At 42.9% G+C, this 248,933-nt stretch overlaps 3 protein-coding genes and 4 non-coding genes across 35 annotated transcripts; 2 read left to right on the top strand and 5 right to left on the bottom strand.

Moving 5' to 3' along the window:
• The first annotated feature begins 16,321 nt into the window (after positions 1 to 16,321).
• UBE2R2 (ubiquitin conjugating enzyme E2 R2) lies at positions 16,322 to 116,850 on the top strand. Of its 3 annotated transcripts, XM_034967320.4 has the most exons (5): positions 16,322 to 17,100; positions 85,884 to 85,970; positions 99,066 to 99,163; positions 110,812 to 110,946; positions 115,875 to 116,850. In XM_034967320.4, the coding sequence occupies exons 1-5, from the start codon at positions 16,924 to 16,926 to the stop codon at positions 116,092 to 116,094; spliced, it is 717 nt and encodes a 238-aa protein (XP_034823211.1). In that variant the 5' UTR covers positions 16,322 to 16,923; the 3' UTR covers positions 116,095 to 116,850. The 3 variants fall into 3 exon arrangements, with proteins under 3 accessions (XP_034823211.1, XP_034823212.1, XP_034823213.1); XM_034967321.3 differs by lacking the exon at positions 85,884 to 85,970 and having other exon boundaries at positions 16,377 to 17,100; XM_034967322.3 differs by lacking the exon at positions 110,812 to 110,946 and having other exon boundaries at positions 16,380 to 17,100.
• On the top strand, positions 67,589 to 67,714 carry LOC112440908 (U4atac minor spliceosomal RNA). Its single transcript, XR_003028897.1, has one exon. It is a non-coding gene; the product is annotated as a U4atac minor spliceosomal RNA (small nuclear RNA).
• Positions 116,851 to 120,542: 3,692 nt separating the features above from the next.
• On the bottom strand, positions 120,543 to 248,022 carry UBAP2 (ubiquitin associated protein 2). 27 transcript variants are annotated; one of them, XM_063594439.1, is made up of 30 exons: positions 247,970 to 248,022; positions 247,401 to 247,608; positions 215,772 to 215,911; positions 197,398 to 197,475; positions 194,842 to 194,952; positions 187,449 to 187,599; positions 185,236 to 185,313; positions 171,807 to 171,861; positions 170,267 to 170,370; positions 162,450 to 162,515; positions 159,564 to 159,616; positions 154,792 to 154,859; positions 152,005 to 152,194; positions 147,114 to 147,327; positions 143,100 to 143,374; positions 142,154 to 142,323; positions 140,390 to 140,603; positions 134,683 to 134,722; positions 132,338 to 132,476; positions 131,413 to 131,479; positions 126,649 to 126,844; positions 125,841 to 125,932; positions 125,469 to 125,516; positions 123,062 to 123,140; positions 122,651 to 122,856; positions 122,235 to 122,334; positions 122,042 to 122,149; positions 121,822 to 121,889; positions 121,543 to 121,734; positions 120,543 to 121,455 (listed from the first exon to the last, which is right to left on the bottom strand). In XM_063594439.1, exons 3-30 carry the CDS (start codon positions 215,868 to 215,870, stop codon positions 121,360 to 121,362), a joined length of 3,357 nt encoding a protein of 1,118 aa, XP_063450509.1. In that variant the 5' UTR covers positions 215,871 to 215,911; positions 247,401 to 247,608; positions 247,970 to 248,022; the 3' UTR covers positions 120,543 to 121,359. The 27 variants fall into 27 exon arrangements, with proteins under 27 accessions (XP_063450509.1, XP_054973284.1, XP_054973276.1 ...); XM_055117309.3 differs by having other exon boundaries at positions 247,491 to 247,608; positions 247,970 to 248,006; XM_055117301.3 differs by lacking the exons at positions 247,401 to 247,608; positions 247,970 to 248,022 and adding exons at positions 146,306 to 146,392; positions 247,646 to 247,762 and having other exon boundaries at positions 126,649 to 126,874; positions 132,338 to 132,494.
• LOC112440912 (small nucleolar RNA SNORD121A) lies at positions 133,141 to 133,221 on the bottom strand. Its single transcript, XR_003028900.1, has one exon. It is a non-coding gene; the product is annotated as a small nucleolar RNA SNORD121A (small nucleolar RNA).
• LOC112440911 (small nucleolar RNA SNORD121A) lies at positions 151,489 to 151,570 on the bottom strand. The gene has a single exon (XR_003028899.1). It is a non-coding gene; the product is annotated as a small nucleolar RNA SNORD121A (small nucleolar RNA).
• On the bottom strand, positions 165,652 to 167,231 carry LOC103783510 (oligosaccharyltransferase complex subunit OSTC-like). The gene has a single exon (XM_055117318.2). It carries the CDS (start codon positions 167,150 to 167,152, stop codon positions 166,688 to 166,690), a length of 465 nt encoding a protein of 154 aa, XP_054973293.1. The 5' UTR covers positions 167,153 to 167,231; the 3' UTR covers positions 165,652 to 166,687.
• On the bottom strand, positions 216,991 to 217,052 carry LOC112440882 (U7 small nuclear RNA). Its single transcript, XR_003028875.1, has one exon. It is a non-coding gene; the product is annotated as a U7 small nuclear RNA (small nuclear RNA).
• Positions 248,023 to 248,933: the final 911 nt, after the last annotated feature.

Below are 248,933 nucleotides of genomic sequence, written 5' to 3'. Positions count from 1 at the left end.
GGAGACGGCTACCATTCACTATCTTCCGAGGAAAACAGGGCTCAGGGCTTGCACACGATGGACAGATACACACGGGTCACCCAGAATGTCACTGCATACAAACATCACTTTGTTCAACATGGATTTTGTTTTCATGGAGTCCAAACACAGACCCTAGTTCACCTTACGGCCTTGGGTTTGTCTGCTTTTGGAGCTATATATCCAGTAGATAGATAGACAGACAAGACAGATACATTTTCTCCCTTTCTTACCATAATGTCAATGCCTCGTCTGAATCTCATCATCACTCAAGAGTCAAGAGAGGAACCAAATGCTTCATATAAACAGGGCTGGGCGGGGAGCGTTAGTTTCCACTGTTTTCTGTCTCCATTCAGATCATTCCTATCAAAGCCCAGCTGGTTATCTGAAGCCAAGAGACAGACATAAGGATCCCAATGGCCTTCCAGATGGCTGCTTCCACCTCCTACCTGGGCTACTCAAACTCTTTATACAGGAAAGTGAGTCACCCCACTCAGAAGGGTTGCCAGCAGAAACAGGGCATGAAAATCACAGATAACCATGGGATTTGTTCCAAGTGGTCAGTGTGAAATAAACCACCACCACCACCACCACCAAAAACACAAAACAAGCAAAAAAAAAAAAAAAAATTAAATTAAACTAAATTAAAAAAAAAAAAAGGCTTATTCAAAATCCAAGACAAAATACTGTGTGAGAGCCAGGCCATGGCATTGCCTTTTCTCAGGCCACACAGCTTTCCCAGTCCGTTTGCTCACATGGAACTGTGAGACGTGAAGGTCTGCAGAGCGTGTGCTCGGGATGGAGGCTGGTACTGTTCACCTGTGGGTCCATGCCAAAGGGCAAAGAGGCAGAAAGCTACAACTCTGTCCACCACCACGGCTTAGGCCCTCCTGCTCACAGAGGCTCTGAAGAGCCCCCACCTCAGCCTTTACACAAAATACCTCCTTCTGGCTCAACTACAGCCAGGCTGGAATGCCATGGCATGATCTCTGCTCACTATAACCTCCGCCTCCAGGGCTCAAGTGATTCAGCCTCCCAAGTAGCTGGGATTACAGGCGTGCACCACCGTGCCCAGCTAATTTTTTGTGTGTGTGTTTTTAGTAGAGACAGGGTTTCACCATGTTGGCAAGGCTGGTTTTGAACTCCTGACCTCAAGTGATGCAAAGTGCTGGGATTACAGGCATGAGCCACTGCTTCTGGCCCAGGCCCTATGTTTTAAAAAAATTATTTCAACTTTTATTTTAGATTCAGGGGGTACACGTGTAGGTTTGTTACATGGGTATATTGTGTGATGCTGAGGTTTGGGGCACAAACGATCTTGTCACTCAGGTAGTGCGCACAGTACCCAATAGGTAGTTTTTCAGCCCTTTCCACCCTCCTTCTCTCTTCCCTCTAGTAGTTGCAGTGTCTACTGTTCCTGTCTTATATCCATGTGTACCCAGTGCTCAGCTCCCACTTATACATGAGAATATGATATTTGGTTTTCCATTCCTGTGTTAATTTGCTTAGGATTATGGTCTCCAGCTCCATGTTGCTGCAAAGGACATGATTTCATTCTTTTCATGGCTGCATAGTATTCCATGGTGTATATGTACCACATTTCCTTTATCCAGTCTACCGCTGATGGCCACCTAGGTTCATTCCATGGCTTTGCTATTGTGAATACTGCTGTGATGGACATGCAAGAGCATGTGTATTTTTGGCAGAACAATTATTTTCCTTTGGGTAAATGCCCAGTAAAGGAATTGCTGGGTGGAATGGTAGTTCTGTTTTAAATTATTTCAGAAATCTCCAAACTGCTTTCTTTATAATTTTTCCATGAACTAATTTACACTCTGGCCAACAGTGTATAAGCATTCCCTTTCCTCTGCAGCCTCACCAGCATTTTCTACTTTTTGGACATTTTAATAATAGCCACTCTGCAAACAACCTCTTTCAAGGCCAATGTGTGGAAGAGCCACAAACATCCCTTTTCCCGAAGAGAATTCTTGCCTGCCCACGGGTAGAATTCTTGTTTTCATCTGTCTTTCGTTGTTTGTTTTTCAAAGAAAAACCAAAGGTAAAGTGGTATGATCTTCCACACCTGAACCAGTTTGTAGCCACCAGAGCCTGCTGGGAAGGGGCCCCTCAAGGATGCATTGATCTTGTCACCTGGAATTTGAGAGATCAAGAAGCCCCATAGCAACCTGCCATACAACTGCCCACCAGCGCTCATTCTTTCATGGATTAGCTCAATTCTGGCTCTGCAGACACTGGCAGCCACAGGTGATAAAACCCTGGGCCTCTGTGGCCTTTCCTCACCACCCAGGGCCACAGCGGGCTGCCTGTCCTAGGCAGAGACACAGCAACATTCTCTTAAACTGAAATTAGGCATAAATCCACTTCACCAACAATCATCTCAGGGCACAGTCCCTGCCTCCTTCCTCGGGGATTTTAAAACACACATCTCTGACCAAACAGGTAGGTGAGATCTGACTTTAAAGGGGGGAAAATCGGGATGAATTGTGGTATGAGGAATGAATCCCAAGTGTTTTTGTGTGGGGACAGGCATCCACATCCTGAACTGTACCTGGAGATGGAGAAAAATGCAGGAGAGGAGAAGAGAAACAAAGGGGGACAAAGCGGCTGAAAGTCATTGAAAGCTTCTCTCGTGGTTCTTTCTGGCTCTGGTTGCTTTGCCAAGGTCTTGGGTGCAGGCAGAGCCGACTCTGGCTGGGAGCTGCTGCTCTGGGAGATGGAAGAGTCACTTCACCTCCAGAAACCTCATTTGATCATCTGGAAAATGGGCAATCCCAAGGTGGTTGTGATGATAAAATGAAGAAAAAATTCTTAACTTATATGAGTTACAGGCTGTATACTAAGTTATGTGGTACATAGTAAGCACACAGAAATGATTCACTGTTATCATAATTGAAGGACAGTGGTTTGGTGTGCTAAGCACTAAACACAAGACAGAAAGATGTCTTAGAGAAGCAGACAAAGAAATTTATAGTTCAGAATGAACAGTACCAAGAATGGCATGTCCTCCAAATTGAGCTTGGGCAGCTGGATCTGAACCTATCCTACACATCTGAGTCTACAGTATGAGGTAACAGTCTCCACCTATAGCTATCTTCTCTGCCTGTAAGGTCATTCCTGTTTGAAGAAAGCTGATCTCAGACTATATTGTGATCGTTTAAGGAAGAGCGCAAAATACTGGAGAAGGCTAGTCTTCAAGCTCTAGATACAGAAAATCCTCATGTTCTTGGGTATTCCCTTTCAGAAAGAGAGTCAGAGCCACAAGCACTGATCCAAAAATCCCCTTCTCCAAAAAAATTTTCCATCTTCTGCCAAGGTTCACCTCCCTCTTTAGTGCACACCGGTGTCTACAGTTGCTACAGCAAGAGTCTTTCCTTATCCTCTAAGGCAGGAGTTGTGTGAAGACCCCATGACAAGGGGACAAAATGAAACAACATGTTTAGGGGCAACACAGGAAAAACCCATGTTATCAATGCTCCAAAACCTGGCTACCTCAGGCTTGGCCAGTTATTCGTGAGCACAGAGGTGTGTCATCTACATGGCAGTCATGGCCTGGATGGGTCTGGAACTGTGGCAAGGGAAGTCTCTGAGACAAGGTGCCAGAAGAAAGATGAATTCAATCATCTATTTCTGCCAGGAAGAAAAGCAGGAGGAAGGAATCAGATGCACAGTTTGTCCTCTGGGGACCTCTGCCTTGATCCTCAATAAATCTCCTTTTAGATGTCACCTGCAGCAATTCCCACACTTCACAGTGCTCTCCATGGCTTCCGTTGGCCTTATGGTGAGCTCTGCCAAGATCTGTATTCTTGGGCAAGACAGAATCCTTCTGAATCTCAGTCTCTTCCTCTATAAATGGAAATAATTTTGCTCTGCACAAATCACAGTTAGTATGTTTGCCACCTCAGCCTGGTGACCCCAGGAGTTGAATTATGGATGTGTCTTGACATGGATGTGGGAGATTTATCCTGTTGGAATTCACTTAGCTCACTGAGTTTGTAGGTTTATGTCTCTTGCCAAATCAAATTTGGAAAATTTTTGGTCATTATTTCTTCAAGTACTTATTTTGCCATGTTCTCCTTCTCTTCTCCTTCTGGGACAACAGTGTTTTGAATGTTAGATCCTTTGTTGGTCCTACAGGTTCCTGACACTCTGTTCACTTTTTTTTTCCAGTCCACTTTCTCTCTGTTCTTCAGCTGGGGTAATTTGTATTGTTCTATCTTGAAGTTCACTCATTTATTTTCTCTATCCCTTCCATTCTGCTGTTGAGCCCATATGCTGAGGTTTATATTGTTATTTATATTATTATTTTTTGGTTCTCAATCTCTTCTTTGTATCTTCTCTTTCTTTGCAAGCATGTTTGTATTGCTTGTTGTAGGCTTTTTTTGTTTGTTTTTTTTGAGATGGAGTCTCACTCTGTCGCTCAGGCTGGAGTGCAGTGGCGTGATCTCAGCTCACTGCAACCTCCACCTCCCGGGTTCAAGTGATTCTCCTGCCTCAGCCTCCCAAGTAGCTGGGACTACAGGCGCATGCCATTACGCCTGGCTAATTTTTGTACTTTTAGTAGAGACAGGGTTTCGCCATGTTGGCCAGGCCAGTTTCGAACTCCTGACCTCAGATAATCCACCCCACTCGGCCTCCCAAAGTGCTGGGTTTACAGGCCTGAGCCACCGCACCTGGCCATTGGAGGCATTTTTATCATGACTGCTTTAAGACATCTATCAAATCATTTGAATTTCTTTGTCATCTTGGTGTTTGTATCTATTCATTATCTTTTTTAAAAATACTTTTTAACAGACTTTATTTACTAAAGCAGTTATATGTTCAAAGCAAAAATGAGCCCAAAGTACTGAGAGGTCCTATGTACCCTTCACCCTTTCCCCAAATGCGCAGCCTCCCTGACTGTCAACATCCTATATTAAAGTGTTACATTGGTTCCCATCAATGCACCTACACTGACACATCATTATGACCCAGAGTCCATAGTTGATATTAGTGTTCACAGTTGATGTTGCATATTCTATAAGTCTGGACAAATATATAATAGTTCCTGTTTCGCAGCCAGGCACAGTGACTCAATGCTGTAATCCCAGCACTTTGGGAGGCTGAGGTGGGCATATGGCTTGAGCCCAGGAGGTTGAGGCCAGCCTGGGCAACATGGCAAAACTCTGTCTCCACAAAAAATAGCAAAAAAAAAAAGTTTCTCCATGTCTCTTCATGGAGAGAGGGTCTCACTCTGTCACCCAGGCTGGAGTGCAGTGCCACCATCATAGCTCACTGCAACCTCAAACTCCTGGCCTCAAGCAATTCTCCCACCTCAGCTGCCTAAGTAGCTGGGACTACAGTGTGCACCACTACACCCAACTTTTTTTTATTTAATTATTTTTTTTTTGTAGAGATGAGGTCTGGCTATGTTGCCAGACTAGTCTCTAACTCCTGGCCTCAAGCCATCCTCCTGCCTCAGCCTCATTTCTTTTTAGTGCTGAATATCCCATTGTCTGTATGTACCACAGTTTATTTACTCATTCATCTACTGAAGGACATCTTAGTTGCTTCTAAGTTTTAGCACTTAATGAATAAAGCTGCTATAAGCATTTATGTTTAAGTCTTTGTGTGGACATAAGTTTTGAACTCATTTGGGAGTTATTTTTAATAGATACAAAGTCTCAGCTTTGCAAGACGAAAAGAGTGTGAGGATGGGCGGTAGTAATGGTAACAGAGCAACATAAATGTCTAATACCACTAAACTGCATTCTTCGGTGTATTTTGCTGCAATTTTTAAAAAATAAAAAACATGGCCCTCATACAAAAATGTACCACCTCACTTTCTCAGTAAAATTATTTTAGCAAGGTTCTAGTGGTAACAGAAATCAAAACCTTAAAAACATGCATATTCTTCAAATCAGTAATTCCATTTCTAGAAATGTATTCTAGAAAATCTGGCAAGGGAATAATATTGTAAGGGGAATAATATTGTAAATACATTTGGCATGAATTTTTTCAAACAATGACAAGTGGAAAACCACCTCAATGTTTCAGAATAGGGGACTGATTAAATATCACTCTGCATATCACCACACAATTAGCTATTTACAATTATGATCTAGATGAAGAATTGAAACATGAAATTTTGTTCCAGTATTTTGTTTTGTCGAAAAAAGCAGATCACAAAACAGTGTGTGTGTGTGTGTGTGTGTGTGTGTGTGTGTGTGTAATGCTTTTCAAGTGATTAATCTAGACAATTATCTGACAAGCATCCAGAGATCATGTTAAAACTTTACGCAGATGAAGCTTGGGGAACCTGTCTTAACATTTTATTCCCACAAAAAACTACATCCACCATCTCTGAGTGCTCATTCTGGGCCAGGCCTTTTATGTATACAGCTCATTTAGTCCTCACAGCATCCCTTCATGGTAGACACTTTCATTATTTCTGTTGTGTAAATAATGACTTAGAAAAATTGAGTTCCAGGCCCAGGCTCACAGCCAGGCCTGGACTGGGCTTGGCTTACCTGGTAGGAGATGCAAGTGCTCAGGGTGATCTCCAGAGCAGGAGATACTACACAGATGTGGAAACCTACCATCATTTCTCCAGAGGAAGGAATGCACGGTACAGGCCATGCTGTCTGACAGTGGGAGAGAAAGGAAAAAAAAGGAATGAGTCCCAACCCCCTTTTGTTTCTTTCTATGGCTCCCAGGAGCTTGTTTTTCACCAAGATTGTAGGATGTTGGTTTTCAAGGCTACCATGTAGCTGGGAGGATGTGATGAGCATAGAGCAAATAAGAACATTACAAAGCTCACTATTCTAACCAAAATTCAGCCTATGTTCTTGAATAAATGCTCCAAGATTACAGCAAACCTTTAGATATTTTCCAGAGTTCTGAAAAAGTTGCTTCTATTTTTCTGAGTTGCTTTTATGAAGATAGGAATTTTAGAAGGTTCCTAGCTTGCCATTTTTACTGACATCACTTCCAAACACACTTTTTATTTATTTATTTATTTTTTTGAGATAGAGTCTCGCTCTGTTGCCCAGGCTGGAGTGCAATGGCGTGGTCTCGGCTCACTGCAACCTCCGCCTCCCAAGTCCAAGCGACTCTCCTGCTTCAGTCTCCCTAGTAGCTGGGATTATAGGTCCATGCCACCATGCCCAGCTAACTTTTGTATTTTTAGTAGAGATGGGGTTTTGCCATGTTGGCCAGAAAAGTCTCAAACTCCTGAACTCAGGTGATCCTCCCGCATCAGCCTCCCAAAGTGCTGGGATTACAGGTGTGAGCCACTGTGCCTGACCCCAAATATACTTCTAAATACATTTCTGAACTCACAAAAATGTAGAGGAAGTACAAAATGATTACACACACACATGCACGCATGCATGCAAACAATCTAGAGGTGAAACTAAAGTCATCAGTCAACACAGAAGCCAGAGAGGCCCTGGAAGTGTGCCAAAACCAAAAACCTAGAGCTTTGTTAGTTAATATTGCGGCTGCCTGAGGTAGTACATAGGAATTGGGGCAATCAATAGGAAAATAAAAATACTTTCTTTTTTAAAAAGCTGGGAATGAGATGTCAATAGGGGACACTGAAATGCTCTGACACATTCCTGGGAATCTAGAATTTTTCTGGTTAACTGACTAACAGGATTTGAACCTGACAAAGCAGGAAACTGAATCTGAGACCTCCACATAAATCCAGGCACCAAAATGGGCTATATATTTAGTGGAAAAGACAAAGCTGGAAGGATATGACAAGTGAACCAATAAGCAAATCAGTCTCTGCAGGCGGTGGATTGTAAAACATTAATAATTTTAATAGTCTTCGCTAATATTTCTAACCAGCTTCACTTTTATGCTGGAATTTGAATTTACACCATACTCATAGTCCAAGAAAATTCAGACCAATAAATCTAACTAGAATGGTTCCTGATTGGTCCTGCTTCCAGAGCCAAGCAGAAACCAAGCAAATCATCTCAGTTTTGGTCTCTCAGGAAACCCAAAGTTAAAGTTTAGACAAATATGAGCGATTTATAAAATTTAACAAAGAGTTGAAGGGTCAAACTACCATAAGCAGGAGTCAACAGAAACCATAAAGAGAAGAACAAGACATAGAAAAATACAAATATTAAAATTATAACAAACTTTATACTCAGGAAGTAGGTTTAAAAGCATGTTTAAAGTGAAAAGATAGAGATCAACACGATGACTATGGGGAGCATTAAAAGGGGCCATTGGTCCACTCTGGAACTTCAAAGTAGGTTTTCTGAAAAAGATGATGCTTGAGCTTAAGCTTGAAGGACAGTAAATAATTAGCCAGGAGGAAAAGTGGTGAGGGAGTTTCAGAGAAAAAGATCATAATGAACAAATACATGGAAGCACTGAATAGCAGAGGGACTTCAGGGGAAATTATAAACATTTACCTATTACTACAGTAACAAATGTAGAGCTGAGAGGAACAGGAGATGCCTGTCCATTACATGAACAAGTACAGACATTATTTAATAGGAAATAGAGAGTCAAAAAAGGATTTTAAGAAGGGAAGTCTCACGATAATTATGTTTTAGGTAGTCTGTGTTTCAGTGGTGAGGGCAGAGGGGCAACACTGAGATGTCAGGGATCAGTTAGGAGGCTACTGCACAGCTTAGGTGAGAGATGTTGATGGTCTGAAAACCAGGGTGACAGTAAGAATTGAGAGGAGAGACAGGTTTGAGAAACAGCAGAAAAAATTAGCACAACTTGTGATGGACTAGCTATGTGGAAGATAGCCAAAGTAATCCTACACAAAAGGAATGAAGCTGATGGCATCACACTATCCTACTTAAACCATCTACAAGGCTACAGTGACCGAAGCAGCATGGCCCTGGTATGAAAACAGACACACAGGCCAATGGAACAGGTCAGAGAACCCAGAGGTAAAGCTGCACAGCTACAACCATCTGATCTTCAACAAAGCCAACAAAAACAAGCAATGGAGAAAGGACTCCCTACTCAACAAATGGTGTTGGGATAACTGACTAGCCATATGCAAAAGATTGAAACTGGACCCCTTGCTTTCACCACAAACAAAAAGCAACCCATGATGGATAAAAGACTTAAGTGTAAAACCTAAAATTATAAACTATCTGGAAAAGGGCGGGCGTGGTGGCTCATGCGTGTAATCCCAGCACTTTGGGAGGCCCAGGCAGGTGGATCATGAGGTCAGGAGTTCAAGACCAGCCTGGCCAACATCGTGAAACCCCGTCTCTACTAAAAATATAAAAATTAGCTGGGCATGGTAGTGCACATCTGTAATCCCAGCTACTGGGGAGGCTGAGGCAAGAGAATCGCTTGAACCCAGGAGGTGGATGTTGCAGTGAGCCCTGATCATGCCACTGCACTCCAGCCTGGGCAGCAGAGGAGGACTCTGTCTCAAAAGAAAAAAAAAAACTATAAAATCCTAGGAAATACCTTTCTGACACAGGACCTTGGAAAGATTTCATGATGAAGGTGCCAAAAGCGATTGCAACAAAATCAAAAACAGATTAGTGGAACCTAATTAAACTAAAGAGCTTCTGCATAGCAAAAGAAATTATCAACAGACTAAACAGACAGCCTACAGAATGGGAAAAAATGCTTGAAAATTATGCATCTGACAAAGGTCTAATATCCAGAATCTATAAGGAACTTAAACAAATGTACAAGCAAAAAACAACCTCATTTAAAAAGACAAAGGGCAAAGGATATGAACAGACACTTCTCAAAAGAAGATATACACACAGCTAACAAACATGAAAAAATGCTCAACATCACTAATTACTAGAGAAATGCAAATGAAAGCGACAATGAGATACCATTTCATACCAGTCAGAATGACTATTATTAAAAATCCAAAAAATAGATGCTGGCTAAGTTGCAGGGGAAAGGTAATGCTTATACACTACTGATAGGTAAGTAAATTAGTTCCGCCATTATAAAAAGCAGTTTGGTGATTTCTCAAAGAACTTGAGAATTACCCTGAGACTCAGTAATACTATTACTGAGTATATACCCAAAGGAATATAAATCATTCTACCATAAAGACACATGCACACATATATTCATCACAGTACTATTCACAATTGCAAAGACACAGAATTAACCTAAGTGCCCATCAATGGTGAACTGAATAAAAAAATGTGGCATACATATACCATGGAATACTATGCACCCATAAAAAAACTATCATGTCCTTTGCAGCAACACAGATGGAGCTGGAGGCCATCCAACTCTAAGTTAAAAAATATTCTAAGGAAACTGGCCAGCTGTAACACTCACCGCGAAGGTCCGCAGCTTCACTCCTGAAGTCAGCGAGACCACGAACCCACCAGAAGGAAGAAACTCTGGACACATCTGAATATCTGAAGGAACAAACTCCGGACACACCATCTTTAAGAACTGTAACACTCACCGTGAGGGTCCGCGGCTTCCTTCTTAAAGTCAGCGAGACCAAGAACCCACCAATTCCGGACACACTTGTACTCCTGGCTACTCAGGAGTCCGATGTGGGAAGATCACTTCGGCCCCGGAGGTTGAGGCTACAGTGAGTCATGATCACACCACTGCCCTCCAGCCTGGGCAACAGAGCAAGACCCGGTGTCAAAAAATAAATAACACTTTGGGAGGCCAAGGTGGGTGGATCACGAGGTCAGGAGTTCAGGAGTTCGAGACCAGCTTGACCAACAGGGTGAAACCCCATCTCTACGAAAAAAAATACAAAAAAATTAGCTGGATGTGGTGGCGCATGCCTGTAATCCCAGCTACTCAGAGGGCTGAGGCAGGAGAATCACTGGAACCTGGGAGGTGGAGCTTGCAGTGAGCTGAGATCATGCCACTGCACTCCAGCCTGGGCAACAGAGCGAGACTCCATCTCAATAAATAAATAAATAAAAGTAGACATTACAGCTGCCACCACAGAAATACAAAAAATCATCAGACACTATTATGAACAACTATATTAATAAACTAGAAAACTTAGAGGAAATGGATAAATTCCTTTACACATACAACTGACCATGATTGAATCAGGAATAAACAGAAAACCAGAACAGACCAATCATAAGTAATGAAATTGAATCCATAATAAAAAGTATCTCCACAGTGAAAAGCCCAGGACCCAATGGCTTCAATGCTAATGACTTCAATACCAAATTCTACCAAACTAACAAAGACAAACTAACACCAATTCTCCTCAAACTATTCCAAAAAATTGAAAAGGAGGGAATTCTTCCTCATTCTACTAGGCTAGCAGTACCCTGATACCAAAACCAGGTAAGACTGCAACAACAACAAAAAAAGATAGCTACACTCTAATATCCCTGATAAACACAGATGTAAAAATTTTCAACAAATACTAACCAACAGAATCCAACCGCACATCAAAAAGATAACATGCCAGGATCAAGTGGGATTTGTCCCAAAAATGCAGAGGTAGTTCAACATACACAAATCAACAAAGACGACACATCACATCAACAGAAAGAAGGACAAAAACCATAAGGTCATTTCAAGAGATGTAGAAAAAGCATTTGATACAATTCAAAATCTCTTCATGATAAAAACTCTCAAACTAGGCATTGAAGGAGTGTATAATACCTCAACATAATAAAGCCTACATATGACAAACCCACAGTTAACATCATACTATCATAGCTTTCAGCTTTTCCTCTAGGAACTGGAACAAGACAAGGATGTCTATTTTCGCCACTCATATTCAACACAGTACTGGAAGTCTTAGCCAGAGCAATCAGGCAATAGAAACAAGCAAAAGATATCCAAATTGGAAAAGAGAAAGTAAAATTGTCCCTCTATGCAGATGACATGATCTTGTATTTACAAAAACCTAACAACTCCAGCAAAAGCTCTTCGATCTGATAAATAAGTTCAGTACAGTTGTAGGATATGGCCAGGCATGGTGGCTCACGCCTGTAATCCCAGCATTTAGGGAGGCCAAGACAGGAGGATCACCTAAGGTCAGGAGTTCAAGACCAGCCTGACCAATACAGTGAAACCCCATCTCAACTAAAAACACAAAAATTAGCCGGGCATGGTGGCATGCGCTTGTAGTCCCAGCTACTCAGGGGGCTGAGACAGGACAAGCGCTTGAATCCAGCAGGAAGAGGTTGCAGTGATCCCAGATTGCTCCACTGCACTCCAGCCTGGGCTGCAGAGCAAGACTCTGTCTCAAAAAAAAAAAAAAAAAAAAAGTTGTGGGATAAAAAAATCAACATACAAAAATTAGTAGCATTTCTATATACCAATAATAACTAGCCAAGAAAGAATTCAAGAAGGAAATCCCATTTATAATAGCTACAAGAAAATAAAATACTTAGGAAAAAAATTTAACCATGTTGAAAAAAGTTTCACCATGTTGGCCAGGCTAATCTTGAACTCCTGACCTCAAATGATCCGCCTGCCTCAGCCTCCCAAAGTGCTGGGATTACAGGCGTGAGCCGCTGCGCCCGGCCAACTTTTTAAAATTTAATATGTTAACATATATGTAAAACTTGGACACTACTCTTAAGGAGCCACAGTCTTCCTCTAAAATTAGTAGTGGGCCTGCCGTGGTGGCTCACGCCGGTAATCTCAGCACTTTGAGAGTTTGAGGTGGGCGGATTGCTTGAGCTCAGGAGTTCAAGACCAGCCTGGGCAACATAATGAAACCTTGTCTCTACTAAAAATACAAAAATTAGTCCGGTGTGGTGGCACTGCGCCTGTAGTCCCAGCTACTCCGGGGGCTGAGGTGGGAGGATTGCTGGAACCCAGGAGGCGGAGGTTGCAGCGAGCCAAGATCATGCTACTGCACTCCAGCCTGGGTGACAGAGCAAGACTCTGTCTCGGTTAAAAAAAAAAAAAAAGAAGAAGAAGAAGAAGAAGTACCCTGGTTGGAAAGTACCAGGTGATGCCTGACACTGAGCGTTAAGCGCTCTGTTTTCTTTTTTTTTTTAAAAAATATTTTTTAAATTTAAATTTTGAGTGCTGTTTTTCTTTACCACCAGAGGGCACCAATCAGGCAAGTCAATCTACATGCCATTATGAAACAATATGAGAAAGCTCTAGGAAGCTGTTTCTAGCATTCATTCTTTTTAACAAATATGTTTTGAGCACTTAATATGTGCCAAACATTGGAGTAGCTGGTGTAGAGTTTTGGAATTTATAGTCTTGAGCACCTACTATGTGCTTGAGAGAACAGATAGGCATGGGGATAGAGGGTAGGGTTCAATTTGTGATTTTGTGATTACTCATTGTCTTCCTGTCCTTGGCCATGAGTCTCTTGAGAACAATTACTTAGTGTCTACTTTGTGTCAGATGGTGTGCCTGTTGCTGAGGATTCAGGCATGAATAAGACACAGTGGCAGTCTACTAATAAACAATGTCTTACTGGCTAGAATAAAAACACATGAGCTAGTTCTGTGGAATTCCAGTTCCTGTGACCTGAGAATAAACAGCCTTGATTATAAAACTCATTAACACATTGAGCTTCCAACCTCCCAGCATAGAGGCATGCCCGCAGTGGATGCTTAGTGAGTTTGTGAGTTGACATGAGCCCAGGGGGCCGCTTCTGGTCTGGGTGCCAGGTATACGTTCCAGTGGGTTAGACTAGGGCTTCATCACCCTCCAGGTCAGGGTGGGGCTGTGATGAGTTTTTGTGGGTGAAATGCTTTGAAGATGACCTTTCTACCTATTTATCTGCTCACCGCCTTGCTATTAAAGGTGTCAACATCATCTTTCACATTTCTGGGTCAGCAATCCTTTTGTCCCTAAATTGACTGGTACTGGAGGGAAAGACAGAATGGGACATAAACCATCATTTTGATAAGAGGGGCTGCATTCACTAGGATACTCCCTCTTCTCTGAGGAGAGCTCTAATTCCAGTAGAGTTCGGTCTCAAGACCTGGACAGTAGCGTTGGCGGCTAGAAAAGGATGTTTTAAAACACTGAGACCTCGTCTTTTACGGGAAAAAAAAGGCCAAAAAAAAGGAGGGGGGGCTGCTTAAGTGTGGATTGTGTAGAGTGACTCCATTCCAAAGAGTACAGTATAGAAAAGGGGAGGAAGGGGCAGAGTAACTTTACAGTAGAAAGACTTGACACACTTCCTCAGCCAGACAATCAAGGTCAACATCAACATTGCTAAGTCATGTTGCTATTTGTGCCCTTAATATGATGTGATGAAATGGCATTTCATCTCTGTGATCTTACCCTCAAAAACTCATAATCCCAGTCTAATCATGAGAAAAGCATCACAATCCCAATTGAGGGACAGTCTACAAAATACTTGACCAGTATTCTTCAAAACTGTTAAGGTCATCAGAACAAAGTCTAAGAAACTGCCACAGTCAAGAGGAATCTACAGAAACAGGAAAACTGAATGTAGTCTGGTATCCTGGATGAGATACTGGAACAGCAAAAGGTCAGTAGGTAAAAATTAGGGAAGTATGAGCTTCAGTCAACAGTGATGTATCAATATTAGCTCATTAATTGTAATACATGTACTCTACTAATGTAATATGTTAATAAAAGGGGGAACTGGGCACCAGGTGTAGGGGAACTTGACTATCTTTTCAATTTTTCTATAAATCTAAAACTGTCCTTGGCTGGGCACAGTGGCTCATGCCAGTAATCCCAGCACTTTGGGAGGCTGAGGTGGACGGATCACCTGAGGTCAAGGGTTGGAGACCAGCCTGGCCAACATGGTGAAATCCCGTCTCTACTAAAAATGCAAAAATTAGCTGGGCATGGCTGTGCACACCTGTGGTCCTGCTACCTGGGAGACTGAGGTAAGAGAATGGCTTAAGCCCAGGAGGTTACTGCTAGAGTGAGCTATAATCACTCTACTGTACTCCAGCCTGGGCAACAGAGTGAGACCCTGTCTCAATAAAAGGGGTGGGTAGTGGTGGTATCCAGAATACAGCTATGCCTTAAAAGTTTTTTTCTTTCAAGTTTCTATGAATCATTAACCATGTGCCAGTCACTACGCTAAATGCTGTACATACATTTAATCATTACAATTGCTTGTGTTGGGTATAATTAATCCCCTTTTACAGAAGCTGATTAAACAGCCGGGTGTGGAGGCATGCACCTGTAGTCCTAGCTACTTGGGAGGCTGAGGTGGGAGAATCGCTTGAACCTGGGAGGCGGAGGTTGCAGTGGGCCATGATCGCGCCACTGTGCTACGGCCTGGGTGACAGAGCAAGACCCTGTCTCAAACAAAACAAAACCAAAAAACAAAAAACTGATGATACAGGGAGAAGTAATGGAACTAGGGTTGGAACCAAGATCTGTCTAGTTCCGAAACTGTGTGTGTAGAACTCTCACAGTATTCTGGCTTTTCTAGGAAATGTTTTTTAGGCAGTTATCCTAGGACATGCCTTCCTAAGAGAAAGGAGTACTGTATTCTGAACCACGGGGACCAAAGACTGTCCCCACATCTCACTTCGGTTATGATTACCTCGAAAGTCCCTCAGTTCCAGGGTGGACATTCAAGCCACAAGCACCTATAAGGGGTCAAAGTTCAACCACAGTAGTTTATTTTACAAATGGCGAAGGCGAAGGGCAGCCTGAGCACTTGCCCCAAATCACAATGAGAAGGGCTAGAGACCCAGTTTGTTATTGTCTTTTTCCTCACAACTTCCTCTTTGTAGTTAAGAAGGGAAGCAGAAGCTGACCTTTTTGTCTCACCCCGTTTCTCACGTGGAACTGCCGCACCCAGGGTGAGTAACGTGCCAAAGGGCACACTTGCCTGTGGGCTGGCCTGCGGGAAGGTCTGTTCCCACCGAAAAGACCCACATTGTCAGCACATCCTAATCAAGTAGCTACTAAGTGGAGGGACCGCAGACTGGGTGTCACGGGGAGGGGCCTGCAGCGACCAGGCCCGTCCCAGGATGGCTGCGGAGGCCCCTGGATCCACAGTGGGGAGGGCCCCGAGAGCCGGGAGACCTGGGTTCCCTTCCCGGGCACGCCTTTGGAACTGCGGCGTCCAGCCGCACAACCGTCACTCTGGGGCCACGGCAATCCCTGCGCCCGCCCTTGGTCCCCGCTGCTTCTGGGATCTTTATGGGCGGGGGACACGCGCCGGCGTCACAAAGCGCCGCGACCGCGCGGGAGACCGAGAGGAGGCGTGGAAGCGGGAGGAGGAGGAGGTGGTAGTGGAGGAGAGCCAGGCACGGTGGGGGGAGGGGAGGGAGGGGCACGCGCACGCGCGTCGCGCCGCCAGCCGCTGAGAGCCGCCCAGCACCCGGCGTGCGCCCCTCCTCCCTCTCTCCCTCCCTCCCTCCCTCCCTGCTTCTCGGCTCCGTCGCTCCCGCGGCGCGAGGCGCTCTCGCTTTCCTCCTCCTCCGCCGTCGCCCCTCCCCCCGCGCAGCCCCCGCCGCCACCGCCGCGAGACCCCCGCACGCCGCTCTCCCCCCACCCTCTCCAGCCCCGCGCGCCTTCCGGCCCCTGCGGCCCCCGAAGAGAACGAGAGGGCGAGCGAGCGCGGCGTTCCCGGGCCGGCCCGGCCCCCTCCCTTCACCATCGCCGGCCCTCCGCCGCCTTCCTCCGCTTCCACCTCCTCTCCCCCCCCCCAAGTTGAGGCCCCCTCCGGGGGGGGGAGGCCCGGGACCGGGACCCGGAGCGAATTCTCCTAACTCCCTCGACCTCTCCTCTCGCCCGTCCCGAGTGTGAGGAGAAGGGCCCGGCCCGGCCTGCGTCGTGTGTGAGGAGGACCCCGGGCGGGCCCACGGGCCGTGTGGGGCCTGGTCCGGCCCGCCGGGTGTGTGAAGACCGGGGCCCAGTGCGGCCCGGCCGGAGGACGAGCGGAGGGGAGGGGCCTGGTCCGGCCCGGCCGGTGCGTGAGGACTGGGGCCCGGGCCCGGCGCCGCCGCCGCCGCCGCCGCCGCCGCGATGGCCCAGCAGCAGATGACCAGCTCGCAGAAGGCCCTGATGCTCGAGCTGAAATCCCTGCAGGAGGAACCGGTGGAGGGCTTCCGGATCACCCTGGTGGACGAGTCCGACCTCTACAACTGGGAGGTGGCCATCTTCGGACCCCCCAACACCCTCTACGAAGGCGGCTACTTCAAGGTACCCTCACCCTCCTCCCGGACCCTGCTTCCGCGGCCGAGGCCTCCGGCCCCCCGCCGCTTTCTGCAGTTCCTGGGACCAGGAGTATGAGCACGGGCGAGTGGAGGGGGCTTCTCACCCGTGCAGCCCCCTCCCCCATCCCTGGAGGCAGGAAGGCCTTGCTCGCCAAGGGCCTTTTCTTTGTCATGGGGGCGGGGGCTCGGGCGGGGGCGGGAGGGCAGGCTGCACCGGGAAATCGGAGAGCCTCTCTGGTTAGGGTAGTGTCTACGGGCGGAGGAGGCCGTCTTTGTTTCCCCCGCTGAGGGTGGGTGGAAAGAGCGGTGGTCTATCTGTGCTTTTTCGTTCTCCGGTCGGAACCCCTCCCTGCGCAGGCTGGAACTGCCCCAGAGGGCAGGGTGACCTGCACCGACTGGATTGGACTTTTCTTTTTTGGGGGGTGGGGGTGGGGTGGGGGAGGGGCACCAGCTTGTCATTTCAGAAGCTGCCGAGTGCCCTGACATTTTGAGGATTTGTTGGGCTTCTTGGGTAGTGGTAGTGCCAACTTTGCATTCCAATGGGTGGTGGTGAAGAATGGGACCCTAGGGGTGGTAAAAAAAAAAAAAAAGGGTGCCAGCGTCGTCTTGTCATTATCCATTTGGGGGAACTTTAACCTCTTTCCGTTCACATTCTCTGCTTACCTCAGTCACTGGTTCTTTCAAAATGCCCTTTGTCCTCACCATGCCACCAAGTTTGCCAACCTTTTTTTTCTACAGGTAGAAGTATCCACAAAGGGTGGAACGAGTCATGTAGGGAGATTGATAGCTTCCCACTTTCAGAGACAAAATTGAAACCTGCTCAAGTGGTTAACTCTAGCTGAAGGGGTGGTCTCACAGATGACAAGTATCATCTGAGGCGAGATCGTTTCTCTGGGTGGGATGTATGGTTCCTTAGCGACCACAGACATTGTTTCTGTTGTTTTATATGGTTTTAGAACAGTGGTTATCATTCCAGAATCTAATGATTTTTTTTTAAACTCCAAGGTAGTTAACTTGGAGATAATGAGTGTTTGTTTTGTTTTGTTTTTACTTGAGTGTTTTTGCAGGGAGGAATCACAGATTGAAAGTCTGAATATTTTAAATGATGGGGGCAGAGAGAGGAAATGAGTGCTTAGGAATCCATTTAGTTTTATTTTTTTATTTTCAAAATTAAGTAAAATAGGCCAGTGAGTCAATTTTAGTTTGGAAGGGAGGGGTTATCTTGGCACAAGTTTTAAATGAGTATCTTAGTCATGTAGTTGTGATGTGTATTTTTAGGACTACCCAATTACTTAACTCTTGTTTTCTACCCTTCTAAAGGTGGAAACCTCAGTTTTATGCTTGAAATTAGGTCAACTTTGTAGGAGATGGGATTGATACAGGAATGTTTAATATTCACTACTGTATATAGTCACTGAGTACCTAGGAAAAGCACGTTTTTAGAATATTATGTAAGTGCGGTACCCCTACCAACTGTTAGGCTTCATCTTTTGTGGTCAGCCTACCCTATACTTTTCAGATGGAGGTATTTAAAATTACTAAGAAAACATGCAACTTATTAGTAACAAAGTGGAAAAGGTATTGCTGTGTTTATGTTGAAGCATATTCTCTGTTGTCAAACATAAATTTTTATGCATACTGGAAAAATTAGTTGTACAAAATTGAATGTATGTGATGCCTTTTTTTTTTTTGAGACGGAGTCTCGCTCTGTCACCCTGGCTGGAGTGCAGTGGCGCGATCTCGCCTCACTGCAACCTCCGCCTCCCAGATTCAAGCTATTCTCCTGCCTCAGCCTCCCAAGCAGCTGGGACTACAGGCGCACACCACCACGCCCAGCTAATTTTTGTATTTTTAGTAGAGATGGGGTTTCACCATATTGGCCAGGCCGGTCTCGAACTTCAGACCCTGTGATCAACCCGCCTCTGCCTCCCAAAGTGCTGGGATTACAGGCGTGAGCCACTGCGCCCGGCCATGATGCCTTTTCTGACAAAGCATTGTTTAGCAAAATCTGCTGGCTAATGATAGTGGAATAAAGTTTGATTTCCAAAAAGTGTCATTGTTTGGTACAACCGATATTTAAAATAAATAAATGGGTACTAGTTAGAATAATCTCACTCCAATAAAGTTAAAAACAAGAGCAACAAAACAAAACAAAACAAAACTTGTACATGAGAGAAAATAATGGGTTGCAAGTTGTAATATTTGTGCATAAGTCTGGGAAAGGAGTGTGGAGAACCCTCTCTGAAATAGGTAGTATGGAAGGATTCCTTGTGTTAATACACTGATTTAAATTAAATGCTTCTGAACTTCAGTCCTTGTTTAAAAAGAATGATTTAATCTCGTGCTTTGTGATGTTAGATTTCTTAAGCTTTGAGTGTTTTTACCTTTAATTCTGACATGTATGAAAATTTGTAAACAAGTTTTATGGTTTAGTCTTGTGTGAGAAGTTTGTTCGATTGTATTTTCGACTACTTTTTCCCTTATATGGCCTTTTATCCCATTAGTTGTTCATTAGAAAAAGGCAAATTTATGGTCATGAGCAGTTAACACTGGGGATATGTTTAAAACCATTGTTTTTATTTTACTGCTTTTGTCTTAAGACAAGGCTTTTAGTGTATTTCACTACAGCTGCAGTTGAAAGTTGGCACAAAGCTTTCCCTACCATATCACTCTTCTCCCTTATTAAATGTTAGTCCTTGAACATTTAGTATAATTTATTTTCAAGTTAAACTCTTTTCCCTTTTTGGCATAGTCATTTGTGAAGGCAGTGGGACTGCCGGTCATTCTTTACATTTTTCATACTGTAATTCCTTTAACTTTTATATATTAATAGGTTTCTAACTGATCTTTTTCACCCTGAAATAGTTGGCTCTTGTCTCTTAACCACAGGATCTGCATTGGAGATTTGTGAGACCTGTATTTCACAGAATTTTTTTATTCATCCTGCTTTCGCTTATTTAATATCGCCAATCCATGTGATTCTTAGTTTTGGGCCATATAGATGTAGGATGGGCAAAGATAGTTTCTTCTGTCCATTCTGAATACTATACAATCTTTTTTGGCCTTACTATCTTTTTGTGTAGTTTCTTATTTTGCTACCGAGGCAAGTCGGAATTTTATTGTTACTAGAAAAATAAATTGTGGATCAAGTCAGTAGCTAATGAAGACTTTTAACAAGTTCACCCCCTTTCTTTTGAAAGGAACTTTTTCAGGGTCTTTCTCTGTCACTTAGTTTGGGGTACAGTGGTGTGATCATGGCTCACTGCAGCTTCCACATCCTAGGCTCAAGCAGTCCTCCCACCTCAGCCCCCTGAGTAGCTGGGACTACAGGCATGACTACGCCCGGCTAATTTTTTTTTCTTCAGTATTGTTAAGTGAGGTAGGGTCTCACTATTTTGTCCAGGCTGGTCTCAAACTCCTGGGTTCAAAGGATCCTCCTTTCTCAGCCACCCAAAGTGCTGGTTTTACAGGCGTCAGCCACCATGCCCGGCTGGAACTATCTTTTCAAATAACTCCTGCTAAGGATTGTAGCTTAGTGTGGGTGCTTTAGTACTGAACCTCCTTGGAACTTTTGCATTATTTATCTAAAGCATTATAGCAGTGAGTCTAGAGCCAGAAAGAGTGCCTCTTTTATGATATGCATAATAAAAAAAATTTTTTTTTTTTTTTTTGAGATGGAGTCTCACTCTTTTGCCAGGCTGGAGTGCAGTGGCACGATCTCAGCTCACTGCAACCTCTGCCTCCTGGGTTCAAGCGATTCTCCTGCCTCAGCCTCCCGAGTAGCTGGGATTACCGGCGTGCGCCATGAAACCTGGCTAATTCTTTTTGTATTTTTAGTACAGACAGGGTTTCACCATGTTGGCCAGGCTGGTCTTGAACCCCTGACCTTAAGTGATCTGCCCATCTCAGCCTCCCAAAATGTAATCCTAATTAGAGGCCTGAGCCACCACTCCTGGCCAACCTTTTATAGTTTTGATTTTATTAAATAATTTGATTGAGATAATGAAATATAGATGTGTTCCATTTTTAGAAAACTCCAGTCTGATAATTTAGAAAGTATTTGTTGTATACTTAAAGTTTTCCTTATTAGGAACATCTTTATTAGACTCAACACTGACATATATATATATATATTTTTTTTTTGAGACTGAGTTTTGCTCTTATTTCCCAGGCTGGAGTGCAGTGGAGCGATCTCGGCTCACTGCAACCTCCGCCTCCTGGGTTCAAGCGATTCTTCTGCCTCAGCCTCCTGAGTAGCTGGGATTACAGGCATGCGCCACCATGCCCAGCTAATTCTGTATTTTTGGTAGAGACGAGTTTCTCCATGTTGGTTAGGCTGGTCTCAAACTCCTGACCTCAGGTGATCCCGCTCACCTCAGCCTCCCAAAGTGCTGGGATTACAGGCCTGAGCCACCACACCCGGCCTACACTGACTTATATTAAAGAAACTCTTCAAAACCTTTTTTTTTTTTTTAAGACATAGGGTCTCACTTTGTTGCCCAGGCTGGAGTGCAGTGGTGTGATCATAGCTCACTGCAGACTGAAACACTTGGATCCTCTTGCCTCACCCTCCTGAGTAGCTGGGACTGCAGGTGCATACCACACTCATTTTAATTTAAAAAAAAATTGTTTATGCAGAAAGGGTCTCATAGGCCAGGCTGGTCTCGAACTCCTGGCTTCAAACAATCCTCCCACCTTGGCCTCCCAAAGTGCTGGTGTTACAGATGTGAGCTACCACACCCAGCCAAATAATTTTTTTTTAAATAAGAGAATATGCATTATTTCCTATGCTTCATTTGTTTTGCAATGAATGAATCTATTTTCTGCCTTCCCTCTTCCCCCTAAAAAAACAAACCAGACTTAGCCTAGATCTGGCAATGTCATTTAGATATTTTATTTCTTTTTTTTCTTTTTCTTCTTAATTTTTTTCTTTTCTTTTTTTTTTTTTTTTTTTAAGCCGAGTCTCGCTCTGTTGCTCAGGCTGGACTGCAGTGGTGTGATTTCGGCTCCCTGCAACCTTTACCTCCTGTGTTCAAGCAGTTCTCGTGCCTCAGCCTCCCAAGTAGCTGGGATTACAGGCGTGCGCCACCATGCCTGGCTAATTTTTGTAATTTTTAGTAGAGATGGGGTTTTGCCATGTTGGCCAGGCTGGTCTTGAACTCCTGGCCTCAAGTGATCTGCCCACCTTGGCCTCCCAAAGTGCTGGGATTACAGATGTGAGCCAGTGTGCCCAGCCTATTATTATTATTTTAGAGACAGAGTCTCGCTATGTTGTCCAGGCTTGTCTTGAACTCCTGGGCTCAAGTAATCCTCCCGCCTCAGCCTCCCAAAGCACTGCGATTATAGGTCTGAACCATTGCACCCAGCCTATTTTATGACTCTTTAATTGGTAAAATATAGTTGAAAAAAAAATTTTTTTTTTCCTAGATGGAGTCTTGCTCTGTTGCGCAGGCTGAAGTGCAGTGGCGCGATCTTGGCTCACTGCAACCTCTGCCTCCCGGGTTCAAGCAGTTCTCCTGCCTTAGCCTCCCAAGTAGCTGGGATTACAGGTGCGTGCCAGCGCCCCCGGTTAATTTTTGTATTTTTAGTGGAAACGGGGTTTCACCATGTTGTCCAGGCTGGTCTCAAACTCCTGACCTCAGATGATCTACCCGCCTTGGCCTCCCAAAGTGCTGGGATTACAGGCGTGAGCCACCGTGCCTGGCTGAAAAAATTTTTTTAGGAAAATGATTGTTTGCCTTTTTGAGACAGGGATTCTTTTGAGAAATTGAAGAATTTTCTCAGAGAAAATGGGTACACGTAAACTAATTTTATGTATCTTTTTCAGAGGGTTTACTGCCGATGAGCTAAGAATCCTCTTGTAAGGTATTTGGATAGGCAACTTAAAGACAATTTTAAACAGCTCCTTTAAAATTATAAAACGAATGCTCTTTTATTCCCCCATTTCTCTCAGTTAACTTTGAAACTACCTCTTAGGGCATTTAGCTGTCTCTTTCTGGAAGATGAAGTTGTCTTGAGTACTGGGTGAACTAAGGTAACGTTATAAATGGAAACACAGTTAAGGTCTAAGGGTTTTGGAAACTAAATGAAGTTTCACTTTTTGTTGTTTCTCAGAACATTTTTCAAACCAAATGTGATACCTTAGTTTTTCATAGAATATGCTTTTATCCTGTTTAGTTGATTACAAGATGCATGTTTTTCTACCTTTTAACTTCTTTTTGATTAAGGAATTTCTTAGATGGCCAGGTGTGGTGGCTCATGCCTGTAATCCCAGGACTTTGGGAGGCCGAGGCGGGTGGATCACCTGATGTCAGGAGTTCAAGACCAGCCTGGCCAACATGGTGAAACCCCGTCTCTACTAAAAATACACAAATTAGCTGGTGTGGGCCGGGCGCGGTAGCTCACGCCTGTAATCCTAGCACTTTGGGAGGCCGAGGCGGGCGGATCACGAGGTCAGGAGATGGAGACCATCCTGGCTAACGTGGTGAAACCCCATCTCTACTAAAAAAATACAAAAAAATTAGCCAGGCATGGTGGTGGGCACATGTAGTCCCAGCTACTTGGGAGGCTGAGGCAGGAGAATGGCGTGAAGCTGGGAGGCGGAGCTTGCAGTGAACCGATATCGAGGCACTGCACTCTAGCCTGGGCGACAGAGCGAGGCTCTGTCTCAAAAAAAAAAAAAAAATTAGCGGGTGTGATGGTCCGCACCTGCAGTCCCAGCTACTTGGGAGGCTGAGGCAGGAGAATTGCTTGAACCCAAGAGGTGGAGGCTGCAGTGAGCCTAGATCATGCCAGTGCACTCCAGCCTGGGCAACAGAGTGAAGCTCTGTCTCAAAAAAAAAAAAAAAAAAAAAAATCTTGGAATCCATGAAGTCTTGTAATTGCCATCAGCCAAGTGGTACTTATAACCTAGTTGTGAGAGACCATTTCATTGAAATCTTTTGGTAAATTTTTTTTTAAATACCAGTTTCAATGTCATAGATTTGCTAAAATAAGGATTATTTCTTCCCGGATTGAAGGATTTAGGTCCTAATTAATACTCTGCGTTGATTCTCCTTTTTTCACCTTTTGTGTCAGGAAAAATTTTTATTGAGGACTCATTAAAGGAAAAGCAAATTGTAGGAAAAGTCACTTCCTTAAAGATAGTAAGTGAAAGTATTAGGACATTGATAACCTTAGAGCTTTTAAGAATGATCAGCCAGGCGGTCGCCTGTAATCCCAGCACTTTGGGAGGCAAACAACAAAAGCAAAAAGAATGATCTTTATAAAAGCAAAGCTTTTTTTTTTTTTTTTTTTTTGAGACAGAGTCTCTGTTACCCAAGCTGGAGTGCAGTGGTACAATCTTGGCTCACTGCAGCCTCCATCTCCTCGGTCCAAGCAATTCTCCTCCTCAGCTTCCCGAGTAGCTGGGACTACAGGCGTGTGCCACCATGCCAGGCTAATTTTTGTATTTTTAGTAGAGATGGGGTTTCACCATGTTGGTCAGGCTGGTCTCAAACTCCTGACCTCAGGTAATCCACCCACCTCAGCCTCCCAAAGTGCTGGGATTACAGGCATGAGCCACCACACCTGTCCAAAAGCAAAGCTTTTAAAGCTTTAAGGCTAGTTAGATCATTTTTCAACATAATGATAAAATGTTCTGTTCCGTCTTTCCAACTTAATGGTCAGTTGGAGACACGTGAGAGAAAGGAGACCATCCAGCAAATTAGTCTACCTCTGATAATCTAGTTATGGAAAAATAACAGTGAGGAAAAGGTATAAATTCAGAGTTTAGGACTACAGATTTCCATCTTGCTTAAAGATTATATTGAAAAGGTTTAATTCTTTTATGTTTCTGAACTTCTTTTGAACTGCTTTACATACGACTACAGAGATATCTGAGTTGGTTGGGTGCAGTGGCTCATGCCTGCTCACACCTGTAATCCCAGCACTTTTGGGAGGCTGAGGTGGGCAGATCACTTGAGGTCAGGAGTTCAAGACCAGCATAGCCAATATGGTGAAACCCCATCTCTACTAAAAATACAAAAAGTAGCCGGGTGTGGTGACATGCGCCTGTAGTCCCAGCTACTTGGGAGGCTGAGGCAGGAGAATCGCTTGAACCCAGGAGGTGCAGGTTTGCGGTGAGCCAAAATCTTGTGCCACTGCACTCCAGCCTGAGCAACAGAATGGGACTTTGTCTCAAAAAAAAAAAAAAAAAAAATCCTATAGAGATTCCTGAGTAAAACTGAACCTCTTTGATTGTGTTAATATCAACTTTATTCAGCAAGAAATTGTTATTCAGAGATTATGCTTATGTACCTCAAAATTAGTTGACTCTGAAGTGAATGGAATGATAGATACTAAGTTGAAGAGGTAAATTTAGTTCACATCACCAAGGTTTGATGTTACTTAAATGACCTTCCACATGATAATTGGAAAATTCAGGTGTTGGAATATGTATTTAAGATGCAAAGTGGCTAGGCGTGGTGGCTCACGCCTGTAATCCCAGCACTTTGGGAGGCCGAGGCAGGCGGATCACGAGGCCAGGAGATTGAGACCATTCTGGCTAACACGGTCAAACCCCGTCTCTACTAAAACTACAAAAAATTAGCAGGGCATGGTGGCACGTGCCTGTAGTTCCAGCTACCCAGGAGGCTGAGGCAGGAGAATGGCTTGAATCCAGAGGCGGAGGTTGCAGTGAGCTGAGATCACGCCATTGCACTCCAGTCTGGGCAACAGAGTGAGACTCTGTCCCCTGCCGCCCCCTCCAAAAAAAAAGAAAAGTGAATAGTCCACTTTAAACACCTTTATTTGATTTAGTAACAAATACATATAAAAATGTTTTGGTTATTGGGTGGGTGCAGTGGCTCACGATTATAATTTTTACCCAGCACTTTGGGAGGCAGAGGTGGGCAGATCACCTGAGCTCGGAAGTTTGAGACCAGCCTGGACAGCGTGGTGAAACCCCACATCTACTGAAAATCCAAAAATTAGCCAGGCATGATGTCGTGAACCTATAGTCCCAGCTATCCGAGAGGCTGAAGCAGGAGAATCTCTTGAACCCAGGCCAATCGCTTGAACCCAGGAAGCGGAGGCTGCAGTGAGCCGAGATCGCGCCACCGCACTCCAGCCTGGGCGACAGTGAGACTCTGCCTCAAAAAAAAATAAAAAGGTTTTGGTTATTGTCTTATTATTATTTTTTGACGCCGTTTGAATAAAAAAAAATTAGTCAAGCATGGCAGTTTGTGTCTTTGGTCCCAGCTACTTAGAAGGTTGAGTTGAGGTGGGAGGATCACTTGAGCCTGGGAGGTCGAGGCTTCAGTGAGCCATGAGCATGCCATTGTACTCTAGCTGGGTAACAGAGCAAGACTCAGTCTCAAAAATAAATAAGTTAAATTAAAAATAAATAGGCTGGGCACCGTGACTCACGCCTGTAATCCCAGCACTTTGGGATGCCAAAGCGGGCAAATCACTTGAGATTAGGAGTTCGGCACCAGCCTGGTCAACATGGCGAAACGCTGTCTCAACTAAAAATACAAAAATTAGCCTGGTGTGGTGGCGCACGCCTGAAATCCCAGCTACTTGGGAGGCTCAGGCAGGAGAATTGTTTGAATGCGGGAGGTGGAATTTGCAGTAAGCTGAGATTGCGCCATTGCACTCCAGCCTGGGCAACAAGAGTGAAATTCCATCTAAAAAAAAAAATTAATTAATTAATAAAATTAAATTAAAAATTAAATCAGGCTCGGCGTGGTGACCCATGCCTGTAATCCCAGCACTTTGGGAGGCTGAGGTGGGCAGATTACGTGAGATCAGGAGTTCAAGACCAGCCTGACCAACATGGTGAAACCCCGTCTCTACTAAAAATACAAAAATTAGCTGGGCATGGTGGCACATGCCTGTAATCTCAGCTACTCAAGAGGCTGAGGCGGGTGAATTGCTTGAACCCGGGAGGCGGAGGTTGCAGTGAGCCCAGATTGTGCCACTGCAATCCAGCCTGGGCGACATAGCAAGACTCCCTCTCAAAAAAAAAAAAATACAAATAAAATAAATTAATAAAATTAAAAATTAAATTAGGCTGGGCACAGTGGCTCACTGTAGTCCCAGGACTTTGGGAGGCTGAGGCTGGCGGCTCACCTGAGGTCAGGAGTTCAAGACCAGCCTGACCAACATGGTGAAACCCCATCTCTACTGAAAATACAAAATTAGCTGGTTGTGGTAGCACGCGCCTATAATCCCAGCTACTCGGGAGGCTGAGGCAGAAGAATCGCTTGAACCTGGGAGGTTGAGGTTGCAGTGAGCCGAGATCCCACCATTGCACACCAGCCTGGGCAATAGAGCAAGACTGTTTCTCAAAAAAAAAAAAAAAAAATTAAAATCAAACTTATGGAGTGTTTTACAAGGAACTGTTTTAAAATTTTGATGACTTCAGTTTTTGTCTGTTAAAACTTTTTTTTTTTTTTTTGCAGACACAGTCTCACTGTCGTCCACGCTGGAGTGCAGTGGAGTGATCTTGGCTCACTGCAACCTCCGCCTCCTGGGTTCAATCAGTTCTGCTGCCTCAGCCTCCAAGTAGCTGGGACTACAGGCATGTGCCACCACCGGGCTAATTTTTGTTATTTATTTATTTATATTTGAGATCAAGTCTCGCTCTGTTCCCCAGCCTGGAGTGCAGTGGTGTGAGCTCGGCTCACTGCAATCTCCGCCTCCCTGGTTTAAGCAATTCTCCTGACTCAGCCTCCCGAGTAGCTGGGATTACAGGCATGTGCCATCATGCCCAGCTAATTTTTTTTTTTTTTTTTTGAGATGGAGTTTTGCTCTTGTTGCCCTGGCTAGAGTGCAATGGCATGATTTTGGCTTACTGCAGCCTCTGCCTCCCGGGTTCAAGTGATTATTCTGTCTCAGCCTCCTGAGTAGCTGGGATTACAGGCGCACGCTGCCATGCCTGGATACTTTTTTGTATTTTCAGTAGAGATGGGGTTTCACCCTGTTGGCCAGACTCGTCTCGAATTCCTGACCTCAGGTGATCTGCCTGCCTCAGCCTCCCAAAGTTCTGGGATTACAGGTGTGAGCCACCATGCCCGGCCTGATTTTTGTATTTTTAGTAGAGACAGGGTTTCACTGTGTTGGCCAGGCTGGGATTGAATTTACCTCAAGTGATCTGCCCACCTTGGCTTCCCACAGTGCTGGGATTATAGTTGTGAGCCACCGTGCCTGGCCTTTTGTCTGTTGAATCCACAGGAAAAAAATGGATTTTTAAAAAATTCTGGACTACTTGAATAAGAGAATGATAAATCATATTTCAGAAAGGCTTTTTATTAGCAAATTGATTTCTTTAATAGCAACTTTAACATTAAGGGGAGGGTGGGAATGGTGCCAATATTGAGAAAAATATAAGTCTAAGAATTTGGTTTTGGAGACATTGGGTACTCAGAAAGGTGGAAGAATGGAGGCAGCTTAAGTGATGAGAGATTACCTAATGGGTACAATGTATACTCTTTGGATGATGAGTACACTGAATGCCTAGACTTCACCTCTATGCAAAACATCCATGTAACAAAACTGCATGGGTACCCGCAAAATCTGTTTTTATAAAAAGTTGATTTTGGGATGAGAAATGATGATATAGTACCTCTGAAAGTGAGAGATGATAGAGGAAGTTAAATTTCTCAATACAATATTGGTTTATGCTTTTAAAATAATAATGCCTTGATATTTTCCAAGTATATTTAAGCATCATAGAGGAAACCTAAGCTTAGGGAAACATTCTTTTCAGTTTCCTCATTTGAGTCTAGTGAGTGCTATTTTTTAACCTCTATTACAGCATCTTTAGATTAGTGCAATAGTGTTTTTGTTTTTTTTTTTAAACAGTTTCGCTCTAGTTGCCCAGGCTGGAGTGCAGTGGCACAATCTCGGCTCACCGCCACCTCCGCCTCCTGGGTTTTCAAGTGATTCTCCTGCCTCAGCCTCCCGAGTAGCAAGGACTATAGGCATGTGCCACCACGCCCAGCTAATTTTGTATTTTTAGTAGAGACAGGGTTTCTCCACGTTGGTCAAGCTGGTCTCGAACTCCCGACCTCTGGTGATCCGCCCTCCTCGGCCTCCCAAAGTGCTAGGATTACAGGCGTGAGCCACCGCGCCCAGCCTAATCAGTGCAGTAGTTTTAATTGGTTAATTTATTCTGCATTTGGATTTCCAAGTTTCATAATTTTTTTTTTTTTTTTTGAGACAGAGTCTTGCCCTGTCACCCATGCTGGAGTGCAGTTGCGTGACCTCAGCTCACTGCACCTTCCACCTCTTGGATTCAAACAATTCTCATGCCTCAGCCTCCCGAGTCGCTGGGACTACAGGCGCATGCCACCATGCCCAGCTAATTTTTGTATTTTGGTAGAGACGGGGTTTCACCATGTTGGCCAGGCTGGTCTCGAACTCCTGACCTCAGGTGATCTGCCCGCCTTGGCCTCCCAAAGTGCTGGGATTACAGGCATGAGCCACTGCGCCCGGCCTCATAATTCTTTAGATATCTGCTTTGCTGGTTGGACGCGTTGGCTCATGCCTGTAATCCCAGCACTTTGGGAGGTCGAGGTGGGCAGATCACCTGAGGTCAGGAGTTCGAGACCAGCCTGACCAACATCGTGAAACCCCCGTCTCTACTGAAAATACAAAAATTAGCCTGTTGTGGTGGTGTGCGCCTCTCATCCCAGCCACTTGGGAGGCTGAGGCAGGAGAATCTCTTGAACCCGGGAGGCAGAGGTTGCAGTGAGCCAAGATCGGCCACTGCAATCCAGCCTGGGGGACACAGCGAGAATCCCTCTCAAAGGAAAAAAAAAAAAAGATATCTGCTTTGCTTATTTGTTGCATGGGCAGCTGGTATTTAATTTGAGGGATAAGTCCCATAAAATAATTCATATTGGCTCATTTAGTAGCAAACATAGTAATTTGGGTTTTAAACATTGAATGATTTCTACCTTGTTGAAATAACTGTGGTTCCATTTATAAGATAATATTAAGAATGAGTAGAGTAGGCTGGTCTGAGTGCAGTGGTATTTACAACCTATTGATCACAACCAGTTACAGATTGCTTAGTTTCTTCTTCATTCCCTCTGTTTCACTGAACTAGCAAAAAAAAAAAAAAAAAAAAGAATAGGCAAAGTTATAAAAACTTGGAAAATATGTAGTAGTTCTTCACAGAAACAGACTGGTGGCTGGGTGTTGTGCCTCACACCTGTAATCCTAGCACTTTGGGAGGTTGAGGCTGGTGGATCTCTTGAGCCCAGGAGTTCAAGACTGGCCGAGCAACGTAGTGAGACCCCCATCTCTACAAAGAAAAAAGAAACAGTGGCTTAAATCTTAAAAAAACAGATTTTTAAGTTTACTTGTAATCATACCTGATATATGCAATAAGGCAAAACAAAAGAGTTTTGTTATTCAAAAGAATATTTTCCTTCATATGACTTAATACTTTTTGTTTGTTTGTTTGAGACAGAGTCTTGCTCTGTCTCCCAGGCTGGAGTGCAGTGGCGCCATCTCGGCTCACTGCAACCTCCACCTCCCAAGTTCAAGCTGTTCTCTTGCCTCAGCCTCTGGAGTAGCTGGGATTACAGGCATGCATCACCACACCTGGCTAATTTTTGTATTTTTAGTAGAGATGGGGTTTCACCATGTTGGCCAGGCAGGTCTCGAACTCTATTTTATTTATTTTATTTTATTTGTTTGTTTTTGAGACGGAGTCTCACTATGTCGCCCAGGCTGAAGTGCAGAGGCGCGATCTTGGCTCACTGCAAGTTTCGCTTCCCGGGTTCGTGCCATTCTCCTGCCTCAGCCTCCCTAGTAGTTGGGACTATAGGTGCCTGCCAACACGCCCGGTTAATTTTTTGTATTTTTAGTAGAGATGGGGTTTTTCCATGTTGGTCAGGCTGGTCTCAAACTCCCGAACTCAGGTGATCTGCCTGCTTCAGCCTCCCAAAGTGCTGGGATTACTGGCGTGTGCCACTGCGCCCGACCTGTGACCCAGGTATTCTTAAGCTTGATTCATTGAATCAACGATAGCAATCACTAATAAATTATTTAGGCCGGGTGCAGTGCCTCATGCCTGTAATCCCAGCACTTTGGGAGGCCGAGGTGGGCGGATCACCTGAGGTTGGGAGTTCGAGACCAGCCTGACCAATATGGAGAAACCTCGTCTCTACTAAAAATACAAAATTAGGCAGGCATGGTGGTGTGTGCCTGTAATCCCAGCTACTTCGGAGGCTGAGGCAGGAGAATCGCTTGAACCCGGGAAGCAGAGGTTGCAGTGAGCTGAGATTGCGCCATTGCACTCCAGCCTGGGCAACAAGAGCGAAAATGTATCTCAAAAAAGAAAAGAAAAGAAAAGAAATTATTTAATACCCTTTGGTTGAACTTTAATCAAATTTTTTCGGCCGGGCGCTGTGGCTCATGCCTGTAATCCCAGCACTTTGGTAGGCTGAGGTGGGCGGATCACAAGGTCAGGAGATCGAGACCATCCTGGCTAACACGGTGAAACCCCGTCTCTACTAAAAATACAAAAAAATTAGCTGCGCTTCGTGGCCAGTACCTGTAGTTCCAGCTACTTGGGAGGCTGAGGCAGGAGAATGACGTCAACCTGGGAGGCGGAGGTTGCGGTGAGAGCCGAGATCGTGCCACTGCACTCCAGCCTGGGCAACAAGAGTGAGACTCCGTCTAAAAAAAAAAAAAAAGAAAGAAAGAAATTATTTAATACTCTTTGGTTGAACTTTAATTAAATTTTTTCAAGGTTTTTTTTAATGCTCTCAGAATCAAAACTTTAATTAAATTCTATTATAGTTTTAAGTAGTCAGGTTTATGGAGGTATAATTTATACATTAAAATTAATCTTTTTAGTTACATAGTTCTATGAATTTTGATAAATGTATAGTCACATTCAGTTTTTTAAAGAAAAAGATGACCACAGCAGGGCAGTTTTTATACCAAATTTGTCTATGTGAGAACAAAATGAAGTTACTCTTTTTTCTTAAAATATGAGGAAAATGGCTCTGAGGACTAAGAGTTATTATTTGTGTGGTACAATGAGTCCTCACTAATTTGGATTCTACTAATTTGAAAGTTATGAGGTTTTTCTTTTTTGAGAAAGGATTTTGCTGTATTGCCCAGGCTGGAGTGCAGTGGCACGATCTCAGCTCAGTGAAACCTCCGCCTCCTGGGTTCAAGTGATTCTCCTGCCTCAGCCTCCCGAGTAGCTGGGGTTACAAACGCATGCCACCGTGCCTGGCTAATTTTTTTTTATTTTTAGTACAGACGGGGTTTCACCGTGTTAGCCAGGATGGTCTTGATCTCGTGACCTCGTGATCCGCCTGCCTTGGCCTCCCAAAGTGCTGGGATTACAGGCGTGAGCCACCGCGCCTGACTAATTTTTGTGTTTTTAGCAGAGACGTGGTTTCACCATGTTGGCCAGGTTGGTCCCCTGACCTCAGGTGATCCACCTGCCTCGGCCTCCCAAAGTGCTGGGATTACAGACATGAACCACTGTGCCCGGCTGATATGGTCGTTTCTTGTAAGAGCTTCAGCATTGCTTAACAATAAAAAATGTTCTAAGTAATGGAAGATTATATGAAAAGAAGGATTTAAACTCCATCTGTCACTTCTCAGTTACATTTTATGACATAGCATTTTATTCTGATTGTGGTGAATCATATAATTACCATTTTAACCATTTTTAAGAGTACAGTTCAGTGACATTAAGTATATTCACTGTGAAGTGTAACCAGCATCATGACCTGTTTTCTAAACTTTTTCTTCATTCCACACTGAAACTTTGAAGCCGTTAAATAGTAACTAATTTTTCCCCCTTGCCTTCATTCTCTGGTAATCTCAATTCTCCTTTCTGTCTTTATGAATTTGTTTATTCTGGGCACCTTGTAGAAGTGGAGTCATAAAATATTTGTCCTTTAGTGTCTGTTTTATTTCACTTAGTATAATTATCTCAGGATTCATCCATGTTGTAGCATGTCTCTGAATTTCACCCCTTTTAATGGCTGAATAACATTCCGTTGTTTGTATAATTCATCTGTTGATGGATGCTTGGGTTGTTCCCACCTTTGGGTTATTGTGAATCATGCCGTTCTCTTTTGGATGCTGTAAATGTTTGGTAGACTCTAGAGTCCCACAGTAGTTACTTTAGACAATTCCTACCAGCTCAGTGGTTGTTTAGGTGTAGTGACGGATTCTTGGAGCTTCTTTTTTTTTTTCATTTTTTTTTTTTGGAGACAGAGTCTCGCTCTGTTGCCCAGGCTGGAGTGTGATGGCTCAGTCTCGGCTCACTGCAACCTCCGTCTCCCGGGTTCAAGTGACTCTCCTGCCTCAGCCTCCCAAGTAGCTGTAGAGTAGCTGGAATTATAGGCACGAACCACCTCACCCAGCTGATTTTTTGTATTTTTAGTAGAGACGGGTTTCACCATGTTGGTCAGGCTGGTCTCGCACTCCTAACCTTAGGTGATCTGCCCACCTTGGCCTCCCAAAGTGTTGGGATTACAGGCGTGAGCCACACGCCCAGCCTTCCTGGAGCTCCTTAGTCCACCATCTTCCATGACCTTGTCACGATATTAGCTGTTAAATAGCTACTATTTAATTATATTTATAAAACCTATTCATTATATAAAAATTAGAAAATATAGACCTCGCACGGTGGCTCACACCTGTAATCCCAGCACTTTGGGAGGCTGAAGCAGGTGGATCACCTGAGGTCAGGAGTTCGAGACCAGTCTGGCCAACGTGGAGAAACCCCATCTCTACTAAAAATACAAAATTAGCCGGGTGTGGTGACACATGCCTGTAATCCCAGCTACTCGGGAGGCTGAGGCAGGAGAATCCCTTGTTCCCGGGAGGTGGAGGTTGCAGTGAGCCGAGATCGTGCCGTTGCACTCCAGCCTGGGCAACAAGACCGAAACTCTGTCTCAGGAAAAAAAAAAGAAAAGAAAATATTGATAAACAAATAGAAAAAGAGAGAAATTACCCACAATCACATTTCCCAGAGTAATGAGTATTTCCTTTTTGTCTGTCCTTCCAGATATGCGTGTTGGGAACATATTACATAAACTGGTTTGTAATATGTTTTGAAACTTAATATGAATATGTTTTAGCTATCTTTTCATGAGAGAACATGCATGTCTAAGTATAGGTTTTTTTTTTTTGTTTTTTTTTTGAGACCCAATCTCTTTCTGTTGCCTAGGCTGGAGTTTAATGGCATGATCTTGGCTCACTGCAACCTCTGTCTCCAGGTTCAAGTGATTCTCTTGTCTCAGCCTCCCGAGTAGTTGGGACTACAGGCACCCACCACCATGCCTGGGTAATTTTTGTATTTTTAGTAGATACAGGGTTTCATCATATTGGTCAGGCTGGTCTTCAGCTGGTGACCTGAGGTGATCCATCTGCCTCAGCCTCCCAAAGTGCTGAGATTATAGGCTTGAGCCACTGAGCCCGGCCTAAGTGTAGTTTTTAAATGCCGTGTAGTGTATATGCTGTACTTCATTTCTATTGCTGGACACTTAAGTTGTTTCAGCCTTTTCCTTAATACAAAAAATGTCGCAGGAAACTTTATATGTCCTTACAATTTTTGTTTGTTTTTGAGACAGAGTTGGCCAGGCACAGTGGCTTACACCTGTAATCTGAGCACTTTGGGAGGCTGAGGTGTGTGGATCACTTGAGCCCACGAGTTCAAGACCAGCCTGGGTGACATAGGGAGATCCCGTTTCTACAAAAAAAAAAAAAACCAGCCAGGCCTGGTGGCACGCACCTGTAGTCCCAACTACTCAGGAGGCTGAGGTGGGAGGATCATTTGAGCCTGGGAATTCAAGGTTACAGTGAGCTATGATTGCACTACTGCACTCCAGCCTGGGCAACAGAGTGAGACCCTTTCTCTAAAAAAGGCTTGTAGAAGAAAGTAAAGATATGAGTTATTTTTGTACAGCTGTATAGTGTGATTTCGTTTTAAGCTAAGAAGCTAAGTGTTGTTTCAAAGGTCAAAAAGTTAAAAGTTTGTATAGTATAAGAATTGTGGGCCGGGCACAGTGGCTCACGCCTGTTATCCCAGCACTTTCGGGAGGGCGAGGCAGATGGATCACCTGAGGTCAGGAGTTTGAGACCAGCCCGGCCAGCATGGTGAAACCCTGTCTCTACTAAAAATATAGAAAAATTAGCTGGGCGTGGTGGGAGGCGCCTATAATCCCAGCTACTGACCTACAATATTCAGTATAGTAACATGCTGTACAGGTTTGAAGCCTAGGAGCAATAGGCTATACCATATAGCCTAGATGTGTAGGAGCCTATACCATCTAGGTACAAGTATACCATTTTTGTGTAAGCATGCTGTATGATGTTCACACAATGATGAAATTGCCTAATGATGCATTTCTCAGAACATATTCCTGTCATTAGGCAACATATGACTGTAATTCAGTGGTTTTTAGTCAGAGTTGTGCAATCATCACCACAGTCAATTTTAGAATATTTTGCTAGGCTTGGTGGCTCATGCCTATGATCCCAGTACTTTGGGAGGCAGAGGCACGCAGATCATTTGAGGTCAGGAGTTTGAGAGCATCCTGGCCAACATGGCAAAGCCCCATCTCTACTAAAAATACAAAAAATTAGCCAGACATGGTGGCACATGCCTGTAGTCCCAGCTACTCGGGTGGCGGAGGCAGGAGAATCACTTCAACCTGGGAGGCAGAGGATGCAGTGAGCCAAGATCGTGCCACTGCACTCCAGCCTGGGCAACAGAGCAAGACTCTTGTCTCAAAAAAAAAAAAAAATTATATATATATATATATATATATATATTCTTGAGGAAGTGTGCCTAGCAGGTAAATTTTTTGAAGCTTTATTCTAACTTTATACTTGAAATTACTTGGCTGGGTATAGAATTCTAGATTGGAAATCCTGTAGCTTTAGAATTTCGAGGACATTACTGTATTGGGTTCTTAGTTCCAAAGATGATGTTTGAAATTCAAGAATGTTCTAAATCCTGTGCATGGTATGTGAAGAGTTTTTTCTTCTGAAAGTTTGCAGGACTCTGTGTGTCCCTGATTTCTTAAATTTCACATTGCTGTAGGTACTTTTAAACTCATGTTTTTCAGCATTGGGAAATTTTCTTGAATTATTTCAAGATATTTTCTCCTCTATGTTTTTCCTCATGTTTTTTGGGGAGCACCCATTATCTGGATATAGAACAGTCTGAATTCTTCTAATTAACATATCTTTTTCTCTTTTTTTTCCTTTATTTGTTTTTGAGACAGAATCTTGCTTTGTGGCTTAGGCTGGAGTGCAGGTGTGCGATCAAGGCTCACTGCAGCCTCAGCCTCCTGGGCTCAAGCGATATTCTTACCTCAGCCCCGACCATGCACAGTGCTGTGATTACAGGTATGAGCCACTGTGCCCAGCCTCTTATTTTCAGTTTAGGCAGCTGCTGCTTCTTTTTTTTTTTTTTTGAGACAGGGTCTGCTCTTGCTCTGCTGCCTAAGCTGGAGTGCAGTGGTGCGAACATAGCTTACTGCAACCTCTGCCTCCTGGGCTCAAGAGATTCTCCCACCTCAGCCTCCTAAGTAGCTGAGACTGTAGGCACCTGCTACCACACCCAGCTAATTTTTATATTTTTAGTAGAGATGGGTTTTGCTGTGTTGCCCAGGCTGTTCTTGAACTCCTGAGCTCAATTGATCTACCTGCCTTAGCCTCTCATTGTGCTAGGATTACAGAGCCACCACACCTGGCCTGTTCTTGTTTTTTAATAGAGACAGTGTCTCAATATGTTGCCCAGGCTGGTCTCAAACTCTGGGCTCAAGCATTCCTCCTACAGTGTTAAGATTGCAGGTGTGATCCACTGGGCTTAGCCAACATTCTGTTTTTGATGTCTTGGTTTTGATGTCTTGATCATGGTTGTCGTTTCTCCTATTAACTCCCTGAAGACATCATGTATATACAGATATATAGGTAAATATATATAGCTTATATAGAAATATACATAGTTTTATGTATGTGTAATTATATGTCTCATATATAAGCCATTATTTACAGTTGTTCTTTAGTATCCATAGGGGGAGTTCCAAGGACCCCCACTGATACCAAAATCTTGAATGGTCAAGTCCCTTATATAAAATGGTATAGTATTTACATTTAACCTGTGCACATTCTCCCATATGCTTTATTTTTTTAATTTATTTTTTTGAGATGGAGTTTTGCTCTGTTGCCCAGGCTGGAGTGCAGTGGCAGTCTAGCTGTATTTTTTAGTTTGTATTATTTTTTATTGCCTTTTTTACTGTTTTTTTTTCTTGTTTTTTTTTTTCGCTTGAATATTTTTGATCCACTGTTGGTAGAACCCAGGGGTATGGAGGGCCTACTGTGTATACGTATATAATGTTTATATATATGTATGTACATATATATATATACATTTTTAATACATTTTACTTTTCCTGCATGGACTGTTTTCTTCACGTTGAGTTGTATTTTAAGTGTTTCATGGTAAACTTTCCCGAGATGTTTGCTAATGTTAATCTGCTTAAATTTTTTTTTTAAATTGAGGTGTATGTACATACAATAAAATGTGTATATCTTGGCTGGGCATGGTGGCTCACGCCTGTGATCCCAGAACTTTGGGAGGCTGAGACAGGTGGATTATGGATTCTTAATTTACTGCAGTTTAGTTTATGTTAGTTGGTTTTATTACTTCCCAGGAAATGCAAGAACCGTACATTTAGCTCTTTACCTCCTTCTTGTCCTTTGCCCTATTGATGGTATATTTTCTTATAAACCTCTAAAGCAACAGTATTATTGTTTTACATAGTTACTGTGGTCTGGCCAGTCGTGGTGGTTCACGCCTGTAATCCCAGCACTTCGGGAGGCCGAGGTGGGTGGATCACCTGAGATGAAGAGTTCGAGACCAGCTGGCCAACGTGGAGAAACCTGGTCTATACTAAAAATACAAAAACTAGCCGAGCATGGTGGAGCGCACCTGTAATCCCAGCTACTCGGGAGGATAAGGCAGGAGAATTGCTTGAACCTGGGAGATGGAGGTTGCAGTGAGCTGAGATCGAGGCACTGTACTCCAACCTAGGCAACAGAGCGAGGCACTGTCTCAAAAAAAAAAAAAAAGTTGCTGTGGTCTGAATGTGTATCCCCAAAAACATATGTTGAAACATAATCCCCAATGTGATAGTATAAGGAGGTCTGGCTTTTGGGAGGTGATTACGTCGTGAGGGCTCTGGCTTCATGAATGAAATTAGTGTTTGTGTTTTTGTTTTTGTTTTGAGACGGAGTTTCACTCTTGTTGCCCAGACTGGACTGCAATGGCAGGGTCTCTGCTCACTGCACCCTCTGCCTCCCAGGTTCGAGCAATTCTCCTGCCTCAGCCTCTCCCAGGTAGCTGAGATAACAGGCTCCTGCCACCACACCTGGCTAATTTTTGTATTTTTAGTAGAGACGGAGTTTCGCCATGATGGCCAGGCTGGTCTCGAACTCCTGACCTCAGGTGATCCACCCGCCTCAGCCTTCCAAAGTGCTGGGATTACAGGTGTGAGCCACCGTGCTGGGCCTGAGATTAGTGTTCTTAAGACAGAGGCCCCAGAGAGCTAGCTAGTCCTTTTCACTACTTGAGAATGCAGCAAGAAGGCATCGTATATGAAGAATGGGCCCTTACTAGACTCCAGATTTGTTGGTGTCTTGGTCTTCCCAGTCTCCAGAACTGTGAGAAATAAATTACTGTTGTTTAAGCTAGGAGTGGTGGCTCATGCGTATAATCCTAGCACTTTGGGAGGCTGAGGTGGGAAGATTGCTTGAGATCAGGAGTTTAAGACCAGCCTGGGCAACATAGCAAGATTCTGTCTCTACAAAAAAATCTAATAAGTTAGCCAAGTGTGGTGGTCCACCTGTAATCTTAGCTACTTGGGAGGCTGAGGTTGGAGGATTGCTTGAGCACAGAAGTTTGAGGCTGCAGTGAGCTATGATTGTGCCATTGTACTCCAATCTGGGTGACAGAGTGAGACCCTGACTCTTAAAAAAAAAAAATTCTGTTGTTTATAAGCCACCCAGTTTATGACTTTTGGTATAGCAGCTTGAATGAACTAAGTAGGTATGTTTTCTAAGTTACTTTTAATATTTGTATGTAAAATTAGCAGAAAACGTCTCTTTCACAAACATACAGATAGTGCTTTTTCCCCCTTTTTTCTTTTTTTAAAAAATAAGGCGAATATCCATATCCCCAGTTCAAGAAACAGAACTTTTCAGCCATCCAGGAGCCATCCATGTGTTCCATTTCAGTTGTAACTCACCTCCCAAAAAAGAAAAATAACCACTACTTCACTCTCTCTCAGTCATTTCCTTTTCTTTTATAGTTTTATCACCGTGTACATTCTTAGACATTATATTTTATTTAGTGTTATGATGTCTTTTAAACCACAGTTTATGCCTCTATCCCTTTTTTTTCCTTAGTTTTTATGTTGAAGAACCCAGGGAGAGTTAACCAAAGTTTGAATTTTACTGATTATACACTCATGTTGCATCTTTCTTCATTCCTTGTATATTTTGCAAATTCGTTACTGAACTCAGAGACTTGGTCAGACTCTGGTTCGGTCTCTTTAGCAATACTGTAGGCAGTGTTGTGTTCTTTCATGGGGAGGCAGAAGTCTGGTTTTCTCTTTTTTTTTAATCATGTCCACAGTTGTTGGGCTTAGTGCCCAGATCCATTAATTTATCAATGGTTTAAAAATAGTGACATTCTAATTGTGTGGGTTTTTAAAAATTTTTTTGTTGGAATACTTTTATTAAGAGATGCTTCTGCTTACCTGCTGTTCAGTTATCCAGTGGCACAGTTATATAGGAAAGGTAGGATATATACTTGATTCTTTGCCTTTATTTATTCTTTTTTCAAAATAGTGACTTAGTTCCCTATTATTCTCTAAGAGAACCAGCTATTTAATTTAATTTAATTAATTAATTTTTTTGAGATGGAGTTTCACTCTTTCACCCAGGCTGGAGTGAAGTGGGGCCATCGCAACTCACTGCAACCTCTGCCCCCCTGGGTTCAAGCAATTCTCCTGCCTCAACCTCTCGAGTAGCTGGGATTATAAGCACCTGCCACCACGCCTAATTTTTTTTTTTTTGAGACGAAGTCTTGCTTTATCCCCCAGGCTGGTGTGCAGTGGTGCGATCTCGGCTCACTGCAACCTCTGCCTCCCGGGTTCAAGCTATTCTGATTCAGCCTCCCAAGTAGCTGGGATTACAAGCGTGTGCCACCATGCCTGGCTAATTTTTGGATTATTAGTAGAGACGGAGTTTCACCATGTTGGCCAGGCTGGTCTCGAACTCCTGACCTCAGGTGATCCACCTGCCTCGGCCTCCCAAAGTGCTGGGATTACGGGCGTGAGCCACCGCGCCCAGCCTTATGTCTTTGGCCAGTTGGAGCCTCTTCAAGTTGACTCCTGAATGACTTGGTCTACTTCTTGTAGTTTTCGTAGCATCTTTGCTATCTGGTATGACCAGGTGTTGCAGGCTTATCTTTTACAGTTTCTACCCCAGATTTATAACCTATTATTTCTCCAACAAGCCCTGGTTTTAGTGGCAGAGGTATTTAGGGCACCTAATATGGACCTTAGAGATTATTGCTGCTGTGAGTTGTCATTGTTTCTAGGACAGAGTTATGGGTGATATATATGTATATGTGTATATCTGTACACATGCTTTTTTATAAAACTTAACCACTTCTGTATTATAATACATCGGTGTATATTTTTCCATGTTAAAAATTCTGGTTCTCAAGGATAGGGAATAATGAACTAGAATATCCTCATTATTAATTACTTGCTTGTTTTCTCCTATATTACACAGTAGTCTCAGAATAGCAATACTAATAATACCATAACCAATGCGATTGCTGAGAATAGTTGCATAAATTGTTTCATGTATGCTGTCCTCATCACCCCCCGACATCATCGTATCTGTATTATATCTATCTTGTCAGATTATTCATTACATGCAATATTCTCTTTCAACCTTAATTTGTTTTTATTCTGTAAGTAATTATATAGTTCAGTGGCTGGCATTCTTTTTCTGTAAAAGGCCAGGTAGCAGATGTTTTAATTTTTGCAGGCCCGGAGGCAAAATTAAAGATACTATATTTAGGCTGGGCAAAGTGGCTCATACTTGTAATCCCAGCACTTTGGAAGGCCGAGGTCAGAGGATCACTTGAGCCCAGGAATTCTCCACCAGCCTGAGTGACATAGTGAGACCTCGTTTCCACAAAAATAAAAAAAAATTAGCTGGGCATGGTGGTGCACCCCTGTAGTCCCAGATACACGGAAGGCTGAGGTAGGAGGATCACCTGAGCCTGGGAGGTTGCGGCTGCAGTGAGCCTTATGGCACTGCACTCCAGCCTGGGTGACAGATTTATATTACAAGAGAGAAGATAAATTTCCACCAATTTATATTGACAAAATTCAAATAAAAATAATTGAAATTTTTTTTTTGGTAATGCAGGTCTCATTAAGAATTGAATTAATTTTGGAGGGATGGATAATTGCATCACTTAATAAGGTTATTGTTTTCATTAAAATGGATTGCTCATGTTGATCTCGAATGAGATTTCCTTTTTGAAAATGTCTTCATACAGATTGGTACTGCTAAATGCAGATACTAGTACATGGGCATATGATTTTCATTGTGATATTTATTGCTTGGGAGGGAGTATATAGAATTCTGTTAGATTCTTCTCTTGATATTTGCTTTTTAGCATGCCATTATAGCGTAGATTAATCACTTCCAATTAAAGAGTACGTGGAAGCACTACAATTGCACAGTTAACTGGATTTTGATGTATATAAATTTCCTTTTGTACTTGGCTGAAGGTCTGAAAAACACTGCTGAAGCTGCAATTTGAGCTCAGGAAATATATTCTAGCCACACGCCATGACACATGCCTGTAGTTCCAGCTACTTGGAAGGCTGAGGTGGGAGGATGGCTTGAGCCCAGGCTGTGATCGTGCTGCTGCATGGCAGCCTGAGTGACAGTTGTGAGACCGTGTTTACAAAAAAAAAAAGCAGACCACTTTTTTTTTTTTTTTTTTTTTTTTTTTTAGACAGAGTCTTGCTCTGTCGCCCAGGCTGGAGTGCAGTGGCACGATCTTGGCTCACTGCAACCTCCACCTCCTGGGGGTGAAGCGATTCTTCTGCCTCAGCCTCCCAGATAGCTGGGATTACAGACATGCGCCATCCCGCCCAGCTAATTTTTGTATTTTTAGTAGAGATGGGGTTTCACCATGTTGGCCAGGCTGATCTCAAACTCCTAACCTCAGGTGGTTTGCCCACCTTGGCCTTGCAAAGTGCTGGGATTACAGGTGTGAGCCACCATGCCCAGGCAAGCAGACCTCTTTTTAAAAAAAAATCACTCAACTTACTTCATTAGTAGTAATGCAGCAAGTAGAAAAAAAGGAAAATATATTCATAGCAAATTTGTCTGGAAATGGAGGTTTTACTTCTTGTTTTAACTTTTTTGTTTTTTTTTTGAGATGGAGTCTGGCTATGTCTCCCAGGCTAGAGGGAAGTGGCATGATCTCAGCTCACTGCAACCTCTGCCTCCTGGGTTCGAGTGATCCTCCTGCCTCAGCCCCCCTAGTAGCTGGGATTATAGGCTCGCGCCACCACACCTGGCTAATTTTAGTATTTTTGGTAGAGATGGGGTTTCACCATGTTGTCCAGGCTGATCTTGAACTCCTGACCTCAAATGATCTGCCTTGGCCTCTCAGAGTGCTGGGATTACAGGCGTGAGCCACTGCGCCCAGCCTACTTCTTGTTTTAACTTTTGTTTAAGACAGGAAGTTTATAGAGATGTTTGACATTACTTATAATTCAGACAACCTTTGTTTTCATCCAAATATTTTGGGTTTTACCACTGCATAAGTTTTGTACATAAGTGCTATTTGTCATATAATTTTAGTTTAAACATCTATTAAGAGGTATTATCAACCTTGCAGTAAAAAAGCTGATTTCCAAGGCCATTTAGTATTCTATAATGATAGTTGAGGTTACTTCTTCAGAAAAATTTGTCTTGATCCCAAGCTCAAAAAATTGCAGTTAAAACATCACTGCCATCAGTACCTGCTGGTAAATAATACAGTGAGTAACCATAAGCTTGAAACACTTTATTACATTTTATATTTTCATAAGTTTTATTAATTTGTCCAATTAGTAAGCCTTTTTCTGTTCCACACACACATATATATAAGTATTTTTGAGAGAGTTTCACTCTTGTCGCCCAGGCTGGAGTGCAGTGGCGCGATCTCCGCTGACTGCAACCTTTGCCTCCCGGGTTCAAGCGATTCTTCTGCCTCAGCCTCCCCAGTAGCTGGGATTACAGGTGTGCGCCACCATGCCCGGCTGATTTTGTATTTTCAGTAGAGACAGGTCTTCACCATGTTGGTCAGGCTGGTCTCGAACTCCTGACTTCAGATGATCCGCCCGACTCGGCCTCCCAAAGTGCTGGGATTACAGGCGTGAGCCACCACGCCTGGCTGTCCCACATCTATTTTTTTTTTTTTTTTACCATCAGTTGTAATGTTTCTTTAGCAGATTCCATTTCAGGTTGAACTGAATTAGTGTTTATTCAAGTTTGAAAATATTCTTGGTGGTGTTGTTCCAAACATTCATTAGAGAGGCTAATTATTCAGTCACTTCGAAGTCTGTATTGACTGCTCAAATAAACAACTGAGCTGTATCAGTAACATATGTTGACTCCTCTAGAGCCAAGGAAAACCACTCGAAATCATTTGCCTTTTTTTTCTTTTTCTGAGACAGTCTTGCTCTGTGGCCCAGGCTGAGTGTAGTGGTGTGATCTTGGCTCACTGCAACTTCCACCTCCCGGGTTCAAGCGATTCTCTTGCCTCACCCTCCGGAGTAGCTGGGATTACAGGCATGTGCCACCACGCCTGGATAATTTTTTTGTATTGTTAGTAGAGACGGGGTTTCACCATGTTGGTCAGGCTGGTCTTGAACTCCTGACCTCAAATGATCCGCCTGCCTCGGCCTTCCAAAGTGCTGAGATTATAGGTGTGAGCCACCAAGCCCTGCCTTCATTGCCTTGTTTTTCAATCAACTGTTGATGTTGCTTACAGTATCCTCAGCTTGCTGAGCAACTGTTCTCACCAAAAAGCTAATAATCTTATTTCCTCTGGACACATTCCTTTTTTTCTTTTTTGTTTTTGAGACGGAGTTTCACTCTTGTTGCCCAGGCTGGAATGCAGTGGCACAATCTTTTTTTTTTTTTTTTAGACGGAGTCTTGCTCTGTCACCCAGGCTGGAGTGCAGTGGCACGATCTTGGCTCACTGCAAGCTCCGCCTCCCGGGTTCACGCCATTCTCCTGCCTCAGCCTCCCGAGTAGCTGTGACTACAGGCGCCCGCCACCACACCCGGCTCATTTTTTCTATTTTTTTAGTAGAGACGGGGTTTCACTGTGTTAGCTAGAATGATCTTGATCTCCTGACCTCGTGATCTGCCCACCTCGGCCTCCCAAAGTGCTGGGATTATAGGCGTGAGCCACCGCACCCAGCCTGGCCTAGATACATTTCTTTGACTGGTATAATCAAACATGATTTAATGAACTAATCATTAGTAAGTGGTTCTTGATAGGCTAACAAATGAGCCATCCACCTAATTTAGTTGCTGTTTTATTTTCATTATTTTATGAAGAAATTCTACTGTGATAAGATACTTCATTTAGAATTTTCTAGGCCGGGTACAGTAGCTCACGCCTGTAATCCCAGCACTTTGGGAGGCTGAGTCGGGCAGATCATCTGAGGTCAGGAGTTCGAGACCAGCCTGGCCAACATGGCGAAACTCTGTCTCTACTAAAAATACAAAAATTGGCTGGGCGCGGTAGCTCACGCCTGTAATTCCAGCACTTTGGGAGGCCGAGGTGGGCGGATCACGAGGTCAGGAGATCAAGACCATGGTGAAACCCCGTCTCTACTGAAAATACAAAAAATTAGCCAGGCGAGGTGGCGGGTACCTGTAGTTCCAGCTACTCGGGAGGCTGAGGCAGGAAAATGGCGTGAACTCGGGAGGTGGAGCTTGCGGTGAGCCAAGATCACGCCACTGCCCTCCAGCCTGGGTGACAGCAAGACTCCGTCTCAAAAAAAAAAAAAAAATACAAAAATTAGCTAAGTGTGGTGGCACGAGCCTGTAATCCCACCTTCTTGGGAGGCTCAGGCAGGGGAATCACTTGAACCCAGGAAGCAGAGGTTGCTCTGCGCCAAGATTGCACCACTGCACTCTAGCCTAGGTAACAGCGAAACTCCATCTCAAAAATAAAATAAAATATTCTAATTTTTTGCTACTATTTTCCCGTGAGTTAGGTACTGTTGTGTGATGAGTGTAATTTGGTAATGTCTATGAATAGTGTATTTTTTTTAGGATAGTTACATTGTCATTGCATAATAAAGACAATGCTTTGTCATCTAATTTGACAAAACATTCCTTGCGCCTAAAAGTATGACATTTCAAGTCCACTTTTCTCTCTCTCTATCTTTTTTGGTTTTAATATGATGGGTTAAGCAATGACAATAAAAAATAAAATATCCCAGTACAGCATTATGTGTGGCTCTCAAAACGTTGTCAAATATAGCTACTATATCACTGTAATTTTGTAGTATATCATGCAGCAGTGTGAAGTGATGAGAACACCACATATGGTCTCTTGCAACTGCTAAACTCTGCCATTGTAGCATTAAAGCAGCCACAGATAAGTTATAAATGAATGAGTATGGTTGTTTTCCAATAAAACTTTATTTATTGAGTTTTATATAGTTTTTATGTGTCACAAATATTATTCTTTTGATTTTAACCACATATTTTCCTTAACAGTGTTTCTCATTTCTTCCTGAAGTGGTACTTTTATCTGAGAGATTTTCCTTCAGCTTAGTGAACTTTTAATAATTTTTATAGTGCAGATCTGCTGTCAACAACCCGTCTCAGTTTTTATTTGCCTGAAAACATCTTTATTTTGCTTTTTTTTTTTTTGAAGGGTTTTTTATTTTCTGGATATAGAATTATAGGCTGGGTTTTTTTCCCCCTTTCAGTACTATGAAGTTTTCATTTTATTGTTTTCTGGCTTTATTTATTTATTTGAGACAGAGTATCACTCTGTTGCCCAGTCTGAAGTGCAGTGGCATGATCTTGGCTCACTGCAACCCTTGCCACCCGAATTCAGGCGATTTTCCTTCTCTGCCTCCCGAGTAGCTGGGATTACAGGCATGCGCCACCATGCCCGGCTAATTTTTGTATTTTTAGTGGAGGTGGGGTTTCAGCATGTTGGCCAGGCTGGTCTTGAACTCTGGCCTCAAGTGATCTCCTGCTTCAGCCTCCCAAAGTGCTGGGATTAGAGGCGTGTGCCACTGCGCCCGGCCCTGGCTTGCTTAATTTCTTTTAGTAATGCTATTATTGCTGCATTTAAAGTAATGTCTTTTTTCTTTTGGCTGCTTTTAATATTTACTCTTTGTGTTTGTTTTCAACAGTTTAACTTTGATGTGCATGGGTGTGGTTTTCTTTCCTGCCTTTGGTTCACTGAGCTTCTTTATCTTTCATTAGTTTTAGAAAATTCATAGCCATTATCTCTTCAAATATTGCTGCTTCATTCTCTCTCTCTTCTTCATTAACCTACGTATAGTAGAATTTTTGACTATGTTCTGTGTGTCTCCAACACTGTGTTCTGTCCTTTTTGCCCTTGTTTTCTGTGCTTCAGTTTGGATTTGACCTGAAATTTTTTTTTTTTTTTTTTTTTTTTTTTTTGAGATGGAGTTTTGCTCTTGTTGCCCAGGCTGGAGTGCAATGACGTGATCTTGGCTCACTGCAACTCTGCCTCCTGTGTTTAATCCATTCTGCTACTGCAGCCTCCCAAGTAGCTGGGATTACAGGCATGTGCCACCACACTCGGCTAGTTTTTTTTGTATTTTCAGTAGAGACAGGGTTTCACCATGTTGGTCAGGCTGTTCTCAAACTCCTGACCTCAGGTGATCCACCCGCCTCTGACTCCCAAAGTGCTGGGATTACATGCAGGAGCCACTGCGCCTGGCTTGTTGACCTGAATTTAAGTTAACTAATTCTGTTTTATACTGTCTATCCAATGAGTTACAGATTCTAGGTACTGTATTTCAGGTTTAAATTTTTAAAATAGTTTCCAGTATTCTGTTAAAATTCATTCCAAAAAGTCATTTCATAAATTCATTTTGTGCAATTTTTTCTTCTATTTTCTTTTAACATACTAATCATAGTCATTTTAAAGTCCACGTTTGCCAGCTCCAATATCTGAATCATCTGTGGATTTGTTTCTGTACTTTTTTCTCCTCTTATCAGTCATTCTCCCTCTTTCCATACTTCTTAATTTTTTAAATTGTATACAGACTTTGCATACAAAAGAATCCTAGAGACTAAGATGATATCTTTCTCCCTCTTTCCTTTGCTAGGTAGATAGGATGTGGGGCTGTTCACCTCAAATCAGTCAAGGATTGATTTAGGTTGGGGCTGGGTTACAGTTTTCAAAAGACTTAGTATATCACCTCAGTTTCAAAAGACTACAGAAGATTGAATTCTGTCCTCTAGCTCTGACACCATACAGCTATAAAATCTTTTTTTTTTTTTTTTTTAAATGGAGTCTTGCTGTTGTAGCCTGGGCTGGAGTGCAATGGCGTGATCTCGGCTCGCTGCAACCTCCGCCTCCCAGGTTCTAGCAATTCTCCTGCCTTAGCCTCCCGAATAGCTGAGGTTGTTATAGGTGCCTGCCACCACGCCTGGCAGATTTTTGTATTTTTAGTAGAGACAGGTTTCACCAGGTTGACCAGGCTGGTCTCGAGCTCTTGACCTCAGGTGATCCAACCACCTTGGCCTCCCAAAGTGCTGGGATTACATGCATGAGCTACCACACCCGCCGAGTCTAATCTTAAAATGAGAAAGTTGTTTAATTTATCAGAGAACTACAAAGATAATAATAACTCCTGTTTAGGCCGGGTGCCGTGGCTCACGCCTGTAATCCCAGTACTTTGGGAGGCCAAGGAGGGCGGATCACCTGAGGTTGGGAGTTCGAGACCAGCCTGACCAACATGGAGAAACCTTGTTTCTACCAAAAATACAAAAATTAGCCGGGCGTGGTGGCACATGCCTGTAATCCCAGCTACTCGGGAGGCTGAGACAGGAGAATCTCTTGAACCTGGGAGGCGGAGGTTGCGGTGAGCCGAGATCTCGCCATTGCACTCCAGCCTGGGCAACAAGAGCAAAACTTCGTCTCAAAAAAATAAATAAATAAACTCTTGTTTATTGAGTGATTAATATGTGCACTGCTCTGTGCTGAGTAGGGAAATATCCTTATCTTTTTGTGTGTGTAGGTGTGTATATACACAAACATATATATGTATACCAAATATTTAAAGAAATATCTGTTATATATAGGTATATATAAAGAGATATGTAAGTAATATCAAACAACCATTAGTTACTTAGCTGTGTGACCCTGTGTAAGTTTCTTAAATTCTTTGTATTCATTTTCCTTATTTGTAATACAGGTTTGTTGATAATAACTGCCTCATAGGGTTGTTTTAAGAATCAAGAGTATGGATGGACGCCTGTAATCCCAGCACTTTGGGAGGCTGAGGCAGGCAGGGTGCCTGAGCTCAGGAGTTCAAGACCAGCCTGGACAACATGGTGAAACCTCATCTCTACTTAAAAAAAAAAAAAAAAAAAAGTCAGGCGGCGTGGTGGCATGTGCTGCTAGTTCCAGCTGCCTAGGAGGCTGACATGGGAGGGTGACTTGAGCCCAAGAGGTGGAGGTTGCAGTGAGCCAAGCCAAGATCTTACTACTGCGCTCCAGCCTGGGCAACAGAACCAGACCCCCTCTTTGTATTTCTTACACCAACCCAATGAGACAAGTACCACTGACCTAATTCTATATGTATAGGAAACTAAGGTTCACAGGGAGTTGTCCAAGGTTTCAGTGATTAGTTTACATTCCTGGTTCTGCAGCCTATACAAGTTTGTCTGCCTATATCTATACTTTTTCCTGCCTCCAAAGCAGGTGACACTTGGATATTTACACAGAAATTTGTCAGGCAGTTGTTTGGTAAGAGGACCAGAGAAACGCACTGGGCTGGAGTCTGTGACAGAGTACAGCCTTGAGAGAAGTACATGGGGCATGGCAAGCAGAAACTAAATATGCTGTCAGAACAAGAATTTTGGAATTAGAGCACACAGTGGTATTCAGCTTGGCGTCCAGTAATTAGACCATTAAGGATTGGATTGAGGCTGAGGATCTAGAGCTCTAAAAATCAAGTCAGAATTTCTCTTAGGAGTTAGGGATGCCCAGATTCTGTGGATGTGTTTAAAGTGGCAGTAACTGCAAAGAGGATCGCTGCAGAGACTGGGAATGAGGCTGCCATTAGTTGCTTCATTTCTCAGTCACCTGTAACCATTCTTCATTCCATGATACTAGATCTACTATTCCCTGATAAATCAGCTGAACAGACGAGCCTACCAAACTCATGGTTTGATGCCCTCTGCAACACCAAGTTTCATCTGTGTCCTTATGGCTGATAACTGACTCGCATATCTAGCTTCCCGACTTCTGGCTTAATCTTAACCTCTTAAATTTGCCTGCCCCTACAAATCCTGCCAATCGGGATTCCTTTTTGCCTTCATATTACTGATTTCAAACTTGTTTTGTTCCTTTCTATTACATTTAATTGTTTATTTATAAAAATAGTTCACATATATAGTTTTAAGAGTAACATGTGGTGTAAGACTTACAATAAGGAACAATCAGTTCCCTACTCTTCCCCATTATTCACTAGCAACCCCTTTCAGCTCTTATAAAAATGGAGAGAAAGTGAGTCTTTTGTTTACTTCCTATGGTCACCTCCAGCATAAAGCCACACTTCAGGTGAGCCCTGCCCCCACATGCAGTCACTTAGGCCAATATTTACTTAAACCAAATTTTTTGGTTATTGTTCTAGAGTTCAGTTCATAATCATACTTCTCATTAATACTTCTTAAACATTTTGGCCTTCCAGGCCTTTTCTTGCTTGTTGGTATGCATATGTGTATTAATTTCTTTTTACTTCCATTCCCACTTCTATTCCCCTCTGAATCCTTAGGCAAACATTGTAGTATGTTTGTTCGTATCCTTTGGTAGGCACTCTTTTTAAAAACAATTAAAATAAAAATTTTTAAACAACCACAAACTTACAGACAAATTCAAAGAACTATTTTACTGAACCATTTGAGGGTGAGTTGCCAACCTCTGATAGTTTCACCATTCCTCTGAATATTTTAAAGTGTATTTCCTACAGACAAGTGCATTCCACATCATTATAATTATTATCAACAATTATGAAGTTAATAATTCTCAGCCCCCGTTTAGTTTTGTCAGTTATAATAATGTTCTTCGTAGCAGAAGGATCTGGTTCAGAGCCAAGTATTTGCTTTTAGTTATCCTGTTTGTGTAGTCTCTTTCAGCTTGTAATTGTTCCTTAGTCATGTCCTAGACTTTCATGACCTTTATAGTTTCGGCAGTACAGGTCACTTACTTTGTGGAATCTCCTTCAATTTGGGTAAATTTTCCCTATGTTCTTTATATTCTTTTTAGGTGGTACATGATTTTGATTTGTCTCATTTCTGGTGATGTCCACTTGGGTCACTTAGAAGATGTTTGCCAAGCTTCTCCACTATCAAGTTACTTTTTCCTTGTAATTCATGAGTATTTTGTGAGGAGGTGCTTTGAAACTACATAAACATCCTATTGCTATTGAACTTCTAATTTATTCATTTATTTATATCTCAATGGACTCATCTCCTATTTCATTAAATGGGTAATAATGGTATACATTCACATAAAGTGTGTTTTACATGCATGCATATTACATTGGCATAAATAGTATTATTTTAATATATAACTATATAAAAGTATTAAAATATTATCTACATCGAGAAAGTCATATCTAGAAGGGTCAGGATAATTATCTGATTGGTAGTAAGACTCCACCGTAATGAGATAGGTGGGGTTCAACATATTTAATTAGGCCGGGTGCAGTGGCTCAGGCCTGTAATCCCAGCACTTTGGGAGGGTGAGGGTGAGGACTGCTGAGACCAGGAGTTCGACATCAGCCTAGGCAACGTAGTGAGACCCTGTCTCTACAAAAAATAAAAAACATTAGCCAGGTGGGGTGGCATGTGCCTGTAGTCCCAGCCACTTGGGAGGTTGAGGCAGGAGGATCGCTTGAGTCCGCGAGGTTGAGGGTGCAGTGAGCTATGATTGCACCACTGCATTCCAGCCTGTGTGATAGAGCAGACCCCATCTCAGAAACACAATTTGATCACACTAGTGTTATTTCTAGCTGGCCCGGAGTTACAGGAATCCAGCTGCATGATCCAAATCTGACCTGGTCCTAGCTGTGGTTTGCTGCCACCTGGTGATAGTTGTCCACTTGAGTATAAATATAAATGGGGACAAATCTGGCTAAGACTTCCACACATTGGCAGCAATTTCAGGTATGGTTAGTTGATGCCAAGTTCTTTGGCACAGTCCTGGGAGATTGGGCGAGGAGAATGCTGTGAATGAGAAAGACCCATTCTTTGCTTCCTTGCTTTCTAAGACAGGTGGCCTATTTTCTTCTTCTAGGCCTTGCTTTGCCTCTGTGAGGGCCATACTGAATGGTAGGTAACTGCGTTTACTGTTCTATTGATGATTTTAATTTTATCTTAAGTTTTCTTCATATTAACAAGTATGGGGCCGGGTGCAGTGGCTCAGGCACTTTGGGAGGCCGAGGCAGGTGGATCACTTGAGGTCAGGAGTTCAAGACCAGCCTGGCCAATATGGTGTAACCCTGTCTCTACTAAAAGTACAAGAATTAGCTGAATACAGTGGCGCACACCTGTAATCCCAGCTACTTGGGTGACTGAGGCATGAGAATTGCTTGAACCCAGGAGGCGGAGGTTGCAGTGAGCTGAGATTGCACTGCTGCACTCCAGCCTAGGCAACAGAGCAAGACTCTGTCTCAAATAAATAAATGAAAATTGTAATTAATTTTTAACAAAGGAAAAAAAAGCAGTTAAGATGGAAGGCCCAACTGTTTTAGCAGTAAGAGAAACCATGTGGATGATTTGTGTAGGAACTATTTTCCAGCACTTCAGAAATTTGTTTCAAGTATTTATTTAAGGCCTACTATCTGTACTTGGTTCTGAGTATGTAAAAATATTCTCTCTCCCTCTGTCTCAAAAAAAAAAAAAAGATTCTCTCTTCTAAAGCAAGACTTACCTGGCTTTACCTTTTCTCTCTCTTTTTTTTTTTTTTTTGAGATGGAGTTTTGCTCTTGTTGCCTAGGCTGGAGTGCAGTGGTGCGACCTTGGCTAACTGCAACCTCCGCCTCCCGGGTTCAAGCAATTCTGCCTCAGCCTCCCGAATAGCTGGGATTATGGCATGCACCACCATGCCCGGCTAATTTTGTAGTTTTAGTAGAGACGGGGTTTCTCCTTGTTGGTCAGGCTGGTCTCGAACTCCCAGCCTCAGGTGATCCGGCCGTCTTGGCCTCCCAAAGTGCTGAGATTACAGGTGTGAGCCACCGTGCCCAGCCTACCTTTTCTATTTTAATTCTATTACATATTCTCACCATTTTCAAATTTCTGCTGATTTATTTATCCATCCACAAACATCTTAATTCTTTCTAGATGTCAGACGCAGATGATTAATCACAGTCCTCAGTTTTATGGCCCATGTTGTCATTGGTCTGTGCAAGCAACCTTATTTTTGTTACTTCCTTCCATTTTTTTTTTTTTTTTTTTTTTTTTGAGACAGGGTCTCTCTCTGTCACCCAGCTGGGAATATTGGCACGTGCCACCACACCTAGATAATTAAAAAAAATTTTTTGTGGAGTCCAGATCTTGCTGTGTTTCTCAGGCTGGTCTCAAGCTCTTGGGCTCAAGCCATCCTAGCACCTCGGCCTCCCAAAGTGCTGGGATTACAGGTGTGAGCCACTGCACCCGTCCCCTAATGGTGTAACTTTTTTATGAATTGTTTTAACTGTGTCCCACAAAATGTAGTGTTTTGACAAAGTTTCTTAGTTTCCTTTATTTTTCTTTTTAACACGAGTCACTTAGTATGTTTTAGTTTCTAAATATATTGGTTTTTTAACAAAACTCTACTTTTGATATTAATATCTAATTTCATTATATCATAGTTGATGTGATCTCTGTGATACTGGTTATTTGGATTTTATTGAGGCTTGCTTTATGGCTGTAAACGTGTACTTGAAAAGACTTCCTTCTTTATCTTTGCTGTGTACAGAGTTCTATATATTGTCTAATTGTTGAGAATTTTTTTTTTTTTCCGAGACAGCGTTTCGCTCTTGTCGTCCAGGCTGGAGTGCAATGGTACAATCTCAGCTCACTGCAACTTCCGCCTCCTGGATTCAAGCGATTCTCCTGCCTCAGCCTCCCAAGTAGCTGGGGTTACAGGTGCCCGCCACCACGCCCGGCTAGTTTTTGTATTTTTTTGTAGAGACGGGGTTTCACCATGTTGGCCAGTTTGGTCTTGAACTCCTGACTTTACGTGATCCGCCTGCTTCGGCCTCCCAAGGTGCTGGGATTACAGGTGTGAGCCACTGTGCCCAGCCCAGAATTGTTAATTATATTGTTTAGATCTTCAGTACTTTTATTTTTTTCTACATGATTAGTTTCTGAGAAGGGAGTATTAAAATCTGCAAGTGCAATTTTTTTTTTTTTTTTCCAAGACAGGGTCTCACTCTGTCACCCAGACTGGAGTGCAGTGGCATGATCACAGCCCACTGCAGCTTCGACCTCCCAGGCTCAGGTGATCCTCCCTCCTTAGCCTCCTGGGTAGCTGGAACTACAGGCAGGCGCCCACCTCCACATTTTTTTATTTTTTGTAGAAGCAGTTTCACTTTGTTGTCCAGGTTGGTCTTGAACTCCTGGGCTCAAGTGATCCACCCACCTTAGCCTCCCAAAGTGCTAGGATTATCACCATCAATGATGGGCATAAGCCACCATTCCTGGCCATGATAGTTAATTCATATATTTTTCTCTGCATTCTCTCATTTGTTACTTGACATATTTTGTTACTGTAATTTCTAGGTCACAAACATGCAGGCTTGTTTGTTATGGTTGTATCTTCTTGTTTTATTATTCCTTTTAGCAGTACATACTGCCCCTCATGGCATTTTTTTGTCTTGAATTTCATTTTATCAGATTGTTTCTTCAGCTTTCCTTCAGTTTATTTTTTTCCTGTGATATTTTCCTCTCATTTTTTGTGTCTTGTAGATAACATTGTTGGATTTTGGAACAGATGGACCAAGAACTTAAAATAAGCATGATAATATGTTTAAGAAACTTAGGAATTCAGAATGGTATATTTTATCTGGTTTTTGTCCATCTTTGATACAGTTGTATGTACTCTTTGATTAATTATTTTGGTTCATGAGTTTCTTTTTCCTGGGGTTTTCAACTACTCTGTTTGGTTATGTATATTGGGGAAATAATGGAAATCCAAGTTCGATTCAAGTTCTTGTCTGCTTCTGAGAGGAGGGTGATCCCCAAGCAACACAAAATCAGCATTGATCATTCCTGATTGCTGTCATTTTACCATGTAACAACACTGGACACAGTTGTACTTTGAAACTCCTAGACAGTAGTGGAAGGAGACCTTCTTTTAAAATTATAATCTACCAGCCAGGAAACTTGTAAGAGGAAAGGCTGGAACAGTGGATGCTGAGGATGGCCAGTCAGCCTGCATCTGTTTTCATTGAAACCTTACAGCTAGGCAAGGTGCCTCATGCCTGTAATCCCAGCACTTTGGGAGGCCAAGGTGGGTGGATCACTTGAGCCCAGGAGTTCGAAATCAGCCTGGGCAACATGGCAAAACAAAAAATAGCTGGGCATGGTGGCATGTGCCTGCAGTCCTAGCTGCTTGGGAGGCTGAGGTGGGAGGATTGCTTGAGCCTGGGAGGTTGAAGCTGCTGTGAGCCGAGATTGTGCCACTGTACTCCAGCCTGGGTGATAGAACCTGCCTCAAAAAACCAAACAAAACCTTATACTAGCAGGGCTCTTACCCTGTCCTGGTTTTACCGTGTACACACTTGGCAAGCAAGAGACAGGGAATGATTTTCCCAAAGCATAAATGGGTGAGAACCAAGGACAAAATGTAAATGCTTTTTTTCACCCTTCCCCACGTAGCCCTCCTACTCCCGGTCAGTCCTCAGCAAAGCATTATTTTCTGAAGTTTTTTATTTACTTGTATCAATGTAATACTGTATGTATATGTAATTTTAAAAATTAAAAAACTATTAATACTAGGCTTATGATGTGAAACAGTAGTTTCTTGCTTTACCTATTCCCTCCCACATTTCCTCTCTCTAGTCTTGTTTGTTTTCTGGTACATTACTTACCACTAGATTTCTAAATAGTGTGCTTATATTGCTAATTAATGATTTTTAAATTTTTAGCATTTTCTATTGATTTACTATTGTGGAACATGAGTTTAGCTCTTTCATACCACTCAGCCTTACCTTTACCACCATTTTCCCTTCCTTTATCTTTCCCATTATAGTGATAGCGATATCAAGTGTTTATGTTATTTTAACTATATATAAATACTATGTTGACTCTTCTCAGTTGTGTATGATTACATTACCTTTCTTGGAAAATCTTTTGTTTTTCCTGAAGTTTTCTTGTTTTTTTTTTTTTTTTTAATTTTATGTTGTTTCCTTTGTCATTCTCATCTGTAATTCCAGATTTTCTATTAGAACTGTAAAACCCCTTTACTTCTGTCCTTCCATCCATCCATCCATCTGTCCGTCCTTCCTTCCTTCCTTTCACTTTTTTTTTTTTTTTTTTTTGAGACAGAGTCTCGTTCTGTCACCCAGGCTGGAGTGCAGTGGCTCAATCTCGGCTCACTGCAACCTCCACCTCCTGGGTTCAAGTGATTCTCCTGCCTTAGCCTCCCGAGTAGCTGGGATTACAGGCGCGTGCCACCAGGCCAGGCTAATTTTTGTATTGTTAGTAGAGACTGGATTTTGCTGTGTTGGCAGGCTGGTCTCTAACTCTTGACCTCAGGTGATCTGCCCGTCTGAGCCTCCCAAAGTGCTGGGATTGCAGGCATGAGCCACCCTGCCTGGCCCCTTATGAGTTTATATGCTTTTTTTTTTTTATTCCCCTTACTGTCACTTTAGTAGGGTTTCAGAAGACAGTAGAGATGAGCACTTATGTTCATTCTAATGTTAAACTGAAATTAGTGTTGACTTTTATTTATTTATTTATTTTGAGATGGAGTCTCACTCTGTTGCCCAGGCTGGAGTGCGGTGGCACTATCTCAGCTCACTACAACCTCCACCTCCCAGGTTCAGGCTGTTCTCCTGCCTCAACTTTCCAAGTAGCTGGAATTACAGGTGTGCACCACCACACCTGGCTAGTTTTATATTTTTAGTTGATGGGGTTTCACCATGTTGGCCAGGCTGGTCTGGAACTTCTGACCTCAGGTGATCCACCCACCTTGGCCTTCCAAAGTGCTGGGATTACAGGCGTGAGCCACCGTGACCAAGGGTTGACTTTTAAATTTTAAATTAGAAAGTGTTACTATGATAAACTATACTTGAAAGTCATATTTAGTTATTTGTAGGTTAATAATGTTACTGTAGAATAATGTAGCTGTGTGTGTGAAAGAGTGGCTGATTAGACTGGCATGGTTAACCTTTATGCTTTTAAGTATATAGAAATTGACAGATTGTTGAATGGCATGTGAACTGTTTTGCCTATAGTTCTTTGAGAGTTTATTGTTCATTTGTCCTTTTTTCCCCCTATTTCTTTTTTCAGCTAAGCTTCTTAAGATGGAAGTTGTTCCTTAGTAATGGCTAAAGCCCTATGGGAATATGTTCTTTCATTTATTACAATAAGTTAGAAAGTCCTTATTACTGTAAGGCCAAGATGCTAACTTTATGAGGCACCAGTTTCTCCTAATTGAGAGTTTTTTCCCCCACCTCACAGAATAATCGCATATAATAAAAGCTAATTTACCCACTCCTGAAGGTAAAATACTTACTCACTTTCACATATCTCTATATAGTACATTACTGGATGATGTAAATAACAATTCTCTTTTGTTGTATCCTGAAGTACCCTAGAATCTTCTCAGGAAGACTAAGTTAGATTCCAAAAGGTAGCTTGCCATTATCAAAAGATAGTACTCCATACTCTACTGTCTCAGGAGAGACAGGAGACACCTTCTGTCTCGTCTTTACATTCTAATCAGAAATTAAAGAAAATAGGAAGGTAGAGAACAGTAAGTGTATTTTGTTAAGCACTTGGTTCTTTGAATATTTGTAATCTATAATAGAGTATAGATGTTAATTTTTTTTTTCCTCAGACGGTGTCTCACTTTGTCAGCCATTCTGGAATGCAGTGGCATGATCTTGGCTAGCCACAGCTACGACCTCCCAGGCTCAAGCAGTCTTCCTGTCTCAACCCACCAAGTAGCTGGGATGCACCACCACACCTGGCTTTTTGTATTTTGCTAGAGATAGGGTTTTGCCATGTTGCCCAGGCTGGTCTTGAACTCCTGATAGAGCTCAAGCACTCCACCCACCCCAGCCTCCCAGGGTTCTGGGATTACAGGCATGAGTCACCGTTGCCAGGCCAATATTAAATATTTTAATTAGAGTCAGTGCTAAATCATTGCATTCTACTCTAGGACTATGCCAGGTAATAGTGTATTCTCTTTACATTTCAGTTTATGGAGGAGTTTTTTTTTGTTTTGTTTTGTTTTGGTTTTTTTGAGATGGAGCCTTACTCTGTTGCCCAGGGTGGAGTGCAGTGGTGCAATCTCAGCTCACTGCAACTTCTGCCCCCCTGGGTTCAAGCAATTCTCCTGCCTCAGCCTCCCGAGTAGCTGGGATTACAGGTGCCTGCCACCACACCCGGCTAATTTTTGTATTTTTAGTAGAGACAGGGTTTCACCATGTTGGCCAGGCTGGTCTTGAACTCCTGACCTCGTGATCCACCCGCCTTGGCCACCCAAAGTGCTGGGATTACAGACATGAGCCACCATGTCCGGCCGGAAGAGTTCATTTTAATATTAAAAAATATATGCTATGAATTGTGGTTTCTGAGCAGTAATGCATATACTTTGAAATCATTAAACCTTTATAAAATTTTTGTTTTCAAAATGTAATTGTTACTATACTCTGTGTATTTTATCTTTGATAGATTAAAAATACTCTGATATCTGCTCAAAGCTGACATATTCAGAAATTTATGAAAACTAGTTTATATTGAAATTTGCTTAGGCTCATTGCCCAAGTTTAGTTTGGAATCCCTAACCTGCCTGATAGTTTTAGATCCTTGAGAATACCCCTGTTTTAACATAGTAGGTCATATTTTCAAAATGCCTACAAGAATGGTTTATGTAGAGTATTAAAATCTTAAGACTGGGATGGACTCTGAGATACTATTTTTCATTACATCTTTATTTTGGAAAACTTACTAGAACTAGTATTTCCCCCCTAAATAGCTGAAAATTTTTACAGAAGCATCGTTGTGACATTAGGAGCCTTGAGACTTTAAATTTCTTTGTTTTGTTTTTCAGAATAATTTTGGATTCAAGAAAATATGATTTGGTTATTTAAATGTAGGTTTAATGTTTAACATACAATCCTTGTGGTTATCTAAGCCTTGTGTGTGTGTGTGTGTGTGTGTGTGTGTGTGTGTGTGTGTGAGAGAGAGAGAGAGAGAGAGAGAGAGAGAGACAGGATCTCTCTCTATGACCAGGCTGGAGTGCAGTGGCAGTGGTGCAATCAGGGCTCACTACAGCTTCAACCTCCTGGGCTCAAGCAATCTTTCTACCTCACCTTCCCAAGTAGCTGAGACCACAGGCATGAACCACCATGTCCAGCTAATTTTTAAAATTTTTATAGAGACAAGGTCTCCCTGTGTTGCCCAGATTGGTCTTGAACTCCTGGCCTCAAGCAGTCCTCCTGCCTTGGCCTCCCAATGTGCTGAGATTACAGGTGTGAGCCACCTTGCCTGCCCTTTTTTTTTTTTTTTTAAATAGCATTTTAGGAAGGCACGTTTCTCAAGTAATTATGTAAAAGGAAGTTCTTTTGATTGGGAAGAAAACCTTCCTGACAGGCAAAATATTGATACACAAGCCTCTTTTCCTCCTGACATTTTAGCCTTTTGTGTAAGTTTATGTTTTTATTACCATCCCCTTTCCTCTGATTCCTAGTTGCTTTCCCCTGACATTTTCTGTCATTAATTAGGTTATAAGTGGCAGATACATTTTTGGAAGAGACTCCAGCATCCTGTGGTAGTGACCTGTTACTACGCCCTACCACTCTTTGGCTGTGTAAAAACATTGCTGTCAATACCTTTTCCTTTGTTCATTCTTTGAATTCTTGTGTGCTTGAAATCAGAATTTTCACAGATTCATGGTTGTATAACATCAGATTTTCATTTTTTGTTTGACCTTATTTGTTTTATTTGTTTGAATTTTCTTCTTTCTAGGGGTGGTGTGGTAAAATAGAATATGAGTTAACTCAAGGCCTGGCATGTTGGTTCACACCTGTAATCCCACCAATTTTGGGAGGCTGAGGCAGGAAGATCACTTGAGTATAGGAGTTTGAAGCCAGCCTGGGCAACATAGTGAGATCCCATCTCTACAAAAAAATTAAATAAATATTGTGGGTGTGGTGGCCTGTAGCCCTAGCTACTTGGAAGGCTGAGGTGGGATGATCTCTTGAGCCCAGGAGTTTAAGGCTGCAGTGAACTATGATCATGCCACTGTACTCCAGCCTAGGTGACAGACTGAGACACCCCACCCTCCCCACCCCCTCCCCACAATCGTTAACCCTGTGTTAAGTTTTTTTTGTTTGTTTGTTTGTTTGTTTGTTTGTTTTGAGACGGAGTCTCGCTCTGTCCCCCAGGCTGGAGTGCAGTGGCGCGATCTCGGCTCACTGCAAGCTCCGCCTCCTGGGTTCACGCCATTCTCCTGCCTCAGCCTCCAGAGTACCTGGGACTACAGGCGCCCGCCACCACGCCCGGCCAATTTTTTCTATTTTTTTAGTAGATACGGGGTTTCACTGTGTTAGCCAGGATGGTCTCGATCTCCTGACCTCGTGATCTGCCCGCCTCGGCCTCCCAAAGTGCTGCGATTACAGGCGTGAGCCACTGCGCCTGGCCAACCCTGTGTTAAGTTTTAAAAAGCAGGCCAGGGTTGGTGGCTCATGCCTCTAATCACAGCACTTTGGGAGGCCGAGGCGGGCGGATTGCCTGAGGTCAGGAGTTTGAGACTAGCCTGGCCGACATCTCTACAAACCCCATCTCTACAAAAAATAGAAAATACAAAAATACAAAAGTTAGCCAGGCATAGCCTATAATCCCAGCTACTTAGGAGGCTGAGGCACACGAATCTCTTGAACCTGGGAGGTGGAGGTTGCAGTAGGTGGAGGTTGCAGTGAGCTGAGATCATGCCACTGCACTCTAGCCTAGGCGACAGAGTGAGACCCTGTCTCAAAAAAAAAAAGTTTGAACAAGCTAGTCTTCATTAATTAGATAATGGGAAACAGTAGTATCTGACAGTCTTCTGCAATTTTAATTTTAAAGGGTTTATTTTGTGTACTTTTTCAAAAGCAGTAACATATTTAAGGTAAACTTGAATGTTTTTTGATGGAGTAAAATATGGATTGATGAAAGGGTTTTAAATCTTTTCAGTCTGTTGTTTCTTTTCCAAATGACTGTCCCCAGAGATACCATTTGTTGATCCACTTTCTTTTTTCTTTTTTTTTTTTTTAAGACGGAGTCTCACACTGTCGCCCGGGCTGGAGTGCAGTGGCACGATCTTGGCTCAGTGCAACCTCTGCCTTCCAGGTTCAAGTGATTCTCCTGCCTCAGCCTCCCACGTAGCTGGGATTATAGGCGCCTGCCACCACGCCTGACTAATTTTTTTTATTTTTAGTAGAGACAGGGTTTCACTATGTTGGCCAGGCTGATCTCGAACGCCTGACCTCATGATTCACCTGCCTCGGCCTCCCAAAGTGCTGGAATTACAGGCATGAGCCACCGTGCCCGGCCTGTTGATCCACTTTCATAGTTGGTAATAAAACTTTATTGCTTATCATTTGGTATGATAAACAACCAAAAGTTAGTGATTTCGATGTCTTCCTTATTCTCTTTTGCCTTTGCCATCATTATAACCTAGACTTTTGCTCCTTCATATCTGGTAGTTTAACCCCATTCGGTTGTCATGCACACCTCATATCCAGAACTTCTTTCGTTATGTTAGCCGCCTGCCCAAGAATTTGGGAGTGTCTTTTCCTGGTGGCTAAATTAGACAGAACTGCCAAAGATAGTATATAGGCAAACTGCTCATTTCTTTTCTTGTCAATAAGCTTGATGTTTGACATATATTTCTCTCTCTGGCTGAATTACATGCCGTGTGCTCTCATTTTTTCCCACTAGTATGCACAAAAAAATGCTATCCTATATTTTTTAAAAGTTGCTGACACACTTTGCTTATAGGAGTGGTTTTCTAGCTAAGCTTCTCAGAATCCTCAAAAAATCTATGAATAGTCTGGTAAGTAGTAGAGTATGTTTCTTCTTTTTGGCTTGTGTCCTTTGCCTGTTTTACTGTAGAAGGGTTTGTCTTTATGTCTTGATTTAGAAACACTCATATAACGCTTTGAAAAAAATTTTAAACATTTCCCCCATTTTGTGGTTTTGCCTTTAACATATAAACAGTATGTTTTGTTATATAGAATTGTTTAACTTTTATTTTATAAAATTCACCTATTACTTTCTTTAAGGTTTTTAATCTTTGGTGTCATGCCTAAAGAAAGTATACCAGCATGGTGGCTCACATCTGCTTTGGGAGGCCTAGGTGGGCGGATCATGAGGTCAGGAGATTGAGACCATCCTGGCTAACATGGTGAAACCACATCTCTACTAAAAATACAAAAAATTAGCCAGGCATGGTGGCACGCACCAGTAATCCCAGCTACTCGGGAGGCTGAGGCAGGAGAATCCCTTGAACCCGGGAGGCAGAGGTTGCAGTGAGCCAAAATCGTGCCACTGCACTCCTGCAGCCTGTGCAACAGAGCGAGACTCCCTCAAAAAAAAAAAAAAGAAGAAGAAAAGAAAGAAAGTACATGGTAAGCCGGGCATGGTGGCTCACACCTGTAATCCCAGCACTTTTGGAGCCCAGGGCAGGTTCATCACCTGAGGTCCCAGCCTGGTCAACATGGTGAAACCCCATCTCTACTAAAAATACAAAAATTAGCAGGGCGTGGTGGTGCGTGCCTGTAATCCCAGCTATTTGGGAGGCTCAGGCAGGAGAATCGCCTGAACCCGGGAGGCAGAGGTTGCAGTGAGCTGAGATAAAGATTGCGTTGCCAGTGTACTTCAGCCTGGGGGACAGAGAGAAACTCCATCTCCAAAAAAAAAAAAAGTGCATGGTAGATTTAGTGTTTTTCGTGAAAAATTTAGAAAGAATATAGTTGATGTTTATTTTGTACGTTTTGGAATTATTATTTTAAACTTATATTAAGGACATTCTAATATGGGGCAAAACTGATGACTAATTTTATTGGGTTTTGTTTGTTTTTTGAGATAGAGTCTTGTTGTGTCATTCACTCTGCTGGAGTGCAGTGGCATGATCTCGGTTCACTGCATCCTCCGCCTCTCGGATTCAGTGGATTCTCCTGCCTCAGCCTCCTGAGTAGCTGGAACTACTGGCATGTACCACCACGCCTGGCCAATTTTTGTATTTTTAGTAGAGATGGGATTTCATCATGGCTCACTGCAACCTCTGCCTCCTAGGTTCAAGCTATTCTCATGCCTCAGCCTGCTGAGTAGCTGGGATTACGGGCATGTACCACCATGGCCCCGTTTAATTTTTGTGTTTTTAGTAAAGATGGGATTTCACCATGTTGGCCAGGCTGGCTTTGAACTCCTGGTCTCAAGCAAGCAATCCTTTTGCCTCAGCCTCCTAAAGTGCTGGGATTACAGGTAGGAGCCACCATGTCTGGCCTGATTACTAATTTTATCTGCTGATGTTCATATATGTAAGTATATGAGGTGTTAAAGATACTTCATCAATAAGGGCAGAAAAAAACGGAAAGGAAAAACTTCCTTAGCACTAGAATGTCTTCCTTGTGGTGGAAAGCAGACAGGCCATGTAGCTTTGAGCTCCTGTGTTCAGAAGATCAGTTACCCAGGATGTCTTATCCTGGCTGTCAAGGATCCCATTTCTTAGATTAGCCATAACAAACCATTCATGAGTTATATGTATGTAACACATGGTAATAATAATAGAAACTCTGAGAGCCCAAAATGCTAAATAATTCTATTGTTATTAACAATTGAATCAACTATTTAAAAAGTTGTTATGAAAGTAATAACATACTTTGAACCTTTTCAACTCTTCTGGAATTACTCCCACATTTCTAAATATTCTTAATTTACTTTTTAAGAGATGGTGTCTTGCTTTGTCGCCCAGGGTGGAGTGTGGTGTTGCAGTCATAGTCCACTGCTGCCACGAATTCCTGGGCTCAAACTATTCTCCCGCTGAAGCCTCCTGAGTAGCTGGGACTGCAGGCCTGCCACCAATCTCAGCTAACTTTTAATTTTTTTTTTTTTTTTTTTTTTGAGACAGAGTTTCACTCTTGTTGCCCAGGCTGGAGTACAATGGCGTGATCTTGGCTCACTGCAACCTCCGCCTCCTGGGTTCAAGCAATTCTCCTGCCTCAGCCTCCCAAGTAACTGGGATTACAGGCGTGTGCCACCACACCCGACTAATTTTTGTATTTTTAGTAGAGATAGGGTTTCGCTGTGTTGGCTGGCTGGTCTTGAACTCCTGACCTCAGGTGATCTGCCCACCTTGGCCTCCCAAAGTGCTGGGATTACAGGCGTGAGCCACCGCGCCCAGCCAACTTTTAAAATGTTTTTGTAGAGATGGGGTCTTGACATGTTGCCCAGGCTGGTCTTGAACTCCTGGGTTCAAGTGATTCTCCCACCTTGACCTCCCAAAGTGCTGGGATTGCAGTGTGAGCCACTGTGCCCAACTTACTTCCTATCTGTCTCACTGTCTCTCTATCTATCTATCTATTTTTTTAAGACAGAGTCTTGCTCTGTCGCCCAGGCTGGAGTGCAGTGGTGCGATCTCGGCTCACTCACCGCAACCTCCACCTCCTGGGTTCAGCGATTCTCCTGCCTCAGCCTCCCGAGTAGCTGGGAGTGCACCACCATGCCCGGCTAATTTTTGTATTTTTTAGTAGAGACGGGATTTCACCATATTGGCCAGGCTTGTCTTGAGCTCCTGACCTCGTGATCTGCCTGCCTTGGCCTCCCAAAGTGCTGGGATTACAGGCATGAGCCACCACGCCCGGCCTTCTAAATATTTTAAATGCCGTTTTTCATTTTTAAAATTTCTAGTTTGTTGTTAACTGTCATACTTCTACTGTGGAAGATGAGGATTTCTCTCATTACTGTAACACCCCATCCCATAAACATACTCATTAGCTCCCCATATTTCCAGTAGTTATAGTTTTAATTTAGACTAATTTTCAGTGTTTACATTAATATAACTATGTAAATAATAGTTCCGGTTGAACCATGTCATACACCATTATTACCTTTTCTTTCACGTGTAGTGTAGTGTTTTGTTTTTTGTTTTTGCTGGAATTCCTCTTCATCCCTCCACATTTAGTTTTTTTGTGTGTTTTTTGTTTGTTTTTTTTTTTGAGATGGAGTCTCACTCTTGTTGCCCAGGCTAGAGTGCAGTGGAGTGATGTTGGCTCACTGTAACTTCCACGTCCCAGGTTCTAGTGATTGTCCTGCCTCAGCCTCCTGAGTAGCTAGGATTACGGGTGCCCACCACCACACTCGGCTAATTTTTGTATTTTTAGTACAGATGGGGCTTCACCATGTTGGCCAGGCTAGTCTCGAACTCCTGACCTCAGGTGATCCACCCACCTCAGCCTCCCAAAGTGCTGAGATTACAGGCGTGAGTCACTGGTGCCCGGCTCACATTTAGTTTTCTAATGTGCTTATCAGTAATTCATCCCTGAACTCTGACAGAGTATAAAATCTCTTTAAATACACATGGTTATCATACTTAACTGAAATGTAATTAACTTTTTTTTTTTTTTGAGACAGAGTCTTGCTCCCTCACCCAGGCTGGAGTGCAGTGGCGTGATCTCAGCTCACTGCAACCTCCACCTCCCAGGTTCAAGCAGTTCTCCTGTCTCAGCCTCCTGAGTAGCTGGGACTACAGGTGCCTGCCACCATGCCTGGCTAATTTTTGTATTTTTAGTAGAGACGGGGTTTCACTTTGTTGGTCAGGCTGATCTTGAACTCCTGACTTCAGGCGATCCACCCGCCTAGGCTTCCCAAAGTACTGGGATTACAGGCGTGAGTCACCGCACCCAGCCAACATTTTTAATTTGATCAAAACATGTGAAGGTAGAAAGTTGTATGTGTCATAAATATAGCAATTGGTGGATTTTCACACACTGGGGCATCTGTATATCTAGTCTTCAGATCATGAAAAAAGAAAATTGCCAGTACTACAAGAAGCCCTTTCTTGTGTTCTCTTACAGAACCATCTTCCCATCTCCCAGGATAATCCCTATCCTAATTTCTAACAGTATGAATTAATTTTGCGTATTCTTGAATTTCATAATAGAGTCATACTCTTTGTTCATAGGAGTTCTTTATATACTGTGCATATTAAATCATTTGTTGGATTGTGTATGTGAATCCACATACATGTATTGTGAATAACTTCTTCCACTCTGTGGCTTGCTTGTTCCCTGTTTTAATGATTTTTTCGATGAAACAGAAGTTCTTGGTTTTAATAAAATCAGAATTATCAATGTTTTCTTTTATGGATATTACTTTTTGTGTCCTATTTTAAGACTTTTGTCCCCTCCAATGTCCTAAATATTCCTGGTTTTTTTGGTGGTTAAGTATATATAACATAAAATTCACCATTTCAGTCTCAATCTGCTGACCTTGTGATCTGCCCGCCTCGGCTTCCAAAAGTGCTGGGATTACAAGCGTGAACCACCGTGCCCGGCCATAATTTTTTTTATTTTTTGAATCTCTTTTGTGTCAGGCTTCTTTGTCATATATGTTGATGTGATTTATCCACATTACGTGTAGTTGTAGATCATTTGTTCTCATGCTAGGTAGTAATCTATAAATGACTCTTCCACTTCATCCATTCTCCTATTGAGGGTCATTTGGGTAGTTTCAGATTTTGTCTGTATGTATATTCCTATTTATGAACATTTCAGTTTTTGTATTTTGGTGAAAATATTTATTAAGGAGTGGACTTTTTGAACCTTAGGATACATATATGTACAGGTGTAGTAAGATTGCCAGTTTTCTAAGCTGGTTGTACCTGTTCTACATTCCTATAAGCACTATATGAGAGTTATGGTAGTTTTGCATCTTTGCTAGTCTTTTTCATTTTAGGTATTTTGCTTTTAATTTGCATTTCCTTGATGACTAATGATGTTGAACACCATATTAACTGAACTTATTTACTGGCATTTAGATATCCTCTTTTGTGAAATGCCTGTTCAAGTCTTTTGCTCACTGCAAGCTCTGCTTCCTGGGTACACGCCATTCTCCTTCCTCAGCCTCCTGAATCCAAAATTAGCTGGGCGTGGTGGTATGCACCTGTACTCCCAGCTACTTGGGAGGCTGAGGCAGGAGAATTGCTTGAACCTAGGAGGTAGAGGCTACAGTGAACTGAGATCGTGCCACGATACTCCAGCCTGGGTAACAGAGCAAGACAGGGCCTGCCAAGTGCCAGCCACCTCAGTGGAGGGTCAGTCAGGATGGTGGCCCCTGTCCTCTCGGCACCCTGTTCTTGTTCGGTGTCCAGGAAGAATCACCTCACACGAACTGTTTGAAAGGTGATGAATGCAGAAGACTTTATTGAGCAGTGGGTGGCTCTCAGCGGAAAGGGAGGCTGGAAAGGGGATGGGAAGGTGATCTTTCCCTGAAGCTGGGCTGTCTCTGGCAGGCCCCTCTCCGAAGCCACACTGTCTGAAGATAGCCGAATTTTTCCTATGCTCAGCTGCTTGTATCCTTGACACTCAGCCGCTTGTGTTGCTCTGCCAGCTGAAGTCTTTTTATGGGCACAGGATAGGGGCGGGGCAGGCCAAAAAGGCAACATTTGGGCTGAAAAATAGGGTCAGCTGTTTTCACTTAGGGCAAACTTAAGGGTGGGGCTTAGCCAGGATCCCAGCCTTTCTGTCAGTTTGACCTTAAAACCTGCAGCACATTATATAGCCTTACTAGGGGGGATGTGTGTGTGTACACACACTTTTTTTCCCCACATACTATTATTGAACATTTTAAAGATTTGTAGTTGGCAGACTTTTGACACTTTGAGCAAGTTAATAAGAAAGCATGTTTTAACCACCCTTTTCTTGGGGTTGCGCTGCTGTCCAAGGATTGCATAACAAGGGCAGCACTGCTAATGCCTACACAACACTCCCGCCTCAGCTAGAGCTTTGCTTTACCTTGGTGCAATTTTTGGAAAAATGAAAACCTGATCTACCCTCCCCCCAAAAAATATGTCTTGATTGCTTTTGCTGATGTTATGTTGGAAACATATCCTATGGCAGATGTGATCTGATGACATAGCAGAAAAACTCAGCAGTGGGAATATCCTCATTTCACACTAAATCCAGGCACAAATCCAAATACAACAGTAACCACTACATTTGCCATCAGCTGAGCTATTACCAAGTATAATTTTATTTAGGACTAGGAAACTTTTTCACCTACTTAATAGTATGTTAATAAATAGGTAGCAGGAATAATTGGGATATATTTCATTATTCATATGTAATTGTTTTTTGGCCAGGCATGGTGGCTCACGCCTATAATCTCAGCACTTTGGGAGACTGGGGTGGTTGGATTGCTTGAGCTTGGGAGCTCAAGACCAGCCTGGGCAATATGGCAGGATCCTGTCTCTACTAAAAATGAAAAAAACTAGTTGGGTGTGGTGGTGCAGGCCTCTAGTCCTAGCTGCTTGGGAGGCTGAGGTAGGAGGATTGCTTGAGCCCAGGAGGTCGAGGCTGCAGTGAGCCCAGATTGTACCACTGTACTCCCGCCAGGGCAAGAGACCCTGTCTCAAAACAAACAAAAACATGTAATTTTTTTTGTCATTGCTGAAATTCCATCTGAAAATAATTAGTAGGATAACAAAACTTATTTAATACTGCACATTGGGGGTTACCTAAATTTTGCTCCAAGTCAGTTTATACTTGGTTTTACATAGTTACATATACAATGTTTTATTTATTTATTTATTTTGAGACAGAGTTTCGCTCTTGTTGCCCAGGCTGGAGTGTAATGGTGCAGTCTCAGCTCACTGCAATCTCTGAGGCCTCCCGGGTTCAAGTGATTCTCCTGTTTCAGCCTCCCTAGTAGCTGGAATTACAGGCGCCCACCACCACACCCGGCTAATTTTGTATGTTTAGTAGAGACGGGGTTTTCACCATGTTGGCCAGGCTCGTCTGGAACTCCTGACCTCAGGTGATCTGCCCACCTCAGCCTCCCAAAGTGCTGGGATTACAGGCATGAGCCACCGTGCCTGGCCGGGACATAATGTTTTTTAATGACTTTTTGCTTATGCATTTTAGGGTACATCTTTGCCTAGATATTTTTTATTTTTAAATTATTTTTTGTTTTGTTTTTGTTTTTTTATTTTTTTGAGATGGAGTTTCGCTCTTGTTGCCCAGGCTGGAGTGCAATGGCGCGATCTCGGCTCACCGAAACATCCGCCTCCTGGGTTCAAGCGATTCTCCTGCCTCAGTCTCCTGAGTAGCTGGGATTACAGGAATGTGCTACCACACCCAGCTAATTTTTGTATTTTTAGTAGAGACTAGGTTTCACCATATTGTTCAGTCTGGTCTTGAAGTCCTGACCTCGTGATCCACCCGCCTTGGCCTTCCAAAGTGCTGAGATTACAGGCATGAGCCACTGTGCCCAGCCTTATTTTTATTTTTTTGAGATCGAATCTCGCTTTGTCACCTAGGCTGGAGTGCGGTGGCACACTCTCGGCTCATTGCCACCTCTGCCTCCTGGGTTCAAGCGATTCTTCTGCCTCAGACTCCTCAGTAGCTGGAATTACAGGCTCATGCCACCATTCCCAGCTAATTTTTGTATTTTTAGTAGAGATGGGGTTTCACCAAGTTGGCCAGGCTGGTCTCGAACTCCTGACCTCAGGTGATCTGCCCACCTCGGCCTCCCAAAATGGTGAGATTACAGGCGTGAGTTACCATGCCCGGCTTTTATTTTTATAATGTGCTACGTTTGGGGAGACTAGGAAACCAAGGAAAGTTATGATGAGGGTACATTAAATTAAAAAGAGGATCTTGGGAGGAGCCAAGAAGTGTGAGAACGAGTGAGTAGAAAAGTTAGAGCATTAGGAGACAGTGAAATTGGAGAACCCCAGGAAATAAAGTGGTTCAAGAAGACAAAATGATATATGGGAAAATGCTTTTTGGTAGTCATAGATGACTGGAAAATTATCTATTCCTCAATAAATAGGTCATATGCATTTATGTCTATATTTTCTTAACTGTTAATTTCACAACTGAGTGATGAAGTGATACAGTTAGCTCAATGGCTGACATATAGTAAGCACTTAATGAGTATTATTTATCACTACTTGGATCTGTCATTGTTCACTTACTCCCTCAATATAGAAAACTGAGAGTTGTCCTTGAATTTTTCTTTCTCCTCAATCCCAATATTAAATCAATTACTGAGTCTCATTGACTATACTTCCTATGTGTCTCAAAAATACGTTTTGTGTTTATTCCAACTGCCTCTGTCTTTGCTCACATGTGTAAGCCTTTCTGCATTATTTTTCCCTTTGCCTGTAAGGTCCCTTTCACCTTGGCCTCAATACTTGGCTCAAGTAGCACCCCTTTGTAAATTTTACCTGAATGTCTCAGCCAGAATTAGGCATTTATTTCACTGTGCTCTTTAAGCAACTAGTAGAGATTTCATTTGAGGCACTTAATTTGTAATCATTTATTTGCATGCCTGTCTTTTAATTAAAACATAGCCATTCAGGCATAGTGTTCTAAATATGTTTATTTCCTACCTCCCATATTGGTACATGGTAACATGTTTGGTTTTCAGTTAACAATATGTTGAGAAATTGAATAAGTGAAAATATTTACATAAATAGTGTTTGTATAATTAAAAATAGGTGTCTGATGAGTTCGGTGATTTCATTGAGGGTACACTTAGTCCATTGTCAGGGTGAGTTGAAACTTTAAAAATTAATTTAAATAGGATATGCTTGTGAGTGGTTCAGGCATTTTAGGGAGAACATATGTGGTAATGGTACAGAAATGTATTTTGGAGGTACTTGTTCTTTTTATTTATTTTTAATTCTATTTGCGATGGACTAGAGGAAGTACTTGTTCTTATGAGTTTGCGTATTAGTCAAAAAAGATGTAAGGAGTTGCCCGAAAAAGAGCCTCTCAAGATTGTAATTAACTTCTGTAACAATTGCTTCTATTGAGTGACGTCTCAGATTCATTTCCGTATTTATTTTTTTTGAGACGGAGTCTCGCTCTGTCGCCCAGGCTGGAGTACAGTGGCGTGATCTTGGCTCACCGCAACCTCCACCTCCCGGGTTCGAGCAATTCTCCAGCCTCAGCCTCCTGAGTAGCTGGGACTACAGGTGTGTGCCACCATGCATGGCTAATTTTTTGTATTTTTTTAGTAGAGACGTGTTTTCACCATGTTAGCCAGGATGGTCTCCATTTCCTGACCTCGTGATCCGCCTGCCTCAGCCTCCCAAAGTGCTGGCATTACAGGTGTGAGCCACTGCACCCGGCCTATTTCCTGTATTTCTTGAGACAGCTGATATATAGGTCAAATTTAAAACTTTACCTCATGAATAATTTTTTTTTTAATTAAAGACTATTTTTTAGCTGGGCATGGTGGCTCAAGCTGGGATTACAAGCATGAGGCACCATGGGAGACTTGAGGCAGGAGGATCTCTTGAGTCCAGGAGTTCGAGACCAGCCTGGGGAACATGGGGAACTATCTCTACCAAAAAAAAAAAAAAAAAAAAAGTTATCCAGGCATGGTGGTGTATACCTGTAGTTCCAGCTATTTGGGAGGCTGAGGCAGGAGGTTCACTTGAGCCCAGAAGATTGAGGCTGCAGTGAGCTGTGATCATGCCATGGCACTGGTCTTGGTGACAGAGTGAGACCTTGTTTCAAAAGAAGAAAAAGACCCTCTTTCAGAGCAGTTTTTAGGTTAACAGCAAAATTGAGAGGAAGTTACAGATGATAATTTTTTTAAATGGTAAACTTCAATATTTAAAAATCGAGGCACCAGGCATGGTGGCTCACGCCTGTAATCCTGGCACTTTGGGAGGCCAAGGCGGGCAGATCACCTGAGGTCGGAAGGTCAAGACCAACCTGACCAACATGGAGAAACCCCGTCTCTACTAAAAATACAAGATTAGCAGGGCATGGTGGCACATGCCTGTAATTCCAGATACTCAGGAGGCTGAGGCAGGAGAATCGCTTGAACCTGGGAGGTGGAGGTTGCAGTGAGCCAAGACCACACCATTGCACTCCAGCCTGGGCAACAAGAGCGAAACTCCATTTCAAAAAAAAGAAAAAAAGATTTGGTGTGTGTATGAATTTGGTTAGCAGATAACGCTTTAGTACACTTGCTTAACGGTTTCAGAAATAAATGGTTAAGATTTCATATCAGGCCGGGCTCTGTGGCTCTCACCTGTAATCCCAGCACTTTAGGAGGCTGAGGCAGATGGATCACTTGGGGTCAGGAGTTTGAGAGCAGCCTGGCTAACATGGTGAAACCTCATCTCTACTAAAAATACAAAAATTAGCTGGATGTGGTGGCAGGCACCTGTAATCCCAGCTACTTGGGTGGGTGAGAGAGGAGAATTGCTTGAGCCTGGGAGGTGGAGGTTGCAGTCAGCAGAGATCGCGCCACTGCACTGCTGCCTGAGCGACAGAGCAAGACTCCGTCTTAAAAAAAAAAAAAAAAGATCTAATATCATAGATACTACTTTAACTTAATTAAATGGACCTGTAGGTAAATGAAAGTAATTTTTCTCTTTAATTTTGTGCTGCTGTTTTTCTCCCCCACCCCTTAGCACAGCAATGGTAAAATGTCTCCTAGGTCATTTAGGGCTGGACAGCCAACTGTGACTTCTAGATATAATGAACTATTACTAAGTTATTATTTTTACAGTTTAACAGATAGCATGATTAAGCAGAAGTTTATTGATAACTTGAATAAAAGGTTACTGCAGAAAGAACCAGTGCTTATGTATATGCACTGTATAACTGCAAAGTAAAGATGATAATTCCATATGTGACCTAAACATAAGACTCCCTAAGGCTATCAAACTTCCTAAGGAAGTTCAGTTATAACTCATAGATTTCATATGTACACAATTTCGAATGAAAAATATCCTGTAATTTATATTAAAACTTTTTTGGGGAGGGGCCAGGTCTCACTCTGTCACACAGGCTGGAATGCAGTGGTACCATCACGGCTCACTGCATACTTGACCTCCCAGGCTAAAGCGGATACTGCCACCTGAGCATCCTGAGTGGTCATAGGCTCAAGCCATCATGCCTGGCTAAGTTAAAAAAATTACGGTGTGTGTGGAGACGGGGTTTCACCATGTTGTCCAGGCTGAACTTGAACTTCTGAGCTCAAGCGATCCGCCTGCCTTGGCCTCCCAAAGTGCTAGGGTTTCAGGCATGAACCAGCCACTGTGCCTGGCCTAAATTTTTTTTTTTTTTGGATGGAATTTCGTTCTGTCACCCAGGCTGGAGTGCAGTGGCACGATCTCCACTCACTGTAACCTCTGCTTCCCGAGTTCAAGCAATTCTCCTGTCTCAGCCGCCCAAGTAGCTGGGATTACAGGTGCCCACTGCCATGCCCGGCTAATTTTTGTATTTTTAGTAGAGATGGGGTTTCACCATGTTGGCCAGGCTGGTGTTGAACTCCTGACTTCAAGTGATCTGCCTGCCTCGGGCTCCCAAAGTGCTGGGATTACAGGCATGAACCACCGTGCCCAGCCTTAACTTAGTTTTTATATTTTCAAACTTAATTGAGTGTATCATTCCAGATGTCAATTTTCAGTGCAAAGTAGGTATAGACCATTGTATAGAAGATTCACAAGTGAAAAATCTTCTTTTTTCAGTTTATAAAAATAATAACATGTTTATTATATCAGTCATAAAGAAGTTACAAAGTTCTTTAAATGCCCCATTCTTCCTCCGTTGCCCTCTGTTCCTGAGCTGATCATTGTTAATGGTTAGGAATGTGTCTTTTCAGTCTTTTTAAATATATACATAATGCATATGAAGAAATATATATGCACACATTGTTTTTATATATGTGTATATATTATTATTATTATCTTTATCCTACCCGCCCCCTCCTCCATTTTATTTTGTAATTAATTTCTACTTTTCATTTCATTTGTGAAAATTTCAGAATAGTTTTTTTGTTGTTTGTTTGTTTTAAGACAGGGTCTCGACTTGTCTCCCATACTGGGGTGCAATGTCAGGATCATAGCTCACTGCAGCCTGGGTTCCAGCAATCTTCCCACCTCAGCCTCTTGAGTAGCCGGGACTACAAGTGCACACCACCATGGCTGGCTAATTTTAAAGAATTTTTTTGTAGAGTTGGGGGTCTCGCTATGTTGCTGAGGCTAGTTTTGAACTCCTGGGCTCAAGTTGATCCTCCTGCCTCAGCCTCGCAAAGTGCTGGGATTATAGGCATGAGCCACTGTACCCGGCCTCAAAATGTATTTTTAAAATATGTTTTGTTTTACCTTTTTTTTTTTTTTTTAATTGGCCAGGCTGGTCTCGAACTCCTGACCTTGTGATCCACCTGCCTCGACCTCCCAAAGTGCTGGGATTACAGGCGTGAGCCACTGCTCCTGGCCAAGTTTTGTTTTACTTTTTAAAAAACTTTAAATGAAAATTACTACAGCACCAACTAAATAACATGTATTTTTGAGACCTAACTGTAATACTATTATCACAACTATAAAAGCTCATAATTCCTTAATATCCAGTCAATGTTTACATTTCCCTTGTTCTCATAAATTTAGTTTGTTCAAATCATACCCTGAAATTACTAAGATCTATAATGGGTAAGAGCAAATTTTCTAATATATTGAACTTTATTTTCCCTTTTACTTCTTGTGAAAAATACTTTAATATTTATTAATGCTCCTGAATACAATAATGATTTAACCTTTGATTTGATGATTTAAGATTATCTTGGAGCCAGTCGTGGTGCCACACCCCTGTAGTCCCAGCTACTCAGTAGGCTGAGGTGGGAAAATCACTTGAGGTCTTGAGTTTGGGCAACATAGTGAGACCCTGTCTCTAAAAAATAAAAAATAATTGTGTCTTGGGATCCATTTTTGAAGTTTCTCTTAAAATTTGTATATGATCCTCATGATAACTCCCTAGGGTCAGTGTTTTTCGCCATTTTACATAAAAAGGAACTTGAAATCCAGAGATTTAAATGAGTTGACCTAAGGTCAGAGGCCTAGCAAAGACAATGCTTAGAATTGTGCCTGACAAATAAAAGATAGAAAAATGTAAATTAAATAGTCAAGAATCATGCCAGGGCTACAACACAGGGCTACTGATTCTAGTACCTTCCCTTCTTCTTTTAAAATCATTATATTGTTCTGTGAATATAACTGAAATGGTATGAGATCTCATATTCATATGTTTATAGCAAGTTATATCTTATTTCATAAAATTTCAAAAAGGAAAGAAATTTCAGTGACAAGTTGGCTGAAGTAGGAGTATTAAATATGTGTATGAGGTAATACATAGGTAACTATAGGTCACCATATACATGTGAAATAGTATGTTTAAATTGTTAATAAGGGCTGGGCATGGTGACTCACACCTGTAATCCCAGCACTTTGGGAGGCCAAGGCAGGTGGATCACCTGAGGTCAGGAGTTCGAGACCAGCCTGACCAACATGGTGAAACCCTGTCTCTACTAAAAATACAAAAATTAGCCAGGTGTGGTGGCATGCGCCTGTAACTACTCGAGAGACTGAAACAGGAGAATTGCTTGAACCCGGGAGGCGGAGGTTGCAGTGAGCCAAGATTGCGCCAATGCACTCTAGCCTGGGCGACAGAGCAAGACTCCATCTCAAAAATAAATAAGTAAATAAACAGTTAATAAGGTTCTGAAAAATAAGTAAAGTAATAGAGGTAGAGATAAAATTGTATAATTGCTCAGGGAAGCATTACAGCAGGACATTCCCCCTGAATGTTAACTTCAGCTGAATAGTTGAGGATTGTAAACTCCGCTGAAGGAGTTCTTAGTACAATTTAAATAGCCTTACCAGAAGCACACCAACCAATGTTACCTCTTCTAGTGGTAATGTAAGCATACTTTAGGCATGATGCTTTAAAAAAATCAATCATAAGGCCGGGGGCGGTGGCTCACGCCTGTAATCCCAGCACTTTGAGAGGCCGAGGTGGGCGGATCACGAGGTCAGGAGATCGAGACCATCCTGGCTAACATGGTGAAACCCCGTCTCTACTAAAAATACAAAAAATGTAGCCGGGCATGGTGGAGGGCGCCTCTAGTCCCAGCTACTCAGGAGGCTGAGGCAGGAGAATGGCATGAACTCGGGAGGCGGAGCTTGCAGTGAGCCGAGATCGTGCCACTGCACTCCAGCCTGGGCAATAGCGAGACTCCATCTAAAAAACAAATAAAATAAATAAAATAAAGAGTTCGAGACCAGCCTGACCAACATGGTGAAACCCCAAGTGTACTAAAAATAACAAAAATTAGCCAGGCATGTTGGCACATGCCTGTAATCCCAGCTACTCCAGAGGCTGAGGCAAGAGAACAGCTTGAATTTGGGAAGTGGAGGTTGCAGTGAGCTGGGCAACAGAGCGAAACTCCATCTTAAAAAAAAAACTACTTCTAGAATAAAGTCAAAAGGGTCACATTAAAACTACTTATGATTGAATTTTTTTTTTTTTTTGAGACGGAGTCCCACTCTGTTGCCCAGGCTAGACTGCAGTGGCGCGATCTCGGCTCACTGCAAGCTCCGCCTCCCAGCTTCGTGCCATTCTCCTGCCTCAGCCTCCCGAGTAGCTGGGACTACTGGTGCCCGGCACCCATGCCCAGCTAATTTTTTCTGTTTTTAGTAGAGATGGGGTTACTCCTTGTTAGCCAGGATGGTCTCAATCTCCTGACCTCGTGATCCGCCCGCCTCGGCCTCCCAAAGTGCTGGGATTACAAGCGTGATGAAGGTAGTATTTTTAAAAGATTATATAGTAGATAATGGTCAAAAAGCTGAAAGTTCAAGAATAATTCAAAATATTAGTAGATGCTTAGAGAAAATACAGAAACCCCATTAATACTACTAACCAATATTTATTAAGATTTAAGTGGAATATAATTAGGTTTGGTAAGGCTCTAAGAAAACTAATTCCATAATCATCAAGGTCTTAAGGTTGGTATTAATCGTTCCAGTTGTCTTATCTAAAGCTGGTAGTATTATAATCTAAGGGCAAGTAGGTAAAAGAGGTAAAACAGTGAAAATTAGCAATATATAAAACAGCCTTCATGATTTTTGCCCCTGTCTGTCTGTCTGTCTGTCTCTGTCTGTCTCTGTCTGTCTGTCTCTCTCTCTCTCTCTCCCTCTCTCCCGCTCTCCCTCCGTCTTTCTTCAGCCTCCTGAATAGCTGGCATTACAGGCAACTGCCATCACGCCCAGCTAATTTTTGTATTTTTAGTAAGTGATGGGGTTTCACCATGTTGGCCAGGCTGGTCTTGAACTCCTGACCTCAGGTGATCCGCCCACCTCAGCCTCCCAAAGTGCTAAGATTACAGGCGTGAGCCACTGCACCCATCCACCTATTTATATTTTTATATCTTTTATTTGTCAGGCACAGTTCTAAACATTGTTCAAGCATTACCTCATTTAATCCTCATACAAACGCATTAAATAAGTACCATTATCCCCTTTTTACTGGTGAGGAAACTGAGATATAAATTAAGTAATTGAGCAATACGCAGCGGCTCACGTCTGTAATCTGTCCAGGAGAACGATGGCTGTTTGGACCAGTGGCCCAGGTCCAAACTTACTGAGTAAAGTCATTTACTGAGGCAGTTGTAAGTAAAGGAAGGCAGGCCAGGTGCAGTGGCTCACGCCTGTAATCCCAGCATTTAGAGAGGCCGAGGCAGGAGGATCATTGAGCCCAGGAGTTCGAGACCAGTCTTGGAAACATGGTGAAACCCTGTCCCTACAAAAATTAAATGAAAAATTAGCCAGGCCTGGTGGTGCACATCTGTAGTCCCAGTTACTCTGGAGACTGAGATGGGAGGATCGCTTGAATCTCGGAGATGGAGGTTGCTATGAGCCAAGATTGCACCACTGCACTCCAGCCTGGTTGACAGAGTGAGACCCCGTCTCAAATTTACAAAAAAAAGGCAGATTTATTAGAGAACATAGGAAAATACATTGCGAGGGATGCCAGCAGCCTGCCAGAGAGAAGCCACCTGCAGAGAAACAAAGGCTTGGTAGAGATTTTATAGGATAGTGTTTATGCTGTATGCTGAAGAGGGCTTTGTGGAGTACTGAAAATGCCAAGGTTGCAGTGAGCTAACTTGCAGGTGTGTGGTGATAGTTGGGCACAGGAAGATTGTGAGTTATTTACACAGGAGGACTTATGTGTCCTGGACAATGAAGAAAGGCTGACTTGTGGCTTATCTGCTTTCTTTTATTGCTTTTCCCTCGGTCCCACTAGCCTGACTCCTTTCCCCTAATTAGGACTACACAGAGTCCCCAGCATTTTAGGAGGCCAAAGCGGGAGGATTGCTTGAGCCCAGAAGTTTGAGACCAGCCTGGGCAAAGTGGTGAAATCTTTACAAAAAATCAAAAATTTAGCTGGGCATGGTGTCATGGCCTGTGGTCTCAGCTGCTCAGGAGGCTGGGGCAGGATCGCTTGAGCCTGCGAGGTCAAGGCTGGCAGTGATCCATATTTGTGCCACTGTACTCTAGCCTGGGTGACAGCATAACCCTGTCTTAATCAGTCAATCAATCAGTCGAGCAATATAAATTAAGTAAGGGTCGCTTAAGATAACAGCTGAGTTGTAGAGTCAGGATTCAAACCCAGATAGTCCTGGCTTCTTGAGTCAGTGTTCTTTACTGCTATCCTGTGCTATGTGCTACCTTTTATTATATTGGTGCATATCATCTATTCTACATAAATTTTCATGCAGCACTGCAAAGATTTCTCTTAGTGTCCTAAGTAATCTTAACAAGACTTTTTTCTGAGACAGGGTCTTGCTCTGTCACCCAGGCTGGAGTGCAGTGGCGTGATCACAGCTTACTGCAGACTCGACCTCCTGGGCTCAGGTGATTTTCCCACCTCAGCCTCCTGAGTAGCTGGGATTACAGGCACGTCCACCATGCTTGGCGAATTTTTGTATTTTTTGTAGAGATGGGGTTTCACCATTTGCCCAGACTAGTCTTGAACTTAAGCAACCTGCCCACCTAGGCCTCCCAAAGTGCTGGAATTACAGGCACAAGCCACGGCGCCTGGTCACAAGACTTTTTTTTTTTTTTTTTGAGACGATGTTTTGTTTAATTGATTTCTGCTTGTATGTCAGTTCTCTTTCTTCTGCTTGCTTCTAGTTTAATTTCATAGTCTGTCCTTTCCTCTTTATTTTGTTTGTTTGTTTGGTTTTGTTTTTTTGAGACAAGGTCTCACTCTGTCACCCAGGCTGGAGTGCAGTGGCAAGGTTATGATTCACTGCAGCCTCAACCTCCCAAACTTAAGTAGTGATCCTTCTACCTCAGCCTCCCAAGTAGCTGGGACCTCAGGGGTGCACCATCATGGCTGGCAACTTTTTGTATTTTTTGTAAAGATGAGGTCTTACCATGTTGCTCAGGCTGCTCTCCAACTCCTGTGCTCAAGCAATCCACCCGCCTCGGCCTCCCTAAGTGCTGGAATTATAGGTGTGAGCCACTGCACTTGGCCTAATTTTGTATTTTTCTCATTTCTTAAGTAGAAGCTTATATTATTGAAATGAGACCTACATTTTTTCCAGTGTAGGCAATTCTAAAAATTTCTATTTGAGTATTGCTTTAGGTGTATGTTACAGATTTTCATTGTCATTTTTTTCATGTTCAATTAAACAATTTTCTAAGTAACTTTGTGGCTTCCTCTTTATACTGTGATTTGTACAGTTATGTAATTTCCAAATGTTTGGGGATTTACTAAATATCTTTGAATTTAGAAAATCAAAATTTCTAGCTTAATTCATTGTGGCCAAAGAATATGCTATGTATTATGTCATTTCTTTAAACTTTGTAGATAGATGTTGTACATTCCAGAATATGGTATGTCTTGGTGCGTGTTCTGTGTGTCCACAAAAATAATTTGTATGCTGCTGTTGTTCGGTGGCATATTGTCTTCTATGTCTTTACTGAGTTTTTGTCTCCTTGTACTTTAAACCAGGGGTGCCTACCCGATACTGATCTGGTACCACTCTGTGGCCTGTTAGGAAGTAGGCCGCACAGCAGGAGGTGAGCTCAGCCTCCAGTCAGATCAGCTCAGGCATTAGATTCTCAAGGAGTGTGAACCCTGTTGTGAACTGGGCATGTGAGGGATCTAGGTTGAGTGTTCCTTATGAGAATCTGACTAATGCCTGATGATTTGAGGTGGAACAGTTTCATCCCGAAACACCCACCTCACTACCCTTCCCACTCCTCCGCCCTCTTGTCCATGGAAAAATTGTCTTCAATGAAATCAGTCCCTGGTGCCAAAAGGGTTGGGGACCGCTGCTTTAGACTGTTGAGAGAGAAGTGATGATATCTTCAACTGTAATTATGCATTTTTCTGTTTTTCCATTTGGTGGTAAAAGTTTTTAGTTACATCATTTTGTGTTCTAAAGCTCTGTTGTTACCAGTGCACACACAGTTAATATTATGTCTTCTTTGTGAATTGATCCCCTTATGAAATTACCCTCTTTATCTGTGATAATATTTTTTGTTCTAAAGTATACTTTCTCTGTTATTCAGATAGCCACTCCAGCTTTATTAACTGATCTCCAGTTAGTTTAGTTTAGATTTCACCAGTTTCTGCACTAATGTATTAATTAAGGTATAATTCATATACCATAAAATTCACCCTTTTAAAGTATATAGTTCAGTGGTTTTTAGTATATTCAGATGGTTGTACAGCCATCACCACCATCTAACTCCAGAATATTTCATCATCTCAAAAAGAATCCCCATACTCATTGGCAGTCACTCTGTATTCTCCTGTGCCTCCATACCATCATCTTATTTCAGAGTCCAGTTCAGGATATCACACTATATTTAGTTGTCCCATCTTTTTAGTCTCCTCCAGTCTTTGATGATTTCTCCGTCTTTCCTCATTTTTTGTGACCTTGACAATTTTTGAAGAGGATGGGTCAGGTTTGGTAGAATATTCCTCCATTTGGGTTATCTGATGTTTTTCTCATGACTAGAATGGGGTTATAGATTTTGGGGGAAGAATACCACAAAGATGAAGTGCCTTTCTTACTACATCATATCAGGGAGGTCATGATACCAATATGATTTACTGCTAGTGATGTTAACCTTGATCATTTGGTTAACATGTCTGCCAGATTTCTCTACGGTAGAGCTACTATTTCTTTCCATACTTTATTGTTAGAAAGTGAGTCATTAAATCCAGCCCACACTCTAGGAAAGGGGAATTCAACTTCACCACCTGAATGTGGATTATGATTATTTGTAGTACTACTGTAAGGAAGATTTGACCCTTCTCCACCAGTATTTTTCCATTCAGTAATACTTATCAGTATGTACTCATTTATATTTATTTCATATTTTGGGTAACAGTATTACATTATGTATTTTATAGCTTCGATTATTCTAGTTTTGGCCACTAGGAGCTCTTGCAGTTTGGCTCCTATGCTGTTTTGAAATACTCCAATTTGTTTTCTTAAGCACTTACTTTTTGGCATTATAAGATGCTCTAGGCTTGTCTTTTATTTTTCCTGCCACAGATCTAGAATCAGGTGTTTCACCAAAGGGCCCTGGTTCCTTTTATTGAATAATGATATTTTATATTATTTTATTTATCTTTTGAGATGGAGTCTCATTCTGTCGCCCAGGCTGGAGTGCAGTGGTGCGATCTCGGCTCACTGCAACCTCTCCTGCCCGGGTTCAAGCAATTCTCCTGCCTCAGCCTCCCGAGTAGCTGGGATTACAGGCACCTGCCACTGCACCTGGCTAATTTTTAGTTTTACTAGAGATGGGGTTTCACCATCTTGGCCAGGCTGGTCTTGAACTCCTGACCTCGTGATCCACCCGCCTAGGGCTCCAAAAGTGCTGAGATTACAGGCGTGAGCCACCATGCCGGCCAAATAATGATATTTTAGAAATCAAGATCTTTGAGGGACCTGGGTGTTTGGGCTCCAGCCTTTTTTCCCCCTAATCAGCTTTATTGTGATTTTAATGCATATGTCATACAGTTCACCCATTTATTAAAGTATATAGTTTAGTGGTTTCTAGCATATTCACAAAGTTGTGTAACCATCACCAAAATCAATTTTAGAATACATTTTGTCATCTGAAAAAGAAACCTTGGGCCGAGGATAGTGGCTGATACCTGTAATCCTAGCACTTTGGGAGTCTGAGGTGGACGGATCACCTGAGGTCAAGCGTTTGAGACCATCCTGGCCAACATGGCGAAACCCCGTCTCTACTAAAAATACAAAAATTAGCCAGGAGTGGTGGCACATGCCTGTGATCCCAGCTACTCGAGAGGCTGAGGCAGGAGAATCGCTTGAACCCAGGAAGTGGAAGTTGCAGTGAGCTGAGATCGTGCCACTGCACTTCAGCCTGGGCAACAGAGCAAGACTCCACCTCAAAAAAAAAATAATAATAATTTTAATTGTGTCCCATTTCTTTTTACTTTTGTTCCTTGTGTTTTTGGTGTCACGTGTACAAAACTTAGTGAATGCAAGGTTATGAAGATTTACACCTATGTTTTCTTTTAAGAATTTTATAGTTTCTCTCTTATCTTAGTCCTCCAATTCAATTCATTGTTGACACTGTGTACCTGGAGATAGCATCAGATCCTATAGGTTAAGGACTCAGTCCCACAAGAAAGACTGCCTCCATTTTGGATGCCTATGGCAGAACTATACTCCTGATGAATCAGCTATAAATTGGGATTTCCACTACTCCCCCTTAAAAGAATAAGATCAATAAGGCCGAGTGTGGTGGCTCTTGTCTGTAATCCCAGCACTTTGGGAGGCCGAGGCAGGCAGATCACGAGGTCAAGAGATCAACGCCATCCTGGCCAACATGGTGAAACCCCATCTCTACTAAAAAATACAAAAATTTAGCTGGGCGTGGTGGCATGCCCCTGTAGTCCCAGCTACTCAGGAGGCTGAGGCAGGAGGATCACTTGAGCCTGGAGGTGGAGGTTGCAGTGAGCCGAGATTGCACCACTGCCCTCCAGCCTGGTGACAGAGCAAGACTCTGTCTCAAAAGAAAAAAAAAGAAAAAAAAAAAGAATAAGGTCAATAAATTGACCTATCTTCAAATTCACTATTTTTTCTACCTGCTCAAATCTGTTGCTCAGCACTTAATTTTTTTTTTTTAATTTCCGTTTTTGTACTTCTTAAATTTAGTCATCAAAAGGAATGAACAGGCCAGCTGTGGTGGCTCACATCTGTAAATCCCAGCACTTTGGGAGGCCGAGGCATGGGGATTGCTTGAGCCCAGGAGTTCAAGACCCAGCCTGGGCAATATGATGAACCCTCCAGCCCCACAAAAAAATTAGCTGGGCTTGGAGATGCATGCTTGTAGTCCCATCTACTCAGGTGGCTGAGGTGGGTGAATTACTTGAGCCCAGAATGTCAGGGTTGCAGTGAGCTGTAACCCAGTGTACTCTGTCTAGCCTGGGTGACTGACAGAGCAAGACCCTGTCTCAAAGAATCAACAGTTTTTGTACTTAACAACTTAAGAATCTCTCTCTCTCTCTCTTCCCCCTCCTACCCCCAACCCCTTTCTTTTTTCTTTTTCTTTCTTTTTTTTTTTTTTGAGACAGGCTCTTCCTCTGCTGCCCAGCCCTGAGTGCAGTGGTATGATCATAGCCCACTGCAGCCCCACCTCCTGGGCTCAAGTGATCCTCCCACCTCAGCCTCCTATGTAGCTGGGACCACAGACACCACCATACCCGACTGATTTTTAAATTTTTTGTAGAGTAGGGTCTTGCTACCTTGCCTAGGCTTGTCTGAAATTCTGGGCTCAAGGGATCCACCTGCCTGAGCCTTCCAAAGTGTTGGGATTACAGGCATGAGCCACCACTTTTTGTGGATTTTTAAAAATAATTTATTTCATTATTGATATTCAGTATTTATGGGTGAGACACCATTCTCATGCTTTCCTTTAAGTTCTTTAGCCATGATTTTCTTTAGTCCTTTGAAATGTTTAAAGGTTTAAAGATAAGCTGATTTAGTCTTTGCCTAGTAACTTTAATACTTAGGTTTCCAGTTTCTGTTGATTCTTTTTTTTTTCTCCTGTTGTATGGACCATACTTTGTTCATAGCTTGTAATATTTTGCTGAAAACTAGAAATTTAAATAATATACAGTGGCACCTGCAGGAATCCAATTCTCCTCTTCCCCAGGGTTTTTGTTGTTGCCATTGCTGCTGCTGTTGTAATTACTGTTGACTTCTTTTACCTAATTATATAATGTCGATATTATTGTTATGTGTGGCCAGTGAATTCTCCACTCAGCTTAGTGGTCAGGTAATGATTGAACAGAGATCTTGGTTTTCTAGAACCAGTTAGTTAGCTGGAATTTGTGGAGAGGCTCTGCGTATGTGTCATTGCATGTCTTCAACTTAATTCAGACAGGCATTTGCAAACTCTTTACTTTCTTGTTGTATACATTCTCAAGTTAAGCCAGAGGTATAAAGTTAGGGCCTTCTTAGGGCTTTCCTGAGCATGCACATAGTGCTGGGCATGTGCATAGCTCTACACATTGTCATGGTATTACAGACTCACAATAATTTGTCAGAACTTTTCAGAACCATAATGGACAACTCTTAGCCCAGCCCAGCTTTTCCTTAACGTTTTTGGTTAGTCTGTTTTGTATTTTCCACTGCCTCAGGTACCTTTAAGATTAAATAGTTGCCTGCCATTGTTTTCAACAAAGCTGCCAGGGAAAATGTTTTCATACTGGCCAAGCTCCAAATCCAATCATATGTAGACAGCCTTGCAAGTAGAGTTTTCTAGGGAACCATTAGAAAAGTAAACTTAATGACAATTCTCTGGGAGTAAGGCTTTGGCGAAATGCCAGCCCATTCTATCCTCTCCAGGGCTTGTTAGCTTCATCGGTTTTTACTTTGAATGTGTTTTAAGGCTGCTGCACAGCTAGAGTATAGGAGATTGGATTAGGGTAAGTTAAAATCATGTAGCTTGATGTTCTTACTGAATGTCAGCCATTTTCTTTAAATACCTACTCCTTGAATTGTTGCAAGCCTCTGGTTATTTTCTGGAATTCTGAAAATGATGCTTATAATTTTTGGCAATTTTCCCATTGCTTTTGTGGAAGAGAGAACTTTTCAGGTTTTCTGGATTTCTTCATATATAAAATATGGGGATACTGCAAAGGACGTTCACTGCAGCAGGATTTACAGCAAAGGTGTGAGAAACAACCCAAATGCCCAAAATAAGGAAATAGTTCTATAAAATGGTTCATGTAGGTATACATTTGATGGAGTATAATGCAGATACTGTCAGTCATCCATGTAAAGAGAATATTTTATGGTGTAAAAAAAATGTTTACAATGTGATACAGGTGAAAAAAGCAGAATACAAAATACAGTATGTTGAAGTTTTTAAAAATAAGTTTTGTAAGGGAAATCAGCAATGTCAGCATTTATTATTTCTGGGTGATAGAATGACAGTTAAATTACGTGAGTAAAAAGAAAAATACCGTTGTTCCATATTGTGTACTCTAAAATTAGATTATTTTGTTATAAAATGTACAGAGTACTGTTTTTCACTTGTTTGGCAAGTTAAAATTATATTTATGTATGTTTGTGTATGTGAGTGAGTGTGAGTTTTGGTGACTTAAAATAGCCTTTTATAGGGGCAGGGCACGGTGGCTCACGCCTGTAATCCCAGCATTTTGGGAGGCCGAGGCAGGTGGATCACAAGGTCAAGAGATTGAGACCATCCTGGCCAACATAGTGAAACCCTGTCTCTACTAAAAATACAAAAATTAGCTGGACGTGGTGGCGTGCACCTGTAGTCCCAGCTACTTGGGAGGCTGAGGCAGGAGAATCGCTTGAACCTGGGAGGTGGAGGTTGCAGTGAGCTGAGGTCACGTCACTGCACTCCAGCCTGCTGACAGAGTGAGACTCCGTCTTAAAAAAAAAAAAGGCTTTTATAAATATTTGAAGGGGTGCTGTAAGAACTTACTAATGACCCTGGCACTGGGGATAACAAAGTATGTCTGAGCTACTTTAATCTCAAGAGTTTACTCTATGAAAGGAGCTTTGTTTCTGTAGCGTGTAGTAGGGTGAATTATTAGGCAGATGAATAAGTTATAGTCTCATTTATTAGCATTTCATTTTTTTTCTTTTCAGGCGCATATTAAATTTCCTATTGACTACCCCTATTCACCACCTACCTTCAGATTCTTGACCAAAATGTGGCACCCCAACATTTATGAGGTAAGAGACATCCATCATAAATTTCTCTGAAGATTTTTTTTTTTTTAATCAGTACTTTAAAATAGCCTATCTCAGCACACTTTGATACTTAGGCTTTTGTAGCCATAGAGAAATATTAATGATTTTGCACTTCAGTTAACAGTTTCTGGATTAATTATTTAACATTAGTGTAGTTTTATAATATCCTGTGTATATTCTACAGGATAAAGGATAAAGTAAAGGATTTGGGCTTTAGACTTTTGCTGTTCATTGCTAGGGTTATAATACACATGTCTTTAACATGTGCATTTAAAAATTTAATAGATAATGTAATATAAATTTATTTGTGTGCCTATCCTCTAACTTCACAGCAAGGGTCACCTGTTCCTATGGGTGAGAGATTCAGCTTTTGGTAGGGGGAGCGGGATTTATCCCATTACATTTGGACTGGCCTCCTTTTAGGAATTGCTGCTGAACATTTGGGAGGCTCTTTTGGAATAAATTCAAGGTGAGGTTCTTGTACTAGACAAGTGCACATGCCTAGGGGAAGCATTTCTAGCTTTGTTGATGAAACGTACTTAGCTTTGGGCTAATCCATAAGGATACTAGAATAATGCATTCTGTTTCTCAGGTTGATATATGAGGGCCCGCTAGTTTTTTTCCTTTGAGGCTACTCTTCACTATTCTATAAGTGTGCTTTTTTGTTTGTTTGTTTGTTTGTTTTTGAGACAGTCTCGCTCTGTAGCCCAGGCTGGAGTGCAGTGGCGCAGTCTCGCTCACTGCTACCTCTGCTTTCCAGCTCCCAGTTCAAGCAGTTCTCCTGCTTCAGCCTTCCGAGTAGCTGGGATTACAGGCATGCGCCACCATGCCCAGCTAATTTTTGTATTTTTAGTAGAGATGGGGTTTCACCATGTTGGCCAGGCTGTTCTTGAATTCCTGACCTCGTGATCCACCCACCTTGGCCTCCCAAAGTGCCGGGATTACAGGCGTGAGCCACCGCGCCTGGCCTACTATTCTAAAAGTGTGTTTTTAAATCTCCAAATGTTTTGGGGATTTTGCAGGTATCTTTCTGTTAGGAACTTCCAGTTAAATTCCGTTGTGATCTGAAAGCAGACATTGTATGATTTCTATTTTTAAAAATTTGTCAGTATGTGCCTTATGGCCCAGAATGTGGTATATCTTCATGAAAGTTCCATGTGAACTCAAGAACAATGTGTAATCTGCAGTTACGAGTGGAGTAGTCTATAATGCTCATTATATACACTTGAAGAATGGTGTTGCTGAGTCCAGCTATGTCTTTACTTATTTTCTGCCTGCCAGCTCTGTCCATTTCAAAAAACAAAAAAACAAAAAAAAATTCTGTAATCTTTTATTTGCAATATGGTTTTGCAGTGTTGTCATTTTTTCGTAGCAGCATCCCAAGCATTGAAATTGCTTTAGATTCTTGCCATCTTAGTCATGCATCAGTTCTTTTTTTTGGCCCTGTGGATGTTGGAAGTACCTTTGCTCCAGAAACTGAGCTAACATCACCTTTAAATTACTTTTATTTTATTTATTTATTTGTTATTTGAGACGGAATCTCTGTCACCCAGGCTGGAGTGCAGTGGTGCGATTTCAGCTAACTGAAACCTCCACCTCCTGGGTTCAAGCGATTCTCCTGTCTCAGCTTCTTGGGTAGCTGGGACTACAGGTGTGCACGACCACACCTGGCTAATTTTTGTATTTTTAGCAGAGACAGTGTTTCACCATGTCGGCCAGAGTGGCCTCGAACTTCTGACCCCAAGTGATCCACCTGCCTTGGCCTCCCAAAGTGCTGGGATGACAGGGTAAGCCGCCATGCCCGGCCACCTTTAAATTGCTTTTAGGCAAGAAATGGAGAACTCGCTCTAGGGTCTTGAATTTGGAGTTCATTCTGTATAAATGAGCACATTGGGGCAGCTGTGTCATTTTCCACAGTCTGTTTCTTATGTAAGATATCTTAATTTTTCTTTTTCAGACAGAACAGACTGGTACTGAAATGATATATAGTTTTCTTTTTAGAAATAAGCTTTCTAAATATTGTTTAATATTTGACATAATATAAATAAACAATAGTGACTACACTGTTCTGTGTAACAACATTATCTTCCTTTTGTAGGAAAGAGTCTGTAGAAGTAATTCATTGTTTCCTAAGTTCAAACTGAGTTCAGTACGCACAGCAGTATTTTGGTATCTGTCTTAGTACATTTGCTTAGACTGGATAATATATTAACAACAGAAATTTATTGCTCACAATTCTGGAGGCTGGGAATTCCAAGACCAAGCCACCAGCACATTTGGTCTGTTGAGGGCTTGTTTTTCAAGCCTGTTTTGTTGCATCTTTATGGGAGAAGAGGCAAGGCAGTTCTCTCTTGCCTCTTTCTTTTTTTTATTTTTAGTAGAGACAGGGTTTCACCGTGTTAGCCAGGATGGTCTCGATTGCCTGGCCTCATGATCCGCCCACCTTGGCCTCCCAAGGTGCTGGGATTACAGGCGTGAGCCACCGCACCCAGCCCTCTCTTGCCTCTTTCATAAGGGTGCGAATCCCATTCATGGGTGACACCAAAATTCAGACCATAACAATGTCCCTGTCTAATAATTAAAGGTTTTTGCCTTTACAGTTACGTGGTGTATATATAGATTTTAGATAGCAAGAGAGAAGTGAGAAGGAGCAAACTTTTGTCTTGCAATTGAGAGCTAATTACTTTTGTGTTTTTGAGATGGAGTCTCGTTCTGTCACCCAGGCTGGAGTGTGGTGGCATGATTTCAGCTCACTGCAACTTCTGCCTCCCTTCAAGGATTCTTCTGCCCCAGCCTCCTGAGTAGCTGGGACTACAGGTGTGCGCCACCACACCCAGCTAAGTTTTGTATTTTTAGTAGAGACAGTGTTTCACCATATTGGTCAGGCTGGTCTCTAACTCCTGATTGTGATCCTCCCACCTCGGCCTCCCAAAGTGCTGGGGTTACAGGCGTGAGCCACCGCACCCAGCAGAGAGTTAATTGCTCTTAAAGCCATATACATACTATTTCCATCTCAGTTATCTAATTCCCAAACACCTCTCAAAAAAGAAACAGAAAAATAGGAAAAAGGAGTCAAAGCTCTACAGGAAAGAAGTGTAGGTAGGTAATTACACTCCCCTTTCCACTTTTTTTTCAGTACATAGGCTATTTAGTTCTTTCAAGAGATACCATTAGATCATGATATAAAATTTTTTCCATATTCATAATGAATTTTTCTACAATAAAATGCATGCATATCCCATAAATGTGTAGATATTTTTCACACACAAATGTTTTGTTTTTAAAGAAGTGATAGGCCGGGCGCAGTGGCTCACCCTATAATCCCAGCACTTTGGGAGGCTGAGTTGAGGAGTTCAAGACCAGCCTGGTCAACATGGTGAAACCCCGTCTTTACTAAAAATACAAACATCAGCCGGGTGTGGTGGCACGTGCCTGTAATCCCAGCTACTCAGCAGGATAAGGCAGGAGAATCGGCTTGAACCCGGGAGGCAGAGGTTGCAGTGAGCTGAGATCGAGCTAAGGCCGGGCTCGGTGGCTCACGCCTGTAGTCCCAGCACTTTGGGAGGCCGAGGCAGGCAGAACATGAGGTCAGGAGTTTGAGACCAGCCTGGCCAACATGGTGGAACTCCATCTCCACTAAAAATACAAAAATTAGCCAGGCGCAGTGGCAGGTGCCTGTAATCCCAGCTACTCAGGAGGCTGAGGCAAGAGAATTGCTTGAACCCAGGAGGCAGAGGTTGCAGTGAGCTGAGATCATGCCACTGTACTCCAGCCTGGGCGACAGAGCAAGACTCTGTCTTGCAGGGAGGGGGTGGTTGGGGGAAGAAGTGACAAATCATATTTAGGAATTAAATTTGATGTTGTCAAAGGAATCATAAGAAACTCTTCTCACGTGACTATTAACCTTCATAGCAGTATGGAAAGGAAATGGTATCAGAATTGAAATTTTTGAGGGCCAGTGTTGGTATTTGTGGTAATAGAGATCTAGAGACCCCATCTGGCCAAAAATAGTTTCTTATGTCATATTTTTTGTTGTTGTTGTTGTGGGTTTTTTTTGGGTTTTTTTGGTTTTTTTTTTTGAAATGGAGTCTTGCTCTGTCACCCAGGCTAGAGTGCAATGGTGCAATCTTGGCTCACTGCAACCTCCGCCTCCCGGGTTCAAGCTATTCTCCTGCCTCAGCCTTCTGAGTAGCTGGGATTACAGGTGCCCGCCCGGCTAATTTTTGTATTTTTAGTAGAGACGCCGTTTTACATCTTGGCCAGGCTGGTCTCGAACTTCTGACTTCGTGATCCACCTGCCTCGGCCTCCCAAAGTGCTGGGATTACAGGAGTGAGCCACCACACCCAGGTCTTATGTTTTTTAAAAGACAGGTGTGGTCAGGTGTGGTGGGTCACGCCTGTAATCCTAACACTTTGGGAGGCCGAGGTAGGCGGACCACTTGAGGCCAGGAGTTCAGGACTAGCCTGGCCAACACAGTGAAATCCCACCTCTACTAAAAATAGAAAAAATTAGCTGGGCATGGTGGTACACACCTGTAATCTCAGTTGCTTGGGAGGCTGAGGCATGAGAATCGCTTGAACCCAGGAGGCAGAGGTTGCAGTGAGCCAAGATTGCACCACTGCACTCCAGCCTGGGCAACAGAGTGAGACTCCTGTCTCAAAAAATAAATAAATAAATAAATCAAAAGACAAGCGCTTTGGTCACAGTTTATTAAATAAATGTATAGATATATTACTGCAGCCCCCAAAAGTTGTAAATAACTGTTGTGTTACATGAGTGGATTTATTTTAAAATTGTCTTCTCCTTGAGTTAAAGCTGCAAAACTTTCTGTTGCTGTTGGCTGGGCACAGTGGCTTATGCCTATAATCCCAGCACTTTGGGAGGCTGAGGCAAGTTCACCAGGCGTAGTGGCACATGCCTGTAGTCCCAGCTACTTGGAAGGCTGAGGTGGGAGGGTCACTTGAGCCTAGAAGGTCGAGGCTGCAGTGAACTGTGTATATGTATGTGTGTGTGTATATATATATTTATATTTTCATCATTACCATATTTGTGAAATTCATTAGTATCAATGGAGAACTAGGAAAACTAAGGAAATTTGATAGGAATTTGTCATCAGTGATTGTACTGCACAATCTATTTCCTTTCTGCTTTGCGAATTTGTCATCAGTGATGGTACTGCACAATCTATTTCCTTTCTGTTTTGCACTGTGTTTAGTGAGCCTTAATATGTATGTTACTGGTTACATTCTGGTCATATTGTTAAAAAGTAGACAACTAATGAGCACCATATTTTTCACAAACTGTATTACAATGAGAGTTCATATAACACTTTCTTTACTACAGACTTCACAGATAAGGCAACACATAGAATTTCACTGTTCATTAGTACCTAAACATTTTTTATAATAGACATTAATTTTTAGAGCAGTTTTGGGTTCATTACAAAATTGAGGGGAAAGTTCAGAGAAAAAAATTGCTGATTATTTTATTAATAGTGTGTTGTAGAACACAGTATGGAGCTTTTTATAAGTTGCTCTATGGGGATATACATTTATAGGTTTATCTATATGGTACATTAGCCATCATTTAGAATATATTAGTATTTAGGCCACTAAATTTGTACTTTTCAGAGCTGAGCTCTGGTTTGTAAATAACTTGTCACAAGCAGGATTTTATGCATATTTATGTAATTCTTGGATTTACAGATCTTATCCATTTTCTCTTAACATTTTAAGGTATAGGGAAAGGTTTCCTAAGTATTGACATGCCCAAATTTGGCCATATATCAGAATCATGTGGAGAAGTTATTAAAAAGAATCCTGGAAATTTTTATTTAATTGGATTTGGATGGGGTGTAGGCTAGATAATTCTTCATTTTATCTTTTAGAATCCCCATTCTAGAGTCCAATAACTTCCTCATTAAAAAAAAAAAGAATTTATTGAGATGAAATTCACATACATAAAATTAACCATTTAAAGTAAACAATTTGCAGGGAGATCCCTTGAGCCCAAGAGTTCGAAGTTTCAGTGAGCTACAATCATGCTACTGCACCAGCCTGGGTGACAGAGCAAGACTGTATCCTTCATTCATAAATAAATAAAATAAATAATCAATTCAATAACATTTAGTATGTTCATAATGTTGTACAACTATTAATACCTCTATGTAGTGGTAAAGCGTTTCCATCACTCCAACTTAAAATACACTACATATGAAGTAATTTCTCTCCGTTCCCATGTTCCCTCAATCTCTGGCAACCACTCATCTGCTGTCTCTATAGATTTACATATTGCAGATATTTAGTATAAATAGCGTCATATAGTATGTGACATTTTGTGTCTGGCTTGTTTCACTCAGCACAATATTTTGGAGATTCATCCACCTTGTAGTATGTATCAGTACTTCATTCCTCTTCATGGCTGAAGAATATTGCATTATATAGATATACCACAGTTTGTTTCTACATTTATCTTTTGATGGACACATTTGGATTGTTTCTCCCTTTTGTATATGTGAATAGTGCTGCTCTGAACATGCATGTGCATGTAGTTTTTGGGTACCTGTTTTCAGTTCTTTGGGTTACATACCTAGGAGTGGAATTGTGGGGTTAAATGGGAATTCTATGTTTAACTTTTTATTTATTTATTTATTTATTTTTTGAGACAGAGTCTCACTCTGTTGCCCAGGCTGGGATGCAGTCAGGATCTCAGTTCACTGCAACCTCTGCTCCTGGCCCCAAGCTATTCTCGTGCCTCAACCACCCAAGTAGCTGGGATTACAGGTGTGCACCACCATGCCCAGCTATTTTTTGTATTTTTAGTAGAGACGGGATTTTGCCATGTTGGCCAGGCTGATCTAGAACTCCTGGCATCAAGTGATTCACCTGCCTTGGCCTCCCAAATGCTGGGATTACAAGTGTGAGCCACTGTGCCCAGCTGACTTTTTCTTCCTTCTTTTTTCTTTTTTTTTAAACCCATTTTCCTGTTAGTGCTGGGATTACAGGCATGTGAGCCACTGTGCCCAGCCATCTTTTAAATGGACTGCCAAATTTTTTCTCATAGCAGCTGAACTGTTGACATTTCCACCAGCAGTGTGTGTGTGTTCCAGTTTCTTTACATCCTTACCAACACTTGTTATTTTCCTTTTTTTAAAAAAAGGCTAGGTGCAGTGGCTCACATCTGTAATTTCAGCACTTTTAAAGGCCAAGGCAGGAGGATTGCTTGAGGCTAGGAGTTTGAGACCAGCCTGGGCAACATAGCAAGATCCCCATCTCTATATTTAAAAAAAAAGGACAAAATATAGCTATCCTAAGTGGGTGTAAAGTGGTAGCTCATTGTGGTTTTGCTTTGCATTACCCACATGGCTTATGTTGAGCATCTTTTCATGTGCTTATTGGCCATTTGTATACCTTCTTTGGAGAAATGTCTGTCCTAGCTCATTTTTTATTTTTCATTTATTTTTGGGGAATGGGGTCTTGCTCTGTTGCCCAGGCTGGAGTGGCCCAATCATGGCTCACTGCAGCCTCAAACTCCTGGACCCAAGCAGTCCTCCCACATCCACTTCCCAAGTAGCTGGGACTACAAGTGTGTGCCACTACACCTGACTAGTAAAATTTTGGGAGGGGGGGGCCACGTGTGGTGGCTCACACCTGTAATCTCAGCAGTTTGTGTGGCCAAGGTGGAAGGATTGCTTGAGCTCAGAAGTCAGGACAATCCTGAGTAACAGCGCAACTCCATCACTATAAAAAAAATTTAAAAATTATCCAGGTTTGCTGGCTGTCATCTGTGGTCCCAGGTACTTGGGAGGCTGAAGTGGAAGGATCACTTGAACCCGGGAGGGAGGTAGAGGCTGCAGTGAGCTGAGATTGCACCACTGCACTCCAGCCTGAGAGACAAAGTGAGACCTTGTCTCTTTATGTCACCCAGGCTGGTCTGGAACTCCTGGCCTCAAGCAGTCCTCCCCGCTCAGCCTCCCACAGTGGTGGAATTACAGGCATGAGCCACTATACCTGGCCTTCCCTATTATTTAAATGGATATCTTTTTGTTACTGAGTTTTAGGAATTCCTTATATATTATACATATTAAACCTTTATCAGATATATGATTTGCAAATGTTTTCTCCCATTCTATAGGTTGCCTTTTCACTTTCTTGATAATGTCCTTTAGATGCATAAAAGTTTTCTATTTTAATGAAGTGCAGTTATTTCCAAGTCTTTGATCTATTTTCAGTTAATTTTTGTATATGACATGAGGTAGGAGTTCAGTTGCATTTTTTTGTTTGTAGAAATCCAGTTGTCCCACCACCATTTATTGAAGAGTCTGTTTTTTCCCCATTGAATGGACTTGGCATCCTTGTCAAAATCAATTGGCCATCAATGTATTGGATTATTTCTGGACTCTCAATTGTAAATTATATTCCATTGGTTTATATGTCTGTCATTATGCCAGTACTGAACAACATGGTTGTCTTTGTAGTAATTTTTAAAATTAGGAAGTGTGAATCCTCCAACTTTTGCTTTTTCCAGATTGTTTTGGCTCTTTGGGTCCCTTAAATTGCTATATAAATTTTAGGATTACCTTGTCAATAACTGTAAAATGGGAAGGTAGGATTTGATAAGGATCGTGTTGAATGAACCTGTAGATCAAACTGGGGAATAGAACCATCTTAACATCATAACTCTACATTTTTTCAGGTCTTTTAAAATTTCTTTGAGCACCGTTTTGTAGTTTTCAACGTACAAGTCTTTTCCCTTCCATGACTAGATTTATTCTCTCTCTCTCTCTCTTTTTTTTTTTTTTTTTTTGAGATGGAGTCTCGCTCTGTTGCCTAGGCTGGAGTGCAGTGGCTCGTACTCAGCTCACTGTAACCTCTGCCTCCCGGGTTCAAGCGATTCTCCTGCCTCAACCTGCTGAGTGGCTGGGATTACAGGCATGAGCCACCATGTCTGGCAAATTTTTTGTATTTTTGTAGAGACGGGGTTTCACCATGTTGGCCAGGATGGTCTCGAACTCCTGGCCTCAAGTGATCTGCCAGCCCCGGCCCCCCAAAGTGCTGGGATTACAGGTGTGAGCCACCCCGCCTGGCCAGATCTATTCTTTTAAATGACAATTATCAATGGAATTGTTTTCATAATATCCTATTAGGTTATTTTTGCTAGTTTATAAAAATAAAAGTGACTGAGTTTTGATTATGTATCCTATAACTTTCCTGAATTTATTAGCTTTTGTAGCTTTCTTATATAGGATCATGTCATCTGTGTATAAAGATGCTTTTCTCCCCTTCAACTCAGTTTCCTTTTTTTCTTTTCCTTGTCTAAATACTCTGGTTAGAAATTTCCAGTACAATGTTAAATAGCAGTGGTGAAAGCAGGCATCCTTGTCAAGCTCCCGATCTTAGGAGTAAAGCTTTTAGTCTTTCACCATTGTCACCACTGAGTATGATGTTAGCTGTGGGTTTTTTTGGTTTTTTTTTTTTAGATGGAGTCTTACTCTGTCGCCCAGTCTGGAGTGCAGTAATACGATCTCGGCTCACTGCAACCTCCGCCTCCTGGGTTCAAGCGATTCTCCTGCCTCAGCCTTCTGAGTAGCTGGGACTACCGGCGCTGTGCCATGACTGGCTATTTTTTTTTTTTTGTATTTTTAGTAGAGACGGGGTTTCACCGTGTTAGCCAGGATGGTCTTGATCTCCTGACCTGGTGATCTGCCCGCCTTGGCCTTCCAAAGTCCTGGGGTTACAGGCGTGAGCCACCGTGCCTAGCAACTGTGGGTTTTTAATAAATGCCCTTTATCATGTTAAGATAATTCCCATCTATTCATAGCTTTCTGATTGTTTTTATCATGAAAGAGTGTTAGATTTTGTCAAATCCATTGTCTGTGTCAATTTGGATGCCTATTTTCTAATATGTCATTTTGAAATGCAAATCTGTTGAGTTCATTCCACTACTAAGAAGGTTGTGTTTTTTGTGGTTTTTTTTGTTGTTGTTGTTTGTTTTTTTAATATATATTACGCTCTGAACCAAGTAGCATACTTCTGTGGCCTAATTTTTTTTTTTTTTTTTTTGAGACGGAGTCTCGCTCTGTCGCCCAGGCTGGAGTGCAGTGGCGCGATCTCAGCTCACTGCAAGCTCCGCCTCCTGGGTTCACGCCATTCTCTTGCCTCAGCCTCCTGAGTAGCTGGGACTACAGGCGTCTGCCACCACGCCCGGCTAATTTTTTGTATTTTTAGTAGAGATGGGGTTTCACCGTGTTAGCCAGGATGGTCTCAATCTCCTGACCTCATGATCCACTGGCCTCGGCCTCCCAAAATGCTGGGATTCAGAAAAACTCTTTTTTTTTTTTTTTTTTTGGAGACAGAGTTTCGCTTTTGTTGCCCAGGCTGGAGTACAATGGTGTGATCTCGGCTCACCGCAACCTCCGCCTCCCGGGTTCAAGTGATTCTCCTGTCTCAGCCTCCTGAGTAGCTGGGATTACAGGTGCGTGCCACCACGCCCGGCTAATTTTTGTATTTTTAGTAGAGATGGGGTTTCATCATATTGGTCAGGCTGGTCTCGAACTCCTGACCTCAAGTGATCCGCCCGCCTCGGCCTCCCAAAGTGCTGGGATTACAGGCGTGAGCCACTGCACCTGGCCAGAAAAACTCATTTCTACATTTCCCATAGGTTGTTTAAATTGTTATTATTAAAGGAAAGCTCATCTCAAAGCTTCCTCAACGACAAAGCCTTTTATCTTCCACCCCACCTCCCATGCATTCACTGCCCAAATATACCAAGTTTCTCTGTTCTTTTTTCTTTGCTTTTTTTTTTTTTTTGAGATGGAGTTTTGGTCTTGTTGCCCAAGCTGGAGTGCAGTGGCGCAATCTCGGTTCACCACAACCTCCACCTCCCAGGTTCAAGTGATTCTCCTGCCTCAGCCTCCCGAGTAGCTAGGATTACAGGCATGCACCACCACGCCTGGCTAATTTTGTATTTTTAGTAGAGATGGGTTTTCTCCATGTTGGTCAGGCTGGTCTCGAACTCCTGACCTCAGGTGATCTGCCCGCCTTGGCTTCCCACAGTGCTGAGGTTACAGGCGTGAGCCACCACGCCTGGCTCTCTTCTTTTTGTTTTTGTTTTTGTTTTGAGATGGAGTCTCGCTCTGCTGCCCAGGCTGGAGTGCAGTGGTGTGATCTCAGCTCACTGCAACCTCTGCCTCCCGGGTTCAAGGGATTCTCCTGCCTCAGCCTCCTGAGTAGCTGGGATTACAGATGCCACCACGCCCAGTTAATTTTTGTATTTTTAGTAGAGATGGGGTTTCATCATACTGGCCAGACTGGTCTTAAACTCCTGACCTTGTGCTCTGCCTGCCTCAGCCTCCCAAAGTGCTGGGATTACAGATGTGAGCCACCATGCCTGGCCTCTCTCTTCTTTTATCTGTAGTAACTTTTTACATGCCTTATGGTATCTAACCATAAGGCAGTGTGTTAGAATATAATATTTTGTATTAATTTTATTTAAAAAATATTTTATATTGATAATGGTTACATATATATTCATATAGTTTCTATGTGTCTAAATTTGGGTTGTATATGTAAGATTTTTGCACTTTATATAGTTATACCTCCAGTTTTTTAAAAATATAAATCTTAAGTCGTGTGTGGTAGCACACCCTAGAGTCCCAGCTATGGGACTACTGAGGTGTGAGGATCACTTGAGGCCAGGAGTTAGTGGCTGCAGTGCACCATGGTTGTCTTATGCATAATCACTGCACTACAGCCTAGGTAACATAGTGAGACTCCGATCTCTAAAGACAGAAAGAAGTTAAATAAATAAATAAATCTTACCTTCCATGTTAGGCTAAGTCCAAGAGATAAGTCACTGTATTTTACCTAACTTTATCTTTTCTATTGAATTGTGTTCTGTATTGCACATGGTGGGCAATCCATATGTGTATGAATTAACCTAAATGTACTTGTGGATTAAGTTGTGTTAAGTTTATGAAGCAAAATATAATAGCCATAGTGGGAAGTCATTCTAACCATATCTTGAGGATGTTAACATTTGCTGCGAGGCATATTTTTGGTTTATATAAGCCATGGTTATTGACATAGCATCTATCTGAGTAGATATTAAGCAAGGTTAGATATTTTTTCTTCGTTTTTATGTACTCTAGGTACGCAGATATATCTGAAAACAAAGGGATATATATTTGGCTGCTTCTAAGACAATTGAGTCTTGATTTATTATGTTTGTCTTTTTTTTTTTTTTAAGATGGAGTCTTATTGTGTTGCCCAGGCCGGAGCACTATCTTGGCTCACTGCAACCTCCGCCTCCCGGGTTCAAGCGATTCTCCTGCCTCAGCCTCCTGAGTAGCTGGGATTACAGGCGTGTGCCACCACGCCCGGCTAATTTTTGTCTTTTGTTTTTGTTTTTTTGAGACGGAGTCTCCCTCTGTTGCCCAGGATGGAGTGCATTGGCGCGATCTTGGCTCCCTGCAACCCCCACCTCCCAGGTTCAAGCGATTCTCCTGCCCCAGCCTCCTAAGTAGCTGGGATTACAGGGGAGTGCTACCACGTCCGGCTAATTTTTGTATTTTTAGTAGAGACGGGGTTTCGCCATGTTGTTCAGGCTGGTCTCGAACTCCTGACCTTGTGATCCGCCCACCTTGGTCTCCCAAAGTGCTGGGATTACAGGCGTGAGCCACCGTGCCCAGCCAATTTTTGTATTTTTGGTAGAGATGGGGTTTCGCCATGCTGGTCTCAAACTCCTGACCTCAGGTGGTCCACCCGCCTTGGCCTCCCAAGTGCTAGGATTACAGGCGTGAGACACCGCGCCCAGCCCCAGTCAATTTTTTTTATCAGGATTGTACTATAGGAATAGTAAGTCTTCTCACTAGAAAATATACCTTGGAGATTGGTCAAAATAAATATTTTTAAAATGCTTAATTATTATTTATCTTTGATGTTGAACATAAAAAGCAGAATTGTTTTCTCCTTTGATGAAAAAACAGTTTCTAGGAATAAAGGAAACTTTAGAACCGATGTCCCTTTTTGTACATCACTTTTTGAGTATTTACTGAATGTAATGTTTGTGTCTTGTAGAATGGAGATGTATGCATTTCGATTCTTCATCCGCCTGTAGATGACCCACAGAGTGGAGAACTGCCTTCTGAAAGGTGGAATCCTACTCAGAATGTGAGGTAAGGAGGAATCTGGTTTTGGAGTTATTCTTAATCTCCTTATTGTCTTTGCTCCTAGTAAAATAAAATTACGTATTGTCTTTTAACATGTAAAAAATCATCTTTCTTATATTCAGTTTCTTTGTCTTCAGGTAGAGCTTTAAGAAATACGTATGCGTCATTTTGAAGAGCTGTATTTACTAAACAATAATGTATATGATTCTCATTTCCCTATGTTCACTTAGGAATAGATTTTCAAGCCCGAATCCCTACTCTTAACTTATCCTAGTTCTACTCTGGTTCTTTATTACCATCTAACATTAGTGTCATTCATTGGTTGCAGTTAATAAACAATGTTAATTCATTATAACTAACTGAAGTCCATACGCTTTCACATTTCCTTTTTTTTACCTGTCGTTGTTTTGCTCCAAAATATTTCATACGTATAAATATATATCTATATATGTACGTGTATACATATATGTATTTAAATTTTTTGTAGAGATGGGGTCTCACTAAGTTGCCCAGCTGGTCTCAAACTCCTGGCCTCAAGCAGTCCTCCCCACTTGGCCTCCCAAAGCACTGGGATTATAGGCATGAGCCACTGTGCCCTGCTCATCACATTATTATTTAATAGTCATGTCTTCATGGGCAACTCCTCTTTCTCTCTGTCTCTGTCTCTCTCTCTCTCTGTCTCTGTCTGTGTCTCTGTCTCTTGTCTTTGAGACAGTGTCTTCCCGTCACCCAGACTGGTGTGCAGCGGTGTGATCACAGGTCACTGCAGCCTCGACCTCCTGGGCTCAAGTGAGCCTTTCACCTCAGCCTCCCAAGTAGCTGTGACTATAGGTGTATGCCACCATACCTAGCTATTAAGCAACTCTTGATTATAAATTTTCTTGTTTTTGATGACAATTTTGGGGGGTACTGATCAGGTATTTTGTACAATGTCCCCCAGTTGAGATTTTTCTTATGTGTTTTCTCATGATTAGTCTAGGGTTATAGGTTTGGGAGAGAAAGATCAGAGAAGTAATGTGCCATTTTCATTATGTCATATCTGTAGTATTTACTATCAGTGTGGCTTATCCCTGTTGATGGGATACCTTTCATCACCTGCCTGAAATAATATTTTTAGCTTTTCTCCACTGTAAAGTTGCTCTTTCCTGAACTTTTCATTCTGTACTCCTTGGAAGGAATATGCATAGCCCACAACTAAGGAGAGGGTGGCTATACCTCCTTGAAGCCAGGGTATCTATATAAATTATTTTGAATTCTTCTGCATGGATTGATCTATTCTTCCCCTTTATTTGTTTATTCAATCATTTGTTAAACATTTTTACTGATACAAAAACTAGTAACTTGATTAGAATCTCCAGGTTTATCAAAAGTGAAGAATTGGAAGCTTCCTGACTTGTAATAGAAGCTCTTCAAGATGTGTCAAATGACTGTTGATTATGTTTGTTACTCATTCCTTTGGGTACCTTGTTCCATCTAATTTATTTAGAAAGAGTTGAGAAAATAGATATATTAAAGATTTCAGCATATCTTACCAATATATTTTTTAAGACAGAAAAAATGTTACTTTCTTTCTAAATTCAAATAAATGTGTTTTTACACCTCACCTTGACAACCGTCATCCCTCTGAATGTTTTTTTCTTATATTTCTTTTTTTTTTTTTTTTTAAAGACAGGATCTTGCTCTGTCGCCCAGGCTGGAATGAAGCGGCACGGTCACGGCTCAGCGCAGCCTCAACCTCCCGGGCTTGAGCAATCCTTCCACTTTAGTCTCTCGGGTAGCTGGGACCACAGGCATGCATCATGGTGTCTGCTCAAGATTTTGTATTTTTTTTGTAGAGAGATGGGGTTTTGCTTTGTTTCCCAGGCCAGTCTCAAACTACTGGGCACAAGCAATCCACTTGGCCTCCCAGAATGCTCAGATTATAGGTGTGCCCCAAAGCACCTGGACTAATTTTTAAGTTTTTTGTAAAGATGGGGTCTCACCATGTTGCCCAGGCTGGTCTGAAACCCATGGGCTCAAGTGATGCCCCTGCCTCAGCCTCCCAAAGTGTTGGGATTACAGGTGCTCACACTACACCCGCCTTCTGAATCTCTTATCTATACAAGAATAATACCTACCTCAGTAGGTTGTTGATAGAATTTAAGTGAATAATGCATGTAAACCTACTAGAATGGTGGATATTACCTGGCTGGCTTGGGTTGCAGCTATTATTTTCAAGGAATTTTTTGGGTCTAATGTGAAGCAGTCATTTGCTATCTATTAGAAGAGAAACACATTTCTTAGTTCCTCATATTTATTTCATTTTGCTACAGGGAGACATAATTGCTAGATGCCTGTATCGTAACCAGTTCAAGTAGTACATAATTTATCTTGGGTTCTAAATACATGAAAAGAACTAAAATAATTGTTTTGAGCTGTTTTTGAGATATTCTGTAATTGAGAATATGCTTTCTTTTTTTGAGGGGAAAAGTGTCCTACGTAGCAAATTACGTATACATGAATTATCTCGATAGACTCAATTTTAAATTAGTATTAAAAATTCTGAGTTGTAGGCCGGGCGCAGTGGCTCACGCCTGTAATCCCAGCACTTTGGGAGGCCAAGGTGGGCAGATCACCTGAGGTCGGGAGTTCAAGACTAGCCTGACCAACATGAAGAAACCCTGTCTCTACTAAAAATACAAAATTAGCTGGGCATGGTGGCACATGCCTGTAATCCCAGCTACTCGGGAGGCTGAGGCAGGAGAATTGCTTGAACCTGGGAGGCGGAGGTTGCGGTGAGCCGGGATCATGCCACTGCAGTCCAGCCTGGGCAACAAGAGTGAAACGCTGTCTCAAAAAAAAAAAAAAAAGTCTGAGTTTTATGTATTCTATATTACTCAAGAGTATGTTTGAGGGTGCTACGTCTTCAGAAGTAATTGTAGCACATTATTTTGACATTATAATTAGACAATGTGTATAAAAGTTTTTAAAAAATATTTTGGATGATTTGTTGAAAAAATTGCATCCAAAAAAATCCCCAGTTGTACTTTAATAATGATTCTGGTGCATGGATTTTCAGGACGAGTAATAACCCTAGATTAGAGGAAGTGGTAGCTATAATACTGGTGATTCTTGGTTTTGCTGGTTGAATGTTGAATCAAATGCTTACACCCTCTCCCTATTTGAGAAAATAAGCTTCCCCTTTCCTCAAATACAAAGCCCCAAACAAGATTTTCCTCATTGCATTTTTATGCTGCTTGGCTGGATAATGTATTGCCACCACCCACGGGAATTCAGGCTTTTTATCCTTTACTTCTCTTGCATTTACACGCAAATGATGTCATTTGCCTTATCTCAGCTTAAAGTATTATGAACATTTTTTCTTTTAAAATAGGCCTACTTCTCATGTAATCCAGTCTTTTGGAGGCAGAGGATTCCTTTTATACTTATCTGCCCATCTGAAACTGCCTTTGTTACTTTGGGTACTAGCATCATTTTGTTTCCTCACACTTGAGTCCCCAGGCCACCTGAGCCACAATTTAGGGACATTCCCCATACTCAAATCAAGATTGTTTTCCCTGCTTTTATGCTGCTTTGTTTAGAAGCTTCCCAACTACAACTAGTTATGTGGAGTTACACCTAACATCTTCACACAGCTCTACAAGGTATTTGCGTTGGAAATTGTTTACCTTCTTAGACTTTTTATCACTTAGTTCTATGTAATCATTGGGTAGTCCTTCAACATTTTGATCTTATTGGTGTTTTCGGGGGCTGTGGGATGTTTTGTACACTTTTTGGAACCTCACCTGTCTGGAATACCTGGTGGTGCTCAGAACTCTGAGCGGAAGTCAGGAAAGCACTACCTAATGAGCAGATGTGGAATACTTTCACTTATCCCTTTTGTTTCTGTGTTCACTTGGTTGTGAGACAAGGGAGGTTTTAAAGTAGTAAACTGTTATATTTTCTAACAGGTCATTTATGGCACTGAAATATTAAGAGGGAAGATACAAGATGTAGTGAAAATGGGCAACTATTTTCCTTCTTGTACCTCTCTGCTGCTAAATTATCTAGGGCCAGCAACTGTCTAAGGGTTCTGGGCTCCATGTCCAGTTTATGGGTGGCTGTAGTAAGACAGCAGTGGAGATGGCATAGGGTTCATCTCATCCTGTTTTGGAGTCTTATCTGCTGCCTCTCACTGGCATCTGAAAGTGATTCCATATTCACGTATTTGGTTTTCTTCTCCATAACCACGTGTACTCAAGACTATTGTTCAGCACCTCAATGGACATATTTATAACATAAAGTGGCAAATGGAGCACTTTTGTAACTTGAAGAATAAGGGACTCCAGTTACCTTCAAGAGTCTAAGTCAGTCTGTATTATCAGATCTGGTGAGTAGTGAGAATTAGCCAACCTGAAAAGGAAGAATTTTAGGGATGCAGAGAATCAGCCAACTGGTGTTCACTAAAGGCTCGGTAGCTTGCTACCTCTTGGGAAAACCAGCATACTTCTTTTGAAAGAAAACATCCACAGGCCTCCTCCTCCCAGAGGCCCAGGATTAAATTGGTGGGGCTGGAGGTGGTGGGGAGAGTTTCTTCCTGAATTGGAAAGTTTTAAGGAGTAGGCATTTGTCAGCAAGAATGGAGTTGGGAATTGCCACACGTCTTTGATTAGAAGTTCACAGCATTATGCCTCTTCCTGATGGAGGAAACAAAATGTGCCTTAATACATGATTTGTCTAGAATGATGTGGGAGCTTTGGGGATAGGGTAGGGTGGGAGTGGGAGTAGCAAAGCCCTCAGACTTTGCTATAGAGTTCACAGCTGCTTTCTGTGAGACACCATCCCCAGAACTACTATCTGCTATAGGCTCTGGGATGGTGAAGTGGTCTTGGTGTGGATTTGCTTTATGTTGAAAGAGGCATACATAATGTTTTCTTTTTCAATTTCAAAAATAAAGCGTGAAACCAAATTTATTAACCCAATCAAGAGAGGCTGTTGTTTGGTATAAAAGAGTCTGTCTCAGAAGTGGGGTAGGATATTTTTCTGTCTAGTCTTAAGAACAGAGAGCCAGAGACATCACCCCTAGCATTGGGTGCCAAAGTAAGCACGGTCAGGGGAAACAGGCATAACCATGCTGTTCCTAAAGCTCTTTTAAACCCAATTCTGGAACAGTGTGGTTTTATTTATTTGCTTCCTTGGTTTTTGTGCATGGGGTCCCACTGCCCTCAACCTGCCAATTCCATTCTCTGCAGATGATACATAATTTGGGCATTTAAAAACTATACTTGTATTCCTACCTTGCATTCTCAGGGATACATCAGTCAGCAGCAGATCCAGCACTGCACAGAAGGAGGTGTTATATTTGTTGGTTGCTTTAGCAGCCTAAAGAGAAACTTTATAATAATGTAAACCCGTTAAGCTACTATATTTTACCATCAGTTGCCCTGTTTTCCGTATCATAACAGGCTTCTTTGTTCTTTGTCATGATGTCCTCTTTAAATCCCTCCCCCACATTGAAACATGTAATGAGGACTGAGCTTTAACTAGTCATCTGTAGTTACTGGCCCATCCTTTGATGGAGCAGAAATGAGAGATTTTAAGGACCCACGACAACTAGAAAGGTCAGGGTAGAACCCAGAGTCAGGAAGAGTGGTAGTAACAGTATGCAGGATTTAGGTTTGGCTCCAGAGACCTGGACTTCACACATCAACTGTCATCACATTACGCTGGGTCTATAAAACTCAATATCTAAATCAATCTGCATGTGTGTTTGTGTGTGTGCACATGTGCATACATGCATGCTTGCCCGTGATTATGGCGTGAAGTAAGTTCAGGTTTTGTTGTTGTTGTCGTCGTCGTCGTCGTCGTCGTTGTTGTTGTTGTTGTTGTTGTTGTTTTGAGATGGAGTTTTGCTCTTGTTGCCCAGCTGGAGTGCAATGGTGCGATCTCAGCTCACTGCAAACTCCGTCTCCTGGGTTCAAGCAATTCTCCTGCCTCAGCCTCCCAAGTAGCTGGGATTACAGGCATGCACCACCATGCCCAGCTGATTTTGTATTTTTAGTAGAGACAGGATTTTTCCGTGTTAGTCGGGCTGATCTTGAACTCCCAACCTCAGGTGATCCGCCCACCTCGGCCTCCCAAAGTGCTGGGATTACACTTGTGAGCCACCACACCTGGCATAAGCTTAGATTTTTTGGTTTTTAGGAATAAGCCCTTTCTACTTCTCCCATGCTGTCTGGAGGGATATATACATGGGAGGTGGGAGCAGGGGAAGGTGCCAGTCTGTAATCCTTCAAAATTATGAACTTTTCTTGCTTGGTTTCCAGGCAGACCCTCGAGCCAGGTCTTATTTGTGATGCTAGGGCTATCACGACCCTGTTAAAGTTATGCTTATGGTGACATAGTAGCTAACAGAGAAAGGGTTATCGACATGTTGAAAATGGGCAAATGGAGTATTACGCATTGGGTCATACAATCCTAATTTCCAGTTTCCCTTAAATACTTCTTTAGGCCAGGCGCAGTGGCTCATGTCCTTAATCCTAGCAACTTGGGAGGCCAAGGCAGGTGGATTGCTTGAGCCCAGGAGTTCAAAACCAGCCTGGGCAACATGACGAGATTCCATCTCTACCAAAAAAATTAGCCAGGCATGGTAGTGTGCACCTGTAGTCCCAGCTACTCAGGAGGCTGAGGTGCAAAGATCACTTGAGCCCAAGTGGTCAAGGCTTCAGTGAGCTGTAATTCTGCCACTGCACTGGAGCCTGGGGGCCGGGTGAGACCCAAGTTTGCTTTGTCTTTTAAACACATATGAGCTCTGCAGAACTTCACAGCTTGATTTGCTGTTGGCTAGTCTGTAATATATATTATATATGATGTGTTGGTCTTCATTTTCTTTGAGGGTTTTTATTGTTTACAAACTTATTTTTTATTCAAAACAAGATAGCTAAATAACCTCTGACCAAAGATAACTGAAGCAGGCAAAAGGATCTGAAATATGAACCTCAAGACTGTAAAGTGAGGTGCTTTTGCCTGTCCTTTTTTTCTGTGTTTCCTTTCTCTTCTTAGCATTTTTCTCTTTTGGCCTAGATCCTCTATCCTGAAAAGACCTACCTTATTGCCTCAGTGTGGCATAAAGAGGGGCAGAAGGAGCACATTTATTTCTGGGAGTATCTCTAACTCCTTGAATGGTGGCAGTGGGAATTGTGTAATGAACCACAGAGACTAAGAACTCTCTGGCCCTCATTCTTATCCCAAATTCCCTCTAGGTCTATTCTTTGTTGTAATAAATGTTAAACATGTATTCTGCTGGATTGAGATAGATCAGATCTGTTCCTCTAGACGTGGAGTAGAGAAGGGTGGTGCACCAGTGTGTTCTTGTGGAGGGGCGGGGAAAGCAAAGGGTACTACAGTTATTCTTTATAGGAACCGAGAGTCTGGGGATGATGGGCCCTCAGGGTCTATTTTGCTAGTCCAACCTCTTGTTTCTCCTGAGAAAATACAGTAAATGAATAAGGATTTTAAACACTTAAACTCATTTTTTAAACAAAAAAATGAGCTAGCAGTTGAAATAGTTTTTTGTTTTGTTTTGTTGTTGTTGTTTTAAGACAGAGTTTCGCTCTTGTTGCCCAGGCTGGAGTGCAATGGCACGATCTCGGCTCACTGCAACCTCCACCTCCCGGGTTCAAACGATTCTCCTGCCTCAGCCTCCCGAGTAGCTGGGATTATAGGCATGTGCCACTACACCTGGCTAATTTTTAGTAGAGACGGGGTTTCACCATGTTGCTTGGTCAGGCTGGTCTTGAACTCCCGACCTCAGGTGATCCGCCTGCCTCGGCCTCCCAAAGTACTGGGGTTACAGGTGTGAGCCACCGCGCCCGGCCTGAAATAGTTCTTAAATTCAAATTCAATTTTGTGTATTCCAACAGTATTATCTCAGCAGTTTAGTTTTTTCCAGTTCACATCCATCCATCTGCCTGAGGAGACCAATGCTCTCAGCTTTCCTTATTCTCACAGTTGTCCATCTAATCAAGAATAGTTCCCACCAGGCTTCTGATTGCCCCAGGTTAGGTCACATGCATATCCTCAAATGCATCGCCATAACAACAGAGATGGAATCCTTTCAGCACTTGCTTGGTCTTATGTCTACTGCTGTGGGTAGGTAGGTTGTTTGTATAGGAGGTGTGGCACAATGGTAGGAGAAGGAGATTATTCCCCATACAAAAAAGAAAAAGAAAGATTCTGCTCTTCAGACAGAAAAAAGATCCTGCTCTTCAGACAGAAGAAAACTTACTGGGTTGACAGTTTACCACTATATTAGTCTGCTGTATTACTCAGTGCCTCTTAAAACATCCTGGATTTTTAACTTAGGAGGACATGGAATTAGAATTTCTCATTTTGTTAGATACGGATGATTTACCATTTAAAAATTTGTTTCCCAATATACACATCATCTTAATACACAAGATGTAAGAAAACCAACTTGGTGAAAGTACTTGTGGGAATTTTTTCTTAATTCAAGTAATAGGATTCATCTAGATCTGTGTTGTCCAATGTGGTAGCCTCTAACTACATGAGGCTTTTTACATTTGAATTAAAATTAAATACTAGCCTGGCACAGTGGCATGCACCTGTAGTCCCAGCTACTTGGGAGGCTGAGGCAGGATTATCACTTCAGCCCAGGAGTTTGAGGCTGTAGTGTGCTATGATCACGCCTATAAATAGCCTCTGTATTCCAGCCAGGGCAACATAGTGAGACCCTGTCTTTAAATAAATAAATAAATATTAAAATTCACTTCCTCATTTGTGCAGGATACATTTCAAAGTGCTTAGTAGCTGCATGTGGCTAGTGGTTACTGTATTGCACAGCATAGGTTATACATTATCATCATCATCATCATCATCGTCGTCATCATTGAAAGTTATTAGTACACAGTACTGATCTAGACAATTAAACCTATTTTTCTGGCTGGGCAAGGTGGCTCACGCCTGTAGTCCCACAATTTGGGAGGCTGAGGCAGGTGAATAACCTAAGGTCAGGAGTTTGAGACCACCCTGGCCAACATGGTGAAACCCATCTCTACTAAAGATACAAAAAATTAGCCAACTGTGGTGGTGCGCGCCTGTAATCCTAGCTACTTGGGAGGCTGAGGCAGGGGAATCGCTTGAACCCGGGAGGCGGAGGTTGCAGTGAGCCAAGATCACACCATTGCACTCCAGCCTGGGCGACGAGTGAAACCCCATCTCAACAATCAATAAATAAAAATTTAAAAGCACTGTTTTTCCAGCTAGGAGCAGTGGCTCACACCTGAAATCCCAGTACTTAAGGAGTCCAAGGCAGGAATATTGCTTGAGCCCAGGAGTAGAGACGGGGTTTCACCATGTTAGCCAGGATGGTCTCGATCTCCTTACCTTGTGATCTGCCCACCTCGGCCTCCCAAAGTGCTGGCATTACAGGCGTGAGCCACCGCGCCTGGGCTTCTTCGATTCTTTTTAATGTAATTACTGAAGAAATCCAGAAAGCTCTTGAGGGAGGAAGGCCAAGGAGTTATCCTTAACCTAATAGGAGCATGTGTGATCAATGGATTTTAATTAGATAGAAATGTTTTCTTTGAAAATGCCTTTGTCATAATCTTGTATAAAATCATGTAACAGAAATTCTTCACCTTTTTAAGGAAAAGTTTTCATCAAATCAAACATCTAATTGCCTGGTTTCCTCCCTTTATTTTTGGCTTGGGGCCCAGAGCAAAAGGGTATTTTACAACAACACAATCTCTAACCTTTCATCAATGAGAAAAGATAGAGAAATTTCATTTTTCCTCCCATTTTCTCCTAATGCACATAATTTTTAGGGGGAAAAAGCCTAGGAGTAATTTGGAACAGTTTTGGAGCCTATTACGCTTTTATTTATTTATTTTTGAGATGGAGTCTTGCTCTGTTGCCCATGCTGGAGTACAGTGGCGTGATCTCAGCTCACTGCAGCCTCCGCCTCCCGTGCCCAAGCAATTCTCTTGCCTGTCTCAGCTTCCCAAGTAGCTGGGATTACAGGCGCCTGCTACCATGCCTGGCTAATTTTTGTATTTTTAGTAGAGATGGGGTTTCACCGTGTTGGCCAGGATGGTCTCGAACTCCTGACCTCATGATCTGCCTGCCTCAGCCTCCCAAAGTGCTGGGATTACAGGTGTGAGCCACTGCACCTGGCCCCTATTATGCTTTCTAACATAAACTTTATTCCCTGATTATTTGGAATGTCTAATTTTTATCTGTGGATGAAAATTGGCCGTTTGTAACACCCACTAGATTTGTAAGCCATGGGAGACCAGGGATGGCATCTAACTTGCTCACCATTGTACATCCAGCATCTCACTTGGTGCCTCTGGCACACAGTAGGTACATAGTAAATACTTTTGAATAAAGATTTCTATTATTCAGAGACTCTAGTTCTTCTGTTTGAAGGATTTTGCTTTTCCTCCATTCTCCTGCATTACTCTGTCTTCCTTCCAAGTATGGAAAAAATACATTTGGATGTAGCACTGTTTTTCAGGTTAAGAGGCCACAATAAAAACTGGTTATATAGGGCCAGGTGCGGTGGCTCATGCCTGTAATCCCAGCACTTTGGGAGGCCAAGGCGGGCAGTTCACTTAAGGCCAGGAGTTCATGACCAGCCTGGCCAACATGGCGAAACCCTGTCCCTACTAAAAATACAAAAATTAGCCAGGCGTGGTAGTACAATGCCTGTAATCCCAGCTACTCAGGAGGCTGAGACAGGAGAATTACTTGAACCCAGGAGGCAGAGGTTACAGTGAGCTGAGATGGCACCACTGCACTCCAGCCTGGGTGACAGAGCAAGACCCTGTCAAAAAACAAAACAAAACAAAAAAATGGCCGGGCGTAGTGGCTCATGCCTGTAATTGTAGCACTTTGGGAGGTCGAGGAGGGCGGATCACCTGAGGTCAGGAGTTCAAGACCAGTCTGACCAACATGGAGAAACCCCATCTCTACTAAAAATACAAAATTAGCAGGGCGTGGTGGCAGGCGCCTGTAGTCCCAGCTACTCGGGAGGCTGAGGCAGGCAGGAGAATCGCTTGAACCTGGGATGTGGAGGTTGCGATCACACCATTGCACTCCAGCCTGGGGAACAAGAGTGAAACTCCATCTCAAAAAAAAAAAAAAAAAAAAAAACCTGGTTATATAGAATAGCATCATTTTTACCCGCTCCCACATCAAGATTGCCTTGAAACTAAATATTTTAAGCTTTTTCCCCCATGCCATTTAATTTGTAATTTTTAAAATAAACAGTATTTGAAAGCTTCTAAGACATCTGCTTTCTGTAGGTTGGAACATGTGACCAGTTGAAACAGGGCCTTCTATCAAGTTCATTTTTATGCTTTGTGCATTACCCTTATACTAGAATCACAGATTTCCTCTGCTTTGCCTGCCAGTTAGCAGCTTGTTTCTTAGTGCTGAAAAAAAATTTTTTTTATTTTTCTTAAATGCCTTTTATGAAAACTATCAATAAAAAATTTATATCTCTATTCCCCCAAGGTCTTAAATTTAATTGTATCAGAAAAATTTTAAGGGAGGGAGAATTTGAAATCTGATTGTACTATCTTAAAAAGCAGAATACTTTTAAATACTGTAAATATGGGTATTCATAGCTGATCCTTTTTTCCTGTTTCTAGGACTATCCTATTAAGTGTAATCTCACTGCTTAATGAGCCCAACACCTTCTCCCCAGCCAATGTCGATGCTTCAGTTATGTTCAGGAAATGGAGAGACAGTAAAGGAAAAGACAAAGAATATGCTGAAATTATTAGGTAAGGTTTTTTTTTTTTATTACCTCAAGTTATACAAAACCAAAATATATTCTGGAACCAAGAGTTTAAATCAAACTTAAATATCCTGTCCATTCCAGGATAAGTTTCCTCTATTAGATTTATAATGTGGGAAGAGAAGATTTCTGCCTGAGCCTAAAGAACTTTGCTGTTTACCGAGAGAACAGCCACTAGAAGATAAGGCAGTAGCAGACCTGATTTTCTAGGAACCAGAACTTCTAGGTTCTGGCCAGGCACGGTGGCTCATGCCTGTAATCCCAGCACTTTGGGAGGCTGAGGCAGGCGGATCACCTGAGGTCAGGAGTTCGAGACCAGCTGGCCAACATTGTGAAACCCTGTCTCTACTAAAAATACAAAAATTAGCCAGGTGTGGTGGTGCACACCTGTCATCCCAGCTACTCAGGAGGCTGAGGCAGGAGAATTGCTTGAACCCGGGAGTTGAATGTTGCAGTGAGCTGAGATCACACCACTGCACTCCAGCCTGGGTGACAGTGCGAGACTCCATCTCAAAAAAAAAAAAAAAAAAAAAAAAAAATTGAATAAATAAAGCCTTCCAGTTTATTGGCATTCCTGACCATAGCAGCAAGGATCGTTTGGAAATCCTCATTATCAGCAACACTAATGTATGGTATAACAGAGCCCTAGAATAAGATTCAGGGGACTTGGAATCTACTCATGGGACCATTTATCAGATAATTTTTGGGGTCTTTTACTTTCTCCTCTGTATAAAATGGAAAAAAGCTTAACCTTTAATCTCTTAGGACATCAGGTTCTTATAATAGTACCCAAGAAATTTGCAATAAATACAAACCCTACACTTCCCCTACCCTCCACCTCTTTTTTATTTGTTTCTAATTAATTTTTTTTTTCTTTTTGAGATGGAGTCTTACTCGGTCATCCAGGCCGGAGTGCAGTGGTGTGATCTCGGCTCACTGCAGCCTCTATCTCCTGGGTTCAAGCAATTCTCCTGCCTCAGCCTCCCGAGTAGCTGGGATTATAGGCGCCCACCACCATGCCCAGCTAATTTTTGGATTTTTAGTAGTGACAGGGTTTCACCATGTTGGCCAAGCTAGTCTCGAACTCCTGACCTCATGATCCACCCGCCTTGGCCTCCCAAAGTGCTGGAATTACAGGCGTTGCCACTGCACTCAGCCTCCTCCACCTGTTTTTAAAGAAACAGACATGGTCTTACTCTGTTGCCTGGGCTGGAGTGCAATGGTGTGATTACATGGTAACTTCAAATTCCCGGGCTCAGGCAGTCCTCCCACCTGGGCCTCCCAAGTAACTAAGACTATAGGCATGCACCACCACACCCAGCTAATTTCTATGATTATTTTTGTAGAGATGAGGTCTTGCTGTGTTGCCCAGCCTGGTCTTGAACTCTTGGCCTCAAGTGATCCTCCTGCCTCAGCCTCCCAAAGCTCTGGGATTATAGGTGTGAGCCACCGTGCCTGGCCTCCACCCCCCTTGATATTACATTTTTATTTCTTAAAATAGAGACCCCAAATACAGTTACAGCTTCCTCTGTGCATAGGAGTTGACTAAGCATTGGCATTTATACAAATAAGAATAAAATCTAGTTGGCTTGAGACCATGTGATATGAAAAAAGTTAAAACAATGCTGGGAAAGGACATGAGGTGACTGCTGAGTAATATAAAATCAGCAGTTCTAAGTTTTCTGCCCATTGGGATCACTTTTAAACTGTCCCTAAACAATAGCTGTCTTTTATGGGATTACAAGGACAGAGTTTGGGCATCTGTGTGTGTATATATATCTCACCTAGGTGACTGATGTGTACCAAACATTGAAGATAATTAGTAGAAATATTAAGATCCTACAGAAATTTAGAGGAGTGGGAGTGTACTAAGGATTGAAAGATCGGAAAGCTTAGGTATACATATTCCCAAGGTACTTCTATATATTTCTTAATTTGTTTAAGGGTCCGTTTATCTCATTCTATCTATTCCTTAATGACCTAGTACAGTACCTGACACTAAGCAACAGCTTTGTGTTAGGTACTCATTAAGGCATAGCCTGTCTCCTTAGGGAGCTCACTTTATTAGCATTTGAAAACAAATGACCATGTAGTATTATACCTATAGAAGCCTAAACAAGATACACTGGGAGAAATATATAATGTAATAGATTTCCTAGCAGAGATAATTCCTTATAACCAATACTTTTTCAGGTGAAAAAAGGGAAAACACCCATGTTTGCTAAAATACAGGAGTATAACAGCATGACATGTTAAGGGAATTACAAATGCTTGAGTGTAGATTCTGATGTGGGAAATATTAGAAAATTAAGCAAGAGAGGCACCAGTGTCTTCAAAGACATTGAAGTCATGATAAGAGTATGGTTCTTAATGTAAGAAGTGATGGGGTACCACTTAAGTATTTTTGGGAGGGAAGAGGTGATGCTATTTGAGTTCTGATAAAAGAATTGGCTGCCTGGTGTGGTAGCTCACACCTGTAATCCCAACATTTTGAGGCGGGTGGATCACCTGAGGTCAAGAGTTCGAGACCAACTTGGCCAACATGGTGAAATCCCGTCTCTACCAAAAAATATAAAAGTTAGTTTGGGCATAGTGGCACACACCTGTAATCCCAGCTACTCGGGAGGCTGAAGGCAAGAGAATTGCTTGAACCCGGGAGGCAGAGGTTGCAGTGAGCTGAGATCGCGCCACTGCACTCCAGCCTGGGAAACAAAGCAAGACACCGTCTCAAAAGAAAAAAAAAAAGACAGTCAGCTGGGCACAGTGGCTCACGCCAGTAATCCCAGGACTTTGGGAGGCCGAGGCGGGCAGATCGCTTGAGCCCAGGAGTTCGAGACAAGCCTGGGCAACATGGCAAAATACCATCTCTACAAAAAAATTAGCCAGGAGAGGTGGCTTATACCTGTAATCCCAGCTACTTGGGAGTCTGAGGTGGGAGGATTGCTTGAGCTCTGGAGCCAGAGGTTGCAATGAGCTGAGATTGCGTCACTGTACTCTAGCCTGGGTGACAGTGGGAGACCTTGTCTCAAAAAAAAAAAAAAAAAAATCAAATAGTTGGCCAGGGGACCAACATGGACTAAACTGAGGTAGTAGTAATGGGGATAAGGGGACAGATATAAAAATATTTAAGCTGTAAAGCAATAGGTCTTTGGAGTGAGATTTATTATTTTAAGAAGCAATGCTCATTTATTCAGAGAAGTAAAATGGGAGAAACTGTCCATAGAGGTAGAAAATGCATATGCAGTCTACCTCTGCATATGGAACATCAGGACAGAGGCTTCCAAAAGGCATTTGTTTATATAAGCCAAGAGCTGTCAGCATAAAGGGAGTGGTGGTTAAAATTATGGGAACAGAGATTATGTCCCAGGGAGAGTGCTGAGTGTGGAGATTGAAGCCCAGAAGCCTCAGGACCATCAATATTCAAAGCAAGGCAACAGAAGAAAAGCTTCAAGCACAACTAAGAGATTGACATTAGGAAGATCAGGAAAAGTGGTCTAGTCTTGATGACTCAAATTTTTATAATTGTTGAAGGAAACAATTTATTGTTCTGTTCATTCATACAATCAGTATTTATTGCACACCTCTTATGTGCCAGGCTATGTGCTAGGCACTGACTGGGGAAATGGGACTAAGAAAGACATTTACGCTCACATTCAAATATGTGGAGACAGAAGAGTGAGCAAGCAAAAAATACTAGATAGTGCTAAGTAGGATAATGTGAAAGAATGACTAGATGGCTGCTTTAAATTGGGTTGTCAGGCCAGGTCTTCTCTAAGGTGATATTTAAGCCTTAATATCTGAGGCCTTGATTCTGAGTGACAGGAAGGAGCCAGGCATGTGTGGGGCAGGGGAAGAGCATCTGGTCCAGACAGAAAAATCAACAAGGTGTGTCCGAGATGCCAAAAAAAGACCAGGGTGAATGTGTTGAAGGGCTGGAGAAAATACAAGAGTGGGTCATGTGGCCGGGTGCAGTGGCTCATGCCTGTAATCCCAACACTTTGGGAAGCCGAGGTGGGCAGATCATGAGGCCAGGAGTTCGAGACCAGCCTGGCCAACATGGTGAAACCCCATCTCTACTAAAAATACAAAATTTAGCCCGGTGGGGTGGCGGGAGCCTGTAATCTCAGCTACTTGGGAGGCTGAGGCAGGAGAATTGCTTGAACCTGGGAGATGGAGGTTGCAGTGGGCCGAGATCACGCCGCTACACTCCAGCCTGGGTGACAGAGCAAGACTCCGTCTTGGGTGGGGAAGAGTGGGTCGTGCAAGACACTGGAATCTGGCATAGGCATTTGAATTTTACTGTCAGTGAAAATTAAGAGGATAATTAAATTAATTGTTGGGGCACTTGAGTTTGGTGGTGAGGTGACTAGGCCAAAACCCTAGCCAATCCCCTAAGCACCCCACCCCACATTAAACCAGAGTGGCACGTTTTATTCACATATGCAACCTTTATGATCTAGCCCCAAGAAACTAGGAGGCGTATTAGCCCTTCTATTAGCTATTCTTATTCTGGCAGTTATCCCTGTGCTTCACACATGCAAACAACAAAGCATGACATTCCGCCCACTAAGTCAATACCTGTTCTGATTCTTAAGTCGCTGACCTATTGGCCCTTACATGAATCGGAGGACAGCCAGTTGACGAGGTGATTCTGGCTATAATTGATCCACTGCTTTAAACTCCCTTGATATTAACAGTGTATTTCCCCTCCTAAAAAGTCAAAGTTTACTTCAAAATTGTACCCAATGGGTTGAAAGCATTTGGTGTAGTACAGGGTATCTGTCAGATGCTTTCAGGCAGGTACTGAAGTTTGGAGAGCTGAGTCATAAGTAATATTGATTATTTAAGGCCAATTATAAATCTGTCTTAAAACAAGACTTACCGTAAACCATTTCTGTGTCACCCTCCCTTCAGGAAACAAGTTTCAGCCACTAAGGCCGAAGCAGAAAAGGATGGAGTGAAGGTCCCCACAACCCTGGCGGAATACTGCATCAAAACTAAAGTGCCTTCCAATGACAACAGCTCAGATTTGCTTTACGACGACTTGTATGATGACGACATTGATGATGAAGATGAGGAGGAGGAAGATGCCGACTGTTATGATGATGATGATTCTGGGAATGAGGAGTCGTGACGTGCTCCTTCAGTGCCCCTGTACTGCCCTGCCATCTCAGGCCAAAGGGAGGGGAGCAAGTGGGGACCTGGCCATGGCCCCTCAGCAAAAACCTATTCACAGCGGGTGGGGAAACACACACAGCTCCTGCTGACTCCCCTTATGGATCTCAGTTTGCTCCTTTTTATGGACCTTTAATGGAGAGAGAGTAACCCTCCACAGAATGTCTGAATTCTTGCATTCTTTACCCTTCCATCACTATATTGATTCTTTTTTTAAAAAACATCAACCCAAACTCCCGCCTCACTTCGTCTCTACAGAATGTTCACAGCAAAACACGTTTGGTCTGTTTTTAGATTCTTGAAGAATTCAATAGTCTTTCAAGATGTTTAATGTGTTTAAAGCTGGGAACCTGTTGGGAGTTCACAAGTGCTGCATATACTGGGTAGCAAAAGAAAATGGAAAAAAACCCACAAAACAAACTTAAAAAAAAAAAAAAGCAAATTTGCCAAGGTTTAGCTGCTCATTTACATTAGTGTGTGTGCATTCGTTCAGCCCCATGGTGGTGAATTCTGTTTCTTTCCTTTCCTAAGGCTGGGACATGGTGGGCGTCAGGGACTTTGTGCTAAGCCTGATGAAATGTGCTCCTTCAATCTCCATGAAACCATCGTAACATGGAGGCCTCAGCTGCTCTGAGGAGAGAAATCAGACTTTGTTTTTTGAAATCGATTGGGATCGAAAGCCTGAAATAAATATTCATACTTTACATAGAACTGAGCACTTGGTTGCTATTTATTTTAAAGGCAGGGTTATTTTTCCCCCCAGGGAGTGGGGCAAGTGGGGAAGTTGGGATGAGTGTGTGTGGGAGCAAAGAGTTAAAAATCACTATGCTAAGTTTGGTTGATGCTACTGGGGGGAAAAAGTTGAAACTACTGGTGACCACTGTTGGGAGAGGAAACATCTGTTTTATAGATTTAGCATGGCCTTCCCATCAAAAATACACTCTTACCATGACGTTTTGTTTTTGTTTTTTAAGTAGCCACTTTTAATTACTCAGTATTAATCCTAGGTGCATGTGTTAAGATTTCAGTTTTCATCGAGCTGCTTATACTGATAGTGAAAAACTTGGATGTGTGTGAGACGAGTTACCGCTTTCTTCATTGGATGTGATCTGGACTTTTTTTCTCCTTTCAACATTACTTAGGCTGTGGAGTGCAAGCAGAATTATGCATAGAAATTGTGGCAGGGCTGAGGGAGTTGACTGCAGGCAGTTTTTAGGCCAGATAAGGCTAGATCTTCCTGCGATGCACTCGCTGCAGCTTTTGATTTTCCAGATCTCAATCGTGTTGCTTCAATCAATATTGAGATCCAGCAGCCTTCACCATCCAGGAGACTTCAGAACTTGAAGGTAATTTTTGGTTGTTATGGGGGTGCACCAGATCATAGGAGGGCATTATTTGGAGGAAACCGCTATAATGTAAAATCAGATTTCAGAAGGAAAATGCAGCAAGGACTGACTGTAGTCCTATTTCAGACCCCTGGGCACTAGTGTCAACTCCTCCTTTGGCTCGTAACTCAGAACCAAAGGGCAGATTAGGGACAGGGGCAGGAGGGATCCTAGGATGGCCAGAGTAGGTGACGCTTACTTCCTTAGCTCCTCCTTCCATTCTGATCTCAGGGTTTTCACTCTTCAAACTCCCAAACACATGACTTCTTCCCAGCAGCCCTTCCCGGCCTCTAAAGTTTGGTCCCAGCAGCCCTTCCCAGCCTCTAAAGTTTGGTCTGGTATGAAATGGGACTGTTTAACAAGCAAGGCTCTTGGGGGACACTGTTGAGCCTGGTCCCAGAATCTGTGATCTCCACAGGGCCAGGGTTGCTACTTGCGCCCAGAATCTAGTGATTTTAGTCAGATCCATGGAACAGAGCAGCTTCGTAATACATTGTCAAGTTACCTGATTACAAACTCTCATAGATGTTGGAACTACCTTTTTACTCCCCATACTTTGTAAGTAATGCTTCCAGATTAACCTGCAAATCTTGTGGAGCCAAAGCCTCTCACAGTGCTGATTTACCTCCCCCAAAATGCCCCCAAACCCCCATGCAAGTTTACAGCCAGTAGCTTGGTCTTATTCTCTTGGAGCCCTAAAATTAAGCCTTTCATTCCCCTTTGCTAAAGCATCTCACTCCCAGGGCAGCCCCAGCACCCTGGCATTGTGGGAGGTGCTCTGCTGCACAGCTGTTCCATCAGGCCCTATTGGCCTCTGTTACACATTGACTCAGGGAGCCGGAGCGCCAAGTGGAGGTTGTACCTTTCAGCCCTTTGGGGTGTTAAGTGTCAAGGGCTGGGTTTGCCTCTGATGAGTACAATCAGTTCCAGAAGACTGGGTAAGTCTCTTGCTAGCAGGTGGACATTCTGGTATTTTAGACTGACTGAACGAAACCCAGAGGCTGGTTCCAGAGCTCTGTCCCTGAGAACACATCCCTGTGGAAAATACTTGAGTTTGTAATTTTTTTTCCCCCCTTCTGGGAGTGGAGGTCTCAGGCTCAATCCGGAACCATGTACGTACAGTTTTGCTTATTATTTGATGTGACATGAACTCAAAATCCTGCATTTTTAGATTCCTTTTAATTCTAATTGAGGCCTCACTAGATGCTCTTCAGTTCTGTGTATTTTGAGGCTGGGTGGAGAAAGTATATGATTCCGCTGTTGATTCTTTCAGTCTTCCCCCCTTCTCCTTTTATCAATCATTCCAGAGTTATTTTCTATTAGTCAAACTTTTTTGTAGAACCTTCTTTCCCTTACCCTGGCAAATTGCTTCTTTACTTGCTGGTTTCCTTACGTTTGGGGCACATGTTGTAAGAAACTGATTGGAAGGGGAAACGTGCAGCTCTCCACTGGAAAGGAACTCTCCACCCCTCCCATCCTGATAAAACAAACAAGGTTTACATTTACAACTAAAAGGATTCAGATGCAATTTTCAACTATTCTGAAACCAGCAGGACACACCTGACTTTAATAGTTTTAGCTGAAATTGTAGATGTTTTTCTTCAGTTTAACTTATGAGAAAAGATTATCTGACGGATTTTGTGTTGACTTCCCCTTTAGTGGTTTATTTTGTCTTTTTCTGCCCATCTGTCTACTAATAAAATGTGAAATAAAATACCTGTATTGCTACTTCCCCATGAAATGACCCTCTTCTTTTTTTACCTTGTGTTAAAGAAAACTAAAAGGTGGTCTCATTATCACTGTTAAGTTTGCAGATTACGCTGGGGCTCAGCTGAAAAATTAGACAAAAACCAAAACTGGGGAATCTGCCTTTCTAACTAACTCACCTCCCTGGTGTATCCCCAGTCCCTTCAAGCTCCTTATAGACGTAGCCATTTGTTAAACTTGATTCTGAAAACGGGAGCTGATACGAGTAGGTCAGTGAGGGATTGAGGGGTGCTCTGCTGCTTTCCTTAGGCAAACATTTTCACTGTCATTTGTTTTCCTAACTTACTTACTGCTGCTAATAGCAGGGATCAGGCAGATCACCCTATTTAATAAAAGTCCTAATTTTACTTGTAGACACTTACTTACCTTTTTTCTAGATAAGGTCCCAAGCTGTGGGTTAATAGGAGTATCGGTCCCATCTGATGACAGGACCATCGCTCTCAATTGTAGAGGCCAAAAGCAGAAAAAGTAGATTGTGACCCTAGGCTGGTTCTGACACAATCAACCAATCACCTGACTAGCCATTTTATTTCCTCCTTTAACCTGATCTGAAGCAGCGATTTAGGAGTGAAAAGAGAGGCTGTAGCACCTTGGGCAACACTTACTTCTAGGCCCTGAGCTTCCTGCCTGCTGGATTGGAGCACAGTTGTGGTTGGCCAACAGGAGATCTGCCTCCTTCCTATGGCCCTTGGTTACTCCCTGGCTTCTGACCTGACACAAGGTGAATGGTTGGTTGGGCTTTTCTGGAGCAGATATGTAGCCCCGGATCCACCAGCCTACCTCATGACACCCCAAAACTCACTAGTCACGTGTTCTACCATAGCTTTTGACTGCCAATCAAGATTATGTTCAGTTGATGACAAGCGAAAGACAGGTATACCTGTTCATACTTACTCTCCCTTAAGGCCTAGAACCCTGCTCTCAGTTCTTGGCTTTGCTTCAGATTGATTGTAAAAGTCCACTGAGATTTGGAAAAGAAATTACCCTGCCCTGGTATCCAGTGGACAGGGCTCTGTGGGACACTGCCCTATCCCTAAGTCAACTTTGATCAACATGGCCTGGGCCCTGTAAGGAGGTTTAGCTGTCCTTACAGCCATTGTGATTTGGGCCAAGAGGGTCCAGTAAAAAGGAAAACCATTTCAAGCCTTTATAGCCTGTGTCAGAAGACTATGACCATGTGGGATCTCCTTTAGCCCTGTGAAGTCCAAGATTTCTGCCCTGAGCTGCCCTTCAGTCACACCACACAGAGACCATGCATGCTCTCAGAACTTTATTAGGTGGGGATTGGGCAAGAGAAAACCCCTGAAACAGTTGCCCACATGGTTCAGGACAACTAGAATGGAGATGTGTTGCTTGGAGATACCTTAGATTTTTAAAGGGGAGCTGACTGGCTGAATAACTCAGATTATTTTTTTTTTTTCATGGTCAGCCAGTCTCTAGTAAGTCTCTAGGGACATGACCAGACCAGAAGCCCCTGTTCTATATGAAGACAAACAGGTGGCCATACTTGTGTTGGGTGGAGGGATACCGCTGCTATTCCCAGATCCAAGATTTGGTGGAAGGAGACCATGACAGATGACAAACGGAACAGTTTCTCAAAAAACAGAGGTATGAAGTAATTACACAGGAAAGAAAACAATTTCCAAAGGAGTGAGACAAGTCGTGATTCTTCATTGGTACCTGACCCCTATACCCAAACAGCCTTGAACCAGCCCTTCCAGAGACTGCCCCTAGTGGCCCACTGGGCAGTGCAGGCTGTGAAGAAGACCTGAAGGCAGATGGGGTGGGGGTGCTTATTTTGCTACAGTGGAGAAGGGGCTTGAATGGGGAGGGCAGACCTGGCTAACATCTGCCGCCGTCCCCCAACTCCCCCCCAGACTTCTATCACATTTACAAATACATACATAAATACATTACATACAGTAGCCAGTCTGGGAGGCAGACTCCCCACAGAGGCATGGCTGACACATGTCGGGAATTCTAGGAAAGGGCACTGGGCTCCCAAATACGTGCTCGTGTGTTCTCTCCTGCCCAGGATAAGCCTTGCCCCAGCCCACCCCTCTCTTCTGGGTTTAGTTTGTCCAGTATGGAGAGTTGCCGTAGGCAGGTTTGGAGGCTTGAGACTTGGGCTGCAGGGAGCTGGGCTGGCTGCGCTGACCCGAGCCACTCTGAGGAAGAGGAGAAGGGAAGGCTGTCAAGGCTGGAGCAGAACCCCTGGCCCAGAGCAGGGTGGCTGCCTCCATCACTGTACTCACCTGTGCATCCTGCGGAAGGTGGTGGTGCAGCAGCTGTGAGTGGGGCTGCTGGTGGGCTGGCAAGATGTGCAGGAATGGTGGGGGTGCATAGCCAGGGGCCGCTCCCGGGGCCAGGGGCCCAGTGGAGCCCAAGGCCGAGGGCAGGCTGAAAGGTGGAGGCGTCCCTGCATGAAATCCCTGCTTGTCAAAAGTCTACAGGACAAAGAAGACAATGGTGAAGGTCAGGTTGGGCTGTAACCTCTCAAAAACCTATACACCCAACCCACCTTTGTCCCTCACCTGTGTCTTATTGTAGACAGAACCAGTCATATCAGGTACACCAGTGGTGCTTGAAGACACTGATACTCCTAGGAGGAAAAGCAGTTGTTCCCCACAGCAGTTGTTCCCAGCTCCAGGCTCCCCACCTCCAGGATCACTCAGGGGTTGCCCTGCCTGACAGGGGATCAGGCAGGAGCCCACCACTCCAGGCCTTATCCTGGAAAGGAGAGGTAAACACTACCTTTGCCAGGCCCAGAACCTGCAGACTTGTTTGGTGCCTGCGATGATCCAGCATAGCCACCTTTGGAGTAGTCTCCTGCTGCTGTCCCCTGGGTCAGGTCGTCATAACCTAGCGTGGCAGGGTACAAGAGGCAAGTGTGAGCCAGGCAAGCCTGTCTAACCCCATGTGTCTCTGTCTGGGAAGTACCCCTCACCTGTACTGTAGCCGTGCTGGCCATAACCACTGGCCTGCTGGAAGGGAGGTGTGGGAGTGCTGAGGTTCACCCCATGTTGCTTGGCTGAGGCTGGAGGGACCTGGGGGGGCAAGCAGATGAGGTATTAGTGTGGGAAGAGGCAAGCTGAGGCTGGTCAGGTACCCCTGCCAGAGCCTAAGGCAGCAGGTGACATACCCACAACCACAGGGGACCTGTGTTTTCATTAGTGCAACACATGCTGGATCTAAACACAGCAGGGGAAAAGTGACCTTGTCCCCAGCCTGAACAGTTTCTGAAGACCAGATAAGACGGAGTGGAATCACAACCCTCCCTCCCTGCTGTAAGATAGGTCCCAGGTTTCCACCTGCCAGCAACCCAAGGCCAGGAGACACAGTCACACCCGCTGAAATACTCACAAACATGGTGGGGCCATACTGGAAGGCACTGGGCATGCCTGTGTAGTAGGGAAGACCAGTGTAGCTATAGCCAGGTGGCAGTGCAGGGTTCAGGAAGGGCTGCTGGGCTGTGTGGTGGGTCTGTGATTGGCTCTGCTGTGGCTGAGCTGGTGTGGTAGCGGGTGCAGGGGATGCAGAGTCCCCACGGCCAAACTTTGTGACATCACCTAGGAAAGAGCACTGACTCCAGCCACTGCCCTTCCTCCAACCAGAGAAAGGCCACACTGGCTTCTGCAAACAGGAACAGGTCTGGCTGCCAGCTCAGCACAGGCTACTAAGAGGCCTCTCTCAGCTTGCTGTTGCTGCTTCCCAGCTCCTGGAGTTCGCGCTAGGCCGGCCCCGGGCTACTCCTCATCCATTGAGCAAACTCACCTGGATATGGATTATTAGCTAGGCTCCCATCTCGGCTGGCAAGCGCTGTGGGTGCAGCAAAGGGAATTCCATAGTAGTCCTAGGAGAGACCAGGGAGGTTTGATCAGCGACTGGCCCTGCTTGACTCCCAGGAGAGCAGAACCAGCACATGTAGGTGGTGACGCCACACTCCTGAAACAGACTCCATGCCTGAGAGCCAGCAGTCCCAGGGAACGCCAAGTAAATGGTGCCCCTCGGAAGAGTGTGCAACTAGGCGGCCTGCCTAACACATAAGCACACAGACCGGCCAACCCTGCAGCTTCACCAGGCAGAGCTGCTGGAGACCAAGCCTCACACATCCATTTGACACCACAGGCAGATGCTTGTGTGAATGCCTCGGGCTGAACCAACTTCGCTGGCTTTTCTGTGTGAGAGACTAGAGCAGCTAGGAAAGCTGACTAAACAGAGCAGACCCGAAAAAGGAGGCAACAGAAGTGCAGGGGCCTGAAAGGTTTAAGGGGGGACAGGGGGCAGTGCCAGGTAGGCACGGGAATAAGCAGGACCCCAGGTGAAGCCCAGAACTGGCCTGTCACCACCTATACTGCTCTCAAAACACTGACATGGCCTAGGACAAGCTTGTCCAACCCACGGCCCATGACAGCTTTGAATGTGGCCCAACACAAATTCGTCTTTCTTAAAACATGAAATTTGTTTGCAATTTTTTTAAGCTCATCAGCTATCTTTAATGTTAGTGTATTTTATGTGTGGCCCAAGACAATTATTCTTTCAATGTGGCCCAAGGAAGCCAAAACATTGGACACCCCTGGCCCAGGACTTGGGGGAAGTATGGCAGATACAACAAAGAGTGGAGACAGAGACGGCAAAACACAGTGGAGCTTCGTGGAGGAGGGGAGGTCTGACCTGACCCTCACTCACCATCCAGGGCCTCGCACTCCTGGACACACCTGGCCCCCTGAGGAAAGGCAAAGCCCTTGGGCTGTGCCCGATCCCAGAAAGGAGCCATCCTGGCTGGGAATGGCACTCACACCCTCCAGGAAACCTCCCGGAAACCCATAGCAGCCTAGAACCCCCGGAAGAGGCAGAGCTGGGAACACACTGCACAACTGAGGACGGGAGCAGAGAAAGCCCAGAAGGGGGAGCACTTTCACAGAACACGAGAAATCTCCAGGCAGGAACTAGGCTCACAAGCAGCAGAGGTGAACAAACAACCCAAGGGATAGAAAGAGCAACATATCTCAAAAGGTGGGCTCCAGAGGGTGTTTTCTCTAAGGCACAAAGTGATAAAAGCCAAAAGAGTGCTGTGAATAAGTGTGGAGACCACGGAGAGCCCCTGAAGCAGAATGAATCCCGGGGCTCAGCACCACCTCCTGCAGTTTGGGCCTTTGGCCGGCAGATTAAAGGGCTGCTGGTTTGCACAGTGGGGAGAAGCCGCTCGGCTCCCAGGCTAGGCCTCTGCTTCTGGAAATACGGCCAGCCAGTGGAAAGGGCTACTCTTCTGAAACAAGAGCAGCTCCGTCAGCTCTTTGTGGTGCAGCAGAGAAGGGGGCAACACCCACGGGGAAGAAGGCATCACTGCACAAGGGAGAAAGCCTCTTCCTCCAGCAACAGGAAAGACTGTATCCAGCAGAGGTGGTGTCCAAACTGCCTGCAACTCTCTGACAAGTGCCCTGGGAAATGGCAGAGCAAGAAGACAGTGGCTCCCAGGAGGAAGTCCTGCCCATGGGCAGGGCAAGGAGCGGGCCTATTCCCCTCTGTCCCCACAGTTCTGTTCATGTGGCTATCCCAGGAAAGGCCCACACTGCATTCTGGCACCAACGGTCAGAAGAAAGAGGCAACCCTGGTCTCAGAGTAAGGCTGCAACCACCAGGGACGCCCCAGGGCAGGCATTCTCACAAATCTAGATGGGAGGCCAGACCCAAAAGAGACCTTAAAGACCATCAGCTCAAGCCACTCACTCAGCTGATTGCAGAAGAGCAGTCACTGGCCATCTCAGACCAAAGACACTATATGGTATTCTGAGGAAGAGGAAGACAGTATAAAACTCCAGGGCCAAGTAAGCAACCTCCATGTCTTGTGTCATATGGTTTTTCTTTTTAAAAAAGAGAGAGAAAACAAGATGGAGGAGGGAAGATAAGGACCAACATTTAACAGGGGACATGGCCTACCAGGGCCCCAGGTCCCAAAGGCCTTCATGTTTCCCAGGGATGAGCACTGGATACTCTGTGCTAAAGCTATGGTCACGCCTGGCACAACCGCCAGATGAAAACAGCTTTCTCAGTAGTGGTGCTGAGAGGTTCCTCAGGCAGAGGATCCTAAGGGCCAGAGAGTGTGGCAGCCAAGACCATAAGAGGGGGGACATGTAAAAGATTATGAACCCTCTGCTCCGACCAGTCCATACCCCACTCACCACTGGCAGCCGTGACTGCAGCATCTGAAGCTCGTCATAGCCATAGATCTGTGTGAGAACCAGAAAGTATATTTTAGGAACCACATACCACACCCTGGGAAGCCCAGGTCCATCTAGGAGTCAAAACAAGGTTGGGGGGCTCTAACACACCCGGGAATGGGATCTGGATCAGCTGTTACGGGAACAGATCCTGCCTTCACGGAGTCTAGATGGGAGAAGACCACCAGGGCTCAGTGGGGCAGAGACGGGGGTGCTCAGGGATGGAAGGGCAGCTCAAGGTGGGCAACCCGGGCCCAACGCCAGGTTCCTGCCAGGTGCCAGCCCCCGAGGCCAGGGGAGCTGGGCAGGCCAGGAGTTCCGCCATACACTCACCGGGTAGGCAGGAAGCAGTCCTCCGGGACCTACGAGGTACTGGTTGTGCAGCAGGGGAGGCACCCCCTGAGGTAAGTTTGGGGGTGCTTTGCCTGTACAGAGGGAAAAATCAAATGGAGTGAAGTGGTCACCACAAAGAGTGAGAGTCCTCAGCTGCTTCAGGAGGAGGCACAGTCACTGAGCTACCCCAGATGGGTTCAAAGAAGGGCAGTGGCTGAATGAGGCAGAGGGACATTCTATAAAGCAGTGAAGGGGAGACAGAAAGCCCGGCCACCACACTGAGGTTGTTTCAACGTCAGAGAGTTCTGGGCCCAGACAAAAGCAGCCCCTTTCCCCCAATCCCTAAGGTCCCACTGCACTGAGCAAAGAGAAATATAAAAAGAATCTGCCTCCTCCAAAGAGGGCAAGGAAGCCATGCAGTGCCAGGAGAGGGACAGGCTGAGTTGGAAGTCGGTTTTAGCAGCGACCATCAAATCATAGTCTGCTGGGCCTACAGACAGCCTAGGTCTGCAGTCGTGGAGCCCACCATAAGTCATCCCTGGCCCCTCCAAGTCACAATGTCAACTCGGCTCCAGGAAAGAACAAAGAGGAAAGACTGAAAAGCTAGAAGCACGCAGAGGCCAGGAATCCTGCAAGGAAGAATTCATCCCCATCAGGGGTGGGGAGATCGGGCCTCAAGGTCAGTGGAACACACAGCGCACTCGGCGGGCCTGAGACTCTCCTGACACCTGCACTGCCTTCCTGGGACACCAAGCAGGCACCTTTGAGGGGCTCAGGGGTGGGCAGGAAAGGCCTCTGGAGCAAATACCTGAGGTCACCAAGGGCGCGGCCCTGCTACTGCTGCTGGATGCACTCGCGGGGGTCCCACCCAGACAGAGGCTGTTCGCGGTGTTCATGCTACTGGACAGGCTGACACCTGAGGATGCGGAACTTGAGACGGAGGTCGCTGCCGTGGAGAAGGTGGCTGAGGACTGGTGGGAAGAGGCGCTCTCCACACTGGCATGCTGGCAAAAGAAAAGCCAGGACACATGGATCTGGAGGCAGAGGAGGAGGGTGCTGGGGAGAGCCTGGCCTGGCGCTTGGGCCCACAGTCTCAAGGCTGAGCAGGCAGGCAATGATGTAACCACCCAGGCTCCCTTAAGGTGAGAGGCTCTGTGCTCAGTGCTCACTGCGGCCCCTCACATAGCAGCTGGTTCCAGCCATCAGGATACAATACATAAACTGAACATCAAAACTATTAACATTAAGCTTTAATGACCACAACTCTCTGTAAAAATCCTTCAAGTTGCTCATGCATTGGCATCCAAAATGAGGGCATAGAAATCCCAAGATAACTTCGGATCATAAATGAACACAGACTATCTGAATATGGGACAAGTACCTACCTCAGAGCAAAGCAAACAGTCTGAGAAGAGGCGAGCACAGGCCACAGGAAGCCCAGCGCAAGTCTCAATCTTTTGGAGATTTCCCTTCTATTGGGATTCTCAGCCACTGTGGTCTGGAAACAACAGGAGGCTGAGAGAGGCCTTTGCTCCAAAACCTGGTGACACCTTTCAGTCCACCAATGCCTCACCAGTGCCCACCTAAAAGGGCATGGCCTGCCACTTATACCTGTTTGACAAGGTACCCCTGGGAAGAAAGAGTGAACCAGCGGATGCTCCATCAGCCCCGAGTCCCAGAAGCCCTGCCCAGCTGCCCAACCCTAGCAACAGGGTCCTATGAAGAACTTCAAGCTCCGAGCAGGTAGGTGGGAGGCACACCTAGGTGGACAAGGCAAGTCTCAAAAAAGGGAAGAAAAGCTCTGTAAGAGGGAGACCAGTCTCCAAACCAGGACATAGAAAGCAGCATATAAACTCGTAGAAGAAAAGCCAAAGAACGGGAAGGGCCCAGGAGAAGGACCCAACCTGCCTCCGCAGACTAACTCTCCGCCGCCATCCCATGCCCACAGGTCACTACCCGCCTGGGCACTGGCTTTAAGGAGCTAACATCCAGAACAGATTCACCAAGGTAAAGACAGCCAAAAACATGGTTTCCTGGGGCTCCAAGGCGTCTTGTTCCTTCAGCACAGATAGGCAGGACCAGGCCGGAGAGAGCCCCACCAGGAGCGGGCCAAAGGATGCACTGGCCTGCCCACCATCTAGGTTCTCGCTAAGGAGGCAGACTCCCCACCAACTGCCACAGAAATCTGGAGCAGCTCTGACCAGTGCTCGCAAGTGTACTTGGATATATACAACCTTTTAATCTCGGAAGGAAAAATGAACATTCTCCATCGCTAAGAGATGCTCACTAGGGAACTAGGTCCTGACTTGCTGAAAGGGACTCAAGAGTCATCTGGCAAGTCTCTTCTCCCTTAGCTGCCTGACAGGGTTCCTCTGTCTCTGGCCCTCATCTTCCAGAACTGGGAGTACATCAACCTGCTGAATTAAAAAGTCAACACTAATTTTCAAGGCTTCGCTCAGTCCATCCAATGGGCCCTATGCAGTCAACTCCCCAGGACGGGCCCAGAGAAGTAAAGGCAGGAGAAGATGCTGAGATTTCCTTTATGTATTGATGGAGAGTGGTAAAGATATAACTACAAGAAAATGGAAGAAAATACACAGATCTATGTAAAAAAAAATCATAAACAGCAAACTTAGGGAAAAATACCTGTACTTCCCATCACGAAGGGCTCCCTAATATAGAAATAGAGACCAAAGACCTGACAAAAAAAGGAACCAAGAATATAAATAGCTCACATAGGCCGGGCACGGTGGCTCACGCCTGTAATCCCAGCACTTTGGGAGGCCGAGGCAGGTGGATCACCTGAGATCAGGAGTTTGAGACCAGCCTGGTCAACACGGTGAAATCCTGCCTCTATTAAAATAATAAAAATATTAGCTGGGCCTGGTGGCGTGTGCCTGTAATCCCAGCTACTAGGGAGGCTGAGGCAGGAGAATTGCTTGAACCTGGGAGGTGGAGGTTGCACTAAGCTGAGATCATGCCATTGCACTCCAGCCTGGGCCACAAGAGTAAAACTCTGTCTCAGAAAAATAATAAGAAATAAATAAATAAAATAAAAATTAAAAACTCACATAAAGGAAATCAAATGGTTTTCAAATATATAAAAAAAAGGATGTACAACCTCATTAAAAACTAGACTGATGGGCCATTTTTCTGCTAACATATTAAGAAAATACAAATGTTTAATAACACCATTTTGAGGACGCCATGGTGTAATAGGATATTTCATTCACTGCCAGTGGGAGGTAAACAGGGTTGAATCACTATGCGGGGCAATCTGCAGATGTGTATAAAATCATAAATGCCTTGCTGTTCCACATCACGGACTGACCCGCTACATACAGCTATACACATGAAACAACATATGTAGGTTATCAAATGCAACATTCTCTGTGGTATCAAGACTGAAAACGACCCTAAATGGACGGCTGCTTAAATAACCTTAAATAACATCATAAAGCAGAACTGTGGGGAAACAACAACAACAACAACAAAAAACCCTTAAGTTTCAACATGGAAACATCAAGATACACTTGTGGGGATACACAAGTGGGGAAAAAAAAGTTGAAGGACACTGTACATAAAATACTCTCATTTATGTAACAAGAGAAAAAGAATAAAAAGGGCAGATGATGGCCGGGCGCGGTGGTTCACGCCTGTAATCCCACCACTTTGGGAGGCCAAGGCGGGTGGATTACGAGGTCAGGAGTTTGAGACCAGCCTGACCAACATAGTGAAATCCCGTCTCTACTAAAAATACAAAAATTATCCGGGCATGGTGGTATGCGCCTGTAACCCCAGCTACTCAGGAGACTGAGGCAGGAGGATCGCTTGAACCCAGGAAGTGGAGGTTGCAGTGAGCTGAGATTGTGCCATTGCACTCCAGCCTAGGCGACAGAGTGAGACTGCATCTCAAAAAAAAAAAAAAAAGCGGATGATAATGGGGAAATGACTACGTGTATGCACTGCGTGTGTTGACTTTTATTTATTAAAAGGATGGAGAAAATGTAAGGGTAGAGCCAAGTAGATGAGAGACAGAAAAACTTTTCATTGTCTATCTTTCCATAACTTTTCAGATGAAATATTATGAACAAACAGTTGACCCCTGAACAACACAGGCTTGAAATGCATGGGTCCACTTACAGGCAGATTTCTTTTTCAACCCGATGCACGCATACATAATTTGAAAACACCCATATTTGCAAGGCTGACTTTTCCTATAGGTGGGTTCCACAGGGGCAACTGTGGGACTTGAGAATGTGCAGATTTTGGTGTATGCAGTGGTCCTGGAATGAATCCCCTGCATATATGGAGGGACAACTGTATTAGCAATGTCACAGTTCTGTCATGCTGACAAAGTATGGGACCCACTGGATGAGACGATTCTGGCTGTGGCAGGCTGGAATACATGATCTGGAGGTTTTTTTTGAGGAGATGGAGAGTGCAGCTCCCCATGAGTGCAGGAGCACTGGGTTCCCAGGCAGCAGTGGCACGGACACAGAGGACAGCTCCACGGCACTCCTGCTGAGGTCAGCTCACCGCTCCCATGAGCCACAGAGGGCAGGGGCAGAGGGACAGGCAGAGGTGTCCACACTATGCTCTCCTTTGAAAGTGGCAGTTTGTGTGTTTTATGATAAAAGATTCTGTGTAAGGTTTGACTTGGAACACTAGAGTATGAAAGCCACAGCATTAGCCAGATCCAGAGGAAAGGACAGGATGTCCCTTTTCCACCACCTCACTCTGCTGGTGAGCTGCTGCCTTCTTCAGAGGACACCAAGTTCATCAGTTTCCTGCCTCCTCCATTCGTCTGCACCCTAATCCTTCCTCCCAGCCTGTGGACCTGCCTACTCCAACCTCGCCCAACACCTCCTGTTGTCCAGGAGCATGCACTTTTTGTTAATCCAGGCACCTTTCTATCCTCCCAATAGAGGCTCCAGCCTCTCTTAAGTTTTCATTGCATGCCCTCTACAATCCTCCTCCCTCCTCTCCATCTCACTACCATTCACTCCGCAACCCACCACAATCTGACTGACTCCTACCACTGAAAGCCATGCTCACGGCTCCACGACCCACTGAGCCACACCTCAATAACCATAATCTAGGGCTACTCTTTGGCATATGAGGACAATTAAAGCTGGCGCGCCCACTCCAGCCCTCCTGCCTGGCTTCTCGGCAGTGCATGTTTGCTTCCACTCCTGCCCTCCACCCTCTAGACTCCCTTCTCCAACATTGACCTTCTCGCAATCTCTGCGTCTGAGTCAGGAAAGAAGGCACGAGGAAAGATCAAACAGCAAATTCCTGGGAGCAAGGTCACCACCTGACACTCCTGCCAATGACAGATAAGGTCTGGAGCAATGATTCTTCCCAGGCGCTACAAACTTAGAAAGCAAGATGTCCCCAGATGGTGCCCAGGAAATCAGAAGCTCGAACCAGATCATGCCATCAAGACATTTCAGCCAAGCAACTCTAGATTATCAGACACTAAAAATCAGACTGAAGCCCCAGCTGCATGTGACTAAGCTCCAGGCTCCCCAAGCATGGCGGAGGAAGAGGAAGCCGTGCAGACACTTACTGTGTGTGACGTGCTCGAGGAGAGGGCTGCATGCGCAGAGAGGCTGCTCTGGTGGCTGGAGAGCGAACTAGAAGACAAAACAGAGTGCCGTATGTCCACCTGAACAAGTGACTCCAGATGAACAAGACCCACGTGGGTCAGTGAGCTAGATTCAAACTTATCATAGTCCCTAGCAAAGGACCGGCTTCAGACCCATCCTCATTCCTTATCCCCACAGAGCCCAGTGATGGGGTCCTGGTGGACGGGAATGACTCGCCATGAGGTCTGGAAAACTCCAGAGCCAGCTTCCCTCAACGACATCCATTTGCTCCTCAGATGCGAAAAGTGAAGACAGAGTTGCACTAAGAACACGGTCATCCTTGACAATCCCATTCAATCTGTGAACGAGGGATCAAAGTTCCTATGCTCAACTCCACATGCCAATTCCCATCAAATCCACTTTTGCTCCTAGCTAAAGAGTGATGGAGAACACTCCTCAGAAGACACAGGTAGCAACGCCACCCATTTTCCTACACCTTGTTCTAATAACATCGTTTCTTCAGCCATGGAAAGTTCAAGTCAGACACCTGCTCAGAAATCCATCATTCTCATTCCACCTCAGTGACATGGGCCCAGCGATGCCCAGAGAGGCTAGGCTCAGGCACCCTCTGGAGGGTGAAGACAGGTAGGAGGGAGCTGCTGGCCTCACCCTACTCCCAGGGGACCCAGTGCTCTGTGCCAGCAGAGGCGGTACAAGCAGGCAAGGTTTCCATATCTGGTGGTTTTAAGGAACAACCTGGCCAAAACCTAAGCTACAGTCGTAATGCAAAAGCCCAGGACATCACGTCAGAGACAAGTGTGCTCTGTTCATGAAAGCAACCTTCTACAGGAGCTCCAGGACTTGCCCCAAGGTACTTCTCACTTTGGGCCCACACCTTCCCCATACCTGCTAAGCTGAGAGAGAGGGCTGCTGGTCAGGTCGCCAGTGTGCTGGGATGTGGACGGCAGAAGTGCAGTGCAGGAGGTGGTGCTGGGCAGGGAGCTCACAGACGGGAGGGCAGAGGGAGGGCCTGTTGTCTTTGGAGCTGGAACAGATGAGGTAGCTGTAAGAAGCAGATCTGTTTATTTCTAAAACCAATCCTAAGTACCTGAAAATATGCTCAATATCTTGTGACATGTCAGCCTCAGTTGAGACATCCATAAAGTTACATTCCCCAGGAAAATGCCAAGCATATCGCCAGATAGCCCTTTGTCTGTCAAACAACACTATCAAAGGACACACCATGGTCAGCTGTTCAAGATGCAGCAAAGAATAGGAAATGACACCTTTATAACCCAATCTATCCTATATGGGGACATACTTTTCACACCTAAAGGAACCTAAGCTGTAGATGCATCCAGAAAGAAAAACAGGTGCTGAGCCTAATATGTAGAATTATAACGTGAGGCAAACTCCTCAAAGGGCACAGCAAGGGGGAGTAAGAAGCTAACAGGCAAGACCACCTACACGTGCTTCCGCCAAGTCAGGCTGACTCTACCAATGCTCATGGCCAACGTAAGGCAGATTGGGGTTGATGCCTATGTTGTGGAGAGACACAGACACCTAACATCTGCAGTCCAACTGTCCAACACCTACTTCCAAATGCACAGTGAGCATTTCCTTGGTATGTGCTTGAATAGATGTATCTCAGAGCACATAAATGAGCTTCGTAGGCTTCAGAAAGGACGTGGAGACACTCAGTCCTAGCTGTGGAAAGACTCAGTCTCAGTGCTGTCCACACATACAACTCAGATATGTGCTTGGAAATAAAACATCATTGTCTTTTCCAGTTAGGAAAGAGGAGCAACCTTGACCCTTCTAAAACCCAGGGAAAGCACTTGAGTCTCTAAAGGAAGGGCAGGTCAAAACCAAACATAAGCAATGAAAGGGTCAACTTACACCTAGGTCAGTTCTTACAGAGGCCTTCTTTTTATTGGCAGTCTATTCCATATATAAACCTTGTTCATAGATAAACTGTATAAAGACACCACAGATACACCTCACCTAAAACTAAGACCCCAAAACATACCGCCCTGGGCCTTGTATTATGATGCTAACAGCTTCACAGGAAGCCTCTCTCGAACAAACAAACAAACCAAATGGGGAGGGAAGGGGAGGAGGAAGTGAGGGAGAAGAGAGTATGGGAAATGAAAAGGAGGTTAATGTACACTGCTTCCCAGATACTTTAGTTCTCGACCCATGCCTAGACAAAAGAAACCTGCCACTACCACTGCTAGAGTAAAAAGTTCCTCTGTCATCCAACAAGCTCAGATCGACCAACGAATCTCCCAACAGCCTTGGCAGCCCAACAATACCAGCAAATGTCAAACCAAAATCCTGGGGCTCCAAATCTGTCATTACAGTTTCAACTGAGGCTCACCTCGGTCTGCTTAAGTTCAATATCCGCACTCCCAGGAAATCCTATTTAAAGAGTCTTTCTGGCTTCCCCACCCATTTGCCTTCCTGAATAAAGAAAGAAAACTACTATAAACAATCACAGTCAAGCTGGCCAACTACAGAAAAGAAGCAATTAACAGATTTACCTGCACTATCTTTGGTAATCGCTGAGCTGTTGGAAGTGGGGGGGGGTCTCATTTTCTCCCAAATGTCCACAGTGAACATTTATCTCTCTTTCTAAGCAACAGTCCTTCAGGTCCTAAAGACAATGAGCCTATCTTTCCTGAACAAGAATAGTAAATTTTTGATTTAGAAGTAGTTTCTTTCTTTTTTTTTTCTTTTCAGACGGAGTCTCACTTTGTAGCCCAAGCTGGCTCAAGCGATTCTTGTGCCTCAGCCTCCCAAGTAGCTGGGATTACAGGCACGCGCCGCCACCACACCCGGCTAGTTTTTCGTATTTTAGTAGAGACAGAGTTTCACCATGTTGCCCAGGGTGGTCTCAAACTCCTGAGCTTGGGCAATCTGCCTGCCTTGGCCTCCCAAAGCACTGGGATTATGGGCATCAGCCACCCCGCCTGGCCCAAGCATCTTTAAAATGCATACTGTATGCTGCACTTGTGGTGCAGTCTGATTAGGGCAGAAGAATATGAGACTATCACCTCCTTCTTGCTGTGGTTAAGACATTTCTAATAACACCACAGCCAACACCTGGTCCAAAAAAAAAAAAAAAGCAAAAGGGCTGCTTTTTAACGAATGAGCCATTGACCAACTGGTGTTTTCCATCACGTGAGCTATCCTCTTCCTCTGTTTGGTTGGCACCAGCCATGACAAGAGTAGCTTGCTGCTATACTTACTGTCTAGTGTCTGCTGACTTCGACCACCACCATGTCCATTCTATAAGGAAAAGAAGAGAAGAGCATATAAACTTACAAAATGAAATCATTACCTGAGTGGCTTTTTATACTTTCTATAACATGTAGCTTAATCAAGAAACAATGATCTCTTTTATTCTATTTTTTAATAAAGGGAAGATAAACAACAAACTCTCATGCAAGAACAAAAATGTTCAAAAAAAATTTTTTTCACATCCCCAGGTTCAGGTGATCCTCCCCCTTAGCCTGCCTAGGAGCTGGGACTACAGGTGCATCCTACCATGCCTAGCTAATTCTTGTATTTTTTGTAGAGATGGGGTTTTGCCATGTTGACCAGGCTGGTCTCCAACTCCTGGGCTCAAGCAATCCTCCTGCCTTGGCCTCCAAAAGCACAGGATTACAGGCATGAGCTACCACACCCAGACCCAAATAATTTTTTTTTAAAGGTAACTTTTTGAGATAGTGTCTTGCACTGTCACCCAGGCTGGAGTGCAATGGCGCATCTTAGATCACTGCAAACTCCATCTCCCAGGTTTCAAGTGATTCTCCTACCTCAGCCTCCCAAGTAGCTGGGATTACAGGCGCGCACCACTACACCATGCTAATGTTTGTATTTTTAGTAGAGATGGGGTTTCACCATGTTGGCCAGGCTGGTCTCAAACTCCTGACCTCAAGTGATCCGCCCACCTCGGCCTCCCAAAATGTTGGGATTACAGGTGTGAGCCACCATGTGAGCTGATATTGCGCCACTGTGCTCCAGCATGGGCAACAGAGCAACACTCCATCTCAAAAAACAAAACAAAACAAACAAATAAATAAATAAAGGAGACAATACCACTATAGATCTCAGAAACATTAAAAGGACAGGAAAGAAATACATTGAAGTTTTATGCCAGTAAATTAACAACTTAGATGAAATGGACAAATTCCTTGACATACACAAATAGCAAAAGAAACTGAAGCACAGTGGCCCACACCTGTAATCCAGCTACTCAGAACGCTGGAACAGGAGAACTGCTTGAGCCCAGGAGTTCATGACCACCCTGGGCACTGTAGCAAAACTCCAGCTCAAAAAAAAAAAAAAAAATAGCCCTCTACCAATTGAAGGAATTGAATTTACAATTACAAAACTCCTTGCAAAGAAAACTTCTGGCCCAGACAGCTGTACTGGTGAATGCTACTAAATATTTAAGGTAGGAAGGAGAACAATCCAACACAAACTCTTTCTAAAAAATAAAGTGAGACTGGTGGTGATTCAAAAAAAAAAAAAAAAAAAGTGAAAATTATATTGCATGGTAGCACATCAAGAACTACCAGGATGGAAAATCAACAAGTAGCAATATACAGAGGGAAAAGTCTGACAAAGGTTCAATTTAACTGCGTCTGGGGTGTAAATAAGTAAAATTATCTAGCATGTAGTTGAGAATACATAGTATCAAGTTGACAGGGGATGCAGTGGCTCACACCCGTAGTCCCAGCACTATGGGAGGCCAAGGAGGACGTATCACTTGAGGTCAGGAGATCGAGACCAGCCTAGCCAACATAGTGAAACCCCACCTATACTAAAAATACAAAAATTAGCTAGGTGGGGTGACACACACCTGTAGTTCTAGCTAGTCGGGAGGCTAAGGAAAGAGAATCATTTGAACCTGGGAGGAAGAGGTAGCAGTGAGCCAAGATCACACCACTGCACGGGGCGATAGAGCCAGACTCTGTCTCAAAAAAAAAAAAAAAAAAATTAAGCTGGGCACAATGGCTCATGCCTGTAATCCTGGCACGTTGGGCAGCTGTGGTGGGTTGATCACCTGAGGTCAGGAGTTCAAGACCAGCCTGGCAAACATGGTGAAATCCCGTCTCTATTAAAAAAATACGAAAAAAAAAAAAAAATTAGCCAGGTGTGGTGGTGGGCGGCTGTAATCCCAGCCAGTCAGGAGGCTGAGGCAGGAGAATCACATGAACCCAGGAGGCAGAGGTTGCAGTGAGCCGGGACCGTGGCACTCCAGCCTGGGCAACAACAGCAAACCTCCCTCTCAAAAAATAGATACACATATTTACACATACTACATTACACACAACTACATTGTGTATAGTTGTTTTGGGGGGTTTCTTTTGTTTTTTTGTTTTTGTTTTGAGACAGTGTCTGGCTCTGTCACCCAGGCAGGTGTGCAGTGGCGTGATCTCAGCTCACTGCAACCTCTGCTTCCTGGTTCAAGCCATCCTCCCACCTCAGCCTCCCGAGTAGCTGGGACTACAGGTCTGTACCATCACACCTAATTATTATTATTATTTGTAGAGGCAGGGTCTCATCATGTTGTCCAGTCTGGTTGTGAACTCCTGGGCTCAAGTGATCCACCTGCCTCAGTCTCCCAAATTGCCAGGACCACAGGCTCACACCACCACGCCCAGCCACTTTTTGTATTTTTTGTAGAGACAGAGTTTTTTGTCATGTTGCTTAGGCTGGTCTCAAACTCCTGACCTCAAGCAATCCACCTGCCTCCACCTCTCAAAGTGCTGGGATTCCAGACATAAGCCACCATGCCCAGCCCAACATGATTGTTTAGATTATGAAAGAAATGTTACACGACAAGCTTCTCAAAAACTTATGTTGAAACAAAAACAGCTTGTCATTGGCCAGGCGTGGTGGCTCACGCCTGTAATCCCAGCACTTTGGGAGGCCAAGGCAGGCAGATCACCTGAGGTCAGGAGTTCGAGACCAGCCTGGGCAACATGGTGAAACCCTGTCTCTACTAAAAATACAAAAATTAGCCAGCATGGTGATGGGTGCCTGTAATCACAGCTACTAGGGAGGCTGAGGCAGGAGAATCGCTTGAACCCAGGAGGTGGAGGTTGGAGTGAGCCAAGATCACGCCATTGCACTCCAGCCTGGGCAACAGAGCAAGACTCCATCTCAAAAAAAAAAAAAAAAAAAAAAACAAGCTTGTCATTGAAATTTCCATAGTTCACATGGTTTTTCTTGTTTCAGTGCCCATCTGTCAGGATACAGACTCTAACTTATTTCTGTCAAAGCATCTCTGAGAAGGTAATTTTAATCTGTGGATATTCCAGGCTGTGGAAGGGGAAGAGAAAAAGGAAGGGAGGATGATCCATCCAAGACGGACAAGGGACACAAATATTTTTCTAAATGTTTAGTTGAAGGGAATGATGAAAAGACAAAACATGGAAAGCTCCATTTTACTCAGCTTATATGTTCCAAGATTCTATTCCTGTTTGTGATTTTATGTCTCATTAGAGGTAGAGTGGCATAATCTCAGAAAACATAGCTTAATAACATTATTTGATTTCCTATGTCTTTTTTTTTTTTTTTTTTTGAGATGGAGTCTTGCTCTGTCACCCAGGCTGGAGTGCAACGGTGTGATCTCCACTCACTGCAACCTCCTCCGCCTCCCAGGTTCAAGCGATTCTCCCACTTCAGCCTCCCAAGTAGTAGCTGGGACTACAGGCACGCACTACCACATCAGGCTAATTTTTGTATTTTAGTAGAGACAGGGTTTCACCATGTTGCCCAGGCTGGTCTCGAACTCCTGATCTCAGGTGATCTGCCCGCCTCAGCCTCCAAAAGTGCTGGGATTACAGGAGTAAGCCACTGCGCCCAGATTCCTATGTGTTTTTAATGCTCTCAGCCATTTGTGTGCTTTATAAGACAAGATTCCTTGAGACTACCCTGGGTAACATGATGAAACCCCATCTCTACAAAAAAATTAGCCAGGTTATGGTGGCATGTGTCTGCAGTCACCATTACTCAGGAGGCTGAGGTTGCAGGCAGTTGTGATCACACCACTGCACTTCAGTGGGTGACAGAGCCAGACCCTGTATTAAAATGAAGAAGAGAAGGAGAGGGAGGGAGAAGGGGGGGAGGGGGAGGGGGAGGAGGAAGGGGAGAAGGAAGGGGAGGAGGAGGAGGAGGAGGGGGAGGAGGAGGAGGAGGAGGAGGATGGGGAGGAGAAGAAGAGGAGAAGGAAGAAGAAAGAGGGAAGGAAGAAGAAGAAAAAATAAGGTAGGGAGGAGGGTGAGGAGGAGGGGAAGGAGGAGGGGGGAGGGAGAGGAGGGAGAGGGAAGAAAGGGAGAGGGAGAGGGGAAAGAAGAAGAAAAGAAAAAGAAGAAAAAAAGGAGGAGGAGGAAGAAGGCCACGACGACAAGATTCCTTAATTCAAATGCAGTTAAGACATCGGATGCATGCAGGCAGATTTAATATGGGAACCACCACAGTGTCGTTTCTTTGGCTCTAGAAAGGCTTCTTCCTAAACTGGAAGCATATCTATACTTTTCTCAGCTGCCTACACCAAGTAAGATGCTGCAAATGTGTGTGTGAGGGTGTATACATCCTAGGAGGGGTTCTTGTGGGGCAAGGGCTTGGATGTACTCATAGGATTATCAAGTTCCAGCACTGTTAATAAAAATTGTTGGCTTAAAAATTTACTCAGAAACCTTGGATATATAGAGTTGTTGAGCTGAAATCCTAAGCTATCATGTCATATTTACAAAATAATGTCAAGTGATAAAAGGAACAAAGAGCCCAGTGTAGTGGCTCACCCTATAATCCCAGCACTTTGGAAGAAGGCCAAGATAGGTGGATTGCGTGAACCCAGCAGTTCAAGATCAGACTGGGCAACATGGTGATACCCTGTCTCTAAACAAAATACAAAAGTCAGCCAGACATGGCAATGCATGTCTGTAGTCCCAGCTCTTTGGGAGGCTAGGGTGGGAGGACTCACTGAGCCCGGGAGGTCAAGGCTGCAGTGTGCTGTGATCGCGCCACTGGACTCTAACCTGGGTGACAAAGCAAGAACCTGTACTCCCCCAAAAAACAAACAATCCACAGAATTGCTCACACTGAATGCTCACATATTAATTTTTAGCATTTCTTATCAATAAAGTATCTTTAATTAAGATATCCACATTGTAACTTTTATATGCACTAGGAAACCAAAAAATTAGCGCAACTTTCTTTATTGCAGTGGTATAAAACAACCTGCAGTATCTCCAAGGTATGCCTGTAGTGTCATCCATATTATTTTAATTTCCTGGGGCAGAATGATGTTCAAGTATTACTAGTGTGACATGAAATGTGTATACTTACTTGTTCTTTTTTAAGTTTCTTTCTAAGATTCTCAGGAGATATTGGTACATCTCAACTTAACAGAAAGCAATACAACTGGCAATGACCATCAGATATGCAGTTAGCAAGAATCTAGAAGGGTAAAACTTTAAAACTATATCAAAAATAGATCTGGTTCCTTTATCTATAGTCCAGTATTATTAACAAAAACTAGGTAGAAAATACATAATTTTAACACAAAAATACCTAACAGTGATGAAGAAGCAAATACATTCAAAGCAAATGGGGCAATCAGAGAGAAAGCAGTACATGAAATATTCAGATATATTTCAGACAATGTAGAAGTACCCAGTACTACAGCCAAAGTGCTCATACTACACGCATGCTTGGTTTTCTCCACAAAGTGTATGAACCTGCGGATCTATCCACACACTCAAGAGCATGGGTGCTAGAGATGCCCACTATAAACAAACTCTATGAACTATAAGGATTCTACTCAAAAGGTTAGTCAATTTGTAAAATAAAATCATATCCAAGAAGCATAATTTACCCAAACATTAATTTCCAAATAAGACGGACATCTTATGAGAAAAAAACTAAAATACCACTTACCATGATGGTTCCTGGAGCTGACTCTGATGAACTCACAGGGCTTTGGTATGGGACCCTGTTATGCACAGAACTCTGGTCATAAGAGGAAGACATTGCTACTGGACTAGCAGAACTCAGTGATGAGCTTGTCAGACTGCAGGAGGTAATGACGGAAGTTGTATATGTGGAGTTCTGTACTGCACTGGTCATTGATAAAGATGTATTGAAAGGCTCACTGAAAAGAGTCAAAAATATTCAACATAATTTTGTTACTTTAAATAGCTTCATAAAAAAAAAAACATAAACAGCTTCACGAGATGCAACTACTGCATCAATTTATTATCCCAAATGAGACCCACCTAATTTAACTGAGAGATAGGGGGACATCTTTAAGAATACTTAGGCTGCGTGCGGTGGCTCACGCCTGTAATCCCAGCACTTTGAGAGGCAGAGGTGGGCGGATCCGGAGGTCAGGAGATCGAGACCATCCTTGCCAACATGGTGAAACCCCGTCTCTACTAAAAATACAAAAATTAGCAGGGCGTGGCAGTGGGCACCTGTAATCCCAGCCACTCTGGAGGCTGAGAAAGGAGAATCACTTGAACTCAGGAGGCAGAGGTTGCAGTGAACCAAGATCGCGCCACTGCACTCCAGCCTGGCGACAGAGCAAGACTCTGTCTAGAAAAAAAGAAAAAAAATAAGAAGATTCTTTAAGGAATCCAGGTGTTTGAGACCATCTTTAAAAAGGAAACTTCAACAAATATCAGGTTTTGCCTCTGGAATGTGAAAAAACTAAAACAACAACAACAACAAAGTCAGCCAGGCCGGTGGCTCATGCCTGTAATCCCAGCACTTTGGGAGGCTGATGCAGGCAGATTCATTGAGCTCCAGAGTTTAAGGCCAGTCTGGGCAACATGACGAAACCCTGTCTCTACAAAACATATTTAAAAATTGGCTGGGCATGGTGGTGCACGCCTGTAATCCCAGATACTCAGGAGTCTGAGGCAGGAGGATCATTTGAGCCTGGGAGGCAGAGGTTGCAGCGAGCCAAGCATGCTGCTGCACTCCAGCCTGGACAACAGAGCAAGACCCTATCTCAAAAAAAAAAAAAAAGAAAAGAAAACTAAAATCTGAGATTTTGTATTTATAAAATATTCCACTGAAGGAAAATGACTGCTGCAAACATGTGGAGAAATTAGATCCCTCATAGACTACTGGTAGGAATGTAAAATGCTACAGCCACAGTGGAAACAGTATGGGAGTTTCCTAAATGGTTAAGTTACCATATGACCCAGCAATTCTACTCCTGGGATATACATCCCAAAGAACTGAAAGCATGCAAAACTTGAAACCAAATGTCCATAGCAGCATCATTCACTATAGTCAAAAAGAGCAAACAACCCAAATGTCCACCAACTAATGAATGAATAAAATGTGGTATATCAACACAATGAAATATTTGGCAATAAAAATGATACATTAAACATGGGTGTACCTTGAAAACTTACACTAAGTGAAAGATCAGACATAAAAAGCCACATATTCCAAGATTCCAGTTATATGAAATGTCCAGGTAGGCAAATCCAGAGACAGATTATTGGTTGCTAAGGGGCAGGGCAATGAAGAAACTGAGACTGTCTGCTACAGGTATGGGGTTTCTTATGGAGATGATGGAAGGTCTGGATAAACACTGAGGATAGCTATTACCACAGGATGTATTCTTTTCCACCAGTTGATCTCTCTTAGGGTCTATTTTGCTTCATAACAAAGGACTAAATTCAGTACCTCAAAGACTTCGAATACAAGCTGATGGGAATCTGATTACTATTTTCACTGCTTGGAGCTGATCCAAATTCAGAGAGAGAAGGTTCTGACCCAAATTCCAGAGCCCCAAACTGCACATTTAATCCTGTGACATCTGCTGAACCAGGCATTTCCACTGCAGAAGCTGGGATCTGAAAAAGCAAAGCTGTCGTGTCAGGAACAGAGGTCACAGATTCCAGGTCACAAAGGCCTATAACAGAGCCAAACAAGCATTTAGGTTCCCAGGCAATACTGGCAAGAAGAAGGAGTGAGAAACAAGGAGAAAAAAGGCTAAGATTTTTCTAAAAAGAGAAAGAAAAAAAACAAGCTAAGAAAAATTAAAAGTTGGCTGGGCATGGTGGCTCATGCCTGTAATCCCAGGACTTTGGGAGGCCAAGACAGGAGGATCATTTGCACCCAGGAGTTCAAGACCAGCCTGGACAACACAGCGAGACCCTGTCTCATTTTAAAAAAAAAAGGAGAAATTAAAAGTTAAACAGGAATGGTTGGCATTAATATCACCACCTGCATCTAAGAGCAATGCAGGGGAGTTGTGATGGTGGGTGGGAAGTGAACACTGAGCTGACTACTCTATTTTTGGGGACTCACCAATGATGAAAAGTATCACCTGGTCAAGGAACCATGCATCCTCCAACTATGGGATACAGCAAAACCCTCAAGAACAACAGTTCTCTGAGCCAGATCTTCAAATCTGTACTTGAAATAAGGATCTATGGCTCTCAGCACAAACCCATTCCCTCTAATACTAGTCTGGTCACTCAGAAATGGCCATATCCTTATTATGCAATCAATAAGCTATATGCTTGAAAAACACTGTACCCCAGTTTCCAAAACTTAGTATCCCACTAGAGCTGAATGTAAAAATAATTCCAGCTTTAGGACGGTGACTTCATGATGAAATGCCCACCTTAGAAGCTGGGGGTATCCGCCGCTTAGCAAGTTTGATGTGTTTGGGCTGTGGCTGGTGGACAGACACAGAGATATTTTCAATGGTCATGCTGGGAAGCTGCAAAAGCTTGTTCACAGTGGAGGGACTGTCTCCAGGTGTTGATTCTCGAAGTTTTGCCTGGGCAGGAAAGGACTCCAAACCAGGAGGAGGAACAGTGACTGCCTGGCTCTGGTGCTGTTGTCGCTGGCTCAACTGGCTAAGAACTGGGGATGGCTCAGGTTGAGATTTGAAGTCTAAAAAAAGTAAGCAGCAATTAATGAGGCATAATGGCTTCACAATGTTCTTCAATAGAACATGAAGTGTTCTATTACCACCAATTTCTCCAAATCATTTCCAGTTGAATTTCTTAGGTTTTACACACACTATGTGTAACACTTCATTTATGATAAACGGGAAAAGTTCCTAAATGGGTACACACCTTGTTTCCTATCCAGAGAGATTTGGTTTATGTTTAAGCATAGGGAGTGATGAACTCGTGAGAACAATATTATGGTGCTATACACACCTGACCATTAGCTAACAGAGAATCATACTTTTATTATTTTATGGATTTTCTACATAACTGTTAAAAATTTCAGCCAGGCACAGTCACTCATGCCTATAATGCCAGCACTTTGGGAGACTGAGGTGGGAGGATTGCTTTAGCCCAGGAGTACAAGGCTGCAGTGAGCTATGATTGCACCACTGCATTCCAGCCTGGATGACAAAACAAGACCATGTCTTCATCCAAAAATTAAAAAAAAAAAAATTATTAAGTTTTTGGACTAATTGATATATATATATATATATATATATATGATGTTACAAAATCCAAAAGATGGCTGGGTGCAGTGGCTCACACCTGTAATCCCAACACTTTGGGAGGCCGAGGCAGGCAGATCACGAAGTCAGGAGATCAAGACCATCCTGGCTAACATGGTGAAACCCCATCTCTACTAAAAATACAAAAAAATTAGCCGGGTGTGGTGGCAGGCACCTGTAGTCCCAGCTACTCGGGAGGCTGAGGCAGGCCCTATGAACCCGGGAGGCAGAGCTTGCAGTGAGCTGAGATGGCGCCACTGCACTCCAGCCTGGGTGACAGACTGGGTGACAAACAAACAAACAAACAAACAAAAAACAAAATCCAAAAGATACAAGAATATGTATGATGAATATTATGTTTCTCTTCCACACCACTCTCCCATACTTGCTCCACAAAGGCAAACACTGTACCCGGTTTTCCTGAATGTCTCTTTCAGAGATACTATATCACAATATATATAGACAGACAGACAGACATATATATACACACACTATATACCTTGCTGTCTCACGAATCATTTAATTTCCATTGAGTGTCTCACATTAATGTTCAAAGAGCTACTTCATACTCATTTTGGTGACTACACAGAAATCTAGTATACATAGGTATCATTTTATAAAACCAGTACTATATTAATGGACTTTTAGGTCAAATCTTATGCTATTAAAAGCAATGCACTAATGAATACATTTGTATGTAAGATATTTTGTGCAAGTACAAGTATACCTGTAGGATCAACTGGTAGGATAAAGTTGCCCCTTCACAGGGTAAATATATTTTGAATTTTGATAAATATTATAAAATTACTGTCCACAGATAGAACACATCCTTTTTAACACACTCTAATATCAAACACTTTTGAATCTCCTGGTTTAATTGGTGGAAAATGTTATTAAAAAATACAAACTAAAATGATACAAATGTGCTTAGTATCATTTCATATACTTAAATGTTCTTTACTTATAGACTGTTCTTATCTCTTTAGCCAGTTTTTTAACCTGTTTGTTGATCTGCTTTATTTTTACTCTCTTTATATTAAGGAAATTAACTCTTTTTGTCTATGATACAAACTTTGAGTATTTTTTTCATTGTTTGTCTGCCTAATTTGGTGTTTTCTGCCATACCCAGAAAGGTCTCCCTCACACAGAACAACAAAAAAATTCTCCTGTGTTTTCTCTATCATAGTTCTAGATTCACTATTTATGTTTAACTATCTGACCCACTGGCATTTTGGCATAGAGATCCAACTTCATTTTTCAAACGGTTTTAATAAAGCGTTTTTTCACTACTGATTTGAAAAGCCAGTTCTACCATATGGGACAGAGGTTGGCCCTCTTTTTCTCTATGGGGCCAGACAGTACAACAACCTAATATTTCAGCCTTTGTGTCTCATCACGTTGCCCAGGCTGGTCTCGAACTCCTGCTCAAGCAATCCTCCTCCTTCTGCCTCCCCAAGTGCTGGGATTACATGAGCCACTGTGCCCAGCTAGCTGAGTGTCAACAGAATTTAATTTAAAAAAAACAAATGGCAGAGCTGGTTTAGGCGCATTCATTTTTGAACTTGGTATTATAGGCATGCACCAAACACACAGGGTTTATAAAGAATATGGGAATAGCATGGTTCTATCTAAAAAGTCCTATCACTCACTAGTTATGTGTGCAGAAAAAGTTAATATAGGGACTTACAATTCCTCTCAAAAAGGCCTGCTTGATGACTGGACCTTGGCTAATGTCTGAGAATTTGGACTGCTGGTATGTACTTGGCAAAGGGTGCCAACACACTAACCTATTAAGAGTGGCTCACTGTGCTAAGAATGTCTGTATAAACAATGTGGTTTATGCTCAACATCTGCTTTCCTTCTAGGAATCTGTAATTTTGCTATGTGCTATAGCAAAAAATGCAGGCACAGGGTACCTACATTTCTTGCCCCAGCAAAAACTTTGGGCACTGAGTCTCTAATGATTTCCCTTGGTAGACATCGCTTCAAACCCAGGAGTGGTCTCATGTACTTCCAACACAGTAAGTCATTTCACAGAACAGAGGAATATGCTTCCCTGTCTCTCTATATGCCCTAACCATAAACCAGCCCACATGGCCAGCTCCACAATGAATGAAATCCCCTGCTATTCCTTAATACAGTGTGGCATGTGAGTGCTGGTGGGGAATGGTGGCTTAATGTCACAATTTCTGTGGGACTTTAGTTTAGAAAACATCCAGTCTACACATGGGACCTTTACAATACAAACCACGGAATGTAAAGGTTGATGAAATCATAGTTGATACTTCAAAATGTTAGAATGAGAAAGCATGAGAGAGTGTGATAGTTAAAATACTGTCCAGGCCGGGCGTGGTGGCTCACACCTGTGATCTCAGCACTTTTGGAGGCCGAGGTGGGCAGATCGCCTTCGTCCAGGAGTTCCAGACCAGCCTGGGCAACATGGCAAACCCCTGTCACATTAAAAAAATACAAAAAAGTCAGCCAGGAGTGACGGCATGTGCCTATAGTCCCACCTACTAGAGAGGCTGAGGTGGGAGGATGGACTGAGCCTGGGAGGTCAAGATGGCAGTGACGCATTACTGTGCCACTGTACTCCAGCCTGTGCAACAGAGCAAGATCCTGACTCAAAAAATAATAATAAAATACTAAAGTAAAATATTGTCTAGGCTGGATACAGTGGTGCACATCTATAATCCCAGTTACTCAGAAGGCTGAGATGAAAAGACTGCTTGAGGCCAGGAGGTGGAGATCAGCCTAGGCAGCACAGGAAGACCCCATCTCAAAAAAAAAAAAAAAAAAAAGTCTTAAAATGTTTTCCACATTCTATGTTCTATCACCGCCCTCTTCTAAGAGAGCTCAGAAAATTCTGTCCATGCATTTACACAAAGTGTTAGATGTTCATATTTGCATGCTTTTACCATACTTTTCAAGGCATGTACTACCACCACAATTACTACCAACAATAATGAAACTATCAAGAACAACAACAAAAACAAATAAATGCAAGTACTGTATAACAAAGGAAGACTGATTTAACTGAGAAACTGCAAGAGTTCTACTAAAAAGAAACATCTCTGGACAAATTCCACATTAGTCTTCACAAGTCAACACACTCTGCCAAAGCTTGAAACGTCCTCAGTAGGGGCAAACCCACAAACAATGTATACCTACCAAGATGACCGAGGACTGAGGACTGGGATGTTGGGGGCTTGAGGTCCCAAGAAGTAGTAGTTGTAGGGTGACTTGTACTATTCTGCTGTGTACTTGGGGTGGTGGTAAACTGGCCCAAACTCGGAGCTTTCAACTGGTCCAAAATCTGGGAGCTGGTGATGTTTGCCATTTTTGGTGGTGCAAGCTCTCCAAATCCTGAGCCAAGGACGGATGACTTTAAAAGGGGGATAAAAGAACAAATCCTCAACAACACAGAATTTCTGCCCAAGGCTTTAAAACACATCAAGTATTATCACAAGTATGTTAAAACCTATAATCTAAAACACATGAATTACTAAAATATAACTTAGAAAATACTACATGAAAATATTACTATGCAATAAAAACTGACTAAATAAATGCAGCTATCCTTCCTCATTCTGACATAAGAAGTTAAAGGGAAGGGAAATATTTGCCATGAATTTGAAGAAATCAATTTTTAAAAACGTGATGTTGGCCGGGCGCGGTGGCTCACGCCTGTAATCCCAACACTTTGGGAGGCCAAGGTAGGTGGATTACAAGGTCAGGCGGATCACGAGGTCAGCAGATTGAGACCATTCTGGCTACCACAGTGAAACCCCGGCTCTACTAAAAATACAAAAAAATTAGCCGGGAGTTTTGGCAGGCGCTTGTAGTCCCAGCTACTCGGGAGACTGAGGCAGGAGAATAGCGTGAACCCAGGAGGTGGAGCTTGCAGTGAGCAGAGATCACACCACTGCACTACAGCCTGGGCGACAGAGCAAGACTCCATCTCAAAAAATAAATAAATAAATAAAAATAAAATAAAATAATAAAAAGTGATGTCATAAGTTCACAATTAAATATCACTATTTAAAAAAACTAAAGAGGAATGCCATGAAATACGTGACAAAGATATGCTTGACCAACAAAAACACATTATTTTCCTAGTCTGTGAACCACAGTCTTCATCTTTAATGATTACAAGATGTACAGTCAAAGAAGAGATCAGCGTGAGATGACCCTGCAAGATCAAATACAGGTCAGGCTGGGCGCAGTGGCTCACACCTGTAACCCCAGCACTTTGGGAAGCCGAGGTGGGTGGATCACCTGAGGTCAGGAGTTAGAGACCAGCCTGGCCAACGTGGTGAAACCCCGTCTCTACTAAAAATACAAAAATTAGCCAGGGATGGTGGTGAACGCCTGCAATCCCAGCTACTCCAGAGGCTGAGACAGGAGAATCGCTTGAACCCAGGAGGTGGAGGTTGCAGTAAGGTGAGATCGCACCACTGCACTCCAGCCTGGGTGACAGAGCTAGACTCGTCTCTCATGTGTGTGTGCGTGCACGCACGCGCACACACACACAAGATCAAATACAGGTCAAAGAACTGAACTTCAGTGGTTACTATTCCAAAATGAGACACTGCGATACATACGTATTTGAAGTTGAGCAAATACCATAGACACTGCTATTTTCATTTCAAGTTGTTTAGATGACTAAGAACACCAAATACGTTCCATAAATAAGTACAGGAAAAACAATGTTACTCCTGCCCCATCTGTCCTGTCAGGTCGAGATCCAAAGAGAATGAAAGCCTATGACTAGAAAAGACAATGGAAGATCAACTACATTTTTACATATCAAGATCATTCTGAAATATAAGTTCTTCATCAAAAATAACATTTCTTTTCTTTTCTTTTTTCTTTTTTGAGACAGTCTCGCTGTCACCCAGGCTGGAGTGCAGTGGCGCGATCTCGGCTCACTGCAAGCTCTGCCTCCCAGGTTCACTCCATTCTCCTGCCTCAGCCTCCCGAGTAGCTGGGACTACAGGCGCCCACCACCACGCCCGGCTTTTTTGTTGTTGTTGTATTTTTAGTAGATACGGGGTTTCACCATGTTAGCCAGGATGGTTTCCATCTCCTGACCTTGTGATCCACCTGCCTCGGCCTCCCAAAGTGCTGGGATTACAGGCATGAGCCACCGCGCCTGGCCCAAAAGTAACATTTCATATCCATTTAAGGTCAAAAACAAATACTTTGCCTTCCCTCAAGTAAGTTGAAACAATTACTTCTATTATCAACATTCAAAGACAAGGAATGTCCCACTTGGATGGAAATCCTAACTTCGCTTTGAGTAAAACATTAGGTTATGGACAGCTGTGACAGAGAATCTGCTTATACTGAAACAGTGGTGCTAACATTACTTATCACTGCTCCAGATTCTTTTTTCAGGTTGCCCAATACACTGGTCTGAGGTTGCTACCAATTTGCAAAAATCCAGCTCAAGCCCACTGATTTAATGAAGGCCTCCCAGGTGATGACTCTCTTCATCCTGTTATCCTAATCCCTAACATGCATCAGCTAGTTTTATCAAATGCACTATGTGCTTTACAACACAGCGAAATCACTGAATCAATGACTACTGCCATGCCCTAGGTAATATACAGCATAGGCCTCTTAAGTCCACCTACACGTTTCAATCAATGGAGAGACTTTTAAAATGTATACAATACACACATGTGCATACATGCACATACACACAAACACACACAGTGCCCAAATCCCAATCCCAAAGATGAGGACATGTTTTGTTTTAGAGACTTGGGAAATATCATCATCACTTCTGTTGCTGCTGTTATTTACTAGGTTCATTATTATTATTTGGAGACAAGGTATTGCTGTCAACCCAGGCTGGAGGGCCACAGAACAACCTCCTGGGCTCAAGTGATCCTCCCATGCCAGCCTCTCAAGTAGCTGGGATTACAGTAGCTATGATTACAGGGCATGTGCCACGACAACCAGCTTATTTTATTTTAGCAAGATGAGGCCTCGCTATGTTGCCAGACTGGTCTCAAATTCCTGGCATCTCATAATCTTCCGGCCTCAGCCTCCCAAAGTTCTGGGATTTACAGGGATGAGCCACCATGCCATGCCTGGCCTCCCCAGTGATTTTTTTTTTTTTTTTTTTTTTTTGAGATAGAGTTTCTCTCATCGCCCAGGCTGGAGTGCAATGGCGTGATCACGGCTCGCTGCAACCTCCACCTCCCGGGTTCAAGTGATTCTCTTGACTCAGCCTCCCAAGAAGCTGGGATTATAGGCGCCCACCACTACGCCTGGCTAATTTTTGTATTTTTAGTAGAGATGGGGTTTTACCACATTGGCCAGGCTGGTCTCAAACTCCTGACCTCAGGTGATCCACCCACCTCGGCCTCCCAAAGTGCTGGAATAACAGGTGTGAGCCACCGCGCCCAGCTCCCAGTGATTTTTAAAGTTTAGAGTAGGGTTGAGAACCACTGCTCTAATACAACGCCACACAAACAATTCTTATTCTGCCTTCTCATGTTGGTCATTCTCATGCTGGTCACTACATAAAGCAACATATCTGAAGATTGCTGTAAAAACTCAAGTCCTTCTTATCAATTCAGTGGACACACATAGATTTCAGCAAGGGCATTACATAATTATACCAGTAGCAGAGGGAAAGGCGGAGGAGGAAAAGACTCTGGTGCGTCAATTAAAAATCAGGGTTTTTATTAGGCCTTCTCAAAATAGAGAAGCCTTGGGCTGTTCTACTTCAAGCACTGACACCACCTCATATACCAATGATACTAAAAACACCAAGTCCCCAAGCCCAACACATGATATGGCTACACAGAGTAGAAAATACTAAGGAAAAGTTTAAATATTCAATTCTCAATTTTATCAGGGTAAAACAAACGATTTGACTCAGGGGAGAAAATTCTGTTTCTCAGCAATAAATTTCAGGAAAAACACAGCAACAAACTAAAATAATTATCCCTAGTAAGAGCTGTAGTTCTGTATCCATAGACCTTTCTAACTTCCCCTTGCCAGCTCGGAACTTCCTGTAGTTGGGTAGGAACTTCAGTTCACCATTCTAAAGCAACATTCTTGTATAAGCTATGATCTAAGCTTATACTTCCATAAGCCTATCTTCACAGCCTTCACTAACAGTTTCTGAAGTTCCTTCTGGATGGGAGCTTAACTCACATTGGAAGTCAGTCATACAGTACTAAATGACACTGTTTCAATAAAAACACATCCAAACTATAAGGGCCTCTGTTAATCATTTGGCATTTTAAGAAAATGTAGCTTATTTTACGGTCTTAGGGGGGAAAAAAAGCAAAAAATGTAAGCGCCTAGGCAGACTTAGACTGTTTTTACATGATTTTATAGCAAGTCAATTCTGATAAACTTTCGCATTTAATTGGAAAACAAGAAATTGAATATACTAACTATAGAGACATAATATGAAACAAAACACAAGGAAAACATCATTCAGAAGAAAGGGGTACTTTCAATCTCAAGAGTGATCATCAGTTCAAAGAATTTGACAAACCATAAAAAAATTTTTATCTTTGTCCAGGAAACTCAGGTAGTTAAATTCCACATGGAATCATCAGATATGTGCTTGGAAATTACCACATCATTGTTTTCTGGACTAAGATCTACTGTAGAATTTTTTGATGTTTTGTTTTAGAGACAGGGTCTCGCTCTGTCACCCAGCCTGGAGTACAGAGGCATGATCATGGTTCACTGCAACCTCAAACTCCTGGGCACAAGTGACCCTCCAACCTCAGCCTCCCAAGTAACTGAGACTACAGGCACACAACACCACACTCAGCTAATTTTTGTTAGTTTGCTTTTTTTGTAGAGACAGAGTTTTGCCCAGTCTGGTTTCAAACTCCTGGGTTCAAGTAATCCTCATGCCCCAGCTCCCAAAGTGCTGGGATTACAGGCATGAGCCATCATGCCCGGCCTTACTGTAGATATTTTTATAATTAGAAAGTAATTATAAAGCATGTATCATATTCTAGAATACATTTGCTAATGGGTATATTTCTTAAAATCCCACACTGAAATAAAAGTGAGTTACCAGGCTCTGAGGACAACAGGAGTTGACGGCAGTGGAGCTGCCAGTCCCTGGTGCCATCTGATTGTTGTGTTGCGAATTTGTGAAGACAAGGGCTTGCCCAAAGCCCTGCTGTTGGGAAGTTTCAAAGGAGTTGGCTTCTGAGGCTTGACTGTGAGGAACAGGCTTCTGGAGCAAGGCTACCAGATCAATGCTAAGCAGACAAAAAGCAATGAGGAACCAGTCATAAGCAAATCTTACCAACAAATGAATGTGAGAAGTCAATCAATATATAGTGAATTTACATTAAAAATCAAATGAGGAGAACCTTTGGAAAATGGGGTTTAAGGGGGCAAAAGGAGGGCATCATCCACACAAAAGAGCATACCAAGCCACAGAGACTGAAGCAGGGCTTTGCAGAGAAGAGAATCAAAAGGTGTATTGAGAAATTTTCAAAGTAATGACTAACACATTATAAACTGATTTGAAAACCTGGAGCAATAAAGTAAAATTAAACAATTTTCTCAAGTTTGGTTCATTTTACCTAGAATATTTTACCCATTTATTACCTAAAACCAGAGTTCCTAATAAATCCATATTTCTAGGGAATGAAGACCTCACCTGCAGTAAGCAATTCAATAAGTTTCACTTTTTTTTTTTCTAAGACAGTGTCTCACTCTGTTACCAAGGCTGGAATGCAGTGGTGTGACCCTGGCTCACTGCAACCTCTGCCTCCCAGGCTTAAGCAATTCTCGTGCCTCAGCCTCCCGAGTAGCTGCGATTACAGGCGTGTGCCACCATGCCCAGCTAATTTTTGTATTTTTAGTAGAGACAGGATCTCACCATGTTGGACAGGCTGGTCTCAAACTCCTGCTCTCAAGTGAGCCGCCTGCCTTGGCCTCCCAAAGTGCTGGAATTACAGGCGTGAGCCACCCTACCTGGCCAAGTTTCATATTTATCTTAAATTTTTTACATTCTATCCCATAATACATTTAAGTGTGTGTATACACACACACACACACACACACACACACACGCCCATATAATTTTATCTTTAAAATATTCAGGAATAAATGCACAGTATAATAACAAATATACTGTTAACCAGAACTCTTAAAACACCCCCAAGACAGATATTCCAATTTGGACTACCTGACAACAATGAGCTACAAACTTCCTGTACCAACTCTTTTCTAAACTTACCTAGTGTAGTAGGACCTGCCAGATGCACCGTATTACCTAACCTTGTAATGAATGCCATTGAATCCTTTCAAAGGCCAGTTCCCATCAGTTCTCCTGACTGACATTCTCACCATGCCAATAAGACAGGCAGATTACAGGACAATTCAAGACTCATTCCTGACACATGGCAAAGTTCCTAGCCTGAGTTCCTCTCCCTTATAGACTATAGCCAAGTTGAATTTCATGACAATGATCCCAGTAAATTCACTGAATCATAAATACAATAGAGAATATGTGCATTTAACAACAAACTCCAAACAATCTCAAAACAATATACTGTAAGACATAATCATTAATCATTTTTATTTCCCTACAATGAAATCTCATCACCATCTCATTTAGCATGAGATTGATCCTGTTAGGTTCAAAACTGCCTTCATTTCTAAGGTATCATATGTAACCAGTCTTTCATCTTTCTAGATCACTATACTTTGAAACCACTTTCAAAGGTGTTTAGTGTGAAAACTAGAATATAAATAAATGCTCTTCAGTCATTTGTTTCAGTGTACATTCTAAGAATGTGGTTATCCCATAAGTTCCTTCCTTTTCTGTAATCTAGCAGAGTAAAACTAGTAGAACTCAAATAAAATAAGAGATCTGTATTAGTTTCAGAAGATCTAAATAAATGGTAATGAAGAAACCAAAGAATACAATGTATTAAGTTCATTCTGTCAAAAAAAAAAAAAAAAAACAGGTCTACAAAAGTGAAAATAGCAACCATTAAAAAAGTTTAGGCCAGGCGCAGTGGCTCACGCCTGTAACCCCAGCACTTTAGGAGGCCGAGGCTGGCGGATCACGAGGTCAGGATTTCGAGACCAGCCTAGCCAATATGGTGAAACCCTGTCTCCACTAAAAATACAAAAATTAGCCGGGCGTGGTGGCAGGCGCCTGTAGTCCCAGCTACTTGGGAGGCTGAGGCAGAAGAATCACTTGAACTCAGGAGGGGGGGGTTGCAGTGAGCCGAGATCGCGCCACTGCACTCCAGCCTAGGTGACAGAGTGAGACTCCGTCTCAAAAAAACAAAACAAAACAAAAAAAAGGGCCAGGTGTGGTGGCTCACATCTGTAATCCCAACACTTTGGGAGGCTGAGGTGGGCGGATCACCTGAGGTTGGGAATTCGAGACCAGCCTGACCAACATGGAAAAACTGTCTCTACTAAAAATACAAAATTAGCCGGGCATGGGGGCGCATGCCTGTAATCCCAGCTACTTGGGAGGCTTGAGGCAGGAGAATCACTTGAACCCGAGAGGCGGAGGTTGCAGTGAGCCGAGATAGCGCCACTGCACTCTAGCCTGGGCAATAAAAGCAAAACTACGTCTCAAAATAGAAAAACAAAAAAAAGTTTAACGTGATGTCTGCAACAACTGCTAACAAATTCATCAGTGGATACATCAATTAGAAAATGACTGAAGCTCTGTCAGATTTACCAAGTAGTGGTAAAATAAAGGTTAGCCTTGGATAAAAAGGGAAAAAATAGAAAGAGACCCAAAAATGAAAATACTTTTCCTGAGGCAAAAGATTTCAGTAATGCTTTGAATAACAAATATAAGATGGCAAAAAGTATTTACCTTTGCCCAGGTAAGATGTGATTCTCTGCTGGAGCAGATGAGGCAGTGAAGACCTTTGTTTCAGAAAGCTGTATGGAAAGTTGAAAAATTTAATCTTATTCTACATACTACTAAACCCAAAACACTGACTTCCTGATCATTTGTAGTCATCAGTAGTCTCTTACACTTCACATAACAGCTATTCTAAAGAAAATGAAATATACAAGTGACCATGACAAGTAATTTTCAAGTGAATGCAATTTTTTTTTTTTTTTTTTTTTGAGACAGGGTCTGGCCCTGTTGCCCAGGAAGGAGTGCAGTGACGTGATCTCGGCTCACTGCAATCTGTGCCTCCTGGGTTCAAGCGATCATCTCGCCTCAGCCTCCTGAGTAGCTGGGCCTCCAGGCACGCACCAGCATGCGCCACCACACTGAGCTAATTTTTGTATTTTTAGTAGAAACAGGGTTTTGCCATGTTGCCCAGGATAATCTCCAATTCCTGGCCTCAAGTGATGCACCCACCTTGACCTCCCAAAGTGTTGGGATTACAAGTATAAGCCATGGCGCCCGGCTGCAAGTGAAGGTAATTTTAGATTGAAAGGCCTACAAGAATGATTTCAAATCAGGAAAATGATGAGACTAATGGTAAACAACACAGTGAAACACTCAAACCAGGGCTCAACCGCAGACCCACTTCTCTATTTGTCATTACGCAAAATGAGAATACCAATAAACCCACCAACAATGCTAACAGAAATGCCAAAAAGAAGTTGAGAAGGTGGCCAGGAATGGTGGCTCACACCTGAAAGCCCACCACTCTGGGCAGCCGAGGCAGGAGGATTGCTTGAGGCCAGAAGTAAGGCTTCATCTCTAGGAAAAAAAAAAATTGGCTGGTCGTGGTGGTGTGCACCTGTCCCAGCTACATGGGAGGCTGAGGCAGGAGAATCGCTTCAGTCCAGAGGTTGAGGCTGCCGTGAGCCATGATCACACCACTGCACTCCAGCCTAGGGGACAAAGTGAGATCCTGCCTCAAAAAAAAAAAAAAGAAGTCATTAAGAAGTTTGTAAAGGTGAAATAATAGATGTTTTCTCCCCCCAAAGACAGATGTCTTTGGTACTTAATTGATCAGTAATTTTACATTTCATTTTTATTAAACCATGAGTTTCTATTATTTTTAAAAAACTAATTTTATCACATTCTAACACATCCAATAAACCGCAAATATTCAAACCAAATAACTGAATTAAGTCTGGCATACATAGGCCCCCATGAAACCATCACCACAATTAGGACGGTGAACATATTCTTTACTCCCCCACAATTTCCACCTGTCCCTGTGGAATCACTCAATCCCACAACTTGTCTGCATCCCCAGGCAACCACTCACATGCTTTCTGACACTACAGATTAGGCTGCATTTTCTAGAATTTTAAATGAAATCATAAAAGTATCCAAACCTTTATTCCTGGCTTCTTTCACTCAGCATAATTATTTTGGGATATATGCACACTGTTTTAACTCACTTTTAGGGCATTCAGGATAAATTTTTTGAAACCTCAACTGACATTAATAAAAGATACAAGTTCTTTTTATGTTTTCAATGTGGGGACTCGGCTTTGAAAGGCTGGAAAATGTTGATCTAATGAGGTAACACGGAAAACATAAAAATGCTACTCAAAATGTTCCCATAATTCTTATCAACTCTAAATGTCTCAGAAACACTGTATAAAACCAGACTTCCTGCATGACATACTATGTGTAAGCAGGAGGTAGAGGAGACAGTAGGTGTTCATTTTCTTCAACAATATAAAAGTGCTAAATTGTTTACCGGTTCAACAAGTCAACAAGAAGGGCCTAAGTTGCATCCTATTCCAAAACAGGGTGTGTGGGAAGGGTTTTTTTTTCTTTTTTGGGAGACAGACCTTACTCTGTCACCCAGGCAAGAATGCAGTGACATGATCACTGAGGCTCACTGCAGCTACAAACTCAACCTCCCAAGCTCAAGCATTCCTACCACCTCTACTTCCTAAGTAGCTGGGACTACAGGCACCTGCCATCACACACAGCTATTTTAAAATTTTTTTGTAGAGACAGGGCCTCCCTATGTTGCCCAGGCTGCGCTTGATCTCTTGGGCTCAAGCGATCCTCCTGCCTCAGCCTCCCAAAGTGCTAGGGTTACAGGCATGAGCCACTGTGCCTGCCCCAAGGTAGTATATTTTAATATTCCCAGTGAATCCATTTTTGCCTGAAACTTACAAATTAAATCGATTTATGAAAAAGAGAAAAAGTAAATGAGAACTACTATAAACATTGACATATCTAAACATGATAATAAAACACTGAATGGTCCCCCCCCCCTTTTTTTTTTGAGATGGAGTTTCATTCTTGCTGCCCAGGCTGGAGTGCAATGGTGTGATCTTGTCTCACTGCAAGTGCCTCCCGGGTTCAAGTGATTCTCCTGCCTCAGTCTCCCAAGTAATTGGAATTACAGGTGCCCACCATCCCACCTGGCTAATTTTTGTATTTTTAGTAGAGACAGGGTTTCACCACGTTGGCCAGGCTTGTCTCGAACTCCTGACCTCAGGTGATCTGCCCACCGCAGCCTCCCAAAATGCTGGATTACAGGCATGAGCCACTGTGCCCGGCCTTTTTTTTTTTTTTTTTTTTTTTTTTAAAGGAAGGGCCAGGCATGACGGCACGCACCTGTAATCTCAACTACTTGGAGGCTGAGGCAAGAGGATCCCTTGAGCACAGGAGTTTGGGGCTGGAGTGAGCTGGCCAACAGTGCAAGACCTAGTCTCTAAAATTAAAAAAAGGCCGGGCGCAGTGGCTCATGCCTGTAATCCCAGACCTTTGGGAAGCCAAGTCGGACAGATCACCTGAGGTTAGGAATTCGAGACCAGCCTGGCCAACATGGTGAAACCCCGTCTCTACTAAAAATACAAACATTGGCCAGGCATGGTGGCGTGCATCTATAATTCCAGCTACTCAGGTGGCTGGGGCAGGAGAATCACTTGAACCCAGAGGCGGAGGTTGCAGTGAGCCAAAATCGTGCCTCTGCACTCCAGCCTGGTGACAGAGCGAGAGCAAGGCCCTGTCTCAAAAAAAAAAAAATTAAAGTACTTATTTTTTACAAGGTAAAATGAATCTATCTATGGTAGTGGGTTGTTCAAACACCACTTAAAACCCAAATAATACTGTGTGTGAAGGAGTAGTAAGACCCAAGGAACAACGCCCTGCCTAAGGTCATTAAACAAGTCAAGTAGAAATCATGTTTCTTGTTTCTCATTCAAAGCAGGTCCTGTTAGCATAAATGGAAACACATATGGAGACAGAGAAAAAGACAGAATCTCAAAGTGTGCGTCATTGTATATAGTTTTCAGGATCTGTATTTGTAACCCATTTATTATTTCCCTCTCAATGTCTGCTCAAACTCTGTGTCAGGCAGATACCAAACTCAAGAGTTCTAGAACTTGACAGTCAAACAGAAAAGAGGTATAAAATTTTATGGTATTGGGTTATTTATCCCTTTTTTCTCTTTATTATTTAACTTATTTTTCCAAAAAAAATACTATGCTGAAAGCAGAACTTATAGACTGACAGTACCCAGAAGCTAGTGTAACATGCTCAAAAATATCTGTGCAATAAAGGAATTTTTCTTTAAAAAAGGTTCTTCTAGTCAAAAGGGGAAGAGGTTGGGCATGGAACCAGAGCAAACTTATTCAGGTTAATTTCAATTGTGATCCAAAATACAGACTCCCCTTTAATGAAAATATTCTAAAGAATAATAGTTTACAAATCTGGGCAACAGTGTCAGCTGGCTATAAGGTCAAACAAAACACAGATAAGCTTAAAAAAAAAATCAATCCTACTTAACACCTGGTAAATTTTGTTTGTTTGCTTTAAGATGGATTCTTGCTCTGTCACCCAGGCTAGAGAGCGGTGGAATGATAATGCAGCCTTGAACTCCTGGGCTCAAGAGATCCTCCTGCCTTAGCCTCCTGAGTAGCTGAGACTACAGATGCACAACCCCACACCCAGGTAATTTTTTTATTATTTTTTTTTTTGTAGAGACAGGGGTCTCACTTTGTTACTCAGGCAGGTCTCATATTCCTGGCTTCAAGTGATCCTCCTACCTTAGCTTCTCAGAGTGCTGTTGTGAGTCACTACGCCCAGTTGTGAGTCACTACGCCCAGCCTAACACCTCAACCTTTTTTCTTGTTTTTTTCCAATCTCCCAATCATCTTGACAATTGGTCATTTTTAAGCACAAAAACAAATATTCTTAAAAATCTGAAAATCTAAGTTCCTTTTAAGAAGCATCTGTTAAAAAAGCCAAGCCTCAAAAACCCTGGCTACGATACATGCCAGAAAAGAAGCCAAGATGAGATAAGATGTCTCAGGCTCTTTCTTCCAAGCACCAAAGTCCCCACCAAACACCGAAAGAAAGACAGGTATTGGCCAGGCGCAGTGTCTCACGCCTATAATCCCAGCACTTTGGGAGGTTGAGGCGGGTGTATCACCTGAGGTCAGGAGTTTGAGACCACCCTGACCAAAATGGTGAAACATCGTCTCTACTAAAAAAAAAAAATACAAAATTAGCCAGGCGTGGTGGCGCACATCTGTAATCCCAGCTATTTGGGAGGCTGAGGCAGAAGAACTGCTTGAATCTGGGAGGCAGAGGTTGCAATGAGCCAAGATCACGCCATTGCGTTCCAGCCTGGGCAACAAAAGTGAAATTCCATTTCAAAAAAAAAAAAAAAAGAAAGGTCTCATCTGACAGCAAACACTTACATCTTCAGTCCAGTCTTCTGTTGTCCACTCTTCCACAGAATTCTTCCAAGCCCCTGTTGGGAAACAACAGCAATCAAAGTTTATACCACAAAGTCAAATACAGTCTCAGTCCAAATGATTCCTTTTTGTGTACTATGCGGGAAAAAAGATACATACGCCTCACTAGCAATTTAGTTTACAACCCAAGAAACATGACGTTCTTAATCTATTCTCGGTAAAATCAGTAATATTTCTTTTCTCCCCTTCTCTTTGAAATAATGTTTACAAATGCAACTTGACTAGTAGTCACTATCTACATAACCTCAAATCAGTGTTTCAAATGGATTTTGCTTCAATATAGGTCACATCCAAGCAATTCTGCCATGAGTAAGAAAGTATGGATGTAGCACAAATATAGACATTTAACAATGGTTTGATTTCTTCCGATATAGTCTTCAAAACAACAAATTTCATTTTAAGGCAAATCTGTCTTGGACCCTATTTCAGGTGGATTACTGAATTATCAAATTTAGAGAAGCATCCTTTTTATAAAATATTAGCTCTACTACATGGCTTCCTAATAGGTCTCCAGCAAAGTTCAACATTACTCTTGCTCATATCAAGTCTGCTGCTTTAAGTTCTGGAGTCAGTACACAGGATGCGCTCAAACCGTTCTTACAGAATACTCATCCATAACACATCTAAGTACTTTCAAAAGTGTTGCTACTCAAAAAATACTTACTTACAGATCTTATATAAGTAGAGGGCCACTGTTTACAGCATATATGGAAAAAATGCCCATATATAATGGTTTTAAAGGAAATACACTAAGAAATTAACGACAACCCCAGAAAGCGGGATTATGGATGTTTTCAGTTCCTTCATAAGAAGAAAGGAGTTAATCATCTGACAAACAAAATTCCGTTTCTCTCCAAAAGTTGTGTATGGAGAGGGAAAAGGAGGAGCATGCTTGTGAGACAAAAGAAGTCAGGTAACCATGTCTACCTTCCTTAGAATCACGTAAACAGCCAAATAACTGACCTCCTCATAAGTAAAATGATGATTGTTTCCTAGAAAAAGAGTCCTTATTTATGGAATGTTTTTAACGGGACGTACCTGATTTCAGATTGGGGTGGCTCTCTGTGAAATGTGATGTAAACTGTGCCAATATTTGGATGTAAAATACAGATGTTTCAAAACCGAAAACATTTAATTCTGTCTGAGAAACCACTAATACACTGGAAATTTGGAGGATGAAGTTAATGAAAGCCAGAATTGTAAGGGAAAGCTTGATGGGGAAGATAAACATACACACACAGGGATATAAAGGAAAATTTCCAGGAGAAAAACAATGATGAAATATTACAAAAACCTACATAAAAAATATTAAAGTACTCTAAAGCTTAAAATATACATTATTTTTTCTAATTTTTAAAATTGCACAGCTCAGCCACTATATGTACAGTTAATGTAGTAAGTTAAAACAGACTTTTATACATGATATGTAGTAAGAATGGCCTACCATGGCAATTCAGGAGATATATTAAAAGTTTAAAAAAGGCTGGGCATGGTGGCTCATGCCTGTAATCCCAGCACTTTGGGAGGCCGAGGTGGGTGGATCACGAGGTCAGGAGTTCAAGACCAGCCTGGTCAATATGGTGAAATCCCGTCTCTACTAAAATTACAAAAATTAGCCGGGCGTGGTGGCGTGTGCCTGTAGTCCCAGCTACTGAGGAGGCTGAGGCAGGAGAATCGTTTGAACCTGGGAGGCGGAAGTTGCAGTGAGCTGAGATCATGCCACTGCTCCAGCCTGGGCAACAGAGCAAGACTCTATCTCAAAAATAAATAAATAAATAAATAAATAATAAAAAAATAGGGCCTGGAGCAGTGGCTCATGCCTGTAATTGCAGCATTTCGGGAGGCAGAGATGAGTGGATCACCTGAGGTCAGGAGTTTCAGATCAGCCTGGCCAACATGGTGAAACCCCATCTCTACTAAAAATACAAAGAATTAGTCAGGAGTGGTGCCTCACACCTATAAATCCCAGCTACTTGGGAGGCTGAGGCAGGAGAATTGCTTAAACCCAGGAGGTGGAGGTTGCAGTGAGCTGAGATCGCACCATTGCACTCCAGCCTGGGCAACAAGAGCAAAACTCCATCTCAAAAAAAATAAATAAAAATAATATAATAAAAATAAAAAAGACTGGCCTACCACTTTGAGAGCAGTATTTTGAAAATAATTAAACACAACTTTGGACTTGCATAATAGGGTGAGAATCTGAGTACATTTAAAAGCAAATACAAGGCACTATGTATGTAGCCTGAAGGAAAAACAGCGAAACAGATAGTTATAAGCAGAGATGCAACATGATAGAGTGGTAAGTCAGGAAATTACAGGGGAAACTCCCATGTGAGAAGCAAGTGCCACGTTGTTGCAGGAACTAGCCATACCCACACAGACTATAAAAAATTCCAGACATTAAATACAGAAGGCAAAGGCTCAGGTCCTAATCATATTTTGGAATATTAAAATTTTAATTTGGTCATTAGACCTACACCACAAAATATAATGGAAAAACTTCAACAATCCTTATTTTCAGCTTAAAATAATATATTGGAGATGAATGTTTTATGTTCAATTTAACTTGGTGTTAGTCCTCTAACGAATGTATGTTAAGGCCACTTAGGAACAAGGAAAATAATGATGAAAATTCTGTGACACCTTGAAAGTCAATCAATAAAACATTTCCATTAGCAAACTGCAAATCTGATTACCAAATAAATAGGTATAGTTTACAAACATTTATCTGATAAATTTTTATTAGCTAGCTTTGATAAAAAATGAAAGATATTGCAAGCAATTTATAAGATTCTTAATTTTAAAAATTAAAAAATTAAGTATTCATACCTTTGAGTCCATAAGAACTTTTGTTTGACAGATCCTGAGCTATGTTGTGAGTTTTTGATGCCAGTTCTGTGGACCAATGTAAAATTGAGGGTTTAAACATATGAAAAGAATGAAAGTATTCATCACAGAGAAGATGGTCACTGTCAAAGCTATGTATATGCTGCGTTACTGCCCAAGGATAGTGAAATGTAATTGAAATCCATACTCTTACAGGTCACTGCAAATCAAGTTATGAATCTTATCCTTGATGGCCCTGGGACACTCAAATCACTTCAATTGTTCTCATTCTCACGCCCATGTTTACCAAGCTCCCTTCTCACTCATCAAAGAGAGTATTCTAATCTGTTCAACAGGTACCAGTTTTTAGAAAATTTATAAATTAGCCTTCTGAGTATACACAAGTCTTTCTAGTTTGGTTAATTTGAGGGTCCCTCATATCAGGAATAGATTTGTGGTTATTATACTGTCAACAGTTGGGTTTCTGAGCCTATAAGGCTGAGTCCTGGACTCATAACTCTCTTATCAACAAGCCAATACCATTCTGTGAGGCCTCTGGAAAAACAGCCAGCACCATCAGCTGACATCCTTTAACTGTATTCTACAACAAATTGGTTTTGCTTATCTAAATGCTTTTCAGCAAGAAATCTGCTACTTTAAATAATAAGTGGGAGGAGATGAAAGAAAAGAGAGAGGAGGAAAGAGAAAATTTTAAAAAAAGTAACTAATTGACTAATTCAACATTCTGCTTCAACACTTGCACAACATTCGGCTTCAAAGCCATGGAAGCCTATGCCTGTGAATACCAACTACACTCCAGCCTGGACAACAAATTGAGACCCCCATCTCTTTAAAAAAAAAAAAAAGCAAGAAAAAAAAACATCAGTGGAGGTATTAATAAAAGCACTATAATATCACATACAGATTTTTGTTTGGATGTGTTTTCATTCCACTTTTATAAAAACCTAAGAATGGGATTGTCAGATTGTATGATAGGTATGCTTTCCCACCAGGCATGTATATGAGTACCTGTTATTCCACAATCCTCACCAGCACTTGGAATTTTTCATTTCCTTTAAAGCCATTTTAATAGGTGAATGGGGGTAACTCAATGTGGCTTTACTTTGTATTTCTCCAATGACTAATAATGATGAGCACACTCACGGATTTGTTTGCTATCCATTTATCATGTTCCCTTATAAATGCAAATATTTTGCTTTTAATTAACTTTTTATCTTAAAATAATTATAGAGTCACAGGAAATTATCCTTCACCAGTCTCCGTGTTGAAACAAAAAATTTACCATTTCTGACCCTCTCCAAGTGTACAATTTAGTGGCACAGAGTATATTCACAATGTTGTACAATCATTACTATCCATTTCTAGAACTTCTTCCATTTTTTCCCCCCATTTTCAATTGCTCATTTGTTTTAGGGGGTTGTTTTCTTATTACTGAATTGTGAGAGTTCTTTATTTATTTTGTATATAAGTCCTTATCAAATATGGATTTTATATAAACATTTTCTCCAAGACTACGTCTCATTGTATCATTTTATTTTTCTCTTCAGAAGCATTTTACAATTTTTGATAAAATATACTTTGTCAATTTTCTCTTTTATGACTCAGGCTTATCGGATTCTATATAAGAAATCTTTGCCTAACCTAAAATCACTAGGATTTGCCACTATATCTTCTTTGTAAGTTGTACTTTCAGGTTTCATGTTTAAGTGTAACCTTGGAGGGTAATTTTTGTATACAGTATAATGTATGGCATTGAACTGCCTCATAATTTCTGACAAAAAACAATTAGCCATATGTATATGTGTTTATTTCTAAACTACTATGCTATTGATTTATGTGTCTTGCTTACTGCAGTGTTAGAGCAGTTCTTAAAATCAGGGAGTGTGGGCCGGGTGCGGTGGCTCACACCTGTAATCCCAGCACTCTGAGAGGCCGAGGCGGGTAGATCACAAGGTCAGGAGATGGAGACCATCCTGGCTAACACAGTGAAGCCCCGTCTCTACTAAAAATACAAAAAAATTAGCCAGGTGTGGTGGCGGGTGCCTGTAGTCCCAGGCACTTGGGGAGGCTGAGGCAGGAGAATGGCGTGAACCCGGGAGGCAGAGCCTGCAGTGAGCAGAGATCGTGCCACTGCGCTCCAGCCTGACTGACGAAGCGAGACTCCATCTCAAAAAAATAAAAACTCAGGGAGTGTGGGTCTTAGAACTTTTTTTTCTTTTCAAAATTGTTTAGGCTACTTTAGTTCCTTTAATATTATATAAAAATTTTAGAGTCAAGTTGTCAAGGCCAGGCACAATAGCTCACACCTGTAATCTCACCACTTTGGGAGGCTGAGGTGGGCAGATCACTTGAGGTCAGGAGTTCAATACTTACCTGCCCAACATGGTGAAACCCTGTCTCTACTAAAACTACAAAAAAAAAAAAAAAAAAAAAATTAGCTGGGCATGGTGGCGCACACCTGTAATCCTAGCTACTCAGGAGGCTGAGGTAAGAGATCACTCACCCAGGAGATGGAGGTTGCAGTGAGTTGAGATCGCAACACTGCACTCCAGCCTGTGTGACAGAGTGAGATTCCATCTCGAAAAAAAATAAAATAAAAAAAAGAATCAAGTTGTCAAAAATCTGCTAAGATTTTGATTGGAATTGTGCTGAAGCTATCGATCAATTTGGAGAGAAATGACATTTCAAAGATATTGAGTCTTCTAATTCATGAACACTGAATATGTTCCCTTTTATGAGGGTCTTCTTTGATCTTTCCCAACATGTTGCATAATATTAACATACAAATCTTGCATATACGTAGTCAGAAATAACTATTTCTTGTTTTTTTGGTACTACTGAAAAAAGTACTGTTTTTCTTATTCTTTGTTTGCAATTGTTCACTGCTAGTAAAGAAGTACCATAATTATATTTTAATGATGTATAAGTTATAATTCTATATACATTTGTTAGAATTCATCCTCTGTACCTCTAAAAAGGGGAGAATATATGTGTATATATATAAAAACTACATCAACAAATCTAATTTTTTTTAAAAATCAGTGGGGAAAATTTACATGAGACGGACCACCGTGAATTAATAAATTCAAAGACAGAGTCAGTAAAAACTAAATGTCACAACAGTGAGACTAAAACATATTAAAGTGGTATATCCCTCTATTGTCTTCTTTATTTTCTCTCAATATTGTTTTATATTTTTTCTAATCTTACATATCTTACATATCATTAGACTTATTCCTAGGCATCTGGTGTTTTCTGAAGCTATTAGCAATTTTTTTCCATTTTCTGTTTGTTGATGATTTATAGAAATACATGCCTTCATGAAACTTGTGTCTTGCATCTTGTGCTTGTGAAACTCTCCAATAATTTGTCTACAGATTCTTTTACACAATCACAAAAAACAACGGTTTATTCTCCCTTTCCAATCCTTATGACTTACTTATTTTTTCTTTATTGCACTGGCTAGGACCTCCAGTACAGTGTGAACGGAAGCAGTGGCCGCATGTGTTTTTATCTTGTTCCAGAGGAAAACCATTCAATATATCACCATTGACTGTAACACCTGCTGAAAGTTTACAGATATTCCTTATCTGATTAAGGAAATTCCTTGTATTCCTAACTGCCAGGATTTTGTTTGTTTTTAATTAGAAAAATTATTTATTTCTGCTCCTTTCATAGATCTTATTGTTCAGGAAACAGTCATACATACGTATCTGAAATAATGTATTATCACACTCCCTATTAAAAGGCAAAGCACCACAGGTAAAGCTGATCAGCCATCTAGAATTCTCAATTTATGGAATCTTGCTTCCAGATTTTATATCAATTTCTGAAAATCAGAAATGTCATCTCCAAAAACAAGTTAAAGGGGCTGTAAAAAATAATCACTTTATTCAATATTATATTTGTAAACTGGAGTATATTTTCTTTAAAAAATGAAAAACTAAGAAGAAAATGTCACTCAACATCATTGATGTCAATAGGTCAGCAGGAGAAAAAATACTGTGATAAACTTGTCTCTTTGATACCAAGAAGAAATTTTACTCCAAGCTACACTTCCAATGTTTTCACTACATATTTCCTTACTGCTGCTCTTCATTCTTTTCCACATTTCACAATAGTGGATTGGTACAGCCTTTAAAACTTCATTGACAGGAACAAATGCAGTATCCATTGATTTCTTCTCAAAAGGCACTCTAACCTATCAGATTGCCCGGCAGTTACATTCTCATGAATACTCTAGCCATAAAAAAACTCAACAGGACACAGACAAATCCAATGAATAGAAGAAGAAATCTACTGGGTTTTGGGATATTTGGTGCATTCGATTGGTACAGGATTATGAAACCTAAACCTTCCATTGTAAACAGGAAGCTGGATGCAAGTCCTTCCATAATATACTGTCCATTTACTCTGTACACCAAGAAAGCTACTGGCCTCTGATGCCCATGTTCATTGGTCACAGAGCCAACACTTTGAGGTTCAACAATAACATCATAAATTATTCCTCTGGTGATGAGGAAGCAAGACACCACCACCAGAGCATACATAGTCATGGCCGAGGGCATGTGCAGCCTGGTCGGCTTCTTCAGCTTCAGGTTGGGACATTTGAGCACTAATGGGACGCGGTACAAAGTCTCCATGTTGGTGGAATCAAGGGCCATTATCAGGCTCAAATCCCACATGCCACTCAGAAACACTGTTTGTTTGTTTTAATCATGAACGAATATTGAACATTTTTCCTTATTGAAATAATCATATGGATTTTTCTCCTTAATTTTGTTAAATGGATAATACTAATTTCTATATTTTTATATACAATACACATAACATGAAATCTATCCTTTTACAACAGACAGTTGAATAATTTTTAGTATATTCACAATTTGTGCAATCATCACCTCTAATTCTAGAACATTTTCATCACTCCAAAAACAAACTCCATACTCATTTGTAGTCACTCACCACTTTTCCCAAATAGTTCTAGCTCTAGGCAACCACCAAGCTAATTTCTGTCCCTATAAATTTGCCTTAGACATTTCAGATAAATAAAATCATAAAATACAATATATGTGGTCTTTCTGTGACTCTGCATACTATTTTCAAGGTTCATCCATGTTGTAGCATGTACCTTAATTCCTTTTTATGGCTGAACATTATTCCATTCTATGTATATTCTATATTTTGCTTATACATTCATCCATTGATAAACATTTGAGGTTTTTTCCCCCCAGACAGACCTGTTCAATAGGAAGTATGGGTTGTTTCTACTTTTTTATAATGATGAATTATGTTGCTATCAATCTTTTTGTACAAGATTTTATGTGAACCTATATTTTCCTTTCTTTTGGGTATGCATCTAGGAGTTGATTTGACTTGTTTTTTAAAAGTTAAACAAACTAAGCTGGGCATTGTGGCTCATGTCAATAATCCTAGCACTGGCTGGGTGGGAGGATCTTTGAAGCCAGGAGTTTAAGACCAGCCTCCACAACAATGCAAAATCTTATCTCTACAAAAAACTTTAAAATTCACCCAGTGCAGTGGTGTGTGCCATAGTTCCAGCAGTAAGTACTAGGGAGGTTAAGGTGGGATGGCTTGAACCCAATGGTTCAAGGCTACAGTGAGCTATGATCACACTACTGCACTCCAGCCTGGACAACAGAGTGAGATGTTCTCTCTTTAAAAAAAAAAGAAAGAAAGAAAGAAAGAAAGAAAGAAAGAAAGAAAGAAAGAAAGAAAAGAAGGTGGGGCACGGTGGCTTATGCCTATAATCCCATCACTTTGGGAGGCCAAGGTGAGTGGATCATTTGAGGTCAGGAGTTCAAGACCAGCCTGGCCAACATGGTAAAACCCTGCCTACTAAAAATACGAAAAAGTTAGCCAGGCATAGTGCCGGACACCTGTAATTCCAGCTACTCAGGACACTGAAGCAGGAGAATCGCTTGAACCTGGGAGGTGGAGGTTGCAGTGAGCCAAGATCGTGCCATTGCACTCCAGCCTGGGTGACAGAGACCCCACCTCAAACACCCCCCCACCCCCCAAAAAAAACAGTTAAGCAAACTTAAATACCGTGTATAATTCTTTTTTTTTTTTTGAGACAGAGTCCCACTCTGTCACCCAGGCTAAAGTGCAGTGGCACAATCTCAGCTCACTGCAACCTATGCTTCCTAGGTTCAAGTGATCCTCCCACCTCAGCATCCCAAGTAGCTGAGACCACAGGCATATGATACTATGCCCGGCTAATTTTTTAATTTTTTTTTGCAGAGACGGGAGTTTCACCATGTTGCCCAGGCTGGTCTCAAACTCCTGAGCTCAAGCTGAGTTATCTTATAATCTCCTAATATCTATATGATCCATATCAATATTCCTTTTCTCCTTCCTGGAACCAATTATTCACGTTCTCACCTTCCCTTGATGATCTCATAAGAAGCTTAACGATTTTACTAGTGTTTTCAAATAACAACTTATAAATTTTGTTGACCCTCTTTACAGTTTCTCTATTTACAGTTGATTAGTTGTGCTTCTGGTGGTACTCTCTTACTTTTTGGCTAGGGTTGATGTTATATGGATGTTTGTGTGCATTATTTTTTTTTTTCAGGCACAGCCTTGCTCTGTTGCCCAGGTTGGAGTGCAGTGGCACAATCATAGCTCACTGCATCCTCAACCTGCCAGACTCAAGTGACGCTCCCCACTTCAGCCTCCCAAGCAGCTGGGACCACAGGTGCACACCACCATGCCATGCTAATTTTTTAAGTTTTCTTAGTATAGATGAGGTCTTACTATGTTAACCAGGCTCGTCTCAAACTCTGGCTCAAGTGATCCTCCCGCCTTGGCCACCTAAATGCTGAGACTACAGGCATGAACCACTGCACCTGGCCTTGATAATTTATTGAGCTATATTCTAAGTCTAGGTTATAATTCATTGTGTTAAATTATGTTTTTGTTTTTTGTTTTTGTTGTCGTTGTTTGAGATGAAGTCTCGCTCTGTTGCCCAGGCTGGAGTGCAATGGCACGATCTCGGCTCATTGCAACCTCCACCTCCTGGGTTTAAGCGATTCTCCTGTCTCAGCCTCCCGAGTAGCTGGGATTACAGGCATGTGCCACCATGCCCGGCTAATTTTTTGTATTTTTGTAGAGACAGGGTTTCACCATGTTGGCCAGGCTGGTCTCGAACTCCTGACCTCAAGTGATCCATCTGCCTCGGCCTCCCAAAGTGCTGGGATTACAGGTGTGAGCCACCGTGCCCGGCTAAATTATGTTTCTATAAGTATAATCTCAATAATTACTGTACAAAGAACTCTATATAAATAACCAATATTTACCCCAAGAATTTCAGAAAATAAATAATCCAGAAACAGCATGATACAGAAAAACCTGCAGAGGCAACGTTGCTACAAACCCATCTATCATCTACCACATTATCATACATTATCTGGCCAAAGAATCCACCATTAGAAATGGGAAGTACTTCCAGTAAAAAATCTTCTCCTCAGAAATTCTATATATCTGTGACATACTTTGATCAGAGTGTGGGTTTGTGCTGATTTATGCCAATTACCTTATGTAGCCTCTTTCTTAGCTTGCAGAAGGGAAAATCAAATTCCTTGTCATCATGAGATTTGTATGTGACAGACTTTGGGTGGTAAGAACCAACTAAGAATAGTTTCAGAGGTAGGACAGTAGCCTGTTTTTCATTCTTTTCCATCAGCACATTTAGACTTCATCTTTGTATGAGAACATACAACTCTTAAATAGCTCAAACATTTAAAACTCATCTCTGGCAAAAACAGAACACTTACCAGTTCCCTCATCTGCACCATTCTGAGCAGCTTCCCAAACTACTAGCTTTGTCCCATACACATCTGTAGATGTAGAATCTGAATAGTCTGCAGGATTAAATGTCCTGGGGTTTGAAATAAAGAAATAATAAAGGCAAAAGAAGCAAGCACCTAAGCCAAAATATTAACCATACATGATCTTCCACCAAACAAGCCCAGTGCCTTCTCACAGCCACTGTAAAAGACATCACCTCTCCTTCCCCTATTTAAATATAACTAATTCTGCCAGCCATGGAGATGCAGATGTGAAAACCAGAAGTTGCCTAGGGACCTTCCACACATTCTGGTATAATAGCCTTATTTTCCTGAAACACGGTCCTCAGCATACTAAAGCAGACAAGGAGACGTATAATCTTTCAAGGCAGAATAAGAGCTCTTATGAGAGTCCTGCTGAAAAATAAGGCATAAATAGGCAACAGGTATTTTCTTCCCAAGTCAGAATCCAAGTTTGGCTTTGAATCTTTTACAGCTTAGATTTATATGCTCCTTTACAGAAACATTAGATAAAGAAGAAAACATTTTGTTCAGCACCTCTACTTCTTTTCAATAAAATCCTAAACTGAACACCCAGTTTAATCGAATCATGGTTCAGAGGTCTAACATGAGCCAAAACAAATATTACCTTTAAAATTTTCACAAAGGAATGTGAAGTAAACAGAAAAATCCACAAAACAATTTAAAGCTAATGAGCAGGGCTATGTCTTAAAGTGCTCCTGAGAGTTTGCTCCCTGTGTTTTCATCCCTCCTCTTCCTCAAAGGAGCTTAGGCAGAAGGCAGATTGCATGAGGCACCACTACTTCTAGAAGGCATTAACACCAAGAGTGCTGCCTGAAGTTAGGGAGAGACAAAGGGCTTTTCTTGGAGCCAATTCCTTTCCTTGACTGCATCTACGTATGGCTTCTACAGGATGTTTTAAAACTTTTCCTAAAAATCCAATGGGAGCTAATGTTTTAGAAGCAACAAAAAGTAAAAAAAAACCCAGAAACAAGAAATAAACCTCTGATTTTAGTGCCTTTGAGTCTGTTCAATGTTTACTATTACAATTCAGGAAAAAGGTATCACTCATACATAAATAAGCATTACATTTACTTAGCATTCAAAGACAATGGCTGGATTAACTAAAATGGCTCTTAGGCAGTGCCATTTAGGTACGTCTATAGGTATTTTGTCACAACTTCAGGCGAAGTGCTACTGACATTTATTAATAGTACAGAGAGGAGAGATGTTGCTAAGCAACCTACAATATACAGGAGATCCTACCACCCCATGGAAGTATTATCCAATACACAATCTCAATAATGCCAAGGCTAGAAACCCTGCTCTAATGCCTATTTAAAAGATCAATTTTATTCATATTATTTTTCTTATTTGTAAATCTCTTTAAGTATAGAAAACACTAGATTCACCATGATGACTAAATTAGATGTAGGGTATTAGAAGCAACTGCAGAATAAAAACTAGGGAAGTAAATAATTTTAAAAATAGGATGGCTATCACTTACCCTATGCCTTGGGTTGAGAACCTTCCTGCCCCTCTCCCTCTGCCACGTCCAAATCCTTTAAAAAAACACACAATTATAGTATAAAATAATACTTATGTCCTACACAATTACACTTCCTTCTTCATCCTATACTCACTACCCAGACAATATTATCATTATTCCTAGTAGCACCAACATTCCAATCCAGGGCACCCAATTAACTAATCCCTGCTGATACAACTACCTATACCCAGTTGGTGACTTCTAAGGCTAGAAAAGAATTAAATTCTCCTTGTATTATATTTGTGGTATTTGACAGCTAAACACAGGGAGGTTGTATTATAAAACAGTCTGCATCTTTTAAAATCAGAAAGAGCTAACACCATGGAATTATAAGCCACTACTATAAATGAAATGAGAACCAGAAAGAGGAAAATGCAAAGTAAGCTGAAGGCACTGTTAAGTATCATTTTAAATACTAGTCTGTGATCAAAGATCAAAATGGCAGCAAGCATGAGAACAAGCAAGCAAGAAGAGAAAATTATGACTAGCACCTTTCCACATTCTCTTCATTAAAATCCTAAACTGAAGAGCAAAGGCCTAAATTTAAGAGCTAAAACTATAAAACTCTCAGAGAAAAACACAAAGCAAAAGCTTGACAACGCTGGATTTAGCAATGATTTCTTCAGTATGACACTAAAACTACAGGCAAAAAAAGAAAAAATAGACAAAATGGACTTTATGAAAATTAAAAACTTTTCTGGGACAGGCATGGTGGCTCACACCTATAATCTCAACAATTTGGGAGGCTGAGGTGGAAGGGTGGCTTGAGCCAGGAGTTCAAGACCAGCCTGGGCAACATAGGGAGACCCCCTCTCTACAAAACTATTTTTATGGGCATGTGCCTCTAACTTAGCTACCTGACAGGCTGAAGCAGGAAGATCCATGAGCCCAGGAGTTGGAGGTTGCAGTGAGGTATGATCAAACCACTGTATGCAAGCCTGGGTGACATAGCAAGACTCTGTCTCAACAACAACAACAAAATCTGTAACAAAACACATATTGGCTAGGCACGGTGGCTCATGCCTGGAATCCCAGCACTTTGGAACACCGAGGCAGGTGGACTGCTTCAGCTCAGGAGTTCAAGACCAGCTTGGGCAAATGGCAAAACCTTGTCTCTACAAAAAATACAAATATTAATGGGGCATAGTGGTACATGCCTGTAGTCCCAACTACTCGGAAAGCTGAAGTCGAAGGATTGCTTCAGCCTGCGAAGTTGAGGCTGCAGTGAGCTGAGATTGCACCACTGTACTCTAGTCAGTGTGACAGAGTGAGACCATTGCTCAAAAACAAACAAAAAAACACCACGGTACCAACAGAGTAAAAATGCAACCCAAAGAATGGAAGAAAATATTTATAAATTATATATCTGATCACAGAGTAACATCTGGAACACACAAAGAACTCCTAAAACTCGACAACAAAATACTCCATTCAAAATGGGCAACGGCCAGGCCCGGTGGCTCATGCCTGTAATCCCAGCACTTTCAGAGGCCAAGGCAGGCGGATCACCTGAGGTCAGGAGTTCAAAACCAACCTGGCCAACGTGGCAAAACCCCATCTCTAATAAAAATACAAAAATTAGGCACATGCCTGTAGTCCCAGGTACTCGGGAGGCTGAGGCAGGAGAATCGCTTGAACCCAGGGGGCGGAGGCTACAGTTCCTAACTTGTGTCACTGTTCTCCAGCCTGGTTAACAGCGTGAGACTAAAAAAAAAGGGGGTGGGGGGGCGGGCAATGGACTTGAATATGGATTTCTCCAAAGAAGATATACAAATGACCAATAAACACATTAAAAGATACTCAGTATTGCTGATCATTAGGGAAATCCAAATCAAAACCACAATAAAATACAATCCCATATTCATTCGGATGACTACTACCAAAATTAAAGTAAAAAAACAGAAAATAACAAGTGTTGGCGGCCGGGCGTGGTGGCTCACGCCTGTAATCCCAGCACTTTGGGAGGCCGAGGCAGGCAGATCACGAGGTCAGGAGTTCGAGACCAGCCTGGCCAATATGGTGAAACCCCGTCTTTACTAAAAAAATGCAAAAATTAGCCAGGCGTGGTGGCGCGCGCCAGTAGCCCCAGCTACCTGGGAGGCTGAGGCAGGAGAAATGCTGGAACCCGGGAGGCAGAGGTTGCAGTGAGCCGAGATCGTGCCACTGCACTCCAGCCTGGGTGACAGAGTGAGGCTCTATCTTAAAAAAAAAAAAAAAAACCAAGTGTTGACAAAGATGTGGAGCACACCATTGTGCACTGCTGGTAAAAACGTAAAATGGGGCCAGGTGCAGTGGCTCATGCCTGTAATCCCAGCACTTTGGGAGGCCGAGACGGACGGATCACAAGGTCAGGAGATCGAGACCATCCTGGCTAACACGGTGAAACCTCATCTCTACTAAAAATACAAAAAAAAGAAAAATTAGCCAGGCGTAGTGGCAGGCGCCTGTAGTCCCAGCTACTCGGGAGGCTGAGGCAGAATGGCGTGAACCCGGGAGGCGGAGCTTGCAGTGAGCCGAGATCACAACACTGCACTCCAGCCTGGACAACTGAACAAGACTCCGTCTCAAAAAAAAAAAAAAAGTAAAATGGTACAGCTGCTATGGGTAACAGTATGGCAGTTCCCCAAAAAATACAATGATTGACCATATGATCATGAAATTGTGCTTGTGGGTATATGTTTATACAACAAATTGAGGCCTGACATGGTGGCTCACACCTGTAATCCCAGCACTTTTGGAGGCCAAGGCAGGAGGATCGCTTGAGGCCAGGAGTTCAAAACCAGCCTGGGCAACAAAGCGAGATGCCACCTCTACAATAAATTATTTTAATAAATGTTTTTTTAAGAAGGCAAAAGTAAGACTTTACACAGAGGTATTACTGTGACTTACAAGAATGTAAGAAATTCAGCTAATTAGCTCTAAGAAGAAAACTTTCAGTCTATAGCTTTTGGCAAGAATACAGGCCAAAATTAAACAAGTTACAAAACAAGGAAACTATTCTCAGGACTTAAAACCTTGAACTGAAAAAAAAATGCAGTATATTCATACAACATTATATTATATTGCCATAAAAAGGAATGAAGTACTGATACATACTACAACATGGATGAATGTTTAAAACATTAAGTTAATCCCTTCAGGGTAAAGGCGACGGGGAACCCAAAACATTATCTAAGAGAAAGAAGCAGTTACAAAAGAGCACGTATTATACAATTCCATTTACAGGAAATGTCCAGAACACAAAAACCTACAGAAACAGAAAGGCGATTACCGGTGCTCAGGGTTGAGGTGGAAGAATGAAAGAATTGGCGAAATGATAAAGGGTAAGGTATACTTCTGAGGTGTGGAAAATGTTCTAAAATTGATTGTGGTGATGATTGCACAACTTGGTGAATATATTAAAAACCATTCAATTGTACACTAAATGGATGAAATGTATGGTATGTAAATTTTATAAAGAATATTTTCTTTTTTAGGCTGGGAGCAGTGGCTCGTGGCTGTAATCCTAGCACTTTGGGAGGCTGAGGCAGGTGGATTACTTGAGGTCATCAGTTCAAGACCAGCCTGGCCAACATGGTGAAATCCCATCTCTACTAAAAAAAAAAAATATATATATATATATATATATATACACACAAAAATTAGCCAGACATGGTGGCGCATGCCTGTAATGCCAGCTATTAGGGAGGCTGAGGCAGGAGAATTGCTTGAAACTGGGAGGCAGCGGTTGCAGTGAGCCGAGATGGCGCCACTGCACTCCAGCCTGGGTGACAAAGTAAGACTCGGTCTTGGAAAAAACAAAAACAGTTGTTTTTTTGTTTTTTTTTTTGAGACAGAGTCTCACCCTGTAGCCCAGGCTGGAGTGCAGTGGCGCCACCTCGGCTCACTGCAACCTCCACCTCACAGGTTCAGGCAATTCTCCCGCCTCAGCCTCCTGAGTAGCTGGGATTACAGGTGCCTGCCACCACGCCTGGCTGATTTTTGTATTTTTATTAGAGACGGGGTTTCACCATTTTGGCCAGGCTGGTCTCAAACTCCTGACCTCGTGATCCGCCCGCCTTAGCCTCCCAAAGTGCTGGGATTACAGGCGTGAACCACCGCGCCCAGCCAAACAAAAAATTTTTAAAAATTAAAAAATCTAATCCATCGTCCCCATAAATTCTAGCAAGATAATAGAATTATTGTTTCCTACTCACCTGGTAGTAACACTACTAGTAACATTGGTTTCTGTGTATATACCATTTCCCTGCATTGTTATCTGGAATGAACAGATTAATCTAGCAGCTCAGAATAAAGATCCAGAGTCTTTTAATCACAAAAACCAAGTCCAACGTTTCCAAAGATTATCAAAGCGAATAAACCATATTATGGTAAATGCTGTACCTTTCCTCCTCGAGCCCTGGGACTCTACTACATCTCTGTTGAATGATTGTTCAAGGTTTTTTTATTTTTTGAGACAGAGTTTTGCTCTGTCACCCAGGCTGGAGTGCAGTGGCGTAATCTTGGCTCACCACAACCTCAGCCTCCCAGGTTCGAATGATTCTTGTGCCTCAGTCTCCTGAGCAGCTGGGATTACAGGTGTGCATCACCATGCCTGGATAATTTTTTTGTATTTTTAGTAGAGACAGGGTTTCACTGTGTTAGCCAGGATGGTCTCAATCTCTGTAGTCCCAGCTTCTCGGGAGGCTGAGGCAGGAGAATCCCTTGAACCCGGGAGGCAGAGGTTGCAGTGAGCCAAGATCGCACCACTGCACTCCAGCCTGGGCGACAGAGCGAGACTCTGTCTTTAAAAAAAAAAAAAAAAAAAAAAGACTGATCTGTAATCCCAACTTCATAAATATGGAGTCTTTCATGGATTAAACTCTCATGTATAGAGGCACAATAATGGCATTACATAATTACAGGAAATAACCTATCTGTTCAGTAACTGATTTGAGAATCAGCATTTTATTAAATGCTATGTGGAACAAGGACTCAGCAAGACTCCCAAAGAAGGTACTACAGAGGATTCGAAATTTAAACGTAAGCTGGGTCTGGTGGCTCATGTCTGTAATCCCAGCACCTTGGTAGGTCAAGGTGGGAGGATCACTTGAGCCACAGTAGTTTGAGATCACCCTGGGCAACAGAGCAAGAGCCCCTTCTCTACCTTAAAAAAAAAATTTTTAAGTAGAATGTTAAAACATAGTAGGTGCTCAAAATTACTTTGCACTTGTACTATATAGACCGTATTCATGCAATAATTAGTTTTAAAAGTAGAGGAACTAGGCCGGGTGCAGTGGCTCACACCTGTAATCCTAGCACTTTAGGAGGCCAAGGCAGGCGGATCACGAGATCAGGAGATCAGGAGATCAAGACCATCCTGGCTAACACGGTGAAACCCCATCTCTACTAAAAATACAAAAAATTAGCCAGATGTGCTGGCGGGTGCCTATAGTCCCAACTATTCGGGAGGCTGAGGCAGGAGAATGGCGTGAACCCAGGAGTGGGAGCTTGCAATGAGCCGAGATTGTGCCACTGCACTCCAGCCTAGGTAACAGAGCAAGACTACGTCTCAAAAGAAAGAAAGAAAGAAAGAAAAAGTAGAGGAACTAATCTGAGTCACTAAATACAAAACAGGAAGGTAAAGCAGTGAGAAAGGTTAGGGAGTAAACTATTGTTGCCTTTTTTGCATTATTTTTCTTCCATCCAGAAGGAAACCAACCCCTGTAACTTCAAGTGTAATTCATTACCAGACAAAGCAGTGGCTCGTGCCTGTAATCCCTCTGCTTTAGGAGGCCAAGGGAGGAGGACTGCTTGGAGCCAGGAGTTCAAGACCAGCCTGGGCAACACACAGAGACCTGTCTCTACAATGCTTTTGAAAATTAGCTGGGCATTGTGATGTGCACCTGCAGTCCTATCTACTCAGGAAGCTAAGGCAGCAGGAGTATTGCTTGAACGTAAGAGTTGGAGGTTGCAGTGAGCTATGATCATGCCACTGTACTCCAGGATGGGTAACAGAGTGAGACCCTGTCTCTAAAAAAAGAAACTATAGTTCACTACCTTACTTAACTCAATCTCACCAAAAGACCAAAATAATACATATAAGCTGATAAACCATTTATGAATACACAAGATAAAGAAACATACGAAAGAAGAGTAATTTAAATACACATTTAAGCCTGACCTACATAGAGAAATCCCGTCTCTCATGAAAATACAAAATTAGCTGGGCGTGGTGGCGCATGCCTGTTATCCCAGGTACTCAGGAGGCTAAGGCAGGAGAATTGCTTGAACCCGGGAGGCGGAGGTTGCGGTGAGCCAAGATCCCACCATCGCACTCCAGCCAGGGCAACAAGAGAGAAATTCCCATCTCAAAAAATAAAAATAAAAAATAACTGGCCAGGTGCGGTGGCTCATGCCTGTAATCCCAGCACTTTGGGAGGCCGAGGCGGGCAGATCATGAGGTCAAGAGATTGAGACCATCCTGGCCAACATGGTGAAACCCCGTCTCTACTAAAAAATACAAAAAGTAGCTGAGCCTGTAGTCCCAGCTACATGGGAGGCTGAGGCAGGAGAATTGCTTGAACCCCGGAGGCGGAGGTTGCAGTGAGCCGAGATTGCACCACTGCACTCCAGCCTGGAGACAGAGTGAGACTCTGTCTCTAAATAAATAAATAAGTGTAACCGGTGAAACCCCATCTCTACTAAAAATACAAAAAATTAGCCAGGCATGGTGGCACACTCCTGTAGTCCCAGCTACTCGGGAGGCTAAGGCAGGAGAATTGCTTGAACCTGGGAGGTGGAGGTTGCAGTGAGCCAAGATCACGCCACTGCACTCACTCCAGCCTGGGCGACAGAGACAGACTCAGTTTCAAAAACAAAAAACTGTATCATGGAATCAAATCTTCAAGCAAAGCTGGCAAACACATACTTAGCTGACATTCTAATAATTCCGCTTTAATCCAAATCCTGACATTCTAATAATTCTGCTTTAATCCAAATCCTGAGTGTCTTTTTTTTTTTTTTTTTTTTTTGAGACGGAGTCTTGCTCTGTTGCCCAGGCTGGAGTGCAGTGGCGTGATCTCGGGTCACTACGAGCTCCGTCTCCCAGGTTCACACCATTCTCCTGCCTCAGCCTCCTGAGTAGCTGGGACTACAGGCGTCCACCACCACACCAGCTAATCTTTTTTTGTATTTTTTTTTTTAGTAGAGACAGGGTTTCACCGTGTTAGCCAGGGTGGTCTCGATCTCCTGACCTCGTGATCTGCCTGCCTTGGCCGCCCAAAGTGCTGGGATTACAGGCGTGAGCCACCGCACCCGGCGAGCGTCATTTCTAATACATAAACACACTCAACTACAGCAAAGTACAAAAGATGGATCTATGTCAAGTCCATTAAGTATATTAATATCTTTTTCTGCATAAAGCACATTCAAAACAAAGTTAAATGAAATAGCAGGCCAGACGCTGTGGCTCATGCCTGTAATCCAAGCACTTTGGGAGTTCGAGGTGGGCGGGTTGTTTGAGCTCAAGAGTTTGAGACCAGCCTGGGCAACATGGCAAAACCCTCTCTCTACAAAAATTAGCTGGGCATAGTAGCATGCACCTGTAGTCCCAGCTACTAGGGATGCTGAGGTGGGAAGATGGCTTGAGCCTGGGAGGTGGAGAGTGCACTGAGCCAAGATCACACCACTGCACACCAGCCTGGGTGACAATGCAAGACCCTGTCTCAAAAATAAATAAATAAAAATACAGTAAATAAAAATGGTGAGCCACACGAAATTTTATATTGCTTTGGAACTCCTAAATTATGTCAAGACCAAAAAAATAATATGGGCTTATTTACTTCATATATATATATATCTATATATATATATATATATATTCTGGATATATATATATATTCTGGATATATATAGATATATATATATATCTAGAAATACAAATAAATAAAAGACGGGGAAAGATACGATAGTAAATAAAGGCCTACTGTCTGAAAAGCTTAAAATATCTGAAGGCTGGAGTGTAGTGGCACAATCACAGCTCACAGCAGCCTCAACTTCCCAGACTCAAGCCATCCTACCACCTCAGCCTCCTGAGTTTCTGGGACTACAGATGCACATCATCATGCCCGGCTAATTTTTTTTTTTTTTAAACAAAAAAAGCCTGCTACATTGTCCACTCTGATCTTGAACTCCTGAGCTCAAGTGATCCTCTCACCTCAGCCTCCCAAAGTGCTAGAATTACAGGCATAAGCCACTGTACTTGGCCTGAAATTATTTTTTAAATACATTGATGTAGAACTGCTTGAGTTCATGAGTTTGATACTAGCCAAGGTAACACAGACTCCTGCAAGGAGGGATGGAAGGATGGAAGGTAGGTAGGTAGGTAGGAAGGTAGGAAGGTAGGAAGGTAGGAAGGAAGGAAGGAAGGAAGGAAGGGTGGAAGGGGGGAAGCGGGGAAGGAGGGAAGGGGGAAAGGGAGGGAGGGAGGGAAGGAAGGAAAGAAAGAAGGAAGGAAGGAAGGAAGGAGAGAAGAGGTACACTACAAAAAATAATGTCAGAATCATAGCAATTTTCACATTATCTCTATGAAATGGAAAACTTCTCTCTGCTTTTCTCTTTCCTCTCTTCAGGATACTGGTGAGAAGAACAGAATTGTTAAGATATAAGACAGTTGCTCCTTCCCCTATGATCATCACATATCTGGCAGATCCCAAGACAGGCCCCACTCCTTGCAGTTGCTTTTTACAACTCTGAAGCTAAGCTTCAGGAAAGTCCTAAAAAAAATCTCAGCAGAACTGGAAGCAGCCAGCAGCCCCTCTTTCACCCAAGCTGTCAAAGGGCCTGCTGGTAAACATACTTACCTGACATTCTAATAATTCCGCTTCAACCCAAATCCTTTGCAAAAATCCTCAATTACACTCCACTAGCAAAAAAGCTTATGAAAGATATACTCTATAGGAATGATTTTTCAAGTGGCTCCAGCTTGAATGCAAACTCTGCTCCACACTTACAACAACCTACTATCCAGCAAGGCCAACTGATCAAGCTAAGAACAAAAACCAAAACAAATAAAAAATAGGTAGGTAGTTTTCCTACATAGCTGCTTTTATATAAAGCGAACGTAATAGATTTTGACAGTAAAATTAAGTGCCCATTTTGTCGCCCAGATAGTTTAAATGGACTATGTTTTTGATTGTTTGCATTCTGTTCCTATTCACCGGTATATATACCGATGAGAAAATTATATGAACAGCCACCATACAGTCCCAGTAAGAATAGGAAGAACAGGTCAAACAAAACACCATACCCCCTGCAGAATTTATCTAGCATACTTGCGATTAAGAAAAACTATGGTGATTTTACATGGTCTGTTAACTTTTATTTATTTGGGGTTTATTAGCCTAAATAGAACCAAGGTAAACATATCAACTTTTTCCTCAAAGTAATAACAGTACCCATCCTAACAGATACTCAATCTCCAATTCACTGGTTATCCCCTATAATGTGTGGTGTTTTTTTTGTTGTTTTTTTTTTTTTTTTGAGACAGAGTCTCACTGTCACCCAGGCCGGAGTGCCATGGCATGATCTCGGCTCACAGCAACCTCCGCCTCCCAGGTTCAAGCGATTCTCTGCCCCGGCCTCCAAGTAGCTGGGACTACAGGCACATGCCACCATACCCGGCTAATTTTTCTGCATTTTGAGTAGAGACAGGGTTTCACTATGATGGCCAGGCTGGTCTCGAACTCCTGACCTCGTGATCTGCTCGCCTCGGCCTCCAAAAGTGCTGGGATTACAGATGTGAGCCACCGTGCCCGGCCCCCCTATAATGTGTTTTTATAACAATAAATCTGTCTGATTTATGACATGGATCAGCTTGTAATCCTTAAACATGTCTCTAAACAACCAATCCAAATACATACTGTGACTAGATTCCTACTGTCAAAGGGTAAAAGTAAAGGATTCAACAGTGTAGTCAGTAGTGGGGTTTCACTCATGAAGATCTGACGATTTCTCTAAGACGCCCACTAATGCCAGCAGAAGCATGTGAGAGATCAAATACCCTAGGAAAGAAAACCCTCTCCCTGGTAAGAGGGGAAGAAGCTGGGTTACTATGTATTCCTAAAACCTTAAGAACAAAGGAATATCAGAACAATGATATTTTAACCAGAACAGGGTGGTAAGGACTAATCACACACATAACATTGGTCTTATACTGTGACCGCCCTCCCTGGTGAGACACAGTAAAATTCAGGGGTCAATAAAGTCATTTTATTCTTTCTTTTTGTTACCTTCTATTTTCTTTTTCTTCCCAAGGTGTGTACTTCAGGGTTTAAGACCTAATAAATTAGCAGAGGTGTACGTGCCAACACTCTTCGTTGCCATCTTTCTATCTTTGACAATAGTAAGTTTGAAACTTACTTTACAGAAACCTGGTCCTAAATATAAAAAATACTAAGCAGTTTCAGGTTGTGGAAGACAGAATTATACTTGGTTTTTACCAATTTACTATGTGGCATATGACAAGAAACTTTACCTAGAATAATACTGAATCTCTGGGATTTTTTTATTTGAGACAGAGCATCGCTCTGTCACACAGGCTAGAGTGCAATGGTACAATCTCGGCTCACTGCAGCCTCCACTTCCCCCAATTCTCGTGCCTCAGCGTCCCAAGTAGCTGGAACTACAGGCACACACCACCATGCCCAGCTAATTTTTGTATTTTCATTAGAGATGGAGTTTTACCATGTTGGCCAGGCTGGTCTCGAACTACTAACGTCAAGTGATCTGCCCACCTTGGCCTCCCAAAGTGCTGGGATTACAGGTATGAGCCACCACACCTGGCCTGAATCCCTGGGATTTAAAAATATGGTCTCCAGTTTAGCCTCAGCATTAAGGAAGTATCATCTAAGAAATTTGCAGGATGATATTCATCTGAAAAGGGACTAATATTCAGACAATACAAGGAATCTAAACAACTCAACAGCCAAAATATAAATAATCCCATTTAAAAGTATGCAAACAGCTAGGCATAGTAGCTCACACCTGTAATCCCTGAGATTTGGGACGCTGAGGTAGGAGGACAGCTTGAGGCCAGGAGTTCCAGACCAACCTGGGCAACACTGCAAGACCCCATCTCTTAAAAAAAAAAATTTTTTTTTTTTTTCTTTAAATTAGCCAGGCATGGTGGGGCTCATGCCTATAGTCCCAGCTGCTCAGGAGGCTGAGGTGGAAGTATCACTTGAGCCCAGGATTTCAAGGTTGCAGTAAGTTATGATCATGCCACTGCACTCCAGCCTGGGCAACAGAGTGAGACACTGTCTCTTAAGAGAAAAAAAAAACAGTAGACAAAGGATCTAAAAAGACAATATACAAATGGCCAAAAGGTACACAAAAAATGCTCATCACTAAACATCAATAAAATACAAATGAAAACCACAATGAGATATCATCTTACCCCAGTTAGAACGGCTATTATCAAAAAGACAAAAAATAGCCTGTAATCCCAACTACTGAGGTGGCTGAAACAGGAAGATTGCCTGAACCCAGGAGTTCAAGACTGCAATGAGTTATGATCATGATACTGCATTTAACTAATTAAGCAAATTAAACAGATGCTGGTGAAGATACAGGGAAAAGGGAACTCTCATACACTATTGGTGGGAATATAAACTGGTACAGCCATTTTGGAAAACAGTATGGAGATTTATCAAAAACAAAAAATTGAATTACCGTATGATCCAGCAATCCCATTAGCGGATATTTATACAAAGAAAAGGAAACCAATAGTGCTTCATGTTTGCCAGGTTGGGGTGGCTGTGGCAATTTCTATTTTTTTTTAATTTTTAACTTTTTACAGATACATAATATTTAAACAAATTTATGGGGTACATGTGGTACTTTGTTACATGCAGAGAATATACAATTATCAAGTTGAGGTATTTAGGATATCCATTACCATGAGCACTTTTCATTTCTATGTGTTGAGAACTTTTCAAGTCCTCACTTCTAGCTATTTTGAAGTGAAGCACTATTCACAATATTCACAAATATAGAGAATCAACCTAAGTGTTCATCAACAGATGAATGGATTTTAAAAAGTGATATATTTACACGTTGGAATACTACTCAGCCATAAAAGAATGAAATCACGTCCTTTGGAGCAACATGAATGGACTTGGAAGACATTGTGTTAAATAAAATAAACCAGACACAGAAAGATAAATATCACACGTACTCACTCATGTGGGAGCTAAAAAGGTTATCTCATGCAGGTAGAGAGTGGAATGATAGTTACCAGAGGCAGAGAAGGTGATGGGTATAGAGGGTGGGGAATAAAGAGAGATTGGTGCATAGGTTAAAACACAGAGAGAAGGAATAAATTCTAGGCCGGGCTCGGTGGCTCATGCCTGTAATCCTACCGCTTTGGGAGGATTAGGCAGGTGGATCACTTGAGGCCAGGAATTTGAGACCAGCCTGGCCAACATGGTAAAACCCCATGTCTAGCAAAAATACAAAAATTAGCTGGGCATGGTGGCGTGCACCTGTAGTCCCAGCTACTCAGGAGGGTAAGTGGGAGGATTGTTTGAGCCCAGGAGGTGGAGGTTGCAGTTAGCTGAGATGATGCCACTGCACTCCAGCCTGGGTGACAAAGTAAGACCCTACATTTAATTATGCCTGGATAATTTTTGTATTTTTTTGTATTTTGTATTTTTTCTGAGAGAGAGTCTTGCTCACTTGCCCAGGCTGGAGTGCAGTGAGGAGATCTCGGCTCACTGCAACCTCCACCTCTTGGGTCCAAGCAATTCTCCTGCCTTAGCCTCTCGAGTAGCTGGGACTACAGGTGCGTGCCACCACACTTAGCTATTTTTTATATTTTTTGGTAGAGACAGGGTTTCCTTGTGTTAGCCAGGCAGGGTCTCAAAAAAAGGGAATAAGTTCTAATGTTCAACAGTAGAGTAAGATGACTACTTAACGATTACGTATTATACACTTCAAAATAGCTAGAAGTGAGGACTAGAGCAAAAAGACTACAACTCACTGAAAGCTCAAATGATCATAGCCTTTTTTAGCAATAAAGTATTTTTAAAATAAGGTTTAAAAAACCCTATTGCATTGTATTCCAAACGTAATACAATTATAATTTGTCAATGCTTTTGGTTAGAGCTTTAAGTTTTAAATTATTCATAGGGCTTTCTCAGCTCATCGAAAAACAACCCTTTGGTTTCTTCAAAACTACATAACCCAAAATAGTTCATTTACAGGCATCAGTAAACAAATGATCAGATTTTAGATGACCTGCTATTCTTTCAGAACACACTGCCATCCCTAGTCACAGTCCAGCAACGCAACTGCCTGCTTCTTCCCCCTAATTGAAAGCATTTTCTTCCCTCTTACTCTAGCTTACCTCTACCCCGGGCTCGCTTGCCACGATCTGAAGGTTTGTCCACTTGATTGCAATCAATTCCATTTTCTTCACCTCTAACTAGGGGGAAAAGAGCAGAAAAATCAAATTTCCATTTCCAAACCTCTTGTACATAACCTTATCAAGCACCTATTAAAGGCAAAGAAGGAATGACAAACAGGCTACAATTTAAACAACGGGTTCAGAAACAGGAAAAACAAAAACAAAAGTGACTTAAAAACTGAATGAGGTCAGGCACAGTGGCTTACACTTGTAATTCCAGCACTTGTAATTTCCAGCTGAGGGGGGCAGATCTCTTGAGCCCAAGAGCTTGAGACCAGCCTGGGCAACATACAAAAAAATACAAAAATTGGCCAGGCGCAGTGGCTCACACCTATAATTCCAGCACTTTGGGAGGCTGAGGCGGGTGGATCACTTGAGGCCAGGAGTTCAAGACCAGCCTGGCTAACACATGGAAACCCTGTCTCTACCAAAAAATATAAAAATTAGCCAAGTGTGGTGGCGCGCACCTATAGTCCCAGCTACTCGAGAGGCTAAGGCAGGAGAATTGCTTGGACCCAAGAGGCGGAGGTTGCAGTGAGCCGAGATCTCCTCACTGCACTCCAGCCTGGGAAAGTGAGCAAGACTCTGTCTCAGAAAAAATACAACATACAAAATACAAAAAAGTACAAAAATTATCCAGGCATGGTTGTGACGGCATGCAGCTAGTAGTCCCAGCTACTCAGGAGGCTGAGGTGGGAGGATCACCTGAGCCCAGGGAGGTCAAGGCTGCAGTGAGCTGTGATCACGCCACTGCACTTCAGCCTGGGTGAAAGAGTAAGACCTTGTCTCAAAAAAAGTGAAAAAAATATATATATATGACATCACATCTTCCTTAATTCACATGAAAATTCTGAAAATAAATTAACATACTGATTTTTCTTTCTTCTTTGTGGACTTGCTGTGAAGTTTTTGCTTCAAAAAAACTACTTCCATTATGCAACTACGTTAATGTATCACAGAATTTGCTCATTAATTAGGTTCAAAGCCTGGAAAGGCACAGAATAGCAAAATAGCAATACCAAGGAAACCCTGAGTTCTTAGAAAAACTAAAGTGTTGGAGTTGGATTTTTCTAGGATACTAACAGGAAGATGCCAACACGCAGTCTTTTCTTTTTCTCATCCCTATATTGGCATTAATAGCTCTACATAATACAGAAATTTTATGAAGGATATTGGCATGGCTTGCTCCCCTCACCTCTTTCAGAGCCTGACTCACATGAATTCCAGTGAGGCTTTCCTTGGAAACCCACTTAAATTTGCCAGACCTCTTCCCATAATTTGCATCTCTGTTTTTCCCTATAACATAATTTCTACATAACATCATTAAAATATATTAATATAAAATATTTTATTTTCTTTATTGTTACATCCCATTTGACCTTCATTAAAAGTTTTAGAAAGGCAAAGATTTTACTTATCTTATTCATTGCTGTATGCCTATAAAAGTATCCACTACATAGTAGATACTCAATAAATATCAGTGGAATATATGAGACAGCAAGAGTCTCAGGGTGATATGTTATTTACATTTTATTCTTTCATAACTTAGCTACACTGACACACTGCCAGAGCAGACAAGGTTGTTCTGCATAAACAATGACAAAACCTAGAAAACCTAGGTCTAATGGAAATGAGACCTGCCTATGAGAAATCCTGCCTATTCAGCAACTTTCCTCTTAATCTAACCCTTGTCTATACCATGAGTGTCTATAAATGGAGAATATAAAACAGCTTTATCTACCCGTAACTAAATGACCCCTGGCCCCTTCTTTGCCACACACACACCATTCTAAAATTAACAAATGTGTCTGACTCATAACAGAAGGGAGTCATAAGACACACTACACAACCACCTGCCTACAGCCCAGGTCAATGCTGATGCGAAACCACATGGGAGGCGCTTATGAAACTACTCAGGTGCCACTCATTTCTAGTGTTAACTATTAGAACAAATTCTGCATTGAGGAAACGAATTTATGAGCATACTATGGACTAATCTTTCAGTCGTTCAGAATGTACGGAAACTAAGAAAAAATGTGAGAAAGCTGAGCGCAGTGACTCATGCCTGTAATCCCAAAACTTTGGGAGGCTGAGGCGGGAGGGTCACTTGAGATGAAAGAAGAGAAAAAACTGAGGAGAAAGTCTGTACTTACATTCTCTGCCACGATTGCCGCCTCTTCCTTTCCGGTTGTTTCCACGTCCACGACTCGATTCTTTCTCGCTTTTCTTCTCTCTATTCTCTTTGTTTTCTGAATGTTCTTTTGCAAAATTCTTTTTCTTACCCCCTACAGTCTCCCATGAAGTCTATCAGAGAGAACGGCTGTTAATCATTTATCATTCAAAGTGTGTACAATTATCAAAGGCACATGCATGTATCTTTCTTTTTTTTTTTTTTTTTTGAGACGGAGTCTCGCTCTGTCGCCCAGGCTGGAGTGCATGGCGCCCTCTCAGCTCACTGCAAGCTCCGCCTCCCAGGTTCACGACATTCTCCTGCCTCAGTCTCCTGAGTAGCTGGGACTACAGGCGCCTGCCACCACGCCCAACTAATTTTTTGTATTTTTAGTGGAGATGGGGTTTCATCGTGTTAGCCATGATGGTCTCGATCTCCTGACCTCGTGATCTGCCCGCCTTGGCCTCCCAAAGTGCTGGGATTACAGGCGTGAGCCACCACACCCGGCACATGCACATATCTTTCAAACCTAACTACGCACAGCTTGCAGCTCACCTGCTTATCATTTAAATTCTTTCCCTATAGTTCTACTTTATTGATGATGAAGGTAACAATCCTCTTGCTAAGCTCCTGTTGCTAAATAATTACAGCTATTAGCTGACCTGATAAAATACTGTACATTTTCCCAACATAAAGCCCTTTCCTATGCAAATTTAGGAATACAGTAAAAGTCATTTCCCCAAGCTCCTATTCTACACCACCTCACTTACCTCTCTATTAGGCCTTAAATCTACTTATTAATTCAAAGACCACAAAATTACTTAGAATGATGCCCCAAAAGCTCCAGGAATACAACCTTGCCTGTTCCATTATTCAAACTAATTATCTAAAACAATTTAATGGCAGATAAGTAAAATTTTAGCTTGGTTTTGGTGGGTTTTTAAAAAATTTATAAAGCACCTAAATTGTTAACCTCCAAAGAATTCTTCTAGTGAGAAGTCAAATAATTTATATAACCTCCCTTCTCCACCTCTCCCCTAATGGTGATACCAAATCTAATCTACCATATATATATATATAAATGGCTGAGAAAGAAAAAGATACTACATTCTTGACTGTAAGTGGATATAAAAATTATCAAGCAGGGTAGTTACAGAGAAATCCTAAAATTGGCCCAATAGTTTCCATTTACTTATTCATAATCTGCCTTATTTCAGAAGGGATTGGAAATGACTCCATCCAAAATTAAGAGTAACTATTTTATGCTTTTTAAAAATCTTACAGAAAAACAAAATTTGACATTATATATCCAAAGTAAACATTAGCACTGGAAATTAATAAACTAAAATTTGGGTGATAAGTTGAATTATTTCCATAACAGTGGAAGCCAACTTCCAAACTCTTTTTTTGAAATGGAATATCTGGTCTTCTGCAAAGCTGTGATGAACTCACATATTTAATTAGATATAAAATGGATATGAAAAAGATATAAATTATGTTCCACCTCTAAGCTTTAATAATGAAGACTGAATATACTATCACCTGATAGTTAAGGTAAAACAATCAGGTATTATCATACAGTTCTGGTGAGCATGCATCTATTGTAACCTTTCTAGAAGGTTACTTAGAAATAGTACCCCCCAACTTTTTTTTTTTTTTTTTTTTTTTTTTTTTTTTTTTTTTTGAGACAGAGTCTCACTCTGTCACCCAGAGTGGAGTGCAATGGCACAGTCTCGGCTCACTGCAACCTGCATCTCCTGGGTTCAAGTGATAACTCCTGTCTCAGCCTCCCGAGTAGCTGGGGTTACAGGCGTACACCACCACACCCAGCGAATTTTTGTAATTTTAGTAGAGACGGGGTTTCCCCATGTTGGCCAGGCTGCTCTCCAACTCCTGACCTCAGGTGATCCACCTACCTCGGCCTCCCAAAGTACTGGTATTACAGGCATAAGCCACTGCACCTGGCCTATTTGGTGCATACTCTTTCAACCCAGCAATTCTACTTCTAGGCCCTTATTCAAATAAAACAACGTGGCCGAGCACACTGGCTCACGCCTGTAATCCCAGCACATTGGGAGGCCAAAGCAGGAAGATCACTTGAGGCCAGGAGTTGGAGACTCCTGGCCAGCATTGTGAAACTCTTATCTCTACTAAAAATACAAAAATTAGCTGAGAGTGGTGGCAAGCACCTGTAATCCCAGCTACTCAGGAGGCTGAGGCAGGAGAATCAATTGAACCTAGAAGGCTTGAACCTGGGAGGTGGAGGCTGCGGTGAGCCAAGATCGCACCACTGCACTCCAGCCTGGGTGACAGAGCGAGACTCTGTATCAAAAAAAATAATAATAATAACGTAAGAATTGTTCAAACATTTATGTGCAGACAAAATGATCAACAGCATAAAAGGAGGGGAGGCGGATTCCCAAAATATCAAATTCAGGAGACTAAGTAGTCTAGTGTATCCATAAATGGAGCAGTATGTAGCCATTTTACCAGTTACATAGGTACATATAGAAAGAGGTCCTTGATAGAAAAAGCAAGCTATCAGCAAACAGCATATAGAATTACATTTTTTAGTTCAAATAGGAGCCTATGTACTTACTGAAGGAAGAGGTATAAGTCATTATTTAAGTGAGGATGTTTAATTTAATCTTTAATATTTTTCTGCATTTCTTTTCTAATTAAACAATAAAGCTTATCTATGCCAGAGAAAATAATGCCCACACTGAACAAACTCAATTTATTATGTTTGCTAATACGAAAATACTAGACAACTGTGTAAAACAGAATCCAGTCCTCTTAGGTTAGAATACAAAAAGTAAATTCCAGAGGTCCTGGAAAAATCATCCCAGAAGAGTTGGCATAAAGTGTATGTATACACAATGTACATCTTTACACAGCCTCGCCTAAAGGTACTCTATCTTTATAAAGGGGCCAGCTGTCTTTGTAAAACATCTGAGAAACACTTTACCCCATTTCATATAGCAAATGATACCCTGGCCAGGCACGGTGGCTCACACCTGTAATCCCAGCACTTTGGGAGCCCAAGGTGGGCAGATCATGAGGTCAGGAGTTCCAGACCACCCTGGCCAACATGGTGAAACCCCATCTCTACTAAACATACAAAAATTAGCAGCCGGGTGCAGTGGCTCATGCCTGTAATCCCAGCACTTTGGGAGGCTGAGCGGGTGGATCACCTGAGGTTGGGAGTTCAAGACCAGCCTGACCAACATGGAGAAACCCCATCTCTACTAAAAATACAAAATTAGCCGGGCGTGGTGGCGCATTCCTGTAATCCCAGCTACTCAGGAGGCTGAGGCGGAAGAATCGCTTGAACCCGGGAGGCAGGAGGTTGTGGTGAGCCGAGATCACGCCATTACTCTCCAGCCTGGTCAACAAGAGCAAAACTCCATCTCAAAAAAAAAAAAAAAAATTTTTTTTTTTACCACCACGCCAGTGCCAGGCGTGGTGGCACATGTCTGTAATCCCAGCTACTCAGAAGGCTGAGGCAGGAGAACTGCTTGAACCTGGGAGGCAGAGGTTGCAGTGAGCTGAGATCATGCCATTGCACTCCAGCCTGGGTGACAGCGCAAGACTCCCATCTCAAAAAAATAAAAATAAAAAAAAGATACCCTCCCCATCCTACTGCCCCTCAAGCAAAGTCTTGGTTTATGAGCTCTACAAAGACAACTTATCGGGCGGGGGGGGGGGGGGGGGGGGTGCGCAAATAGGGAAAAGAACCTTTAAGAAGCAATCTTTACAATACCATAGTAACTGCTAAAAGGATTACTGTGTATTTTGCTGAAGTCTGCAAAGTACACACACATGCATACTTTAAAAAGTTAACCAAGTAATTATGGAGGATTTCCAAGAGAATTTCTGGCAACCTCTGTTATCGGTATTTTGCTAGTTGCAGAATGGGTCTGAAGAAACTCTAAGAGGAGAAGTCCTCCCAGCCACCACATAATTATCAGAACAGCAGTCTTCAAAGCCAGCTAGTTCAAAAATTACTCTCCCACCACTTTGCCTTTGCCAAAAACTACCAACACAAACAACTTACTAAAAAGAGTTAAGTACATTAATTCAAGAGACCGATACTTCAAAACAATTTTGTCACATCAACCAAACATTATGATGAAACAAAAAGTTCAGTACTTATGTTCAATATCTTCCTTTGTGACAGATATACTTACATAAGAAAAAATAAATTTATCCTTAAAAACATCATGGACGATTCCACTTAACACCTTTTCCAAGTAATAATTTTGTTTCAGCACAGAGGAAGGTTAGATAATAGGAAAAGAATCGTTTGCCTTCATGCTCTTGCTCCTAGCAACATCACAGTGTTTATATTCTGTCAACCCTACTCCAATTAACTCTATCTCAGTCAAGGGAAGATAATCAAAGCTGTTTAGCCATAGGTGCTGCAGATGGCAACTAGGTAAGAGATGAGGCAAACAGTATGAGAGACAAGATGTACCAGAGAGTGGTCCTCAACAAACCAGGATTTCAAAGACTCCCTCCAGCCTGAGCAACATAGAAACACAGAGACCCCCTAACTCTACAAAATATAAAAATAATTAGCCAAGCGTAGTGGCATGCGCCTGTGGTCCCGGCTACTCGGCAGGCTGGAGGATGGCATAAGCCCGGGAGGTCGAGGCTGTAGTAAACCGTGATGGCACCACTGCACTCTAGCCTGGGCAACGGAGTGAGACCCTGTCTTAATAAAAAACCCAAAACACCAAACAACTAAAACAAAGACTTTCCCTCTACTTCTGTCCCCCACAGCCCACTCAGCCCTGAACAAGTGTATTCTTTCACAACTATATTCAGAACTTTATTTGCTATTTTCTTATCTTTGAAGAAAACAAGAAGTCAGATATAGCCCACACTATAAAATCGTTCAAGAGGTAACCAAAGAGGTGTTCTTCATGAAAAGTTCAGCTTTGCTTTCTTTTTTTTTTTTTTTGAGACCGAGTCTCGCACTGTCGCCCGGGCTGGAGTGCAATGCCGCGATCTCGGCTCACTGCAACCTCCGCTTCCCGGGTTCAAGCAATTCTCCTACCTCAGCCGCCTGAGTAGCTGGGATTACAGGCGCCCACCACCACACCTGGCTAATTTTTTGTATTTTTAGTAGACATGGGGTTTCGCCATGTTGGCCAGGCTGGTCTCAAACTCCTGACCTCGTGATCTGCCCACCTAGGCCTCCCAAAGTGCTGGGATTACAGGCGTGAGCCGCAGTGCCCAGTCAGTCTTACTTTCTAATACATAGCCCAGAACCAGCTCCTTCAGGTTCGGTCCCAAAGGAGGAGGGGGTGTTAAAACTCAAAACAGAAAGAGAAAAGTGGACATTTAAAACTTAAAAATTCACCAAACTACCAGAGAAAAGGAATTAAATCTGCTGGAGCTAAAGGAAAGGCAATAAAAAATAGTGTCTGGACTTATCTCTACCATAAAAAGATCCAAAAAGATCCTCTCCAGTGAACAATTCGGGTTATTTTGTTTATTCGCAAAGATTTTTTTCTTTTTTTTTTTTCCCCTAAACAAAGAGGGCAGTTAGGCTCTTCAGTTCACTTTGAAAATAACTGAAAGCCACTCTCTGCTGTACCGATTAGCGATAAGGTAAACAGATCCTCCATATTTTGCAAAACCCAGGATACTTATTCCCAGGTCAGTAAAAAAAACTATTCAAAATTTTAATTTATCATATAATATGGCTTTCCCCCCCCCAAAAAAAAATCACAAATTTGATGGTTTGTCTTGTGTACCAGTGTTCTCTTACATGGAATTTTACCAACAATTACTGCTACACTCAAACAGTGAAATCTTTTCCACATTAGTTAATTTTTACTTTAAAAGAATTCATTCTCTTTGTTTCACATCAACTAAAAACACAGTCATTTTAGCTTTCAGTTTCTCAGAGTTCATTTTTGTATTTCTTGTACCTAATGCAGCATGACCCTAAAATGAGACTTCAATTAAATCTGAACACTGACACGGTCAGTTTGTTTGTTTTAAATTTTCCAAGGGAAGGTAGTTATTGATGTGTTCATCTTTGTATCCTCTTTTAGGTGAGTCATTTTTTTTTTAATCTACTCTAAAATAGTTTCCTCAATTTAAGAAACATAAACACAGGTCAGGTGTGGTGGCTCACACTTGTAATCCCAACACTTTGGGAGGCCAAGACGGGTGGATCACCTGAGGTCAGGAGTTTGAGACCAGTCTGGCCAACATGGCGAAACCCCACCTCTACTAAAAATACAAAAATTAGCTGGTCGTGGTGGCGCATGCCTGTAGTACTAGCTACTTGGGAGGCTGAGGCAAAAGAATCACTTGAACCCAGGAGACGGAGGTTGCAGTGAGTCAAGATCGCACTACTGCACTCCAGCCTGGGTGGCAGAGTGAGGCTCCGTCTCAAAAAAATAAATATATATATAAATATATATTTATATATTATTAAACAAATATTATAAATATTATATAATATATATTTATATATTAAATATATAAATATATTTATATATTTAATATATATTTATATATTAAATATATAAATATATTTATATATTTAATATATATTTATATATTAAATATATAAATATATTTATATATTTAATATATATTTATATATTAAATATATAAATATATATTTAATATATAAATATATTTATATATTAAATATATATATTTATATTATTAAATAAATATATTAAATAATTTAATTATTTAAAATTAAAATTATTTAAAATTTAAAATTATTAAATAAATATATATTTATAAATAAATATATACATATGTATAAAAACTATAATATATCAATATAAATATATACACACAGCAAAATTTTAGGGCTGACAAGTGCCTGGTGTAGCTTTAGCTGTATCCTTCTTAAAATCCAAGGCCTGAGCTCATGAGCCTGCAAGCTCACCAAATTTAACCCAATATTAAAAAAAAAAAGAAAACTTAATATTCCACATAAGCAAATACATATACCAGCAAATCCTGGTTTTCTGTTATAATAGAGATGTAAGAAGTAATCAGACGTGAGGACTGAGATGAAGAAACATAAGCAACAGAGCCAAGAGATGCTTTTCAGGTGGGGGTGGTGAAAATATACACAGGCACAGAGATTTTTGGAAACTGTAAGGCTGGAGTAGATCACCAAGTTCTCTTTCAAGTCATCAGATTCTACGACTTCATGAAGAAACCATACATAACAAAAACAGTCTTTTCAGGTAATCGTTCTTTCTGGAACTTAAAACAAATATGGAATGGCACCATAATCCATTCCATCCCTACCCCCAACCAAGGTGAAGTTGAAAATGTGCTACGGAATTGGAGACAAATGTAAACAATGCAAATCAATTAATAATACTTACTGTGTCTGAATTCCCTTCCAGCAATATATTGATAGCTTTGTTCACATCTCCATTACAATCATGTAGGGCCACTATGCATTCATCCTGATTTTTCCCTGTCACTTCCATAAGCTAGTGAACATATCAGAAAATGGTTAGAGGCAAACAAAAAACTGGCACTTGATATTAAGATTCTTCTATACAAATACAGAATTACATAATCCTTCTACATGAAGATGGCCTCTTCTAGACTCTTGAGTTTACAATGAGGACATGTTTACTTATTTTTTTGTGGCCATTCCATGCATGTCTTTTCACTAACACTGGTAGAATCTAACTACAAATCAATCTTCCTCCAAGTTGACCAAGGAGCAGATCATTAATCAGCAGCACACACATACGTACCAACATTCTCAGAATACCCAAGATCAAGTATCTGAATAATCAAATTTAATTCAAGCACACAGGATTCCTAAACTTAAATATGAGGTGGAACTATATGAGTACACGGTCATCATTCATGGAAAATTCAATACAAATTTTTTGTCAGGGACAATATTCCATATGCTGGCTTTCACCATTTGGATTAGAACACTTCAAAGGCCAGCCGCAGTGGCTCACAACTATAATCAACACTTTGGGAGGCAGAGACGAGAGGATCGCTTGAGCCCAGGAGTTCGAGACTGGACAATATAGTGAGACCTCATCTTTACAAAAAATTAACCGAGCGTAGTGGTAGGAGGATTGCTTCAGCCCTGGAGGTGAAGGTTGCAATAAGCCATGATTGTGCCACTGCACTCTAGCACAGGAGACAGAGCAAGACCCTGTCTCCCCCCTCAAAAAAAAGAAGAAAAAACATCATTCCATGTACATACTAAGTTATATAACACCCTAAAGTCTTACAAGTGGAATTCTGCTACTATCACAAAACACACTCCTAGACATATTTTCTCAAGGATCTTCAACATGGTGCTATGCTTGAAGTAATGATGAAAGAAACTCTTCAGTTTATTCTCATTAGCAAGAGATACTTGTTACTTAGCATTTTCATCACTAGAATGATCACAGACTAGGCAAAATGCAGGTTTCTCAAGTATCAGTGAATAAACCTATGATTTAATATCTATTGCATTTTAACTACATTTAACTATTTTAACATGTACTAGCTGAAGTTCAAAACAGCTTGATCCCAACATATCAAGTGATTCGTCTATGGTCACAAAGGTAATTAATAGCAAAGCCCATCTAGAACCCAGGCCTCCTGATCTCATAATCACAGCTCTCTGCACTATACCATTTGGCCTCCCTGCTTTCATCTTTTCATTTTATCAAGCAGCAAAAGTTCTGCATACTCTATAGCTTTCTGATGCTTCAGTCTTTGGATAGCTACTAATAAATGTCTCATTTTTATCAATGATCTGTACTAAGTGAATGCCTGCAACATACAATTTTTAAGACACACAGTCAACATCAAAATTTCCCCAGTGATCAGATTATTGACAGACAGAACTAAAATTAGAACTTAAATCTCTGAACTCCTGGGCCAGTGTTCTATCTATACTATTCAGATAAAAGGCAATGTAATATACAGAAGTATATCTCAAACTTATGAAGATCTCATTCCAGAGAAAGAAATCTATGATTTCTTGTGAGACAAAACAAGATTTCATTGTGAGACCTTTACTCCAAAGAACAATTATTAGATGACATCTACCAAGAGTTGGAATATCTGGCACTGAGGTAGCAGTTACAGCTTGGTTTCTAGAATCTTGATGAGAAAGGGTCAGCAAAGAAGAGTTAGAAATTAAGACTAAGTTATCAAAAATACCTCTTATTAAAGTTCAAAATGAAGACATTGCCTTAAAATTTAATTTTATACTTTTCCAACAAGAGTATGAAATCACAACCACGTTTGAAATGGCAATTCAGGCCAGTAATCCTGTAATCCCAGCACTCTGGGAGGCCAAGGCAGATTGCTTGAGCCCAGGAATTCAAGACTAGCCTAGGCAACACTGCAGGACTCTGTCTCTACAAATATTTTAAAAATTAGCTGGGCATGGTGATGAACATCTGTCGTCATAGCTACTCAGGAGACCGAGGCAGCAGGATAGCGTGAGCCTAGGAGTTTGAGGCTGCAGTGAACTATGACAGCACCACTGCACTCCAGCCTGGGCAACAGAGTGACACCATGTCTCTATGAAAAAAAATTTTTTTATTCAGTTCATCTCTAACATTAAACACAATTCGCAGAGACTGTGCCAAATGTTAGATATACTTTCTATGCACACGTATCGGAAAACCTCAGTGTGCTTACAGAAACGTCTGGTTCAATGTTCACATGTAAACACTAGTAACTCAGAAAGATTATATTGTAAGGTAGGTGAATGTATTCAATTCCTTCACTTGCCCACCAATAAAGGTATTTTTAATCACAAGTCCAAAATCCAATATACAGATTTCAGGTGAGACTAGAAGCTAGAAGTAATACTTTAAAACAAAAATCTTTACTGAAATTATCTTTTTAAGCACAATCAAAATAGATTATAAAAATGATGATATCCTTTGCCAGAAACATACCTGCTTAACTTTAGCTTCAAAATCTGAATCATTCTTATCAAAGATCACTTGAGCGAGACGCATCTGTTCAGCTGTTGCCTGGAAAGTACATACAATTGTTAAGGATTTGAACGCCAAAAGCATAAGTTAGATTCCAAAATCTGGGTCAAACAGATAAGGCTCTCAAGCACTAGAAATACTAAGTAACAACAAATAAAAGACCCTGAATTTAGGCCTCTCAACCATATATAACCTGTTCCCATAGGAAAAATAAGCATCAAATTAAGTAACATAAAGGACCCATTCCTTTGACCAAACGACCTAAAGCTATTGTTCATCTTAACTGGCCAATGACTTACTTGAATTTTCTTTCCCTTGGTAGAGTGGGGGAAATCAGCTCAAGAGAAAGCAGAAGAACAAAAAATAATAAAATCTTGGCGGGGCATGGTGGCTCATGCCTTTGGGAAGCCAAGGTAGAAGCACTGCTTGAGCCCAGGAGTTCGAAATTAGCCTGGGCAACATAGAGAGACCCTGTCTCTATTTAATTTTTAAAAAGATTTAAAAAAAAAAAAAAGGCTTAAAAAGTAATGAAATCTTTAGAGGTAGTCGGTAGGCAAAAAATAATAAAAGAAAAAATAAAAGGTAATGCAAACAACTGCCCAGACACAGGCTTAGAACTTTGTGTCAAAAAAGCTCTGTTGTCAGGTCTAAAAAGGTATGCTGGTCAGTTCTGAAGAAAAAAAGCTGTATTTAGCTAAATTAAAAATATTTTTAAAGTTACATTATCTTTTTTATACACAATAATTTTGTTTTTCTAAGAGACAGGGTTTCACTATGTTGCCCAGGCTGGTCTTGAACTCCTGGGCTCAAGTGATCCTCCCACCTCAGCCTCCCAAAGTGCTGGGATTACAGGCCTGAGCCACTGCATCTGGCAAAAATTACCCTCTTCACGATTTTTTCTTTTTTTGAGATGGAGCCTCATGCTGTTACCCTAGCTGGAGTGCAGTGCCGTGATCTTGACTGTGCAACCTCCGCCTCCCAGGCTTAACCAATGCTCCTGCCTCAGCCTCCAGAGTAGCTGGGATTACAGGCATGCACTACCACGCCCAGCTAGTTTTTCTATTTTTAGTAGAGACAGGGTTTCACCATGTTGGCCACAATGGTCTCAAACTCCTGACCTCAGGTGATCCACCTGCCTCGGCCTCCCAAAGTGCTGGGATTACAGGCGTTGAGTCACCACGCCTGGCCTAAATCACAATTTCATTAAGTTTTTATGTATGTATGTATGTATGTATGTATGTATGTATTTTGAGATGGAGTCACACTCTGTCGCCCAGGCTGGAGTATTTATTTATTTATTTTGAGATGGAGTCTCACTCTGTCGCCCAGGCTGGAGTGCACTGGCACGATCTTGGCTCACTGCAACCTCTGCCGCCCAGGTTCAAGCAATTCTTCTGCCTCAGCCTCCTGAGTTGCTGGGATTACAGGCGCCTGTCACTGCACCCAGCCGTATTTATTTAATTTTTTAAAGGTAGGGTCTCATTCTGTCCCCTCAGACTGCAGTGTAGTGATGCCATCATAGCTCACTGCAGCCTCCAACTCCTGAGTTCAAGAGATCCTGCCACCTCAGCCTCCCATGTAGCTTGGACTACAGGTGCGCACCACCACATCTGGCTATTTGCAGAAAAACTATTTACTTTTGTCACTCAAAATATTTTTTCAATCACATTACTGACTGAAGTTTCGTTTTCTGATGTTTTTACCAACAAAAAATTAGAAAAGTTCTAAGGAAAGTTATTCTTCTGTGGCATGACTTTGTAATGTGCCAGTCTGGTTTCTTAGTTTTAACGAAGGTACCGTAATTATTACAACAGGGAAATTAGGTGAGGAATATACAGGAACAATCTGTGTCATCTCTGTACAACGGTCTATTAAATCTAAAATTACTCCAAAATAGTTTAAGTTGCCTCGCTAACCAAGTCTATACTAACTCCCAACACAAATATTTAAAAAGCTGAACAGTTTACAAAAAGATCTTAGAGGAAGAAAAGCCATAAGGAACTAATAAACAGCTTTTATTCTGAGTTTTTTATATACACTCATTTCAAATAATCTTGACTAAAGTGGGATAAGTGGGAGTTGTTGACATTTTTTGCATTTTAAAGCACTTTTCAAAAGGCCTTTCCAGGCCATGTGGGTGGGTGATTATACAAACTCCAGGTGCTTTGGCCTGTTCATCCCGACCTATGCCTGCTGAGACCTCAGTTTAACTGCTGCAGTACTGCTACATTATACCCAAAAAGACATTGGTACAGAAATTCAGTGTCTACCCTTACTGAAAATCTTATCTCAATTGTTCCCTGTAAATGTAAGGACCTTATATATACTCTCACTATCCCTAAATCAGACAATCATTTTCCTAAATCATAACCAACCAGTAAGTCCCAGTGCCACAGCCAAGAGCACCATTGTCGTGACAACTAGATGAAGTAAAAGGGAAAAGCAAAGGGAGAGATGGGTTTTTAAAAGATGGCATTTCCACATTATACATTTGGGTTTGGAGTAATGACAACTTGTTATGAACTGTTAAAGTCAAAAATATAGAGAGAAACAAATCTCTAAGTAAAAAAGGTTTTATTTAGAAAGAATATATAAGTAGGATTGCAATCCAGGACATACATACATACACATACTAGGGTAGCCTCCTAGTGTGTCCAAAGAACACAAAGAAGGTTGGGAGTTTTATTAGAAAAAGAAATGTGACCTATTGTTTTGAAAGAAAACTCACTGGAACTACTAAAGCTTTTGGGAGCTGGTAAGCTCTGATTGGTGAGTGAACACGGTTGGTAAAACTAGACTTAGAGTCACAAGAGTTCATCTCAACAGCTAGTAGGTAAAACTGGATTTAAGGTTACAGCATGTCATTGTGGCAGCTGGCCTGCAATATAATCCCTGGGCAAGCGCTTTGTGCCCCAAGCACTTTTTTACCGTAACCCTTGGTCCACTGACTCTAAATTTAGTTGGGTATGACAAGATAACTCCAATTCATATAATCAATTTTCACAAAATGAAAGCAGACTGTTGGTGTCCCTGTTGCAAGAAGCCTGTATGAAGAGTTTGCCTGTTTTCCCTAACACTATTATTTTCTGCTCCCTGTGTTTCAAACCTAAAAAATGTACCATACCAGCAGATTCAGGTAGCCTTGTTCCAATCCAAGCACCACTGATGCTCATCCCTTCCCATCATTACAGTTTCTTAAATTATAAGCTTTACAAGTCAAACAAAAGAAAAATTGAAAAATCCATAAAGTGACCATCTAACACCAAAACTATTTATGTATTTGGTATTTATATTTTTTCATTAAAAAAAAAAAAAAAACAGGGTTTCACTCTGTGTTGGAATGCAGTGGCACAATCACAGCTCACCATGGCCTCGACCTCCCAGGCTCAAGCACTCCTCTGACCTCAGCCTCCTGAGTAGCAACCATGGCAGCCACCATGCCTGGCTAATTTGTTGTTGTTATTTTCGTAAAGACAAGGTCTCACTGTGCTGCCCATGCTGGTCTCAAACTCCTGAACTCAAGCAATCCTCCTACTTCTGCCTCCCAAAGAGCTGGAATTATAGGCATGAGCCACCACACTTGGCTATTTTCCTCTTTTATCAAAAACAGAATACTTAACATACTACCATGTAGAATCACTCACAGACACAATTTATTATGAATATCTATATCACGTTTAATGCTACATGACAATCCACTGCATAGGTGCTTTTTTTTTTTTTTTTTTTGAGACAGAGTCTCGCTCTGTCGCCCAGGCTGGAGTGCACTGGCGCGATATCGGCTCACTGCAACCTCCATCTCCCAGGTTCAAGCGATTCTCTTGCCTCAGCCTCCTGAATAGCTAGGATTACAGGTGCACGCCACCACGCCTGGCTAATTTTTGTATTTTTAGTAGAGAACGGGTTTCACAATGTTGGTCAGGCTGGTCTCGAACTCCTGACCTCATGATCCGCCCACCTCGGCCTCCCAAAGTGCTGGGATTACAGGTGTGAGCCACCCGCCCAGCCTTAACATCTTTTTTTTAAGCTAGGGTTTCATTGTGTCGGCTAGGCTGGAGTGCAGTGGCACAATCAGTGCTCACTACAGCTGCCTCCCAGGCTCAAGCAATCCTCCCACCTCACGCACTCCACCCCCCACAATTTCCCCCAATAGCTGGGAATACAGGCGCAAAACACAACACCTGGTTAATGTTTTGTTTTTAGTACAAACAAGGTTCCGCCATGTTGCCCAGATTAATATTGAACCCCCCGAGCTTAAGCAATTCCTCTGCCTCAGCCTCCCAAAGCGCTAGGATTACAGGCATAAACCACAGTGCCCGGACTATATCTTTCTTACTCTGCAAATTTTTATTACTACTAAAACACTGCCAGAGACCCATTCTTTTCTTTCGTTTTTTTTTTTTTTCTTTTTTTGAGACGAAGTCTCCCTCTGTTGCCTTGCAGTAGTGTGCTCTCGGCTCGCTGCAACCTCCGCCTCTTAGGTTCAAACAATTCTCACGCTTGGGACTACAGGCATGCCACCACGCCCTGCTAATTTTTGGTTTTGGTAGAGACGGGGTTTCACCATGTTGGTCAGGCTGGTCTTGAACGTCTGACCTTGAGTGATCTGCCCACCTTGGCCACCCAAAGTGCTGGGATTACAGGTATGCACCACTGTGGCAGGCTGAGGTCCATTTTTATACCCAAATCTGTACATACATCAAAGATGGCTTTTTTTTTTTTTTTTTTGAGACAGTCTTGCTCTGCTGCTCAGGCTGGAGTGCAGTGGCGTGATCGCGACTCACTGCAACCTCCGCCTCCCAGGTTCAAGGGATTCTCTGCAACCTCCGCTTCCCAGGTTCAAGCGATTCTCCGGCCTCAGCCTCCCCAGTAGCTGAGATTACAGGTGTTCGCCACCACACCCAGCTAATTTTTACTATTTTTAGTACAGATGCGGTTTCACCATGTTATTCAGGCTGGTCTTGAACTCCTGACCTTAAATGACCCTCCTGCCTTGCCCTCCCAAAGTGCTGGGATTACAGGCGTGAGCCACCACACACGGCCAAAGAAAGATTTCTTTCTTTTGTTTTTTTTTGAGACAGAGTTTCACTCTTGTTGCCCAGGCTGCAGTGCAGTGGTGCGATCTTGGCTCACTGCAACCTCCACCTCCCAGGTTGAAGCAATTCTAGTGTCTCAGCCTCTTGAGTAGCTGGGATTACAGGCACATGCCACAATGCCCGGCTAATTTTTGTATTTTTAGTAGAGACAGGGTTTCATCATGTTGGTCAGGCTGGTCTCAAACTCCTGACCTCAGGTGATCCGCCCACCTCGGCCTCCCAAAGTGCTGGGATTACAGGTATGAGCCACCACGCCCAGCCCCAAATATAGCTTTCTAACAATTAATACAAAGAAGTAAAACTATAGGGTCAAAGAAATGTCTACCAGTGTTAAAAGGAGTTTAAAACCATCTCCACAAAAATGCTCTGCACAAAGGCTATAAAGATATATACTCAACGAGCAGTAAATAAGAGAACCTGCCTCCTCAAAACCTTTCCCAAAACGGGCATAATGAACTTTTTAAAAAAGCTTTTAAAACTTTTTAATTACTTAAAATGGTCTATATTTGGTGTAATTTTTATTTCTTAGCTCACTATTAAGACTGCAAAACCTCATTTCTACAAAAAAACAGAAAAACTAGCCAAGTGTGGTGGTAAGTGCTATAGTCCCAGCTACCCCAGAGGCTAAGGTGGGAGGATCACCTTAGCCCGAGGAGGTCAAGGTTGCAGTGAGCCAAGATGGCGCCACTGCACTCCAGCCTGTGTGACAGAACAACCTGGTCACAAAAAAAGGAAAAAAAAAGGCCGGGCGCAGTGGCTCACGCCTATAATCCCAGCACTTTGGGAGGCCAAGGCGGGTGGATCACGAGGTCAGGAGATCGAGACCATCCTGGCTAACACGGTGAAACCCCGTCTCTACTAAAAAAATACAAAAAATTAGCCGAGCGTGGTGGCAGGCACCTGTAGTCCCAGCTACTCGGGAGGCTGAGGCAGGAAAATGGCGTGAACCTGGCAGGCGGAGCTTGCAGTGAGCCAAGATAGCGCCACTGCACTCCAGCCTGGGCAAAAGAGCGAGATTCTGTCTCCAAAAAAAAAAAAATAGGAAAAAAAAAAGTAAATTTTAAGGCTGGGCACGGTGACTCACACCTATAATCCCAGCACTTTGGGAGGCTGAGTCAGGAGGAGACCAGCCTGGGCAACATAGTGAGACCCCCATCTCTGTAAAACATTTAAAAATCAGACACTTCTTGCATCACCTTTTTCTTAAATCCCATTGAAAACAACAGTCGGGCATGGTAGCTCAGGCCTGTAATCCCAGCACTTTGGGAGGCTGAGGCAGGCAGATCACTTGAGGTCAGGAGTTCAAGACCAGCCTGGCCAACATGGTGAAACCCCGTCTACACTAAAAATACAAAAATTAGCAGTGCGTGGTGGTACGAGCCTGAAATCCCAACTACTCAGGAGGTTGAGGCACAAGAATCATTTGAACCCGAGAGGCGGAGGTTGCAGTGAGCTGAGATCTCACCACTGTACTCCAGCCTGGGCAGCAGAGTGAAACTGTGTCTCAAGAAAAAAAAAAAAAAAAAAATTAGCCAGGCATGGTGGCACATCCCTGTAGTCTCAGCTACCTGGAAGGCTGAGGTGTGAGAATCGCTTGAACCTGGGAGGCAGAGGGTGCAGTGAGCCTAGATCATGCCATTGCACTCCAGCCTGGAAGCCAGGGCAAGACCCTGTCTCAAAAAAAAAAAAAAAAAAAATCTGATAAAAGAATAACATATCTCTAAGTTTTTCTATTTCTTCTTTAAATTACAGAATTCAAGAAATAATAATTTAAAGAAAGTCCTATCACATATGAAAATGGAGTCTAAACTACAAGGAATATAAAACTTAACAATTAATGCCTCAAGAATAACAGAGAATAAAACTGGGGAAATTTTTTTCCTGTAAAAAGGAAATAAAAGGAAAGAGAAATGAAGAGATAAATAGGAATGGGAGAAAAGAAAGCAAAGTGTCAAACACTGAAGACAGGCAAAAGACAACCCAACTTAAAGCTATGGACAATAAGCCTCCAAAGAATAAAAATACAGTATAGATCCTTAAAACTAAAATTCAAGAAAAATGTCTGGAAAACAACCCAAAAAATGCATAAATATGTCAATGAAAATACACCGTACTTGAGAATATCAATCCCTAAATAATCAGTCCACACTAAGACATTCTTATTCTTTAGTTTAAGAACTGGACTCTGGCCAGGCGTGGTGGCTCATGCCTATAATCCCAGCACTTTGGGAGGCTGAGGCGAGCAGATCACTTGAGGTCAGGAGTTCAAGACCAGCCTGGCCACCACAGTGAAACCCCATCTCTACTAAAAATACAAAAAAATTAGCCGGGCATGGTGGCGTGCACCTGTAATCCCAGCTACTTGGAAAGCCGAAGCAGGAGAATCGCTTGAACCCGGGAGGCCAGAGGTTGCAGTGAGCCTAGATCAAACCATTGCACTCCAGCCTGGGAGACAGGGTGAGACTCATCTCAAAAAGAAAAAAAAAAAGAAGAACTGGACTCTAAAAGAACAAACATCCACTGGACAACTAGGCAGAAATGTCAAGAGACATAGAAGAGAATGAAATTAGAATATCAACAAACTTGTCAAGAGCAATGCTTTGCGCAAGAAAAAATTAATATTTAAGATAGTCAGGTACAGCAGTTCACACCTGTAATTCCAGCACTTCAGAAGGCTGAGGCAGGCAGATTGCTCGAGCTCAGGCATTTGAAACCAGCCTGCGCAACACAACAAAACCCTTTACAAAAAAATACAAAAATTAACCAGTGTGGTGGCATGCACCTGTGCTCCCAGCTACTCAAGAGGCTGAGGTAGGAGGATTGTCTGAGGCCAGGAGGTCAAGGGAGAAGGGAGCAGTGAGCATGACCGTGCCACTGCACTCCAGTCTGGGTGACAAAGTGAGACCTTGTCTCAAATAAAAAAAGATAACGTAAAGAAAATGTGGGCCTAGCACTTAGAGCCAACAAAACTGATGTTCTACTCAAGTATAAAAGGTATAAATTGTGAACAACACCAAACACAAGGAATATTGTTCTCATAATTCCTTCCAGAGGAATCAACAAAAGCAATGGGTTCAGACAATCAAAACGACTAGAGAAACTGACTTAAGTATTGACAGTGACTACTGAACATATTATTTACTAAATGGCCAAAGGAGAAGCATATACTATATAATGAGTACCTGAACAATGTAGACAGAGTACAACTGTTTTGCTGTTGATATATATAAAGGCTAATTTTTGTTGTTGATTTTGTATCCTGCAACTTCACTGAATTCATTTCTCAGTTCTAACAGATGTTTGGTGGAGTTTTGAGGTTTTTCTAAATACAACATGTCATCTATAAATAAGAATATAATGTGACTTCTTCCTTTGCAATCTAGATCCCTTTATTTCCTTCTCTTGCCTATTTGCTCTGACTAGAAGTTCTAGTACTCAAGTGAGGCCAGGTGCAGTGACTCAGGCCTGTAATCCCAACACTTTGGGAGGCTGAGGAAGGTGGATCCCTTGAGCCTAAGAGTTTGAAACCAGCCCTGTGGGTAACTTGGTGAGACGCTGTCTCTACAAAAAATAAAACATTAGCCAGGTATGGAAGTGCACACCAGTAGTCCCAGCTACGCGAGAGGCTGAGGCAGAAGGATCTCTTGAGCCTAGGGGGTCAAGGCTACAGTGAGCCATGTTCGCATCATTATATTCCAGCCTGGGTGACCCTGTCTCAAAAAAAAAAAAAAAAAAAATAGCCTTTATTATTTTGAGGTATGTTCCTTCCACACTCAGGTTGTTGATAATCTTTACCACAAAGGGATGCTGAATTTTTTCACATACATTTTTCAGCGTTTATTGAAATGATCATATGTTTTTTGTCCTTGTATGTTTTATTTTTTTTTTTTGAGACTGAGTCTCACTCTGTTGCCCAGGCTGGAGTGCAGTGGAGTGATCTCGGCTCACTGCAAGCTCTGCCTCCCCGATTCACGCCATTCTCCTGCCTCAGCCTCCCGAGTAGCTGGGACTACAGGCACCCGCCACCACTCCCGGCTAATTTTTTTTTTCCATTTATAATAGAGTCGGGGTTTCACCTTGTTAGCCAAGATGGTCTCTATCTCCTGACCTCATGATCTGCCCGCCTCGGCCTCCCAAAGTGCTGCAATTACAGGCATAAGCCACCGCGCTGGCCTGTCCTTGTTTTTCTTAATGAGATGTATCCTGTTCATTGAGTTGCATATGCTGAACCATCCTAGTGACACAATTATTTTAAAAGAGGGCCAGAGGCTGAGGCAGGAGAATCGCTTGAACCTGGGAGGCAAAGGTTGTAGTGAGCCGAGATCGCGCCACTGCACTCCAGCATGGCGACAGAGTGAGACTCGTCTCAAAAAACAAAAATACACATACAAATACAAAATTAGCCGGGCCGGGCATGGTGGCGCATGCCTGTAATCCCAGTTACTTGGGAGGCTGAGACAGGAAAACTGCTTGAACCCAAGAGGCGAAGGTTGCGGTGAGCTAAGATCGCGCCATTGCACTGCAGCGTGGGCAACAAGAGCAAAACTCCGTCTCAAAAAAAAAAAAAAAAAAAAAGTGGGACACAGAAAATGAGTAATTTGGGGATAATCTAATTCTACCACCTTCTGGTTCCCTTTGAACCAGGACGGTGTGTGGAAGCAATAAGACATAATACAAAAGAAGTCAAAAACTCTGTCATCAGCTGGGTGCAGTAGCTCAGGCCTGTAATCTCAGCACTTTGGGAGGCTGAGGCAGACGGATCACCTGAGGTCAGGAGTTCCAGACCAGCCTGGCCAACATGAGACCCCGTCTCAAAAATGTAATAAAATAAAAATGCAACAGAGATTGTGTCTGGACTGCAAAGCGTAAGATATATACTATCTAACACTTTACAGAAAAGGTTAGGCAATCCTTTATGTAAAAAGCTGACCAGGCGCAGTGTCTCCTGCCTGTAATCCCAGCATTTTGGTAGGCTGAGGCAGGCGGATCACAAGGTCAAGAAATCGAGACCATCCTGGCCAACATGGTGAAACCCCGTCTCTACTGAAAAAACAAAAATTAGCTGAGCACAGTGGTGTGTGCCTGTAGTCCCAACTACTTTGGAGGCTGAGGCAGGAGAATGGCTTGAACCCACAAGGCAGAGGTTGCAGTGAGCCAAGGTCACGCCACTGCACTCCAGCCTGGCGACACAGCGAGACTGTCTCAAAAAAAAAAGTTAACATTTAGGATAGCTGGGTGAATATATCAATATCTCTATCGTTCTTTGCAACTTTTTTACAACTCTTAAAATTATTCCAAAATAATTTTTCCCTAACAAAATTGGTGTGTTTTTTTTTGTTTTTTTTTTTGAGACAGAATCTTGCTCTGTCGCCCATGCTGGAGCACAGTGGCACAATCTCGGCTCACTGCAACCTCTGCCTCCTGGGTTCAAGTGATTCTTGTGCCTCACCCTTCAAGTAGCTGGGATTACAGGTGCGCACCACCACGGCCAGCTAATTTTTCTATTTTTAGTAGAGATAGGGTTTTGTAATGTTGGCCAGGCTGGTCTCGAACCCCTGGCCTCAGGTGATCCACCCGCCTCAGCCTCCCACAGTGCTGGGATTACAGACGCAAGCCACCACACCTGGCCAAAAAGGTTTTTTTCTTATAAATTTTTTAAAAAATATTTTTTATGGAGACAGGGTCTCGCTACTTGGCCCAGGATGGTCTTGAACTCCAGAGCTCAAACAATCCTCCCACCTCAGCCTCCCAAAGTGTTGAGATTACAGGTGTTAGCCACCATGTCCCGGTTCAAAATGTTTTTTTATTAATTGGTAAGCCAATAGATTCAAGCACTTATCCTACCATACAGTATAAGAAGTTTGTAACTTTTGTAGAGACAGGTCTCACTATGTTACTCAGGCTGGTCTCGAACTCCTGGACTCAAGCGATCCTCCCACCTCTGCTGGGACTACTGGAGTAAGCCACCACGCCCAGCAGGAAACAATCTATGTAAATATTCCATGTAACAAATGAAAAATAAATGACTTATATTTCCTTTTTTTTTTTTTTTGAGACAGAGTTTCGCTCTTGTTGTGCAGGCTGGAGTACAATGGTGGGATCTCTGCTCATCGCAACCTCCGCCTCCTGGGTTCAAGAGATTCTCCTGCTTCGGCCTCCCAAGTAGCTGGGATTACAGGCATGTGCCACCATGCTTGGCTAATTCTGTATGTTTAGTAGAGACGGAGTTTCTCCATCTTGGTCAGGCTGGTCTCAAACTCCTGACCTCAGGTGATCTACCTGCCTTGGCCTCCCAAAGTGCTGGGATTACAGGCATGAGCCACCACGCCCAGCCCGAGGTCCTGTCTATTAAAACAAAAAAAACAGCCAGACACAGTGGCTCACACCTGTAATCCCAGCACTTTGGGAGGTCAAGGCGGGCAGATCACCTGAGGTCAGGAGTTTGAGACCATCCTGGCCAACATGGTGAAACCCCGTCTCAACTAAAAATAGAAAAATTAGCCAGTCATGATGGCGGGTGCCTGTAATCCCAGCTACTCAGGAGGCTGAGGTGGGAAAATCACTTGAACCTGGGAGATGGAGGTTGCAGTGAGCCCAGATCGCGCCACTGCACTCCAGCCTGGGCAACAAGGGCAGAAACTCTGCCTCATAAAAAAAAAAAAAAAAAGACAATAAACAAATAATACACCCTAGTCAATGACATCCATTCTGAAGTGATTAAGAGTACCTTTAATCATTTAATTCACTTTGAAAAGCATTAAAAACTTAGATAAAATAATGGCTGGCTAAACAGATGTGATAAAACAAATAGAGCAAAAAGGTAATAGAACATATGGATATTGACTGTACAACTCTCAACTTTTCTTCATCTGTGACCATTTTCATAATAAAGCATTGTGGGGAGGGATTTTGGCAGACAGAAAAGGAGTAGAGGCGGCGGCTTGGGGTGGTAGATGTGTTAAACAGGAGCTACAACAAAGATTTTTTTTAAAAAAGTAAAATTATGGATTACTTGTGGCTATCCACTCACTGCACAGTAAGTATTATTATAAGAACATCCCTGGTTTCAAGACATTTCAGACAGAAACTACTTCATGCAGATATGTCAGAGTAGAAGATAAACCAAAGTCAGGGAGTATGGCTGAAATCTTTGTGGAAAAAGTATGAAAAAGTAATGGCAGAGTGGGGGAACCAGGAACAAATAATGACTCTAAAGGCAAGAATATTTAAACTTGAAAACTGCCTGAGAACAGCCAGTGCTTTGTAAACGTGCACAATTTACAAAACCAAAGAAACACCGACCCGATTAAAATATTAACAAACAAGCACTTGATGGGTGAAAGAATCTCACCAAATATTTCAAGCAGAATAGTTATTAATAATCGCATTTTGCTGTAGGGGGCAGTCTGGGGCTTATATATGTTTCTACATTATCATTCTGATACTGTTTCACCCATACATTTCCAACTATAAAGTCACTATTCATTGCCATATGTAAGGTAAATGCCAATGACTGATTTATTCAGACTTAGCTTTTTCAGCTTAAGTATTATATGACACAAATACTGTATTTCTCTTCAGTAACATCTTTTTTATTCATAAAAGGGATAGACAGACTACTTCTGAAAGCATAGCCAATACACATAATAGTCATTTAACAATAACAATATAGTAACACTAGTGCTAGCATATTTATGAAAATAAATTTTAATGAGAACTTTAAGTATTTTTTTAACTTTATAAAATACCCTGAGTCAAGAAAAAAATAATTTTCTTTGATAAACAATTCAATAAATATTTGATAAACAAAGCACCAAACATAAGAGTATAATAGGGAAGTTACCAGGCTGAGCTCTAGGAAGTGTCAAGAGGTCGGTACAGCTTGGGAAAAAAGAGGAAAAATCAGGATCAACTGGTAATTCTTAAGTTAAACAAGGTCAGTGCACCCTCCCCTGCAATAAACATTAGTGACATACACTAGGTCACATCTCAAGTTGAAAAATATCTTGCCAAGAAAAGTAGCATCACTACAGCTCTTCCTCTGGATCTCTTATCCATTCATATGGCTTATTACGAACTAAGCTGCTTTCACAGTGGAAAATGTGAAATTTTTCAAATGAATCCAAATTTTTTTAAATTAGAGCTGTCACCCAGAAAAAAATTGGAAATAATAATAAAGTAGGATTATTTATGCCCACCACCAAAGATAAACATTAACAGTCTACTAAGCCTGTTCTCATTAATGTTCAACAGTTTTGCATTAACTTTACATATTTTTTTCAGTTGATCAGGAAGTATACCTTTTCTAAGACATTTTATATCATAATTTTCAAATATTCTTATTATCACTTCATAATTGTGGAATGTTCACATAATTTTGTGGAATTTTCACATAAATTCACAAGAGAGTTGACATCTGAATACAATGTATATTCCACAATCTAATTAGCTAAAAAAGACATTACAGCTGGGCCCAGTGGCTCATGCTTGTAAACCCAGCAATTTGGGAGGTCAAGGCAGGCGGATCACCTAAGGTCAGGAGTTCGAGACCAGCCTGGCCAACATGGCGAAACCTCGTTTCTACTGAAAATATAAAAATTTGCCAGGCATGGTGGCGCATGCCTATAATCCCAGCTACTCGGGAGGCTGAGGCAGGAAAATCACTTGAACCCAGGAGGCGGAGGTTGCAGTGAGCTGAGATCGCACCACTGCACTACAGCCTGGGCATCAAAGTAAAACTGTGTCTCAAAAAAAAAAAAAAAAAGGCATTATGAGGACCATTGAAAAAATATAAGTATGGTCTGTAGATGTTCTGATTTTTTATAATTGTACTGTAATTATGTAAAAAGATCCTTGTTTTTTAAAAAACACTGAGGTATTAAGTGAAGAAGAACCTTATTCACAACTACTTGTCAAACGTTTCTGGGAATAAACTGTAGGGAAAGGAAGAGAACAGGATAAAGTAGATGTGACCGAAATGTTAAAATCTGGGGAATCTGAAAAAAGGATATTCAGTAATTATTCATATTCCCATTGCAACTTTTCCGTAAATCTCACAATGTTTTTTTTTTTTTTTTTAATTGAGGTTCACGGTCAGGCCCAGGGGCTCACACCTATAATCCGGGCAGTTTGGGAAGCTGAGGTGGGCAGATCACCTGAGGCCAGGAATTCAAAACTGACTAACCTGGCCAACATGGTGAAACCCCTCTCTACTAAAACTACTAAAATTAGCTGGGTGTGGTGATGTACAAGTGTAGTCCCAGCTACTCTGGAGGCTGAGGCAGGAGAATCACTTGAACCCAGGAGGCACAGTTGCCGTTAGCCGAGATCAAGCCACTGCACTGCAGCCTGGGCAACAGAGTGAGACTCTAGCTCAAAAAAAAAAAAAAAAAAATGAGGTTAAAGGAGATTTAAGTAACTCATCTAATTACTAAGTGCTAGACCCAGGACAAAAATCCTGGTTTATACGGATTCAAAAGAACTCTCACCACCTGGTGCAGTGACTCACGCCTGTAATCCCAGCACTTTGGGAGGCGGAGCTGGGTGGATCACCTGAAGTCAGGAATTCAAGACCAGCCTGACCAACATGGTGAAACCCCGTCTCTACCAAACATACAAAAAATTAGCCAGGCGAGGTGGAGGCAGAGGTTGCAGTGAGCTGACATCGCACCATTGCACTCCAGCCTGGACAACAAGAGCAAAACTCCGTCTCAAAAAATAAAAAACTCTCTTTCATCATGCAACCTGAATAGGTTATCTCAGAACACCTCTAACATAACACTGGACATTTAAAATTCAGTAATTAACATCTTACCGGCAGGGCGTGGTAACTCATGCCTTTAATCCCAGCACTTTGGGAGGCCAAGGTGGGCGGATCACCTGAGGTCAGAAGTTTGAAACCAGCCTGGCCAACACGGCGAAACCCCGTCTCTACCAAAAATACAAAAATTAGCCAGGCATGGTGATACGTGCCTGCAATCCCAGCTACTCCGGAGGCTGAGGCAGGAGAATCGCTTGGACCCAGGAGGCAGAGGTTGCAATGAGCTGAGAACGTGCCACTGCACTCCAGCCTGGGCGACAGAGCGAGGCTCCATCTCAAAAAAAAAAAGAAAGAAAAAAATTACCAAATAAAGCCACTTTTTATGACACCAATTTAAGATTACTTTCTTAGCAAATACTTCCCAGAATAGGATTAATGAATAAATAAACATCAATAATTTTCCTAATGCATACTAGTGTTTAAAAGAAAAAAATTTAAAAGGGCCAGGTGCAGTGGCTCACGCCTGTAATCCCAACACCTTGGGAGACCAAGGCGGGGACAGATCACTTGAGGTCAGGAGTTTGAGACCAGCCTGGCCAACATGGTGAAACTTCATCTCTACTAAAAATGCAAAAAAGTTAGCCGGGCATGGTGGCTCACGCCTGTAATCCCAGCTGCTGGGGAGGATAAGACAGGAGAATCGCCTGAACCCCAGAGGCGGAGGTTACAATGAGCCAAGATAGAGTAACTGCACTCTAGACTGGGCTACAGAGCGAGACTGTCTCAAAAAAAAAAAAAAAAAAAAGGTCAGGTGCGGTGGCTCACGCCTATAATCACAGCACCTTTGAAGGCTAAGGGGGCAGTCACTTGGGCTCAGGTGTTGGAGACCAGGCTGGGCAACATGTTGAAACCCTGTCTCTACTAAAAATACAAAAATTAACTGGAGGTGGAGGCAGGCACCTGTAATCCCAGCTACTTGAGAGGCTGAGGCAGGAGAATCGCTTGAACCCAGGAGGCGGAGGTTGCTGTGAACTGAGATGGCACCATTGCACTCCAGCCTGGGCGACAGAAGGAGACTCCATCTCGAAGAAACAAAAAAAAAATTAGGCAGGCATGATGTTGCCTGCCTGTAGTCCCAGCTACTTGGAAGGCTGAGGCAAGAGAATCACTTGAACCCGGGAAGTGGAGGTTGGAGTGAGCCGAGATTGGCCACTGCACTCCAGTCTGGGCGACAGACTCCGTCTCAAAAAAAAAAAAAAAAAAAAAGACCATTCATTACGCAAACTTTTTCCTAAGTAAATTCAACTATAAAAGGAGGACCTAGCCTAAAACCTCCAAATTTTTCCATCACTGGACTAGATCAGTTCGTGAATAAATTCCTATCAGAGTAAGTGTATTTAGGATCAAGCACTGAGTAGCAGAGATATCTGTCTGTTAATACCAGCAGAATACTACACTAACTTTATACTGAAAAATGTAACGCAACACTTAAATCTCCTCACTATGTCCCCTAACATCAACAGGGCACTTGGGTATAAATGAGTGATTTTAAGAAGCACTTTTAATTAACTATCAAAGTATAGTCAAATCAATCTGCAAGTAAGACAAACTGGATATAGTTTACTTACTTGCATATTCCCTGTGAAAAAGGGTTTGCCAATCTAGTCAATAACATGTATATAATGCTTAATTTTGCACCAGGTACTGTGCTTAGCACTTATCTCACTTCACTTAAAATAATAATATAACCAAATTGAGGAGGAGGGAGTATTTAACATTAAAAATTTTATTCAAATGGGTCTTTGTTTTTTTGAGAGAGTCTCGCTCTGTTGCCCAGGCTTGAACGCAGTGGTGTGATCTTGGCTCACTGCAACCTCTGCCTCCCAGGTTCAAGCAATTCTCCCTGCCTCAGCCTCCCGACTAACTGCCATTACAGGCACCCACTACCATGCCTGGCTAATTTTCGTATTTTTTTTTTTTTAGTAGAGACAGGGTTTCACCATGTTGGCCAGCCTGGTCTCGAACTCCTGATCTCAGGTGATCTGTCCACCTCGGCCTCCCAAAGTGCTGGAATTACAGGCATGAGCCACTGCACCCGGCCTCAAGTGGATCTTGATCATTAAAAGCCATTCTAAGATTCAAGCACTCTTCCTTGTGCTTTGAAGAAAAGGCAGGTTTTTGCTTTTTTGTTGAGCCAAGGTCTCACTCTGTCACCCAGGCTGGAGTGCAGTAGCATCATCATAAGTGATCCTCCCACCTCAGCTGCCCAAGTACCTGGGACTACAAATGGAAGCCATCATGCCCAGCTACTTTTTAAACTTTTTGTAGAGACAAGGTCCTCACTATGTTGCCCAGCCTGCTCTTAATTCCTGGGCTCAAGCAACCCTTTTGCCTCAGCCTCCCAAAGTGTTGAGATTACAGACATGAGCCACTATGCCCAGCAAAGGCAGCTTTTTAAAGTCTATTGTAATTCAGGTATTTTACTACTTCAGACTATTAGTTCTCCATCTACCTTGGATTTTCATATTTCATTCCAAGGACACACTTAAATTAACAGAAGGGAGAAAAGGGAGAGGAGATGATGATGAAGCAGCGGGGAAGGAGGAGGAAGGGAAGCAGAGCAAGGTGAAAGGGGAGAGGAGGAGGAGTAGGAGGAAGAGGAGGAATAGGAGGAAGAGGAGGAAGAGGAGGAGTAGGAGGAAGAGGAGGAGGAAGAGGAAGAAGAGGAAGGGGAGGAAGAGAAGGAGAAGGAGGAAGAGAAGGAGAAGGAGGAGGAGGAGGAGGAAGACGAGGAGGAGGAAGAGGAGGCAGCAGCGGCGGCGGTGGTGGTGGTGGTGGTGGTGGCAGTGGCAGCCTAATAGCTAAGAGGTACCTGGAAAAGGTTAGCATTAAAGAGTTCTCATGGAACAACATCCAATTGTACCTGAATCAAGTACAATACCTCTTTCCTTACTATTCTTCATTACCTACTTTTTATTTTTTATTTATTTTATTTTTTTTTTAGGAAAGAGTCTCGCTTTGTCACCCAGGCTGGAAGGCAGTGGCGTGATCTGGGCTCACTGCAACCTCTGCCTCCTGAGTTCAAGCGATTCTCCTGCCTTAGCCTCCCGAGAAGCTAGGATTACAGGCGCACACCACCACGCCCAGCTAATTTTTGTATTTTCTTAACAGAGGCGGGGTTTCACAATGTTGGCCAGGCTAGTCTCAAACTCCTGACCTCAAGTGATCCACCCACCTCGGCCTCCCAAAGTGCTGGGATTACAGGCGTGAGCCACCGCACCCGGCCATCACCTACTGTTTAAACACAGGGTCCAAAATCCTAAAGTTTCCTACAAAGGAAAACATTAAATCATATGCTCTCCCTTAATTTCCTTAATTCTAAACAAGGCAAACAAGAGTTCCACATACCCTAAAACTTCAAGTATAATAATAAAAGAAAAAAAAGGAAAAAAAAAAAAAAGAGTTCCACAAAAACTTACCTGTACCACTTGTTTCTGTGGTTGCGTTGATTGTGCTGCTGAAATCTGTGGTTTTTCCCGAGCACCTCGACAATGGTCACTGCTCACTGAAGTCATCATATACAGTATATACAAAATAATGTATGTACAAAATAGAAAATCTGCAAGAAAGTAGGGATGGTAAGCAAAACAATCATAGTAAAAGATAAGCATGTACTTCAGAGAAAACAAGGACACTTACAATAAAAGATAAAAGCTCTCTGGAATACAAATTCTCAAGAAGTAGCCCTTGAGGATTTTACATTTTGCTGGTATCTGTTAAACCAATTCGACTACTGCAATCTAAGTCTATGGTTTACGAGCTTAGCAATTCTAAACAAAAATCTCAAGTACCACCAATTTTAACCAGCAACTATTTTATCACTACATGTAGTCATTGTACATGAAGTGCTATCTGCCTCTTACTACTTGCACTTGCTATTTGAACCCCAAAACAACATTGCACCCAGCCAAGATTTTACCTGCCAATAGCCCAATTTAAAATGTGTCAAGAAACAGGCTATGCCTAAAAGCAAAAGTCAGCTGTAAATAATAAATCTTAAAGAAACAATTGTGTGGCCGGGTGCGGTGGCTCATGCCTGTAATCCCAGCAATTCACGAGGCCGAGGCAGGTGGATCATGAGGTCAGGAGATCGAGACCATGCTGGCTAACACAATGAAACCCCGTCTCTACTAAAAATACAAAAAAGTTAGCCGGGCATGGTGGCAGGCATCTGTAGTCCCAGCTACTTAGGAGGCTGAGGCAGGAGAATGGCGTGAACCCGAGAGGCAGAGGTTGCAGTCAGCCGAGATCGCGTCACTGTACTCCAGCCTTGGCGACAGAGCGAGACTCCGTCTCAAAAAAAAAAAAAAAAAAAATTGTGCATATAATTTTCTTTGATTTGTTGAACAAACATTTATTGACTAGCTACTAAGTGTCAAGCACATAATTAAGTATGTCATCAAAACATGATTCTAAGCTGGGCACGGTGGCATGCACCTGCAATCCCAGCTATTTTGAGGCTAAGATGGGAAGACTGCTTGAGCCCAAGAGTTTGAGACCAGCCTAGACAACACTGTAAGATCAACTCCACCTCAATTAAAAAAAAAAAAAAATTATAACCATAAGATTCCTACTTCCTACCCTTTAGGGATAGCGATTACAATTTTTTTTTTTTTTTTTTTTTTAGACAGAAGAGCCGGGAATTTTCCGATAAAGACCAGAAAACCTGCTAGACAAATTCTAAAAGAGCTGTAACACTATAATTGTTTTTTTGTTTAATTTTAAAAACACAGAAAGCATCGGTGAGGATGTACAAAAACTAGAACCCTTGTGCACTGCTGATGGGAATTTAAAGTGGTACAACCATCATTAAAAGAATGGTGGTTCCTTAAAAAAAAAAATCAAAAACTAAATTACCATATGATCCAGCAATTCCAGTTCTGGGTAGGCACCAAAAACAAATCTCAAAGCAGAGTCTCAAAGAGATGCTTGTACTTCCATGTTAAAAGTGCCATTATTGGCCGGGCACGGTCACTCACGCCTGTAATCCCAGTACTTTGGGAGGCCAAGGCGGGAGGACCACAAGGTCAGGAGATCGAGAGCATCCTGGCTAACACAGTGAAATCCCGTCTCTACTAAAAATACAAAAAATTAGCCAGGCATAGTGGCGGGCGACTGTAGTCCCAGCTACTCAGGAGGCTGAGGCAGGAGAATGGCGTGAACCCGGGAGGTGGAGCTTGCAGTGAGCTGAGATCGTGCCACTGCGCTCCAGCCTGGGCGACAGAGCAAGACTCCGTCTCAAAATAAATAAATAAATAAAATTTTAAAATAAAAAATAAATTAATTAATTAAAAAGCACCATTATTCATAATAGCCAAAAAGTGGAAGATACCCAAGTGTCCATCAATAGACGAATGGATAAGCAAAATGTGACATATATACACAATGGAAAATTATTCAGCCTTAAGAAGGGAAGATATTCTAACACATGCTACCACATGGATGCACCTCAAAGACATTATGCTAAGTGAAATAAGCCAGTCAAAAAAGGACAAATAAGGCTAGGGTGCAGTGGCTCACACCTGTAATCCCAGTACTTTGGGAGGAGGAGGCAGGTAGATTGATTACAAGGTCAGGAGTTAAAGACCAGCCTGGCCAACATGGTGAAACCCCGTCTCTACTAAAAATACAAAAATTAGCCAGGCATGGTGGCGCACACCTGTAATCCCAGCAACTCAGGAAGCTGAAGCAGAAGAATTGCTTGAACCCAAGAGGCAGAGGTTGCAGTGAGCCAAGGTAGTGTCACTGCACTCCAGCCTGGGCGACAGAGCAAAACTCTCAGAGCAAGGGGTAAAAAAAAACAGACAAATACTATATGACTCTACTTATACAAGTTACTTAGAAAAGTCAAATTCATAGAAACAAGTAGAATGGTAGTTACCAGAGGCTGGGGGTAGGGGAAGAATGGGGAGTTACTGTATCACAGGTATGGAGTTTCTGTATGGGAGGATACAAAGGTTCGGAAGATGGACGGCAGTGGTGGTTGCACGACAATGTAAATGTACTTAATGTCAGAGAACTGTATATGTAACAATGGTTACAATAAACTTTATGTTATGTACATTTTACTACACACACACACACACGCACACACACACACACACGCACAGAAAAACATGTAGCAATGCCTTAAAAGTTAAATTTCCAAAATGGAATTCTCCACAGAGGAAATATACCCATCAATCAGAAACAAACTGTTTATGCAAACAATTCCACTCTTACGAAGCTCCTAGAACAAACAAAACAAAAACAAATGTGCAGCTGGTCGCGGTGGCTCATATCTGTAATCCTAACACTTTGGGAGGCTGAGGCAGGCAGATCACGAGGTCAGGAGTTCGAGACCAGCCTGACCAACATGGTGAAACCCCATCTCTACTAAAAATACAAAAATTAGCCAGGCATGGTGGCAGACGCCTGTAATCCCAGCTACTAGGGAGGCTGAAGCAGGATAATTGCTTGAACCTGGGAGGCGGAGGTTGCAGTGAGCCCACTGCACTCCAGCTTGGGTGACAGAGGGAGACTCCATTATTTAAAAAAAAAAAACAAAAAAAAAAACACTAAGAGATAAACACACACATTAGTCTAGGCCTACACAGGGTCAGGATCATCAATACTACCGTCTTCCATCTCCACATCTGTCCCACTGGAAGGTCTTCAGCGCAATAACACATAGAGCTATCATCTCCAATGATAACAATGCAGAGCCAATGATTTTTTTTTTTTGAGACAGAGTCTCACTCCATCACCTAGGCTGGAGTGCAATGAATAGTGCGATCTCGGCTCACTGCAACCTCCACCTTCTGGGTTCAAGCAATCCTCCTGTCTCAGCCTCCCGAATAACTGGGACCAGAGGCACGCGCCACCATGCCCGGCTAATTTTTGGTATTTTTAGTAGAGATGAGGTTTGGCCATGTTGGTCAGGCTGGTCTCAAACTCGTGGCCTCAGGTGATCCACCAGCCTTGGCCTCCCAAAGTGCTGAGATTACAGGTGTGTGCCACTGAGCCGGCCCAGAGCCAATGATTTTAACAATACATGGAACTCTGTTTCCTTTTTTTTTTTTTTTTGAGACAGAGTCTGGCTCAGTCGCCCAAGCTGGAGTGCAGTGGCTTGATCTCTGCTCACCGCAAGCTCTGCTTCCTGGGTTCACGCCATTCTCCTGCCTCAGCCTCCAGAGTAGCTGGGACTACAGGCACCCGCCACCAAGCCCAGCTAATTTTTTTGTATTTTTTTAGTAGAGACGGGGTTTCACCGTGTTAGCCAGGATGGTCGCGATCTCCTGACCTCGTGATCCACCCGCCTCGGCCTCCCAAAGTGCTGGGATTACAGGACCCGGCCGGAATTCTGTTTTCTAGAACAGTCAGTTTTAGACACCCAAAAGCAAGCATTCCCATGATGTGGAAAGATATTCCACTATTTGTAAATCTTATACATTTCAGATTAATAAAATGACATTATAACATTTCTACATATTTTTGATCTGTGTATCATAAAATAAAATAGAGGAGACTAACCATAATTCATCATACTAATTCAGGTACCAAAGAAAATTATGTCCCTGAAACCTATTTTAGCCAGAAAAGGTCTGACAAGCATTTTTCTGTGTTAGCTGCACTAATATTAACTTATTTTTTCAACAGCTTCATTAACTGGCTTGCTGAAGGCCACAGACATATTATTGTACTGCCTTTTACATTATAATAACAACCAATTATCTAGAATTTCTCACAGCCTCAATACACTGGTTTAAAACTTTTTACTGCATTTGAATCTGCCTCTCCAGTCAGTATGAATACACATTTTGCATCCTTTTTCAGTTTAACAACTTTACAATTTTGTTGGTTTCGGTTTATCATTTTGGTTGTATTATAGAGAACAAGGTTAATTGTTTTGCCATGATTCCATTTATTTTTAAAGCATTCTCTCAGATATGAATAAAAGCATACGAACACACTGTTTAAAAACTGTGATGCATTTAAACAAATGTAAGGCATATCTGTATTTGAGAAAGAATCCATTTGATTTTTTTTTTTTTTTTTTTTTTTTGAGACGGAGGCTCGCTCCATCACCCAGGCTGGAGTGCAGTGATGTGATCTCAGCTCACTGCAACCTCCGTCTCCCGGGTTCAGGCGATTCTCCTGTCTCAGCCTCCCAAGCAGCTGGGACTACAGACGCCTGCCACCACGCCCGACTAATTTTTGTATTTTTAGTAGAGATGGGGTCTCAACTTGTTGGTCAGGCTGGTTTCGAACTCCGGACCTTGGGTGATCCAACCACCTCAACCTCCCAAAGTGCTGCAATTACAGACATGAGCCACCGCGCCCGGCCCCATTGGATTATTTTTAAAATCACCTTCAGGCCAGGCACCGTGGCTCACGCCTGTAATCCCAACACTTTGGGAAGCCAAGGCAGACAGATCACCTGATGACAGGAGTTCAAGACCAGCCTGGCCAACATGGTGAAACCCTACCTGTATTAAAAATTCAAAAATTAGCCGGGCATGGTGGCGTACCTCTGTAATCCCAACTACTTAGGAGGCTGAGGCAGGAGAATCGCTTGAAGCCAGGAGGAGGAGGTTGCAGTGAGCTGAGATTGCACCACTGCACTCCAACCTGGGCAACAAGAGCGAGACACCATCTAAAAAAATAAAAATTAAAAAATCACCTTCAGCACTAATACTCTGCAATTCCATCTTAAGTATCTAAAGTGAAGCATCCAAGCTGGGCAAGGTGGCATGCACCTGTAGTCCCAGCTATTCAGGAGGCTGAGGCAGGAAGATCACTTAACCCACAGTTCAAATCCAGGCTAGGCAACACAGCAAGACCTTTTTTTTTTTTTTTTTTTTTAAGACACAGTCTGGCTCTGTTGCCCAGGCTGGAGTGCAGTGGCACGATCTCGGCCCAGCAACTTCTGCCTCCCAGGTTCAAGTGATTCTCCCACCTCAGCCTCCCAAGTAGCTGGGTCTATAGGTATGTGCCACCGTGCCCAGCCGATTTTTTTTGTATTTTTAGTAGAGATGGGGTTTCACCATGTTGGCCAGGCTGGTCTTGAACTCCTGACCTCAAGTGATCCACCAGCCTCAGCTTCCAAAGTGCTGGGATTACAGGTGTGAGCCATGATGCCCAGCCACCTATCTCCTTAAATAAATACATTTTAAGAAAAGAATAAAACAGAATTAAGCATCTAATCAAAAGCTAACTTGTTGAGTGGTATTCCTACCATAAAACATTTTTAAGAAGTGAGTAGTTTACTCATAGATTTCCAGTTCTGTTGATTGGATTATCTGATCTTTTTCTCACTGTTTATTCTCAGTGACCCCATTTATGAAAATAATCGGCTGGGTGCAGTGGCTCACGCCTGTAATCCCAGCACTTTGGGAGGCCGAGGCAGGCAGATCACGAGGTCAGGAGATGGTGACCATCCTGGCTAATACAGTGAAACCCTGTCTCTACCAAAAATACAAAAAGTTAGCCAGGCATGGTGGCACGCGCCTGTAGTCCCAGCTACTCGGGAGGCTGAGGTAGAAGAATCGCTTGAACCCAGGAGGCAGAGGTTGCAGTGAGCTGAGATCGCACCACTCCACTCCAGGGAAACAGAGCAAGACTGTCTCAAAAAAAAAAAAAAAGAAAGAAAATCTAGGTGAAATAACAAAATGAGACTTTCTCCATACAGGAGTGCCATCTGGTGATAAAAATCTGCATGTACAGAAGGAATATACTTAACCCATATTCAATGTACATTAATTTTTTGATTTACAGAAAAATGACTTAATCTTTATAGCCTCACTACTATAACCAAACATTTTGATATAATGTACATGAATCCTCACTTGTCAAGGAAGAAAACCATAACTCTTTGTTATAATGCAAACTATTAAAATTTTACTGGTCCATGTTCACAGTATCAACATTAAGACTATATCTCCTTCCAATCATCAATTCTTAATATTCCATAATGAATATGTAATTAGCCTATAAATAATGACCCGGTTGCATGGCTAAACCAGAATAGTTGCTTTGTGAAACATAAAAACTACATGGCTTACTTTATTGTTTGGAAAAAGTTTTTCTCTTAATTAAGGTTTACTGCTCTGGGTTATATATTCATAAATTGTTACTACAAAGACTTCTAGCTTAAAAATAGCAAATACAGGCCGGGTGCAGTGGCTCACGCCTGTAATCCCAGCACTTTGGAGGCCAAGGCAGGTGGATCACGAGGTCAGGAGATCGAGGCCATCCTGGCTAATAAGGTGAAACCCCGTCTCTACTAAAAATACAAAAAAATTAGCCGGGCATGGTGGCACGCGCCTGTAGTCCCAGCTACCCAGGAGGCTGACGCAGGAGAATCGCTTGAACCTGGGAGGCGGAGTCTGCAGGGAGCCGAGATGGCGCCATTGCACTCCAGTCCGGGTGACAGAGCAAGAGTCCGTCTCAAAAAAAAATAAAAATAAAAATAGCAAATACAAGGATGGGCGCGGTGGCACACGCCTGTAATCCCAGCATTTTGGGAGGCCGAGCCGGCTGGATCACCTGAGGTCAGGAGTTCAAGACCAGCCTGACCATCTCTACTAAAAATACAAAATTAGCCGGGCGTGGGGGCACATGCCCATAATCCCAGCTACTCAGGAGGCTGAGGCAGGAGAATCGCTTGAACCCGGGAGGCAGAGGTTGCGGTGAGCCAAAATTGCGCCATTGCACTCCAGCCTGGGAAACAACAGCAAAACTCTGTCTCAAAAAAAAAAAAATAGCAAATACATTCTTTGAAAAATAAAAATAATTATAAGGGCCTCAGGACATCCAAGAATGCATGCTTAAATAAATTCAGATTAACTTGTCTTCTGTCAGTTGTGCCTCTCCACACTATCACTGAAATGTTATAATACCTAAATCTCTATTCATAAAAAGTCTTAATATTAAAGATGTCCAGCAAAAAAATTTCCAGAGATGAAACAGGTTTCGCAGAACAATCACAGGGGATGGGGGATGTGACTGAAATCTTCTGGAAAAACAGGTCAGAAAATAACTTTAACAGGATGCATGATTCAACAGACAAATTTTCCCGTATTAATTTTACATAAAACTTCTGATAAAGCCAGGCGCGGTGGCTAATGCCTGTCATCTCAGCACTTTGGGAGGCTGAGGCAGGTGGATCACTTGCGGTCAGGAGTTCCAGACCAGCCTGGCAAACATGGCGAAACCCTGTCTCTACTAAAACTACAAAAATTAGCTGGGTGTGGTGGCGTGAGCCTGTAATCCCAGCTATTTGGGAGGCTAAGGCAGGAGAATCACTTGAACCCGAGAGGCGGAGGTTGCAGTGAACCGAGATCATGCCACTACACTCCAATCTGGGCGACAGAGCAAGACTCTGTCTCCCCCCAAAAAAAAAACTTCTGATAATTGTGAATCCATTAAATCAAGGTAAAAGCGTAAGTTACCAAAATATTCTTCAAGACCCTTAAAAATTGTTACCACCACTGAACTGTAAAAATGACTAAGACATGGAAACTAGACCGTAAAAATCAACACCTTCAACTAACATACTGTTAGGAGGAACTTCTATGTCCTCCTTTTCTGGGAAATGGAGCTGTGTGTAGTAAATAGGAATGCTTCTACAACAAGTACCCAGTTGCCAGACCATAGGAATTCAGTGTACACTTGTGTTCCATCATCTATCACTTTCCACTCCCAAGAGTTCTACTACACTGGAACAGGTTCCAAGAGAATTCTCAGAATAGAAACAGACAAGAGCAAAAGATTCTAAAAATAATCCAGTAGAAACTCAAACATACATATCTCAAGTTCTTGAGGGGCAGGAAGCACCAGGTTTACTTCAATCTGTCCAACCAAATTTTGAAACCCGTATTTATCTCACCTCAAAGTGAATTAAAGATGTGACAGATTTTAACACAGGTAAAGAACTGCTGCTACATTTTTAACTTCTTTAGAAACAAAATCAGAAAATATAATATAAAGCTTCCTATTAACAATTAAAGTGAAAAAATTGTCTAAACGTAATGAGGAAAGAAAGTCTCCGGCCGAATAAACCAACCTGATAAAACTACAAAGATATTCTCTATGAAAGGAATAGTTTTGGAAAAAAGTTTTAACTGCCTAAAAAGTTTTGTTTCCGTTTTTGTTTTCTTTTTCATAGACATACGATCTTCCCATATTTGCCTAGGCTGGTCTCAAACTCCTGGGCTCAGGTGATCCTCCCACCTTGGCCTCCCAAAGAACTAGGATTACAGGCCTGAGCTACCATGCCCGGCTTAACTGCTGTTTTTTTCAAGGACCTTTCTGAAGATAAGATACCTCAGTGAAACAGCCGCATTTTCAAGTGATCTCAGTTTAGACTTAACTGAAAATGGTTGACTTAACAACCACCAACATTTCTGTTAAAGCTTACATAAGCACAAATTCATCTAACTTTAAGGCATACAAAAAACACGGTCGGGTAAAAACTTTTCTAAAAACCATGTAATATACCCTAAACGAAAAGCAAGGACACATTTTATCATTCTGAAAAGTTACAGAACACTTGCTGACAACATACTGAGAAGAGGGAAGATTTCAACAGCCATTTAATAAAAGTTCGAACAGTTAATTAAATCCCAAACTACATACGTACACTGCATGTATTTAAGACAGCATCACAAAGCATTGATTGGAAGATAGTTCTAAAACCAGGATGTTGACACACTTGTGCAAAGTATCTCAGCTACTACATCAAATAAATTTACGTTTCAGGAACAGAAAAACTAATGTTTTTTTCAAACCAAATATAATTCAGATGACATGAATTACATAATGGGCTAAGGGTTCAACTACTAAAAACAGGATACACAATTTATGTTAAAGAAGCAAGTCTTCATCAAGAATGTCCAGAGATGCTGTTCACTGAGTCATAAGACCAGTGGTGCAGGGTCTATCTTAGACTGGCAAGGATGGGTCTCAGGTCCTTCATCTATATATGTCCACTCATTCCCAAAATCTAAAACCAATGGTAATGACAATACTAGCAGAAAGCACATACCATTCACTATGTGCCAGACACCATTCTAAGCACTTTATATGTACAGTATTAAGTCACTAATCTTTCCAACACTCTAGAGTATACATTACTTTACTCCCATTTTACAGAGAGGAAACTAAGATACACAGAGAATCACAGCTAGTAAGTGGTGAAGGCAGTATTCAAACCCAGGACATTTGGCTCTACAGTGTGTGCACTTAACTATTATGCTATGTTGTAAGGCTAACTGTTCAGTCACAGATAAATAATAGTTCCCAATTCAGCTTCCTCTTCTATACAACAGCATAACTATTGTTGGCATCACCTGCAAAGCTTGTGCCTGATGACAAAGATCTGGTCTAGACCAGATCTCACCTAGCTTCTCAGCCTTTCAGATACCCATATGTTCTATACTGGTATATTTCTGTGACCACTACTATTATTTTTGTTTAATTTCTAATCTGTGTTCCCGCATTTTCTACTAAGAAAACAGTCAATATTCTCAACCTTCTCTGCAGAGGAAATTCATTTATTCATACCTGCAGAAGACAAAATTAGCTCAGATTAAGAATCTGAGGCCAAGGCCAGGTACAGTGGCTCACACCTGTAATCCCGGCACTTTGGGAGGCTGAGGCGGGAGGATTACTTGAGGTCAGGAGTTTGAGATGAGCCTGGCCAACATGGTGAAACCCTATCCTACTAAAAATACAAAAATAAGCCAGGTGTGGTGGCGCATGCCTGTAATCCCAGCTAATCGGGAGGCTGAGGCAGGAGAATCCACTTCAATTTATTTATTAAAAAATAAACAAAAGAATCTGGCCTGGCATAGTGGCTCATGCCTGTAACTCCAACAGTCTGGGAGGCCAAGAGGGGGAGGATCGCCTGAGCCCAGGAGTTTAAAACCAGCCTGGGCAACACAGTGAGACCCCATTTCTATTATTTAAAAAAGAAAAAAATAGGCCAGGCACGGTGGCTCATGCCTGTAATCCCAGCACTCTGGGAGGTCAAGAGATCGAGACCATCCTGGCTAACACGGTGAAACCCCATCTCTACTAAAAATACAAAAAAAAAAATTAGCCGGGGGTGGTGGCGGGTACCTGTAGCCCCAGCTACTCAGGAGACCGAGGCAGGAGAATGGTGTGAACCTGGGAGGCAAGAGCTTGCAGCGAGCCGAGATTGCACCACTGCACTCCTGGCTGGGCGACAGAGCGAGACTCCGTCTCAAAAAAAAAAAAAAAAAGAAAAGACTCTCAACTAAATTAGGAGGCCCAGAACAGCCACCAAGACAAAGTCTACACCCATAATCGAGGAGAGAACAAGGTATCTAGGGTGCCAAGAAACTCAACTATGAGATCCAATTCCATGCAGCTCAACTGCTTGTACCCTGCATGCCAGGAGCTGAACAAGCTGATACTTTTATTCTCTGCAGCTGTTAAGGGCAGGGTCAGGCCTCTAGCAGCTGATGGACAAGGTTGAACTCCCCTACACCCACACTTCGCTGACAGAAGAATCACAAAGTTATCTGCTGTTCCATGGATATAACCTGCCCATGGAAAGGATGAGTGCTGGTGAACTCAAACACTATAGGACATCAAAATTTATTTGATATCGTCACAATTCTCTTTCAGGTTACCTAAGGCCACGAAGGGAATTAATTGCCCATAGCTGTTTGCACACATCTGTCCTATTCCTATCCTGCTAATTCAGCTGTAAACCCTGTCTTATTTATTTATTTATTTATTTATTTTGAGACGGAGTTTCACTGTTGTCACCCAGGCTGGAGTGCAGTGGCGCAACATTGGCTCACTGCAACCTCTGCCTCTTGGGTTCAAGCGATTAGCCTGCCTCAGCCTCCCAAGTAGCTGGGATTACAGGCACCCGCCACCACGCCCGGCTAATTTTTTGTATTTTTGGTAGAGATGGGGTTCACCATGTTGGCCAGGCTGGTCTCAAACTCCTGACCTTAAGTGATCTGCCTGCCTCAGGCTCTTAAAGTGCTGAGATTACAGACGTGAGCCACTGCGACCAGCCTTAAACCTTGTCTTTTGCCCAGCAGGTAACCAGGACTCTTCACCCTGGAATCTCTTGAAAAGCATGTAATTATTCATAACCAGTCTTCACCACTACTTATAACAGTTCTCTCTCTCCTACAAAAAGGAAAATAAAAAAGCAAAAAAGCCTATACTATAAAGCAGGGATCCCCAATCCCCAACTCCCAGGCTGCAGACTGGGGTAATTAGGAACTGGGCCGCACAGCAGGAGGTGAGCAAACCTGGGCGGCGTGCCAAGTCCTCGTCTATACAATAAATTTTTTTTTAATTAGCCACGCTTGGTGGCGCACACCTGGAATCCCACCCATTCAGGAGGTTGAGGTGGGAGGAATCCTTGAGCTTAGGAGATCAAGGCTGCAGTGTGCTATGATCATGTCACCGCACTCCAGACTGGGCAATAGAGTAAGACCACATCTCCTAAAAAATAAAAAAAAATTAAAAAAACTCTTAACAGTTCCTAAAGAAATTAAACAGTTATGATAAAGACCAAGCAATCCTACTCCTGGGTATGCACCCAAGAGAACTGAAAACACGTTCACCTAAAAATGTGTACATAGGGCCAGGCGTAGTGGCTCAGACCTGTAATCCCAGCACTTTGGGAGGCTGAGGAGGGTGGATCACCAGAAGGTCAGGAGTTTGAGACCAGCCTGGCCAACATGGTGAAACCTCGTCTCTACTAAAAATATAAAAAATTAGCTGGATGTGGTGGCGGGTACCTATAATCCCAGCTCCTCGGGAGGCTGAGGCAGGAGAATTGCTTGAACCCAGGAGGCGGAGGTTGCAATGAGCCAAGATTATGCCACGGCACTCCAGCCTGGACAACAAGAGCAAAACTTCTCAAAAAAAAAAAAAGAAAATGTATACATAGGCCAGGCCCAGTGGTTCACACCTGTAATCCCAATACTTTGGGAGGCCATGGTGGCAGGACCACTTGAGCTCAGGAGTTCGAGACCAGCCTGGGCAGCATAGCAAGACCTTGTCTCTATTTAAAAAAATAAAAAGAAGAAGAAGAAGGAAGAAATGCGGCCAGGCACGGTGGCTCACACCTGTAAACCCAGCACTTTGGGAGGCCAAGGCAGGTGGATCATGAGATCAGGAGTTCGAGATCAGCCTGGCCAACATGGTGAAACCCCATCTCTACTAAAAATACAAAAATTAGGCCGCTGTGGTGGGGGCATCTGTAATCCCAGCTACTCGGGAGGCTGAGGCAAGAGAACTGCTTGAACCCGAGAGGCAGAGGTTGCAGTGAGCTGAGATTGCGCCACTGCACTCCAGCCTGGGTGACAGAGCAAGACTCCATCTCGAAAAAAAAAAAAAAAGAAAGAAATACATACATAGGCCAGGCACGGTGGCTCACGCCTGTAATCCCAGCACTTTGAGAGGCTGTGGCAGGAGAGCAGTGTGGGGCCAGGAGTTCAAGACCAGCCTGGGCAACATAGAGAGACCCTGTCTCTATAAAAAAGTTTAAAAATCAGCCAGGTGAGCTGGGCGCAGTGGCTCACGCCTGTAATCCCAGCACTTTGGGAGGCTGAGGCGGGCAGATCACGGGGTCAGGAGATCGAAACCACCCTGGCTAACACAGTGATACCCCATCTCTACTAAAAATACAAAAACAAAATTAGCCAGGCGTGGTGGCGGGCACCTGCAGTCCCAGCTACTTGGGAGGCTGAGGCAGGAGAATGGCATGAACCCGGAAGGCGGAGGTTGCAGTGAGCCGAGATCGCGCCACTGCACTCCAGCCTGGGCGACAGAGCCAGACTCCATCTCAAAAACAAACAAACAAACAAAAAAACTGGCCCGGTATGATAGAGCACACCTGTGGTCCCAGCTACTCAGAAGGCTGAAATGGGAGGATCACTTGAGCCTGGGAGGTCAAGGCTGCAGTATGCCGTGATCACGCCAGTGCACTCCTAGTACAGTGCCCAAGAGATGAGTGAGACCCTGTTTCAAAAATAAAATAAGGGGCCAGGCACGGTGGCTCACGCCTGTAATCCCAGCACTTTGGGAGGCCCGGGCGCATGGATCACGAGGTCAGGTGATCGAGACCATCCTGACTAACATGGTGAAACCCCGTCTCTACTAAAAGTATTTTTTAAAAATTAGCTGGGCATAGTGGCGGGCGCCTGTAGTCCCAACAACCCAGAAGGCTGAGGCAGGAGAATGGCATGAACCCAGGAGGCAGAGCTTGCAGTGAGCCAAGATCGCACCACTGCACTCCAACCTGGGCGACAGAGCAAGACTCATCTCAAAAAAATTAAACTAAAAATAAAAATAAAAATAAAAATAAAATAAGGGCTAGGCACTGTAGCTCCTGCCTATAATCCCAGCATTTTGGGAGGCCAAGGCAGGCGGATCACCTGAGGTCAGGGTTTCAAGACTAGCCTGGCAAGGTGGGAGTCAGGAGTTTGAGACCAGCCTGGCCAAATGGTAAAACCCTCTCTCTACTAAACATACAAAACTTAGCTGGGCGTGGTGGCACGGACCTGTAATCCTACTACTCGGGAGGCTGAGGCAGAGGAATCGCTTGAACCCAGGAAGCGGAGGTTGCAGTGAGTTGAGATCGCACTACTGCACTCCAGCCTGTGCTACAAGAGCAAAACTCAGTCTCAAAAAAAAAAAAAAAAAAAAAAAAAAAAGGCCAGCTTGGCCAACATGGCAAAACCCCATCTCTACTGAAAATACAAAAATTAGCCAGGCGTGGTGGCATGTGTCTGTAATCTTGGCTCACTGCAACCTCTACTCCCAGGTTCAAGCTATTCTCCTGCCTTGGCCTCCTGAGTAGCTGGGATTACAGATGCCCACCACCACGCCTGGCTAATTTTTGTATTTTTAGTAGAGACAGGTTTCGACATGTTGGCCAGGCTGGTCTCGAACTCCTGACCTCAGGTGATCCACCCACCTCGGCCTCCCAAAGTGCTGGGATTACAGGCATGAGCCACCGCGCCCGGCCTTAACTTGCTTTCCTAAGTAAATTCAAGCGATTATCCTGCCTCAGCCTCCCAGTAGCTGGGATCACAGGTATGTACCACCATGCCCGGCTAATTTTTGAATGTATGAGGCTGAGGCTTCACTGAGCTGAGATCACACCACTGCACTCTGGCCTGGGCAACACAGCAAGACCCTGTCCCAAACCAAAAAAAAAAGAAAGAAAAAGAAAGAAAAAAAGAGGATCTATTTCCTATGTATTAACAAAAAGTGCTAATAGGCCAGGTGTGGTGGTTCATGCCCGTAATCTCAACACCTTGGGAAGCCAAGGAGGGAGGACTTCTTGAGCCCAGGAGTTTGAGACCAGCCTGGGTAACATAGCAAGACCTCCTCATCTCTACTAAAAAATACATTTAAAAATTAGCCAGGTATGGTGGCGCATGCCTGTGGTCCCACCTCCTTGGGAGGCTGAGGCAGGAGGATTGCTTGATCCCAGGATTTCGAGGCTACAGTGAGCTATGATCAGCCTGGGCAACACAGCATGACCCTATAGCACCAAAAAATTTAAAAAGTGCTAATAAGTTGCCAAGTTAACATCCTCATCCATCTCAAATTCTTTCCCTAAACGTAGCTAAACACGGCTCTCTCGCCAACCATGTTCAGCTGCAGGAATCCCCATCTATCCTCTCTTGAAAGGATGAAAGTAAGAACAAATTAAGTCATAGATTTAATACCAACAACACAATAACCTTGGTCTGTGATAAAGACTCAGGCATATTTCTGTCTTTATACACTCACACTCCCTCTGCCCTGAGTCTCCAGCTCTGCATCCACCAAAGTAAGATTAACTTCCCACTAGTTACTCTGTCCCAAGGCTTCACAGGAAAGGGGATAAAGGAGGAAAACCACCTTCCCCCTTTGGCCAGTCAGAAGGAAGGAAGATATCAAAATATAGGCTAATCTACCTCAGCTTTCTTAGGGATACAAGTTCAATAAAACAATTTTTCTTCTACTACAGTCATGATGACCACAACCAGTCACAGAGATTAAGAATCTTTGTTTCTTAGGCTGGGTGTGGTGGCTCATGCCTGTAATTCCAGCACTTTGGGAGGCCGAGGCAGGCGGATCACTTGAGGTCCGGAGTTTGAGATCAGCCTGGCCAACATGTCAAAACCCTATCTTTACAAACAATACAAAAATTAGCTGGGCGTGGTTGCACGCACCTGTAATCTCAGCTAGTCCAGAGGCTGGGGCATGAGAATCACTTGAACCTGGGAGGCAGAGGTTGCAGTGAGCCGCCACTGTACTCTGGCCTGGGCAACAGAGCAAGACCCTGTCTCCAAAAAAAAAAAAAATATATCAACATCTTTGCTTCTTGATACTCTAAGCCACAATGTTTAACTCTTGCTTCTTATTTTCAAGAACAGAAAAACCATGACAGTACTCAACACACAGTACAACTACTATGGAAAACAATTTGGAGGTTCTGGAAAAAACTAAAAATTGAGCTACCATATGATCCAGCAATCTCACTGCTGGGTATATACCCAAAATAAGGGAAATCAGTATATTGAAGAAATATCTGCATTCCTGTTTGTTGCAGCACTGTTTACAATAGCTAAGATTTGGAAGTAACCTAAGTGTCTATCAACAGGTGAATAGATAAAACATGGTACTTATACACAACAGAGTACTACTTAGCCATAAAAAAGAATGAGATCCTGTCATTTGAAACAACATGGATAGAACCGGAGATCATTATGTTAAGCGAAATAACCCAGGAACAGAAAGACAAACATCACATGTTCTCACTTAGTTGTGGGAACTAAAAATCAAAACAATTGAACTCATAATCACAGACAGTAGAAGGATGGAGTACCAGAGGCTAGGAAGGGTAGTGGGGGACTTGGGGGAGGTAGGGATGGTTATTGAGTACAAAAATAATAAGACCCACTATTTGATAGCACAATAGGGTAACTATAGTCAATAACTTAATTGTATACTTTTTTTTTTTCTCCTGAGACAGGGTCTGACTCTTTCGCCCAGGCTGGAGCGCAGTGGTGCAATCTCGGTTCCCTGCAACCTCTGCCTCCTGCGCTCAAGAGATTCTCCCACCTCAACCTCCCAAGCAGCTGCGACTACAGTCAAGCATCAAATCAATTCTTTTTTTTTTTTTTAAACAGAGTTTCACTCTGTTGCCCAGGCTGGAGTGCAGTGGCATGATCTCAGCTCACTGCAACCTCTGCCTCCCAGGTTCAAGCAATTCTCCTGTCTCAGCCTCCCAAGTAGCTGGGATTACAGGCACCCGCCACCATGCCTGGCTAATTTTTGCATTTTTAGTAGAGACGGGGTTTTGTCATGTTGGCCAAGCTGTTCTTGAACTCCTGACCTCAGGTGATCCACCTGCTTCAGCCTCCCAAAGTCCTAGGATCACAGGCATGACCCACCACGCCCGGCTTCAAATCAATTCTTAATGAAGACCAGATGACCTAAAATAATAGTTCTCATTATTCACATCTCTGCATGAACTATTTCAACATTTGGCACTCAAATGTCACAAATTCACAAATTATTTCACAAGTGATTTATAAAAGTTCAACATACCTATTAAGTCATTTTGAGACAGTTACATCGTCTCTAGGTTTTATTACAAGCCTAAAATATAAATACTGATTTAATACTTCAGAAGTTTTTCATTATAGTTCTTCAACTTTCCTCATGAATCCAGGATATCAAGTCCTGGTTTTTCTTTTTTTAGTAAAAGTATATTGCTTTTATTTTACTGACATCCTTATTACTTAATCACTCATGCCAAAAGCAACTTTCTTAAAAATGTCTGTTACCTAAAGAATGTATCTATCAAAACAAAGTCATGCCATCCATTTAAACATTAACACACCTGCCACATAAGTATCTGGTCCAGTTTTAATCCAAATACAAAATTCCTTAAATAAGAAAACACTACACTAATGAGAAATACCCCACATCCTTATATGTCTAAAGAACCACTCAACTGGCTGGGCACAGTGGCTCACGCCTGTAATCCCAGCACTTTGGGAGGCAGAGGCGGGCGGATCACGAGGTCAGGAGATCAAGACCATCCTGGCTAACATGGTGAAACCCTGTTTCTACTAAAAATACAAAAATTAGCCAGGTGTAGTGGCATGAGCCTATAGTCCCAGCTACTGGAGAGGCTGAGGGAGGAGAATTGCTTCAACCTTGGAGGCGGAGGTTGCAGTGAGTCAAGATCACGCCACTGCACTCCAGCCTGGGAAACAGCGAGACTCCATCTCAAAAAAAAAAACAAAAACAAAAAACGAATCGCTCAACTGTTCTCTACATCCGGATTACTCTCGAAAACAAAGGCTCAGAAAAATTACCTTCCAAGCACTCCTGAAACTTCATGTTCTATCTTGTAAGCAACAACTACATAAACTGTATTTCACAAAATGAATACATTCACTGCCTCCTTTTCCTCACTAAACATCTCCTTAACCTTCTTTATTCTGGTTTCCATCACCCTATCACTCTAACAGTAGGAAAAATGCTACTCCCTAGGTCACCACTGGTCTCCTAATTGTCAAATCTTTCTTCTGTTCTCATTCTTTCATCTGTCTCTGTCATTCAAAACATTTCATACGGCTAGGCACGGTGGCTCACGCCTGTAATCCCAGCACTTTGGGAGGCCGAGGCGGGCGGATCACCTGAGGTCAGGAGTTCAAGACCAGCCTGGCCAACATGGTGGAACCCCATCTCTACAAAAGTACAAAAATTAGCCGGGCATGATGGCGGGTGCCTGTAATCCCAACTACTTGGGAGGCTGAGGTGGGAGAACAGCTTGAACCTGGGAGGTGGAGGTTGCAGTGAGCCGAGATCGCGCCACTGCACTCCAGTCTGGGTGACAGAGCAAGACTCCATCTAAAAAAAAATATATATATATATATATAGATATATATAGAAATATATATATAAAGATTAGCCAGGTGTGTGGTGGCACGTGCCTGTAATTCCAACTACTCAGAGGAGGCTGAGGCACAAGAATCACTTGAACCTGGGAGGCAGAAGTTGCAGTGAGTCGAGATCGTGCCACAGTACTCCAGCCTGGGATATAAAGCGAGACTCCATCTCAAAAATAAAGAAAGAAATAAACAAACACTATCAACAAAAACTGTCAACTTCTGTTCACAAACCATCAACTCCTCAACAAAATGCAAACTGTTTATTCCTTCCAATCCCTACACTTGGTCAAACCAGCCTTGGTATTCTCCTAAATTGTCCCTGCCTTTTTGCCTTCACGTTCCACAGGCATGTTTACTCAAGGACATACTGCACATTCTCTCTTTTTTTTTTGAGTGGGGGAAATCGCTTGAGCCCAGGTAGGTTAAGGCTGCAGTGAGCCTGATCACATCACTGCATTCCTGAGTGACAGAGTAAGACCCTGTCTCAAACAAAATAGAACAAAGCAAAATAACAGCAAATTCTAATAAAACTAAACTCTGAATACAACATTTAAAGTGTTTTAACAATTTAATTGTAACTTCAGGAATTTGATACTTTTTTTTTTTTTTTTGAGACGGAGTTTCACTCTTGTTGCCCAGGCTGGAGTACAATGGCATCTCGGCTCACTGCAACCTCCGCCTCCCAGGTTCAAACGATTCTCCTCCTCCTCAGCCTCCCAAGTAGCTGGGATTACAGGTACCCACCGCCATGCCCGGATAATTTTTTATAATTTTAGTAGAGATGGGGTTTCTCCATGTTGGTCAGGATGGTCTCAAACTCCCGACCTCAGGTGATCTGCCCGTCTCGGCCTCCCAAAGTGCTAGGATTACAGGCGTGAGCCACCGTGCCCAGCCTTGATACTTGATTCTATAGGAAGAATCTAAGAAAACTAAGGCTCAGCCTCCCCAGCTGAAGGAATCCTTGCCAAATACTCAAGCTCAATTCAACAATGCTTTTCTCTGTCACAGCCAGCAGTACCCTGGAATCCTATACACACATTTAAACTGTGTGTGTCTGCTCACCAACATGTAAGCAACTGAAGATCAGGAACCTACATTATTCATCTGTATTCTAGCATCTAACATTGTTGACAACTGGCAGCAATAAATATTCGTTCAAGTGAACACCTATAGAGTAGCATATACCATTTGCGCAGGGAGAACCATCATTCAGGCCTAATCTGCAGTAATGTAAACTTAGCATTCACAGAAATAACAGAGAATATACTACCTTAAGTTTTTCTCGATTTTTTTTTTTTTTTTTTTTTTAGACAAGGTCTCATTCTGTCTGCCCAGGCTGGAGCACAGTGGTGTGATCTCAGGTACCTCACTGACCTCTGCCTCCCCTCCAGGGTTCCAGCAATTCTCCCGCCTCAGCCTCCCAAGTAGGTGGGACTATAGGCATGTGCCACCACACCCAGCTTTTTTTTTTTTTTTTTTTTTTGAGAGAGTCTCGCTCTATCACCCGGGCTGGAGTGCAGTGGCACAATCTCGGCTCGCTGCAACCTCCGACTTCTGGGATCAAGCGATTCTCCTGCCTCGGCCTCCGGATTAGCTGAGATTACAGAGGCGTGCCACCATGCCTGGCTAATTTTTTGTATTTTTAATAGAGATGGGGTTTCACCGTTTTAGCCAGGATGGTCTTGATCTCCTGAACTCGTGATCCACCCGCCTCGGCCCCCCAAAGTGCTGGGATTACAGGCGTGAGCCACCGCGCCCAGCCCACACCCAGCTAATTTTTGTATTTTTTGGTAGAGGTAGGGTTTCACCATGTTGGCCAGGCTGGTCTCAAACGCCTGACCTCAAGTGATCCACTTGCCTTGGTCTCCCAAAGAGCTGGGATTACAGGAGAGAGCCACTGTGCCCAGCCCATATACTACCTTAAGTTTTTACTAATGTAATTGTTGCCTCACTCCCACAAATCAAAGGAAACTTTCATCAGTGTTTCAAAACTTAGGGTTGGCATAGCAGTCATGGAATACATATTTTTAGACTTTCCAAAAGCCCCAAAAAGTTACATTTTATCCTACAATAAATTAGCAATTTACTTAGCATTGATGAAAATTACCTGAACTAAGTAACAGCAGTAGTTATTTCTTATCAGATGACCTGACTGGCAATTGTATCTGATAAATAATTGAGAAAATAATCATCTGAGAAAAGGATTATCATTCAGTAGTGTACTTCAGTCACAATATGTAAATACACAAACCCTGACTGGATGGGAAAAGAGGCTATAAAAATACTTCAGTGACAATATGTAAATACAGAAACCCCGACTGGATTGGAAAGAGGCTATAAAAATACATTTTGTGGGCCTACAGCAGCTGCTCACACCTATAATCCCAACACTTTGGGAGGCTGAGGTGAGCACTTGAACCCAGAAGTTGAAGACCAGCCTGTGCAATATGATGAAACCCTGTCTCTACAAAAAAAAAAAAAAAAAAAAAAAAAATTAGCTAGGCACAGTGGCACAAATCTGTAGTCCCAGGTACCCAAGAGGCTAAGGTGGATCATCTGAGCACGGGAAGTTCAAGGCTGCAGTGAGCTAGGATTGCACCACTGCACTCCAGCCTGGGTGACAGAGTGAGACCTTATCTCAAAAAAAAAGGTCGGGCACGGTGGCTCCTGCCTGTAATCCCAGCACTTTGAGAGGCTGAGGTGGGAAGATCATGAGGTCAGGAGTTCAAGACCAGCCTGGCCAACATAGTGAAACTCTGTCTCTATTAAAAATACAAGCCTCCCCTCTCCCCACGGTCTCCCTCTGATGCCAAGCCAAAGCTGGATTGTACTGCCGCCATCTCGGCTCACTGCAACCTCCCTGCCTGATTCTCCTGCCTCAGCCTGCCGAGTGCCTGGGATTGCAGGCACGCACCGCCACACCTGACTGGTTTTCGTATTTTTTTGGTGGAGACGGGGTTTCGCTGTGTTGGCCGGGCTGGTCTCCAGCTGCTAACCGCGAGTGATCTGCCAGCCTAGGCCTCCTGAGGTGCCGGGATTGCAGACGGAGTCTCATTAACTCAGTGCTCAATGTTGCCCAGGCTGGAGTGCAGTGGCGTGATCTCGGCTCGCTACAACCTCCGCCTCCCAGCCGCCTGCCTTGGCCTCCCAAAGTGCCGAGATTGTAGCCTCTGCCCGGCCGCCACCCCGTCTGGGAAGTGAGGAGCGTCTCTGCCTGGCCACCCATCATCTGGGATGTGAGGAGCCCCTCTGCCCTGCTGCCCAGACTGGGAAGTGAGGAGCGCCTCTTCCTGGCCGCCATCCCGTCTAGGAAGTGAGGAGCGTCTCTGCCCGGCCGCCCATCGTCTGAGATGTGGGGAGCGCCTCTGCCCCGCCACCCCGTCTGGGATGTGGGGAGCGCCTCTGCCCCACCACCCCATCTGGGATGTGAGGAGCGCCTCTGCCTGACCGCGACCCCGTCTGGGAGTTGAGGAGCGTCTCTGCCCGGCCGACCCGTCTGAGAAGTGAGGAGCCCCTCCGCCCAGCAGCCGCCCCATCTGGGAAGTGAGGAGCCCCTCCGCCCAGCAGCCACCCCGTCTGGGAAGTGAGGAGCCCCTCCGCCCGGCAGCCACCCCGTCTGGGAAGTGAGGAGCGTCTCCGCCCGGCAGCCGGCCCGTCCAGGAGGTGGGGGGCAGCCCCCGCCCAGCCAGCTGCCCCGTCCGGGAGGGAGGTGGGGGGCAGCCCCCGCCCGGCCAGCCGCCCCGCTGGGGAGGTGGGGGGCACCTCCGCCTGGCCGCCGCCCCATCCGGGAGGTGGGGGGGCGCCTCTGCCCGGCCACCCCTTCTGGGAAGTGAGGAGCCCCTCTGCCCGGCCGCCACCTCATCTGGGAGGTGTACCCAACAGCTCATTGAGAACGGGCCATGATGACGATGGCGGTTTTGTCGAATAGAAAAGGGGGAAATGTGGGGAAAAGATAGAGAAATCAGATTGTTGCTGTGTCTGTGTAGAAAGAAGTAGACATAGGAGACTCCATTTTGTTCTGTACTAAGAAAAATTCTTCTGCCTTGGGATGCTGTTAATCTATAACCTTACCCCCAACCCCGTGCTCTCTGAAACATGTGCTGTGTCCACTCAGGGTTAAATGGATAAAGGGCGGTGCAAGATGTGCTTTGTTAAACAGATGCTTGAAGGCAGTTAAGAGTCATCACCACTCCCTAATCTCAAGTACCCAGGGACACGAACACTGCAGATAAACAAGTGAACAAGGGTCTCTGGTTTTCCTAGGCAGAGGTCCCTGCGGCCTTCCGCAGTGTTCATCTGCTGACCTTCCCTCCACTATTGTCCTATGACCCTGCCAAATCCCCCTCTGCGAGAAACACCCAAGAATGATCAATAAATACTAAAAAAAAAAAAAAAAAAAAAATACAAGCCGCACACAGTGGCTCACGTCTGTAATCCCAACACTTTGGGAGGCCGAGGCGGGCGATCACCTGAGGTCGGGAGTTCAAGACCAGCCTGATGAACATGAAGAAACCCCGCCTCTACTAAAAGTACAAAATTAGCCGGGCATGGTGGCACATGCCTGTAATCCCAGCTACTTGGGAGGCTGAGGCAGGAGAATCACTTGAACCCAGGAGGCGGAGGTTGCGTTGAGCCAAGATCACGCCATTGCACACTAGCCTGGGCGACAAGAGCTAGACTCCGTCTCACAAAAAAAAAAAAAAATTAGCCAGGTGTGGTGGCACGTGCCTGTAGTCCCAGCTACTAGGGAGGCTGGGGCAGAAGAATCCCTTAAACTCGGGAGGCGGAGGTTGCAGTGAGCCGAGCCCACGCCATTGCACTCCAGCCTGGGTGACAGAATGAGACTCTGTCTCAAAAAAAAAAAAAAAGCAAAAGGGACAGAAATCAAACACACAGGCCAGCCAACTAGAAGACTAAATATAATGGCAGACATATATCCAAAATATCTGTAATTACAACAGATATGAATGGTCTCCATGCTCTAGTTAAAGAGGTTAGCTGATGGCTCACTCCTACAATCCCAGCACTTTGTGAGGGTGAGGTGGGAAGATCACTTGAGCCCAGGAGTTCACGACCAGCCCAGCCAACATAGCGATACACTCTAATTAATTAAAAAGAAGTTAGCAAGTTGCTAACTTAACAAAGCAAAATCCAGCTATGTGGCGTTCATGAAAGATATATCTAGAACATCCCACTACAATTGGCTAAAACTAAAAAGGCAACATAAAATGTTGACAAGGATGTAGAACTCTTAAACCACTCAGTCTTTGAGAATGAATTCCCAATTCTTAGGGCATCCACTGTGTGTATAAGCTGAACTTTTTCCAGACACCTAGAATGAAATTCATTATGTACCATCCTTGACAGATTTGAGAAAATAGTCACTCAACTTTCTGTGTTCTGTGGTTCAGCTGACAAGCCTGAGAACAACTGTGCAACATGTGGAAAACACTTTAGCATTACTTAGTAAAGTTACACATACCCTACATACAAACCAAAAATTCCACTCTCAGTTATGTAGTCTTGAGAAAATGGACTTTGTTTGTTGTGGGCAGGGTGGCAAATGTCCACATGAGGACAAGTACAATTGGTAATCTCAAAAAACTGGAAATGAGACAAGTATCCATCAACAATGAAATAGACAACATATGGCACATCCTTACACAATGTAACCTCATACTACTATAAGAAATGAACGGGCCGGGCGCGATGGCTAACACCTGTAATCCCGGCACTTTGGGAGGCCGAGGTGGGCAGATCGCTGGAGGTCAGGAGTTCGAGACCAGCCTGCCCAACATTGTGAAACCACAGCTCTACTAAAAATGCAAAAAAAAAAAAAAAAAATTAGCTAGGCATGGTGGTGCCTGCCTGTAATCCCAGCTACTTGGGAGGCTGAGGCAGGAGAATTGCTTGAACCCAGGAGGCAGAGGTTGTAGTGAGCCAAGATTGCACCATTGCACTCTAGCCTGGGCAACAAGAGCAAACTCCAACTCAAAAAAAAAAAAAAAAAAAAAAAAAAAACAAGAGTCCATGACCAGCCTGGCCAACATGGTGAAACCCCGTCTCTACTAAGAATACAAAAATTAGCTGAGCATGGTGGCAGGTGTCTGTAATCCCAGCTACTCGGGAGGCCGAGGCAGGAGAATTGCTTGAACCCAGGAGGCAGAGGCTGCAGTGAGCTGAGAAGCCGAGATCGTGCCACTGGCATTCCAGCCTGGGCAAAAGAGCAAGACTCCGTCTTATAAAACAAAACAAAGAAAAAAGAAATCTACATGGGGGCTGGGTGCAGTGGCTCATGACTGTAATACCAGAACTTTGGGAGGCCGAAGCAGGCAGATCACCTGAGGTCAAGAGTTCGAGACCAGCCTGGCTAACACAAGGAAACCCCGTCTCTACCAAAAAATACAAAAATTAGCCAGGCATGGTGGCGGGCACCTGTAGTCCCAGCTATTTGGGAGGCTGAGGAAGGAGAATCGCTTGAACCCGGGAGGTGAATGTTGCAGTGAGCCAAGATCAAGCCACTGCACTCCAGCCTGAGCAACAGACTGAGACCCTATCTCAAAAAAAAAGAAATCAACATGGATAAATCTCAAGCATGTAAGAGTGAAAGAATCAAGCATCAGAAGAATCATACAATTCTTACATTGAGAATAAGACTGAAAATGGGCACTATTAAACCATATGTTGCTTATGGATATACATATAAGGTAAAATTATTGTAAAAAAGTAACAGTAGGCTGGGGCGGTGGCTCATGCCTGTAATCCCAGCACTTTGGGAGCTCAGGTGGGCGGATCATGAGGTCAGGAGTTTGAGACCAGCCTGGCCAACACAGTGAAACCCCATCTCTACCAAAAATACAAAAAATTAGCCAGGCGTGGTGGCGGGCACCTATAATCCGAGCTACTCGGGAGATGGAGGCTGGAGATTCGCTTGAACTTGGGAGGTGGAGGTTGCAGTGAGCTGAGATCGGGCCACTACACTTCAGCCCAGGCAATAGTGCAAGACTCCGTCTCAAAAAAAAAAAAAAGGAACAGTAGAACCTGCAGAGTGACTCATACCTATAATCCCAGGACTCTGGGAGGCCAAGCAGGAGGATCACTTGAGTCCAGGAGTTCAAGACCACCCTGGGCAACATAGCTAGACCTTGTCTCTATTTTAAAACAACAACACAAACGAATAGTAAACCTATAATGTAGGGTAATGGTTACCTCAAGGAAAGCGAAAAGAAATGCCTTGGGAGCTGGCATACACAGGAGACTTCCAGGTAGCAGTAATGTCCTATTTCTTGGTTGTTCATTTTACTTTTTTTTTTAATTTTACATATGGGGCCAGGCATTAAGCTCACACCTGTAATCTCAGCACTTTAGTAGGCCAAGGCAGGAGGATCACTTTAGCCTAAGAGACCAGCCTGGGCAACATAGCAAGACTTCTCTCTACAAAAAGAAAAATTAGCTGAGCATGGTGATGCATCCCTGTGGTCCAAGCTACTCAGGAGGCTGAGGTGGGAGGATGCCTTAATCCTGGGAGATAGAGGCTGCAGTGAGCCATGATCATGCCAAGACACTCCATCCTGGGCGACAAAGCAAAACCCTGTCTCCAAAAAAAACAACTCTACATATGTGTTTACCCCCAACCACCTTCTACGTTATACAATGACAACTCTACATGTTTTTATGCCTCATATATCATCTACGGTATGTATGCTGTTTTTTGGGTTTTTCTTCTGAGACAGGGTCTGTCACCCAGGCTGAAGTGCAGTGGCACAATCACAGCCCACTGCAGTCTCAACCACCCAGGCTTAAGCAATCCTCCAACCTCAGCCTCCTGAGTAGCTGGGACTACAAGCACACCACGCCCAGCTAATTTTTGTATTTTTAGTAAAGACAGGGTTTTGCCACATTGTCTAAGCTGCTCTCCAACTCCTGGGCTCAAGTGATTCACCTGCCTCGGCCTCCCAAAGTGCTGGGATTACAGGCATGAGCCACCACACCCAAACTATGCTGTATTTTTCAATAAAAATCAGCAAGTATGCCAAGTATGATCCTATTTATTTATTGAGATAGGGTCTCACTCTGTCACCCAAGCTGGAGTGCAATGGCACAATCATAGCTCACTGTGGCCTCAACCTCCTGGACTCAAGCGATCCTCCCACCTCAGCCTCACAAGTAGATGGGACTCTGGGTACATGCAATCATGCCCAGTTAATTTTTACATTTTTTTTTTTATAGAGACAGGGTCTCACTATATTGCCCACGCTGGTCTCGAACTCCTGCTCAAGAAATCCTTCCACCTCAGCCTCCCAAAGCGTTGGAATTACACGCAGGAGCCATGCAGCCAGGCTCCAACTTTTTTTTTTTTTTAAACATATACTCCATGTTTTAGGGGGAAAAAAAAAGGCCAGGCACAGTGGTCCACAACTGTAATCTCAGCACTTTGGGAGGCCGAAGCAGGTGGATCACCTGAGGTCAGGAGTTCAAAACCAGCATGGCCAAAATGACAAAATCCTCTCTCTACAAAAAGTACAAAAATTATCAGAGCATGGTGGCAGGCTAATCGCTTGAACCCAGTAGGCGGAGGTTGCAGTGAACAGAGATCACACCACTGCACTCTGGCCTGGGTGACAGAATGAAACTCCATCTCAAAAAAAAAAAAAAAAAATTAGCCGGGCGCGGTGGCTCACGCCTGTAATCCCAGCACTTTGGGAGGCCGAGGCGGGCAGATCACGCACGAGGTCAGGAGATCAAGACCATCCTGGCTAACATGGTGAAACCTTGTCTCTACTAAAAATACAAAAAATTAGCCAGGCTTGACAGCACATGCCTGTAGTCCCAGCTACTCGGGAGGCTGAGGCAGGAGAATGGCGTGAACCTGGGAGGCGGAGCTTGCAGTGAGCCGAGATAGCGCCACTGCACTCCAGCCTGGGCAACAGAGCAAGACTCCATCTCGAAAAAAAAAAAAAAAATTAGCTGGGCGTGGTGATGCATGCCTGTAGTCCCAGCTGCTTGGGAAGTTGAGGCACAAGAATCACTTAAGCCAGGGAGGCAGAGGTTACAGTGAGCCAAGGCACCACAGCACTCCAGCCTGGGCGACAGAGAAAGACTGTCTCAAGAAAATAAAAATAAAAGAAGAAGCCAGGTGTGGTGGCTCACGCCCATAATCCCAGCACTTTGGGAGGCCAAGGCAGGCGGATCACCTGAGGTCAGGAGTTCCAAGACCAATATGGCCAACATGGTGAAATCCCATCTCTACTAAAATTACAAAAATTAGCCAAGTGTGTTGGCAGGCGCCTGTAACCCCAGCTACTCAGGAGGCTGAGGCAGGAGCATCGCTTGAACCCGGTGGGCAGAGGTTGCAGTGGGCGAAGGTCGCACCACTGCACTCCAACCTGGGTGACAGAGCGAGACTCCATCTGTAAATAAATAAATAAATGAAGAGTATTACCTAGTCTTAAATAAAACACCTACTCTACTCCTTAATGTGAGCCCTATTTCATACTTCAAATCCAAATAGTTAACTGGATTCCAATTCAATTATGCTATGTCCAGCATGAAAATGAGTTATCAAAAAATGGAAACTTATCAAACATTGTTTACAAACGGGTAAAAAAAGGCTGGGCGCCATGGCTCACCCCTGTAATCCCAGCACTTTGGGAGGCCGAGGCGGGCGGATCACGAGGTTAGGAGATCAAGACCATCTGGCTAACACTATGAAACCCCGTCTCTAATAAAAAATACAAAAAATTAGCCGGGCGTGGCGGCAGGCGCCAGTAGTCCCAGGTACTCGGGAGGCTGAGGCAGGAGAATGGCATGAACCCGGAAGGCGGAGCTTGAAGTGAGCCGAGATTGCACCACTGCACTCCAATTTGGGCAACAGTGAGACTGTCTTCAAAAAAAAAAAAAAAAAAAAATGGGTAGAAAAAAATAAAAATTAAAAAAAAATTTTTTTTTTGAGACGGAGTCTTGCTCCATCCAGGCTGGATGAAGTCCAATGGCACATGGCTCACAGCAACCTCCGCCTCCCGGGTTCAAGCAATTCTACTGCCTCAGCCTCTGGAGCAGCTGGGACTACAGGCACACGCCACCACACCAGGCTCATTTTTGTATTTTTAGTAGAGACGGGGTTTCACCATGTTGGTTAGGTTACTCTCGAACTCCCGACCTCGTGACCCGCCCGCCTCGGCCTCCCAAAGTGCTGGGATTACAGACATGAGCCACCGTGCCCAGTCACAAAAGAAAATGTTTAAGGAGCATCTTTGAGAAACTTAAAAAATGTCAAGTAAACTCAGCAGGAAATATCAGCATAAGTGGTTTACATTAAAATTGTAAAAACTAATCTGATAAATTTGATTCTTTGAGTTAGTAAAAAAAGGATCCTATTCCTAAATACTTGATAGTTGGGGCAAAATTACTTCAAAATCTACCACAAAGATTACATGGTGATATTCCCTACATGTCCTCCCTCTCTTTGCCTTCCTTCAGGTTATATCTCCCACTCTTTGGAAAAAACGGCTGCTTCTAAAATCTATCAGAGATCTACTAACTTACCAGTCAACACCATGGGTACCATAACACTTAGCTTTTAAGAACGCTCCATTTACTCAAAATAACAACTAAGAATGAACGGGTATTTGCTGACATACAGGTTTCTCACAAGGAAAAATAGACAGATGTGCTTAAGGGCAGAGAACCTTACAATCTGTAAATGCCTGCAGACTGCTTCTTTAGAGCAGGCATTAACCCTCGCTAATATACTTAACCACCCCCACCCCCCAACCCCACAAAGTGTCTTATTAACAAAGGAAATCTTAACAATAAGTCATCATTTAAAAAAAAAAAAAAGAGGACTGGGAAATCAACAATTCAAAGCTAACATTTTAGAAGTAAAGGCTTCATGCCGGGCGGGGTGGCTCACGCCTGTAATCCCAGCACTCTGGGAGGCGGGCGGATCACGGGGTCAGGAGATCAAGACCATCCCGGCTAACACAATGAAACCCCATCTCTACTGAAAAATACAAAAAATTAGCCGGGCGTGGTGGTGGGTGCCTGTAGTGCCAGCTACTCGGGAGGCTGAGCCAGGAGAATGGCGTGAACCCAGGAGGCGGAGCTTGCAGTGAGCTGAGATCAGACCACTGCACTCCAGCCTGGGCAACAGAACGAGACTCCATCTCAAAAAAAAAAAAAAAAAAAAAAAAAAAAAAAAAAAAAAAAGGCTTCACTTCAGACCACTCCAAACCTTCAAGAAAGGTTTGTACTTTCTACACATATTTTATACTTAAGAGGGTAGATACCGGGACCAGTTCCCATCACAATACAAGTACATACTGAAATAAACCTATTAGTCTCCATGTTCTCACACCATTTCTCCCCATACAATAAAAGTCACTCAGGCTAATACTAAGAGAGACACTCCTGGTGATCACTACATAGACTGCACTAGTAACCAGGAAAGGGAAGCAGAGGTGTTATTGTTGTTCCAATATAGTTCTAAAGGCAACTCCATGTGACTACTGCTGATCCAGCCCACATTTAAAGGGAGGACAGAGGAAACCAGAGCAGCAGGAAACAGGCAGGAGAGGCAATTACCACAACCCTTTCCCATGGCCTCATTCTCTCCCATGCCACCACTTTCGGGCATATTTCAATCACAACAAAAACCTTCCTTCTCTGAAAGGTTTCATAATTATTGAGGGTGAGAGGCAACAGGGAAGCAAATGGGGGAAATCAGCGCTGTGGGAAAATCTCTCGTCACACGTATCAACTAGCCATAAGTAGGAAAATCAGGAGTACGCTGGCAGCAAGCAAAAGGGCAGTTTGGGAAACTAATCACTTCTGCCTAATGATAAGAGAAGCCTTCAAAGCAATGGAAGGACAACCCTAGCGAAGGGGCTCCACAGGTGAGTGTACTGAAAGAAACTATCATCTCCAGGGAGTGGAATACATTCCCTTTCCTGAGGTAAAAGGGGAACACACCAATGTAGGATACGGGAGAGCTTAGGTATCATGTTCAACTTCCTTCCACCTTTCACAAACTGGCACTAAAACGGATACACAATTCACAGTGAAAAGTGAGGAATGCAATAACTAGTCGCATATCCCTTGTTGAAAAAAGTGCTGTCACAACGGAAGAGGAATATAAGAACTGGGTTCACCCAAGAAATTATATGCCCTTCAAATAAAAGATAATCTTTGGATACCTTATGGAGACCTGAAAAAACCCTCAACTAGCTGAGCACCGTGGTGCACACCTGTAATCCCAGATACTCAGGAGGCTGAGGTGAAAGAATCGCTTAAACCCAGGAGCTGGAGGCCAGCCTGGGCAACATATGGAGACCATATCTCTAAAATTAATAGTAATTTTTTAAAATCTCTCAACTGTGAGGATACACTGGTGCTGTAGAAAGATAATAAGCCTAAATACTGGCAAACCATATACCTTCCTTGAATGTGAGGTAAAAACAATATCCAATAGAAGCGGTAGTAAATGACTGGATTACATCAAACAGGAAATAACAGTAATAATGATGGGATCAACCCCTAAAGCGAGCAAGCATTAGAGACCAGAGTGGTGACAGTTGAGATGCGTGGGCAACTAATTAGACTAAAAACTCAGGGGAAAATGTGGAAAAGCCGAGTGGGAAAGTGATTCAGAGGCAAACAGAACTGAGTTGTAATGCACCAATGAAAGAATAACATTTTGAGTATGTATTATTAACAGAGCGAGCTTTGCGGTTTACAAAGCGCTCAAAAACCTACATTAAATAATGAACTGTGATATAACCAGACTACAGGAACGGCGGGTGTGGAGGAAAACTGAGTCCCAATTGAGACCAATGCCCTATAGAATTGAAAAGAAGTAGAACTGAACTGTGACTCCGGGTAAGCCAGGAAAGGTTAGAGAGCGCATAAGTTGGGGCTATAACAGGGCCAATCCCAAGACTAGCTACGGGCGTGAAAGCGGAAAGGTGATGAGATGGGACCGACAGCGTGGCGGGGAAGCTCCAGTCTACTGGCAGGCACCGAGGTGGGAGAGAAAACCACACCCTCCAGGGCAGAAACCCGAAAGGGGGGAGGGGAGGCACCCCTGGGGCTGGGTGGGGCCCGGCCGACCTGGACGGGGGAAAGTAGGAAGAAGCACAGGGCAACGTGAGGGGAAGAGGAAGGAGGGAGCCCGGGCCTGGACGTAGAGGGACCGTGGACCTGGCGAGTGAAGCTCGGCCCGGTCCTCACGGGTGGGCGCCGGGGCAGTCTGCAGGCGGTGGGGTTTCAGACGAGCTGAATCCAGAACTAGAAAGCACACGCTGCAGCGCTCAGGGCCCTGGAACAGAGAAGGAGAGGGAGAGGATGGCAATTACCGCTGCTGCTCGCGGAGGACTTAAGACCCGCTGCCGCCGCCGCCGCTCGTTACCTGCCAATGTGCCTCTTACAAAGCGGCGGCGGCGGCACAGGCTGCCCAACCCGTCACGTGACCTCGCGTCACGGGCGAAGGAGGAGCCACAACACGTCGCTCGTGCGCGGCTTCAGAGCCAGCCTAGGCGGCGCACAGCCTCTTCCAGCCACCACCTCCACCCCAACCCCGCGAGGCCAACCGCGTGGAGGTGGGGACCACAGAAAGGAACAAATAAGGGAGACTTGATAATATGTATTGTACTCGGAGTCATCAGGAGAGTATTACCCACCGCATACAAGGTGCCCACAACTGCAGCTCGTCGTCGCGCCGTGATGACCTCACAAAGCACCACAGGTTACTCCCCTGTGGCCGCCCTGTGCTCATCACGTGATGTGGTCCAACCACTCAGGGCAAGCCTGGCCTCCCAAATGTTGCACGAGGGGACCACGACTCCCAACATGCTGCACAGCCCAGGCGACCCCTACCGCAGCCCTTCTCCAGCGGGCTTCTAGACGAACCCCCTAGAGACCTTAGTGCCGAGGGAAGGCCGGGACGGAAAGCGGACTAAGCTGGCTTGAAGGACTAATACCATTGGATGCCGCCCGCCAGGTGGCGGAGCGTGGTGCCTGCTGGGAGGTGTAGTCCTGGCGGGGGGTGGGGTTCCGCTCCCACGTTCCTGGGCTCGCTCTGCGCCCTGCCCCCTGCGCGGGAAAACGCCAACGGCTAGCAGCGAGAGCCTCGGCAAGGCGGAAGGTGCGCCCACTTTTAGTCTTTTTCAGTGCGATTTTACTTTTGCCCTCCCAAGCCCCTTCTGGGTGAAAAGACTAGAATCTACTGAACGCCTACACCAAGTCAGCCGTTTATTTCTGTTATATCATATAATCAACTCCTTGAGTCCAGGATTTTCCCTATTTAAGGATTAAAAAAAAAGAACCTTAGAGTTGTTTGTTGACCGAAGAGACCCAGGTTTTCTGTCTTTAGAAAATTAATGACCTCCTCTCAATAGGATCTGACCTGTTGTCAACTCCAAGAATTACGAATAAATAAGATGATGGTTTATAATTGTAGCATGGTGTTTTAAAGTATTTTACATTTACTGGCCTGTTTGGATGTGAGGGCGTTCTGGCTATCTTGTCACCCCATAGATCCCCAGGGCTGATTCGGCTGATCTGGCTGTCTAGGCGGGTGGCCCCTTCCTCCCGCACCTCTCCATGTGCGTCCCTCCCGAAGCTGCATATTCGGTCGAAAAGGAG

Source organism: Pan paniscus, chromosome 11 (genome assembly GCF_029289425.2).
Source record: "Pan paniscus chromosome 11, NHGRI_mPanPan1-v2.0_pri, whole genome shotgun sequence".
Classification (NCBI taxonomy): domain Eukaryota; kingdom Metazoa; phylum Chordata; class Mammalia; order Primates; family Hominidae; genus Pan; species Pan paniscus.
The sequence above is the reverse complement of the archived record's forward strand: the minus strand, read 5'-3'. Positions and strand labels throughout refer to the sequence as shown.

Excerpts from the sequence above, each read along its gene's own strand:
- UBE2R2 (XM_034967320.4), top strand. The coding sequence starts at position 16,924 with ATGGCCCAGCAGCAGATGACCAGCTCGCAGAAGGCCCTGATGCTCGAG. Across the intron at positions 85,971-99,065 it reads GGCACCCCAACATTTATGAG|AATGGAGATGTATGCATTTC; the intron begins GTAAGAGACATC and ends TGTGTCTTGTAG. Across the intron at positions 99,164-110,811 it reads AATCCTACTCAGAATGTGAG|GACTATCCTATTAAGTGTAA; the intron begins GTAAGGAGGAAT and ends TCCTGTTTCTAG.
- LOC103783510 (XM_055117318.2), bottom strand. The coding sequence starts at position 167,152 with ATGTGGGATTTGAGCCTGATAATGGCCCTTGATTCCACCAACATGGAG.
- UBAP2 (XM_055117301.3), bottom strand. The coding sequence starts at position 215,870 with ATGATGACTTCAGTGAGCAGTGACCATTGTCGAGGTGCTCGGGAAAAA. Across the intron at positions 154,860-159,563 it reads CAGAAGACTGGACTGAAGAT|CTTTCTGAAACAAAGGTCTT; the intron begins GTAAGTGTTTGC and ends CTTTCCATACAG. Across the intron at positions 142,324-143,099 it reads GGATACCCCCAGCTTCTAAG|ATCCCAGCTTCTGCAGTGGA; the intron begins GTGGGCATTTCA and ends TTGCTTTTTCAG.